The 243,177-nt window shown below is 40.0% G+C and overlaps 6 protein-coding genes and 1 non-coding gene across 9 annotated transcripts; 2 read left to right on the top strand and 5 right to left on the bottom strand.

Annotated features, from left to right (window-relative positions):
- Positions 1 to 43,116: 43,116 nt before the first annotated feature.
- On the bottom strand, positions 43,117 to 62,426 carry TERB2 (telomere repeat binding bouquet formation protein 2). The gene is made up of 7 exons (XM_036734279.1): positions 62,363 to 62,426; positions 62,134 to 62,215; positions 58,491 to 58,630; positions 56,596 to 56,657; positions 50,794 to 50,882; positions 48,215 to 48,303; positions 43,117 to 43,262 (listed from the first exon to the last, which is right to left on the bottom strand). The coding sequence occupies exons 1-7, from the start codon at positions 62,424 to 62,426 to the stop codon at positions 43,117 to 43,119; spliced, it is 672 nt and encodes a 223-aa protein (XP_036590174.1).
- Positions 62,427 to 66,705: 4,279 nt separating this feature from the next.
- On the bottom strand, positions 66,706 to 104,191 carry TRIM69 (tripartite motif containing 69). Its single transcript, XM_036736888.1, has 7 exons — positions 104,039 to 104,191; positions 91,103 to 91,591; positions 90,490 to 90,585; positions 88,064 to 88,297; positions 85,212 to 85,234; positions 84,998 to 85,122; positions 66,706 to 67,320 (listed from the first exon to the last, which is right to left on the bottom strand). The coding sequence occupies exons 1-7, from the start codon at positions 104,042 to 104,044 to the stop codon at positions 66,758 to 66,760; spliced, it is 1,536 nt and encodes a 511-aa protein (XP_036592783.1). The 5' UTR covers positions 104,045 to 104,191; the 3' UTR covers positions 66,706 to 66,757.
- On the bottom strand, positions 73,059 to 73,166 carry LOC118830443. The gene has a single exon (XR_005009078.1). It is a non-coding gene; the product is annotated as a U6 spliceosomal RNA (small nuclear RNA).
- Positions 104,192 to 106,686: 2,495 nt separating the features above from the next.
- Positions 106,687 to 120,141, bottom strand: B2M (beta-2-microglobulin). The gene is made up of 4 exons (XM_036735499.1): positions 120,025 to 120,141; positions 110,368 to 110,646; positions 109,335 to 109,394; positions 106,687 to 107,431 (listed from the first exon to the last, which is right to left on the bottom strand). Exons 1-3 carry the CDS (start codon positions 120,095 to 120,097, stop codon positions 109,378 to 109,380), a joined length of 369 nt encoding a protein of 122 aa, XP_036591394.1. The 5' UTR covers positions 120,098 to 120,141; the 3' UTR covers positions 106,687 to 107,431; positions 109,335 to 109,377.
- An 8,194-nt stretch (positions 120,142 to 128,335) lies between these two features.
- PATL2 (PAT1 homolog 2) lies at positions 128,336 to 138,285 on the top strand. Its single transcript, XM_036735498.1, has 16 exons — positions 128,336 to 128,374; positions 129,103 to 129,199; positions 129,528 to 129,691; positions 130,275 to 130,355; positions 131,508 to 131,650; positions 132,442 to 132,534; positions 132,772 to 132,913; positions 134,228 to 134,348; positions 134,449 to 134,546; positions 134,752 to 134,802; positions 135,102 to 135,235; positions 135,672 to 135,831; positions 136,511 to 136,651; positions 137,179 to 137,279; positions 137,634 to 137,783; positions 138,243 to 138,285. The coding sequence occupies exons 1-16, from the start codon at positions 128,336 to 128,338 to the stop codon at positions 138,283 to 138,285; spliced, it is 1,758 nt and encodes a 585-aa protein (XP_036591393.1).
- Positions 138,286 to 141,673: 3,388 nt separating this feature from the next.
- Positions 141,674 to 219,823, top strand: SPG11 (SPG11 vesicle trafficking associated, spatacsin). Of its 3 annotated transcripts, none has more exons than XM_036736449.1 (40): positions 141,674 to 141,945; positions 143,798 to 143,982; positions 145,320 to 145,547; positions 146,079 to 146,280; positions 151,623 to 151,760; positions 153,280 to 153,728; positions 160,994 to 161,139; positions 162,462 to 162,594; positions 163,444 to 163,599; positions 163,992 to 164,164; positions 165,022 to 165,198; positions 167,721 to 167,792; positions 168,075 to 168,199; positions 168,558 to 168,736; positions 169,380 to 169,593; positions 171,518 to 171,721; positions 172,974 to 173,080; positions 175,252 to 175,397; positions 176,461 to 176,622; positions 177,952 to 178,018; positions 183,505 to 183,670; positions 188,823 to 189,028; positions 190,745 to 190,853; positions 192,105 to 192,264; positions 193,463 to 193,738; positions 194,423 to 194,623; positions 195,137 to 195,244; positions 200,638 to 200,797; positions 205,488 to 205,702; positions 206,294 to 207,062; positions 207,771 to 207,910; positions 209,060 to 209,258; positions 209,960 to 210,097; positions 211,166 to 211,299; positions 214,238 to 214,345; positions 215,931 to 216,099; positions 216,680 to 216,768; positions 216,983 to 217,138; positions 218,620 to 218,771; positions 219,249 to 219,823. In XM_036736449.1, exons 1-40 carry the CDS (start codon positions 141,692 to 141,694, stop codon positions 219,427 to 219,429), a joined length of 7,353 nt encoding a protein of 2,450 aa, XP_036592344.1. In that variant the 5' UTR covers positions 141,674 to 141,691; the 3' UTR covers positions 219,430 to 219,823. The 3 variants fall into 3 exon arrangements, with proteins under 3 accessions (XP_036592344.1, XP_036592345.1, XP_036592346.1); XM_036736450.1 differs by having other exon boundaries at positions 141,692 to 141,945; positions 168,564 to 168,736; XM_036736451.1 differs by lacking the exons at positions 141,674 to 141,945; positions 143,798 to 143,982 and adding an exon at positions 144,579 to 144,663.
- Positions 219,824 to 220,741: 918 nt separating this feature from the next.
- Positions 220,742 to 238,463, bottom strand: EIF3J (eukaryotic translation initiation factor 3 subunit J). The gene is made up of 8 exons (XM_036736452.1): positions 238,321 to 238,463; positions 238,112 to 238,209; positions 227,622 to 227,676; positions 227,109 to 227,200; positions 226,025 to 226,139; positions 223,277 to 223,438; positions 222,577 to 222,650; positions 220,742 to 221,822 (listed from the first exon to the last, which is right to left on the bottom strand). Exons 1-8 carry the CDS (start codon positions 238,352 to 238,354, stop codon positions 221,691 to 221,693), a joined length of 762 nt encoding a protein of 253 aa, XP_036592347.1. The 5' UTR covers positions 238,355 to 238,463; the 3' UTR covers positions 220,742 to 221,690.
- Positions 238,464 to 243,177: the final 4,714 nt, after the last annotated feature.

Genomic DNA, 243,177 nt, shown 5'->3' with positions numbered 1-243,177 from the left:
TCTACTTACCTCAGCTTGCTAGAGCTTGATCTATTGATTCACAGGACATGGTACTAAAACTCTCCTTTTAATCGGGTCAGCCCCTAAGGGGTGGCAAGATAAGGACGCTAGGTTTGACTTTGATGTGTAGTCAATGTTGCTGTTTCTGTTTTCTTATTCCCTGTACCCTGTGCTTTTAGGTGAAGTCAGCTGATCACTCAGTCAATATTGATTTAGCTTCCATTGTGTGCTCAGCATCATATTCCAAGGTACAAATGGAAAGTAGAAGACATAGTTCCTGACCCTAAAGAAAGTCCATAAGCACAAATACCAATAAAATGTATTAAACCACATAAACAGTGGATGGAAATCAGTATGGCATTTATGTTGATATAATCCCCATCTCTAAAATAAATTGGGATGAAACAGAGTTTGAACTGATCCTACAATTTATTATCTAGTCCTGGAAGACTATAGAGGTCCCCAGCCCAAGACATATGGGGTACTCTCATGCTTCTGGAGTCCTTGGGTTCTTTCTCTTTTAATGGGTCTTCTTCAGGCCAGGATGACAGATCAGTGTCTGAACTAACCTGTGTTCCTGTGGGGTCTTTCAAAGCTTCCAATTCACCTCAAGGAGACAGCTGACCCTATATAGTGGTTTCAGGTGAGAATGGGTCTCTTGGGTCCAGAGCCCTCAACTAGAGTAGGGTGACTGAGACTTTGCCTAACAACTATATAGCACCGGTTGTTATGTGTTAGGCTCTGTGCTAAGTGCTTTACAAATATGACCTCATTCGATCCTCACAAAAATTCTGGGAAGTAGGTATTATTACCCCCATTTTACAGATGAAAAATTGAGGCAAGCAGAGATTAAGTGTTTTACAGCTGGTAGTTGTCTGAGGCTGGATTTTGAACTCAGTGCTTCCTGCCTCCAGGGCATCTAGCTATGCACGTGTGCTGAAATTCAGAAGATCCAGACAGAAGTTTTACTTCATCGAATAGGCATGCAGAGAGAGGGCCCGAGTAGTTACACTCCATGTTTGCCTGTGCACCGGCAAGTAGAAACAACTGACCTTAGTTAGCCAGAAAAATTAGTTAAATGGCCCACTTCCCATAAATGGCTCCACCACCTCCCATAGTGGGCCAAGTGAGGTCCTCCTCACCAGGAAGAGACACGGGCCTGGGAGAGGAAGTAGCCATCTGATACTTTTTACGCTAGTACTCACTTGCCTGCATCTTGTTCCCTCCCCAGGGGCAGCCTTCAAGACTGCCTTTGTGAGGCCCAGAGCCTCCTTCCAGCTACAGCTGTCAGGGTCCCACCGTCTCTGTCTTCTCTCAAACAGAAAATATGCCCCAGAGTCTCTGTCTTCCCTCAATAAGGAAAAGTCCTGTGGCTGATGAGCTCACCATCAGGTCCCCTCCAATCTTTCTCCCTTTGTTCTGGCTCTAGGATATGTTTCCTCATCCCTTTGTCCTGGGTGGTACGAACTGTTAATTTGTGTTCTTCCTACTTCTATCTCTTCCGCCTCACCAATCTGACATCACCTTTGAGATTAGATAGGTTGTCCAGGAATGTCCAGTGACCTATTTGCAAAGGTATCCTAAGTCCACCGGGAAAAAGAATATTTGCCTCATAACCTGGGAGTTTTTGATTTGTGCTCTGTGTTTTAAAAATCTTGATAGCTCTATTTCAATATAATTGGTTCCCTTTGTTTTATGTACTTAAAAATATTGTGAGACAGGGTCTGTATGTTTTAACCAGTTGTCTAAGGCGTCCATGACGCAACGCAGGTTAAGAACTCCTATCCTATAGCTCCAAAGGACTCATGATGGAAAAAGCTATCCACATCCAGAGAAAGAACTATGGAGTCTGAATGCAGAATGAGGCAAACTATTTGCTGTCTTTTTTTTCTTTTTTGGTTTTGTTTCTTCTTTCTCATGGTTCATTCCATTGGTTATAATTCTTCTTTACAACTTGACTATTGTGAAAACATGTTTAATGTGAAGGTATATGTAGAACCTATATGAGATTGCATGCCATCTTGGGGGGGAGGGGGGAAGAGAGGGAGGAGGAGAAAATTTGGAACTCAAAAACTTGTGGAATTGAGTGCTGTAAACTAAAAATAAAAAATAAATAAAAAAAGTTTTAAAAAAAGAATTCCTGTCATAACCTGTACTCATCCATTCCAGTGCTCTTATCTTCCCTTCTAGCATCAAGGATCTGCTTCCCCAGTTTCTTACAAGGCTGATAACTGACAACTGTGAGATGTCAAGCTGGGGGACCTTCAGCTTGACCTCTTTGATGTCTCCATACAACCATCCAGTGTATCTGGCATATATATGAGCAACTTCAAGAAAAAAGAAGTCAGGTACAGAACTGAACCTCCGAGGGAGACAAAGAGCATAGACCAAAAGAGGCATGATTTAATGAAAGGAGTAATTAGCCAGGAGGAGGTTAGGGAGGGGATGCTTTCCTGACAGAGTAGTTGAGGTGAGAATGAACCCGTCCTTAGTGGGGGCTATCTACAGGCTGTGTTTTTGCCTGTCTGCCCATCATAGTGAAAAAGATTCAACTAAACCTGAAATTCCACAAGATGAGGCCACATGTATGACGTACTCATCACGGCAGAGGGAAGGACCAGAGGAATGAGAAACCCCTCTGATGAAGAGAGAGGGAATCTGGTAAAGAATGTCACTCAGCAAGATTTAAGCAAAAATCCAGAGCAAAAGAGAAGGGATAGGAAGTGATCAGATAAGGGGAGAAAGAAGGTGCAGAATTATACAGGTAGGCAGGTGAGGTGAGGCTGCAAGTCTCTAACATGCCAGTGAGATTCTTTCCAGCTAGATTCTTTCTGCAGGTGCCTGAGACTGCAGAAGCAGTTAGAACAGGAAATGAAATACCGGACTGGGAAAACACCTTAAAGGGGTGGGAAGGGGAAAAGAGTGATGACTCTGACAGTGATTGCCTGGATCAGAATGTAAACTGCAAACATTGCTGTTAAGATCCAGGCCAGTATCTGGGCCTAGAGGTGCACATATGGAACAACAAGTGTGTAGGTGACCATCAAATACAGCTGCCCCACAATGATGACAAAAAATTCATAAAAGAAATATTTTTTCAAAATTTAATTTTATATTTTCAATGAACAAATAATATGATTAATAGATATTTATGAACTTAGCATAGTGACTGGCATATAGTTGCCACTTAATAAATGCTTGTTCTTTTCCTTCTCCCCAGGAAGAAAAAGAAAACCCTTATAACAAATATTCAGTCAAGCAAAACAAATTTGTTCAATGGCCATGTCAAAAAAGTATGTCTCAGTCTGTACCCTAAATCCATCACCTTTGGGAGTTAGTCTTGGAGTTAATCAGAATTCTTGACGCTTTAAAAGGTGTTTGTCTTGTCTTTGTTACTACATAGATTACTCTCCTACTTCTGCTCATTTCACTCTGTATCATTTCTTGCAGCCAAGTATATTATGTTTGTTCATAATTTGTTCAGCCATTTCCCAACTGATGGACAGTGAGTCAGTAAACATTTATTTGTGTTAAGACCTGGGGACACAAAGAAAGGCAAAGGACAGTCCCTGATCTCAAGGAGCTCACAATCTAATGGGAGAGACAACATACAAACAACTGTGCAAGCAACATATATATATGTATATATATATATATATATGCATACATACATACATATGTGCATATATACAATTGTATTATATATCATTACATTACTTTATATATATTTCAACTCTAGCAATGGCACAGGTGTGCAATGAAGAAATCAGAAGGGGAAGACTGATTTCCTTTTGAGATTTTCCTTTATTTTTGTCTTTTGATGAAGCTATTACCACTGGGAACTTTAATTGCTGAGACAATATTAGTTCAAGCCATTCTAATAGAATGAATGAAATGAAAAAGCATTTATTAAGTACTTACAAGTAATAAGATAAAACTTTGGGATACAAATATAAAACAAAGACAACCATAGCTCTCAAGGAGTTTACATCCTGAGGGGGGAGAAAACACCTAAAGGAAATGGTGGCCAGGAAGGAGCACTTTGGTCTGGAAAATTATCCAGCTGGTGAGTGATAGGAGAGCAGATTGATGCAGCCTATCCTGGAACAATGGCAGAGTTGACTGGATTATAGTTCTTGGTTCCAGAAACTGGAGCAGGGGAGAGGAAGGAGAATAAAGGATAACTTGTTAAGATTGTAGAGGAGACGGCCAGAGTATAGGAAGCAAAGTGTCTCTGGGGCTTTTTTGAAATAGTGGACCAGATGAAGGAGGCAGGGTTATAGAAATTATAGAGCCTAAAGTGTAGCCTTTTTTTTTCTAATTTAATTTTTTTAAATTATGAAATTAACAAACATCAACAAACCTAAGTACTTTAATATGGAAAAAAACAGCAAGAAAAATGATATATGAAACTGTGAAGCATTACATCGGGGTTTTTAAAAGTGTATATTAAATTTCGCATGGTAATAACAAAACGAGGGCGCATATTTCCGCACACAGTTTCATAGCTGAGAAGCTGCTAAGGAAACAGCAGCTGCTACAGCTTGAAAGGAAACACTTCCCAGAGAGCTCTGTCTGGCCTAAGGGAATCATTTGCCAGGGAAAGAGCACAAGTCAAAGGGACATCCCCATTTGTGTTGAGGCCACCACAATCCTTCCAGTTACCTAGGTTCACAACCTTCGGGTCATCCTTGACTGTCCTTCACCCCTCATCCAATCAGTTGCCAAGGCTTATCATTTCTGCCTACGTAATATCTCTCCCATCCGTCAACCTTCTCTCCATGTACATAGTGGCCCAGCAGTGGATCTCATGACCTCTCTCCCCACTGTTCGGTTGCAGAAACTTCCTAATTGATCTCTATGTCTTTTTCATCTCATCCTCCACCTAACTGTCAAAGCGATGATCCTAAAGCCCAAGTCTGACTACATTTCCCAGCCCTGCTTAGTAAACTCCCAAGGGCTACCTACCACTTGGAATGCATTCCCTCCAAATTCACTTGTATTTTCTGGATAACGCATCTGATCAGTTAGGCCTTTATTGGAGGGACACGTGTCATTATTGTTGTTGTAAAGCAATGTTTCATTGCTGATCGTTATTTAAAAAAAAAACACCACCACCAATACTGTCAACTCCCAATGACAAGGATATATAATTTGCAAAGGCCAATCACACTTCTGTCTCTTACGATCCCTAGTTTTCCTTCAGAGCTCAGCCCAATTGCCACCTGGCTACGAGAATCTTTTCCTGATTCCCTCCTCTATCTCACAGTTGCTAGTATCTCCTCCTCGCTTACTTTGAATCTATTTCATTCACATTTTTATATAATCTGTGAAGGCAGCTAGGTGGCAAAGCGGATAGACTGCTGGGCCCGGAGTCAGGAAGGCCTGAGTTCAAATCTAGCCTCAGATGCTAACTGTGTGACCCTTGGGAAATCACTTAACCTATGTCTGCCTCAGTTTCCTCAACTGTAAAATGAGAATAACTACAGCACCCACCTCTCAGGGTTGTTGTGAGGATGAAATGAATGGCACATAGTAGGTACTGCCTGGCACATAGTAAGTACTTTAGAATGTTTATTCCTTTTCACCTCCCTACATACATGTTATCTATCGGGATAGAATATAAACTCCCTGAGAGCAGGACGATTTTACTTTTTTCAGTTTTGTCTCTGAATTTCCCCCACCCCACAACCAGAACTTAGCATAGTGCCTGGCACACATGTTACTGATAGATTGGTATGATTGATCATATGACAAAGGGAAACTTAAGCTTATTAATATGTGATTTACAAGTAATTCACTTATATTTGCTGCATAAGGCATCTGATCAGTTAGGACTTTAATGGAAGGATATTTGAATTTTTTAAAAAATGTTTTATTGAGTATCTTTAAATATATATTTATATTATGTTTAATGTAGATTGTTTATATGATATATACTGTGTTTATTATAGATCACATATTTATATAGTATATTATATTAAATGTATATTTTGTATTATATATCTATATAGTCCCAATGACAAAGACATATGATTTGTGAATACTAATCAGATAGCCATCTATGGAATGAAGGTGGTGAACCAAGACAGAAGCAGTACTAGGATGGAGTGAGTCAGGCTCTGTATCTGGGTTAAAAATATAAGACCCCCCAAAATGGAAAAGACACAATCTAAGGAGTAAGACAGTACATGACAGAAACATGAACAGGAGCATCTGTCATCCAGCATCACAGAGGGAAGAATGTGAAGGGTATGACCAAACTTGGTTATGTTTTCCCTATGCTTCTGTTGAGGTCCACATTCCTAACTCTGGTTTTCTTGCAAAAAGAGGAAAATCGCTTCATAGGAACATAGAATCTGAAAATTAGAGATAAATCACAGCATTTTACCACAACCGGGAGAAAGGTCAAAGATCAAAGGTAAAGATCTATCTATCTACCTCTCTATCTATCTCTCTGTCTATTTATATCTATATAGTGCCATGTCATGTGACACACTACACCACTTGTAAAATCTAAAAATGAGCTAAAAAGGTGGGGAAAAGCATTAAAAACACCTAAAGCACAGCCTCCTAGTTTTATCTTAAAGATGAAATACATCAGAATTTATACACAGCCTGCAATCAACCAGCTGAAAATAAGTCAGAAGGCAGACATAGGAAGACTACCACATTTTTCTCCAATTTCAGAATGCATTCTGAACAATGATTGCGCTACTACTCATTCAAATTTCTACAATAAACTTCAGTCCACCTCAGAAAAAATATATACATGGATGCTATGTGTATTGGTGGGAGAGCATCATCTAGGTTTTTGGGTGGAGAGTTATATTTTTACTATTCGTCTCTTACCTTATACTGAAGTGGCATAATTATTTTTGCTTTTGTCTTATCATTCAATAAAGGCTTCATGTTTAAGAGCGATGTCACTGCAACTGATTTTTTTTTAAATGACAAGCACACCAGTTGATGCTGAGGACCTAGAGTTCTAAGTAGTAGGAGTATAGTCCCCTCCCCCATCTATTCACCTCCCCAAGTGGCAGAGGCAGCTAGATGGTGTAATCGATAAAGCCCTGGGTCTAGAGTCAGTACCAGACACTTAGTAGCTGTGTGACCCTGGTCAAGTCACTTAACCTCTGTTTGCCTTAGTTTTCTCATCTGAGGATAGTAAAGGCACCTACCCTGCAGAATTGTTGTGGGATCGAATGTGATAATAGTTGTAAAGCACATAGTACAGTCCCTGGCACATAATAGATGCTGGATGCTCCATAAATGTTTGTTCCCTTCTTCCTCTTCCCCTTCTACCCCCACACTCCGGGGTTATTTCTAAAATCCCAAAAGAGAGTGTGACTAGTAACTACATGGTATTTGCTATGGCAGGCCCCTCTCCTCCACCCCCACCCCGACCCCCTATCTGGAAAAACTCTCCAGACCTGCCACAATGAGCATGGACTGGAGGTCAATGAGCTAGCCTAGAGAAAGAGCATGGGGTATCATGCCATGGATTCCACCCCTAGCTAGGGGCATGGCCACATCTGTGCTACAGATCTCACTGATCTTGAATTCAGCTGCCTTTCAGTACTGTTTTTAATTACACTGTTGGTTACACTAATTACACTAATGGTTCTGTTTCATTGCATCATTCGTGTCCTTTCCTGTTTCTCTAAATTCCTCATATTCATTTGTTTCTTAGAGACAGTTGTAATTGTTAAGTGTTCTTATAGTAAACTGAAATCCATCTCTCTGCAACTTCCAGTTGCAAATAGTTTTGCTCTCTGGGTCTTAGCAAAACAAGACTAATCCTTTCCCCCTTCAAATACTTGAAAGCAGCTATCATCTTCCCTGCTCTCCCTCCTCCACTTCAATTAATCTTTTCTCCAGGACAAGCATCTCTAGTCCTTTCAAATAATCCCTGCATGGCATGGTTTCTAATTCCCTTATCATCCTAGTCACACTCCTCTAGATGTACTGTGGCTCATCGATGTCCTTCCTAAAATCTGTCCCCCAAATGGAAGACAGTACCTTAGATGTATTCCAATAAGAAGAGAAGACAATGGAACTATTAATCAAGGAGTATTTATTGGGTTTACAACATGTACCAGGATTTCACTAAGCACAGGGGATTTACATTAAGGAGCACATATTTTAATTGGAGACACAACATGACATAAACAGGGGAGAAACTGGAGGCACTGAATGTAGATGGCATTTTCCAAGTTTAGCCAGGAAAGAAAGATGTAGGGTAACCAGCAGGGATGTGAAGATCTCTTGGAGTTTTTTAATGTGGGGGGAGGGGGAAGTGTGCATCTTTGCAGGCAGTGGGGAAAGAACAAGTAGAAAAGTATAAACTGAAGGATTATGTGCATGCATGCATGTATGCTAGGCATATGTTTGTATACATATATGTATGGGATAATAGTATGGGCAATATGATGGAGAAGACTGGAGAGGATGGGTTAAGGATCAAGGGTACATGCAGAGGGGTGGGCCTTAGTAAGGTGAAGGGCTGTCTCTTTATCAGATTGAGGAGGAGATACTGGGGAGAAGGGGCAGATGATGTCAAAAGGATATGAAATGAAGAAAAGGACAGAAAAGAAAACTTATGGCAGGGTATGAGTCAAGGCCTTCAGCTGAGAAGGCTGGGGTATTATGGGAGGTTTGAAGAGATAAAAGAAAGTTTGGAATAGCCACTGCGGAGAGTGGGACGAAGAACCGATTAGGGAGGAATAGAAGGATTTCCTTGTTGCAAGAAGGGGGCAGTTGAGATCAGATAACACAAATTGATAGTGGAAGCATTAAGCATAGTTTCATGACTTTTTTTGTCTTTTTAAAATTTATTTATTTATTCTTAGTTTTCAATATTCACTTCTATAAGATTTTGAGTTCTAAATTTTCTCCCCCTCCCCCCGCTATCCCCTCTTCAAGACAGCATCCAATCTGATATATGTTATACATGTACAATCATATTAAACATATTTTCACATTAATAAGGTTGTAAAGAAGAATTAGAACCAAAGGGAAAAACCACGAGAAAGAAGAAACAAAAAAAGGAGAAAATAGTATGCTTCAATCTGCATTCAGACTCCATAGTTCTTTCTCTAGTCGTGGGTATCATTTTCCATCATGAGTCCTTTGGAATTGTCTTGGATCATTGCATCGCTGAGAAGAGCTAAGTCTATCAAAGCTGGTCATCACACAATGTTTCTGTTACTGTGTACAATGTACTCCTGGTTCTGCTCACTTCACTCAGCATCAGCTCATGTAAGTCTTTCCAGGTATTTTTTTCTGAAGCCCACCTACTCATCATTTCTTATGGAACAATAGTATTCCATTACATTCATATACCACAACTTGTTCAGCCATCTCCCAGTTGATGGGCAAACTCTCAATTTCCAATGCTTGGTCACCACAAAAAGAACTGCTATAAGTTTTTTTGTATGTGTGGGTCCTTTTCCCATTTTTATGATCTCTTTGGGATACAGACCTAGAAGTGGTATTGCTAGGTCAAAGGGTATGCATAGTTTATAGCCCTTTGGGCATAGTTCCAAATTGCTCTCCAGAAGGGTTGGATCAGTTCACAACTCCACCAACAATGCATTAGTGTTCCAATTTTCCCACATCTTCTTCAACATTTATCATTTTCCTGTTTCATCTTTCTTAACCTGTTCAGGAGCCAATGAGCAAAGGAGGTAGATGCGGGAATAACCCCAAGTTGGAGTTTGGCAAGGTATGACCAGCAGAAGGACAAGGGAACAAAGGATTCAAATGGGGAGGATTGTGTAGAATTGAACTTGTTCACCAAGGGGTTGAGATTAGGAAGGGAAGAAAATGCAATTATGGCAAGGGTGAGGGCTTAGGAAAATACTGAAAGAAAAGAAGGAAGGAATAACTATTAAGAACCAACTACTTGCCAAGGCATTGTGCTAAGTGCTTTATAAGCATTATTTCATTTAAGCCTCACAACAACCCTGGGAGCTAGGTGCTATTATTAAACCCTTCTTACCACTGAGGAAACTGAGGCAGAGGTTAAATGGCTTGCCCAAGGTTACACAGCCAGTAAGTATCTGAGGCTGGGTTTAAACTCAAGTTGTCCTAACCCATGCCTAGCACTCTATCCATTGTGTCATCTAGCTGTCCTTACTAATGAATGCAGGTCCCAGTGAAGACAAAGTAGAGGATGAGAGTTAGTAAAGCACTGGGAGAGATAAAATAATAAAAGACTGTGGCTAGATGAAGGAAGAAAGATGGTCAAATGTTTAGGATTTCTTGTTTGTTGTTCAGTCATATCTGACTCTTCTTGACCCCAAGTGGCAAGGATACTGGGGTGCTTGTCTATTTCCTACTCCAGCTCATTTTACAGATGAGGCAACTGAGGCAAACAAAGGTTACGTGACATGCCCAGGGTCACACAGCTAGTATGTGTCTGAGGCCAAATTTGAACTCAGGAAGATAAGTCTTCCTGATTCCAGGCTTGACATTCTATCCACTGAACCTGCTAGGATGGTTATGGTTAAATGAAGAAGTTCAGAATTCTTGAACATGGAAACAGAACTCTTATGAGTGATGGCAAGATCAAGCCTATGACAGTCTCTGTGTGTAGCTGAGGTGGAGTGGAAGAGCAAGTCATGGGAGTTGAGTAAATTGAAGATCTGGGAAGTTAGAATATTTGAGGGAACACCAGACCAGTATGTACTAAATCCCTTAGTATGAGGTCAGGAATTGTGGTGGGGAAGGAGATTATGAACCAGACATTGATCTCTGGATGGAGGATGTCCTGGGGGAGTAGACTGAAGAACTGAGAAGTCTGGGTATTTGAGGGAGAATCAATATGCACAAGACCCCTAACTTGGAGGTAGGAGTTGAGGTAGAGATAGAGATGCTGAGCCAGGCACTCAACTCCTTAAGGAAAGGAGAATGTCCTGGGGGGGTCAATAGATAACAGCCCCAAGGATCAGAACTGGATGACAAGTTTAAACGGAGTGACCCTCAAAGGAGAAGAGGTCGCTGAATGATAGCAGTAGAGAGAGTCTGGAAGTAGTAACTGGGGAACTAGTTTTATTCCCACTCACTAATTGGAACCAGCGAGTCAGGGGTATGAGAGAAAACGCAATCAGTACCAGAAATGATGGCCAGGGATTCAATGTAAAAGGTAAATCCGGGTCTCAACGAGTGCCAGAAGATGGAAGAAGCAAGACAGAGAGGGAGGGGCCTAAAATGAAAGGAAGTTTGTTCATTATGAGGGGGGAATTCTAACGAGCTCAGTGGTAAGGGAGGGCTTATGTAGGGTGAGGCACTTGGGGGAACGATGGCGTGGACAGCTGGGATTGTGGGAGGAGAGGTTGGTTTTTTGGCGGTTTGGTGATCAGTAACATTGGGACAGGGAAGTAAAGGGAGGGAGAATATAGTAGGGAATGAGTCCAAGCAGAACAGCAGTGGTTGGGAAGAGGTCTGCTGATAAAGAAAGGCAAATGAACAAAAGGTCTGCTCTGGGCCCAGTCCCTTGTCAACTCTCAACTGCTTAGCACTGAGGCAGATGGGATGTCTTGGGGTGGGGGGTTGGGCATCCAGAAGCCTATCCAGGAAGCAGGAGATGCTGTGTCCTGGGATCTGGCCTTTTCTTCTAATCTAGATACTGTGTTTCTATTGGTACATCCTAAAATTATCTTAACTTTTTTTCCCTGCCAGGTCACACTACTGATGCAAAGAATTTTATTGTTCACTAAAATCTCCAGACTTTTTCATACAAACTCTCGTCTAGCCAAAATCCTTTATCCTATACTTGGGTAGTTGATTTTTTTTTAATTTTTTTTTAATTTAAATTTATTTATTTAACATATTTGGTTTTCAGCATTGATTTTCACAAAAGTTTGAATTACAAATTTTCTCCCCATTTCTACCCTCCCCCCCACTCCAAGATGGCATATATTCTGGTTGCCCTGTTCCCCAGTCAGCCCTCCCCTCTATCACCCCCCTCCCCTCTCATCCCCTTTTCCCTTCCTTTCTTGTAGGGCAAGATAAATTTCTATGCCCCATTGCCTGTGTATCTTATTTTTTAGTTGCATGCAAAAACTTTTTTTTTTGTTTTTGAACATCTGTTTTTAAAACTTTGAGTTCCAAATTCTCTCCTCTCTTTCCTTCCCACCCACCCTCCCTAAGAAGTCGAGCAATTCAACCTAGGCCACACATGTATCATTATGTATAACCCTTCCACAATACTCGTGTTGTGAAAGGCTAACTACATTTTGCTCCTTCCCATCCCATCCCTCTTTATTGAATTTTCTCCCTTGACCCTGTCCCATTTCCAAAGTGTTTGTTTTGATTACCTCCACCCCCATCTGCCCTCCCCTCCATCATCCCCCCCCTTTTATTTTTTTTTATCTTCCTCCCTCTTCTTTCCTGTGGAGTAAGATACCCAACTGAGTATGTATGGTATTCCCTCCTCAGGCCAAATCTGATGAGAGCAAGGTTCACTCATTCCCCCCTCATCTGCCCTCTCCCCTCCTCCCACAGAACTGCTTTCTCTTGCCACCTTTATGCGAGATAATCCACCCCATTCTATCTCTCCCTATCTCCCTCTCTCAGTATGTTGCTCTCTCATTCCTTAATTTCATTTTATTTCTTTTAGATATCTTCCCTTCATCTTCAACTCACCCTGTGTCTGCTCTCTCTCTTTTACATATATATATAAACACATATATATATACATACATACACATACATACATATACACATAGATATATACATACATACACATTCACATATATATGCATAAACATATATATATGCATATTCCCTTCAACTACCCTGATACTGAGGTCTCATGAATCATACACATCATCTTTCCATGTAGGAATGTAAACAAAACAGTTCAACTTTAGTAAGTCCCTTGCAATTTCTGTTTCTTGATTACCTTTTCATGCTTCTCTTGATTCTTGTGTTTGAAAGTCAAATTTTCTATTCAGTTCCGGTCTTTTCACTGAGAAAGCTTGAAAGTCCTCTATTTTATTGAAAATCCATATTTTGCCTTGGAACATGATACTCAGTTTTGCTGGGTAGATGATTCTAGGTTTTAATCCTAGCTCCATTGACCTCCGGAATATCGCATTCCAAGCCCTTCGATCTCTTAATGTAGAAGCTGCCAGATCTTGGGTTATTCTGATTGGGTTTCCACAATACTCAAATTGTTTCTTTCTGGCTGCTTGCAGTATTTTCTCCTTGATCTGGGAGCTCTGGAATTTGGCAACAATAATCCTAGGAGATTTCTTTTTGGGGTCTATTTGAGGAGGTGATCGATGGATTCTTTCAATTTCTATTTTGCCCTGTGGCTCTAGAATATCAGGGCAGTTCTCCTTGATAATTTCTTGAAAGATGGTATCTAGGCTCTTTTTTTCATCATGGCTTTCAGGTAGTCCAATAATTTTTAAATTATCTCTCCTGTATCTATTTTCCAGGTCAGTGGTTTTTCCAAGGAGATATTTCACATTGTCTTCCATTTTTTCATTCCTTTGGTTTTGTTTTATAATATCCTGATTTCTCATAAAGTCACTAGCTTCCACTTGCTCCAATCTAATTTTTAAAGTAGTATGTTCTTCAGTGGTCTTTTGGACCTCCTTTTCCATTTGGCTAATTCTGCCTTTCAAGGCATTCTCCTCATTGGCTTTTTGGAGCTCTTTTGCCATTTGAGTTAGTCTGTTTTTTAAGTTGTTGTTTTCTTCAGTGTATTTTTCAGTATTTTTTTGGGTCTCCTTTAGCAAGTCATTGACTTGTTTTTCATGGTTTTCTTGCATCCTTCTCATTTCTCTTCCCAATTTTTCCTCTACTTCTCTAACTTGCTTTTCCAAATCCTTTTTGAGTTCTTCTATGGCCTGGGGCCAGTTCATGTTTTTCTTGGAGGCTTTTGTTGTAGGCTCTATGACTTTGTTGTCTTCTTTAGGCTGTATGTTTTGGTCTTCTTTGTCACCAAAGAAAGAATCCAAAGTCTGAGAGTGAATCTGGGTGTGCTTTCGCTGCCTGGCCATATTCCCAACCAACTAACTTGACCCTTGAGTTTTTCAGTAGGGTATGACTGCTTGTAGACTAACGAGTTCTATGTTCTACGTTTGGGGGGGAGGTGCCAGCTCTGTCAGACCCGCACTACTCCTTCCCCAAGAACCCCCAGCCCAGGCTGGGCTTAGATCTTTAGCAGGCTGTACACTCCTGCTCTGATCCACCACTTAATTCCTCCCACCAGGTGGGCCTGGGGCCAGAAGCAGCAGCAACTGTAGCTGCCCCACCTCCGCTGCCCCCGGGGCTGGAAGCTGAACCGCAAACTCCTTCCACTCCCGCAGCTTTTCCCACTAACCTTCTCCGCAGTCTTTGGTGTTTGTGGGTCGAGGGGTCTGGTAACTGCCGCAGCTCACATATTCAGGGCACTAGGGGCCCCATCCACCCGACTCCAAGTTTGGTTGTTCCACGCCGCTCAGGCTGGGCTGTGCTCTGCTCCACTCCATTCCCAGCTCCCAGCTCCCAGCTCCGTGTGGAATAGACCTCACCCAGAGACCATCCAGGCTGTCCTGGGCTGGAGCCCTGCTTCCTTCTGCTGTTCTGTGGGTTCTGCCGTTCTAGAATTGGTTCAGAGCCATTTTTTATAGGTTTTTGGAGGGACTCGGTACGGAGCTCACCCTAGTCCCTGCTTACCCGCCGCCATCTTGGCTCCGCCCCCAGGTAGTTGATTTTTTGACTCAAATATAGGACATTGCATTTGTCCCTATTATATTTCATGTTATGAGGCTCATTCTATCATTCTATCCTGTCAAGATCTTTTTGGGTCCTAACATTAAAAATCTCTTCCAGTTTTGTGTCCTCTACAAATGTGATAAGCATGACATCTGTGCTATCATCCAAGACATGGTCAAAAATACTGGACAAAACAAAACTAAAAACAGATCCCTGGAGCACTCCACTAAAGACCTTCCTCCAAAATGACACCAACATACTATTTGCTGTTCTTTGGGTCTGATTATTCAACTGGTTCCAAATCTAGCCAGATTGGCTCTTGGGAGAGCAAGATGTTAAATTTCCAAATGTGAGCATTTATATCTTAGAAATCAGAAAATGCTATAAATTAATTGTAGACTTAAAAAAGTGATGGAAAAAAATGTTAAGTTAGCAGATTAAACTTAAAAGTGTGATTTTAAAATATTTTTTTTCCTGGAGAGTCAGTTGTTAAATACTTACCATCATACTCCTGATACATCTCTTCATGGAGTACACAAGAACAGCACACAAGATACTGTCAAGTGCTTTGCTAAAATCCACATAACTCTATGTTTGTGGCGCTCTGTTGAATGCTACAAACATAGTGCTGAAGACATCCCTTTACTTACTTAAAGCTGATATATTGATCAGGAACACTGAGTGTGAGGTGACGGACAGAGTGGTTGGAGGTGACAAAAGTCATTCTAGCATGGTCTTAGGATATGTGGGTCACTAAGAGAGGTCAACTCTGATCAACCAGATCTCAGTGAAGAAGCTAGGGCTAAGCCTGCTGGCAGATGGAAAAGCATGCCATCTCACTCCTCTCAGAAGAACAAAGGTTGGTATGTCCTCTCTGCAGGAGTGGCTTGTGTGATTTGCCTATGCAGCAAAGCATGCAATAATCCACCCCAATAATGCCAGACCTTCCAGTTAACCAGTCAATCCATCAATCAACAAGCATCTACTAGGTACAGTCTACGTGCCAGGCAATGATGAAACAAAGGCAGAAAATAAAACAATCTCTACCCTTAAGGATCTTTTATGATATGCCTGTGTGTTGTCTCCCTGCTTAGACTTCAAGCTCCTACAAGATAAGAACTGTCTTTTGCCTTTCTTTGCATCACCAGTGCTTAGCACAGTGCCTGGCACACAGTAGATGCTTAATAATGTTTACTGATTGACCAACAAAAAGCACATATATAAACACATACAAAATAGGTCCAGAAACTGGACCTGTGATTTCATGAGTTAGGAAACTCCCTTGACTAACGCAGATCAGCTCTTACTTTGAATCTGAGTCTTAGGGAGTTGTCAGGGGCATTGAGAGGTTAAGTGAGCTGCCTAGCCTCATACAGCTAGGATGTGTCATAGGTGGAACTCGAACCCAGGTCTTCCTGGCTCTAAGGCTAACTCTCTATCCACATGCCATAAGGCCTCTGTTGTTGCTCAATTGTGTCCAACTCTTTGTGACCTTGTGGACCATACTGACTGTGAGGTTTCCTTGGCAAAGCTACTAGAGTGGTTTACCATTTCCTTCTCCAGTGGATTGAGACAAACGGAGGCTAAGTGACTTGCCCAGGAGCACACAGTTAGTGTTGGAGGCCAGATTTGAACTCAGGTCCTCCTGACTGATAGTTCCACTGAACTATCTAGCTGCCCCAGGACAGGAGTATCAAATCCAAATAGAAACTGATCCCTGTGGGCTACATACTGACATAGAAAACCACAAGTTAACATTATTTATTGCCCCCATGCGGCAAGTTTGATGCCTCTGGTGTAGTGAATATAGTGCTCCGGATTAGGAGTCGGGAAGACCTGGGTTCAGATCTTGCCTCAGATATGTACTAGTTGTGTAACCCTGGGCATATTCCTTAACTCCTCTTAGCCTCAGTTCCTCATCTGTAAAAATGAGAGGGTTGGACTAGAGAGCATGCAAGGTCTGAATCCATAAGAGACCACTGAAGGCAGACGGACTAGCGCCGTAGATTCTCTGTCAAGCGTGTACTTCACCTAGAATCTCAGCAGCGAGTGAGTACTGTGATGCTGAAAAGACAGAAACCTGACCACATCCCAAAATTCAGGGCAAGGTGAAGAAAAGAAAGCGTGATGACTCCTCCTAGTTATTTCTGAAGAATTGTCTCATCATCGCGAAGCATCTCCACGATCACCTGTTAAAGACTGTGAATGTGCTGGTAAATGTTCAACAACCATCTTTCTGGGAGAAAAATAGTATGAAAGATACACTTTTAAGCTAAGTCTGCATTATTAACACTTTAAGTCTAGAATCAACAAAGCAATAAATCAAAGCTTGATTGGTAGTGTTTACTGATTTTTGAGGCTGTAAAAAATCATTCTGAAAATTTAACAATCAGCTCTTGCAAGCCTTGGCTTCAAAACATCCCTGCCTGTAGGTACTCAAGAAGAACTGTAAGCAGAAGGATGAAATGGGACGGTTTGATTAAACACTCTGACGACCTTAAGAGGAATGCAAAGAGTCCTTTACTAATTTGTCTAGCTGCTTCACAAATGCACCTGTGTTGGCTTTTTGAAGGTTTAAGCAAGACCTTCCTGTGGAACACTGACACCATCTTAGAGAGCTTGGAAACATTTTTATACAAAGAGAGCAGACCTATATATTACAATGACCAGCTAGCTGCCCACAGAGAAGTTAGTTGAACTTCCTAGGATATAAGAGGACAGAAGCGATAGAGAGTGGAGGAAGCGGGCTCTAAGATGACCTTGTGAACTCAAGCATCATTAAAGCTGCCTGGGCCTGCTTCCTCATCTGTAAAATGGAGGGGTTCAACTAGATGACTTCTAAGGTCTCTTCCAGCTCTAGACCTATGATCCTATAATCCCTACGTTTACTAAATAGTAGTTACAAATGCCTGCTACCCACGTCCCATCTACCAGTAGCATATGGGCAGTGGGTACCAGATTTGGCCAAAAACTTCCTAGTTCCTCATTCTGCTCTATTCTCATGGCCTACTCTTCCTCTTAGCCTTATACCCTTGATCTTGCCAATACACACACGTTCTACTTTCATGCTCATGAACTCCCAAATTCCTTTATTTGATCATAATCTTTTAACTTTCTGTCTTTCCCTATGCCTCATGAACCCTAATCATGGTCTTCATCCTCACTATGACCGACACCTCCTTCACCCCTCAGTTCCTTCATAACCTGTGCACTGGCTATACTCACCCTCCTTCTGTCTCTTGACTCATTGGTGATCAGTTCATCTCTATCTACAGGTTGAATCCCTTGCCCTCTTATCCTAATGCGAATCACACTTTGCCACCCCCGGACTTGGATTATACCCACCGGTCACTTCCTTAGTTCTTATACATGTTAATGGAGCTAGAGGAAATCACAAAACTGCTGACTAGTTCCACTATAAATTTTTGCTTCACAATCTCAATGGGCCTGCCCTGAAGTAGGACAATCCTTTTACACCTCCCCAATCAGATCTTTATCCCATTCACCAAACTGGCTATTCTAAAAGTTGTTATCTCTCCTTACGCCCTCCTCAGGACCCCTCCTCCTGCTCTCTCAACCAAGAATGTTGCTTTAAATTTCACTTAAATAGTTGAGTACCTTCACCAAGACTCCTTCCTCTTCTCCTATCACTCACACAGCTTCCCCACTACTTCCTCCTTGGTCAAGTCTCTCCTCCACGCCGAGGCCAACCCTTCCACAGTCATACCTCAGATCCCCCTTTCCCTATCATCTTCCCCACATTACCTCCCTTATCTTCTCTAATCTCTTTCTAATCTTTAATTTCTACATATTTCCTGGATCCTTCCGGGTTACCTACAATAATACCTCCCCCTTATCTTTAAAAAGTCCTTGAATCAACTATTGCCCTATGTGCTTTTCCTGCTAGGCTAATCTCCTAGAGAAGGAAAAGAAGACATCTCCAGGCCCTTCCCCTTCCCCCAACTCTTGTGTTTCTTATCTTGTCCCCTTCTATCTTCATGCTTATGTCATTAGATTGTAAGCTCCTGGATTGCAGGGACTGTCTTTTTTTCTCTTTTTTTATGTCCCTAGTGCTTAGAACAGTGCCTGTCACAGAGCAGATTCTTAATAAATACTGATTGATTTCCAGTACCTGTAATAGCACCCCACCCATCTCTGCCCACTGAAGGTCTTCCTTTCCTTAAACTCAATTGCCACATCCTCCATGAAGCCAACCTTGACACCCTCACCTGGAGGTTATTATTCCCTCCTCTCATTTCTCTGAGGACTTTCCCTGATCTCATTGCCCTCATCACCTTCCCCTTTGTATCACAGTTATCTGTGTATGTGAATTTTTTTTACTTATTGGATTATAAACTCTGTGTTCAGCAAAGGCTTTGTACCTGCCCCATTCCATGCTTAGCAATAATGCTTTGAATGGGAAAAAATGATAAAATTGACTAAATATCACAATGCTTTAAAGTTGGCATTGTGCTTTATACATATTATTTTAGCTTCCCAACAACCTTCTTATGCAGATATTATGTTTATTTGTTTTCTTATTTTATAGATGAAAAAACTAAGGCCCAAAGTCAAATGTCTTATCCATGTTCACATAACCGTTGTCAGAAGTGGGATCTAAACCTATGTCTTCCTGACTCCCAAGCACTATGCCATAGACTTGATATCCAATCCAATCCAATATGCATTTACTAAGCATCTACTGTATGTAAGGCAATGTAGTAGATACTCCACAGCCAGTACCTTTTTAATGCTTCTTGAACTGAATTATTCTTGAATTGCACTTGGATGGAGGCCTCCAAGGGAGCGCCAGGGGAGTCTATCTTTGTCCTCATTTTGGTAAACATTTTTCATCAGTGACTGCAAGGAAAGTAGAGATGATATGTTCATCAGCTATGTGGATTACTTAAAGTTGGAAGGGATACTAACGCATTAGATGATGGAGTTTGAATCCATAAAGTTCTCACCAGGCTAAAATGGTGAACAAGACTCCACAAATGAAATTTAATAGGGATAAATGAAGGGGTGTGCTGGAGCCAGCTCCCACTTACTCTGGAAAGACTGTTAAGTATTCAGCGTTAGCATTTACCCTTCCACAATCTGCTAATACTACAAATCAGGCCTTGATTGATTGTTGTGTTGATTGTCTAGACTTAATAAGGTAATGGAGAAAATGTTAAATAAGCAAATTAAAATTACATTCTTATAGGACTGTTTCATTCTTCTGTAATCATTGTCCAATATTTTCCCTTGTTTACATCTCATATCTTTTAAAAATTTAATTTATTTTCCAAGAATCACTCGACAATCACAAATACCAGTTGTAACCAAGGTCCAGCAGTAGGGAAAACAGGAAGAGAGCACCTAGTTGTCCTCGATGAATTCAAGTGGTAAGACCTAGGCACAGTCCATTCTCAAGTCAGTACACTGTTTTTGGTCTCAGGACCCCTTTATACTCTAAATATTTACACTTTAAACTCTAAATATGATGGAGGCTGTCCTCCCCCAAAAGAGCTTTTGTTTATGGGGATTATATCTATCAATATTTTTATGTGGGTTATATCAATATTTACCATATTAAAAATTAAAACGTTTTGGTATTATTATGAAACTAGTTTTGACCTCATGGACCCCTTAAAAGGGTCCCCAGACTACACTTTGAGACCTGGGGTTTTAGAACAGTAAAAAAAAAATCTGGCACTGACTTGATTGCTGAGCCTTTGACAGTGACCTTTGAGCAATCATAGAGAAAGGGAGTGGTGACACTTGACTAGAGAGGAGTGGATGTCATAATGTTCAAAGATGGGAAGGAAGTGGAGCCTGAAAACCCTGGCTTAGTAAACTTAACTTTAATTCTTGGGAAAGTCCTAAGATATTATTAAAAGGATAGTCAGAACACCTAAAAAAGGAAGAAGAAGAAAAAAAACCCCTTAAGTTGATGGATTATTTCCTTGTTTATATGTAACAGTGTCTTTAGAGAAATCTCCCTTTTCACCTTCAGCAGAATCCTTTAGAGAATTCAAATCTGATTTTTGAGAGCTTTACATCCCTCTTGTACCAATTTATCATAGAGAGCTTTAAGCTGTGATTTAATTTATCCTTTTTTTTCTGGACTCTTTGAAAGCTGCTCCTCACAAACTTAAGATTCCTATTAGACTATGACCAGCTCTTCTTGCTATGTTTATCAAAAATTCTAAGATGTGCAGGGCACTTCTCAATATTCTAATCACAAAATTACCAATTTAGAGCCAGAAGGGATCTCATAAGCCATTCTACTCTAACCCTTTATTGTATAGATGAGGAACTGAGATTCAGGGAGGTTAATTTACTTGCCCAAGGTGGGATTTGAACCCTATTCTTCCTCTCCTCAAGTTTAGCACCAGGCAGCCAGTTCCTCCTTGTGGGTCAGAATCCTGTACAAAATGGTGGACTCTTTTGTAAAACTATGGAAAGCCAATAATTTATTAGTTTTTTCTGCTTTTGTTCAGAACAAGAGCTGCAGCGAATACTTGTCATTATTGTAGCCCCTTTCCATTGGTATGTGGGTTGTTGCTGTTCAGTCATTTCAGTTGTGTCCAACTCTTCATGACCCCATTTGGGGTTTTCTTAGCAAAGATACTGGAGTGGTTTGCCATTTCTTTTCTAGCCCATTTTACAATTGAGGAAACTGAGGCAAACAGGGCTAAGTAACTTGCCCAGAGTCACCTAGCTAGAAAGTGTCTGAAGCCAGATTTGAACTCCAGAAGATAAGTCTTCTTGATTCCAGGCCCAGAACTCTATCCACTGAACCACCTAGCTGCCCCATTGGTATGGGACTATCTCCTTATTCATAGAGATGAATACCCTTACCTGCATGAGGGGCCAGGCAGACAGTATGTCACATGGGCAAGTTGGCGATGCTCCCTGACCTTGTTTATTTCTTCCTTTCCAGAGGGTAACCTGGTGATTTCAGAATCCCTCTAGGGGTCAAGGCCACCTATTATAGTCAGCCAGTCAGTCAAACAAGCATTTATTAAAGGCTTACTATGTGCCAGGACAATATTGTGCCAGGATCTCACAGTCTAATGGAAGAGACAACATGCAAACAACTGTGTACAAATAAGCTATAAACAGCATACATGGGAGACAATCAACAGAGAAGATACTAGCAATGAGGGGAATGAGAAGAGAGAAAAAGCTCTGGACAAGCAACCAGGAGATACAGTTTCTGGCTTTGGTACTAACCAGTTATAGAACCACAGACAAGTCACTAAGTCACCCTTCTCATCTTCCTCATCCATAAAAAGCTGCAGCAGAACAGGATGATTGTGAAAGTCCATTCCAACTGTAACGTTCTATGGTTTTAAGGCTGACAGTGCACATTCCTTCATGGCTAGGTTCACTTGGCAATCTTTCTATTAAATATTGCATCCCATTCCAAGGCTATGGACTGTTTCTTTTGGCAGATGGGAATCATCTGATTTTCTTTTTCTTTTCTTTTCAATCATCCAATCAACAAATCTTAAGGAAATGCCTATGCTGTACCCAGTTCTTAGTCCGGCCTCATTGTGTGAGCTAAATGATAATGGCTTAGGCCGGTGGTTTCCAAAAGGATCTGTATTCCTTGCTTTCTTTGGCAATCAGCTCACCCTATTAGCAACCACTGATGGGATGAAATGTCAGACTTAGAGTTCAAGGAAAGTCCACTTACTAGACAATTTAGCATCGAAATGTGGTTTTGATGATTTGTGAGTTGAGCTGGTGACATTCATGCAAATAATATCTCTGAATCCTAGCGACTCCACATCAACAGTGAGCTATGGTTCTGCTATCACAGGATTAGGATTGAGAACTAGAAGGGACCTTAGAGATCCCTACTGGGGGATACTTATAAATGTTTAACAACTGGCTCTTGGGGTTTGGGGTGAGGAATGTATGTAGGACATACTTTTAATTTTAATATGCGTTAACATTTTCTCTATAATCTTCTTAAATTTAAACAATCGACAAAACAACAAATTGAGCCCTGATTTGTAGTGTTTTCTGATTTCCAAGTTCATGTCGAGAATTTAACAATCGGCTCTCATAAGCTTGTATGAGCTGAATCCAACATACTACTGAAATCCAACCCCTTCCTTTTAGGCATGAGGGAGCTTATACTCAGAGAGGAGAAGTGGACTTGCCCACAGTCACGCAAGTCATAAATAGCAATACTAGGATTCAAACTCAGGCTATATCAAACACTATATATGGCACTGGGCCCAGAGGTAGGAAATTCTGAATTCAAATCCAGTTTCAAATATTTACTGGCTATTTGACTCTTGGATAAGTCACTCCACATCTATCTGTTTCAGTTTCTTCAATGGTAAAATGGGGATAATAATTGCACCTACCTCTTAGGGTTGTTGTAAGAATCAAATGAGACAAGATTAAAGTGCTTTGCAAACCTAAAAGCATCATATAATGCTAATTATTATTACTATTCAAATTCAGTGCTTTTCCTATCACACCATACATACTGCTAGTTTATCATAAGTGGCCAGTGGCCAACGCAGGAAACACCACCGGGTTAGGCACTGATTCTCACTTTCCACTCCTGGATGCTCAGAACTGTGCTCTTGCCCCTATGATTCAAACATATAAGGATACTTCAAAGAAGTATCCTCAGTTGTGGATAACCCAATAAGTGAGCTTCAATTGCAACTACAGCTCTGGGTTAGGGTTTAACTTCAACTAGAAAAAAATTAAGGGGAGGAGCTGGCACTTGGCAGCAAATTTTATTTGATTTCAAAGTTCTTTTTAAATGTCTAAGATAGGGTTTGAGCTCTGGTCGTTGTGTGTGTGTGTGTGTGTGTGTGTGTGTGAGAGAGAGAGAGAGAGAGAGAGAGGTATTTATTAAGCACCTACTATGCGCCAGGTGTTGTATTAAGCTCTTTACAAATACCTCTTTTGATCTAAGACCAGCAATCTATCCACTTCTCTACCAAAACTCATACATAAAATCTTTAACATTTTATACTATTCTTTTAACAAAGTAGAGCCAAAGAAATAAACAACAAAGGACCAAACAATTTATTGCCTTCATGTCCCTTTTTTAAGTTCTACCACCTTTGATTTTATTCTTTCTCTCATTCTGTCCAACCAGCATTCATTTGTTCAGCACATAGTAAATACAAGATAAGATGCTATGTGCTTAGGAATTCACAATGGCATCGAATGGAGTTTTGAAGGAAGCTAAAGATTCTAAGAGGCAGAAGGGAGAAGAGACCATATTCTAGCTACGTGTGGAGAACACTTAAGTTGTAGACAGTATGTATGTGGCTCTGGTGCCCTAGATCTCACATTACATAACTACAAATTTCCTTGTATTTATGTTATTTTTTATGGAACCATAATAGGGATGGGAGGAAGGGAAAGGACCTGTGATTTCTTTAGTATAGGGAACTCCTAGGCAGGAAACTGTTTTTCATCAATGCAGATTGTTACCATCTCTTTTCCTTATACAGTTGCCTAGAGCATCAAGAAGATGTGACTTGCCCAGGGTTATATAGCCAGTATGTGTCAGAGGCCAAACCTGAACCCAGATCTTCCTGGCTCCAAAGTCAGTTCTCTATCTACTATACCACAGTGCCCTTGAGAACTAAAATATGCTTTTATATTAATATGCCATAATTTATTCAGGGAGGTGAGTTGTAAGGGAAATAGACACAAGAAAAAGAAGACTATTCTATGCATGAAGAATAAATGGTCTGGGGTGTGGAGGGAGGAAACCAGTGGCCTTAGGGCCACATGTGGTCTTCTAGGTCCTCAAGTGTGACCCCTTGCCTGAATCCAAACTTCACAGAAAAAGTCCCCTTAATAAAAGAATTTGTTCTGTGAAGTTTGGATTCGGTCAAAGAGCTACACTTGAGGACCTAGAGGGCCACATGTGGCCTCAAAGCTGCAGGTTCCCCACCCCGGACTCTGGGCAAAGGTACAAAGTCTAGAAAAGGAGTTTTGTCTTGAATCAAACAGAGGATAAAAACTGGGGTGTATCTTGTGAAATGTTTTGTGCCTAGGTTAAATGTTAACACATAAAATAGTCAAGGGACAGAGAAAGCAGGGGGCCAAAAAAACAGAGGGCTGAGCTTGGAGTCAAATGGGTCCAAACACTGTGTTACCCGGGGCAAGTTTTCATCCCTCTTTTAGCCTCATTTTCCTTATCTAAAAAAGGAGAATGGATTAGATAATATCCAAGATCCTCTCTAGCTCTAGCTCTACCATCCAAAGAAAATCCCATTACAAAGAATACATTATAAAGAATGAGTTTTTAATAAAGTTATTTTGATGTTATAGTAGATGACCTAGATCTAGCTCTTTGTGTTACAATCAATCCTTTATAACATAGTGATTAATTCTGTATAACCAAGGTCTTTGTCCCTATAAACATGATTTCCCTCAAAGAAAGAACCTGATTATTAACGGTAGGTGGCTTGAGCTCTTCAATCGGTTTTGATCTTTTTTAATCATTAAGCAGTCATAATCCTCAGTTCTTCTGTATGTTTCTATATGTCAAATAATTCAATTCAATACGTACTTACTATGTACACGGTACTCTGCTAGGGACTGAGGACACAAAGACTAAAACCACCACGGTCTCTACCCTCAAGGACTTACATTCTACTGAGGGAACACAATATACATACACAGAAGGAAAACTGAAGCAGGGCTTGGGAAATCATAGGGATTGACACCTAAGATGAACCTTGAAGGAAGGCAAGGATTCTCAGAGGGAAGGTGAGAAGGGCATGCTTTCCAGGCAAGGCAAAAGGAGGCAAGGAAGCAGGAGATGGATGATAGTCCCATCCTTCAAAGGATGGAGGAACCAGTGAAGGGAACTTCTGGATTTAATTTACATTGACCAGGAGAAATTGGCCACAGAATTTAAAATGACAGGAGCTTTAGGAGAGAGTGACCCCTCCATTTTAGAACTGGTTATAGAGGAGAAGAGAAAAAAACAAAACAAAACATATTTTATCTTTTATCCTAGGTTTAGGGAGAGCAAATTTCAAAGTGTTCAGTGAAAAGATAAGTAGGATCTCATGACCATGGAAAATACTACAGGGGAAGTAATCCCAGTAGGGGTGGGGAACTCTCAAGAAAAGAAATTCTGAAGACATGAAGAGAAACAATTCTGACCAGGAAGAAAACCTACCTAAAGTCTAAAACCCCTTTCCCTTGTCTCAATGATCCCCTACTTGCACACTCCTATCCCAACACAGGAAAAAATATGTAGAAACTTACAACAGGAAAGGTGAGATGAAGGAAAGTGCATGGCCTCTCTTTTTTCCCTACATGTTTTGTTTGCCATTTCACTACATGTGTACTGGGCATCAGCATCTGATGACTGGGACTGTAATACCTAACAATGTCCTCATTATATAACAAGAACTTTTGATGAGTTCTTTTTACAGTGCTAAGGTTTAAGTTGCATTAAAATACAATTAAGGAGGAAAATACACTGAAAATAATATTATATGTTACGCAACATTTAATGAGCATATGATACTACCATTGATACTCTTATCTCCTGTGGATGAGTTCAAGGTATAAGAAGCCTCCAAACACAGGAAGTTTTAACAAACAGGAGAAGCCTGCCTGGATTAGACTCAGGGTTGGAAAAGTACAAAGGCTATCAGAGAAGAGACAGGAAGAACTTGGCAGCTGTGTCCTGAACTCTGGATCCTTTATGCTGCTAGTTACAGCCTTTTCCCGCTGTGTGGAGAAACTGGGAACTTAACTTCCTGGAAGTTAAGGAAGGTATGAGTATAAGCCATTTGTGAATGGGTATCAAGAGCATTTGACATCTGATTAAGTTCCCCATTACTGCCTTCAAACACACGGTCATCTGGTTGGATACTGTAAAAGAAGTATATCTCATATATCTCATAACACAACATCCTTAAGCAAAGTAATCAAGCAATGTCCAATGAAAGCAAAGCATAACATTCATATATCTCATAACATAACATCCTTAAGCAAAGTAATCAAGCATTAATTATCTCCTATATCTCATAACATAACATCCTTAAACAAAGCATATCATTTATCTCATATATCTCATAACATAACATCTTTAAGCAAAGTAATCAAGCAATGTCCAATTAAAGCAAAGCTTAACATTCATATACCTCATAACATAACATCCTTAAGCAAAGTATATCATTTCTCTCATACCCACCCCTAGGTTACAGTAAGAACATCACACTCCACTGTACATATCATCACATTACCAAATGTGGGGAGGGTCCCAGGCTAGGGTTTTAACCAGCACAACACATATATACCATCACACCACATAGTATAATATATCATTGCATCCCCATATCACTCATTTACACAGCAGGGGGTCTCAAGCTAGGCTCTTACCTACCACAACACATCTTTAATCATTACCAAACACCCAAGCAAAGTCCTCCTTTCATCTTGACCCTAGGGCGACTTTCAAGTCCCAAATCTCTTCTTCTGTGGGCTGACCACTCCAGACTCTCGCCTGGATTGGAATAGATAGTACCCCAATAGTACCATGGACATAGATGTAGCTGAGGAGGGTGCTACTATATACACAGTAGAAGAAGGAGGAGCAGGAAGAGGAGGAGGAGAAGGAGAAGAAAGAAAAGAAAGAGAAAGAAGAAAGAAGAAAAAAGGAGGAAGATAGAAGAAACACTTACGTGGTGCTACGTATGACACACTGTGCTGTGTTTTACAGTTGCTATCTCATTTGATCCTTCTACAGGATAAAGCTATGGTAGGCATGTGACAGCCATTTTCTCAAGCAGTCCCTAAAGTTGGAAGGGGAGCAGGGAATAAGCATTTATTAAGCACCATGATGTACTAAGTACTTTACAGATCTCATCCCATTTGATCCTTGCAATAACGCTGGAAGGTAGGGCTATTATCATCTCCATCTTATAGCTGAGGAAACTGAAGCAGAGTTTAGGTGACTTTCCCAGCGTCACGCAGCTAGTAAGTGTCTGGAAGCTGGACTTGAACTCAGGGCTTCCTGACTCCAGGCCAGGGCACTATCCACTGTGCCACCTAGCTGCTCTAATGCTAGTTCCTACTCACTGGAAACTCCAGGAAAGCCCCAAACTGACCATATTAGAAAAAGAGAGAAGAGCCAGTCTGACATGGTAAAGGTAATAAACAACATACAAAAAAAGTTATCCCACAAACAATACACACACACAAAAATCAATTTACTTTACAAACATACCTTGTCTGTTTATATTCAAGGCTGTGTGTACAAGAGTACAACCTATCCCTGGGATCTCTCCACAGTCTGCCATCAAACTGATCCAGGGCTTTATCAACCTTCATTAGGATGTGAGCTTCTTGAGAACAAGGACTGGCTATAGCCTTTCTATTTATATCCTCAGCATCCAGCATAATCTTTGCACGTAGTAAGCACTCACTAAATTTTTTAATTCATTCATTCATTCATTCATTTATTTGCACTTCTTTACTAAACCATTGCAATCGCCTCCCAGACTGCATCTTGAATTTCAGTCTCCAGCCCTTATCCCTCACCCCATTTCAGAGAATTACAAAAGCTCCTAGTTGGAGGCAGCTACATGGTTCAATGGATAGAATGCTAGGCCTGGAGTCACTTGGAGTCAGGAAGACCTGAGTTCACATCCAGCCTCAGCCACTTATTAGCTGTGTGACCCTGGGCAAGTCACTTGACCTGCGTTTGCCTTAATCCACTGGAGAAGAAAATGGCAAGCCACTCCAGTCTCTTTGCCAAGAAAACTGTATGGACAATGGTAATGGTGTGCTATGGTCCACAAGGTCATGGAGAGAAGGACATGACTAAGCAACACGAGTTCAAAGAGGTTATAGTCTGATTCACGCTAGAGTACTAATCCTCTCTACAATTTTTCCAACAAATAGCGTTCCAGCCTCTACTTGAAAATGTCGAGTTATGTATCCAAAATAAATAAATAAAAGAAACTAGAGCAGTGTTTGGTAATCTTCCATCTTTAACTAACTGCTATTCCTGAAGCTGCTTTTAAATTGTTCAACTATTCTATGTAAAACAAAGAATTTGGCATCAGATTAGAAAGACCCAATCCTGAAAAGCTCATTTCACAAACTCTATATATTACATTGGCTTTCTTCAGTGCAGGAAAGATTGTTTACTTACTGCGTACACAGGCAGCACTGTAATCTCTCTACTCTGTTGCACAGTTATATTTCACAAGGTAATATTGTTGGAATTTCTCATTTTTAGAATTTCATGCCTGAAATTTTGAAAAAGGCAGCTTGCTGTTATACCTATGCATCTTTGGGGGTTTTGAAGGAGGGATTTTATTCTTTTGACGGTATAAAGTGGAACCGTTTCTAAACCGTTTCAGTTGGAAACTCTGCAACTATGTATAAAACTTTGGGGTTTGTTTTTGGTTTTTAGCAATAAAGCAGCATGGGCTGAGAATGCACTGAAAAAAAAAGTTCAGTTAGGAGGTTAAGAGATTTGTCCATGGTTATATACAGTATGTGTCAGATTGTACCCCAATCTTCCTGACTCCAAGGCTGACCCTCTATCCACCTGCCATGCTGCCTTTCTTTAAGGTATCTATTAATGCCTAGAATGTGAGTTTCTTGAGGGCAGAGACTATTTAGTTTTTGTCTTTGGATCCTTGGCACCTCATCACACTGTTTGACCCATAGCAGTCATTTAATAAACTCTCATTGTCAAGGAGGGAGAAAAACAAGGAGGTGGAGGAGGAGGAGGAGGAAGAGGGCACCTTAGAAAAAGTTTAAAATACACAGAAGAAAGCAGAAGAGAATTCAGAAGGAGATACAGAGCTCTTGTGCAGTGTTGATATTATTATGCCCTCTTCCTCTTTCCAAGGTGACCATCAGCCACATTTTGAATTTAGTAAACGCCAGATGACCAGCAAATGGGAATATTCAAAGTATCATTTTATAAGTATGTTTGCATTGCATGCTGTGGGGAAAACACAGGATTGAGCAAAAGCTGTCAGTGACCCAGATTTATGAATTTATGGCCCTTTATAGTAAAATATATCTATCTACACACACACACACACAGACACACACAGACACACACACACACACACACAAAGACACACATACACACACACACACAGACACACACACAAAAACACACACACACACGAGATCAAGTGGATTCTCCTGACATCTAGTGGTGAACAGGCTGAGTTAGGTACCTCATTTAACTACTAGGTTACTGACGATTTCAGGGAAGCAGTCAATCATCCTTGCCAGGTGTTATACAAAACACACAAGAAACTTTTCTTTAGCTGACTCACAAGACACACAGAAATAGAACACATTTATTCCCCCCGCTGACCCGAAAGGAAATCTAGCTAATAGTGAGGAGATGCCTATTATATCAGTATTAATAATAAGAGGCAGCATGATATGTCTTCTAGAATTAGGGGGTCAGTGAACTTGGTTTTCAAATAGTTTGATAACTGTATTTCAATATCATTAATTTACTTTGTAACCTTATGAATTTTTTATGCATTTAAAAACATTAATCTGAGAAGAGGTCCGCAGGTCTCACCAGATTGCCAAAGGTATCTAGGACTTACATAGAAAGAGGTTAAGAACCCCTGGCATGGTGTGTGTATGGGGTGGGAGAAGAGAGAGAGAGAAAGAGGGGAGACAGAGAGACAGAGAGAGAAAGACAGAGAGACAGAGACAGAGACTAAAAGCTAAGAAGAGCTGGCTTCAAGGCTCTCCCCTGATACATATTGGCTGTCATCCTGAGCAAGTCTGTTCACTTCTTAGCATCCCAGGCAACACCCTAGGGACTGTAAGTTACAGATAATGTGCATTATTGGTAAAGGGAGTTTATTTACCGAGGAGCTCCCTGTACCAGTGAAATCACAAGACCAGTTCCTATCCTTATTTTTAATAAAACCAACAGCCCTCATCTTAAGAGTAGCAAAAGTTCTTAGAGAAAAACACTTCTTTCCCCTCCTGTATAAAAACAATGTTCCACAAATATATCTGAAGCATAGTAGTGGTTTAATATAGTACTATTACAGCTTAGATAACACGTTTATCGGATTTACAGATGGCAAAAGCTAAATGACACACCGGATGACAGTCAGGGCCCTCCAAAATATTGACAGACTAGAATAATAAAGGCTAACATTTATATAAAGCCTATTACGTGCCAGCTACCATGCTAATACAATTACTATCTCATTTGATCCTTGCAAAAATCCTCTGAGGTAGGTAGGTACCATTGTTATCCCCATTTTATAGACGAAGAAACTACGCTTCAAAGAGGTTAAGTGACATGTCCAGGGTCACACAGCTAGGAAGTGTCTGAGGATGGATTTGAATTCAAGTCTTTCTGACTCCAGGCCCACTTGTCTGTCCACTGAACCACATAGCTGCCTAGAACATTGGGCCCAATGGAGGGACCCCAAAAAATTTTGTTAAAAAATTTTATTAACATTTTTTGTTTTTATATCATCCAGATATCCTCCTGTAAGTGACATTCCTTATAACAAAGACTTTTTTGAAAACAGGAAAAAGAAGGGGGGAAATCAATCAAACTATTATCAATGCATTGAAGGAAAAAAATCTGACATTATATGCAATGCTCTACCTGTGTGGACCCTTACCTCTACAGAGGATCTGGGGGAGGTGTCTTCTCCTCTGTCTTCTTTGGGAATAAGCTTCTTCTGTAAAATTTCCCAACATTCTATTTCTATTATTTTGTGGTACTTGTTCTTTCCATTTACGTTGTAGTCACTGTGTATATTCTTTTCCTAGTTCTGCTTATTTCCCTTTGTATCAGTTCGTGTAGGTCTTCCCATGATTCTCTGTATTCATCGTGCTCATTGTTCTTTACAGCACAACATCCCATAATATTTACGTGCCACAATTTGGTTTGCTGTTGGCTGTTTCCTAACTGATAGGCATCTACTTTGTTTCCAGTTCTTTGCTACTACAAAAAGTGCTGCTATACACACATTGGTGTATGTGGAAACTTTTTTTTTTTTTGGCAATGACCTCTTTGAAGTATATGCCTAGCAGCCCCTGGAACTGCTTGTGTAGAGGTATGGTACAGCAGAGTCAAGTGTCATACTTAGAAAAAAAAATCAAATGCATCGTCAGGCTAGATTGAGAGGCTTAGTATTCAGGAATAAAGTAACAGTTCTATTGTATAGTGCCTTGATTAGATATGTCTGGCACAAATGCAAGGTGACTGACTGACTTACTCATTGACTGACAACTACAGTAATGCATTCAGTTCTGCGTCCTGCATTTTAAAAAGGACATTGATAAACTGGAGATAATGCTGATGAGTATAACCAGGATAGTGAAGGGCTTCAAGATCATGACAAATGGTGCTAGACTGAGGAACTGGACTGGGAGGATATGACAGCTGTCTTTAAGCATTTGAAGTGCTGTCACAGGGATGGAAGGGAATAAGCATTTATTAAGCACCTATTATGTACTAAGTACTTTACAAAAAATATTGTCTCATTTGAAGGCTTCAGATTCATGTTGCTTGGTTCCAGAAAACAGAGCTAAGAGCACTGGGTAGAATGTGCAAATAAAAAAATTTAGGTTTGATATGGGCTACCCTGGGAGATAGTGGGCTCCTCTTCACTGAGGGTCTTTATTCAAAAGTTCAACGGACACTTGTTTGGGATTTTCTCAAGAAGACTCATGTTCAGGCATGGATTGGACTAAATGGTCTTTGAAGCCCCTTTCTGTAGTAGGCCATATACACATTACTAGGTCCTGTGATAGGCCTAGTGTCACCTGAGAGGTGACCCAGTTTCAAGGGTGAAGTCGATGATGGGATTACCAGTCACATGGGAATTAGCTCTTGACATAGAGGCAGCTAGAGCATAAAGGTTACTTTGTTTCATCTATAATGGTGGACTTTGTGGAGGTGACATGGTCTGTAGCATCTCCATCACCCTATGAAATGAACCGAGAGAGGAATACTCCTTGCATCCTCAGATCTGGTGGCTTCTCCAGTGCCATGTGGACTATACTCATCATGGCTCAAGCTCCATGAAGAAAAAGTGAGGCAAAGGGGTGGACATGGAGCCCAAGAGAAACAACCAGAACTGGGACTATCAATATATATACTTTGCCCTGACAAGCGTATCTTTACAAACTAAATAACTCTCCTTGCTTGTGTCAAGACAGTCACATGGTTCTCTCCAATATCTGGGTTTGGGACGGTCACCAACCACCTGGCAGGGTACTTTCCAACTTTGTGTTCCCCTAATTCTGTGGCTCTGCTTTTCTATACTAATGCAGCAATATACTATACTGATAGTGGTCTAAGCATTTAGAGTTCTAATTTGAAATGCTAGGATCATGTGAGTCTCTTACCTTCTTTCCCTCTTTATATACTTAAATTATCTCTCCTTGACCTGTTTTCAGGGTCAGTTGTTTTTAATGTCAGATAGCTACAGTTTTCTTTAATGTTTCCAGTCTTTTGATTTTGTGTTAATATTTCCTGTCTCATGGAGTCTTGGATTTGTTTGCTCCCTTCTGATTCTAAGATCTTCCTTTATATCTATTCTAATTTTGAGGGGACTCGTGTAGGCACCTGAACCAAGCCTGAAAGGTAGCCAAGGATTCCAAGAGGCAGTAGCAAGGAAGGAGAGAATTCCAGGCATGGGGGGAGATCCTGTACAAGGGCAAGAGATGTAACCCTGTATACAGGGACCAGCATGAAAGCCAGTTTGGCTGGAATGTACAGCACGGGAGAAGGAATAACGTGAAATCAGTCTGGGCAGATAGGTTGGCACCCAATTGTGAAGGCCTTTAAATGTTAAATAGAACAGTTCATATTTTCATCCTACAGGCAAATTTAAATAACTCTGTGATACCATCTTGAAGCTATAAAGTTGTCAACGGTAACCAAAAAGGACAAAATTCAAAATTGGCAGGGATATGGAGAAATAAGCACACTATGAGACTGCTGGTAAAGTTATTTAGGTAATCATTTTATGAAGCAATGTGGCAACCTATAATTGAGTTACTAAACTGATAATACTCTCAGATCCATTACTTTGATTATAACTTAAAGATTGTTATCTGTAGGTTTAAAAAGAAAAAAAAAGATTTATCTTTACAAAAAAAAATCCAGGGGAGCATTATTCATGATAAACAAAAAAAAAACTATTGGGGAATGGCTGAACAAACTGTGGAACATGAAATGCGATAAAATTATTATTACATCATAAGATGGCACAACAGATAGAGTATAGGGCCTGGAGAAAGGAAGACCTAAGTTGAAACCTGGCCTGACACTTACTAGCTGGGTGATTTGGGGCAAGTCATTTAATTTCTGTTTGCCTCAGTTTCCATAACTGTAAAATGGGGATAATAATGTCACCTACGTGTCAGAATTGTCCTGAGGATCAAATGATATCATATTTGTATAGAGCTCAGTACAATGGCACATAGTAAACGCTTCGTTGTTGTCCAGCTGTTTTTCAGTCGTGACTCTTCATGACACCCATTAGGGGTTTTCTCGGCAAAGACGCTGGAGTGTTTGCCACTTCCTTCTCCAGCTCATTTTACAAATGAGGAACTGAGGAAAACAGGGTTAAATGACTTGCCCAGGGTCACACAGCTAGTAAGTGTCTGAGACTGGAGTCAAATTCATGAAGATGAGTATTCTTGATTCCAAGTCCAGTGCTCTACCCACTGCACCACCTAGTTACCATAAGCACTAGAGAAATTTTAATAATCATTACTGTTAAATATGGAGAGACACAGGAAACGATGCAGAGTAAAGAAATCATAACCAAAGCAATAAGTGCATGCGATGATTACAATTACGTAAATAATAACAATGGGAAGAAAATCTGGAGAACGTACAAGAAGCAAAGATGCACAGATGAGGACACAGAAACAAAAAAAGATGATTTTGTTCCTCTTGGATTAAAGCTAATAGGGATAGTGACTGGGATGAAGGTGGGACCTGTGACTTTATCAGTACAGGAAACTCCCAAGTGAGCAAACTCTTTCTATCAATACAAGGTAGCATTTTCTCTGCAACTTAGAGTCTAAAGAGCGTTGCTCTGAGCGCTATGAGATTAAGTGACTTGCCCAGAATCCCAGAGCCAGCATGTGTCAGAGACGGGTCTTGAACCCAGGTCTTCCTGGCATCAGGGCCGGCTTTACTACACTATGCTATTTCTTGTTAAAGTAAATATGCATTTAAAACAATTTCTAAAATTTTTTTAAACATTTTAAAACAATAGGCATTTGTTTTCTTTCACATAATGTTTTGTACTTTTCAAGGTGTTTTTCACATCTTTAATTTGTTTGATCCTCACAATAACATTAAACAGATATTATTTCCATTTCAAAGATGAGAAAACTTAGATTTAATTGTTCATGGTCACATAAGTCAAGTCTAGACTAGAAAGACCCTTAGCCTAGTACTTTTTTTTTAACTACTCTTTGGAAATGCAAATTAAAACAACTCTGAGGTACCACTTCACACCTATCAGAGTGGCTAATATGACAAAAAAAATGTTGGATATTGGAGGGGATGTGGGAAAACTGGGACACTAATGCACTTTTGGTGGAGTTGTGAACTAATCCAACCATTCTTGAGAGCAATTTGGAACTCTATAGCCCCAAAGGGCTACAAAACTGTGCATACCTTTTCATCCAGCAATACCACTGCTAGGTCTATATTCCAAACACATTCAACAAAAGGAAAAAAGACCTATTTGTACAAAAATATTTATAGCGGCTCTTTTTGTGGTGGCAAAGAATTAGAAATCAAAGGGATGCCCATCAATTGGGAAATGACTAAACAAGCTGTGGTATATGATTGTAATGGAATATTATTGTGCTATAAGAAATAACAAGAAAGATGATTTCAGAAAAAACCTGGAAAGACTAACATGAACTGACTCATAGCGAAGTGAACAGAACCAGAAGAATGTTGTACATAGTAACAGCAATATAGTTCGATGAAGAATTGTGAATGATTTAGCTATCCTCAGCAACACAGTGATTCAAGACAATCCCAAAGCACTAATGATGAAGCATACTATGAAGCATACTAAACATATATTTTTTAATGAACAAGGAAAAAACCCTACTCTTTGCTTTATATACCAGGTATTTTAAAAATCACTTTCTAGCTTGTCCACTAAAACTTGACCTTAGAAGAAGTAGCAAGGTATTGAATCTCATTCACTTGAAGCTGAGAATATAAAAATGCTACAACATCTCATAATTAGGGCAGGTCACGCAGTAGATAGAGTGCCAGGCCTGGAATAAGGAAGACTCATCTTCCTGAGTTCAAATCCGACCTCAGACACTTGGAAGCTATGTGACCCCGGGCAAGTCATTTCACCCTGTTTGCCTCAGTTTCCTCATCTGTAAAAAAATGAACTGGAGAAGGAAATGGCAAGCCGTTCTAGCATCCTTGCCAAGAAAACCCCAAACGAGGTCACAAAGAGTCAGACACATGTGAAACAACTGAACAACAATCTCATACTACGTTATAACAAGTTCCCTACCCTGAACTCCCCCTCTTAGGCCAGGCTTATTTGTTGGCCAGTCAGTTAACAAGCATTTATTAAGGGCTTACTGTGTGCCAGGCACTGGAGAAATACAGAAATGCAAACACACGGTGCCTATCCTCAAGGAGCTCACATTCTAATCAGGGAAACAACATGCAAATAATTACACACATGCCAGATATAGGCGGTGTTAAGATAAATGTTCAAATCGTTATAGTTGCTGGTTCACCATTAGCCAAAGAACGGGATGACTCCTCTGCTCTGTGCTTTCCTTTGCAAGCTCTCCTATTTGGGAAGACTATCTTTTACCACAAGTGGTCAGTGCATGTAGGAGTTAGGATATCGTCGAGGTGGCTTTGCACATGGGAAGTGGTACCAAACTGAAGAGATAGAATGAAAAGATCTGGGCTCATATTATTATTTTTTAACTCTGTGACCCCGCTGGGCAAGTCACTTAATCTCTCCGATTTTCCATTTCCTCATCGCAAGAAAGGCATAATGATTCTTGTACTGTCTGTTTATAGGCAGCTAAGTGGCATGGCGGATAAGAGCACGAGAGTTGGAGTCAGGAAGATCTGAGTTCAAATGTAGACTCAGACATTTGCTAGATGTATGACCCTGGGCAAGTCATTTACCCAATGAGCCGTTTCCTCACCTGTAAAATGAGGATAATCGCAGCACCTGCCTGCCTAGGTTACTGTGAGGATAGAAGGAGATATTGGTATAGTGTTCTATAAACTTTAACATGGTATGCAATGCTAGATTATTGTTTCAAAGGGCTGTTGTGAAATGAACTAGTACAGTCAAGCTAGAACCCTACCCTAGAGGGAAGGGGGGAATAGATAGTCAGAAATGACTAGTGACTGGCAAATCCAGAAGTGTAACCAATGAGCACCAAACCCGAGATACATCCTTAGAACCTACTCATGATTATCAGATCCAAAGGTGACTGGGGCCTGCTTAGCCAGACTGGAACATTTATAAAGGTCATCGGGTCCCTTTGTTCCAAACAGAAAAGCTTGTGGACCCCAATAATTAGAAGCCACCCTGGACCTCGTGTGTCTTGCAGCATAGTCTACATACATCAGAACAAAAGAGAAGCAGGGGCCTATGGCACAAACTATCACTTTTCCTTAAGCCCAGGCCTGGACCATTGCATGAGGGAAACATTTTGTAAATCTCAAAGTGTCATAAAACAATGAGTTCTCCATATAAAAGACATTATCTGTTTGTGGCAGAAAAAAGAAGTAGGCTAGTCATGTATCAAATATGATAGACTATACAAGAGGTACAGAAGTGTTCCATTGATATTTTTCTAGATTTTTTTTTAACGTGGAAGGTCTCCAGTACATTGGATGGTCTCTCTTGAGAATATACAGAATGACACATTTTTAAAAATGGAATAAGACGAGATGAGGAAGGGTTTCAATCTGCACCCATGAAGAGTACTTATGCTGGGGAGATCACAGACCTATTGGAGAAATAATGGAAATCGTTTTCCAAATGATTTTCTGCTATAAACTCCTTAGATTATTTTGATTACAAATCTAACAAATGTGATATCATCAGAGTAACCCAACTAGTAAACATGTAGGTGAACCCCTTCTCGGTTACAGGAGACAGCTTCCAGATATATGAGGGTAATGGGAGTTCAAAGAAACCAGGGAAAATATATATAAAGGAAGGAGATTCAGCAGTATCAGATCTTAAACTACATTATAAGGTGAAAGTATTGTTGAAATATAAAATGGATGATTTCTATTATTTTAAATTAAAATTTTCTTGTACAAATAAAACTGATGTAGCCAAAAGGAATGCATAAAATTGGATAGAAACTTTCATAGACAATCTCTCAGATAGGATGTGATTGTTTTAGAATGCTGCTATGGTGTAGGAAATGATGAGCTGGTTGAGTTAGAAAAACTTGGAAAGACTTGGACCAACGAAGGAAGATGCTATCCACCTCCAGGGAAAGAGATGACAAGTGGAAACATGAACAGCACAGTTTTACATGTATTTATATGAGTGTATATGTATATGTTTAAAGATATCTATGTATATACATATATGTATATAACCACATTTAGTTGTAGTGTTCTTTGGGAGGAGGAAGAGGAAAAAAAAGTAAAAAGTGCACAGTAGTGAACAAAAGAAAACCTAGAAGGAAGCAAAGAAAAGCTGAGTAGCTTTAATAATAATGTGTAGTATTTATTATATACGTTTTCTTGAAATGGAAATTTATTGTTTCATATTGAATCCTCTCCTATGTTCTGCTATGTACATGGAAATGTTCTTTTTTTTCTTTTCTTGTTTTGTATTTAAGTTTCAAATGAATAAAAAATTTACCAAAAAAAGGGTAATGGGAAGAGATGCCAAACTGAACACAGGACCTAGAAAGGGAACTGCATAGCCACGTGGCCCTTACAGGGAACCATGTGCACCAATGAGCCAGCACCACATGGAGGCTAAAACATCAACAGAAATATAGATGGAGAGCAAGGATCAGAGAAAGGTCAAACAGGGATGGAGACCTACAGGCCGCTAAATATACACAGTCTTCCAGAAAGAGAGGGCCTTTAAAGAGAGAAAGAAATAAAGAAGACAAGAGTCTTGACAAGAAGCATTACAACAGGGAGCCATGATGGAATGAGAGACTAGTACATCAGGAAACTGTGTTCTGAGCAACAGAGAGCCCTGCTCGCACAGTGAGCTATGCGCAATGTATGTCTGCTGGGGAGACAACATGGAAGCCAGCATCCCTGAGCCCAGGGAAGGTGGAAGAGCTTTACGGGTTGTCTATGGGCTTGGATATGAGGGCTTTCTGTATTTTTGTTTAAGCAAGACATTTTGTATATTCAGTGTTTTCTTAGCCTGAATGCTTGCAAGGAAGAACAAAGCTCTTTTTCTAAGAAAGACATGCCAACTATTAATATTTCCAGTTTTCTTGGATGGAAGCATGAGTCAGGTATTTTCTGGTAGACACAAGCCTGGTTCTGATTTTTCCAGTGAGAATATAAGCCAGAGGTACTTTGTGAAGCCACTCTCCCCTCTCCAAAAAAAAAAAACAACCCTTTTATAGCAGAGGCGGGGGTCCAGTTGATGTATGAACTAAAACTTACATAATTCCAATGTTACATATCTGCCTGTGTTTTACATGTAGGAAGACAGATCATTTGGTTCTCTGCCTAAAAAGTGGGAACCTACAAAATGATAAGTTTTGAAGTCTTTTTATTATTCACAAATCAGCCTTGTCTCAACAAAAAACCCAAAACAGAAATACAGAAAGAAACATAAATTATTTCTTACGAAATTAGAACTAGAGAGTGATGCTGAACAATGTGGAGTGACTGTGCTTGATACCAAGAACAGAAGAGGAGATACATAAAGGGCAGTAAGAGTTTATGAAAGCAATAGATGCCCACAATTTTACAGGTGTACAGCGTATTAAGAAAGGAGGAGACACAAAATCCATTAGACTCACTAAAGTAAATAAGAGAGAATGGAACAATAGCTGAGAGTCCAATGTTTTCTATATCTCATTAAACCAACAAACAGTAATCATCGTGAATCATTAGAACTGCCCATTACATATCTCTGCTGGCAGTATTCCAAGGGTATGTTGTCTCCGACCTTTTTCTATTTACACATATTGATGTTTGACAAACAGTTGAGCTTCTTAATCTAAAACACTCAGAAATCTTTCCTGAATGCTGAATACTTCCAAGAAACTTGAATACATACTGGTTTCAGTTTTGCCTATAATTTCCAAGAATAGTTTTAACACCTGAAGGAAGGGTTGATTTTTCTGTATGGGAAGAGTAATTAGCTATACATCCTCTACTTTATTGTGACTAAGATAGAAATGTTTTTCAGGAACCTCCACATAATGAAAAGATCCAACAAAGTTATTTATTTGCAGTATGCTAAGAAGTTGCTTACTATAGATATTCATAAAGACTAGTCAAACCACCAGAGAAAAGTTCTCGATGCTTATGCCGAGGGTAGTTTTTTCAATTTTCTACTGTTTTAAACTAGTCAAAATTACATAAATTCATCAAAGACATATGTCTACATGTATTTTTCTTAGATAATTCTATAGGTAGTATGACTCTAGTAGGCTGTGCTTCTATCAATAAGAAGGTTAATACAGGAGGCTTGTCCTAAGCTACAGATTCTTAACCTGGGGTCCATGAACCTTGATGCAAAAAACATTATCTCTTCATTTTCACTAACCTTTGTTATCCTTTGTAATCCTTTGCATTTTATTTTATGTATTTAAAAGGATTATTCTGAGAAGAGGTCCATAGACTTTACACCAAAGAAGTACATGTCTCACACACACACACACACACACACACACACACACACACACAAAAGGTTAAGAAACTCTGGCAGAGTAAAGAATAAATCTGGGGGTTTTAGGGGTTTCTGGACAGATGATGATAATATTAAAAAATTGACCCTAAAGAGACATTTTTGGGAGAATGGTGGTGCCCTTGACAGTAACAGGGAAGTTTGGAAGAAGTGAGGGTTTGAGTGGAAAGATGATTTCAGTTCAGGTAAGCAAGGGGACTAGAAGACAACTCATTACCGTCAAAGCTAAGTAAGCATGTAGAGATTATCTATCCCAGAACCATTGAGATTTTTAATCTTTCCCTACACATTTCACCAAATGAAATGTGGCATAAACATATACTGATGAAGCCTGTTTTCTCCCTGTCACTATTTCTCAATTCTATTTCAGTGAACTTTTAGGAGAGAATGATACCAGGTTACCTTGTATTTCTGCAGAGATTCTTAACAGGTCACAAAGGAACTAATTCTTGGTAAATGACTACTTCTAATGACTTAAGACTTCATGATTCACACTCAAGAATTTGTTTGCCATGGGATCGGACCAATAACTATCATAATGGCCTGGCTGAATATATTCCATAGTGAAAACATGGGGGAAAGGGGACTGTGAGAGGAAGAAATTCAGTGAACTGTAAACCCCTGTATCAGACAAATGAAGAGGACAGGACAGAGAGAAGGATATGCTTCTTCTCCACACTTTCACTGCTGCCGATATTATCAGGGCTCCCATCGTAAAAGTTTCCATCCAAAACAGAATTTGGTGCATTAGAAATGGTCACACGTTAATAGCAATTTCCTTGTGACATGTTAAGAGATACTATAAAAACCATTAAAAAGTAATGTGGTATTGTCATCTTCTCAAAGTACCAAAACATTATTGAGAAGCACTTGTCAGTTAGTCTTCCATTTATTTACTCTAACATTCATGATACCATAATGAAACTTAGAATAAAAATTCCACTTTCGATCCTTGACTAAATCTACACAGGATTCTTTTGAAATATGTAGAATTTCCAGATGGTAAAATGCTTCAATATTCAATTTTGCTCTATGCATCTTGTGGTCTAAATAGAAATTACTTGTATATGGTTAGCTGAGGGGTAGAAAAAGGCAATGGCTTGGTTCTTGGCTAATAGAGATCACAAGAAGGTTGCCAAACAGACCTAAATTGATATAGAGGGTAATTATTCTCCATGAGCATTAAGTATTAATAACTTTATCTGCTATGACTTATAATTATGACTATATTATTATAATTATGACTGTAACCTCTTAGCAAAGGTCCAAAATGTTTACACAGTAATATTCTAAAGATAGGAAAGCTTATCAACTCTTTCAAGATATGCAGGCATCTTCCTGGCTCCCCTCAGCAATACATCCAGGTAACTGTGATATATATGCCATAGAATATCTAGTATGATGAATGAAAAGGCCTGGAAGTCAGGAGACTTGAGTACTAGTCCTAGCTTTTATACTAATTAGCTCTATAACCCTCGACAAACCTTTAACCACAGTTCCTCATCTGTAAAATGAGAGAAATGGACTAAATGATCTCACAGGTCTCTTCCAGTTCAATGACTCAGAGACATGGGACCAGTTAGTTTCAGTTAATACACCGACAGTTTGCATTAAAGCTTTTAATAACTTTGGTTAGTGAAAATTTAAAAGCATATCTACAGAGTTCTCTTATAAAGATTTTTTTTATTGCTATCATTTGTTTTAACATCACCTTTAATTCTGAATATATCCTTCTTTTTCCCTACTGGGCAAACCATCTCTTGCCATAAGAAAAAAAAAAAGCTCAGCAAAAACAGTAACACACAAACCAAGCCTGACAAAATCTATATGTATATATGTGTGCACATACATACACACATATATACATATAAACAGATATAGATAGATAGATAGATAGAAATAAAATGTTCCACTCAGCACTTGTGCACAGAAAGGAAGGAGGCATATTTTCTCAAACTCTTCTCCAGGCCAAGCTTGGTCATAATTACACAGCATTAAGTTTATTTATTTTTTTTACACATCAATTTTTAGCAAAGAAAAGTGACTCATCATTCTTTGTTAGTTGAAAATTTACTACAGTATTCCATAATACCTTATGTCAAATTAAATTCTCATCAGAAGTATGTTCATGTTTATAAAGCTTTAGCAGCATTGAACTTACTATACAGCAATTTTAAGGCAAAAGAAACATTTTGACTGGTAAGGGTAAATATAAGACTTATAATGGAATGGACATTTCAATAACAACTATAACAAAGAAAACCTGTAATTTTATCATTTGTTTGCTTAACGCTACAAATAGGGCAAAATAATCTGCTACAGATCTATCATCTGACCAAAATGGTTCTAAGTTTTCTAATGAGAAGTTCTAAATTAATGTCGAGGGAAAGAAAATGCAATTTTAAAAAGACTAACATTAAAGAATGCTTAATTTAGTAACATATTTTATAGAAAACAGATGAGCAGAGGATAATCCAATTTAACATTTTTTCTTCAATTTGCTTTTTACAGCAGAAAAGACGTTGATTTCTTTTTGAACATGATATGCCAAGTATCCTGAGCTTCCAGGAATGAAGTCATGTAGCTCACCAAGGAATTTCTTCATTGTATCAATAGAAACATAACCTACAGAGGGAAAATTGTATTTGAAGAGTCTGACTTTCTTTTTTTCAATCTTATTGATCCTTTGAGTTAGGATTAACGAAAAGTTGCACAGAAAAGAAAGGAAGATTTCAGTTTTTTAAAATTAATTTTTTTAAAGATTCCAGTTACAGCAGTGAAACTACTCAGATGGCTAATAGTCTGATGGAGGAGAAAGCAGGCAAATGACTATGTACACACCAGACATATACAGGATAAACTGGAGATAATCAACAAAGGGAAGGCCCTAGGATTAAGGGGAACCAGGAAAGGCTTCTTGTAGAAGATGAGACTTGAAGGAAGCCAAAGGACAGAGATTAAGCATGGGGGATAGCCAGGGATAGACAGGCCAGTGTGACAAGATGGATGAGTATATGGTAGTGTATGAGGTGTAAGAAAATTGGGGAGGTAGGAAAGGAGGAAAGAAACAAGCATTTATTAAGAGCCTACTATGTATGTGCCAGGCTCTGTGCTAAGTACTGTTCTACAGCTCATCTCATTGGAGCCTCACAACAACCCTGAGAGGTAGGTACTACTGTTTTATCCCCATTTTACAGTTGAGGAAACAGAGGCTGGCAAAGGCTAAGTGACCTGTCCAATGTCAAACAACTAGTCAGGACCGAGGCCACATCTGAACTCAGGCCTTCCTGACTCCAGGCCCAGCACTCTATCCATTTCAATACCTAGCTGCCAGGTAGGAAGGGGCTAGATTATAAATGGCTTTAAAAGCCAAAAGGGGAACTTTGTAATTGATCTGGAGATAATAGGAAGGAATTCTTTGAACAGATGGGAGCAGGGGGTCAGACAATTTATATAACAAGAACACTGTAGAGAAAAAGAAGTTTGAAAGACTTAAGAATGCTGATCAGTGCTCCAGGCCCTGATGATGAAGCAAGATACTCACCTCCCAACAGAGGGAAAATGGACTCAAGGTGCAGAATGAGATATACATTTTGGGACATGGCAAATGTATGGACTTGCTTGCTTGACCAGGCTTATTTGTCATAGGGATTGTGTTTTTACTCTGCTAACTATCATGCTATTTCTCTTCTGCCCTTTGTAGTTAAACTCCTCAGAAAGGCCAGTCTACAACAGATGCCTCTGCTCTCTCCTCTCACTCTCTTAACTCCTTACAATCCAGTTTCTGACATTATCATTCAACTGCTCTTCCCAAAGTCACTAATGATCTCTTAATTGCCAAATCCAATGGCCTCTTCTAACCGTCATTCTCCTTGACCTATATGCAGCCTTTGACACTGCTGATGACTCCTCTGATGCTCTCTCTAGGTTTTTGGGACACCGTTCTCTCCTGGTTTTCCTCCTACTTATTTGACCCCTCCTTCTCAGTCTCCTTCTCCCTGATCATGCCCTCTAACCATAGGTGTCCCTCAGGGTTCTGTCTTGGGCCCTCTTCTCTTCTCCCTCTAAACACTTCACTTGGTGATCTCACTAGCTCCCACGGATTTAATTACCATCTTTACGCTAATAATCCTCAAATCTACCTATCCCTCCCCCATCTCTCTCCTGACTTCCAGTCTCGCATCTCCAATTTCCTTTCAGACATCTCAAACTCCAATAGACATCTTAAACTCATTATGCAAAACAGAACTCTCCTTAACTCTCCCTTCCCTGTCTTTCCTATTACTGTAGAGAGCAACACCATCTTCCCAGTATCTCAGGCTCACAAGCTAGAAGTTATCCTGGATTCCCGTCTCTCATCCCCATATCCAAGCTGTTGCCAAGGCCTGACAATTTCACCTTTACCACATCTCTCTAATACAGCCCCTTCTCTCCTCTGACACTGCCACCCCTCTAGTGCAGGCCCTCATCACCTCATGCCTGGATTACGGCAATAGCCTTGGCAGGGGGCATCTGCCTACCTCAAATCTCTCCCCACACCAATCCATCCCCCATTCAACTACTAAAGTGATTTTCCTAAAATGCAGGTCTGATTACATCACACCTCTACTTAATAAACTCTGGTGGTTCCTGATCGCCTCCAAGATCAAATACAAAATTCTTTGTATGGCATTCAGAGCCCTTCATAACCGAGCCCCCTCCTACTTTTCCATTTTTTTTTATACCTTACTCCCCAGCACATACCCTTTAATCCAGTGACGCTGGCCTCCTGGTTGTTCCACAGACAAGACACATACCTCTGGGCATTTTCTCTGGAATGCCCTCCCTCCTCTGCTTTGACTGCTGAGCTCCCTGGCCTCCTTTAAGTCTCAACTAAATTACCACTTTGTACAGGAAACCTTCCCTAACCCCTCTTAATTTCAGTGTCTTCTCCTATTTATCCTTTCTATGGCTTGCTTTGTGTATATTTGTTTCATGTTTTCTCCTCCATTTGAATGTAAGCTCCTTGAGGGCAGGGACTTTTTTCTGTCCTTTTTTGAATCTCCAGAGCTTAGCACAGTGTCTCGGCACACAGTAGGTGCTAAATGTTTCCTGAATTGAAAATTGAATTATTTGAGGATGGGAGGCAGGAAGCAGTAGAGTTAGTGACAGTGTCAAAAAAAAAAAGTAAGAAAAGAAGGTTATTGAAGTATTCTTAAAATCACACAGAAGAGAAGAGAACAAAGTCCAGAAGGAAACAAAGACAACCACGACAGCTTTAAAAGTCAAATATTCAATCATTACATATGTTGTTATTTTAAACAGGCTTAATGTTATTGAAATTCATATATAAGTGTATTCCCATATATATACGATGTTTTTCTATTTTCTGGTTCCCTATACTGAACAAGAATCTTTGCTCAGGGGTCTGTCCCCCCATACCTATCTATAGCGAACTCACCTTTACCTCTCAGAATCCTGGTTCCATTCCTGGCTCGACTCAAGTGTCCCCTTCTACAGGAGGCCCTTCCTGGCCCCCCCAGGTACTAGAGTGCCCTTTCCCCCCTCATTCCTTTGTCTTTACCTCATATGGATTTTGTATTTCCTTGATGTGTAGGTGTCATTTCCCCCAAAAGAATGGAAGTGCCTTCAGGACAGGGCTTCTTTTTATGGTCATTGTATCCCTAATACATTGTAGACATCAGTAAACACTTGTTCTTTCACTGATTAATCAAAGAACCATAAGTTGCCATTGAGAATATTAAAAGTTACTAACAAATTGCTCTTTCCGGCCTCCTCCCCCACTCCCAAAAGTGAATTTTTGAAAAAACTGAATACAGAAATACAAATGTGGGGGGTGGAGTGAAGAATTATTTGTTAATGTAGAAATGCATAAAAACCAGAAACTTATTTTTCTGTCAAGACTCATCAGTAACAGTAATAATAACTAGCACGAAGTGAGTGCTTTAAGGTTTGTAAAGAGCCTTACAAATGTTACAAATCCCTACAAAGACCCTGGTACGTTGGTGCTATCATCCCCATTTTACAGATGAAGAAACTGAGGCACCAAGAGGTTGTGACTTGCTGAGGGTCACACTGTTAGTAAGTGTCTGAGGCTGGATTTGAACTCAGGTCTTTCTGACTCCAAATTCAACATTCTATTCACTCTACCACATAGATACCCCAACTATTTTCTAGAACTATATTTGACTTTTTTGTGTGTGTCAGAGGCAGTTATGGTGGTGTGTGGGGTAGGGTTGGGGAGCGGGTAATAGAGCAGCTCTTCTCTTTATCCAGCAATGAAGAATACAGTAGAGTGGCACTATTACATGTCCAAATCTTACTTCATGTCTTAATTGAATCATCAATATTAATGTCTTTCACTGATCTTTCTTTAGATGTAATTCATCACCTTTAAACATTCAGGAAGCCAAGATTCTTCTAAGCCAACTAATTTCTGAAAGCATTTAAAAAAAAATAAATACAGTAGCATGGAGGGGCATAAGGAGCATGCTAACTGCCATGACTAGAAAGAAGAGAACACTTTACATGACAATCACAACAATGAAATGTAAAACAATTCTGAAAGACTACAGAACTCTGATCAGTAAAGTGACCAATCATAATTTCGGAAGACTGAAGATGAAGCACGGCACCCGCTTTTTGGTACAAAGGTTCTAGAGTAGAGATGCAGAATGAGACATACATTCACAGATATGGACAATGTGTTGAATTGTTTTGCATGACTATACTTACTGTAATAAGAAATGGCTTCTATTTGGTGAGAGCGGGCGATTTGGTAGGTAGTGATAGAGATGCAAAAAAGGGAAAGAAAATAGCATCAACAAAATATTTTAAAAGTTCATAGAAGAAAAAAGTTCAGAAGGGAACACAAAACAATTTTGTCACTGTTAAATTCGGTGTTTTTTAGACTGTATAGAACAAACTCAGTGTCATAAACACTCCTCTTTTTTGTTCTTTGCATACTGTAATGTTCATGTTTGTAATAAAAAATTTAAAGCTGAAAAAAATTATTAATGCCCACACTTAACCCTATCTGCTCACTGTTTTTCCCTTTCCCAATGGTATGATCCCATTAGTTACTATTTGAAGTTGGCTTTGGGAGCTGCTGGCTTCCATTTCCCCCACAATTTGGGGGTCTTGAGAGGTTATGTGGATTAGTGGATAGAGAGCTAGAATAAGGAAGACCTGGGTTCAAGTTCTGTCTCTGACATATGGTGTCTCAGGCAATTCTCCAAGACTATAAGTTGCAAAACAATTGCAGACCTGCATAGATAGATAAAGAGAAGGAATTGTATTTCCTCACTGGAAGTTTCCTACACCAAAGAAATCACAGGTCTGGACCAACCCCCCCACCCCCAACTATTACTTCCTGTTATTAGTCAACTAATACTACTAAATGTCAACTAAGTATAACATCTGAGTGTGAATTATGCTCCCTTGACATTTATTCCATGAATGACAGATAATGGGCTAGATTTGTCAAGCTACTGAAATATTATATTTTCATCCTACAACTTAATCACTTATATCTTCTCTACAAAAATCTATTTAAACTTTCTTTTTTTTTTCTTTACCTGTTACCATGTTATTCACTGGATAATTCTGAAGAGGATAATATAGTTGTTTTCCTGTAACTGGAGTCCTTGAGAAACGCTTTTTGGTGCTGGAAAATGAAATATACAGGGCAAAGTCCCATATGTTACAATCTATATTTCTTTTTCTGGTTTCTATTTCAGATTTAAAAAAACAACCTAGAACACTTTATTTAAATTTAGCACATGGTAGCTTCAATGGCTCATTGTTCTGAACTCAGGTCTTACTGGGTAAAACTATATTAAGTGGTGTCTTACTTTTATATGTATTATCTTTTGTGATCCTTCGCAATCATGCTTACAAAGTTAAGAATTAAAGGGAGTACATTTTTGGTTCACTTGAGCCACTAGCTCCATACTTTTAAAAGTATACTTGAGGGGCAGCTAGGTGGTGGCAGTGAGTAGAGCACCGGCCCTGGAGTCAGGAGGACCTGAGCTCAAATCCGGCCTCAGACACTTGACATATGTACTAGCTGTGTGACCTTGGGCAAGTCACTTAACCCCAACTGCCCTGCTGAAACAAAACCAAAAAAAGTATATTTGAAACAAGTTAGTTCATTTTTTCATGCAATTTTGTACAACGGATTAATGGCAAATATTCCAAAAAGGAGGCAGAGACAGTAGATATAGTTTTAAAATTGTTGCATATTTTATAATAAAAATACAAAACGGCAAACTCTTATTATTCAGCATTTTATTAATGAGAACTTTATTAAGTAGCATCTCCATGCATCATTTACTTTAGTGATATAATATCCTTAATAACCTCAAGATTCTGAAGAAGATTTTGAAATGTCTTCTGAAATATTAAACAAACTAAAATTATGGTGAGTGTGGTTTTGGTCTTATATCTGAATTCTAATACTTTCAAAAGTTAAGTAAGATACAAGTGCTTATTCTTTATTAACAAAAACACACTCTCTACTTATTCCAGATAAAAGAATTTACTCTACTTAGAACAAGAAAGTCCTTCCTTTGGTGAGTTTCTCTTTACTGGAGGTTTTGAAAACCAACTCAAGATTCCATGAATCTGACCACAGTAACACAAATATAAAAATTTAATTAAAGAGGTAGTCTTTCCATGATGAAAAATGCTATCCATCTCCAGAGAGAGAACTGATGAACTCTGAGTACAGACTGAAGCATACTTTTAAAATTTTCTTCATTTTTCTTGTTCGTGTGTGTACGTGTACATGTGTGTGTGTGTGTGTGTGTGTGTGTGTGTGTGTTTCTTTTGCAACGTGGCCAATATGGAAATATTCTTCATGACTTCACACGTTTGATTCACTATCACACTGCTTGTTTTCTCAAGGGGTGGGGGAGGAACAGGAGGAAGGAAGAGAATTTGGAACTCGAATTTTAAAAAATAAATGTTAAATTTTTTTCATGCAATTGGAAAATAATGAAACAAAAACATTAAAATTTTAAAAAGAAAAAAGACTAACTTTCTTGAAATGAATTATTAAAAAACGTTAAATGTCTAAAAATAAAATTCATTTAAACTCCTCCAGGAATGAAAAACATTGCTCATAGAAAATGAGAAACCACAGATATTTATATGCTTCCCAAGAACTAAAACAAAAGCTCTGCAAAATTAAGTTCAGAATTTGGGAAGGGTGTGTCCTAAAAACACAATTCAGCTAATTCAGGCAAAATAAATTCCCCTTCTGCCACAACAATAAAAGTTAGAATTGCTAATTCACAAATCATTTTCTCTTCTTCAGCTCTTGTGACCTTAGGCTTTTTGAAGGCTCACTACAACCTAGATTTTATTTGTGCTACCAGTGCTCCCTCTGGTGGTTCTACATGGAAAGCTCTATGTAGAGACCTAAAGGAATTTTAGGAAAAGACAAGAACTAAGGCAGGGTCTCTGTTCCCTTTCTTATCTGAGCTACTGCTCTTTTACCTAAACATTCCTCTTAAGGTCCTAAGAGTCCTTAAAGTCCTATTTTCTCTTCTGAGAATATTTTAATATTAATATTTTTTCTCTACTCTCTACTTTTCTGCCTACCAGAATCATTCCAGTCTCTCTCCTACTGACTTTTCCCAAACAGGCTTCAACACCGAGAGACCTCTTTAAAGTTAGTCAAAAGGGAAATCAGCCTTAATGATCCCCATAAGCAAGAGAATAGTGGTTCAGGGCTGGGCTATGAGTAAGATGGTATTTTGGTAGTGCCTAGGCTTCAAAATACAGCAGCTCCATTTAAAAGCAAACAAAAATCTAGTTTATTTCCAAATTCTCATTCTATTTTTAACTGACAATTCTATGCTATAAACTTGTATTCTAATGAAACTTTACAGTTCCCTAATACAGAATGCTTGCTGAATAAATGAATCAATGAAGGAATACAGAAAATTGTGGGACTGGTAACAGAAATTAAATTTTACAGTAGTATTACTGATCTTTCAGTAATTCGCCTAGACATTAGAAAAACAAAATATTATAGTTTTTCTTCCTTTATTTGCCACTCTAATCCCTATAAATTCAAGGATTAAAAGTGGGATCACTGATTTGTATTTTTTTTTATTTTCCCAATAACAAGTAGTGATAAACATAATACCTTACGGATAGCTCTTTTTCAGGCCGTGTCAATAATTCGGTATTTTCCCTGAGCTTCTTCTGTATTTCACTTGGCTTTACCTCATCAGGCTGTGGAGAGGCAAATAAATTGTGTAAAAAGAAAGTTCACAGATGACTTAACTACTACAATTTCTTAAACAAAAGTAAAATGATTTAAACAAAAAAAAATTTTAACACTCCTGACCCATTTGGCAGGCTGATAAATTCCACAAAGGTTATAAGCCAGGGAAGTGAATCAAACTGAAATATGAGAAATGAAAATCTTAAACTTTTTTAAAGTTCCAAATGGAGCATTTAGCTTTAAAGTAACTGAATATGGACTAAGTATCATTCAAAGGATGGATACTACAACTATTTTTATTACTGGTATCCTCACATAATATATTGAATTGGATTCCAAAACCTACAGAATTTTTCCCTGTTACAGGCAACAACTTTAATGCCCCAATGCTTATTTTATTAAAATATTTTGATCTGACAGCCCCTTGAGGAGAGGACTACTATCAGTTGAATAAGCTATTAACTTTGAAACAGTCTGTATAATCATAGGGACTCAGCATTGAAAGGTATCTCAGAAGTCATCCAGTTCAAACCTTACTTGATTAAGAATCCCCTCAATAATATCCCCCCAATGGTCACCTAGCTTCTGCCTGAAGATTTCTAGTGATGGAGTACCTTCTACATCCTGAAGCAATACATCACACTTTAGAATTCTTTAAATCATTCTTCCCATGCATCATGCCTAAATCTGCTTCTCTATAGCCCACTGTGCCTAATTCTGCCTTTTGGGGCAAAACAAAGCAGGTCTAGGGGCAGCTAGGTGGTGCAGTGAATAGAGCACCGGCCCTGGAGTCAGGCGTACCTGAGTTCAAATCTGGCCTCAGACATTTGACACACTTACTAGCTGTGTGACCTTGGGCAAGTCACTTAACCCCAATTGCCCTGCCTATCCCCCTGCAAAAACAAAACAAAACAGCAAGTCTGATTAGAAAACCTTCAAGTACATTAAGGCAGCTATCAAGGTTCCTCACCCACCTATTATCAAGTAAGTATTTCAAGGGAGCCTCAGAAGACATGGTTTTGATCCCTTCACCATCTGGAGAAACTTAAACTTTTCTCTCCTAAAATGTGCCTTCCTCTCCCATCTCTTTGAAGAGGTGAGGACACTAGGGGTGTGGAACATTGCATGTATGCTAAGACTTTTTCAATATGTCAGTTTCACTATTTTCCCAACTTTTTAATTTTTTTGTTATAAATAATTTTTCTCTGGAAAAGGGAGAGGGATGGGTACACTGGGAAATGCAGATAACGTAAAACTGAAAGATATCAACAAAAACTTATTTAAAAAAAGAGAAAACAAATAGAAGCATATAAGTATCTGTGGTTCCTATTTTCTGTGAGCAACGTTTTTCATTCCTGGATGAGTTTAAATGAATCTTATTTTTAGAGATTTAAGATTTCTTAATAATACATTTCAAGAAGGCTTATCTTTTTTTCTTTTTAAAACAGAACTAAACATAACACTCCAGACGTGGTCTGACCAGGGCAGAGTACAACAGGACCATCACCTCCCTTGTTCTGGATACTATTCTTCTCTTAATGAAGTCTAAAACAGAATTAATTTTTTTTGGTTACCATGTTGGTTAGTTACCGCTGTTGACTCATGTGGGGCTTGGTGTCCACTAAGACTGTCAGGTCTTTCACACAAAGACTGTTTTTAGCAATATCTCAACCCCTCCACTCCCCAAACCCTGAACTTGGGCAATTGATTTTTTTTTAACCCACTTATAGGATATTGCATTTAACTCTTAAATTCCGCCATAGTAGACTCAGCTTACTCTTTTCAAACTGTTTTTATTATTTTATTTTTGGATCTTCATTTTGTTCTTTAATGTGTTAACTATCCCTCTCAGCTTTGTGTCATCCACAAATGTGAACAGCTTATCTATCTATGCCTTCATTCAGGTCACTGATTATGGTCATTCACTATAGTCCAAAACAGGTACAACCTACTAATTTCCTAATTATTGTCCTAATTATTTCCTAATTCTGTTTTTGGTTTTGTTATTTATCATGTCACCTTGGACAAATAACTACCTTTTTGGACTTCTGTTTCCTTTCATATAAAACTAGTGAGTTAGACAACATGATGGCTAAGATGCCTTTTTGCTCAATAATTCTATACACATAAGTCGGTTGTCAAACAACTACAGATCCCAGCAAATACAGACTCAAACTTCCATTACTAATCAAAGTTTGAACACTTCAGGGCATAGTTTGATGGACTCTCTCCTTCTATCATATAAAAAAATAAGAGGGCAATTTGAAATTATTCAAGAAAAATTACTACACTCTTCATCATCTTTGATGTGTCGAAAGAAACATCCTATAGTACCAAAATATTCACGGTAGCACTTTCTGTAGCAGCAAATAACTAGAAACAAAACAATTGCCCATCAATTGAAGAAAGGCTGAAAAAGGGTGGTATATGAATGTAATGGAATATTGTTGTGGCCCAAGAAACTATAACTAAGAGAGAATTCAGAGGAACATGAGAAGTTTTGTGTGAACTGATGCAGAGCAAAGAAAACAAAAACAGGAAAACAGTATACATGATGGTTACAATAATGTAAATGAAAACAAGATTAGGAGACAAGAATTAAGTTAAATATAATGACTAATCCTGGCTCCACAGGACAAATAACGTAACATACTTTCCTCTTTAGATAGAGAAGTGGTGGGCTATGGTCATGCAATGCTACATACACAGTTGCTTCATAGAATCACAAACTTTCAATATTGGAAAGGGTTCTAATTCACTTCTGTATGAGAATGCCTGCTTAACATCCCAGAAAAATGATCACCCAGCCTTTAATGGAAAACTTCAAATGAGGGGGAACCCACCACTACCTCTGCAGGCAATCCATTCCACTCTATTTATTAGAAAGTGTTTCCTTCAAGCCTAAATACCTCTTTGAACCTCCTACCCATCACTCCTAGTTTCTCCCTCTGGGGCCAAGCAGAACAAATCTAGCCTATTTTCCACACGACAACACTTCAAATATTTGACAGCTGTCATGTCTCCTCTATGACTTTTCTATTTCAGCTCAAACAAACCCCACCCTTTCCTCCTATGGCAGGATCTTGAGGCATCATCACTATCCTTACTACTCTCCTCTAGATGTGCTGCAGTTTACCAATGTCCTTCCTAAAAAGCAAATTGAACATGTAATCTAAACATAATCTGACCAGAGCTAAGCACACACAGCAGGGCTGTCACCTCCCTAGTCCTGAACATTCTTATTTCAATTAACAAAGCCCCAAATTACATCAGCTTTTTGGCTATTATCTCATAGTGCTGACTCACGTTGAGCCTGCAATCTATAAGAATTTCCAAATCTTTTTCAGATGAATTATTGTCAAGCCATGTCATCTACATCTTATGAAGCTGATTTTTTTGAACACAAGTATAAAACTTAATATTTATCTTCATTAAAATTCAACAGTTTATTTGGGGGTGTCTGGTTTTTTTAATTACACAATTAAGGAGGGGCATAATGGGAGAACCAAATTATCTTTTAAAAACAAAAAAAGGATATTTCTGATATGATGTTCCATATTAATTTCAATATAGTTTATTGTTGTGCATTGACTGGTGTTGCTCTGGCACTGCCAGAAAGGAATGCTGAAAATATACTACATTATCTTATTACCAAAAAATACCATTTTAATGCACTGACTTTAATGGGGTAGGACTGCAATGTTATTGAGAATGGATGGGGAGTACTTATTGAAAAAAATGTTAAGAGCACAGAATTTAAATTGGACCTCATTTGTATTTTCAAATCACCGCAATGCTAAGATACATATGCTGTGTAATAATTTAAAAAAAGACTTAAGCCTGCCAAAATCTTTTTGTGTCCTCTCTTATTCAGAACATTAGCTCTCCCACTCAGTTTTGTAAACCTGCAAATCTGATAAGCACATCATCTTATATCTTATTCAAGTCCCTGGTAAGAATTTACAGCATTAAGAATCAGGCACAGGGGCAGCTAGGTGGCGCAGGGCAGCTAGGTGGCGCAGGGCAGCTAGGTGGCACAGTGAACAGAGCACCGGCCCTGGAGTCTGGAGGACCTGAGTTCAAATTCGGCCTCAGACACTTGACACACTTACTAGCTGTGTGACCTTGGGCAAGTCACTTAACTCCAACTGCCCTGCTTTCTCCCCTCAAAAAAAAAAAAGTAAAAAAAAAAACCAAGAACCAGGCACAGATCCATGGGGCACTCAACTTGAGGCTTCTTTTCAATCTGACATTGAACAATTAATGTTTACTCTTTGGGTCCAGTCATTCAACCCAATTTGAACCCATCTATCATCTAAAACATATCTCTCCAATTTTTCCAAAAGAATAGCATTAAAGACTTTTTCAAATATATTGCTAAAATCTAGGCAAATTACATCTATAGAATCCTCTGGATCTGCCAGCCTAACTGAAAAAGGAAGTAAAATTAGTTTTTTTATATCTGGTTCATAATGAATCCATGTTGGCTCTCTGTGATCATAACTTCCTTGTCTAGATATTCACTAATCATCCCTTTGTTAATAATTCCTAGAAATTTGCTTGGAATCAAGGGCAAGCTGTGCCAATTGGTTTTGCTTAAAGGAGGGTTCAATTGGAACAGGGTTGAATTAGCAAGTGACTAACATTAGAAAGAATGTAAGTATCAGTAAAACATTTTTAAAAATTCTAATTTAATTTTTCTAAATGCAAAGGCAACAATTTCTTCAGAGTCTTTATTTTTTTTTAAATAACACAAATAAATAAAACTACGTAAGCATTACCAAATGAAAAACAATGGGGTGGGGGGGCAGGAAATGCCAAAAAAAATAAAAAGAGAAGTGCAAAAAATGTAAAATTATCCCAATATAATCAGAAGTGTTAAGTCAGTTTGAAGCTGGTAGAAAATTTAGCTAATTTTCACTTTTTGCACAGAAAAAAAACCATCCATCCACTAGGTACAATTTACAAGGAAGAGTTACAAAGATTATATTAGCAGAGTTACTGGGATGATATAGGCATTCTTTACTTAATGGAATAAATGTGATCATATTCTAGATTCTCTTATGTAAATTTTACATTTATACAAATCTACATAATTACCATAACAGAGCAGCTGATTAATTATGCAATAATAATTATGCAATAATAAGCACTTTTAATTTCATTTAGCCCACTGATGGCAACAGCTTGCATATTTAATCGTCATCTTGTTTTGTTTTGCTGAAATACTTCTTTCTTTCTTTCTTTTTTAATCTTTATTATAAGGAATGTATCTCTGGACAGGGGAACGTGGATGAATATGCTTTGAAAATGAAAGTTATATAAAAACAATCTAGGCAGCTAAGTGACCCAGTAGATGTAGCTCTGGGCCTGGAGTCAGGAAGGCCTGAGTTAGTTACCAGCCATGTGACTGAGCAAGTTATTTAACCTCTGTTTTCCTCAGTTTCCTACCTCCCAGGGCTGTGAGGCTCAAATAAGGTATTTATAAAGAACTTAGCACAATGCTTGGGGCAGAGTAGGTACTGTAGAAACACTAGCTGCTTATTACTATTATTACTGCCATCATCACCACCATCATCAAGATATTAATAATAATAATAATAAGTGAAATATGCCAATAATATTGGTTTTTCAAATAAATAAATATATCACTACATTACTCTCTTCCCAAAATGTAGAAAGGTGCACATTTAAATCAAAGTAACATTCATTTACTCTTACCTTCTCCGTCACTACATGACTGTTCTGCTCCCAAATAAAACTACCAATTTTTTTTCTTATTTCTGTAATACAGAAAAATAAAAGCTCTTCAGAAAAAAACACATTTTAAATTTGACATTACAGCATTTTCTAGAACTGTGCCTTAAACTTCCAATTTATACAATTTGCAGGGTAATTCTATTAAATGCATATTTGCATATGTAGGATCATCAGAATTATAAACATTTAAATTTTATATTTGCTTCTAATGATTGCTCATACTCCCAGACTGTATGAAGATTTGGGGGATAAGTCCTGGGATTACTTTAATTCTCATTAAATGTTTGAGTAAAAAACATGGTTGTTATTATGCTATTTTAATGCAATTGTGACTAAGAACCATGAATGACACAACAGAGTTTTCTTTTACAGTTTTGAGATAGTCTGATCAGATCAGGTAGAGAAGTAGAGGGGAAACAAGTAGACAGAAATTGCAAGAGTGAATTATTACTCCTCAGATATAACACTAAAAGAACTCTTTAAATCTACATATGTGTCTTTATCTACTCTACTCTTGACAAGTGCTTGGAGTTTGCTTGCTCTAAATTTGTTAAGAGTACCAGCTCCTTTTTTTTTTATCACTGCTAAGTATAAAATAATACAGTCTCTTGTGTTCAAGTGTTCTAGAAGAGCTGGCCAGCAGCTCCTGGTTGGATTTCATATATGCCGTGGAACATCCAAGTCAGGACAAAAGGGACCTGGGCATCGCTATGTCATTGACAGGCACAGATCCGCAACATATACTTTGTCTTTTTATAATAAATTATAACTAGTTAAGTTTCCTCTGATCATTGGCTTCCTCAAATCCATTATTCAATTGGTATAAGTTTTTAAAAGCAGTAGTAACTGATTACACACACATACACACATAATGTATATATGTACATATATATATATTAGAAAAGAAAGTGTTAAACTTTACTCAAGAAATGGACTCTCTGAACACAAGAATAGAGCAAATAAAAATCAATCATTCTGTGAGAAAGCAAGAAATAGCAGAATAAAACAATTGAAAAAATAGAAGAAAATGTGAGATATCAGATATCAACAACAAATGACCTGGAAAACAGGTCAAGAAGATTTAATTTAAGAATCACGAGATTCCTTGTAAATATGATTTTTTTTAAAGCTTGGACATTCTATTTCAAGACTTGCATGAACTGATGCAAAGTGAAATGAGCAGAACCAGGAGAATACCTTACATAGTAACAGCAATGATGTATGATGATTAACTGTGAATGACTTAGCTATTCTTAGTAATACAATGATCAAAGACAATTCCAAAGGACTTACGATGAAAAAAAAATGCTGTCCACCTCTAGAGAAGAACTGATAGAGTCTGAATGCAGGTTGAAGCATACTTTGTTTTTTACTTTGTTATTCTTGGGGCTTTTTGGTTTGCATTTTTTTGCAACATGGCTAATATGGAAATGCAGAACATTTCCATGCATGACCATGCATGACTGTATATATATATATAAAATCTATATCAAATTGCTTGCCTTCTCAAGTTGGGGTGCAGGGAGGAAAAGAAAAGAATAAGGAACTCAAAAGGTTTTAAAAATTAATGTGAAAATGTTTGTTTACATGTAATAGAGAAAAAATAAAATTAGAATTAAATATAAAGTTAAAAAAATAAACAGTATCATGAATGCCTTGCATATAAGGAAGAACTTTCTTGCAATAAGATAGGAAAATAAAATTTAGTGAAGAAAGATCTCAAACTAGGAGAAAACAGTGAGATTTAGAAAAGCTGTGATTTAGAACACATTAGTAGTTAAGAAATTGGTTTGGGGTGAGTAATGGAACTTGTTGGAATGTTTCAATACCTTTATATACTTTTTACTTTTCCTAACCTTTTTGTAGGCAGGCAGGTGGAAGGACATAGTGACCCAAAGGCACTGTGATTTTCATTTCAGCATTGGCTATTGCTGAGAGATAATAAGCATGAAATACTGTAGCATTATCTTCCATGTAATCAAAGCTTTGATATATTCTAGGAGAAAAAAGGAAATATTTTCATTTGCAAAATGAACATTAAAACACTCAATACCTTAGTCAAATTGAGAACAGATTTGGTCAATAGAAGAGAAAGGTGAAATGATCTATTTAAACTCAAACTTCAAATCTTGAATAGGTAGAGGGTAAATTTTAGGGGAAGGGGAAAGAAGCTACTGAGTCCACATAGAGAATTTAATCAGCTCCAATAAACATGAGCCTATTCAACATTTAGTATGGTTTTTTTCCCCCACAGATGAAAAAAGGCCTAGATGGCTTGCTATACTCACAAGCTTTGTAACTTAGGCAGCTTGCAATTTTAAAGCCTGAGGTGACAGCAAATTTTCATATCTGCCCAGGATCTGACCCTTCCTAAATTTATTCTCTGTCTGTATTACTGTTTTCTCAGGCCATCAGGCCTGCTCTGGCCTCACTCTCTGCCCCCACCCCCCTTCTAAATATCAACCCTTTACATAACCAATTCAATCTTACACTGCCTTTGACCCTCGAATCCTACACAGGGTCACAGAGCTAAAGCTAGAAGGGACCTCAGAACCCATTTAGCCTGGATTCCTAATTTTACAGAAGAGGCAACTGAAGCCCAGAAGGTTAAGCGACTTACCCAAAATTATCAGAGGCTATAAGCTGTTACTTCTCATCCCTTTACAAATCTTGGATTATTTTTATCACCTGCCTTCTTTAGTTTGGCTCACTGCTTCTGGTTCAGAGTCCCTCATAACCTAGCCCCTTCCTACATTTACAATCTTCTTATACTTTACTCCCATACACGTACTCTTGAATCCAGTAACACTGGCCTCCTGGCTGTTCCATGAACGAGACACTCTAACATGACACACTCCTGGGGCATTTTCTCTGGTTTTCTCTATGTCTGGAATGCTCTCCCTCCTCCACTCTGACTACTGACCTCCCTGGATTCCTTTAAGTCTCAACTAAAATCCCACCTTCTACATGAAGACTTTTCCAGCCCTTCTTAATTCTAGTGCCTTCTCTGTCTTAATTATTTTCTATTTATCCTGTATATAGCTTATTTGTACATATTTGTTTGTTGTCTCACCCATTAGATTGTGAGCTACTTGAGGGCAGGGACTGTCTCTTGCCTCTTTTTTTATTCCCAGCTCTTAGCATAATATTCGGCACACAGTAGGTGTTCAATAAATATCTGTTAGTTGATTGCTCATATGCTGCTGAGGACCACTGAAGGAACTCACAACTGTGCCAACTGGGTCCACTACAAATTTATGTTCTCCAGTCAGGAGGAGGCCTCCACCCTTCGTGCCTTTTCCTTAATCGATTCAACCATATTCCCCTCAGTGGCTGTTCCAAACCTTCTGTTTTCAAGCCATGTCCACCACCTCAATATTCCTCCCACTTACTGAGAACCTTGCCTTACTCTAAAAAACTGAGGCTCCCTCTCCTCCCCAATTACACATTTAAATCATCTCATCATCATTCCACATCCTCTCTTCCTTTGCTGTTTTGGAGGATAAGATGGCTCTTCTCCTTGACAAGGCTGACCCCTCTAAATGTGTACTTTACCTCTCCTTGTCTCCCTCAGTAGATGGCCACACCCTACCTGGGTAATTTTCTTCCTGGATTTTTATGGTTCTCCTCCCACTTGTCTAACAGAAGCTTTTCAGTCCCCTTTTCAAGATCATCATCCATGTTTCTCCCCCAGCTCTCTGTCCTGGGCCCTTTCATCTTTTTTCCTTAGAATCCCTCTCAATGATGGCATCCGTTTTCATGAATTCAACTCTTATCTCTAAACAAAGGACTGCCAGATCAATTTTAATTTCTGAATGTCCACTAGATGTCCTCTCTGCAACAGCAAGTCTTACCTGAAACAGACCATATCTTCTTTTCCCTTATTATCCTTAAACTCAGCCTTCCCTCTTTCTGTTAAAAACCCCAGTATTCTTTCAGCGATCCAAGTTCATAACCATATCCAATACAATGCCAGGTCCTGTCAATTCAACTTTCTCAATAACTCTCACAACCAGTCCCTCATCTTTATTCACACTACAGCCACCCCAATCTAGACCCTAATCACTTCTCACCTGGCCTAATGGGTCTCCTCCCATACAGATGCACCCCTCTCCACTCTAGCTTTGATTTAGTGCAGGTCCCACCAGGTCCTTCCTAGATTCAGAGACTTCCAACTGCCTCCAGCATAAAGTGAAAACTCCCTTGTTCTCTGGCTCCAGGCTAGCCTTCCGGGTGGACGAAGCTCTACTCTCTAAACTCCAGCTAATTAGCTTAAGTGATGTTCTCCATCCTTCCCAACCTTTCTCAACTACATACTTGGGTGTCCCTAGCTTTCTTCAGGACTGAGAGCAGACCACTTCCTTCAACAGTCACTTCTTGATTTCCTCCAGTTGTTACGACTCTTCCTTCTCCCCATAACTGTGTATTTATTTTTGTTTATACCCCATGTTCATTTATGGGTGAACATGTCGCATCCTCCCGTAGAGTGTAAATGATGGGGTGGTGGGAGCCAGACCCCCAAACGCCCTAAGATCATGTCTCTGGAAGCTTCCCAATCTCTCAACAGGTCCCTGTCCTATGAGAAAATTTTCCCTTGTTGCAGAAACACATTCTCTTGTCAGGGTAGACACAGGGGTGCCTTGCCCAAGGATTTTTGTCCCCGGCTGGCCCAAGGACTCTATTGGCACTAGACCCCCGAGGGCCATGCTTCTGGCAACTAAATAAAAAACGACAGTTTTTTGACACCTGGACCCCTTGCATGACCTAATTACTCCTCTCTCTGCCCCTTTTCCATATAAGTTTTAGATTCACCCCCCCCCATTAAGTTCCAAGTTCCCCAAAGAAACTTCTCCCGCTATTTATTGGCATTACAGTGAACTGCCACTTGACTGAAGGATGGGCTTGAGTGGGTGAACGCGTTCCAGGCAGCTCTGCTTTGGCATTCTCGGGGTACCAGCACCCCTAACCTCTTCATAAGTTCCCTGACAGCAGGAGCTCTCACTTTTGCATCTGGGTCCTCAGACCCTAAGATGATTCATACGAGTGGCATGTGAATGACATGGGAATGACACACGAGCAACATGTGAACGATACATGCGCAACATGGGATGACATATTAGCGAAATGTGAACAGGCAAATGACACGTTAGTGACATGTGAATGGTGTGGAGCGATACACAAGTGTCACGTGAACTGCATGTGCATGATGTGAAGTGCCGTACGAGTGACATACAAGTGACACGTGAACGCCATGCGGGAGACACAGGAATGACACATGAACGACGTGTAAGCGCCATGGGGATGACATACAAGTGACATGCGAATGGCATATGAATGGCACTCATTGATGAAATGCCAGCCATGGTCTGCCACATGGTCTGTACACTGCACGGCCTTGGGCCTCGGCTGCCTCATCCCTAAGGCCAGGAGCACGAGGCTGCATGAGCGGAAGTGAGAGCGCAAGGAGCCACGTGGCGAGCAGCCAATGCGCAAGGATACCTCAGAGTGTCCGGGTGCGAGGCGTCACAGCTGAACAGAAAGTCCGCCTCTCGAACGCTGCAGATCACTCCGCCTTGGGCCACTGTGGAGGAAGGGGTCCCAATGTGAGCGGGGGACGCCCAAGGCTGCAGTGCCCTTACCGTCCCTCCCTGACACCCAGCACCGCCCCACCCCCGAGGGGGTGGGACGGTAGGCCTGGAGAGAGCCCCATGGCCGCGCACCCCCCTACCCCAGAACTCCTGCAGGTCCTGGCCCACGCTTCGGCAGAACCACGCCCGCTGACCCCTGAACATGTCGCCCGTCGCAGCCATCGCCTTTCCCCAGGCCCTGCGCGCACGCGCCTGAACAGCACACCCCGCCCCCCGCCCCCCCAAGCTCGCTGATTGGTCCCTGCCAGGCGGTGGGCGGGAGGGACGCGGACCTCCACCACGAGGTCCCGGCCCCCGGCTTTGGTTAACTTCCACGTGACTAGTAAGACGTCTCATCAGATTTCTTTAAAGGAACCTATCGCCCGAACCTTGGCATTGCCTAGACCCCCGTCCTAGGGGGACCGATGAAGAAACTGAGGCCTCGAACCCTGGTCTTCTTAACCCAAACCTGAGACTGGGTAGAGGTGCTAGGCCCCCTCAGGTCCTCAAGTTTTCAGTCAATTTGGGAGGCCACAAACACGAAGGGAGCCAGTGGAGATCGATGACCTTAAACTCAGTGGACAGGTCGTAGAAGTCCACTAGGATTCACAATACTGCAGCAAGCCAGTAGGTTGCTCTGTCCGGCCCTTTCGGTTATTCCAGCATGCGTTAAGGTTGTTTACCCGCTCTTCATCTACTTTAAATCTTACTGTGTATCAATCCCATTTGTGTATTCAATCAGCCAACAAGCATCCACTGTCTGTGTGCCAGCCACTTAAGGTGTGCTGAATTCGTGGAGGGTTTGGGACTTGAGATGCTGCTTGGAAAGAAAAGCAGAAGGTGTGTGTGTTTTAATTAGCCTGGTGATCAGGATTGAGGTTCCTGGCTTGATTGGAGCCAAGGATTGTCGTTGGGTAATAACGGTTCGCATTCCTATAGCCAGCCTTGACCGTATGGTGCTGATTTGATCCTTACAACCCTGTGAGCTAAGTCCGTGTTATTTCCATTTTACAGATAAGAGGCAGAACCTTGGGAGCACGGAGTGCTGTAGCCAGGAAGTGTCTGAATTGTTTGAACACTAGGCAGTATTCACACAGGGGTCTTCCTGATTCCCAAGTTAACTTCCTAGCTGTTATACCATGATGTAATGGATGTAACGATATAAGGTTCTGCCCGAGTGTGGGCCAGGATCTGCAGGAGCAGGAGCTCCGGAGTAGGGGGGCGCTCGGCCTTGGTGGGGGGCGGGGCTCTTACTAGGCCTACTGTCCCACCCCACATCATCCTCACCCCCCCACCCTGGGGGTCTCAGGAAGGGATGGGTAAGGGCACTGCAGCCTTGGGCCTCCCACACACACACACAACACATTGGGACCCCTCACTCCACAATATAATAGCAACCTGGAAGAGGAATTTTTTGATGGAATAGGTAATAGCAAGCTGTTTTAGATTCCTGGTAATGATATAATCAAATCTCTGCTTTAGGATGTTCAATCTAGTGACATTATATTTTGGAGGGGAGAAAGACCAGCACCCGACACACTATGTTGGAGGCTCTTAAGTAGCCCGAGGTAGGAGAGCCTGGACTAGGATGGTGGCAGTGGAATGAAGAGAAAGATTTTATCTTAGAAATACTTTAAAGGAAGCTTGGAAAAAGACTGTGAAATAGAGGAGTCAGAGATGATCCTATGACTCCAAAATTCTAGTCTAGGGACTAGGATAAAAGTAATACCACTGATGAAAGATGACTTTGGTTCTGAATATGTTGTTTCATTGAAGTGATGAAAGGACATATTGGGAAAGACTTCTAGACCAGTGGTGTCAAGCTCAAATAGAAAGAGATCCGTGCAAGCCACTTATTGACTTAAAAAAAAACCACAAATTAACATCTATATTTTTATTTGTTTTGGTAAGCATTTCCCAGTTAACTTTTTAATCTGGTTCCAGCCACACTTTTTTGTACATATTGGTCCTTTCCCTCTTATAAGAGTATGGCTCTTATAGTGGTGTTGGTGGTTCAAAGGGTATGCACAGTTTAGTCTGCTTCCCAGAATAGTTGAACCATTGATAAGTTCATCCAGTGCATTAGTAGGCCTGTGTTCCTATTCATCTCCAACAATTATCATTTTCCTTTTTTCTCATCTTTGCCGATCTAAGATAGAACATCATAATTGCTTTAATTTCCATTTCCCAGTAGAATTTTTTTCTTTTTTACTATGGCTGTTGATCTCTTGTATTTCTTCAAGAACTGCTTGTTCCATTTATCTACACCCTTGTGTAGACCCTCATCACCTCATCCCTGGACTTTTGATTGAAATAGCCTCTGGTTGGCCTCCCTGCCTCAAGTTTCTCTCCACTTCAGTCCATCCTCCACACATCTGTCAAAATGATTTTCTTAACATGCAGCTCTGATAACGTCACCTCCCTATTCAAGAAACAACATTGCTCTACGATCAAATATAAAATTCTATTTGACTTTTAAAGCCCTTCATAACCTGGCCACTTCCTACCTTTCATATTTTACTCTCCTCCACCTACTCTGCTATCAAGAGACACTCACCTCATAGTCTGACTTCCTTGCTGTCCCTGGAACAAAGCACTTCATCTTTTGAAGACTCCATGCCTGAAATTCTCTCTCTCCGCATTTATCTCCTAGCTTCCTTGATAAATCCTACCTTTTACAAGAATCCTTTCCTAAACCCCCTTTAATGCTAGTGCCTTCCTTCTATTGAATGTCTCCAGTTTATCCTAATACATATCTTATTTGCACATAATGGTTTGCATATCATCTCCCCTATTAGATTGTAGACTCTTTTAGGACAGAGACTGTTTTTAACTATTCTTTGTATCCCCAGTAGCTTAGCACAGTGCTAGGCTAGGCACTTGATAAATGCTTGTTGACTTGGAGAATAGCTGTTATTCTTAGATATTCCAATCTGCTTCTTATATACCTTAGAAATGAGACCCCCCGTTAACTTGGAATAGTGAGTTCTTTCCACAGTAGTTGCCATCTTTGGGTTTATTGAACAACATGCTATGAACCTAATCTGTTTCGTGAATGTAATTTTCTATTTTTTTTAGCCAGTGTCAAATAGTTTTGATGATTATTCCTTTACAGTATAGTTTGAGATCTGGTACTGCCAGGCCCTGTCCCTTCATTTTCTTTCTAACTTTAACTACATTTAGGATTTTGTTTGGTTAAATCTTTTCAATTTTACATAATCAAAATTATCCATTTTGTCTTCTGTGGTCTTCTCTTTTCCTTTGTCTGGTTTTGAACTCTTCCTTTCTCCATACTTGTGAAAAGTATTTTCTTCCTCCTTTAATTTGTCTGTAATGTGACCTTGTATGTCTAGATACATTTAAAACTTATTTTTGCTATATATTGTGTGAAATTTTGGTTTATAAATCTAATTTCTGCCAGGCTACTTTCCAGTTTTCCCATCAGTTTTCAACAAATAGTGAGTTCTTGCCACAGTGATTGCTGTCTTTGGGTTTATTGAACATTACGTTACTATGTTTGCATCTTCTGTACACTGTGTGTATATAATCTGCTTCACTAGTGGAATTTTCTGTTTTTTAAGCCAATACCAAACAGTTGTGATATTATTCCTTTACGGTAAAATTTGAGATGGTACAGGCCCCTTCTCTTCCCATTTTTTTTATTGTTTCCGTTAAGAATCTTGGCTTACCGTTCCTCCAAACAAAGTATTGCATAGAATGTTGATCTCTCCCTTCTTCTGAATTGTTAAGACTTATTGCACAGTCTTCTAGGTCTTAGGTAGAATTGATCTATGTTGTATGATTTAGACTGGGAAGACCCCTTCCCTCAAGAATACTACACTAAAAGAAATTCCTGCATTGGAAATTTTATCTTAAAAAAACAAACAAACAAGTTAGTTCCGTTAGTGAAATTTAGACTCATCAGAGCACCTGTCTAGATAGAACTAAAGAGTTTGAAGAGTTTCAGTGGAGGATTTTGTTATTGTTGTTTCAGAGAAGGTTAAGGTTAGGGAGGGTCCAGTGGAGAATGGAAAGATAATTTGGACAATGGAGGCATTTCCCAGGGAGAACCAGGCCCAGATAGTGTGTTATAGTGTGTGGGGGTAGGGGGGGGGTGTCTTATCAGAAGGCACTGAGTGCTTGGGGATATGTGAAAAGTGGAGGTGGGAAAGTGCCCCAAAATTAAATATATCATAGAGATCTTCAAATCAGAGCTGAATGACTATTTTTCTGGGTTTTTTTTTATGCAGTAGGAATATATGTTAATGAATGGATTGGACTATTTAACTTGCTAGCTCCGTATTTTATGATTGCAATACAATTGTGATGTAAACTTTAAAGAGTGAAACTAGATTTGTCAGGTTTCTACTACAGTTGTTGACTGTGGTTCCAATCAAGTGGGGAGACAGAGAGAGAAGGATGAAGTAAGAAATGAGTCACAAATCCAAGAAACCGCACCGGTAACTTTAATAAAGCTCCGAACCAACAAAGCAGCATTACTGCTTGGCTGAGCTTGTGCCAAAGGGGTGAATGATGCTCAGAGGCTCTAGGTTATCTCCAGAATCATTCAGACAGGGGCAGAAGTAGGGGAGTAGTTTTTCAGTAAAGGTGCTGCTGAAGGTATAAATGTGAGACATGTCTTCAGCATTATAAAAGGACACCTGTCCCCCCTCATAATCTACATATATGCCCACCTGGTTAAGGCTGCATTTCAGCACCATACTGAAGGAGGGCACATCTAGAGCCTTTAGTTCAACATGGTTCCTTAGCCGGAGGAGCCAGAACCCATCCATAGGAGTCAGAGGACAACAGCCCTTCCGATTGATTGACTCTCTGACCACTCCCACTGTCCATTTGGTTTTCCGGGCTACTTCTACCTCCCAGTACCATTTTCCTTTGGTGAAGCCTTCTAAACCAAGCACAGCCACACTTGAGTCAAACCGCTCTGGATTGTCAGGAATCATCTGCTTAACGTCACCATGGCACACACTGGTTCTATCTTCAGATATCACCAAATTTGGGTGAGCTGTTCTGGGATCCAGAGTTATCAGAGAAAGGCCTAGGGGAAAAAATAAAGACAATTTAGGGCAAGAAGAAGGCTGGCTAGAGGTGAATGTAACTAGCCTAGCTAATAAAATGGCACAAATACATCATCTCCCCTCCTAATGTGGCATACACTTCTAGACACAGTGTCAGGCAAGTTAGTCTGACCTATTAGATTTATGAACAGGAGAAGAATTTATGAATAAGCAAGTGATAGAGAACGTTATGATATATAAAATGGATAGTTTTGATTACCTTAAAAAGGATTTGTACAAATAAAACCAACATAGCCAAGATTAAGGAAAGCAGAAAATCGAAGGGAAAAGTTTTATAGACAGTTTCTTAGATAAAGGTCTCATATCTCAAATATATAGAGAACTTTGTCAAATTTATAAGAATATGAGACATTCTCCAATTGAAAAATGGCCAAAGAATACAGGCATTTTTTTGATGAAAAAATCAAAGCTATACCTAGTCGTATGAAAAATGCTTTAAATCATTATTGATTAGAGAAAGGCACATTTAAACAACTTTGAGATATCTTCTCAAACCTATCAGATTGGCTAAAATGATAGAAGGGGAAAATGATAAATGTTGCAAGGAATGTGGAAAAATCGGAACACTAATACACTATTGGCTGGATTGTGAACTGATACAACCATTTTGGAGAACAATCTTGAATTCCAGATGCTCAAAGAGTTATAAAATTGTGGATATCCTTTGACCCAGCATTACCACTGTTGGGAATGTTTCCCAAGGTATCTGGGGAGAAAGGAAAAGAACATAAAAAATTTACAGCAGCTCTTTTTGTGGTAGCGAAGAATTGGACATTGAGAGGATACCATCAATTGGAGGATGGTGAGACAAATTGTGGTATAGGATTGTGTTGGAATGCTACTGTGCTGTTGTAAGAAATGATGAGCAGGTTGACTTTAGAAAACCATGGAACTGGCATGGAATAGTGAAGAGTGAAATGAGCAGAACCAATAGAATGTGGTATATAGTAACAGCAATATTGTTTGAAGAATAACTGAATGACTAATTAATTCTGAGTGTTATTCATACACAAATAAATTACAGAGGAAGGAAGATGCTATTCACCTCTGGAGAAAAAATTGATAAATAGAAGTTGTGTGTGTGTGTGTGTGTGTGTGCGTGTGTGTGTGTGTGTGTGTGTATTTTTGTCAAATGGTGGCTTTCTCTAGTGTAGGTAGGATGGTGAAGGAGGAAGACAGTTCAGAAATTAAAATGTAACCAAAAAAATTTAGTCTGTGTGTGAGGGGTTTTTTTGGTTTTTTTTTGTTTGTTTTTTAGTATCCGTAGTACCACAATAGGAATTTGGGAATTCTTAGTAAAGATTAGGTGCACTCTTGACCCTCAAGGAATTTATGATTTAATAAATAAAACTCTTGTCAGCAAAAATAAATGCTAATCTAGAAAGCAATCTGTCAGAAATTAGGTGTAGTCCAACTTATCATACTATAGGCCAAGAAAAGCTTTAAACTGATGCATGACTTAGACATAAAGGATAACATCATAAATTAGAGGAGCAAGGAAAGGACCTCTGGAAAGAGGGAGGAGTTCTTGACTAAAGAAAGGATTAAAAAATGTAAATGGACAATTTTGATTATATAAACTTAAAAAAGTTTTTGCATGAAGTCAATGCAGCTAAAATTAGAAGAAACATAACTGGAGATGGGGGGGAATCTTTGAAGCAAATTTTTCCATAAAGATTTTATTTCCAAAACATATTAGGAACTGATTCAAATTAATAAGAATAGGAACCATTATTTCCTAAGAAAAATGGTCAAATAATACCAAGAGGCAGTTTTCTAAGGAAGAAATCAAAATAATAACTAAATGGAAAAAAATGCTCTAAATCACTAATAATTATAGAAATGCCAATTAAAGCAACTCTGAGACTCTTACCTCATACCTATCAGATTGACAAAGTTGACAAAAAAGCAAAGTGACAAATGTTGAAGGGACTGAAGGAAAACAAATACTTCAGTGCCCTGTTAGTGGAGCTGTGAATTGATTGAGCCCCTTTGGAAAGCAAATTGAAACTTTGCCCGTGAAGTTCCTTGCTAAACTATGCATACTCTGACCCAGCAACAGCACAGCAAGGTATATACCCCAAAGAAATCAAAGAAAGAAGAAAAGGACCCATATGTGCAAAAATAGGTAACATTGACTACCCTGGCTCTCAGCACCTGAAATGTCAGATTGCTTTTCATTCCTCTCCCAGAGTTTTCTGGTATCCTTAAGGGAGTTTAGGGTGTCAAGGCTTTCTGCCATTGGTTCCAGCCTCCACCAAGGGTTCTCCCCTCAAGCGTGGGGCAGGCCTCTGTGCCCCAATTCCATTTAGCCATTAACAGATTACCTTTTAAAAGGAATAATTTCTTCAAAGGTGTATTAGTAAATATAAGATCCCCTCCCCCCTTTTACCACCTTGGTCTCTGAGGAGGAGTAGGGGATTAGATTCACTGCTTAGCTTGGTTCCTTAGAGCACAGTTCCAAATCCAAAACCTCCTTCAGGCTCAGGTTCTAGGCACCCTTCCTTGCTGGGCTGCCCTAGTTGCAACATTCCGGCTGCAGTATTGGATCTGAAGTCACTATGGCTCAAACTCCTAGATCCGGTGGGTCCAATGGTGATCACCACTGGCCCCTAAAACTGAGGACAAACGAAACATAACAGAAACATTACACCCACCCCTCCCCAAGCCTTTCTCTAGGAGTTGGGGTAAGGGGAGAAGGAGAGCAGGGGAATTCCTTCACCTCTCACCTGTTCAGTTCATTGCACCACATTGTGGGGAAACTGATCTTTTCCCTCTAGGTACTGCTGGGAGGAACACGTAGGAAAAGGGTCTATCTCAGTCTGGCTGGTTTAAAGACATAGTCTGTTCTAGCTACACAGCCTGTCAAAGGAGGCTACCCCAGCTCATCATGTTAATCTAGGCATGCCCAGAGAAGCCTCCTCACAAATATGTATAGCAGCTTTATTTGTTGTGACAAAGAATTGGAGAGTCCATCAGTTGGGGAATGACTGAACAGAATATAGTATATAAATGGAATGCAATACTATTGTTCTAAGAAAAGGAGAATTTCAGAGAAACCTGGAAAGATTTGTATGAACTGTTGCACGGCAAAATGAGCAGAACCAGGAAAACAGTTTATACAATAAAAACAATATTGTAAAGATATACAACTTTGGAAGACTTAACTCTGATCAACACAATGAGCAACCATAATTCTAGAAGATTCGTGATGAAGCATGCTAATCTCCTCCTGATAGAGAGGTGATGGACTCAAGAGTACAAATTGAGACACATTTTTTTTGTTGACATGGACAAACTGGGAATTTATTTTGCTTTACTACAATATTTATCGGAGGCAGTTAGGTGTCAGTGGATAGAGCACTGGGTCTGTCTGGAGTCAGGAAGACCTGAGTTCAAATCCAGCCTCAGACACTCACTAGCTGTGTGACCCAGGGCAAGTTACTTAACTTTTGTTTGCCTTAATCCACTGGAGAAGGAAATGGCCAACCACTTCAGTATCTTTGCCAAGAAAACTCCATGGACAATATTTTTTAAATAATATTTTATTTTTTCCAATTACATGTACAGATAATTTTCAAAATTCATTTTTTACAAAATTTTGAGTAATAAATTTTTTCTCCCTCCTCCTCCCTCCCCAAAATGGCAAGTAATCTAATATAGGTAATACATGTGCAATCCTGTAAATATATTCCCACATTAGTCATGTTGTGAAAGAAAAAACAGAAAAAGGGAAAAGCCATGAAAAACAAAAAAAAAGTGAAAATAGTATGCTTCAATCTGCATTTAGACTCCATGGTTCTTACTTGGGATGTGGATAGCATTTTCCTTCATGAGTCTTTTGGAATTGCCTTGGATCGTTGTATTGTTGAGAAGAACTAAGTCAATCATAGTTGATCATCATACAATGTTGCTGTTACTGTGTACAATATTCTCCTGGTTCTGCTTACTTTACTCAGCATCAGTTCATGTAAGTCTTTCCAGGTGTTTCTGAAATCTGCCTATTCATCATTTCTTATAGCACAATAGTATTTCATTACATTCATATATCACAACTTGTTTGTCCATTCCCCAATTGATGGGCATCTCCTCCATTTTTAATTATTTGGTACCTCAGAGTTGTTTTAAATAAGAGTGATTTAGAGCATTTTTTCATATGTCTCTAAATAGCTTTAACTTCCTCATCTGAAAACTGCCTGTTCATATCCTTTGACTATTTATTAATTAGGGAATGACTTGTATTCTTATAAATTTGACTCAGTTCTCTCTATATTTGAGAAATGAGGCCTTTATCAGAAACATTTGCTATAAAAATGGTTCCCCATCTTTCTGCTTTCCTTCTAATCTTGGCTGCCTTGGTTTTGTTTGTGGAAAAACTTTATAATTTAATACAGTCAAAATTATTTTTGCATTTCATAATGTTCTCTATCTCATGTTTGGTCCTGAATTCTTCCCTTCTCTATAAATCTGACAGGTAGACTATTCTACGCTCTCCTTATTTGCTTATGGTGTCTAAACAAAATTTTGTTTAAATCATGTACCCATTTTAACCTTATTGTGATATATGGTGTGAGATGTTGGCCTGTGCCTAGTTTTTGCCATACTATTTTCCAGTTTTCCCAGTAGTTTTTACCAGATAGTGAGCTCTCATCCTAGAGGCTGGAGTCTTTGGGTTTATCAAACAGTAGATTACTACTATTACTATTACTAGATTATTTGCGACTGTGTCTTGTGTATCAAATCTATTCCACTGATCCACTACTGTATTTCTTAGCCAGTACCAAATAGTTTTGATGATTGCTGCTTTATAATATAGTTTTAGATCTGGTACAGCCAGGTTACCCACTTTTGCATTTTTTTCATTAATTCCCTTTTATTCTTCCAGATGGATTTTGTTATTATTTTTTCTAGCTCTACAATGTAATGATTGGTATGGCACTAAATAAGTAAATTAATTTAGGTAGAATTGTCATTTTTATTATATTAGCTCAGCCTACCTATGAGCAATTGATATTTTGCCAGTTATTTAGATCTGACTTTGTGTGAAAAGTATTTTGTAGCTGTGTTCCTGGGTTTGTCTTGGCAAGTAGACTCCCAAATATTTTATATTGTCTACAGTTATTTTAAATGAAATTTTTCTTTCTATTTCTTGCTGTTGGGTTTTGTTGGTAATATATATAAATTTTGATGATTTATGTGAGTTTATTTTATATCCTGCAACTTTGCTAAAGTTGCTAATTATTTCAAGTAGTTTTTTTAGTTGATTCTCTAGGATTCTTTAAGTATACCATCATATCATCTGCAAAGAGTGATAGTTTTGTTTCCTCATTGCCTATTCTAATTCCTTCAATTTCTTTTTCTTCTCGTATTGCTAAAGCTAACGTTTTTAGTATAATATTAATAATAGTGGTCATAACAGGCATCCTTGTTTCACCCCTGATCTTCTTGGGAGAGCTGCTATAAATTCCTTTTTGTTTTTTATCTCTTTTGGGTTACAGACCTACAAGTAGTATTGCTAGGTCAAAGGCTATGCATGATTTTATAGCCCATGGGACATAATTCCAAATTGCTCTACAGAATGGTTGAATCAATTCACAACTCTACTGACAGTGCATTGGAGTCTCATTTTTCCAACATTCCCTCCAACATTTGTCATTTACCTTTTCTGTCCTGTTTGCCAATCTAATAGGTACAAGGTAAAAATATGGAACACTTCATGAATTCGTGTGTCATCGTTTGTACAGGGGCCATACTAATCTTCCCTATAATATTCCAGTTTTAGTATATGTGTTGCCAAAGTGAGCACAGAATTAATTATTTAAATGTTTGGTAGAATTCACTTGTAAATCCATCTGGTCCTGGAGAGTTTTTCTTAGAGAGTTCATTGATGGCTTGCTCAATTTCTTTTTCTAAAGTGGGGTTATTTAAGTATTTTATTTCCTCTTCTGTTAATCTGGGTAATTTATAATTTTGTAAAGGTTCATTCAGTTCACCTAGATTGTCAGTTTTATTGGCATACAGTTGGGCAAACTAGATCCTAACAGTTGTCTTAATTTCCTCTTCATTGGTGGTAAATTCACCCATTTCATTTTTGATACTGGTAATTTCATTTTCTTCTTTCTTTTTTAAAATCAAATTAACCAAAAAGGTTTATCTATTTTCTTGGTTTTATTAGTTCAATAGTTTTCTTACTTTCAAATTTATTAATCCTTTGCTTTTCAGAATTTCTAATTGGTGTTTAATTGGGGATTTTTTAATTTGTCTTTTTCTAGCTTTTTAAACTGTATGCATGGTTCATTGATCTGCTTTTTCTCTATTTTATTCATGTAAGCATTTAGATATTATTAAATTTCTCCTAAGAACTGCTTTGATATGTTATCTCACTGTTGGTATTCTCTTTGATGAAATTATTGTTTCTGTGATTTATTGTTTGATCCACTCATTCTTTAGGATTAGATTATTTAGTTTCCAACTAATTTTTAATCTATCTTTTCATTGCCCTTTATTACATGTAATTTTTTATTGCATCATGATCTAAAAAGGATGCGTTTAATATTTCTGCCTTTCTGCATTTGATTGTGATTTTTTTATGCTCTAATACATGGTCAGTTTTTGTATAGATGCCATGTGCCACTGAGAGAAAGGTATATTCCTTTCTATCCCCACTCAGTTTTGTCCAGAGGTCAATCATATCTTAACTTTTCTAAAATTCTGTCCATCTCCTCAACTTCTTTCTTGTTTATTTTGTGGCTAGATTTATATAGTTCTGAGAGGGGTGAAGTTGAGTAGTAGTTTTGCTGTCTATTTCTTCCTGTAACTCTCTTAACTTCTTTAAGAATTTGGATGCTATACCACTTAATGTGTATATGTTTAGTATACTACTTCATTGTCTATGCTACTTTTTTAGCAAGATGTAGTTTCCTTCCTTGTCCCTTTTAATTAAATCTGTTTTTTGCTTTTGCTTCATCTGAGATCAAGATTGCTACTCCTGCTTTTTTTTGTTAACTGAAGGGATAACAGATTCTGCTCCACCCTTTTACCTTTATTCTGTGTGTCTCTCTGTACTTCAAAAGTGTTTCTTGTAAACAACATATTGTAGGATTCTGGTTTTTAATCCATCCTGCTATCTCTTTCCATTTTATGGGTGAGTTCATCCCATTCACATTCACAGTTATGATTATTAAAAATGTATTTCCATCCATCCTATTTTTTCCATTTATACATTTCTCTCTCTCTCCTTTCCCCCTGTCTCTCCTCACCAGTGTTTTGATTCTGACCACCACCTCCCTCAATCTGCCCTCTCTTCTATCACACCCTCCCCTTTTTCTTTTCCCCTCCTACTTCCTTATAGAGTAAGATAGATTTCTTTACCCAATTGAGTGTGTATGTTATGTTCTCTTTGAGCCAAATCCAGTGAGTGTAAGTTTCAAACAATGCGCAGCCCCTCCCTTCTTGCCCTCTACTGTAATAGGTCTTTCATGCCTCTTCATGTGATATAATTTACCCCACTCTGCCTCCCCCTTTTCTCTTCTCCCAGTACAATCTTATTTTTCACCCATTAATATTTTATCATCATATCGAAGTCAACTTGTACCCATACTCTCTAAGTATACTCCTTCTAATTGCCCTGATAGAGATACAATTCTTAAGAGTTATAAGTATCATCTTCCCATGTAGGGATGTAAACAGTTTAACCTTATCAAATACCATGGTTTTTTCTTTCCTGTTTACCTTTTTATGCCTCTCTTGAGTCTTGTATTTGAATATCAGATTTTCTGTTCACCTCTGGTCTTTTCATCAGGAAAGTTTGAACGTCCTCTATTTCATTGAATATCCATCTTTTACCCCGGAAGATTATGCTCAGTTTTGCTGGGTAGTTGATTCTTGGTTGTAATCCAATTCCTTTGCCTTCTGGAATATCATATTCCAAGCCATCTAATCATTTAATGTAGAAGCTGCTAAGTCCTTTGTAATACTGACTGTGGCTCCTTGATAATTTAAATTGTTCCTTTCTGGCTGCTTGCAGTATTTTCTCCTTGACCTGCTGGTTCTAGAATTTGGCTACAATATTCCTTGGAGTTTTCATTTTGGGATCTCTTTCAGGAGGTGATTGGTAGATTCTTTCAATGACTATTTTATCCTCTGAATCTAGGATATCAGGGCAGTTTTACTTCATAACTTCTTGAAGAATGCTGTCCAGGCTCTTTTTATGATCATGATTTTCAGTAATTCTTAAATGATCTCTCCTCAATCTATTTTCCAGTCAGCTGTTTTTCCAGTGAGGTATTTTACATTTTCTTCTATTTTTTCCATTCTTTTGATTTTATTGGACTGATTCTTGATGTCTCATAGAGTCATTAGTTTCTATTTGCTCAATTCTAATTTTTAAGGAATTATTTTCTTCAGTTAGCTTTTGTGCCTCCTTTTCCACTTAGTCAATTCTACTTTTAAAGGAGTTGTTTTCTTCAGTGAATTTTCTTTCCATTTGGCCAATTCTATTTTTTAAGGTGTTGTTTTCTCCAGTCACTTTTTATGCTTTCTTTTCCAAGCTGTTGACTCTTTTTTCGCAATTCTCTTGATTTCTTTTCCTAATTTTTCTTCTATCTCTCTTACTTGATTTTTAAAATCCTTTTTGAGCTCTTCCAAGGGACTTTTTGGGCTCAAGACCAATTCATATTTCCTTTTGAGGCTTTGCATGTAGACATTTTGACATTGTCATCTTCTTCTGAGTTTGTGTTTAGATCTTCCCTGTTGCCATAATAGCTTTCTACAGTCAGGGCTCTTCTTTTTTTCTCATTTTAAAAAGTTGAGCTCTACTGCTGGGGTATGAGGACATTGTCCCAAGCTTCCTGCACTGGGGGCCAAGCTCCTGGTCACTAGCTTTCTGCTTCAGGGCCTCAGGGACTGGCAGCTTGCCCACTGCGCTAGGGTGGCCTGGCCTAGTCATGCCTGTTGTGCTCTGGGTTCCAAGGCTGGTAGTTTGCCTCCTACACTGGGGCTGGAAGCCTCACGGCTGGCCTGCTATACCACTGGCCTGCTAAGCCAGGACTTCGGGGCTCTGGGTGCTGATCTGTGCTGTGGCTAAGAGCCTCCCGCTGGCTTACCCAGACACCACCTGCACTGAGTCCTGTTCCCTATTTACCCAAGTGAGACACACCTTTCCTGAAGTCCTTCTTAGTTATCTTGGGCTAGAAAATTGTTTCACTCTTATCTTTTAGTGAATTCTGTTGCTCCAAAATTCTCTTAGACGCTTGATTTAATGTTATTTCCAAAGGAAAATGGGGAGAGTTCAGGCAACTCCCTGGCTTCTCTCTGCCATCTTGGCTCCCCATGGACTGTATTGGTGTGCTATTGGTCACAAAGAGTAGGACACAATTGAATGACTGAACAGCAACAGTGCTATTTATTAGATAGGTTTTTAATTTTTTAATGAAGTGGGAGAGAAAATTTCTTAAAATTAACATTAAAAATTTTAAAGTTGGTACTGATAAATGCAGTAATTAAACATTTTTTTGAGGGAGATGTTTGGACTAGATGTAAAACTAGAGGTTTGGAGTTAAGAAGATATTAAGGAAGTCTTTCTGGAGAAAGTGTTACTTCACTTTTTAGTACTAATTTTCCTAATACTCCAGAACTGATCAATGGTCCAACAACTGGAGAATGGATGAACGAATTATTGTATTGTTGTGAATGGAATATTATAATTCCATTAAAAATTATATGGTACATGTAAGTAAGCTTCTTGAGGGACAGGGACTATTTTGCTTTTCTCTTTGTGCCCCCAATGCCTGGTACTTTTTTCTTTTTTTTTCTTCTTTTTGGTCTAGACTTGTGATTTTCATCTTTGTAGGAATCTCTAGATAAGGAAATTCTTTTATCAATTCTGATTGGTAGTTTCTCTGCAATTTGTAGTCTTAGAGTTGCCTGGGGCACTGGAATGTTGAGGGATGCCTTGGGTGACACAGTCAATATGTATGAGAGGCAAGAGTTAAGCCTAAATCTTCCAGATTTTGACACCAGCTCTCTATTCACTACACTGAACTATTTTGCAACTATAGTCTTTAAAAATGCTTGTTGATTGCTTGATACAGGGAAACATGAAAAGACCCTTGTGACGTGATATAAAGTGAGAGCAGTAGAAATAGAACTATTAGATATGCATTGACTGTAACTACATGTGACTTTGGAGGAGGGGCTTGCCTAGGCACACCTAGACCATCTCAGATTGAGGCACTCTGCATGGTAGCCTTCTTTAATTGGCTGTATAGCCAAAGACACTGTATTTTAAAAAGTGGCCAGACTGAAACTGTGTGCTCTCTTCTAGCTTGAATTCTTGCCTGCTATATCCAGAGGCTGAAGATTCATCTCACCCACAGAGCAAAGAGAGAGGGAAAGGACTTCCTCTGCTCCCTCATTTACCCCAGCTTCAAGAAATGGGCCTGCGAGTTTTTGTTTCTGTTAAATTTCATTTTTCAGTTTCTCGTCAGTGCCTGTTGATTATCCCAACTGGACCCACCAGATCTGAGAGTTCCAGCCATGGTGATATTGGAGCCAGTATTTCAGTCAGGATATTTCGACCAGCCGCATAGAAGGAAGTCCAGAAAAGCCAGGGTGCCTTGGATTTAAGTCCTGGGGGACCTATACCTATAAGGCTGGTGAATATGCCAGAAAAGGAAAATGTTGGATGTTGGAAGGGATGTGGGAATATTGGGACACTAATGCACTGCTAGTGGAGTTGTGAACTGATTCAACCATTCTGGAAAGCAATTTGGAACTATGCCCAAAGGGCTATAAAACTGTGCATGCCTTTTGACCCAGCAATATCACTACTAGATCTATATCCCAAAGAGATTTTTTTTTAAAAGGGACCTATATGTATAAAAATATTTAGAGCAGCTCTTTTGGTGATGACAAAGAATTGGAAATTGAGGATCCATCTAGCACTTTTTTGTGATACCAAAGAAATGAAAGCTAGAAGGATGCCCATCACCTGGGAAACAGCTGAACAAATTATGATGCATGAATATATCAGAATGATGGAATATTTTTGCAGTACAAAAAATAACAAATTCAGAGAAACCTGGCAGAAATTATGTGAACTGATGCAAAATGAAGCGGGCAGAGTCAGGGAAATTATACAATGACTATAATATTCTAAAGAAAAACAACTTAGACTTAAGAACTCTGATCATTGCTATTATCAACCATTCCTCTAAAAGACCAGTAGTGAAGCACACATCTGGAGTCTTGGATTGGTGATGAATATGGCCTTGGCATGGACTTGTCTTGCTTGATTATGCTTACTTGTTACAAAAGAGAGTAGTTTGGGGGAGTAGAGGGGAATACTGGTAGTAATTATATGAACAGAAAAAAAAGCACAGAACATGCAACAGATTTCTTTAAATGCACAGAAGAAAACTGAAGTTATTACAGAAGGAGACAGATAAGCAGGACAGCTTTGGAACTAACATTTAATTTGTTACATAGGGTTTTTTTAAAGATGTATATAACAGAGATCCACAGTTTTATATAAAAATTCTCTGTTATTTACATATAGAAAATTGGAAAGGACTTCAATGGACATCTTGTCCGATCCATGCATGAAAAGAGTCTTCACTATAACACACCCAACAAGTGGTTGTCTAGCCACTGCATAAAGACCCCCAACCCACTGCCTTTAGTGGCAGCTTTTTTCATTTTGGACACCACTAATTGTTAGGAAGTTTTCTTTTGATATAAAACCTAAATATAATCTGACCTCAACATGACAGACAGTGACCTTTCAAATACTTGAAAACAGATGTGATCCCCCTCTCACCAACAACTTTCTACCTCATTTTCCCTTTTCTAGGCTAAACATCCTTAGTTCTTTCAACCCATTCTCATATGACATTAACTCAAGGCTCTTAACCATCCATCCTGGTTGCTCCGTTCCTGGATACACTTCAGTTAATTATTGTCCTTAAATTGTGGTACCTAGAACTGAGCATAATATCATAGATAAGATCTAACAAAAACAGGTTGTAAGGGGCCTGTCATTTCCCAATTCTTGGAAGCTATGCTCCTCTTAATGCTGCCCCAAATCACATTAAACTTTTTTGGCTACCATATCATACTGCTAATTCATATTGAGTTTTCAATCTACTAAAACCTCATGACTTTTTTCAGAATTGCCATCTACACATATACCTACCCCAATTTATACTTGTGAAGTTGATTTTTTTTATACCCAGGTACAAGACTTTACATTTATCCCTGTTGAGTTTAACCTTATTAGATTCATCCCAATGCTCTAACTTGTTAAGATCTTTTTAGATTCTGACTCTCTTCTGTTGTGGTTAGCTCTCCCTTCTAGCTTTGTTATCCACAAATTTGGTAAGCATACCATCTATGCCTTTTCCAGAGTCACTGATAAAGAGGCAAAGCCAAGATAGCAGAGTGAAGTCAGCACTTTGTTGAGCTCTCCCAATATACCCATTCTACATCAACTTTTTTTTAAATGCAAATGATTAATCAAACCAAATGAGCAGGAAAACTAACAAACAGTTACAGTGAGTCATTTTTCTAGCCCAGGGCAGCTTAGTGATATAGGAGAAGTTTGCAAACACTTGGTTGGGGGCTGGCTGGGAGTATAGCACAGCAGGCCTGCTTTGAGCTGTAGGGTGGCAGCAGCAGGAGCAGAAAAACTCCTGGGAATGGTAAGGGGACAGTTGATCAGAAAGAGATCCCAAAGGATCCCTATACTATTACTGAGTGCAGAATCAGATGCCATTTAGCTGCTCTGTCACCCATTGCACAGTTCCAGGGCAGAGAGGAATGACCATAGTCACAAAGTAGTAGGGGTAAGGACCAGAGCACAGACCAGGAGGCAAAATGACCAGACCTTTCCCTGGTTCACACCACTTTGGAAGCACTGAAATCTTAGAGATACCTACAGAGTTGTAAAGGCAACAGAAACTCATAAAGGACAGAGGCTTTAGCCAGATATTCCTCCCTGCCTCTCTCACCCAAACTCACAGAAGTGAGCAAAGATCAATTTTACCAGAAAGTCCAAAGTCAAGAAATAGACTGGGAAAATGAGCAAACAGAAAACGAAACAAAAAAAAACCTGACCATTAAAAATGCTAGAAGACAATGACTTGAAAACATCTACAAAGCCTCAAAAAAGCTGCAGATTAGACACAAGACCAACAGGAATTCCTAGAGGAACTAAAGAAGATTTTTAAAAGAGGAAAAAAAGATTTCATAAAACATCAAGAACCAATAAAACAAAGCAAAAAGAATAAAAAATAGAAAATGTGAAATATAGGAAAAAAGATTTTTAAAAAGCCTAAACATCATATTTCAAGAAATCATAAAGGAAAACTACCCAGATATCTTAGAACAAGAAGGCAAAATAGAAACTGAAATAATCTATTGATTACCTCCTGAAAGAAATCCCAAAATGAAAACTCCCAGAAATATTATAGCCAAATTCCAGAGTTCATAGGTCAAGAAGAAAATACTTAAATCAGAAAGAAATAATTCTAGTACCATGGTACCACAGTTAGATCATACAAGATTTAACAGCTACCACAGTAAAGAAGCAAAGGGCTTGGAATATGCTGTTCCAGAAGGCAAAGCATAAAGAGGGTAGGGCAGGGGAATGAAGAAGGCAGTAATTAGACTTTGCCCTTGAGAGAAATTATTATTTCTCTCCCATATTAATAGCCAGTTATTGAGTTAGGACTAAGGCTTTTCCCTTTTCTTTCCTCATTTAGAAACCAGCCCCTTTAGATTATTTGGGCAGCTTTTGAAGTGCAGGGCTCATAAAAAGATGAAATCTTGGGCAAAACTATTCCAACTGGAAAACCCAAATCTGATCAAAAGGTAAAGAAATTTTAGTTTAGGTGAATTGATGGATTCCAGCCCATTATGTTTTCCTTAGAGAAGTTTGGGTAAAAGTGCATTCCCCCTTTTGTCTAGAGCGGGGCTTCTTAAAACTTTTTCCATTTACAACCCCTTCAGCACTTCTTAAACTGTGGGTCGCGACCCTATAATGTGCTGGTCTGGATTACCCTAGGTGATATAAGTATAGATATGTTTATAGGCAAGTCTCTTTGACCAAGATTGAGTGGTCAGAGTCAAGTTCCCTAGACCCTCATTAGTATAATATTCATTATAATATTCACCTCTCATTATAAATATACCTTTAATTATAATATTCATTTTCTCATTACTTATTAACCAATCAGAGTTGATTGCTACCCTCAGGAACACCCAACATTGAGTGAGTTCCATGGTCTTTGGCATTTGAGAGTGCCACTGACCTTTTTATTAACTATTCTTGCATGATTAATAAAATGATTAATTTCCCAGAAACTATATCTTTTGAACTTTTTACATGTCACATCCTGGATGAGACCAATTTGGGAGCACTAAAAGCTTGCAGATCTGAGATCCTGTTCCTGAGATCCTGGACACCTGGACACCCAACACGCTATTCTATATCCTTAAGAAGGCAACAAAAGGACCAGCCCAGACCTTCCCTCCAAATGTGCACATAGCTCAGTCCCTAGATTCAAATCTGAGTCAGAAAGTTTTCTGGAAGAATGAGCAAACAAAAAAAAGAACCACAAAAAGCTATTACGGTACTACTATACCTCCCTTATCATCTCACTGTCCCATTCTCCACAGTGACTCTTCAAAACCTTTCCATCCCTTGTCGAATATCCTAAACCTCTTCATACCTCCTACCTATCAGACTGCTCCTTCTTAGTCTCCTTTACTGGAGCTTCATCCAGATCTCACCCTCTTAATTGTAGGTGTCCCATAGGGTTCTGTTCTGGGTCCTCTTCTCTTCTCCCTCTGTACTGCTTCATTTGGTCTTATTGCCTCCCATGGATTTAATTACCATCTCTGTGCTGATGATTCTCAAAATCTGTCTATCCTTTCCTAACCTCTTTGCTGACCTACCTCGCATCTCCATGTTTTTCAGACATTTCAAACTGGATGTCCAGTAGACATCTTAAACTCAATATGACCAACCCTTCCGGTGTATAGGTCATCATTGGAAATATACTACAGCGTATTTGAACTCATTGTGCAGATTTCTGTTGCCCCTTGGGTTGCTCACAATTTAAATTCCTCAGAAATTGTGAGCTCCCACCATTCACAACCATAGAACATTGCTAAAATATCTGTATTAAAGAGATGAGTTTTTGTATGAGGAAACAGTTCGCATCATAATGCATTTCATCCCTGTCTCTTCCTCCTATTTGGCTCTATACCCAACTCATCATCTAGCAGATTGTAAGTGAGGCATAAAACAGGGAGACTTTGCAAAGATGTTCACTAGTGCCTTGGAGGATGCCTTATATAAGGTCCAAGTGGAAGGATTATTTATAGATAGTGAGATTCTCAACATGTACCTGTATGTGAATGATGTTGTGCTGGTTATGTCAAATCCCAAAACAGCATAGGGACTCACAACTGAGATCCATGATTACTCAAAAAATATACAAACTGGAAAAATTAAATGGGTATAAAATTCCTGTTGTCTCCATTATGACATACTGTTGGATAATTAATCCAATGAATAAGTATAAATGTATATAGGTTTGGGACAAGAATTATATACTCTTGTCTTAAGTCTTTATGTATTATAGCTTTGTGTATATCAATATTAGAAGGTAAAGTCTGGAAGAGTAGAGACTTTCTTATTTGAATTTTGCTTTCTACCCCCACCTCTACCCCAGGCCTATTACCCTGCTGCTCTCAAAGTAAGTTCTAATCAAACAGAATTGAATTTGATACCAGCAAATAGAAATGAGAGTTTTGTGCAGCTCCTGCAGAAAAAATTATAGCCTACAACGTTCTTTAGAAATTCAAGCAATCATAGCGATACATATATAACCTGTATTGAATTGCTTGCCTTCTCAACAAGGGTGGGTGGGGAGGGAAGAAGGGAGAGAATTTGGAACTCAAAGTTCTAAAGACAAATGTTGAAAAATAATTTTAAAATTGTTTTTACATGCAACTGGGAAATAAGATATGCAGGCAGTGGGGTAAAGAAATCTGTCTTGCCCTACAAGAAAGTAAGGGGAAATGGGACAAGAGGGTGGGGAGTGGGGTGATAGGAGGGAGGGCAGACTGGGTAAAGGGACAATCAGAATACATGCCATCTTGGAGTGGGGTGAGGGTAGAGATGGGGAGAAATTTTGTAACTCATGAATGTTGAAAACTAAAAATAATTTTAAAAAATAGAAAAATAAAAAAAAAGAAATTCAAGCAATCTCTTTCATAGGTATGTTCCTAACAAATGAATAGTCAGATCAAATCATTAAAAAAAAATACTAGAGGTACTGTGCATAGCTGTGGCTGGGGAGAGACTTTTTAACCAAGGGATAGAGGTGATCGTAGAAGAAATATGGACAATTTCAATTTGTGATAGGAAAGCAGTTTCCTTATGTAGCTTCCTAGTCTGGGAGTCACTGCTTCTCAAGACATGTTTCCAGATGGAGACAAGGGAGCAGCCACACCCAGAGAAGCTGAGTGCCACCTTGTCGCATATCCTTGCTGTATTAGGGCAAAATAAAATTATTCTTTTGTTAAATGTTCAGTGCCTTGTGAGTACCTCATTTTGTCCCATCATCAAACCTAAACGAAAAGGGCACTGGTTTTGGAGCTCAGCCTATAGCATTCATGGTCAGCAGAATCAGATCGGTGAGATACTGCCTGACTCCTTGTTGTCAGAGCCCTATTGAGCGTGTATGGGGAGTCCTTTCTCTTTCTGGGACTGGCAGTAGGTTCCCGCTGTTAACTCAATGGGTTCTAGAGAAAGCTCACCAAGAGGGTAAAGAAAGCACTACTGCTGCATAGGGTGAACTGCTAGTGCATTCAGACTGAAAGTAAACTAGGCTGGTACATAACAGAGACAAGGCAATAAAAAGCACAGAGGCCAGGCAAGTGAGGACCTCTCTCCTGACAAGGATGAGGAATGAAGGCTCCCAGCTAGGTATCCACCCTAGAGTCTCTGACCCAAAGGCTCTTGTTCCTGCTGAGATAGGCCATGAGCCTAGAGACGGGGAGCAGATTTAGGGCAGCAACCACACAAACATATGTGAACAAGAGCCATTTCCCACTACATAAGTCATCCATGGATATGAACAGGCAGCTTTGAAAGGAAGAATTGCAGTTCTCAACAACTTTATGAAAGAGCACTTCAAATTAATAACAGAGAAATACAAATTAAATCACCCCAAAGGACTAGCCTCAAACCAGTCAGTTATAAAAGATAAAATGGTAAGTGTTGGAGGGTTTATGAGAAGACAAATACACTCAGGTATCAGTGAAGGAGTTGCAAATTGGTCCAGCCATTCTGGAACACAAAAAAAAGTCACTAAACTGTACATACCATTTGATCCAGCAATACTACCACTAGGCATCTACCCTAAGAAGGCCAAAGACAAGAAAAGTTCCAAATATACATACATAATACATGTTTCTAGCAACATTTTTTGTAGTAACAAGGAACTGAAAACAGCAGGTGCCTATCCATTGGACAATGGCTGAACAAATTGTAGGAACATGCAGAATACCCCAGGTAGATAAGGGATTAACAGCCCCAGGAAAAAAATTGCCACTCTCCCCTGGTACCTGGACAGATGATGGATGCCATTTCTTTCCACATCATGTACTGGATAGGGCCCTTGAACTTCCCCAGGCTCAGTTCCCTGCAAATGAAGTCTCTGGGGGTTAATACTTCAATTCCTTTTTCCAAGCTGCAAGGGAACACAAACCACTTCTTGACTTAGACAGTCATCAAAGGCCCTGGTAAGGACAATAAGAACACTAAAAAAGTAATACTTACCTACTTAAGAAGGCTGTAATATCCTAAGAAAGGAAAACAGAGACAGACATCAGCTGCAGTTCTGTGGGTAATGTTGGCCACCACCAGGGTTTGGTCATGTAGGCCTCTTATCTATGCTTCTTATACTTCATAAACTTTTCCTGTTCCAGAAACATCTATTATTTTCCAGTCTGGCCTAGAAGTTTAACATGTTTGATGAGAATCCCTAACTTCACAGAGCAAATGAGGCAACAACTAGTTTCCCTTTGAAGGTTCCCCCAGTTAGCAGTGTACTGAAGGAAATAATTCAAACTGAACACTGAACTTAGACACCCTCTATCACCAGCAGCCAGTCTCATGTTTCTTGACTTCTCTGCTACATTTGATGCTGATTAACCACTCTCCCCTCCTGGATTGTCTCTCCTCTGGGTATATATGATGCTTCTCTCTCCTGGTTCCCCTATCTGTTTGACTTATTCCTTCTCAGTCTTCTTTGCTATCTCGTCATTGATATTCAATCCCCCAATTACAGGTATTTCCCAAGGCACTGTCTTGGTCCCCTTTGTCTATCTATACTCTCTCTCTCCTGGTGATCTCATCAGCTTTCATGGGTTTATCATTACTTTGCCAATGACTTAGAGATCTATGTATCCAGCCCCCAAGTCTCCTCGCTTTACCACTTCACCAACAACCTATTGGATGTTCCAAACAGTATATCCTGGAGACATCTCAAAGTCAACTTGTCCAAAACAGAACCCCTCCCAAACCTCTTCCATACTTGTTTATTTTTTCTCTCAAAGGCACCATCATTCTTCTAGTTACCCGAATTTGTAGACTTAATTATCCTTGACTCTTTATTCTCCCTCACCCCACTATCCACTGCTGCCAAATATTGACGTTTCTATCTCCTTGGCTCTCACATTCAAACCCTTCTCTCTGCTCACACAGGCACTACCTTAGTTCAGGCCCTTGTCACCTCTCAGCTTCCTACCCATTCTCCTTTTCCTCAAGTGTCTCTGCACTTCTCTATACTGCTTCAAAAATGATTTTCCTGAAGCATAGATCTGACCATGTCACTCCTCTATTCAATCAAGTTCGGCGGCTCCCTATTGCCTCTAGGATAAAATAGAAACTCTTTAGCTTTCAGAACCATTGACGACCTGATACCGACCTATCTTTCCAGCCTTTTCTTAGATCTCTCCCTCTCTTCCACAATCCAGCCAAAATGGCCTTCACTGTGCATGACATGTATTCCATTCTCATTTCCATGTCATACATCCCCTTTCTACATGAAACCTTTCCTGATCCCCCAGCCATTATTTCTCTCTAACTACTTTGTATTTAACTATTTGTGTTTATTTGTATTTTCCTCTTCCTATCTATTCTATATATAAATATTATTGGTATTTGTTGTCTTCTGATTAAAATACAAACTACTTGACAGTAGGGATTTTTTCATTCATTGTATTTGTATCACCAGCATCCTGGGATTGTGCCTGGCACCTAAAGGTACTTAATAAAAGCTTGTTGATTGGTTGGTTGGTTGGTTGGTTGGTTGATGAGTAAGAACCATTACAAGGACACCAGCCACAGGATAGTTACTCCTGGTGGTAGAAATATGACTAGTATTGACTGACTAAAAAGTTCAAAGGGCATTTTAGTCATTCTCCATTATTCTGCTTTGAGCAATGGAGAATGAGTAGGAGCTGTGAAGTTCAATTTGGTGCATCCTGATTTGTGATGAGATTAGGAACAAGCGTATTAAACTCCTTTAAACAAAAATAACAATAAAAATTATGATTAAATACATTTAAAATTACTGTTAATGAATTTGGGTTTCCTATCTCCATAACTAGGAAGGTGTTAGCAGAGCATTGGCTTGGGTACAAAGGAGAAAGCAGTGGCCTGCTTTTCTCCTAGAAAATTACACAGCTAAAGCTGTGGTTATTTTAGTGAATTGGGGGAGGCATGATCTTTTTTGGGGTATCTATGATTCTGTGACTTTTTACCTATAAAGTCTGCCCTAGATCATTTGATATTTTCCCTTGGAAAAAAAAGAGCAAGGACTTTCATTAGACCTCACCTGTGACTATGTTGAGACCTGATTGGCCTAGAATTTGCCACTGAAGTAAAACTTGATAAATAAATAAATAATGATGGTTAGTTTTACTAAGCTACTTTTTTTTCCCCAGTTAGGTGGTATAGTGGATAGAACTCTGGGCCTGGAGTCAGAGAGACCCGAATTCAAATCCAGCCTCAGACACTAGCAAGTCACTTAACCTTTGTTTGCCTCAGTTTCCTCATCGGTAACATGGGAGTATTAACAGCACCTACTTCCCAGGGTTGTTGTGAGGATTATGTGAGGTAATGATTGTAAAGTACTTAGCAAAGTGTCTAGCACATAGTGTTATGTAAATGGTGCTGTTGATGACAATGATGATGGTGCCAGAATCACCATAATAATATCTGTTCTACCCCTACTAGGTTGCAACGCGCCTGAGATCACAAATGCTCCTAATGTGTCCTGGAATAACACTCTCTTATAGAAGCCCTCTATCATTGCTCGGGTGAGGACTAACTCTGTCCCCTACATGTAATTACACTGGTTATCCCTGCCCATGTATTCAAACTAGCTGAGTCTTCCTTATGTAAAGGAAGAATCAGGCTGTTGGATTTATTTACGATATTACCGTAGTATGTGACATCAAAAAAACACCATTTTGGAGCTCTCATTCCAAGAGGAACAGTATAGACAGAAACACTCACAGACCCATAAACGCTCACAAATATATGAGCCCCAGCCACCCTAGTCAGGCTTGTTTTGGCAACCCCCTAAGTCTCTCCCTTTTTGCTACTTAACTAGTGAGTCTTACTCCAAGGAAGTCGAAAGGATTGTGCCGTTCCATTTGGACTTGGATGTCCACCAACATTTCCTTAGCTAGGACACATTGCTCCTGTAGCTGGTTCAGATTCCTTTCCATCTCCTCATCCAGTTTTCTCCCCTTCTCCTGAAGCTCATTCAAAAGTTGCTTCTCTTTGTTGTGCAGGAACTGGTGCAGCTTTAGAAACTCCAGGGAGATGTTTTGCTGCAGATGTATCTTGTTTTCCTGGAAACCTCCATCACAGACATGGTAATTACTGAGACTAGTGTCTGGGGATAGGACCCCCTGTCCCCAACACTCAGACCACTCAGGGAACACAGAACAAAGAGATGTGTACATGACTGAGTTTTAGTACATAGGTATTCTGATAGAAAAATTCCTTCCTGCCCCTGATAAAGTATATCATTCTATGACCTGATGTACCACAGTTTTATTTGGACGTTCAGAAGCTTCAAAACTGTCTCCCTAAAAAGGTAGCAGTGCCATATGGAATAATTCTATACCAAAAGGGTCAAGAGTTCAGCAGTCACAGCAGGGGATAACTACCACTACTGCTGTGGCTGTATAACCTTGGGAAATTCTGGACCTGAGTTTCCTCATCTGCAAAGGGAGAATATTGAACTAAACAACTTCTGAGGTTCCTTCCAGCTCCCACGGTCCATCTTTCAGTGTGACTGAAAGACATAGGCCTCTACCTGGAACATTATGGATTAACCCAGAAGGAAACTGAGCCTCAGGGAAGTGACTTGTCCGAGGTCACACAGGTGGTGTCAAAGTCATGAATAGAGCCCAGGTCCTCTTGACTCGCTTTCTGCTACATGTTGCCTCCAGGCTCCTGCCTGGTCATATGATCACCAGTTTGGGATCATGAGGAAGCTTCAGGAAGTCCTGCTCTTCCCAATTCAGTAATCCTAAAATGACTATCTGATTTGCAAGTCAGGAATTGAGGGGTACCACTTCTCTTCCAATTGCAGAAGAGGGTGGAGATCAGAAGTCACAGGGGTGGCCTTCAAAGGTGACTACAACAGCTGAACTGGAAGATGGTATAAAAAATTCTCTAAGTATGATTGTTGCTATCTATTGTTTCTCTTTTCTACCTATTACCATATTCCTTCTTTTAGATGCCAAGAACTAAAGATGACTCTGTGTCCTAAAAATGTTCATTGAAGAAACAGTTTCTCTTGTGTATTTCCCCAAGCTGTATGTTGTTCTGGGGCAAACATACTCTGGCACATTTAGATGTTAGTGGTAACATCTAATGCATTGTCTAGGAACCCCAACTGAGAGTGAGAGGTCATGGAAGCAGGGCTTGAGTGTGTAGCATAGGCAACAGCATTTTCTCCCTTTGGAGAAGCTCAGAGATACAAAGAGAAAAGGGAAAAGCCAGGAAGTCCAGCACTTTGTGCCTCTCCTAAAGCTCTTATCACATTCTGCTTTCTAGTCTAGTGATTTGGGCATTTGTATGAGCAGTATAATGTAATATAGAACGGGTAGCTAGGTGGCGCAGTGGATAGAGTGCCTAGCCTGGCATTAGGAAGACTCATCTTCCCGAGTTCAAATCTGGCCTCAGACATTTTACTAGCTGTGTGGCCCTGGGCAAACCACTTAGCCAGGTTTGCCTCAGTTTCCTCATCTGTAAAATGAACTAGAGAAGAAAATGGCAAACCATTCGATATCTTTACCAAGAAAACCCCAAATGGGCTCACAAAGTTTGGACATGACTGAAACAGCTGAACAACAACAACAAAAATAAAGTGGAATGGGATAATGATACATATAGCATGTTGAAGATTGTTGTAAGAAAAGTGCATGGTAAACCGTGAAGTGTCTGTTACTAGATTGTAAGCTCCTTAAAGATATCATTTCTTATTCATCTCCGTTCTCGTTGCAGCACATGGCATCTGTCTGTTCAGAGTAAGTCCTAAATAAAATTTTGTTGAATTGATGGGTGAAAGAAGAGACCACAGAGGCCTCAAATGATCCACAGCTTGGTAATTGCCCCAGAGGGAAGGTAGGAATTTTTCACTGAAAATAAAAGAATCTTTAGAGAATTTCCTTCTGGGTCCCTTATAGTTGACATCTTATATCATAAGTAAGGGGAAAGAAACCAGATGGAGAATATTTCTAATATATCAACATATCCAAATACTCATAGCATTAAGCATATCAAGAGAAGGGTCCAACTATTCCATGTTGTTCAAAAGCTGTCAGGGACTTTAATCTCAGTCCAAGAGGCTCCTGTACCCACTCCCTAGCATCCATTCCATCTCAATTTCCCAATCCTCTAGTCTAGCTCTTGGGGTGATCTAAGTGGAAGAAAGGTCTACAGTACCCCAACTTTCCCACTAACATTAACACTATCCCATGGATTCTAGGAGGTCCAGATCTTGTCCCATAACCCATCACACAGGGCTTACCTTATGAGCACAGATTGCCTCCTCTTGCATGCATTTTATCCTCTGCAATTCCTTTAGGCTTGCTTCTACCTGAGCTTGGTTGACGGTCATCTTTCCCTGGGAGTATCAGATGGGGTTATCCTCCAACAAGTTTGAGAGGAAAGGGGGCTACAGGAGAATATCACCTCAATGCCCAATACAGTGTGTAAGAAGATTACTAACCATAGTCTTTTCATGAAATTAGGAACAAATGAAAAAAGGAGCAAAAGAGAGGAGTTTTTTTGGTGTGATAGCTTCTCACTGCATCCCTACTCTCATCCTCACAATAGGTCTTACTCCTCCCTTAAATTCTGAGCAGAATGTAAAGCATGTTGTAATGAATGAATACCTGCTCACAGATAGGGGCAATATCCCAGAGCTGGTTCATTGACATGAGTAGAGCCCAGAAGGGGAACTTTTAGGATGATTTGTATTTTTTGAGCATTTTGTCTGCAAAAAGAGCTTAGTACTTGTTTATATTATTCCTATAAAACTCAAGGTTTGGGGAAGAGGGAAAGGAAATGGGTCAGGGCCCTACATAAAGCTTGTTTCACAGTTTTCCCTAGGGATGGTTCATGGTTCGGGGCTCACCTACCGTGTAGACATGAACAGCTTCAGTTATCTGCATAAATTCCTGTGAATGTCGAACGTCCTTACACTGGAAGCAAGCCAACTTCCCTTCCTGCTTACTGAATAGCTTCAAGTTCTCACCATGCTCTTGGCACTGAGGTGCACTTTGGGTCAGAGGCAGTTCCTTGATTCTCAACACCAATCTCTCTAGCACCATATTGGGAATAAAGCTCTTGTTCTGGCATGGTATGAGGCACTCGGGGCATACTGTTTTCTGGTGATGCTTCCATGACTTCTCAATGCACACTTTACAAAAGTTGTGGCTACAGCTCAGCATCACAGGCTTATGAAACCAGTCATGACACAGTTGGCAGTGCAGCTCCTTAGTAATGTCCTCTATATTTGCCCTAGTGGTTGGAGGGGAGAAAGTGATATTCTTACCCAGTTCTTTGACACTGACATTCATTGAAGCCTTGGAAGAACAACTGTTGAGAGATCGGTCAGATTTCTTGGTCTGTTAGGAAGGGAATAGCTGTAATAAGTTCCTCTTTCTTAACTTTCTATAAGGAATGCTGAAGACATAACAGAAAATCTAGATTACAGGGGGCAGCTATGTATCTCCAGCCAACTGACTGTGAGACCTAGGAATAAGGACTTAGATGCAAAGAATAAGTCTGGAAGAGCTAAACTGCCTAGCCATTGTAACCCCAAAACACCGTTGAAAAGGAAATATACATCACCACTAAGATGAACTCAATTTGGTTCTTCATTTACCGTCCTTGATAGCACTTGTGTGGGAAACCCTGGTCCCCACTACTGTCTGCTTCCAAAGGAAGCAGTGAGCAATGGTGATGGGAGATGGGCAGTGGAGGATAGATAGTGGCAGTTTTTGCATTTTAAAGGATAATTTGTGGAGGAGGAAACTGAAAGGAACAAATTTTAAATGGTAGAATTTCAGGTACCAGTAGGGAAAATTCAATTTAATAAACATTTATTAAGTGCCTAATATACAAAAGGAACTTTGCTAGATGTTGGGGATACAGTGCTAAAAATAACAGCCATTTGGAGGAGTGATGAGTTTCTAGAACCAATAAAATCATATCACTTAAGTACTTGTATACAGTGAATACTATCAATGTGACTGGGGTTCAAAAATCAGAAGAGGAAGAAGGATAGAAAGAGATCTTCCTCACATCCAGGCTGGGAAACAGATTCTCTATGTCCATACTCTCACACTCTACTTTCCATCTGCAGTTCTGCTTGGTTTCTGCTCCTTGGAATAAGATGCCCATCATTCTCTCAACTGAGAACCTGACCTTATACCACACTGAAAAAATTGAAGCCATTCAACAAAAGCTTTTTCCCTCTTCTTCATTTTCCCTCCATATTTTCCCTCATTGTCTGTCTCCCATTCACACATCTTCCTCCACTATCTTTTCCTTTACAACACCACCCTGCTCCACCCCCACCCCAAGGCAAATTCCTCAACATACATCCTTAATTCTATTCCATCTTCAGCATATTACCCAATCTATCATCTCTGGCTCTACCACTCAATCCCTCCCAACTATTGGCTCTTTCCCAGTTGCCTACAAATATACCTATGTCTTCTTAAAAAAAAAATCCTCATTTGTTCCTACCATCCCTACTAGCTTCCATCTTCTGTTTCTAATCCCATTCTCAGCTAAACTCCGTTTCTTCTTCTCTTATTCAATTCTAAACTCCATAATCTGGTTTCCTGTCTTATTGTTCTGCTGAAAATCTCTCTCAAGTTTCCAGTGATTTCTTACTTGAAAAATAGGGCTTCTTCTGGTTGGCGTGGGCCAGAACAACTGACCTTTGGTAAGTAAACTCTTTTAAGCAACCCAATTAACCTATTAATAATCAGACTGGTATGAGCTCCCCTTTCTTTGGTATCTCAGTATTCTCTGAGGGTATGCCACTCTACAACTGACATAATTAGGGCAGAACAGATCTGCCCCCTTCCATTTGGCATAGTGGGCAGGATGGTCTGCCCCCTTATGCCCACTCATCTAAAAAGGAGAATCTCTAAGTTTAGAGTTGAAAAAGTGGGTAACCCCAAATTGCAGAGTTATTTGAAAATGTGATAGCCAGTACAGGGAGTTATCTAGTTACACCAGGGCTTCTATGTAATTCATGTCTCCAGTTGCTTTCTCCACCAGGTGTTGAAAAGTGGCAGGTTCTCCTGAGATGCCTTGGAGCATGTACTCAAGCTGGCAGATTAAAGCTCTTTCCTCTGCTATAGGAAATCAGACAATATTTACTGCATACATCCAACACTGAAAATCACAGGCTAATTAACAGACAATCCAGGGCATCTTTAATTCTTGTTATGGGGTACCAGTTCAAGTTAATTCCTTTAGTGGAAGTCTGGTTGTCTAGATATATTTGTGTTTTCTTTTTTTGTACCACCATCATTGACTCTGTGATGATACCATTGACCAACAGTTCTTTCATTTAGTCTTTGAGGTTTTCCATCACAAGTCACATGACCTAGAACCATCTCTTTCAATAAAAGTGTTAAGTGATCCTTAGATACTTTAAATTTGGGTTGAGTTTTTCTTTTTTGGAATATAAGTTCTTTAAGGTATCTTTTTCTAGAATAAGTCTGTTTCAAACACATTAAAATTTGTTTTTCAGTATCTTTGTCTTCTTTGATTATTTTCTTCAAATGTCAGGATATTTAGGGGAAAGAGCCAAGATGACAGAGAAAAGGCAGAGACTCACCTGAGCTCTTCCAAATTCCCCTCCATACAACTCTAAATAATGCCTAAAAATGTTCTGGAGAGGCAGAACCCATGGTAGCCTGGATTCCAGAGTTTTCAGACCACAAATGGTAAGGTCAGATAACAGGTCAGAAGATGATTACAGGGGTCCCTTTACTGGCCTGAGTACAGAACTCTGCTGCATAATACAGATCTGGGTCATGGTTCTAGGTCTCAGTCCAAGGTGGAGAGAAGCACTAGCACACCAGAGGTTGTGACTGAAGGGGAGTAGAGATACAGGTCCAGGGTGAAAAAGAATGCTTATGGTTGCTCACAGACCTGAGTACAATCCAGGAGAATACTAAGCATACCTCTCTTTAGATCATATCACCATGGAAGAACCAAAAACTTACAGACCCTCAGAACTAGGTCTGAAAATAGTTGCAAAAAAAGCCTAAGGCTTGGGACAGTGTGCCCTTTATCCTAGGAGTAGAGCACAAATTTAACATCAAGTTAAAAGTCAAGAAATAGTCTAAAAATGAGCAAACAACAAAAAAAAAGAACCTGACCTAGAAAGTTATCATGGTAACAGGGAAGATTAAAACATAAACTCAGAAGAAGACAACAAAGTCAAAACTTCTTTATCCAGCGCTTCAAAGAAAAAAATGTGAATTGGTCTCAGGCCCAAAAAGAATTCCTAGAAGAGGTCAGAAAGGATTTTAAAAACCAGATAAGAGAGAATAAAAATTAGGGAAAGAAATGAGAGTGATGCAAGAAAATTATGAAAAAAAAACCATCAACAGCTTGGTAAAGAAAGCACGCACACACACACACACACACACACACACACACATACACACACTGAAGAAAATAACACTTAAAAAACAGAATAGGCCAAATGGTAAAAGAGGCACAAAAATCTATAAGAGAAGAACTCTTTAAAAAGCAGAATTGGCTAAAGAGAAAAAGATATACAAAAATTCACTGAAGAGAAGAACTCCTGAAAAAGTAGAACTGGCCAAATGGAAAAGGAGGTACAAAAGCTCACAGAAGAAAATAATTCCTTAAAAATTAAAATTGGGCAAATGGAAGCTAATGACTTCATGAGACATCAAGAAACAATAAAACTAAATCAAAAGAATGGAAAAATAAAATGTGAACTATCTCACTGGAAAAACAACTGACCTGGAAAATAGATCAAGGAGAGATAATTTTAAAATTATTGGATTACCTGAAAGCCCAGATCAAAGAAAGAGCCTAGACATGATAGTTCAAGAGGTTATCAAAGAAAACTGCCTTAACACCTTAGATCCAGAGGGTAAAATAGAAATTGAAAGAATCCACCAATCACTCCCTAAAAGAGGCCTCAAACAGGAAACCTCCAGGAATATTATAGCCAAATTCCAAAGTTCCCAGGTTGAAGGGGGAAAAAATGAATTTTCCACAAGGTCTGTATAAATACCTTGAAGAAATGAAGCAACAATTTTTTAAATGAAATAAAAGCTTTGGAAGAAAAATTGAAAAGTGAATGATCAGCTTGAAAGAGAAACTGATAAGCCTTACCAAGAAATGGATTCCCTACAATAGACCAGATACTAGAATAAACCAAAACTAGAACAGACCAAATAGAAATCAGTGACTCCATAAGATAGCAAGAAATATTATAACAAAACCAAAACTTTGGAAAAATAGAAGAAAATGTAAGATACATAAAAACCAACTAGCCCGGGGAAAAAAAATCAGAGATAATTTAAGAACCTTAATAATTTAAGGATGCGTTCCCTTCCCCCCCCCCAAAAAAAAAGCTCGGGCTGTCTCTGGGGAATGGGGGAGGGGAGGAAGTGGAGAGAGCGAATGCCTCACTCCCAGCACTTGGAGGGGCTCTCCTCCTTTGCCCATTCTTCGGGCTCCCAGAGATCTTTGTGTGGACTTCAGTGGCACCATGCTTCCTGGGTCTTTCAGTCCCTCTTTCCCAGAGCTCCCCCACCCCACTTCCAGTCAAGCAGTGAGAAGCCACCCCTCCACCCCAGTGAGCACATACTGGGGTGTCCCAACTGTCTTCACAGAGACAACTTCATAACCATGTAATGTGATAGCAAGGTGAGGAGAGAACATCAAGTAAGCAGATGACTGAGACTGGAGAAAGCAAGATGAGTATTACTGCAAGTAGTTGCAGTAGTCCCAATTTTGCTGAAACAACGGTTTCAAAGATCTCTGAGTAAAACTGAAGGAGTGTCATGACAAAGAAGTACAAGCCTTAGAGATCAAAGTGATCAAACTGAAAATGGAACGTATTTTAGATGCACAGAGATTGGAAGAATTTTTTTTTTTTTAGCAAAAATCAACAACTGAGAGCAATGGAAACTATTCATGACACCATTAAAGTTTTGGAAGATAGGTTAAGAACAGGGTTGTGTGACCGTTTGCAAGGGTAATTGAAATTTGAAGATCTTTCCCACCCATTCATAGGCCTATGTGACCCGCTTAGGTCACAGGAAACCTAAGCAACATGTGGTGGGAGGAGCTTGCTCAATGAGAGGAAGAGGAAAGGGTGGAGCAAGAAATGCTCAGAGCCATTAGAGCTGAGGGAGAGAGCAGATGTGTGCTAGCTGTGCTGTGAGTGTGTTTGTGGGAAGGCCCCGGCAAGGGGCAGGATGAGATGGAGTCGTTCTCTGCTGTCATAATTTATGTGAATTTCTTTGCTGCTACGATGGATTGGACTTATTGGTTTTGGGATCTGGTTCTCTGAATAAATGGTTTACTTCTACCTTCTATAATGGAGAGCCTCTTATATTCTGTGATACAGAACTACATAGGCATATTTACAATTGTCATCTATATTGTGATTATTGCCTTGCTAAAACACTGTTGTACAGTGACTGAAGAACCTATGAAGAAAAACAACAACAGGAGTTTGAAAATATCTGGCAAGAAAATCTTAAACTTATCGCCAAACTCATGAATGATAAGAATGCCTTACAAGAAGAAAAAAAACTTTCGGAGCGATTACATCAGAAAATTAAGAAATAGCGTAAAAGCAGCAGAGCCTGAAGAGGAAATATCCAGTGGAGTACAGATCCAGCAACAGATCTTTCTCAATATAAAATGGACATTACTATAATAGATACAAAGGATAGCAGTTAATCAAGATAGGAGGAGAGACCATGGACATGGATTGTATGTTGATTAGTGAAACTGTGCTTTTAAAAATCAAGAAGCAGGAGCAGATGGGAGAGAAAAGTCCAAAGTGAGAAATAAAAATGAGTGATAGCTTATCAGAATTGTTTCATCAGACAACACATGAAGAATATGAATCCTATTTGACAGATAGTTCTCCACTGTGCGAGCCACTGGAAAATCTCCAAGTAGAAGATGAAGAAGAACTATCAGTTGCTGAAAAGAAACTAAACAGTCATGAAGATATATCTGATAAAGTAAAACAAAAAGCATTTGGGGAGCCTTGTTTTAAAGATGACAAAAGAAAGACCATATTGCAAAATTTCTCTCACATTGAAGTGGTACAGAAAAAAGAAGAGAGGAGAAAATTGCTCAAACACACATGTAAAGCCTGCAAAATTTATTATGCAGATATTCCAGAGGAAGAAAGAGAAAAGAAACTACCTTCCTGTTCAAGACATCATTTCTGCTATATTCCTCCTGACACACCTGAAAATGTCTGGGAAGTTGGGTTTCCTTCAACTCAGACTCGTGGGGACGGAGAGTATATTAAGGAAGATCTTGATCCTTTGTCCACATCCCAAAAGGGAGCAGCCTTTCAATGCAATGTTTTCTCCAAAAGGCAAAGAACAGAAGACACGGATATTGAGGAAATTGCAAAAGGTGCCAGAACAAAATTCCTTATTAACTTATAGTTAAAGCTGGAATAAAAAACTGATTTCTTCCCCTCTCAAATCTGCTATAACCTGATTTATATATCATTTAAATACAATATATTAGGAAATAGTTTTAAAAGAATCATTGGATGCCATAAAACTATGATTTTTGTAAAGTCTAAACAATCTTATTTCAAGAAATCATACCAACCTAGATCTGTTAGAAGCAGAGGGCAACAATAGAAAGAATCCACTCATCATCTCCCAAAAGGAACCTCAAAATGAAAAGTCCCAACCAAATCCAGAGCTCCCAAATCGATGGAAAAATATCGCAAGCATCCAGAAGGAAGGAGGTCAAGTACCAAAGTACCACAGTTGGGATCATACAAGACCTGACAGCTTCTAAAAACAAGAGATCTTCAAATATAATTTTCCAAAAGGCAAAAGAGAATATGCTGACAATCAAGAATAAATTACTCTTGGGGCAGCTAGGTGGCACAGTGAGTAGAGCACCAGCCCTGGAGTCAGGAGGACCTGAGTTCAAATTCAGCTTCAGACACTTGACACACTTACTACCTGTGTGACCTTGGGCAAGTCACTTAACCCCAATTGCCCTGCCTTCCCCCCTCCAAAAACAAACAAACAAAGAATGAAATCTTCTCTTAAAACCATCTGTCTTCCAAAAAAAAATTACTCTGAAAAACTAATTTTAATCCCACAGGACAAAAAAAAATGAACCTTTAGTAGAAGACTTTCGAGCATTTCTGATGAAAATAAAGATGAGTAGGAACTTTGAAATATAAATGATTCAAGAGAAACTTAAAAGGGAAATTACATGGAAGATAATTTCAGAGAATCCTGAGGAGTATGAACTGATATAGAGTGAAGTGAGCTGAAGTAGCAGAACAATTTTTAAGAGGACGGCTACATTGTTTAAAAAAAAATCTAAAGGCTTAACATCTTGAATCAATGAAGTCCCCAACCATGTCTCCAGAGGATCTATGAGGAATATTACCACCTCCTGACAGAGAGGCAATGGACTCAAGATGGAAAAGAGATATACATTTTTGAAGCTGGTCACTGTGTGGATTCATTTTGCTTGATTATGCTTATTTTAAGGTTTTTATTTCTTTCTTTCTCATTGTTTTTAATTTAGTGGTGGAGAATCTTGGGGGTGGTAACTTGTCAATGATGATGTTAAAAAAAAAGGTCCGTTGGAACTTTTTTTAATGCATAGAAGAAAAAAGATGTTCAGAAGGAAGCACAGACAAGTAGGATAGTTTTGAAATCAGTATGTAGAATTGCTATGTACTTTTAAAAAGTCATCAAATGAAGATTCACAGTTTGATATAGAATCTTTTTGTGTTCTACTGTATATATGGGATGTATAGGAGAGATTTTGGTGTTTAAGTTCAAAATTTTAATACACAAAAGAGAGGAGAAGGAAATTCTTTAGAGGACACAGGAAAGTTTTTGTTACTGCCATGTTAAATTTAATATGCACTTTAAAAAGTCAAGCTATGTAATAGTTTATCATTATATAAGTACAATTTTCTTAGTTTTCTTTGCATATTGAAATGTTCATATTTGTCAAGTTCATAATGAAAAAAGAAAATTTAGAAATAAAAGCATAGGTTGTCAACATGCACCACACATTTAGAAGGTGATCACCCTTTATGCTGAATGGCATTACTAAACTTAGCAAATGCCATCATTGCATTTGGCGAGGCCCATAGTACAATTCTACCTTTTTCAAACTCTTCTATGTGATTACAGGGTTTTCTGTTCTCAGAGACCAGACACATTCAAAATCGGGTCTTCTGACACAGCCCACTGAAATACTATCACATGCCTTGTCGGTGCTACTGATTCTGTTAGAATCCATGGGCCTGTTCTGAAAAGATTCCTAGTTTGGTCCCTGATGTTGTTGTAATGTAGGAAAACATCACTCTGTACTCCCTATGAATGAAATATCTTTTCTTAATTTAAATATTCCTTTCATTTTTCCACTGGAAAGCATCAACCCATAAAGGGGCTTCCAGTTTTAAATTTACTTATCACAGCCACCACTCTAATTCAAGCTCTCACCACTTCTTGTCTGGATTGTGGTAATAGCCTCCTAATTGGTCTACCCTGACTCTTCTCTCTCCACTCCAACCTAACTTTCACATGGCTCACCTCCCTAGTAAATAAATCCCATTGGTTTCCTGTTACCTTCAGGATTAAATATAAGAGCTTTTGCCATAAAGCTCTGCACTTTCCTATCCAGCTTTCTTACATTTTACTCTCCCTCCACACAGTCTACTATTGAAATTTGCACCCTAAGTGACCCAACTGTTTCCATTTTGGCTTGTCTTCTGGGATGTTTCTGCTAGTCAACATGTAGTAATTAGTAGCAACCCAAGCCCCTTACCTCTAATCTCATTTCCCTATGATAGAGCAAGGGGGGGCAGGAGCTGAGATGAAATGGGCCATCCCCTTTTGTGTACCAATCAGGATTGTCTTGCTCATTATGAAAAGTTGTCTTTAAAAGCAATCTCTATCTTGAATTCCAGACTCATCCCTTGTGGTCAGTCCACCAACACATTTCTGCCTTGGGGTTTTGTTTTGTTTTGAAATAAATTCCTATTGATTTTCTCTACCTGAGTTTGCTTCATCATCGAGAGGCCCGAACAAAGATTTTCTTTTAACACTACAGTGCAGCCTTACAATCTTACTTTCTGTTCTGTAAGCATCATGTCCTATCTCAGTACCTTTACCTCCCATACCCGGAATTCTCCAAAAGCACAGAAACCTAAACGAATAATAAAACAAAAGATCTTCAAATAACCAGCTCCAGGATCTTTGTCCCTTGGGTCAGCTCTCTTTCCCTCCCACCCCTTCTCCCAGACGGTCTGAGGGGAGCATGAAAATGAAAGGGTTAGGTAAGTGTTCAGACTTTAAGAGATTCCCTCAGCAAGCACCTTGATCTCACCTTGATCTCCCTAGCTGTTCCTATTCCCTGTTCCTATTTAAGGTTTGCAGAATGCTTTAGATATTATCTTAGATATTATTAGATATTATCTCTAATATCTTAGATATTATCTCATTTGATCCTCACAACAACCGTGGGAATTAGGTGCTGTTTTATCCCCATTATATATGTGAAGGAACTGAGGCTAAGGGAGTTTAAGTGACTTGCCAAGAATCAGATAGCTAGTAAGTGTCTGAGGCAATCAGGTCTTCCTGACTCCAGGTCCAACAAATTTGACCACTGCACCACCTAGTGGTCTCAGCAGGTTCCAGTCTGAGAAATGTATGCCCACGCACATCACCTAGCTTACTATGAGCATTTATGATTCTTTACCCTGGCTCCCAGGAGGTCTTGGACAGCGAAGTTACAGTGGTTACTTAATAATGACCAGTGCTAGTCAAGGCTTCAGAGATGAAAATCAGGATGCATAGGAAATGATTGCCAAAAATTAGGGTTAGGTGTCTGACAGAGAGGCCCAAGCCCTTAGACCAGAAAAGTGAGTTCAAAGAAAAGACAGATGAGCCTGAAGGTCCTAGCCACTTAGCTAAAAATGTCTCTGCTGCTCTTTGTTCCAAGGGGTTTGGTGCCCAGAATCTAATCGACTAGAGAGAAAAGTTAAGATCCTGTAGTGAACAAGACAGGAAAAAAACCGGATTTGGTTTTTTTTCCGTTAGGGCTATTGCTGGTCCTATGGCTATTGGAGGTTGTTTTTCTAAAGGTATTTTCTAAAGCTACTGACTTTTGAAATAACAAAAAAGTTTATGTTATCTCAGATTATGAGCCTATTGGGGTTTTTGGTCACAAAGGTTGTATCTAATGAGTTTTCTCTGCTTTTTTCTTTAGATTTATGAAAAACTAGTCCTTTTTTGGGTTGGCACTGAAGGAACTTAAGTCCAAAAAACATAATAGCTTTGTTTTCTTACGATGTTAGTTTCTTTTATTCATGAGTCTTACCTTCCTCTTTAAGCTATTTCCTTAAAAATAAAGCATATAGCTTATTTGTAACAAAAATTAAAGATTTGAAAATAAATTCACTTAAATTTGTTATTGTCATTATGAGATGCAATCATTTAATGTCAACTGAATTACATGTATTCATTATGTAGACTAATAGAGATTTTATAGATATATAGACATAGATATAGATATAGATATATGCATATCAAATGAATCTGTGATCTCATCTATTTAGATGCTCTGTCCAATGATGTAGATCACAATCCATACACGTTTGCCGTTTTGTAAGCCTACTGTCTATATCCTTCCATAACTTTGCCCCAGATGGTCCACAAGCTGAAAGCCTTCTTTCATTTCTTCTAATATTGCGAGGATAGCAATGGACCCCTGGGTCTGTCCACCTATTATTCATTAGCCTTGCCAAGTGACCAGCTCATCTTTTCCTATCAAAAGTTTCCCTGGTGACACCTCTTCTTCCTCTTCTCCTTTGAAGTTGTCCATTGGTTGTACATTGCAGCTTTCTTCCACCTTCCTTGCACTTCTCCGTTGTCCTCTGCGTGATACTCATTTTCACTTCTTTGGAGACTATTTATGATGTTCCCTATCTCAAAGCTATTTTGTTGTTCAGTTGTTTTTCTATTATGCCCAACTCTTTGTGATCCCTTTTGGGATTTTCTTAGCAAAAATAATAATGATTTGCCATTTCCTTCGCCAGCTCATTTTACAGATGAGGAAACTGAGGCAAGCGGGGTTAAGTAACCCATCCAGAGTCACATAGTCACTGAGTGTCTGAGGCCACATTTGAATTCAGGTCCTCCTGACCCCAGATCCAGTCCTCTATCTACTGTGCCACCTGGCTATCCTCAAAGCTATACAATAGAACAGGATGTTGGTATTAAAACAATGGACCTTTTTTTTCAGGGAGAATCTTGGGCTTATTGAAGTAGCTTTGTCATCTCCTGAAGGCAGGAGCCTCCAGTCAGGTCTCCTGTTGGTCCATTTGTGCTGTCTGGCCCAGATAGACATACTGATGATAAGCATTATAGATTGTCATTACAACTGAATTTCATAATCTGGACAATAGAAAATTTTCATCTACTTGGTCTTTCTTCTTTAGATAGTCAGACTAAACTCTTTTGAGATATAGAGATGTAGTGATATGTGACATAAAAATACATACATTCCCATTCCCCCCAAAAAAGATTTGTTGTGGGGTTCTTTCTCATTATAGCTTAAAAGTGTTGAGAAATTTTACATCTTTAGGATGGAACCAAGTTAACCGTCTAACCAATCCTGGCCTAAAGTCAGAAGCCAATGTCAACTATTTCCCATCTATGAATACCAGTCTCCTCTCTGTGGAACCTACCATCTGTTAAAAGAAGGGAATGTAAACTTGAGGATAGGGTCTGTTTTTCACATAATTAACACTTAACAAATACTTGTTGAATTGAATTAATGTCTCCAGAAAAGAAGTACCATCTATGTATGCATAATGTGACCAAGACTACTTTTACCTTTCTCATTCTTACCTCTGTTTCTCCCTCTACGATAGTCTCCTTACCTGACATTTACTCCTGTACCACATTTACTTTTCTCATGTTTCTGCCTCACCTAACATTCTTTCCCACATCCTTTTTGCCAATCAAATCTTACACTTTCTTTAAGGCTGTACACTTTCTTGAGGCTCACTTCTTCCAAGAGATCTCAAATCAACCCCCACCTTGAAGTGACTGTATTTTGAATCCCTACAATATTTATCTACAGTTTCTACCACAGTATGGGGACTTGTGTAATTTGGAATTATTTTCAAAATTACTAACTAGATTGCATATTCCTTAGTCACATTGATTTTTTATTTCCTCTGAATTATACAATAGCACTTATATAGGGCTGTATTCTAGGAAATATTTAATGAATAACTGCCACATTTAATTAAAGCTGGTTTTTCTACTCTCCTCACTTTGACACTAAATTGAAAGATCCCTATGGGTATCTTGTGGGTACTTATTACCTCCACCTACACAGATCGCACCCCTTCCCTGTTGAATTTCTTGCCTGATAAATTCATCCCCTGGTGGCTAACCTTGTAGTGATGATTTTCTCTTCATTCTTAGATAGGTTGGTTGTTGGAGAAGACCCACTACATAGCTCCTCAAAGCCTTTCCAGCTTGCCAAGCCTCAGGGTTACGTTCCATGAATGTAAACTTTGAAAAGTCAGGGTCACCTTTATACTATGATGAAGTATCAAAGCTGGACTTTCGTATACTTCTTCAAGCCTTCCTAAATGTCCAGATCAGTAAATACTTCAAAATATTACAGATTAAATCTTCCCAAATTCCTTATAACATCACATACCAAAATATTTACCCACCATATTCGGAAAGACAACTGAATTATGAAAATTTAATCACCTATCCCAAAGGGGCCCTCACCTCCATGAAGGTTTTTTCATTGAGTTGCCCTCCACTTGAAGAAGCATGAGTTTACATCTTTGACCCAGACAGGGATGCAAAACAAGAGGCTGGACACTTGGTGGTTCACTAGAGAATGACAATTGATTGGAAAGATTCAGTAGCTATTGGGCCAAAGAGGAATAAGGATGGCGGGGGGAAGGGGGGGATCTTGCAAGTTCCGTGGCAGTTGGTCAGTTGATGTGACCATGGCTTGCATCAGAGAAGGAGGTACTAGTTGAAGTGCGTTTTTCTCCATACCACCCATTTTTACCTAAGGTGGGACATGGTATTATTGTTAATAGATCCCATGCCCCTGAATCTCTATTGCTCTATGGTAGAAGAAATTGTTTGAGAGACCTGGTTGACTCCCATTTTCCCCAAAACCGGAACATAAAAGGCATTAGAGAGACCAGCTAAACAGTGTTAACAGAATTGCTGTATTTCAACATAGCACCCCATTTTTCTCCTTCACAGATTCTTCAGTCCAGAGAAGACACCAGAGACAGAAATAGTACATCTCAGGGCTCAAGGAAATTAGGATAATGTCCCAATTCACCTAACATTGTGACTTCATTCAGCAAATTAGGGAATGGAAGGCTGTGCTACCTAGGAATTTAAGTTTGGATTATACCACCTACCAAGGAAACTCAATTTCATAGTATACTTAAGTAACCTATCAAGCATATCTGCTAAATATTTATCAAAACTTAAATTCTTGGTAGTTTTGGTAAATGTTAAGTGTCTACACATTACTCTTTTTGGCAGAGGAGAAAAGGGAAGTCTATACTTGTGATTTCATTAGTGTAGGGAATTCCCTGCATTGAAACTCACTCCACCAATGTAGAACAGCAGTTACTCTGAAACTGAAGCCTTGGAGCGTTGCCTGGAGTCTGAGAGGAGCAGTGAATTATCCAGTCCCAAACTTGTATCAGACAGATCTTGATCAAGTCTTCTGACTCCCAGGCCATCACATTTATCTACTATTCTACACTGCCTGTCTTGAACCTTGATTTTACAAACATATGTTTGTTCTATGTCTCCCACAAGGTAGGTTTTATGTTTTTCATCCAAGAATATTTCCTAATGTAAATAATCTTTAAACAGTGTGCCTTGGGGTTGGTTTATTGTTTGAGTAAGTATGCTTCTTGCATGTTTCTGTTGACTTCTTATCTGTTGCTTTCAATGGTACCTAACCATTCCTTTGTCAGCTTTTAAAGTGTGAATAAAGGCCACATAAAAATCTTTTTTTCTTGAAATATGTGATTTCATTGTTTCACATGACTGCACATGTATAACCTATATCAGATTGCTTGCCATCTTAGGGAGGAGGGAGGGAGAAAAATTTGGAATTCAAAATCTTACAAAAAATGAATGCTGAAAACTATCTTTTTACATGTAATTGGAAAAAATAAAATACTATTTAAAAAACAGAAAGAAATATGTGACTTCATCAGTACAAGGAACTCTCAGTGAGGAACTGCTCCCAGGCAATTCAAATCAGTAGTTGTTTTAAAACATAATCTTAGAGTTGCCTGAGGCAGTTACAGGGAGAAGTGATTTGTTACAGGTTCAACTACAGCCCCAGAGCACCCTCACTACAGCTCTAGTTGACAATACCTACAGCTTCTATCCCACAGGGTTGTGGGGAGAATCAAATGGGATAAAGTTCTTTGTAAAGCACTTTATAAACCTGACAGCACTATACAATGTCAAAATACCGATCAAATGATTGGATACTAAAAAAAAAAAAAATCTCATAGGCTAAAGCCAAAAGCTTCTAACCATTTCCTAAAGACATCTTCCTGTTCCTGTGTATTCTCTTAACCACGTGGATTTGGCTCTTCCATTTTGGACAGTGAGTCCAAAGAACAGAGCTGTCATCAAATTCACATTCTAGGAAATACCCAACTTCTGACCAGTAAATGTCTTAAGTCCATAAATGCACTATGTACTGAGAGACTCAGTGATGTGAGAGCTACCAAGAACGGAAGTCTGGACCTGCAGCTCAGGAGAAAGCATTGTAAGTCCATTCTCCTGTGAGGAGCAGTTAGGGACATCAGTAGCTTACCTTGCCATTGAGTGTCAGGTTTGCATGTAGGATTTGGCCACTAAGACCTCTCATCTCAAACTAGAGTTGTTGTTCAGTTTTTTCAGTCCTCCCTGACCCTTCGTGACCCCATTTGGGGTTTTCTTGGCAAAGATACTGGAGTGGAGGCAGCTAGGTGTCACAGTGAGTAGAGCACCAGCCCTGGAGTCAGGAGGACCTGAGTTCAAATCCAGCCTCAGACACTTGACACATTTGCTAGCTGTGTAAGCAAGTCGCTTACCCCCAATTGCCTTGCCTTTCCCCCTCCAAAAAAAAAAGATACTGGAGTGGTTGGTTTCCATTTCCTTCTCCAACTCATTTTACAGAGGAGGAAACTGAGGCAAAGGTTACGTGACTTGCCCAGGGTCACATAGCTAGTAAGTGTCTGAAGTCAGATTTGAACTTAGAAAGATGAGTCTTCCTCCCTCCAGGTCTGGTGTTCTACCCACTGCCCCACCTAGTTGCCCCAAACTACAGTACTGTATTATAACTCCATTGTAAAGCTGCCCATCATTTTGACTTAAGTGAGAAACTTACACACTCAGTTTCACAATTGTTTTATTCAGTAAAACATGCTTTTCAACAGCAAAATTTAGATAAGCACATTTTGGGGCTTTCCTTTTTAGATTCAGATTTCAGTTTAACAATTAATACAAAAATTGCTACCAGTATGCTTTTTTTTTGAAACTGACTTTTTGACAGAGGAAAGGTTCAGGACTCCCAGAGAGATGTTCACATACTGAATGTTCTGGACATTTCGGACCTCAGGTCCTTACTAAATGCTTGTTAGGTTACTGATTGAGCTGGAATCTGGCAGTTACACTAGGAGCAAAGGTTGTGCTCAATTATTGGTTAAAAAGCCCCCAATGATACTGATAACATTATATTCAAATTATCCTCTAAAATTCTAAATATAGAAGGAGTTAAGAGTTTGAAATTCTGAGCATCAATGAGTTTATAGAATAAAATGTAGCGAATTAAATTCTGCATGAAGAAATAACTGAGTAACTCAGGACTTATAAAGGGAACAAATACTGAGTTCTCCCAGGATTTGTTTCTCCTCTCTCTCAAAGCTGCACATTTCTTACAATGTCTAAATATCATATCAAATGATACATGCATAGAAGGTAAATAATCAAAGTGAAACTTAAAAGAAGACTGTTAGCAGTTCTATACCTACTCAAATTAAATTTAGCTAAATTAAAGCCAAACTCCACTTCAATGTAATTTCATGAAAATATAGGGATATTTAACATCCTTCTATTTCAGGCCAGATGTCTTGAAGCCTAAGGAAGAAGAAAAAAATCAATTATTCCATCAAACAAGCACTTATTAAGCACCTACTATGTGCTGGGCACTTTACTAAGTACTAGGGATACAACTACAAAGCACAACTGCCTACATGTAAGGAGCTTATACCCTAATGGAAGAGGACAAGCATATCTACATGCAAATATATATGCATACACAAATATATTTCTATTCTCTATATTTGTGCTGCTTATCCATATATGTACATATGTGTACATAATAATAGTATTTCCTTTTTTTTCTTTACCCATTAAGATTTATTCTCAATAATATTTCATTAAAGGATGGAGTTCGATGATTTGTACTTTGAAGCTAGGACACAACCAAGTATAACCAAAGAATTGGTCTGACATCTCTGCACTCAAGGTCATATGAAGTCTTTTGCTTTAGAGAAATAAACAAAAGAAAATTAACCAAAAAGTTCTAGAAAACCAACAGAAAGACAACCATTCATGAAAATTATCGATGTTAATGTGTCATGAAAAATAACTGATCCTGTGCAAAAGTTAAATGAGCAGGTTTTTTTTTTACAGACAATTTTTCTTGTAAACAATAAAATATTCATAACGTTTTTCAAAATGAAAGGGCCTCTACCGACAATGCACATATATATATATACATATATGTGTATGTAGCACAAATACAGAGTGAATAAATACAAATAAATAAAAAGTAATTAAATACAAGGTAAGTTGGAATGGACAATACTAACAGATGAGGGATCAGGAAAGGCTTCATGGAGAACAAGAGTTTTTTAACCTTTTTTGCATCATGGACCCCTTTGGCAGTTTAATGAAGTCTACTGACCCCTTCCCAGAATAAGGTTTTTAAATGCATAAAATAAAATACATAAGATTTCAAAGGAAACAAACAAAGATGTATCCCAAGTTCAAAGACCCTCATGAAATCTATTCCCCTTTTGGAGAAGACGGTGGTTGAGTGCATCTTGAAGAGGGTCCTCCTTGATGAGGTGGAAATAAGGGAGAGTTTCCAGGCACAAAGGCCAAGAGATGGGAGACAGAGGAAGGGACAGAAAAGAAGGCCAATTTGGCTAGGTCGAAGAGCATGGGACAGGGAGTCAGGTCCAGTGAGGCTGAGGTTTTAAGAGTTTCCAAAGGGTTCTAAAAGCTGAATAAAGGTGTTTCTCTTGTATCTTAGAATCAACAGGAAGCTAGTAGAGTTGAGCAGGCAAGTCCCACGGACTACAAAACACAGCTGGCTTCCCGGTCCTAACTCTAGAGTTGTCCAGCCTCAGCTTCTACTTCAAGTCAGTTACCATCTGCAAAAGAGCCAGCTCGTTAGGGCCATAGTTAGCATTTAATGATGATGATGATGATAGCTCGCAATTAGCATCTGTAAAGTCTTACAAATATTTTCTCATTTGGTCTTCAACCCAGAGAGGTTGGTACAGTTATTATCTCAACCTACAGATGAGGAAACTGAGGCAAAGGTGAAGTGACTTGCCCAGGGTCACATAGCTAGTAAGTCAGGATTTGAACCCAGGTCTTCTGACTCCAGGCCCAGCATAACCTCCACTGTGCCACCTGGCTGCCTCACATAAATTCACTATCTGGACATTGTGTTTGATGACAGGGTTATCATTTGACTCTAGCCTGGGATCCTAATGAGAACTGTAAGTTTAACTGGCAAATGGTATCTTCCTTCTCTGTGACTTTGCACTGGCTGTCTCACATGCTTGGTATGCCTTCCCACCTTTCACTTCACAAAGGGCCTCTCTTCCTTTAAGATTCAGCTCAACCACCATCTGTTCCATAATGGGTATTTAACCTGAGGTCTGTGGATAGATTCTAGGGGAATCTGTGAACTTGTACAGAAAAAAGGACACTGAAATGAGAGGAAGAAAAAGAAACAACAAACCTCCAAACGTCCAAGGTCAACAGCTGACCCTCCATACTGCACGTTAGTTGTTTTCTGGGTCTGTAAAAGAGATGAGAGAAAAAATCCATCAAGCTTTAATTTGGAGGAATCGAAGATGAACATCACGGGCAGTACTGAGGGGACAATGTTACTCCAGTCTGGAGACAGCTCGGAGGATGCTATCATGGCTATCCACGTAGGGGTGGGGTGGAGGATGTGAGAAACAATGCAGAGGCAGGCTTTTTGTAAGAGTCCCACTAAATCAGAACAAAAAATTCATATTACACACTTGAATATCAAAGATCTAGGAGAGACGCAGACCTCTCTGACAGTCTGTGCTGTCAGTGAAATTGTCAAAACTGTGTAGCACTCCCCTTTTCATTCATGGAAGTCTATATATAATGTATATTTATGTACATGTTTTATACCATATACTATGTCACACTAAAAAATATGGCAAAACCCCTTCATAATTATCCCCCTAAAAGAGAACAATGAATAGCTATAGAAATTGTACTTCAAAGGAACATGGGCCTATAGCCAAAATAAAAGGCTAACAGCAAGTAACAATTTTAATTTAAACTAAAAATATAATGTGCAATATAGATCAGGCATTTCTTTTGTTTGGTTGGTTTTTTGGATGATTAGGTGACTTGCCCAGGGTCACACAGCTAGTAAGTGTCTGAAGCTGTATTTGAATTCAAGTCTTCCCAGCACCAGGGTTAGTGCTGTATCTACCACAACAACTCGCTGCCTCGAAATTGCATTTCTTAAAGTTTACTATTTGTAAGTGCCGATGCCCTTTGTTCTCCTGGTTCTCCTCTCCTCAGCTGACCAACTCACAAGGCCAATAAACTGTGGGGCATTAGAGCAGCTCAGCCAAGATCGCTGATACATACTGAACCCATGTGATGTCACCTTGCAGGGTTTTAATGTTCAGATTCTTTGTGCTTATTAGAGTTTTCTGATATGAATCTATTCAGAGACAGTGGAACCCACCTAAAAATTGGTGAAGGAAGAACTTAGAACTTACCCCATTTAACCACTTTGGGCTCCTGGAGGGTTGAATGGGTAACTTTGCAAGTGTATTCACTTCTAGAGTTTGGATCGAAAGGAGCGGAGACGAGGCGATTGAAAGTCCAATCGTTGCTGAAGGACAGGTCAGATTCCTCTACTTTGGGAATCTTTTCCCCATCCTTTGATAATTCAATGGTAATCTGGGGTGGGTGGAATCCAGACACAAAGCAGTTGACGAAGTTTTCTTTGTTACTGTCCACTGGGTGGCGGGAATAAACCTGAACCTTGGGAGAGCCTGAGGAATAAAAGAAAGAGGAAAATGAAAAGTATTCACATTATTTGACCTGTTATGGTTGAACTTCGGCCCCAAACAGATAGAAGCTTTAGTCATTCTTCTTTCATTCTCACCTCCAATTTGGGGAGGCATACATTTTCAGATCTGTTGCATAGGGACAGGTATGTCCTGAAGTCAGCTCTAGCTATTCTTAGAGCTGATAGTTAAATTTTCAGTGTGAGCACTGACACCTTGGAAATCAGCAAACTATATATATCAGGGCTTGATTTATTGTTTTACTGATTTCTAGACTTAAGAAAGTAATGGGGAAAGTACAGTAATGCACTTTTTAGTAATGCAGATTAAACTTAAAAGCATATTGTGGGGCAGCTAGGTGGCACAGTGGATGGAGCACAGGTCTTAGATTCAGGGAAAATTAACTTCATGAGTTCAAATCTGGCCTCAGACACTTACTAGCTGGGTGACCTGGACAAGTCACTTAATCCTGTTTGCCTCAGTTTCCTCATCTGTAAAGTGAGTGGAAGGAAATGGCAAACCACTCCAGTATCTTTGCCAAGGAAAACCCCAACTAGTGTCACAAAGAGTCAGACACAACTGAAACAACTGAACAACAACAAAATTGCACTATGTAATCTAACCACCACACATAATAATGTTTCCATAGGAAAATGTGTTCAGAGTTTCAGGTTGGAACAGTAGGAATACGTCACCACTTCCCTTCTGCTACAAAGAATCATGAGTCCCCCAAGCATAAGCCACTGCTGAAGGGTACAGTTTGGGTAGGGGCTGAAAGGGAGTAGCAAAGAGGGAAAATTGTGGTGGGATAAGGAAATGTAAATGTTATGGAATTAGTTAAGGAGTTGGTGGGGAGCGGGGCGGGGGGCGGGGTGTGGGAAGAGTAGGGGCAATTATGAGCCCTTGGGATATAACTTTTTAAAATTAAATAGTGAGGCAATACTGAAGCAATGTGGTATATTGGAAAGAGCCCAGGGATGACTTGGTCTCCATCACTAAATGACCACGGACAAATTATTTAACTTCTCTGAGGTTCAATTTCCTTATCTCTAAAGAGGAAATTGTAACTGGGGAAATGACAAATAAATAGGCATTTGGTACTGTTGTTCCCTTTCTTATTGGATCCAAGAAGCTATACAATTAAATAATATATGAAAATTCTATTTTGTCCAACATGGCAGATTGAATCATTTATATTTGAGAAATGAGCCAAGTGACATGGTCAAAGGGTATTAAACCTATTTAATTATTGTAGAAGAGAGTTTAAAATTTATAAATTTTGAACTAAATAACAATAGCTGGTACTTTATGATTTGCAAAGCATTTTACAAATACTATCCCATGTTAACCTCACAACAGCCCTGGGAAGTAGGTGCTATTCTGATCCCCATTTTACAGATAAGAGAATTGAGACAGACAGAAGTGAAATGGCTTGTCCAGGATCACATATGGCTAACAAGTATCTGAGACTGGATTTGAACTTAAGCCCAGGACTCTTCCCATTGCACCATGGATATATCAATAAGATCCATTCTTCAATGGACACATGGTCAAAGAATGTGAACAAGTAGTTCCTAAAAGAAACGTGAATTATCAATAATCACCTGAAAATGATTCAAATTCCTTAACAAAAATGCAAATTAAAACTGCCTTTTGCTCATTAAATTAACAAAAATAATTTTAAATGCTCAAATTCATTATTGGCAATACCATGGAGAAACACACTGGTACAATCTTTATTTTTTGTAAAGCAGCAACTGCATAAAAATAAAGGCTACAAAGCTGTTCATGATCCTGACTCACTGGTACCACTGCTAGGACCTAAAGGTATTATTGCAAGAAGATTGAGTTCCAAATTTTCTCCCTATCTCTCCCCTGCCCCCAACACAAAGCAGCATGCAATCTGATACAGGCTCTACATATATATTCATATTAAACATATTTTCACATTTGTCATGTTGTAAGAACTAATGGGAGAAACAACGAGAAAGAAGAAACAAAAAAGAGAGAGCAAATAGTATGCTTCGATCTGCATTTAGACTCCATAATTCTTTTTCTGGACGTGGATAGCATTTTCCATCACGAGTGTTTTGGAGTTGTCTTAGATCATTGCATTGCTGAGAAGAGTTAAGTCTTATCAGAGTTAGTCATTGCATAATATTGCTATTACTGTGTAAAATGTTCTTCTGGTTTTGCTCACTTCACTCAGCATCGGTTCATGTAAGTCTTTCCGGGTTTTTCTGAAGTCCACTTGCTCATCATTTCTTATGGAACAACAGTATTCCATTACCTTCACATACCATAACTTCTTCCACCATTCCGCAATTGATGGGCATCCCCTCAATTTCCAATTCTTGGCCACCACAAAAAGAGCTATTATAAATAATTTTTGTTCATGTGGGTCCTTTTCCTGTTTTTATTATATCTTGGAATACAGACCTAGAAGTGGTATTGCTGGGTCAAAGGATAAGCACAGTTTTAGAGCCCTTTGTACATAGTTCCAAATTGCTCTCCAGAATGTTTGGATCTGTTCACAACTCCACCAACAATGCCTTAGTGTTCCAATTTTCCCACATCTTCTCCAACATTTATCATTTTCCTGTTTTATCATGTTAACCAATCTGATAAATGTGATGCAGTACCTCAGTGTTGTTTTGATTTGCACTTCTCTAATCAATAGTGATTTAGAGCATGTTTTCATATGACTATAGATAGCTTTAATTTCTTCATCTGAAAACTGCCATTTGACCATTTATCAATTGGGGAATGACTTGTATTCTTATAAATTTGACTCAGTTCTCTATATACTTTAAAAATAAGGCCTTTATCAGAGACACCAGCTATAAAATTTGTTTCCCTTCTAATCTTGGTTGCATTAGCTTTGTGCAAAAACTTTTCAATTTAATGTAATCAAAATTATCCATTTTGCATTTCATTATGTTCTCTATCTCTTGTTTGATCATAAATTCTTCCATTCTCCATAAATCTGACAGGTAAACTATCCCTTGCTTTCCAGTTTGTTTGTAGTATCAGCCTTTATATTTAAATCATGTACTCATTTTGACTTTATCTTGGCATAGAGTGTAAGATGTTGGTCTATGCCTAGTTTCTGCCATACTATTTTCCAGTTTTCCAAGCAGTTTTTGTCAAATAGTGAGTTCTTATCCCAGAAGCTGGAGTCTTTGGGTTTATCAAAGAGTAGATTACTGTCACTGACTATTGTGTCCTGTGTGCCTAACCTATTCCAATGACCCACCACTATTTCTTAGCCAGTACCAAGTAGTTTTGATGATTGCAGAAGCATTATTTATAATAGCCAAAAAAAGGTAACAGAATAGTACTATGACATAATTCTGGTTATATCTGAAAGATAATCCTGGAGCACAATAAAACTCAAAATTAGTCATAGAGCTTCCAAAATAATCTTCCTAAAGCATAGGTCTGACAATATCAGTCTTTCCCCATTCCAATTTTAAAAAATCTGCAGTGATTCCCTATTACCTCGACTATAAAATAAAAAACTCATTTATTTTACATTTAAACCCCTTGTATAATCTGGCTCCAGCCTAGCCTTCCAGATTTACTTTACATTATTCCCCTTCACATACTCTAGAGTCCAAACAAACTGACCTACCATCCGTACTCCAAACTCAGTATTTCTTCTCTTGCCTCCATGTCTTTGCACTGATTGTCCCCATGCTTGGAATACACTCCCTCCTCATTTTTGCCTCCCAGAATTGTTAACTTCCTTCAAGGCTCAACTTGGGTTCCACCCCCTGCAGGAGACCTTTTCCTGTCTTACTAATTACTGCTTTCTCCTCAAATTACCTTATACTTATTATATATAAATGCTGTATCCCCTCAGCAGAATGTTACTTTAAGGCAGAGTCTTTGTATCCCCTTTGTAGCCCTTACACATAGTTGGTGCCTAATAAAGGCTTGTTGAATTAAATAGAGTTGAATCATTTCCCCCAGTGATGATAGCAGCACAAGAAGACTCTCTCTCATAAGAGTGGGATACACCCCAAAGAGATCACACAAGTGGGAAAAGGATCCATATGTACAAAAATATTTATAGCGGCTCTTTTTGTAGTAGCAAAGAATTGGAAATCAAGGGGATGCCCATCAATTAGGGAATGGCTGAACAAGTTGTGGTATATGAATGTAATGGAATGCTATTGTGCTATAAAAATGGGGAAGATACGGACTTCATGATAACCTGGAAAAACCTGCAGGATATAATGCTGAGTGAATGGAGCAGAACTAGGAGAACACTATACACAACCACAGATGTATGGATTCTGTGATGACTAACCTTGATAGACTTTGCTCTTCTCAGCAATACAAGGTTCAAAGACAACTCTAAAGGACTCATGATGGAGAGAGCTATCTACATCCAGAGAAAGAACTATGGAGTCTGAATGCAGATTGAGGCACACTATTTGCTCTCCTTTTTTTTTCTTTTGGTTTTTTTTTGTTTGTTTCTTCTTTCTCATGATTCATTCCATTGGTCATGATTCTTCTTTACAACTTGACTATTATGTAAATAAGTTCAATGCGAAGTTATATGTAGAAGATATATCAGATTCCATGCCATCTTGGGGCAGAGGGAGGGGGGAAAGAAAATCTGGAACTCAAAGTTATGTGGAACTGAGTGTCGTAAACTAAAAATAAAAAATCTTAATTAAAAAAAACTTCAAAAAAAAGAGTGAGATATACATCCTAAAAAGACCTAAGAGAATCAAACTGACATTTTGAAGTTTGGCTTGATAGAAGGGAAAATTTCATAACAATTAGAGCTGATCAAAAGTAGAAAAGGCTCCCCGGGCAGATAGTGAGGTTTCTATCACAGGAGGTCTTCAAGCAGAGACTGGAAACCATTTGTCTGATAGATCGTAGGATGAAGAAAGTATATTTTTGAGCTAGAAGGAACCTTAGACAGACCACCGAGTACAACCTTCTCATTTTAAAGCTGAGAAAACTGATTTTTTTTTTTTGGTCTGTGTTTTCTTTCACAACATGACTTATATGGAAATATGTTTTGTTTGATTGCACATGTATAACATACTTCAAATTGCTTACCAGTAAGGAAGGAGAGAATTTGGAACTCGAAATTTTTTAAAATGAATGTTCAAAATTGTTTTTACATGTAATTGAGGAAAAAATAAAAGACTACTCAAAAGAAAAAAAAAAGATGATGAAACAGAGAAGTTATGTGACTAACCAGGTCGCACAGCTAATAATGGGCAGGATTTGAATTCAGCTTTTTCCTAACTCCAAGTGCAGAATGCTATCTATTGATCAGGTTGTAGAGGAGAATCCTATTCAGATATAATTTGTACTACATCAACTCTGAGATCTCTTCCAACTCTGCGATTTTCAACATGAAGCTTTGATAACTTGAGTTGCACGAGTTCTGTGATTCTCAATGACATATGTAAAGATTTCAGTGAAATATATAATGACATAATGATAAAGCAAAAGCAGACCACGAACACATTGTAAATATAAAAAAAGGCCACAAAATCTAAAAAAAATATACTCAGATGAAAAAATTTTAGAAGGAACACAAAAGCAAACTGGGCATTTTTTTTTCCTTTTAAAGTTAGTACCCTAATTTTGAAGTAAAACATAAGTAACAGTTTACAATTTCATATATAATTTTGTGTGTTTATGCATCTGAACGTTTTTATTGAGTTGCTAAGTTTGAATTTTAAAAAGAGAAGCAAGAATGAGAAAGAAAAAAGACTGACTGACCTAGTTCAGGCTAAAGCTAAGAAAGTATAATGCTAAAACAATCTAAAGTTTGGATCCTAAAGTACAAAGTTTTTTCTAAAAGCTGACGATACAGGTTGGAGAGAGAAGGGAATTGGCTGTTTTTTTCTAACAGTGACCCTCAAACCAAAATAAGTAAATAATTACATTCCAACCAAAATAAAACATTAAAAAAATCATTATTTTTACTGCTTAATTTAAGAATAGCATGAGTTCCTTTTTATTTTTAATTGAATCGAAAATAATTTTCACAGCATGCCTTTTATATGTATTTCGCATTTATCTTGATGTAGTGCTTTGAGTGTATAGCTACGCATATTTTTTCTTTCAAAGAAATCTTATTTTCAGGAAGTCGGCTATATTTAGACTAGTCTAGATAAAGTTTTAAATGTTTACTTCAAAAGCTTTCTTTGTTTAAATGAAGAGAAAAAAAATAGCTTACCAAGGGACAAATTTACTTCCCAACTTTAAAAAGTTCTACATTATTTCTGTTTTGGTCTAACTCCTTTTCTTCCTTTTTGGTGAGAGTAGTGAGTGGGAGAGGTCTGGACCTGTGATTTAATAGATTCAGGGAACTCTCCAGTATGGAAAACTCCTCCACAGATGCAGCAAAGGCAGCTCTTAAACCAAGGTACCTCTCTATCCAATAACTTTGGCCTCTTACTGACTTCTACTAAGATACTGATATTTGTTGGGAGCCTTTTTCCCATTGGCTCATTTCTTCCATAACAGACAGCAGTGTAGTTTTTAATTTTCCCCAAACTAAGAGGGGTTCAGAAAGCTTGAAAAACAACTGGAGTCATGGTAGACACTCATCGAATGGGGGATGGCTAAGTGAATTGTGGTAATTGAATGTAATAGAATATTACTGTGTTGAAAGAAATGACGAATATGATAAATATATACAGAAAACCTTGGAAAAACACAAACTGATGCAAAGTGAAGTAAATAGAGCCAAGAAAACAATAAACACAACTATAGCATGTAAAAGAAAATAACAAGGACAAAACAATTGAAAATTAAACACCAAAGTTCAGCAGGAGGCAGTAAAGCTCAACCAAGCCCCATTTCTAAGTTCAAAAGTAAAATATGACCCATCAGCTTAATTCTTGCTAAGCTATAAATATCTATTATTATTTATTCCAAAACATATCTGTACAGACACTTTCTGTGTATCAATTCCAAGTCCATGGTTGTAAAACTTCCCCCAGGTTTCTATATGCTTTACCATTGAGCCAGCTCAGTATGGTAGATGAGCTGGAGAAATTTGGAAGGAGGAAAAGAGGATGAGCTTTTCAAAAGTAGTCAACCAACATACTCTCTCCTTCTAGACCTATAGGTGAACTTGATAAAGGGTGAACCTCCCCTGAAAAGCTTAGGAAATAAAAGACAGCTAAACTAGTTAAGTTTAAGGGTTAGAGGATGCTACTATCTGGTTTCTGGAGGCCAAGAGGTGGATCAATACTAACCACAAGCAAAATCTTGTGGTTAGCCAAAAGGAGAAGAGAGATGTAAGCTCCTTTTTATGCTAAACTTCCACAAGGATAATCTAAATTCTTGCCTCCACTTCTTCACCACCTTAACCCATTTCCAAGACCCAGCTCAGATGGCATGTCCTCCAGGAAGTTTTTCATCCTTATTTTATTTTTATTCTTTAAAATCTCAGAGGCGATTTGGAGCCTTTGGAGTTTGTTGAGCAGGAAGAGAGAGGGAGAGGTGTCACATGATCAGACTTTAGGAAAACCCCTTTAGGGGCTATGGTGAGGATGGATTTCAATGGGGACTGGCTAAAGGCTGGGAAAAAAATTAGGTTTCTGCAACATTCAAATGAGGAGTGAGAATTGCCTGAATTAGGGTGGTGGCTATGTGGGTGGAGAGGAGGGGAACATATTCCAGAGATTTTGTGGAGATAGAAGCGACAAAATTTGACAACTGATTTAATATATAGGTTGAATGAGAATGCGGTATTGAGGATGGCAGCAGGGTTGCAAACATGGGTGACTGGAAGGATAGCAGTAAGACAGTAATTTGGAAGAGGACTGCATTATAGAGAAATGATAATGCACAGTTTTTGACATGCTGAGTTTGAAATGTCTAAGGGACATCCAGATGGAAATACGCAGTAGGCAGTTGGTGATGAGGGACTGGAGCTCTCCACAGAGACTAGGGCTGGATAATCTAGGAATCATGTGTAGTGAGATGGTAACTGAAACCCATGATTTTGAAGGTCACACCAAATGTGAAAGTGTAAAGAGAAAAAAGGAGACAGCCCAGGACCAAGCCTTGGGGTACACCCACAGTTAGTGATCCTGACATGACTAAGCAGGAATGCCCCCACAAGTAGCAAGAGGAGGAGAATAAATAAGAAAAACCCCGAAAAGAGAAAGTATCCAGGAGGTCAACAGTGTTAAATGCTGCCAAGGGGCCAGTGAGAATGAGGATTGAGAAAGAGGCTGTAAGATTTGGTGATTAGTAATTTTGGAGAGAGCAGGTTGGCAACCAGATTTCAGGAGGTTTAAAAAGAGAGAGAGAGGAGAGGAAGCGGAGTTTTCTAAGTGAAGCTTTTCCTATGAATTTGGTTGAGAAACAGAAGAGAGGGATAGGACAATAGTGAGGATGGGAGGATCTGGGTAGGTTTCTTGTTTTTTTTTTTTTTAAGAGTGAGAAAACACTTGAGTGTGTTTGTAGGCAACGGGTAAGGAATCAGGAGATAAACATTGAATATAGGCTGATAATGTGGACTATCTGCTGGGGAAGGGGGTGGCATCAAGGAGCGGGCTTGGGTGAAGATGGCATATATACATACATTCATATATGGGATTTATATACACACACCACACATACATGTGGGAAAGTTTAGATCTGAAGGTGGAGAGCTGCCCTGGACTCCAGGAGGATGCAGAGAGCGAGCGATAGAGAACCTATCTTGAAACAGAAGGCAAGTTCTGGCGAGTTCCGCTTACAAAGTGGCGTTTCCATCAAACCTCAGGACCATCCATCTCTCCTTTGTTCTCACTCCCCAACTCTCTCACCCCCTCGACTGTGCAACTGCCACCCTCCTCCACAAGTGCATTTATATGCCTGCCAGTGCTCAGAGACTCAAAATTGGAGACATCGATCTGTCTTGATGTAATTACAGGCAACCAAAGTCTCCCCTAGCTCCGTCACAAAGCCACTTGATCTGGAGAAGTTAAAGGAAACCCCCCAGTGACCTACCCTTTCCTGGGCTGACTTGGATCCCGAAACCCCCCACTTTCTTATTGCTCCCCCAGCCTTTCCCCACCCACCCCCACCCCACTAAGCCTTTCCCCACACCCCACACCCTACACCCTAAGTGGCGCCCTGCTAGTTCTGAGCATGTACTGCCACGAAGGAAAGCCAATAGTTCTGGATCCCAGGAAGTGCACACCCTGAAGGGTCCACCTCTCCTGGACCCCAATCTGCCAGACCTCTTCCATCCTGCTGAGGAGAAATGGGACGGACTGGGGTGGGGAGGTAAGCTAAGTCCAGGCGAGTCCCAGGCTCAAGGACCTATTCTAGGGCTAGGTTCAGGCGCAGGAAAAAAAAGAAAATGAGATTGGCACTCACTTGTGATAGCATCCAAGTAGGGAAGGAAGCATAATTGCCCCAGGAGGGCAAGGATGAAGATGCGAGCCATCATCGTCGGAACAGTAGCTGCGCGCAAAGTGAACGAGAGTTTGTCTTAAGCTTTTTATATAATCCGTGGCTTTGCCAATAAACACAGAGAATGTCAGCATCACGTCACTGGTCTCCAGGCAAAAAGCTCTGCTCGAGGTTAGAAAAGGGGTTTTCCAATACTTTCATTTTCGTTTGCTTGGAAACTACCAAGCTTCATGTGACAATTCTAGGAAGCAGGAATGGGCTGGACTTTTTTTTTAAATTATTACATCCTTAAAAATATCGTCCTTTCGATAGGTTCCAAACCCCAGCTAAGGTCTCTGAAGTTTGTCAATCTGATTACTAGGGCAGAATTTGGGGTGTGAATTCTCTGTAGGCTTTAACACGGATTCTTAACCTTTTTGGTGTCCTTGGCTCCGTTGGCAGTCTGGAGAAGCTTATAGACCTAAAATACATAGGATTACAAAGGAAGCCAATTACATTGAAACGCAATTGTCAAAACACTGGTTGTTTTTTAACCTAGTTCAGGGACCCCAGGTCAAGAACCCCAGCTCTACACGTTATTCCCACTGCAAAAAAAAACAAAATGACAAAACCTTAAAAGCCTCCCTCCCCCAATCTTAGCTGAAGATTACCATCCAGACTTAGCTTCAGATGGCACGATGGGCCCGTGTTATGATAGGCACTATATTTGGAGACAAAGGACTTGGATTTGAATCCCCTGTCCCACTACTACTACCACCACCGCTGCCACCACCACCACCACCGCTGCCACCACCACCACCACTTTTCATAACTAGCATATATATTGTGCTCTAACATTTGCAAAGTGCTTTACATATTACATTATCTGATCCTCACATCAACTCTGTGAGGTAGGTGCTATCACCATCTCCATTTTTCAGATGACTAAACTGAGGCCAAGAGAAGTTAAGGGACTTGGCCAGGTTTCTACAGCTACTAAGTTTGAGGGAGGATTCGAACTCAGGTCTTCTGTACTACCTACATGATCTTGGACAAATTCCTTCACCTGTCTGGGTTCCTGTTTCCTCATCTGTAGAATAAGGGGATTGGACCAGACGCTTTCCTAAACTTTCTTTCATCTCTAACAAACATCCCATGATTCTCTACAATAAAGATTTCTGTTTCTTCAAGGAAGGTGCCAACCCAAGTTCAACAGCCACTTGGACAAAAGGAGAAATTAAAAAATAATCAACCTAAAAAGAGGATCGTACTATAGCAACACCAGAGAAATTTGTGAGTTGCCTTAATGATGATTTCATTCTTCAAAATGTGGAAGCAACAACAAGGAGAACTGCTATTCTTGGCCTAACTGCAAACAAGAAGTTGACTGTTGAAGTAGAAATTTCAGAGTTCAGAAAAAAGATGGGCAGGATCCAGCAGCCTAGTACTTTGTGGGGGAAGTAGGCCCAAGAGGGAGAGTCAACTTTCAAAAACCAAATTCTGAGCACATAAGTAGAAATTGTTCTGATAAGAGGAAAAATGGAGAACTGCCTAAAGAAGTCATCAACAATTTCAGATGATAGATATTTAAATAAGACATAATAAGCGAGGGAAAGTAACTGAGGATAGCACGGTGTTTTTAAAAAATTTACTTTTTTATTCTCCCCCCAATTACACATGAAAACTATTTTAACATTCTTTTTTTTTTCTTTCAAATTTTGAGTTCTAAATTCTCACCCACCCTCTGCTTCCCTCCCCGCCCCACATTGAGAAGGCAAGCAACTGAACCTAGGTTATATATGTGTGTAGTGATGCAAAACACATTTCCATGTAAGTCAGGTAGCATGGTCTTCTAAGAATATAACACTAAGTTCAGAATAGGTTGAGGCTGGCAATGAATGCTATGAATAACAAAAATATTTTTAAAAAAGCCATATTGGGGGCAAGAAAAGAATAGGACTGAAGCTCAGCATGAATGAGGATGATAACAGTGGAAAAGGCTGAACTACTAGACTCTTTTGTTTGTTTTATTTTCTAAGTAGCATGGCCTTTGACCTGAGAAATACAGAACAAAAATGGTTAGCAAAGGAGATGGAAATCCAAGTTACCCAAGATAACTGATGGGCAAAATGTAAGTCACTAGACTCCCAAGAACTACCTGTTCAGACACTGAAACAACTGGCAGATGTTACTATTGAGTTCTTATCCATGAACTCTTAAAGAGTACAAAGGCAAATGTCCCAATTTTCGAAAGAGAGAGAGCCTACAAATTAGCAAGCTTTACTTCTATTCCACACAAAATTCTAAAATATATTAATAAAAGAGGATAGTTTGTGAGGACTTAGGGAAGGGAGATGACTAAAAGCCAGCAAGATTTCCTCATGGAAGGTCTTCAAGCAGAGGCTGGCCATCCATTGGTTGGGAATGTTATAGAAAGGATTCTTAGTCAGCTGTACGTTGGACTAGACAGCCTTTGAGCTCCTGTACAAAACTGAAATTCTGATTTCGATTATCATTGTTGTGAAGGCCAAAGTTGAACTATACAGGGAAGAGAAACAAAATCATTTTGCTGTTGAATTATGTCCAACTTTTCATGATTGCATTCAAGGTTTTCTCAACAAAGATACTGGAAGGGTTTGCCATTTCCTTTTCCAGCTCATTTTACAGATGAGGATCTGAGGCAAACAAGGTTAAGTGATTTGCCCAGGATCACAGTGCTGGTGTCTAAGGCTGGATTTGAACTCAGGAAGATGAGTCTTCCTGATTCCAAGCCCAGTATTCTATCTACTGAACGACCAACTGCCCAAACAAAACCACTATGAGATCATATTTTCTACCAGCCCGCTTCAGAATTTGTGAATATCAGGAGAGTTGTTGATTGTTGTTAAAATGCGTAAGGTTATAATTTAAGACAGCTCTAAATACTGTATTAACTCTTTCAAAACCTCAAGAATTCTAAACTCATAGATTAAATTGTTTCCTAGTTTTCCTAGAAATACTGGGAGATACAGCATTATTTTTGGCAAGTATGGCCCTGGCTATTGTGTCATGGGAAAAAAAATATGTGTGTACATATATGTGCATATATTTGTATACACATATACACATGTGTGTATATGTGTTTTTAAATGTAGTTGAAATAGTTCTGTACAGTGGTTTAGGAGATCTGAGTTTTAGTCCATAGAGTAGCTTGAGACAGAATAAGAGCCCCAGCTTTATAATTAACTAGCTATGAGACTTTGGATAAGTCATGTAACCTGTAATATTCTTATCTATAAGGAAGGACTTTAAGTATTTGACCTCTAAGATCCCTTCTAGTCCTAACTTTTTATGGTTTTATAATTCAGACTTTGCTCTTTTATCTTAGAAGTTTATGCATCATAGAAGACACATAAGAAGCAATTATGCAAACCTAATGAAATGTTTAGACCAACTCCAGAAAATTTATAATTTGTTTTAATTTTTAACTCATAGTTTGATTTCCAGTCATATAGTGGGTAAGTGGCTATATGGTAAATAGATTACATGAAAACAGTTTAAGAAATTACATATGGCTATTATTTTAACAGGTTAAAAATAGAAGGAGGGCAAAAAGAGTATGAAGAGAGGGAAAAGAAACTAAAGTGAGAAAAGAGCATGAGAAAGCCTAATTTGCAATTGAGGTTGGCTGTAGTTAGGTGGGGCCCAACCAACTTGTTTTCCAGAGAAGGCCAGTCTAACTCACCGAGAAACCAGGAAGTTTGGGAGAAAAGTACAGTGACTTCAGAGGGCTTTTGTGGGAACCTAAGGTGTACGTACTTGGACATTTTTTGGTAATAGCCATGTAACAGTAGCAAGTTTTGAGGGTAGTGATTTGGTCTGGTAAATTCTCATGGCTAGAAAGGTCAAATGCCAGGGGGTGGAGAGTATGGGGATAACTAGGTACCTAATCTGATAGTTGTGAAAAAATGGACCCAGATCACTCATTTAATAAAAAGTTCCTTGGCAATCTACCACTTGGTAACCTTTTGCAGTAACTGCTTAAGAGAATAGGAAAGAGTTCCCTTCCAAATACCCTGGGACTATGGTAGTTCCTCCTTTAGCCAACAAATCCTCATAAGTGCCTACTATGCATTGTTCTATAGTCCAGAGATATAAAAACAAAACTATAACAGTCTTTGTCCTCAAAAAGCTTATAATATATGGGGGGATGGGGAGAGGGGAAAGACACAAGGGAATTGTAGTGGAATGGACATTAATTAGGATTAGAATAGACCTCAAGGCACAGACAGGTTGCTGCTTCCTACTTTGGAGCATCTGGATTTCTAGTGCCTGGACTACTCAACCTGGTTATGGAACATTTAGGAGAGCAGAGATCACGACTCTTCCTCCACCCTACCTCCCACCCCATTCCTTCCCACTTCCTTCCAATGCTCTTCAACTTTTCATCAGTCTTATGAACATCAGTATATCATGACACTGTCATAAGGAGACAATCTATGATAACTTCTAAGCCCTCTCCATCACATCCGTAGTCAATAGGACCCAGACAGGTACAGTCTTGTCATCCTCTTAGTAATATCAAGTTCCAGTTTGACTCTTACCATTTCTCTTACCAAATCTTGGGCATGAGCCTGTTATTAAATAGTAAATGTCAATACCACAAAGAAATAACGAGTCACCCTTCCATAACTTAGATAACTTAAACTACCACACACTAGCTCACCACCCCTAGTCTTAGGCAACACAGAATAATGGAAAATGCCAGTGGTCCTAGAGGCAGGAGAGACCTGAATTTGAATCTTGCTTCTGAAACACAAGTTGTATGATGATAAGCCATTCTGAGTTTTCATTTTCTCATCTATAAAATGGAAGTAATAGTAACTGAAGTGCATACCTGACAGGGGTTGCTAGGTGACAAAGTGAATCGAGTGCCTAGTCTGAAGTCAAGAAGAATTCAAATCTGACCTCAGACACTTCCTAGCTGTGTGACCTTGGGCAAGTCACTTAACCCTGTTTGCCTCCTCATCTGTAAAATAAGCAGACGGAAATGGCAAACTACTCTAGCATCTTTGCAAGAAATCCCCAAATAGGGTCACGAAGAGTTGGATACTACTGAAACAACTGAACAACTTACCTGACTGGGGTGTTGTGAGGATCAATGAGATAATGTACATAAAGTGCTCTGTGAACATTAAAACTATATGTATGTGAGTTAGTATTACTAGCTTCAGGCCTTATTTTCTTTATAAAATAGAGCTACCCTAATGTAGGGATGTTTCAGAAAGGAGTAACAGGGAGACAGATCTTCAATGTCTTATGTGGTATAATTAAATAACTTTCATAAGTATATCAAGTTCATCATGTTACTCCACTATGAGTTAACAATACTCCTTTAATGCATTCTAGTGACTTTCATAATGACTAATGAATAACTAACTTAATCCAGGACAGTGAGCGCACATGCATTTTCACTTTCTGTATCCCTAGCACAGTAGGCATTCAATAAATACTTAGGATCAGAGATTTAGACCCAGAAGGGACCTTAGAAGTCAAGAGTCCAACCCCCTCATTTTACAGATGACGTATCTGAGAGAGAAGCGATTTGCTTAGGGTTACACAGTAAACACATGTTAGAGACAGCAGTCAAACCCATGTCTTCCTGCCCCATGCTACTTTGTTGACATACACTGACACGGAAATCTTAAAAAGAGATCTTCTGGGACCCAAGAGAGATTAAACTGATGAATATAATAAATGTGTATTTTTGGCTAATGGTATCTATCCAGGCTTCAACTCAAGGCACATTGAAATAACCGCAATGTTATTTGCCTAACATAAATATTACTGTAGGTATTAGACTGCTTCCTCCTTAGTAACAACTTCTGATCTATAGAATACTTTAAGGTTTGGGTAGCACTAATACTTTATGGACAGAAAACTAGGTGAAGCAGTAAATATAGCATTGCACTTGGAATCCAAAAGACAGAAATCCCGTCTACTGGCTCTGTGAATCTGGCCAATTCACTTAAGCTTTCTTAGCCTTTGTTTCCCTATAGGCAAAATAGGGATAGCAATAGCACCTGCCTCCCAAGGTTGATGTGAGGTTCAAATGAAGTAACAGGTACAGTGCTTTGCAAACATTGAAGCACTAGCTGTTATCTTAAATAATCTTCACAATTCTGTGAGCCAGGCAATAATAAAAATATGTACTTATAGATTGCTTTAAAGTTTGTAAAGTCCTTTACATACTTTATCTCATTTTTAGATGAGGAAACTGAGGTTCAGAGGGGTTGATTTGTTCATGTTCACCCAGTTAGTAAATATCATAGGCAAGATTGGAACCCAGGCCTTCCTGTCTCCAGGTAAAGAGGTCTATCTATTATTTCATGATACTGGTCATCTTGAGATGCCTCCTCTTCTTTTCCTTCTGAGAATCTGAATGGAATAGACTTGGGATTTATTTTCCACCCACAGGGAAATCAATCCAAAAGTTGAATACATAGATATTATTTTCAAGGTTACTATATCCAAATTGCTCTCTTACCCACAAAAGTGTATACTTGCCACAGAAGGCAAGTCCCGTCTTCCACAGGTCTCTTTCGGTTTGTTATTTTCTTTCCCAGATGGGACTGTATCCATAGCTGTGATGAAACCTCTTGGTTAAACTATAACAGAGAAGGAAATCTGGGGGCAACTCACTAGCCAAGACTTGAGGCAAAATGATAAGCTGCTGGGAGGGCCCATCTGGGCCTAAAACTGTTACCACACACCTGGTGCTGGGGAATTGTTTTCGAAGATACCACAGGGTAGCAGTTGCTTAACTGCTCTGCGGTTTCTTGAAGCTTCTGCCTGCACAGGAAGCTCCATCAGTGTATAGCTTCCTCATAGTGACTACAGAAAAGCCTTGTTTACAGCAGCCCATCAAATTCACTTCCAGAACTCTGAAATTCATTGTTTGGCCCTTTTCTCAGTAATGATAAAGTAAGTTTTTTATTGGCACCTGAGAAAAACAGCTGAAAAGCAATTAGCTGAAGGTATTTAATCAATCATGATTTCTAAGAGAGTGCACTTGTCATCTACTTGAATTTTTTTTCTAGTTCAGATTTCTGGCTCCCAGTGAATATAATGGTGACACCATCTAGTGTACATGAAAAGCTCTAGCCTGCATCCTAATGTGGAAAAAAAAATTATCATTGTACTTTATTTCCTGCCGCAGAACAAATAATGATGTGTGCAGTTTCAGCTGAATGCAAAGGTTGTGGTCACAAGACAAGGCAGTGTAAAAAAAAAAAAGTAGATTGTTTTCAGGTGGTCCTTTGGGACATTTTGTATATTTATCTCTATTGTACTTCTAGACATCTTCCTAAATCCAAATATGGCCTTGGACACTTACTAGCTATGTGACCCTGGGCAAGTCACTTAACCCTGTTTGCCTCAGTTTCCTCATCTGTAAAATGAGCTAGAGAAGGAAATGGCAAACCACTCCAGTATCTTTGCCAAGAAAACCCCAAAGACAATTGGACATGAATGAAACAACTGAACAACAACTTCTAGACCAGGACTCCACTGCTATTTTTAAAAAGAACGTTACATGGCTAATCCGTGCAAAAGTCTTTTTTTTTAAATTAAGATAAAGCTTCTAGGCCCAAACTAGTAATAGAGGGTACTAGTTAGAGATAGTCAGTGGATTGGAAAGCACATTTCCCAGTGCCAGTCATCAAAATTAATCAGTTCTCCATAGATGCCTATTCTGTGGTGATGGTTCCACCATTGCTAGTGTCTATTTGCTGATTTTGTCTCAGTGCATTCATAACCATTTTTCCTGGGAAAATGGCTATCATCAAGGATGATAGAGGGAACTACAGTTTCCTCCTTCCTATCACTATTTCCAAAATAAGCACAGACATGAAGTCAGCTGTGGTGTACAGCTTCTGATGTAATGGAAAGAATGTGGGATTTGAAGTCAAAAAACCTGGGTTCAAATGTCAGCTTTGCTACTTACCACCCCAAGTCACTGAACCTCTTTGAGGAAATTAGACTAGATAATCTCCAAGATTCCTTCTAACTCTAAATCCTAGGATCCCTTTGGTTCTGGAGACCTTTTATTCTCAGTATATCCCATTTTCAATCGTGCAGGCTCTTCCCCTCTTTGCAGTTGTGAGGTTTTCATTATCCCCTAATTATGCTCCCACACTCCTACCAAAATCCCATGACCAGGGAGTGCTGTCCCTTTAAGGAGAGAACAGAGTGTGGGACTGGGAACCTTTAAATAGCTGGGAGCCAAGGAGGCTCTGGCCCCAGAACAGGTGTTGCCATGGCTCGATGTAGCTCAAACCTCATTGACAGTCAGGCTGTAAGTGCTAAGGGAAGAATAAAGTCACTCTAGATTTCTAATGTAAAATCTCTCTTAATTTCTTCTTGCTGATAATGATTTCACCACCTCATTTTATACTAGTAGAGAAATGCCAGTGGCTTCAGCACTACCTTCTTTCTCCTTCCTCTAACAACTTGTTAGTATACCTTGGGCTGGTGAAAGGTGTAGTGGATAGAGAGCAGCCTTTAGAGCCAAGAAGACCTGGCTTCTTCAAGTCCTGCTTCTGAAAAATACTGGTTGAATGACCCTGTGCAAATCATCTAACTTTTTAGTGTTCTAGGGCACTCTCATTTTCTAAGACTAATGTAGGATGCAGAAAAGGTGCTGACCTATATTGGCAGAGGGAGTTTTCTTGTCCAAGAGTTCCCTATATAAATTCAGTCAGAGGTCTATTTCCTATGGCAACCTTGAGTTGGAGGTCTCTTGGAGTCCAGTCTCCCTCTCCACCTTCCCCTCCGGAATTTGAACTCGGGTCCTCCTGACTCCGGGGCTAGGGTAGCTCTTTCTTTTCCTTTTGCCCTGGGGATATGCTTAGTGGTCAACAGAGGTTAAGTTATTGCTGTCCTTTTGGAAGAATTAGTCAACTGCTTCCTCTCAGTCTGGCCTCTCTTGGGGAAAGGACCTGAGTCTTTTCTGAACTGGGTAGGGGTTTGGTTTAACCCTCTCTGGTGGAAGAAGGATGTCCCTAAGGGTCTGCTCTGTCGCAGGTCTTAGAGGATTACTTTTTGGATAATGAGAGTCCGCCCATGGAAGAGATCGAAGTTGGGGCAGTCAACCCACTTGGCAAAATGGATTGTAGCACAGGTATGCTGGGGAGAGACGTAATGTCAAGATGAAAAGCTGGGGGTCAAGGAAGTGCAAGAACTCACTAGGAGGAAAAGGATTGTTGGGGCAGCTGATACTGATACCCAATTAAAATGGCAACAGGAAGGGTTTTAAGGTGTGGGGAAGAGATGAGCGAGGGTCCTTATTTAGGAAGAAGACAAAGGAGATATTTGGAACCAGTCAGTTTTAGCATATTTTAGATAGCATAACATGAGCAAGCTAGGGAGGAGATAGGCAGGAAGCAGTTTGTTTAGCCTGGGACACAATGAGTTTCCTAAATCAGAGCTCTGGGCTGCCCTTTCTCCAGACTCAAACTTGATGGAGCAAGGACCAGGCAAACCCTTTGGCCCCCAGAAGCTTGAAAAGGCTGTCAGAACCCATGAGGAAGAGGACACCAAGAAAGAAGAGGAAGAAAAGGGAGACAATGAGTTGGGAGATCCAGCGGTGCTCAGTGCCATCCATGGTGCCCAGGTGCTATAGGGGAAAGGATCTTGTGCTCTCCCCACACTCCCATTACCCCTTATTTCTCACTCCCTCTTATTTCCCTGTTAATTGTCCCCCACCAGTCTCAAATATTGTCTGATGTCAAGTAATAATATTTTGCTTCTGGCTTAAGAAGCTATTTCCACCTAGTTCTGACCTTCACACTGCCCTTTCCCCCCAATCCATTTTTGTTGCTTGTTCTGTTTCCTGTAGTTAATAAAAACGAAAGGCATAGGAGGAGGAAAGATGGCACAGATTCCTCAAAAATGAAATAAGACTCTTCTGACCCTATGGAAATTCCCTAAATCTCTTTCAGCTTGTTTCTGCATTGCCCATCTTGCTCCCAGCTTAGAAGGATAAAATCTAGGTCAATCTGAGGACTTTTTATTCAAGGGAACTACCCAAATAGTCATCTTAAAGGAGGAAGGATAGTTCCTTGGAAATGGACTCAACATGAGTAAGACTAGTGGGAGTAATGAGTGGCCCCTTTACACCCTGAGTAGATGGGATAGGCCTTTGCAGAGGATAACATAAAAGACCCAAATAAGTCTAGGTTTTATCCTTACTGTAGAGAGGACACAAGGGCTCTCCAAGACTCAAGGCCTCCAATGTGCTTGGGATGTCTCCAGTATCCTTGCACTTTCTGTGTCAGGTAAGTCAGCTACATTCTCAACCTCACAGAAGAGTTGGCTGAGTCTTGGAAAAGAATGGAAATCTAAAACATGTTCGACTCCTCCCTGTTTCTGTAGAGCTGAGTCTCTTCTGATCCCTGCTCTAGAGAATCATAGTTAAATTGGGTGACACACCAATGAGTGTACAGGGATGGCTGTCGCTCTGTCCTATTCCCGGTTGTTTATGACTACAATGAGTTGAGTTAGTTTGCAGTGAGGTGTGTCTACTGAAATTAATGGAAGAGATCCCTGGTTCTAATCTCATTTCTCTGTCTTATCCATTCCTACGTTGGATTTAATGTCCAAAAGGGGAACCCTTGGATTTAACAGCATTGGGTTTAAGGGTAGGAAGAGGGACCCCTTCAATTAGAGTGATGGGATAATATCCTAGGGATATTGTCATCTAGGAGGATGAGGACCTGGTAGAAATACTTGGAGAACAATAGAGGAAAGAAGCCAGGGAAGGAGTAGCATATTAGGCTATGCTGAATAAATGATAAAGCAGACAGTATAAGACAGAGGTAGGGAAAGAAAGAAAGGAAGTGAAAGAAGCCAGCCCCCTCTTGCTGGATAAAGAGGGGGGAAAAAAGGATCCTGAAACAGGGAAGTCACATAGAAGTGACATAGACAATGGTTGACTTGCTGAGGTTAGCAACAAGAAGAAAAGGGAATAATCATATGAATGGAATGTCTTATGACGGTGGATTTGCTACATTAGTGTCAGGAATGTTTATCTAGAAATGACCATCAAAACCCTATTTTATCCACAAAAAAAAAAAGTAGAATGGCATGTGGAATACCTTCCTGCTATTGATTTTTTTTCCAAATTACCTTGCACCTTAAAAAATGGTGTTTAAATTCCCAGGAGGGAATTTACATATAAATATAAATTAAATATATAAATATATTTTAAATGGTGTATAAATTCCCAAGAGGGAATGCTGTAAGAGATGTAAAGTGTTGGGTAACATCTCCCAGGGAAAAAAGTCCACGAGGTAGGTTTGCAAGTTAAAAAGAAAAAAAAAAAGCTACTTAAGGGATGAAGTGAATAGGAGAAAGATTGGGAGACTGGGGATGGAGGTACTTGGTCAAATGAGACCCTTCTTTCCTAAGTCTTTTGATTCCTTCCTCAGACGATGGACTATTTGTCTCCGATCTCTTTCCGGTCTACATTTCCAAATGCCAGTTCCCCAGCACGACACTTTGGACCTCAGCTGCCTTCACCAGACCCATCTCTCTTCTACAGTCCACCAGCGTCCTGGCCCCCAAGGTCTAGGTACTTTAGATTTTAGAGACTGTCAGAACTTTGGGTATCTCCTTTCCATGACTAATTCTTAGGAATATTAGCTGTGGAGGGCTAAAATCCTTGTATCTTTTGAAAAAAAGAATCAGACTTAAACTAGAAAGGGGCCTTGGAGATCTTTTCCAAACCCCTTACTTCATGAGGCTTAGAGAAACTGTGGCTTATTTAAGTTTACATGGCTAATAAATTGTTGGCAGAGGTGGGGTTCAAACTTGGGTTTCCTGAATCCCAATCTAGTGTTTTGTTTTTCTCTTTTAAAATTATTGTACTGCCTCCCTAGGAAGAATTGTAAGGGCTATATCTTGAAAAGGGACTGTGAGTCCCACCAAATCTTAACATTGGAATGGGTCCATGTAGGAAGGCAGGAAGAGGGGAACAGGAAGTTGTATCGGAGCTCTTGACCTTTTGTGGGAGTTCTTAAAATTCCGTTTTAAAAACTGTCTCTTTACGGAGATCCTCTTAAAGCAGGGGTGCTTACCCTTATTTGTGTCATAGACCCCTGTAGCAGCCTGGTAAAGCCTATGGACCCCTTCTCAGAATAATGTATTTAAGTGCAAACATACAGAGGATTGCAAAGAAAACCAATTACGTTGAGATACAGTTTTGTCAAAATATTAATTTTTTTTAAAAAGCCCAAGTTCACAGACCCCTTGTTGAGATCCCTTTAAGATACGGTAAATACCACCACAGTCAAACTGGCTGGGTAAATATCAAGAGAGGAGAGCTAAGAACTTGCTTGCTACCTTGTCTGGGTTTCTTTGTAGCCTCCCCAGTCACTGGACCCAGCTGCATCCCCAGCACCAACGGATCTTGAAGAAGCAGCAGCAGGAACAACGGGGTGGTCATAAATGCCAGAGGTAACATTAGGCAGAATGCAGGCGTAAAAGATTTGTTCGAATGTGGGCTATTCCTCCTGTGAGGTGGAATATGGATCCATGATGTCTGCATGAATTGGGGTCTCCCACCTTTGTCATTCCTGTCCCTGCCCCCCGTCCTTCCCAGTGAGCTCTACTCCATCCCCAGCCTCTCTTTTGAGAGAGTGAAGGGGATAAGAGAGGCCAAGACATCAAAAAAATGCTCTTCCTCACTTAAAGTCCCTGTGTTGGGAAACTGTGGTCCCAGAAGCCAGATCCCTATGCTGGTCTCATGAATCAAAGGGAGAAAGACTGGGTGATCAAGGTACAGATGGTTCAGCTGCAAAGTGAGAATCCCGAGCTGGATGACTACTACTACCAGGTAAGCTCCCTAACTGTATGGCAGTACAGTGGCAAGAATGTTAGATTTGTAGGTAGAGGAGACCCAGGGTCATGTCCTGGCTTTTCCACTTATTATCTATGTGACTTTGGGCAAATCACAAAGTCCCTCTCTGGGCTTCAGTTTTCTCATATATAAAATTATGCAATTGGACTAGATCACCTTCTAAAGTTCCTTCTAGCTGTAAATTTATCATCCTCTGATCTTCTGAGGTAAGGATTAAACAAGTATAGCCCAAGCCTCATGGTATCATCTTGGGTATGGCTTCTTTGTTCCCTCATAGCAGAAGTTCTTAACCTGAGATCCACAGATGCCAAAGATTTCAGGGAGTCTATAAACTTGGATGGGGAAAAAATTACATTTTTATTTTTACTAACCTCTACTTGAAGTTTAGCACTTTCTTTGATCGTGAGGATAAGCAATGAGCCATAGTCATATCGGTAGTACCTACGACTTTGTCAGTAAAAGAAATCAGAAGTCTTTTCATATTACAATTGTTATAAATGCCTTGAAATATTATTTCTGCTCATTACTATTTCAGAATTACCATAGTTGTTAGAACTGCCATTAGATCGCATGTTATCACAGTTTTCATTTCTATAGACTACATTTCAATATAATTGGTTTCCTTTGTAACCTAATAAGTATTTTATTAATTTAAAAACATTATTCTGGGAAGGCATCCATAGGTTTCATCAGACTATCAAAGGAGTTCATGATATCAAAAATAGGTTGAGAACTCCTGCCTTACAACATCTAATTGATACCTTTTTGATTGATAATCCTTCAATCCACTGCACATCAACCCAACAGGACCCTCCTCCCCAAGTTGACTTAGTTTTTAAGTAAATGAAAGTCAGGAGGTGTCAACTCAAAATTCCCAAAGCTAAATCTTGGAATTTACAAAATTAAATCACTTTCTGGTACTTTATGAACTGCTTAGGTGGTGGCAAACAATGGTACCCCTACCCTTTTCTCCCAGGAAAGTATCATTCCAGCCATCTTTTGCCCAAATTATTACACTTGTCTCCTCTAATTTTCCTAACCTCAAAACCAAGGCCTCTGTCTTTTTCCCCACTCCTATTCACTCTGAGTTCTTCCTTTCTTTGTCTTGATTTACTTCTCTCTTCTCTTACTGATTTGCATTTTTGCTCCTAAAAGGAACCCTACCTCTTTGAATGGGGTGTAAGGAAATGTTTTGACCCACATGCCTCCCAGTCAGACACAGAAGGTCCTGTGCCTCTGTGTTCCTTCCCATTCCTTCTGCATGTCCTTCTTGCATTCCCTTGTTCTCAGGAATATTACCAAAAGCTAGAAAGAAAACAGGCAGAAGAGGAATTGCTCGGGAGAAGGGGCAGGCTGGAATCTCCTAAGTTGGTGACACCTTACATTCAGAAGGCAGAGGACTATGAATCAGGTAGGAGTGGAACTTGCCACATTGGATAGGGTGTACTTGTGAATAAACTGAGTGAGGGCAGAGCAGTGGTTAGACCTCACCCTGCTTGTTTTGTTCCCAGTGGTTCGAATCAAAGGTTCCCTAGGCCAGGTGGCAGTTTCTACCTGTTTTGGTCCCCGAAGAGCCATTGACGCAGTTTCACATGGTTCACAGGAGCAGGTAGGCTTGTTATGCAACTACAGCTTCTTCTTTTATCTATTTTATTTTAATGTTAGGCAAGTCCTAGTGTTACTTAGTTCATTAAACTGAGTTCAAAAGTCAGGTCAAACACTAAAATTGAGTTTTCTGCTAAGACTTTACTTAAAGTCCTAGGCTTTTTGATTTCTGGAAATCTGATCAGTAGCCAGTATCCTTTTCTCCCCAGGATACAGCTATATATAATCAGAAGCTTCAAGTACTATATCGGATCGAGAAGGTAAGACCCCTTATTTATCCCTTTACCAGCTCCTAAGGGATGAATCCATGGGCTTCAAACAAATTCTCTATCAGATATTTCTAAACCAAAGAACAGAATCTGCCTTTTCACTGATTTCATGTTCTGGCCTACCTCAACCTAAAATTTTCCCTTCCTAATGAAGTCTAGAGGTTCATCTATGACTTTCTCTAGTAGGTATAGCTCCACTCATGCTGGTGCTTATGGAAAATTTGGGGGAGAGAAGGTTGCCTGCAGGATGGCAGATGTTCAGCAGATTTATACTTCTTCCTTCCTTCCAGATGTTCCTTCAGCTGTTGAAATTGGAGGAAAATCAGAAGCGTATGCTAACAAAGTCCTATTTCTATGAGCTGCAGAGAAAACCGCTAGAGAAGATCTACCAGGTGTTGAGGACTGGTGATCAGGACAATTCAGAGTGAGTACATTTGACTCCCCTCACTCACCCTAGGACTTATGGGAGTAGAGTAGATATTAGTTCCGTTCTGGGGGAAACTATACTTGGCTCATTTCTCTAGAACCAGAGGTGGGGAACCTGACTGGAGGCTGCAGTTCTAACAGTTCTAACAACTCTAATAATTTAGAAATAGAAGTTTGGATTCAGTTAACGGGCCACACTTGAGGACCTTGAAGCCACAGGTTCCCCACCCCTGCTCTAGAACATCCTTCTTGACCTACAAATCTGAGATGCTTGGCTCTGATTCCTCACTCTGCTACTTACAAACTGTGTGATCTTGGGCAAGACACTTGATTTATGAGTTCCATCTTCCTCATCAGCCAAATTAAGAAGTTGGACGAGATGACTATTAAGGTCCCATGTAGCTCTCAATTCTGTGATCTAATTTCACTTGCAGGGAGGCAGCAAATGGATTCCTACAAGTACTATCAGTGAGGAAAGGAAAGGTCCTTGTAGCCCGGCTACTACTACTTCTTCCACGGGACCAGGCAGTCCACCTCGTCCTATCAATCACCAGTCACTTGCCCTTCCTAATTCGAAGGGACACAGCTGATCAGGTACAGTGGGGTTGAGCACAGTGCCTAACCTATCAGAGATCAGTGATGATATTAATCTTTTGGGGGGCTCTTCCGCAGGGAGACTTTCATAGATCTGTATTTTTCCATGGTATATAACATAGCCCAATTATACCTTTTTATACTACACAATTCTTGTCCATGTCTTCCCATTGGTTCTCCACAGGAGGCCCACCTCGTGTGCTAAGGGCTTTCATCCAGATCTTGTGGAAAGAAAAGACAGTAGTAATTTATTCACCTGTGTTCCTTTCATGAATCAAAGAATTTGGAAATATGTAGCTTATGCTATATCATCTAGACAAAAACACAAATTATGATATGATGGATGTAGCCAAGACATGCAGTGATAGTGCAGTGATGTTTATATGTTTGTAATTGTAGGATGTGGGTAGGGGAGTCATGCTTGTGGGTATTAAGCCCCAAGGCTTATTTCCTTTAAGGCATTATGGAAGAAATGCACTTGGGGGTGGGGGGGGGGGCTGGAGGAGAATGAATGATAACAGGATTGAGTTGAATGACATCAAGAATGGTAGCCAGCATAACCTGACTATAAAGAGCCAATAGGAAGGCTATAAAGGAGTAAAATGGAGGACAAGTTAATGAGCTTATTAGTGCAACAATTCCTTTTGAAATGGTATCTGGCCTTTTCCCTTACGTATAGGCTCTACATATGCTGTTCAAACCCCTGGGAAGGTGCATCAATCTCTTGGCCTTTAGTGAGCTTCTCCAAGGGCTTCAGGGACTGATGGTGCTACAGCCTGGATCCCAAGAGCGGCCAATCACTATAGTCCTTCAGAACCAGGTATTGTGGCCTATAAGGCCAGACAGACTTGCCTGAACATAGGTCACTTCTAACTTTGGTGACTAGATCCCATTTAAGTGAATATACCTCAGTCCCCCAGGCAGTGTGGTCACAAATGGGATACTGATGGATAACAGAAAGGGATGTCCTCTAGGTCCTTTCCACAAACCTCAGTATTCCAGCCACATTTACCATCCCTGTGACCCTGGGCAAGCCACTTTGAGTCTCATGTGCAAATGGGAACAGTAATAGCACCTACCTCCCTAAGGTGGTTGTACGGATAAAATGAGATATTCGTAAAGCACTTTGCAAACCTTGAGGCCCTATGTAAATGCTAGCTATCATTATCTAGCCCTCTCGGAGGAAAGGATCAGAACTTCTTCAGTCCGTGTAAAATCCTGACTATTCCCGTAGAGGTTAAATTTCATTAGAGAGAAAACTTCCCTTGAGTTCGGTGAAGGAAGCAAGGCCTTGGGAGCCACCGAATACCCCAAGTTATGTCTTGCCCTTTGCTCCATTTCTTACAGTTTGGCATCTCGTTGCTCTATTCACTTCTGAGCCACGGGGAACAGCTGGTGTCCTTGAATTGTTCCCTGAAGCAACACAGCAGCAGCGATCTTGAGACTTGGTGAGACAGCACCCAGACAGACCTGCTTCTTTAGCATAATGTTATCTTTGAGCCACCCGTTGGACAAGATTTTTCCTGCCCTCGATTTCTCTAGTCTGAGTAAAGAAGGAAGAGGTTTGAGTGAGCTCAAAGGATACCTCAAGGATATTGATAGCTGGTGGCCCCTTCTGTTTAGTAAGGTCTGTTTTGTTGCAGCTAACTAAGATACTAAGCGTAGACCAGGGGTCTTAAAGGCATTCGTTGGCACCTGAGAACTTGGAATTTTCTTTGAGCGAATGGGTGGCACAGGCTTGTCCCCCAAGCATGTCAGGCTCTGGTTATCCCTACCTTACTCTGAGCTTTCTTCTTCTGTAGGACAGACATGGTGGTTCTGGTCGCCTGGGAGATATCCCACATGTCCACCACTTCTCTGGCAGAGCCGCTTGTTGTCCCCAGCAACCTCCTCTCCCTGTTCTGCCGTTACGTGGACAAACAAATAGTACAGCAATTAGAAGCCAGAATGGAGTAAGTGGGAATGAAGGGACATCATAACTCTTGTTTCAACCTCATCCCAGTTTATATTCCATCTCCCGCCATATTCTCATTTCTCCAGAGTTTAATAGGAGCCAGGGACACTTGGCTTTGGGGTAGAGTTCCTGAGCATGTCACCTCAGCTCTTCTACCTCTGTCCTATTCCTTGTCTTCCAAACTAGAACTTGACAGTAGGAAAAGACACTTAAAGCACAGGCATCACTCTTCTGGAGTGGTTTCTTGAGTTGGCAGGCATTTTATTTGGTTCTGGCAGGGATCCCAGACACTTCGTATAAGTGTTAACGACTTAACTTTTGCCTCTCAGGAATTTAACCTTATGAGAAGTTTATGTAAATTGTATTTAGGGTTGTTATGGTTGCTCCAGAATTTGAGTTTGTGGACCAAAGACTGTTCGCAGCTGGTTTTGTTTTTTTGTTTTGTTTTTTTTTGCAGCTGTGCCCCCGTGGCTGCCGACCTGACTTGTTTGGGAAAATGATCCTGCCCACCTACATACCAGTCTGTTAGGGCTGAAGTAGAAGAAGGGAAAATTCACTGAAGGAGCTGTGCCCTTGGCAATCATATGAAGCCTTTTTTTGATTTTCCTCAGTAGATGCAATGGGGAACCCAGGTTTCTTTACCTTTCTCCTACTGAGTATAGAAACCTAGAACCTTAAGCAAGGGAGGGCAGGGCAGTGCATGATTTAAAGTGCTCATATAAAACTAGAACGAGTAGGTGCTGAAATATTGCTTTGATAAAGGTCACATTTTGCCTTCCCATTTCCAAAAATAGCTTCTTCCCTTTCCCTTCTGCTAAACTTCTTTACTAGGAAACAAATGAAGTAGGTCCTTTTGCTAAATGAATGGGAATACAATAATAGTGAAGGGGTCTCTCTCAATAAAGCAATAATGCTGTGTCCTGCCAGATAACAAAATGAGGTATTTTTCTCCGTGATCATCTTTTTTTCCAGGTCTAACTATGAGCCTTCTTTCATTCATAGAGAGGTCATTTCCCTTCCAACCACAAAATGGGTAAAATGACTGGTAAATACCAAGGTTTTCTTATAAACAATGGGATGGAAGAATTTCTCCCTGCCTTCTACCAGATATCTTTTATTAATAACAAGAGCTAACATTTACATGGTGCTTTAAGGTTTGCACAATACTTTGTCACAAAAACTGCCAATTTGTTATCCCTAGGAGATAGGTGCTATTATCATTTCCTTTTCACAGATAAGGAAACTGAGGTTTAAAGATAAGGAAACTGATGGTTAAATCCGTTCAGTGTCTAAGGCCAAATCTGAACTTGAGTCTTTCTGACTGGAATACACCACCTAAACTCACTCTATTTAAAAGGCCTTCCTTCCCTCTTTACTCTGACTCTGATTTCCTTCAGTATGAGTATTTCAACTCATTTATACTTTATCTTGTATAATTCTGTCCATAAAGTCTTCCAAAGAGGCCTTCCTTTTATGTTTTGTAACAGTCTTCAGGAACCAGTGAAGCCCTTAGCTGTCCATCTATTTTATCCTTTGTTACAGAACTGATACCCCACCCTTTCTCAACAATATATTTCTCAGATACCTTTTATATGACATCTGCTCAAGGTATATTTTGTACTATTCTAAAGCCTGATATCTGCCATGCATCTCTTCATTGTCTTTTGGGTCACCAATAACTTTAACACTTCAGGAGTTGTGGTGGTGAATGAAGTTGCAATCTCTACATCATACTGCCCTTCAACCACCTGGGAGAAAAACTTAATTCATATTGAGTGTAATGGAAGTATCTCTCATCTAGACCTCCACAGCTTACCGGGCTGATGTAACTTTCATGTGGAAGATGCTTTGGAGAGGGTTAAGGCGGGGGGGGGGGGGGGGGGGATCTGCAAATGCACTAGACATGTTCAATACATTGCTAATACTCTCTCAAGAGGGACTGGACGTTAAGACACAGGCTGGTGTATACCAATACGTAGATAAATATATTAAAAAAAAATCACCTGGAAACTAAAATGGATATTATGGGAAAACCGTTCTATTTCCCTCCTCTTCTCATCCTTGCTAATTTGAACATCCACATTACCCAACTAATACCTTTTGACCTGATTGTAACCTGTCTTTATTCTGTTTGTTGCTTTGCTTGCTTTTCTTTCTCCTAACGTTTGCTGACAAACCTCTTCAAAGAGTTTATAAATGTCAAATTTAAAGTAGAAATAGGATAAAGTCATGTTTAACATACTCTTGGGGGGTTATCTATCCTTGAACTATTTACAGTCTTATACCTACCCATGATATTTAACGGTAAACATTCATCTGTCATCGATGATTTTGGCAGAAAATGGCCTGCACTGGAGACCAGAAACTGAGCTGGGTGGTTGGGGAGACAGAAAAGCCGGTGCGATGTGGTCCTTACCCTCATGGAGCTTATCATTAGGTAAAAGTACTATAACATATGTACACATGGAGCGAGATCAGGAGTCTAGCAAAGCTTCAAAGTAATTCATCTGAGCCAATTTTTTACCATTTTCTGCATGATCACTTCCTCCATCACAGAGTTTGGACCTGAAGGTACTCTTATTAAATCCCTTATTTTACAATCAAAGTACCTGGGCTCAGCCCATCCCGGTGACTTTTCCAAAGTCATACAAGTAGTAGATGCCAGGTCCTCTGACTCCATATTCTAATAGAAAAAACACAGGATTTGGAATTGAGGACCTGAGCTCTTATTTCTGCTCTGTCACTGCCCAGCTCCAAGGGCTCGGGCATCTCCCCTGCCCTTTCTAACGCTTCTGTGTTGATCTTGGATTATGGTTATTCGTGTGACCTATTTTCTCACCTTCTAGACCAGAATGTCACCTGGAGAACCCAGAGAGAAATTTCAGCGGTGGGTAGGCAGTGTCTGAATTTGCATTTTATTTTACTTTTTTAAAAACATTCTGAAATGGGGTCTTTGGGCGTCCCCAGACTGCCAAGGGGCCCACCATACTAAAAAGGTTAAGAGCCCCGGCTCTCTCTAGATGGTGGGGTTGGCTCTCCTTCCCCCCATCTATCCTAGCTGTCTTTTCTATCCCTTCTGCTGGGCATTGTGTTCTCCTGCACACACAGAGCAGTTCCCTTTTTAAGTAGTGAGGTCTTCAGCTGGCAACGATAATGAAGGTTTACAAAGTGCTTCGCTCGTTATCTGGGGGCAGCTAGGTGGTGCAGTGGATAGAGCACCAGGCCTCCACCGAGAAGGACTTGAGTTCAAATCCAGCCTAGTTGTGTGACCCTGGGCAAGTCACTTAACCCCGTCTGCCTCCATTTCCTCATCTGTAAAAAATGAGCTGCGGAAGGGAATGGCAAACTGCTCCAGGACCTTTGCCAAGAAAACCCAAAAATGACGTCACGGAGAGTCGGACACTACTGAAAATCTGAAAAAAGCAATCGTGTGTTGTCGGATTCGATCTAACCACCAGGAGGCGGGAGGGGAGCGGGGAGCTCTTATGATCCCCATTTTTCTAATTAAGAAACTGCGGCCTGGAGACCGACGTGAGTTGCGCAGTTGCCCAGGGTCGCACAGCTAGTCCGGGGCAGGATATGAATTCGGGTCCGGCCGCTTGTGTCATCTGGCTCCCCGTCACCACGGCCTGTGACCAGCTGGCAGGTCATCCGACACCTTCGGTTTACAAACGACGCTCGATCCCAAAGAGAGTGGCCTGGAGCTAAGGGCGGTCTCTCTCGGGAAGCTCGGCCCGCATTCCAGGAAACCCACCGTTAAAAAAAAAAAAAAGTGGGTGGGCCTAAAAATGGCGCCGGTCGTGTTACCACGCATGCTCGCCTTGCAGAGGCTGGAGAGCCAGTTTCCGGGCAGGCACGCGGGACTCAGCTGACTGACTGGAAGAGAAAGGAGTTCCCTTTAGCAAGATGGCGGCGCAAGAGGGAGCCGGAAGTGGATGCGACGGTGGCGCACCCCCGACCGGGGCTATGGAGAGGGTGCTGCCTATGTTGTTGGTGCCGGTTCCCGCCGAGGCGAGAGAGAAGCTCGGGCCCCGGGCCCTGCTACACCGGGAGCAAGAGGCGCTGGGCAGCCTCACAGCCTCGGGCAGCCTGCAGCTTCTGTCGCTAGCGCCTGGCGGCCGCGGCGGAACCGGCTGCAACCTCGCGGGCCCCTTCCGGTAGTAAGTTGCGGACCCCAGGCCCCTCTCCCGACCTCACTCTAGACCCCTGCTCCGGCCCCGAGGTCCCTTCCGAAACCTTCAGGGTGTCTTGGTTCGAGACTTCTACTTGGCTAGACAGAATGGAAGCTCCCTGAGGGTAGGGATTGGTACACTACTCTGTACTGTGTACTGGCGCTAAATAAATGCTTCTTGATTCAATGCCAGGAAGACGTGCTGAAGGAGAAGTAGGAATCCTGGGACACCTCCCCACCCCCAACACACGCTTTGCCCTCCACTGACCCCCATCTTCAACATTTCTTCATTTGGGGGAGTGGAACCTTTTTTTTCCTTTCTTCTGGTGGTTTCGGGGATTCTTGCTTTTCCTACGCTTTGTGAATCCTATTGCAAGAAGCCCTGAAGAGGCTCCCCCCGGAAGCACAATTAATTCTCTTCCGAAGCGTTGATTAAACACCTGTTCCACTTAGGTAGCGCTCCAGTGCTGGAAGTAGAAGTAGGAAAATAGCCTGCCCTCAAGGAGCTTATGTTCTAATGGGGGATACTGGTCCTCTCGCTCCAGAACCAGGGCTCGTTCCACTGTGCCACGAGGAAATACGCCCAGAGAGTAACGTTTTAAATATCTACAAAGTAAATTTCCAGACGCGTTAAAAGACCCAAGTCCGCTTTGTGTTTCTTCCGCCTCTCCCATATTAGCCTTTCCATTTTTAAATGCCAAAATGTGTTTTCTCTAACGATTGTGTCGTCCCTTTTACCATGTACCTGCTAGTCGGTTCATTCACAAAGAGGCATGGAGCTGTGCAAAGAGCCACGAAGACACGGGCTCCAGCCTCACTTCGAAATTGCTTTGTGATTGGGCAGCGCACTTAATTACTTACCCCAAATTCTGCCGAGGGGAATCAGGTCCATGGTCCACATTTCTTTCCTTCATTCCTCCAGCAAGAATTTATTTTTCGTACTCAAGGGGCATTGTGCTTTGAAGGATACCAAAGAAACTAAGACGCAGCGCCTAACCATTTCAGCGCCTACGATCTTACTGAAAGGGAAATGACTGTCGAACAAGGCACCTCCTGTAAACATAGCTGGAGCAGAAAATACTCCCTCTGAGTAGAAGGGCTAGGGAAGACTTAGAAGAAGAGTAGAATCATGAGCAAGACTTTATGATAGTGAACCATTCGTCCAAGTGTATGTAGCAACAGATATTTCAGGAGTCTGTCATTATTCCTTTCATCCACACAGATTTAGCCAATACTGCTTCCACCTACCCAGATTGTGACTCATCTGTATTTTAAATAAACAATCCATACGGGTTCTTGTAGGAAAAAAAAATCATTGCCAGGTGGCTAATGCAAGATCAGTAAGCTTCAGAGATTTTCCCACAGGATCATTCTTTAAGTCTTTCTAGGACCTGCTAGAGCTTGTGAGCTTGGAGAGGCAGACTTTAGTGGAGATAACAGTCATGTAAAAATGTCTATATCTTATACCTAAAAAAAAAAAATTCTTAATGGAGAAGCAGCAAATGAAAATTTTAAGTCTGAATCCAGCCTTAACATTAATTGCTGTGTTTGGGGGAATGTGCTATCTGACAAATGAAGATGAGATCTTTCGGTGGCTAGCCTCATCATTTCGTTGTTTTCACACGTTAGGACTTTTATCGTATTGGACTTTTTTTTAATAGTGGCATCATTGCTGGGTACCATATATTTCATTATGTTGATCTCTGAAAGAATTAAAGAGTAGGAAGCTCTTCTCTGTGATCCATACCCCTTCTTCCTCTTTCCCCCAATCCTCCCCTTAACACTGTTGTTAACAGCTTCACTCCATAAGCTCAGCATTCTATGGGTTTTTTTTTTTTTAGCTTTGTTTGGGAGAATTCTGAAACCAGTGACTCACCAACAGACAAGCCTAAACTTCTGACTCTTGGTGAAAGTAATGAACTCTGTGTCCATGAGTTCAAGATGAAGGATGGAAATTGTGACGTCACCGCATTACATAGCTGCAGTGGGGAAATGTTAAAAAAGCTAATGGAAGACAGAAACATTAGTAAGTGTGTCCTGGCTCTGTATAAGTGCATGTGTAAATTTATGAAAACGACCGTGACGTTTTATCCTTTACAATTATGGGTGCGCTCTGTGCTACCAGCAAGTGGGAGTGGAACCAGTGGGAGAGGCTCTTCTGAGACCAGCAGTGGAGTTGTTAGCCTCGGTCCAGATAGACTGCTGCCCAGAGCAGAAAGTAGTGCACTCGGGCCAGGCGTTTTTGATGTAATAGCAAGAGTGCTAAGTTTCATTGAATGAAACCTGGGTTCCAATCAGAGCGCTGACGTTAAGTATGTAACTACAGGAAGTTATTTTATGTCCCCGATGTTCCTTTTCCTCACCTGTAAAATGGAGTTAATGATATTTGTACTACCCATCACATAGGGTTTTTGCAAACTTTAAAGCACTCTTGTTACAACTTACTGAGAGCAAGGAGGATTTGAACCTACTTCCTCTTACTCCAAATACTGTTTACATGCTCCATGTTGCTCTTAGGTTCGCATCTTAACTGTTCTACTTACTGTCAGTGTGACCTTAGGCAAGTCACTTATTTTTTTCTGGGTCTCTGTTTTCTCATATGTGAGACTTCATCTAATGTTTAAATTAATGATCTGTGGAGAAGTTGAGGCCTCTTATAAGCAGAAAGACTAGTAAATGAAGACAACTAGCAGATAAATGTTTGAAGGTAATAATACCTTTATGTTCCTGATCTCTAAAGTTCTTTCCAACTCTAAAACAAATTGTATGATGCTGTGCCTGCTTCTGTGTTGCCATAGCAGTGAATAGCCCCTGCTGCCGCGCTGCTAGATAATAGGCGTAAGTAAGGGGGAAGAGTACTTTATCTGTCACTCCCTGTTGCCTTCTGCTAATGCATGACCACTGAGTGACAGTAATAGTAATGATAGTGGCCAAATGCTCGAACACTGACGTCATGATATGAGCATTTAACATGGCACTTTGATTTTACAGAGCGCTTTACAGATCTCATTTGGTCCTCACAACAAGCCAGGGAGGTGGTAAGTGCTCTTACCCTCATGTTGCACATGAGGACACTGAGCCTGAGGGAGATCAGATGACCTTCCCAGGGTCATGTAGCTAGCAGATGTCTGAGGAGGGTTCGAACTCAAGAGTTCCTGACTTCGAGTCCAGCACTCAGTCCTCCCTGCCAAACTGACATGACGAATGTAGATATTTAATTCGTCTCAAATGGGTGGAATCAGAATCAAACTTCTGGCCAAAGTAGAATCGTCATGAAATTTGTTTTTGTTTTTGTTTTTCACAAAACCAAAATGTTACTAAACTTAAAAATTAAGTTTGAATTGATAACTTTCTGTTTTTTAGGAATATCTTCTTTATCATGCCTGAGAATTCTGTCATTTCAAAATAACTCGTCGTTGCTACTCATCAACAGCTGTATTATCCTACATGTTGCATTTCCTGGAAGAGATGCTGAGGTCAAAACCCTCAGCTGCTTCACTCTGGCCTTACCTCCACAGGCTTTGGAAAGGATAACTGATTCACAGCTTTGCAGAGGATTTCTTTTTGTTTTGGACGGTTCTGGCTGGATCTGTATCCTTGTTAATGGAAATAGTCTTTGAATAGTAAGGAAAATAATATTCTGAAAGCTGGTTCATTTTCTTAAGCTTTTGAGGTAGTAGCATGGTAGTGCTCTCTACAGCAGATCTGTAGGCTATTAGCCAAACTATATTGACATTTCAGAAAAATGGTTTTCTTTCTGCCTGCATAAACTTGTGATTGATTTTTCTGAATTCTGGAAATTATTTTTATGCTTTAGTTATACCTGTTTGTATCCAAACTGATTTTTAAAAGATGCCACAAGATGCTGGGTTAACTTCATTTTTATTATTAGGTAGTTGAATATTAGTGGAGAATGTCACCAATATGTCATATTTCTTAGTAACTCCTATCTCCATGTCACTCTCCTGATGGCTGTCTCGGTTTACACTTTTTTTTTTCTGCTATCATCAATGAATATCATTTTGGAGAACAGAATCCCAGCTGTTATAGCTTCATCATGTCTTATGTTTTGGATGGTTAATTAGATTTAAAGCAGATGTTTTCTTTAACGTGGGCCCAAAGACATTTTTGATGCTGTAGATGGCACATATCTTGCTCATGTGGATCTAAACCTTTACCAGGCTGATATGTGTGACGAGGAGCAACAGCAGCCAGCCGATATGTCTTCACTTACTACCTTGAAGGTGTCTCAGGAGCTAGATGTGGTTGTGGTTATCAGCTGCTCCAATTCTGCGGTTGCTGTTGACTTAAATGTCTATTTCAGGTAGGTGGATTAAGATTCCCTAGTCTGTTTGGAGGCACCTTGCGGTTATGTATGCTTTAGGGTCAGCACAGATTGATTTGATTTAATTTAACTTCTGCATCTCAGCGCATCTGTGCTCTTCTGTGTAGGTACCTCTGCTAGTGCATGTTGCAAACCCTCGGTGACTTTTTATCCTTTGTGATTTGTATAACCCATGCCTTTCTGTAAATCTTTAATAAAAGATCCTCTCACAATGATAGATGCCTTCTTCAGAGCCTTTTAATATTTTGTGGACACCAGAGCTTCTCTTGGGTTCTCCTTTACTCCTGATAGTTGACTGGACCATCTTCTTTTCTGGTCTTAAATGCAAATAGTACAGTCCTATACATTGCTCAGATTTCCTTGTGTTTATTGAAGTCAGGTAATTGCAGTCATGGACTAATTCAGTTGAGGTACCAAGATTGATTTAAGTGCATCCTTTTCTCTTAACAATTTACCTATTTCATTGAGTCAGTTCATGTACCAGTTACTAAAGTGCAGTATTGAGTTGTGATATGTGAAACGGGAACTCTGATTACCACCTATTTGTTTTTTGAATGTAGAACAAGGTTTTGACTCTCATCTCTGTTTTTGTTGATGTAGAGGGTTTTTTTTTTTAAAAACTCTGCTGCCTCCTCCACCCCCCACCTCCACCTTGTCTGTCTGGCCTTTCACAAAGGTAAAAGAGAGGAAAAAAGTGAGGGAGTGTCGGGTTTTGCCAGTTATTACCGTTTGCAGTTATTACTGCCCCCAGTGCAGTGATAGAAGCCTGCTTAGCTGACTCAGTTCTTCAGTGATCTGGCAAGTATGTAAATGCTTATTTGCATGTCTGACTATATGGTTTTAGGGCATCAACATGGAGATGACTTTTCTCTCATGACACATTTAGTTCCCAAAATACATACACACACACACACACACACACACACATGCGCACGTGCACATATACATATATGTGTGCATATGTATACTTATACATACATACACACACTGTATATGTGTGTGTATACATACACACACACACACACACACACACACACACACACATTTCTTAAAAGGCCCAAATTTATGGCAAGAAAAGAATGAGCAAATTCTTAGGCCATTAGCTGTGAGCTTCCTTTTCTCCCATTCTTTTCATCTCACACCCCACTTCCTTAAACCCTGACAGCATCTCCCATACTACCTCCTTCTACATGTGCCATTGAACCCTTCCCCTCCAGTCAAAGATTGCTCGTTTATCATTCCTTCTCTACTGGTTCCTGCTGCCCACAGACATACCTCCATCTATCCCATTCTTGAAAAAACCTTATTAGTTCCTACCATCCCCACTATTTATCAATCAGATGAAATGACATACGTGCAGAGGTTTGCAAACCTTAAAGTGCCTTATAAATGCTGGTTCTTATTATTATCTGTTTTCATCTTATATCTTCACCTTCTCAAGTAAACTCCTTGAAAAAAGCTGTTTACACCTGGTGCTTCTACTTCCTCTCCTTTAGCTTTCTTTTTTTTCGTATTCTTTTTTTAAATCTATACTTTATTATTTAATAATTTTTAGTTTTCAGCATTGATTTCCACAAGATTTTGAGTTACAAATTTTCTCCCCATTTCTACCCTCCTCCCCACTCCAAGATGGCATATATTCTGGTTGCCCCCGTTCCCCAGTCAGCCCTCCTTTCTGTCTCTCCACTCCCCCTCCCCCCCATCCCTTTACCCCTTACTTTCTTGTAGGGCAAGATAGATTTCTATGCCCCATTGCCTGTATATCTTATTTCCCAGTTGCATGCAAAAACAACTTTTTTTTTTGAGCATCTGCTTTTAAAACTTTTGAGTTCCAAATTCTCTCCCCTCTTCCCTCCCTACCCACTCTCACTAAGAAGGCAAGCAATGCAACTTAGGCTACACATGTATCATTATGCAAAACATTCCCATAAATAGTCATGTTGACTATAGACTAACTATATTTCCCTGTTCTGTCCCCCTTTATTCAGTTTTCTCCCTTGACCCTGTCCCTTTTCAAAAATGTTTGCTTTTGATTAATTCTTCCCCCTCTCTGCCCTCCCTTTTGTCGTCCCCCCTTTTTTTAATCCCGTTCCCCCTACTTTCATGTAGGGTAAGATACCCAATTGAGTGTGTGTGTTATTCCCTCCTCAAGTCAAATCCGATGAGAGCAAGATTCAGTCATGCCCCCTCACCTACCCCCTCTTCCCTTCCAATGTACTTCTTTTTCTTGCCACTTTTATGTGAGATAATTTACCTCATTCTATCTTTCCCTTTCTCCCCTCTCAATATATTCCTCTCTCATCCCTTAATTTTATTTAATTTTTTTAGATATCATCCCTTCATATTCAACTCACCCTGTGCCCTCTGTCTATGTATATGTATATTCCCTTCAACTACCCTAATACTGAGAAAGATCTCATGAATTACACACATCCTCTTTCCATGTAGGAATGTAAGCAAAACAGTTCCACTTTAGTAAGTCACTTATGGTTTCTCTTTCTTGTTTACCTTTTCATGCTTCTCTTGATTCTTGTGTTTGAAAGTCAGATTTTCTATTCAGCTCTGGTCTTTTCACTGAGAAAACTTGAAGGACCTCTATTTTATTGAAAGTCCATATTTTGCCTTGGAGCATGATACTCAGTTTTGCTGGGTAGGTGATTCTTGGTTTTAATCCTAACTCCTTTGACCTCCGGAGTATCATATAACAAGCCCTTCGATCCGTTAATGTGGAAGCTGCTAGATCTTGTGTTATCCTGATTGTGTTTCCATAATACTCAAATTGTTTCTTTCTGGCTGCTTGCAATATGTCCTTGACCTGGGAATTCTGGAATTTGGCGAAAATATTCCTAGGACTTTTCTTTTTGGGATCTTTTTCAAGAGGCGATCTGTGGATTCTTTCAATTTCTATTTTGCCCTGTGGCTCTAGACTATCAGGGCAGATTTCCTTGATAATTTCTTGAAAGATGATGTCTAGGCTCTTTATTTGATCATGGCTTTCAGGTAGTCCAGTAATTTTTAAATTATCTCTCCTGGATCTATTTTCCAGGTCAGTGGTTTTTCCAATGAGATATTTCACTTTGTCTTCCATTTTTTCATTCCTTTGGTTCTGTTTTATAATTTCTTGATTTCTCATAAAGTCACTAGCTTCCACTTGCTCCAGTCTAATTTTTAAGGTAGTATTTTTTTCAGTGGTTTTGGACCTCCTTTTCCATTTGGCTACTTCTGCCTTTCAAGGCATTCTTCTCCTCATTGGCTCTTTGGAGCTCTTTTGCCATTTGAGTTAGTCTATTTTTTAACGTGTTATTTTCTTCAGTATTTTTTTGGGTGCCCTTTAGCAATTCATTGACTTGTTTTTCATGATTTTCTTGCATCACTCTCATTTCTCTTCCCAGTTTTCCCTCTACTTCTTTAACTTGCTTTTCCAAATCCTTTTTGAGCTCTTCCATGGCCTGAGATAAATTCATATTTTTCTTGAAGGCTTTTTATGTAGGCTCTTTAACTTTGTTGACTTCTTCTGGCTGTATGCTTTGATCTTCTTTGTCACCAAAGAAAGATTCCAAAGTCTGAGTCTGAATCTGAGTCCGTTTTTGCTGCCTGTTCATGTTCCCAGCCAACTACTTGACCCTTGAGCTTTTTGTCAGGATATGACTGCTTGTAGTATAGGGAGTACTTTGTCCCAGGCTTTAGGGGCTGTGCTGCTGTTTTCAGAGCTACTTCTACACAGCAAGCTCTGCCACACCAGCACTCTTCCTCCCCCAAGAACCGCCAACCCAGACCACCACACAGATCCAAGCAGGCTCTGCACTCCCACTCTGATCCACTGCTTAATTCCTGCCACTGGGTGGGCCTGGGGCCAGAAGCAACTGCAGCTGGAGCTCTGGAAGCAGCCCCAGAGCTGCACCACTTCCTTGCCCCCGGGTCTGGGGCCAAGGCGCCGCACTCGTTTCACTCTGATCCAGCAGTTTTTCCCACTAACTTGCTTGTTGTCTTTGGCCTTTATGGATTGAGAAGTCTGGTAACTGCCACAGCTCAATAATTCAGGGCCCTACCGCCTGTTCCACCTGGCTCCCGGGTCTGGTTGGTCCTGGCACAGCCCATGCCATGGGATAGGCCCTTCCTAGCGACCATCCAGGCTCTCCTGGGCTGGAGCCCTGCTTCCCTCTGTTATTTCGTGGGTTTTGCAGTTCTAGAATTTGTTCCGAGCCATTTTTTATAGGTGTTTGGAGGGACCTGGCGTACAGCTTAAGAAAGTCCCTGCTTTCCAGCCGCCATCTTGGCTCCGCCCCCTCCTTTCACTTTCTTATTGCTATTTGCCTGTCCCCCATCGTACTTCTCCTTCAAAGCCAGCTCAGTTTCCATTTCCTAAGCCTTCCCTAAATCTCTGAGGTGTCTTTCAGCTCAAAAATTCCAAAATCATTCCATGAGATCTTATGGCATAGTGAGAACCATAAAACTCAAAATTTAATCATCCAGGATCTCATATTGTTCTCTCATTTTTTTTTTTATGTGCTTTGGACTGATATCATCTAGATTATAGTAAGTCCCTTAAGATCATGTTTTACTGAGCCAGAACTGAGGATAGGCAAAGTGAACAGCTACCAAGGACATAACATGTAGGCATCTGCTGAGAGACACTTTTAAATATGGCTTTTTATATGTGCATACATTTTTGATGCCAGAAGACTCTGTCTATAGCATGTTGCTTTATGGTTTTTGTTGTTGCATGTACTTAGCATAGGCACAAAGCTTCTGGTGGAAACATAAGAGGTATAATTTTAAAACCTTGCTTAGCAGGGCCAAACTCATCTTTTGCTACTTTCACTACTATATTACCAACAGTACCTCTAGTAATGTTGAATCAGTTGTAATGCTTAGTAGGTACTTCCTCATTCATTGATCTCAACTGACCTGGCTCATGATTTCTAAGGACTTTGGCTTTGAATTACTATACCTGTAGTTATGGGCCTTTATGCATTTGGACTGAATTGTCCATAGTCGTAGTCTTATCGCCACTAGTACACATTTGTGAAATTAAACTAATGGTTGGTGGTATTAGGGTTCAGTTTGTTGACATGAAACAGTGTTTTTCTAAGACATCAAACTTATAACTTTGACTTTCTTAGTATTATACTGTAGCTGTAGGACTCGGTAGGCTCAGCTTAGGAAAATTAGTCATGGCATTCTCTATGATTTAGTGCTTTTAGGGAAGTAACAGTGACATGGCTTTGTGAATGGGAAACAAATGGAAGAATATTTATCATTACTTCGATGTCAGCGTTATCACTTTTACACAATGACTGTTGCTATGTTCTAAAATGTAGGCAATATCCTGAGCATATACTGTGTGAGAGAAAGCTAGAAAATCTTCCCATCAAAGGACTTGAAGGCGTGGATGAAGATGACCTTGCCAACTCAGTCTACAACATGAAACTGACCAGGTTTTCATTCCAGGTCGATAGGTATGTAGAGAAACTTTTCTTAAAAATTCATATTTTATTTTGACATAGCCTGAATTTCCTGTTGTATCCTTCCCTCTTCCCCTCCTAGAGAACCACTTCAGATAACAAAGGATTTATAAAAGAAAAAATAAAAAGGAAGAAGAAAAATAAAATCACCAAAACGAATCAGTGCATTGAAAAAAATGATACTATATGCAGTTTGGTATGAAAACTTCAAAAAAAATTTACCTGCTTTAGCCTGGAGAAGAAAAGACTTAGGGAGTATGTGATATGTCTTCAGATTTTCAAAGGGCTATCATGTGAAAAAGGAATTGTTTTTCTTGGCCCTAGAGGTCAGTAGCCTAGGACTAATGAGTAGAAGTTACAGATCAATCAGCAAGTATTTATTAAGCACTTACTATGTGCCAGACACTATTCTAGGCCCTGTGGGATACAAGCACAAGTATGAGAAGCATGTTTTGACTCAGTAACGATAAACTGCCTATTAACTAGAGCTATGCACAAGTGAAATAGTAACTTTCCTATCTCTGATGAGGGTCTTGGAATAAATACTTTGATGACAGCTTGTCAGCATCTCATAGAGGCAGTTACTGCCTGAGGCTAGAGTTGAAATAGGTGACTTTGGAGGTCTCTTCCAGTTGTGAGATCCCATGATTTGTTAGATTGATAGAGTGCCTTTTCTCTGAAGGACTATCTCAGAACAAGTGTTTTTAACTCCAAAAGATCCATGATTTATTAGGTATGGTCACCTACCTACCCCCACCAATTTCAGGGGGCACCTTCTTCGTGCCTTAATAGTTAGTTTTTAAGCTGCTATAACCCAAAAAGTTCATCCTTTGCTGACCAACTTTCTAGCAATGAACCTTTCTCAAGTTAACTAGCCTCATCTCTCACATTTTATCTTTATATCCATTCCCAGGCCTGTGTTCAGATGAGGCCTTTCCAGCTTGGGATAAGACTCGCCAGAGCTCATGCTTCATTGGCATCACCTGCAGAAACACAGGGTCTCCTTCGTGCCACAGGGATGCCACTGAAAGGCATCCCTATTCCTATGATGTTCATTTCTACATTAGAGAATGGCTACATTGAAGAAGGGATTTAGTGGATGAAGAAAAGGGATTTTTCTTATGGAAGTGGATGTGGAAAACTAAAAATAAATTAGTTTTTAAAAGATTTCAGCAATCTAATTTTAAAAATGTGCAAAATAAACATTTTACAGGGATTTCACTAGTATAGGAAGTCCTGTGTGAGGAAACTCCTTTTTACCAATGCAGATGAGCACCTTCTCTGCAACTCAGAGGCTTAGTAAGTTACCTTGGACATTGAGAGGTTAAACAACTCGTCCACAGTCACGTAGCTAGCACGTAAGCATCAAGATTGGAACACAGGCCTTCCTGACTCCAAGGCTGGCATTCTGGCCTCTGTACCATGCTACCTCTTTCCAAAGAAAGGAAAGTTGATTGTTTTGTTCAGTGATTCTTACTGTAATGGAAAAGAATTTCTTCTTTTCTTTTTCCAGATCCTGGAAAACTCAGCTGTCAGAATTATACAACTCAACAAAGAAGCCCAGTTTAGAAGTTGTGAATTGTGTGCCTTGGTTCCAGGGTCTTCTTCGTTTTGACCCCTCTGAATCTAGTAGCCATCCTTCACAGGAACAGACTTGGACCTTTATTCCACAAGACCTGATTCGTGTGCAGTACAGCCGCCCATGGAAGGATCATGTTAGGTCAGATGATTTAAAGAAGTTGTGGAAGGTAATGCCCATTGGCAAGCAAGAGGGGACAGCAAATCTCAAATGTGTATCTGTGACAGGATTCACTGTGCTTTTTACACAGTTAGTAGAAAGTACAGGCTGGACAGTTGTTCTGTGGGACTTGGAGACACAGAATATGCATTGTGTTTTCCTTGGCAAAAAATGCATTCCTGTGGACTGCAGTGGAAACCAACAATTGTGCCTTGTTCTGACAGGTAAGATCAAATTGTCAAGTTGCCGAAGTCTTTGCATTCCCTATACTACTATGGACGGGTTTAGGCCTCAGTCATTCAGTCAGTAAATATTTATTAAATGCCTACTGTGTTCCAGGCACCGTGTTCAGTGCTGGGGATACAAAGAAAGGCAAAAGACAGTCCCCTATCTTTAGGAGCCTGTAGTCTAATAAGGAAGACAATGTGTAAACAACTATGTGCAAAGTATATAAGGATAAAGAGAAGTTGGAAATAATCAACAAAGGGAAGGAACTAGAATTAAAGGTAATTGGGAAATCCATCCTGTAGAAAGTGGGATTTTAGCTGGGACTTGGAAGAAGTTAGATGGCAGAAATAAGGAGGGAGAGCGTTCCAGGATCCACGGGGGGACAGCCAGAGAAAATTGCCGCAGTTGTGATAGGAAATCACTGGAGTCTATTATTGAAAGGGGGTGTGGGTGGTGGTGCTGGTGACATAGTCAGGCTTTTAGAAAGATCACTTTGACAGCTGTGTCAAAGATAAACTGGAATAGGGGTCTGACTTGCGTCCAGTACAGTCGCCATCTTTCCATGCCTTCCCTCTCCAAACTATCCTCCATATAGGAGTCAAATTAATATTTCTAAAAATAATAAAGGTCTGCCTGTATCATAACTTTGCTGTTCTAAAATTTTCATTGGCTCTAGGATAAGAAGCAGCATCCACAGCCTAGCATTTGACCCCTTTCATAATCAGATTTCAATCTATCTTTCCAGTCTTAAATCATATTACTTTTATACATTCTACTTAGCAGCCAAATTGGCCTACATTTTTAGCTTCACCTTGGCATTCTGTCACCTATATTTGTACCTTTGCACAGTTTTGGTATGCTGTCCTACTTCACTTCAGTCTTTTAGAATCCTCACCTTCCTTCAAGATTCAGTTCAGGTGCCACCTTCCTGATTCTCCCAGCTTTTTGTTTTGTCTCTCAGATTGTCAACTTTTTAATACTCTCTCTTTTTCCCCCTGCCTCCTGTAGAAGGTAAGCTTTTTGAGGGTGAGGAATGTTCCCCTGCCTTGCTCATAGTAGGCACTTAAATGATGAGTTGAATTGGAAAGATTCCAAGATGATGCCGCATCATGGAGAACCTTGAATTCCAGGCAAAAGAATTTAAGCTTTATTTGATAGGCAGTAGGAAGTCATTGAAGGATTTTGTCAGACAAGTACATTACCAGATAAGAAAGAGACATCTAGCTGTAGTGTGACAGAGAATATCAGGAAAACCTATCTGGCAGCTGTTGTGCTAATTCAGGTGGGTGGTCCTGAGGGCATGTACTAGGGTGGTGACTGTGGGAATAGAGAGGTAGGAATTACTGTAGGATGAATAATGGGACTTGGTCACTGGATTATGAGAAACTATGCCCTAGTCCATGAGGGCATTAATCAGCTCAACTTTGGAATTTCTGCCCTGGGGCTGAATTGGCTTGTATGGTGAGTAAGTGCAAAGTCACCTAGCCCTCTACATCTAATTGGCCAGGCTGGATCATGCTTCAGTTCTCACCCAGCAGTTCACCTGAGCCATCTTCTCAGCCATGTGCCTTGCCATCTTGTCTGGCATTGGCATGGTATCTTCTGCAAAGATGAACATTTGGAAAATCTTTCTTTTATTTGGACCTGATGCAGAACATTTTCCAGGACATTTGGGAATACGTTTGGCTCACGTAACATCTTCTTTTTAACATCTTGCGTAATGTTAATACTCAGTGGATTGTCGAAAAATGATCTCAGTACCTGCTATCAGTGGAATCTTGTGTGTCTTTGATATGAAATATGCCATTTTAGAGCAAGGTGTTTTAAGGCTGCATATTATTCTATCAAGTTAAATCTTTTTAAAAATTGATGAGCAGTAAATGTAATGGAACCTCATTATGTGTACAATTTAAAAATGTGAAACACTATAGAAAATTACCTCTAATAACCTACCTGCCCTCTTCTCATATTTAATTGAGAATGTCTTAAACCATTCTCATAAAGATTTTATATACTTACATGCCCTCATAGTGGCGTGGAGGTAACCCAAGGTTCTCAAAGGTTCTGTCAGTGGATTAACTCTGACAGGTTCTACTGTGTTGGAAAGACCTCAGGTATGGCTCTGGTAAGATATTGAGTCTGTTTTTTGAGCCCCAGCCTCGCTAATTACAAAGAGGCACATCGTTACTGTTTGCCACCTGGTGATGAAACAGTTTGGCTATGGCAACTCATGAAACAAACAGAAAAGGTGACATCATTCTGCTTCTGTAGTGACAGGGGCAAGGAATTAAATGCAAGGAATCAAACAGTTTTTAGGCCCTCAGGAAACTTTGGTTTGAATGTTGGTACTATAAAAGTAAGATCTTTGTCCGGCGGCCAGTGAGTGGCCATGTTGCTGGAGGAGCTGAGTCTTAAGAATCTTGACCTTGTTACAAGAGAAACCAGAAGAAAGAAGTTACCTCTAAGTAGAAGGATGATTCACCAGGTACTCCTTGGAGAAGCAAAGAAAGGACTTGGTGGAATGGTTTTATTGTGTACCCAGAAACAACAGGAAACATTTCATGAGACATTTGGTCATCACATCTTGTAGTACTAATGACAAGTATTTGCAAAAACATAATACAGCTAATGCACCAACATCTGCTGCTGAAGATGAAGTGGTAAAGAAGTTAAATCAAGAATTTGATAAGAATCACAAAGGTGGGAAAAGTTGAAGATGGAGAAAACTATGGGATATTTCAGGAAAAAGAAATGAGAGAAGGCAAAAACTTATATATTAAATAGAAGCCTCACAGCTCTATATCATGAACACTTTGTCTAAAAAAATAATGTGTAGGTACATTGAACATGGTGAGCACTAAATATCACCATAAAGAATGAAATAGATTTTATTTTAATAGGCAGGAAAGGACTTAATATTGATATGGAATTTATCCCTAAGTTAGCTGTTTGTGTACAGTCAGTCCATTAACTAGTTAGAGCTAAGGTCAGAATTTGTTTTAAAAAAAAGAACAAAATGAGAAAGAGAAGAATAAATTAAACTGATTGAACCCTGAAATATTTAAACAGTATTTTAAAGTAATGAGAACTAGACAAAAGAAATTTTATTGATACTTTTAATAACAGTTTTATCCAGAAGTTTAACCACTGTTTAATAATTGCCACAGCAAGGAGACCAATAGAGCCCACAAAGCTCCTTCGCAAACATTTGACTTACTTGCCAGAGATAGATAACTTCCAGTGGCATCCCCAGGTTTGCCTATAAATTTGCCTTTAAAGTCTTAAGGAGGAGCAGCAGTGTCATAAAGCAGAGAGAAACAGTCAAGGGAAAAGCCAGTTTAAAGAAAGCGTGGCAAGATATCCAATTAAGCCGAATGATCCTAAGGGCATTCAAGAGTAAAAACAGAGAGAGGACTATAAACAAAAGGAAAAAGAAGGGAAAATTGCAAATGTTGTTTGAACAAACTAGTTTCCCCATTAAAGATGGTGGAACCACCACACTTGGACTTTGATGTCACAGTTCCTGAGATGCTTATAGAGAAAGTCAAAATGGCACTAAGAGAACAGAGTTTATGGAAAAAGGAGTTGAATTGGACCAGGATAAAGAAGATCCATGCTGGAGGTAACACAATTGTGACAGTGTTGAGGGACCAAATACAAGTTATCTAAAGGAAGTGAAGATATCAAAGATGTAGGAAAAAAAAAAACAAACTAAAAAACCTTAGACCTTGTTAATACTAAAAAAAAGCAAATGAAAGACTTCAGTAACTAACAGCCTATATGTCCACTTTTCTATCTATACAAAAAAGTCTTTTTGAGAATCAAAAGTATCATGTCTTTATCATCTTATAATTAACTGAGATGAAGAGAATATAAGATTGCATTATACTCATTGTTTGTTGTTGGGTAGGGAGATTAGATCCAGTAGAACAAAACACCACCTTAACAAAATCATTTAAAGTAGAACATCTTCTCTCCATACATCAGGATCACTCAGAATTCCTTGGAAGATGTAACAACAGAAGTAATCCTGTTCAGCAGCCCTCTGATAATAAAAACAAGCAAGAAATAAAGCAGGGAATATGCTTTATTATTTAGTAAAGGCATTCACTTCTGTTGACAGAGGAGATTTAGTGCAGAGTCCAGGTTGAAGAACTTGATATCCTCCAAATGGTCCTGTTTGTGGATGAAATTGTACTCATTGCATCAAGCTCTAGGACATTGCAGAGCCTCTTGAAAGAAACCTGTAATCAGGAATTTGGCTTGTCTGTCCACACAAGAAAGGACAAATGGACAAAGGAATGTCTTTTTTGCTAAGATTTCAACATGTCTTATGGATACACCCTATAAAATTTACCTAATAATATGTATATCTGGAACAAACAGTATTTATATGGACAGTGAGCTGGGTCCAGAGTTGAAAAGGAGGAGAGCAGGCTGGATTGCTTTCAGGAAACTGTAAAGCTCTTTTATAAATCCTAAGCTTATCATGAAAGCAAAAGCAGCCCCTATTTTCAGTAGTATCATTTTACAGATGTTGCTACAGAGCAGCTAGGTGTGGCTCTCCACTGCCTCTGAAGAAATTAGCTAGGACCTTGGGAGAACAGCAGTAAAAGACATGAGCAAGTTGTGGGGCAGAAGGAAAAGATAAGACATAAGACAAGAGTAAGGGATGATAGGTGACAGCCAGAATGCCCCACAGGCACACTCTTGATGTTGGGAGAAAGAGAGGAAGTCCTCCAGAACACTGGATGGATACCTTGTGGCAAACTTGGGAGAACATGGGCAGGAATGCCCCAGAATTGACAGGCATGGGTGGATCATAATATGTCTTTGAAGGGAACAGATCCATCTGAGTATAAAAATGATAGTAGCTGCATTTATGTAGTGCTTTACGTTTGCAAAGGACTTGACAAATATGATCTCACAGTGAGCAGGTATAACAAACATATTTTCTGTTGGGCCTAAGGGCTGGGGCACATAAGGAGCCAGAAGAGATCCAGAAGTCACAGTTAAGTGGATTTGCAGGCTCTCCCTAGAGAGATATATAAAGGAATTAGCAGCGTTGGCTTCATCAATGTACTCTCAGAAGTAACAAACAACATCCTTTTATGGGACACTTATCAGCTTGCTTTGTAATGCTCACAGTGAGCATAAACAAACAGCAGACCACTATGGTGACGATTGGAGTGTTGTGTTAATACATTACATAGGAGAAAGAAGTAGAGAAACTCTATAAAAATTTGATATTCTCCAAAGCGAATCATTGTATACCTTGATATTTGATTACCTGCACTTCAAAGATGAGCGTAGAATAAGATGATGAAAAATGTGGTTTGGGTTCAACTAATGAAAAAGGCCAAAAGCTAGTCAGCTTCCTGAAGCCTTGTGATTTTGTATTGTAAATGCCCTGAGAAAAGTGTTAGAAGGCACCAGACCTTTGTGAGCACTGAAGGACATAAAACACAAAACTGACTCTGCTCTAACAGACAGAAATTACTAAAAAAAAGTGCTTACAACCTTTGTTGTCGTTTTGCAACCATCAGCTGGTTTAAGTAAAAGTCAGACTCACTATTTAGTGCCAAGTGTCCTGTCACTAATATCAGGTTGTTTGCATGTGCTGGTCATATGCATGATAATTCTTCTGATTTTTAAAACGATGTTGGTAAGATAATTTCTCAGATAAGTGTATGAGCTTCATTTTGGTGTGTCGACTAGAATCTGAGATCAGAAACCTTATAAATACACTGTCAGCACTTACTGTCAAATCAGGTCATATCCAGTCAACAAGCATTTAAGTGCCTACTATGTACCAGGCACTGTCTAAATGCCAGGGAAACAGAGACAGGCAAAAGTCATCCTCTGCTCTTAAGGACCTCAGTCTAATAGGGGAGACAACATGAAAACAACTATGTACAAGCAAGTATACACAGGATAAATTGGAGATAATCAAAGCCCAAATCAATCCTTGAATGAATGTTATGTTCCAAGTAATGTTTTGCCTACAGTTGCATCCCACTCGAGTTTACTTATGAACTGGGGTGAATAGAGTATAATTAGAGTATATTAGAATATTATTATTGCTGTGTACTACTAATAGTAGAATTATGACAACCTGATGGTAAACTAGCTTTGGAAATAAGTTAACATTTTTATGAACTCATTGATATTTTTCCCATTTAACTTTCCCTAGTTGGTACAGGGAGTGAAATCATGATTCTTATTTGTCATGGACAAATGGCTGTTAATAAAAATGTTTTAAAATGCTGCTTATCTAAGACATTTGTAATTCTCTTATCTGAATTTGGAAATAATAAAATGATTGTATTTTTTGTGTTTTCAGAAAGAAGTCCTGATAACCAAATGACAAATGTTTGATTCTCTTATTAAGATGATTTCTGCTCAGTTAAAAGCTAAGACACAAAAGCTGAGAAAATTAATTATAATAAAGAAGTCGGGAGTGGGTGGATCCCTGGTTGGGCTTTGGGATTTTTTTATTTTGATTTCAGTCTGTATATGTCTTTATGCAGTAACCACTAAAGCTGGGACTAGGGTTATGAAATGTAGTCAGTCTCTGGAATCATAGCAAGAGGCCATTAATAGTACTTTTTAATTCTGCTGTCCTTGGCATGTGGTATTTTGTGATAAGACAAGTTGGATATGTTCCATTGAATGGATACAAAAGCAGCCAGTTTTCAGATGATGTCTAGAGTACAAATATGCCACCAAAGGTTTTGGTCGTACTGTCGTATTCCCAGGCTCATGTACCTATATTTGGAAGCTACAACTTCTATGGATTAGAATTATACAGTAGAACAAACATTTACTAAATGCCTGCTCTGTATAGAGCACTGTAGTACGTGATGGGGATATATGATCATGCTAATAAGTGTTTAAATGGTTTTCTTCCAGTAAACTTAGAAATACAATATTTATATAAATGTCTTAAAATCTTAAATCATTCTGGAAGATAATATAAAGTAGAAATATGAAAAGTATTGCAGTTTAATAAGATACGTTTGGGATGACAAGAACTCATCTCTTGGTCAAGTTCTTTTTAAAGTATGATTTAAGAATAATTTTTTTTTCAGAAATGTTGGAAATCAAATTGTTGGGTGACTTAAGTTCATTAATGTTCAACACTATGTCTTATACGTAGCATTTTCAGTGTTGATTATTATTGAAATATCTAGTGACTAGAAACCTTGCTTAAGTCTTAAGCAACCTATTAATGCTAATGTATCTGTTTTATTTTTAATAGAAAATGGACTCTCTCTGATTTTGTTTGGTTTGACTCAAGAAGAGTTCTTGAATAGACTAATGATCCATGGAAGTGCCAGCACTGTTGATACCCTTTGTCATCTCAATGCTTGGGGGAGGTGCTCGATCCCTATACATGCATTAGAGGTAACCTTGGATGAGTCATAGCAGAGCCTTTATGTCAGACCTTTGTAGGACTTGCTTGATTGGGCTCTATTGGATATTCAGTTCATGTCAATATATGGGGAATTCATCAAACATAAGCAGCGAAAAAGACTATGATTTCTACCTATATCTACTTAACTCCTTTCTACCACCACTGCTTTTACAGAGCTAAAAATTCTTGCTTTAAAAGTTATACGAAATGAGCGGATGAAAAGCAAAGAAAGTGGAAATATTCATTGCTCCCTTCTCCTTACCTTTTTATCCCAGTCAACTAGGGAATACATATGTGTTCACCTACTTTTAGTTGATAGTTTTTTACATGTTGATAAATGTGGCTATTGTAAGTTTTTTGAAAGGATAGAGACTAGATAGAAACTGGACCTCTGGCTTTATGGGTATGGGGAACTCCCAGGTGAGGAAACTCCCTCCATCAATTCAGATGGCTGCAAATTATAGTCTTAGAGAGTTTAGTAAATCAGGAAAAGGTTAAATGACTTGCCCAGGGTCATATAGGCAGTTTGTTTCCAGTGCAGGGCTTAAAGCTTCCTGGCTTCTTGGCTCTTTATCTTCCATGCCATGTTGCCTCTCAAATAGTTTACCATTTCAATTTTTTTTTTTGTTCCAGACTTGTGATTTCATTGGTGTGGAAATTTCCTCCACTAGTGCATAGGGGCAACTCTTCTATAACTTAAAGTCTTGGAGAATTGTTTTGGGCGCTGAAAGATTCAGTGCCTTGGCCATGGTCACATAGCTTGTTATAAGCTTGAACCCAGGTCTTCCTGTGCCCTCTCTTCAGTATTTGTATACTGTATAGAACTTTTCCTTCCTAATAAAGAGTATATTTGGCCATTCAGCAATCTGGTTTCAGCTTTATAAGAATACCTTAAAGCTAATGGTTTTGATGTTTCGTTGCTGGTTTATTTAAAACTAGTATTATAGTTATTTGTTTATGTGTTACAATATTCGTACAAAATTATAAGCTACTCATGTTTGCAGACCCTTAAGAGTGGGCTTTAGCAGTTCTACCATCATTAATTTTTCAGAATCTCTAAGTTGCTTTATGTGTACTTAGGTGCATTGAATTTTAGTGCAAAAAGAGAGTCTAGAAATAATCTAGTCCAGCTCCACATTTTTTCAGATGTAGAAATGGGGCCATGGAGGTTTACTGACTCATAGAGGGCTTTTCAGTACATGAGGTATCAAAATTTTTAGAGTGAAAACTATCCCTTGTCTTGATTCAGCGATCCCTTCCTTTGATCATTATTCTGTAAAAATTATTGGGTTTTTTTTTTTTGGTTGTTCAGGCTGGGTTAGAGAACCGTCAACTGGATACAGTAGACTTCTTTTTGAAGAGCAAGGAGAATCTTTTCAATCCCTCTTCCACCTCTTCTGTACCTGACCAGCCTGCCAGGCTTCCATCTCACTTGTATTTGAAAAGTGAGTAGAACCATCCTGATTTTCACCTTTGCCATTTACCATTCATTCTTTTTCATAATGTGCTTTGTCCCAACATCCTGGGATGTTCAGCACTTTGGGTTATTGTGTGAAGGACCTGAGAGAAAATGCACAGGTGTCAGTATTTTAAGTAAGATTTTTATTTTCTTTGTTGGCTATGTATTCCAACCGTGTGGTTAGGATATATAATCTTTCAAAGTGGCCAAGTGAGCAAAGTCAAGTAAAAGAATTCCTTGAGAGTTCCTTAGGTATAGATTGACCCTATGAAAGGAATATGCCTACTAAGCTATGATTTGGGCCTTAACATATGAATTTTGGGCCTTACTGTTCTAGTTGCTTGCTATGTGGCTTAGACTCCCTTCCCGAAGGCTTTGGCTTCCTTTTCTGACAAGGGGAAAGAATCATACATACCTGTTTTGTAAGAATTTCTAGTAGGAAGAACTACAGTGACCAATGGAGAAGGGGTTTAGCTCTTTGAATAAAAATGCACAGAAATCCAAGATGGCGATAGTGGTATTCTAGTTTAATCTTGCCAGATGGCGGTAATAAATAAGCGTAACTCCTCCTTTGGGTTAAATAGCGTCAGGTCCCTAACTCTCTGGGGTGTTTGGCGGGGCACGTATCCTGTTTGGGAACATTTGGGCCCTAGCTAGAAGTTGTTTGTCTCCTATCTTCCCTTTTCTTCTCTTCCCTGATTATTTATTATAGCATGTTTTTTGTGCCTAGTAAAAAATTTCTAGAGTACATAAGCATAAAAATGAGTTTTGAATTACTTAATATGCCTGTGATCTACATCCTGCATCTTAAACTGTTTATCTGGGTTCTTCTTAGGTGTGAAGGAACTGATACCAGCTTTAGATTTGCTTTGTTCAGCTATACGAGAGAATGATTCTGAAACTCAGAGCAAACATTTTTCAGAGCAACTGCTGAAGCTCACATTATCTTTCCTCAACAAACAAATCAGGGAGATCTTTGCCCACACTGAAGGTAAATGTTACAAGTGTTGTCCCACTTGCATCAATTCTGTGTTAGGCTGAGGGATTCAGACCTCAGAAATCTTGTGGGCATGACAGTGAGAAAGTGCATGAGCCAAAAGAAGACCTCGGGGTCATAGTTGGGCAAAAGTTCATGTATCATAGGCAGATTGTTATTTAAGTGACTAAGAAAGATCTGGTATTGAGATTAACAACAGGTGGACATAGAACTAACTTTTACATAAAGGGAAAATAAAGTTATCAAAGTGCAGAACTGGTAAGAGATGGCAGAAAGAGAAGTTTTAGTATTTCTGTCTCTAACATTTTGCATAACTAGTATATCAGATCGTATCCACTGGTCTGCCTTTGCTTTTTATTAAATTAGTTTATCGATGATTTCCATAGAGTTAGATGAACACCTGCAGAATGGGGTGGATATTTTGACCAACTACATTATTGAACTTCGAACCTTCATGATAAAATTTCCTCGGAAACCACCTGATGCTGTAAATGCATATGTTGGTGAAGATGTCCCCAGAATAAATGAGAGTGAAATGTGGAGAAAGCTCAGCCCTGAGGTAAATATATACTTTTAGCCTTCACTTTTTCCCCATAGTTCACAAGTGTTTGGAGAAATGATAGACAAGTAGGAGTTAAAAATCTGTATACTCATTGTACTGATGCTTGGCCAGTAAACTCCCTGTATCATTGTACAGGCTATCCCTGAACCAAGGCTAGGACTTCAAGACTTACGGTTGCAAGCTTTCTTCTAGAAACTGCAAAATTAATACCACACACTAGCTACGGTTTAGCAGCTGGTCAGCACTCCCTTTTGAATTAAAACATAACATACTTCCATGCCAGCAAGGCTTCACTTAACCTGCCCTCCCCAGTGACCCATAATTCCCTTTGGCTATTTGGAATTGTTGCCATAGACTGGACTTTAAGGCAGCTATTTGACCTCTACCTCCGGTGCTAATCCCTTCACTTCTTTCCTTCCCTTACATCCCCTGCTACTTTGTTTTCTAAATGTAGACAGCCAGACACATTGTTGTCGACTTAACTTGGAGGTGAGGGTGACCTGAAAAGGGAGTAGAGGTCATGGTGATAGAAAACAGTTCCTTTGACACTCTCTACCTGGGAGCACTAGGAAGGTTGATGTCAGAGTAGCTCAGTTAAGCTGCTGAGTATCCAAAAGAAATATAGAGTGGTTGTGTTTAAGGGCAGCTCCGACAGCAGGAGTGATGGTCTAAAGAATAGATTGAATGGAGAAATGACATGGGGTACGTGATCAGTCTGTGCTTTATACCGGTATGTACCTTTTTGATCTCCTGGATCCATACCAAATCATTTAGATTTATGAGTGGCACAATTAACCATTCTGCCAAAAGTAGTGACTCAAAAAAAAAACCCAAACATTTTCTTTTTCTTTCAGCAAGTTATCTCCAATGCCATTTTAAACAACAAAATACCAGAGGCTCAGACCTTTTTCAGGATCACCAACCATGCTGCTCAAAACCTTGGAGAACTGATTCGAATAGGATTAGATCTAGTGTTTGACAGGCTGCTAAAGAACAATATCAAAGAAGCTTCTGAACTCTTAAAGAACATGGTGAGTGTTATGCCAGTCTGTCTGATTTTGAATTCAGTGAATCTAGGAGGAGCACTGGATTGACTTCCAGCCATTTCTTAGATATACAGGTTGATATTAATCTTAGTCCCATTGGGCTCTTCCCTGGTCAGACCACATCTTGAGTATTGTGCTGGTACTCTTTGTGCCATGCCATAAGAAGGGCATTGACAAATAAGAACAGTTCCAGAAGAGGATGACTAAGATCATAAGAGGTCTGAAGAAAAGGTTCAGGTGAAGGAACTGGGTATGTTTAACCTGGAGAAGAGAGAACTTAGAGGGAATGACTTTAAGTCAAGTCATGGCTGGCGTGTGGAAGAGGGATTACACTTCTTGTGCCTGGCCCAAGAGGCCAGAAGTGGAAGCAAGGAGTAGAAGTTGTGGAGGGGCATATTTCTAGTTGATGTAAATGAAAACTTTTTTAAAAATTTATTTTTTATTTTTGGTTTATAACACTCAGTTCCACAAGTTTTGGGGTTCCAAATTTTCTCACCCTTCCTGTCCTCTCCCCTTGCCCGCAGATGGCATGTAGCCCAATATAGGTTCTACATCTACCTCTGCCCACCTCCTTTCTTCCCTGACCCATATTTTCAAAAACTTCTCACCCTTTTCCTGTTTGCATTAGTTTACATTGAACCTAACAATTATCAGAGTATATAGTAATAAAGTTTGAAGGATCTAATTAATTCTTTATAGAATTTCTCTACCTTCTCATCTGTGATAGGTGTTGGAGCATAAACTGTAGTTTTTAAAAAAAAATTATTAGGGGCAGCTAGGTGGCACAGTGAGTAGAGCATTGGCCCTGGAGTCAGGAGAACCTGAGTTCAAATCCAGCCTCAGACACTTGATACACTTACTAGCTGTGTGACCTTGGGCAAGTCACTTAACCCCACTTGTCCTGCCTTCCCCCTTGCAAAAAAAAAAAAATTCTTAGTCAGCATTTATTTTCTCTCTCTTCCCTTTCCCAATTAAAAAAGAAAAACAAAACCTGTGTAACAAGTATAGTCAAGCAAAACACATTCCCTGTTGTCTATGTTTAAAAATTTAATGCCTCATTCTGCATCCTGAATCTGTCATTTGTCAGGAAGCAGTTGTTTTAACTTTTGCAAATACTTTGAGCACAAAATCATTGTTTTATAGGCCATTTGGTCAGCTTGTTGCCTTCAACTGTGTGATAAAAAGCAGCTCTGCCAACTCCTTTATTTGTCTCTTCAAGAAGAATCTAAGCCCTCCTTCCATTTAGCTGCAACATCTTTTGTCTTTGGGCTCATTCATAGTGAGAATGTCCAGATTACTATAATTTAGGTTCTTCAACAGACCTCATATTTAAAATATCAACAGTTAATATTTTCTAGGTGATCTAAAATCTGTGGGGAAACAACTGAGGAAGCAGGGAAGTTTGCAGAGGAGGTAGCACTTGAGCTGAAGCTTGTAGGAAGCCAGTGATTTTAAAAGGTGAAGCTAAGGAGGGAGTAGATCTTAGGTAGGCTTGGAGATGAGAGATGGAGTGTTTGGAGAACATAAAGAGTGTGAAGGGGGATGATACGAAACACTCCTAGAAGAGTAGAAGTTACATTGTGGAGGGCTGAGATTGTATTTTTTTCTAGAGGTAATTTTTGAAAAGGAGAGAGACATAACTTACACCTTAGGTATAGTATTTTGGCAACTGTAGTGTAGATTGGGGATGGGGAGAGAATGGAAGAAGAGACATCAGTTAGGAGACTGTTAAAATAGTTCAGGCAAGACATGATAAGACCTTGGATTAAGGTATTTGTGGTATGAGTAGAGAAAAAGGATGGATGCAAGAGATATTGTTGAGATGAACTGATAAGACTTGGCAAGTGATTGGATATGTGGCACTTGAGGATGAATCCTAGGTTAGGAACCTAGGTATCTCAGTGCCCTTGACACCAAGTTAGGAAAAGCGGGGTGGGTTTTATGGGAAATACAATGTGTTCTTTACTTTTATTTATTTACAATTTTTTTTTTGGTATATTGAGTTTGAGCTGCTGAGCATGCTGGCAAAGGTGTTCAGCACAGGGTCAGAAGAGAAAGCTCTGGAGGCTATGGAGTAATGAACTTGTGGCTGAATAGGACTAGAGCTGGGATCCACACCCACCAAATCCTTTGTGTTGCAGTCTTTAGTACAGTGACTTTTTGGAGCTGCAACAGGGCCAGGCCTAGAATGTGCCTTTTGATCCTGAGTGAATCATATAATAGAATATTAGCCCTGTTTTACTTTCCTTTGAATTGTTGCAGGCCTTTGATAAAGTGCTTAGGAATCATAGTGATAGATGAGTGTTTATATGTGTAATATATAAGAAGATGAATTCTTAGAAGGCACTGAGTTTTGTAATGATATCTTTTTTATTTCTGTCAAGATATCTCTATATGCCGTGATACTTGGCTATAGTAGAATGTTCCTGTATCCAATCTACAGAAGTTCAAGGAACTCCCATTATAGATTGTAAGAACTTTGTGTTGTGTGTGTGTGTGTATTGCAGGGTTTCAACGTAAAGGACCAGTTGTACAAAATATGTTTCTATACAGCTGAGAAGAATGTACGGGACCTCTTGGTAAGTGAAGATTTTGAGAATATATTAGTAGGTTTTACACTGAGTGGTACTGTAAAAAAAATCGTCGTCGCATAATATTGTTAATGTAAAATAATGTGTTCCCTTTACTTTCATCCACCTGTATGCTTATAGTGCGCACACACACACACACAATTTGAATTTTAGCTTACATATTTGATGTGCATTTCTTATTTGGCATTTACGAACCTCATGACAAGATATCTTGGGAATGTTCTTGATTTTTTAGCATCAGTTATTTAATTTGGATATATTTGATTCAAGGTTGGCATTTTGAAAGAAGAAAATTATTTTTCTGAAGAACAGAAGAGAATTATAGAATTTGTATATCAGGTTGAAAAATTGTATTCAAGAACTTTCACAAAAAACACAGAGACCCAGCCCCTCAGGTAATTTTTTCACTATTCTCACATTGTTAAAACAGAAGATCAATATTAATGTGTTTTAAGAAATTGGTTTTTGTCAGCATGTGTGATACCTCGTTGTCAAAGCCTGGGATTTTTGTAGTCAGTGATTCCCCATGAACATAAAATATGTTGCAGAAGGGGTGTTCCTCACTAGAGGAATTCTAGTGTTTTCCTTCATCTTGATGTTTTTATAGTCATTCGTTTAGTCAACAAGTATTTATTGAAGCAAATAGATATTGTTAAAATATTGCCACATTGAATATGCTGAATTGAATGTTTTTTATAAATGTTCTTAAGCTAAAGAGCAGATTTCCTTTTCAAAATATTAAATCACTGTTAGTTTCAGGAGCTGGAGAAAGGAAGAAGATTTTTCCAAGCACCGATCTGTTTTAGACTTCTTGAAATTCAGTGAAAAAGATGAAATTTTTAAGCAGGATCATAGAATTATACTAAGCTGGGCTCAGTGGTGGGATTGTCCAACCCGAGAAAGCATCCTTCTTCCCAGGAGATCTACAGAAGGTAAATGTCACATGGCTTGAAATATGGGGGGGAAAATGTGCTAAATGAGTTACTGTTTATAGAAAGAATAGTGAGTATGTGTGTTTGTGTGTGTGTATGTATTTATGAGATCATGGTATATTTTCATACTTATAATAGGATATCTCAATTTTGCTTTTTAAAAAAGCAATTTTCAAATTGTTTTGAGCACCAATCATCTTGTTATCAAATAACTCAGTTAACCCATTGGCAAACATTTATTAAGCACCTATCATGTGCCAGGCTTTATGCAAAATACCTATGATACAAAGACAGAAATCGAATAATCCTTGCCCTCAAGGAATTAATGTTCTGCTGGAAGAGATAGTATAAACATATGTATTGAAAATAAATATAAGGTAGTTTTTTTGTGAGGAAGGCCCTAGCAGTTGGGTAATTAGTTATAAGGATAATGAGAATAGGTTAAAGAGCCATCCCATGTCAGGACTCTTCTTAGGGCAGTCCTGGCAAAAGATAAGCAAAGGAAAAGGAAGAAAAGGAAATGGCCTGGTGAAGAATATTGGAACCAGATAAGCAGTCACTGAAAGATTTGAGTTTAGCAGCAGCAGTAGTAGTTCATTGCTATTCTGAGAATCATAATGATTTTGATTTTTTTTGTATGTAGAACTCAAGTCCTGTTCTCCTCAAGTGCTCTGGATGCATATCACAGCTCGCCATGATGGGTTAAGCATTTTCTCATGGATTGAAGAATTGCTGGCGCAGGATGGTTGTGTTTCACTTCAGCAGGCTAAATGGCCCCATCTGACAGTAGATATTATTGATCAGAATACATGCTGCAGTAGCTACCTGAGGAATGAAATACTGGATAAACTGGCCAGGTATTGTTGAAGGAATCTCCAGTTAAGAGACAGGACTAAAGTTGGGGGAGGTCAGAGATTAACGAATGATTGTTTTCTTTTGAATAGTGTTAATTCAGTACTGCTGTATGTCCTGTTATCTGCTATCGTAGAAAAAAATGAACTAAAAATTACAAGGCATTATACCCTGTCGTAAAACTGAGGTTGAGGTTTTACTGGTAGTTTTAAAAAATCATTTTATGAGTCTGGTTCATGATGTGTTATAATTGATACCTTCTCAAAGTTTGGATGTCGTTTTTTTTCTGAGAGGATTCTACAGGATTTCATAGAGAGATGTTCCTGGACTATGATTGAGTTGAGGTCGAGATTCCTGATTTTCCTCCTCTGCATTGTGAACTCAAACTTCTTTCATTCTCTTCTATGTTATTGCCATAGTGGGTGACTAAAATGGAATAAAAAGAGAGTTGGTGTATGGAATAATAGAAGTGAGGAATTTTGGTAAAGTTAAACACTTTAGTTACCATGTGCCTCCTAGGTCCTTTTGAATACCCTGTGCCATCACTGGGAGAATGTTTTGTCAAAAAAAAAAAATAGACCTTTGTTTGAGGAAGAGGCTCAGGGTTCTTAAAAGCACTATAGTTTCCCCAAAGTGATCTAGTCGGCCTATTTTTGTGTTGTCAGCTCTAAGCTCAGCTCATCTAATTTACAGGATCAGGGAACACTCTGAGAGTTGACTATTTGAAATCCAGAAGAGGTACTGAAAAAGACAATTAAGCCAATCAAATTTTGAATCATTAAGATTTATTTTTTATTGTAAATCAGATAAATTACATGATACAGTAGAAAGAATACAAGATCTGGAGTTCGAGCACCTGGGTTTGAATCCAAGATGCCTGTGATTATCAGTTTGACTGTGGCTCAGTCACTTCACAAACTCTCTGGGCCTCAGCTTCATCATCTGTAAATTGAAGGGATTGGACTAGATGACTTCTAAGGTGCTTCCAGCTCTTGATCTTCAGGCCTTTGATCCTAAGGGAATTAGTTTAACTTTTTCAAAGCACTTTCAGAAGTATATGTTGTAGAATGGCATTGCCGTCCTCATCCTCCTCATCCTTCACTCTGCATCAGTTAAGGTCTAGAGAAGCTATAGCTGCCCTGAGGTCCCCCAGCAGGTTAGTGCCTGAGTTCACAGGAGAACCCAGGGGTGTTCTTGTCATCTGCTTCTCTTTTCATTGTCCTACCTGCCTTTCATTCCTCTTTACTAAATGTTGAAGGATCATCTGAATTGGATGTGGATGCATTTCTTCATAAAATTCTTCTAAAAACATCTACCCAGTGTTCTGAGAGCCTTCCTCTGGATCTCTTAACATTGGTAAAAATACTAGTGGAACACATGGGCTCTCTCTATCAGTGATTCCTTTCTCTCACCATGTGACCACTTCATCCTTTTTGCTAATCTCTCTGATGGCATCCACTTGGCTGCTTCTTCAAAATTTTTCATCAGTGCCTATCATGTGCTTGCCTTTAATTTTTGGGCATCTGTGATATCTCATGACCCAAAACTATATGGCATCCCTGAGATAATATTTTTGTTAAAAAGATAAGCCTTTGTGGGAAAAGCTTAGGGTTGTTCGAAGTATTGCAGTTTCACTGAGGTGATCTGGTCCACCTTCTTCCTGTTCTTCAACTCTGAGCCCAATTCACTATCCATTTTCATTGACTACCCAAGATCTGTGTACTGATAGGCCAGACTTGTGGGCTCTCCATTGAGCTCCATATCAGAATCTGGCCAATTAGAAATTGCTTAGACTATATACATGGAGTAGTACTGAGTGTTGGCAGCTTTTGTTTCTTAACACCTGTTTTTAAATGCTTTAAACTTGTTCAGTGTCTACTTCAAATGCTTTTTAGCTTGTCATCAAATTGATCTTCTTTCACTTTGTAGAAATGGAATTTTCCTAACATCTGAACTGGAAGACTTTGAACTCTTACTCCTAAGACTAAGCCGTATTGGGGGCGTAATGCAGGACCCACTTCCTGTTAAAAATTATACATCCCGAGATGGTTTGGATTTCCATGCTCGCTTTCTTTTATACTGTTTAGAGCACGGTCTGCAGCATCTGCTCTATGTCTACCTTGATTATTACAAGTGAGTATTAGTAATTGATCTGTCCCACAGCATTTCTTAATGCTTCTTTCAACATAAATGTAACTTTTTTGGAAATGTTGACTATTCATTAAAGAGATGGTGATATTCTGAAAGTGGTTTTCCATTTATTTATACCACATTTAGCATAGTGCCATGCACAAATAAGCTTAACAGATAGTTTTTGCTAGCACTGATTTTGTAAGAAATATTTCTATTAACCCCTTAAAGAAAAGTTAGAATTAAAAATCAAAGTATATAAAAAAAATTAGATTTCTTTTTTTGGAGGGGTGAAGGCAGGGCAGTTGGAGTTAAGTGACTTGCCCAAGGTCACACAGCTAGTAAGTGTGTCAAATGTCTGAGGCCGGATTTGAACTCGGGTCCTCCTGACTGCAGGGCCGCCTATCTGCCCCTAGATTTTATTTTTTAAGGAGAGAGGAAGACTTCTAAAGGCTCAGCTGAATTCCAGTACTTTCTGCTCTTTTAAGTAAATAAATATTAAGCAGGTCCCAGGAGATATATTGTGTTAGCTTTGCTAGGAATTTTATTTTATACTTCCATCAATTCTTATCCGTATGAAGGTTTCATTTGTAGAGAGCCATGTATGCATGGTGAGTAAAGATTGATACTGAACCAACAGAGCATACCCACTGATTATATTGTTTTAACTCTTTGTGTAGTGTGGTCCTAGGGTTAGGGCAGTCTGGTATATTTTGTGGTACATAGCAGTAAGGGTTACTTAGATATAAAAGAATTTTTCTCAACTGCTGGTAAGAAAACTGAAACGTGATTTTTTTTTAAAGGAGTCAGTCCTGGGCTTGGACTCTTCAGTCTTCCTTAAAAGTTGAGAAGGGATACTGAAAGGGTTTCTTACTAATTGTGTCAGTCAAATTTTGAATTTCTGCGTTTTGCTTTTTTACTATAATACTAGTGAAGCCTAAGGTGTTTTTGAAGCCTAAGGTCATTTTTTCAGTGGTAAAATTCCCTATTGATTTGGGGTGACTATACAGCATGGTGTAATATTTTGCGTTCCCTGAAACCTCTGATCCTTCCCCATTCCTCTCATTCGTATGTCTTAGGGATACTCTAGGCTATTGATTTTGAATATTTATGGAGCATGAGGTATGTGTAAAACACAGTTGAATACAGTGGTGGTAGTATGTAGCGTTCCTTTTCCCACATATTGTCTGAGCATATGTATCTGTAATATATCACGTATGTACATCATGCTAATCATTGTCATTTTTATTTTTAGCCTTAATCCTTTGAATTGTCCCTTTTTGGAGAAAAAAGAATTGCATGAAACTTATCCTTGGTTCGAATTTTTGGTTCGGTGTCGACAAGTTTCCAGTAATCTGGCAGGTAGGAATCTATTAAACAGGAAGACTTTGGAGATCCTTTACTCTAAAAATATTTATCTTATTTTTGTTGATACCTTTTGTTTTTTCATCACCTTCATTTCTATGTATATCTGTCTTCCTTCCCTCCCCTGAGAACCATCCCATGTAACAAAAAATTTTAAAGAGATTATTTTCCTTTTCTCTTCTCTTTTTTCTCCCATTTCTTCTTTTCTCCCTGAGTGTGGAAGAGGAGAAAGACATAGGTATTTGAAAACAAAAGATATCAATAGATTTTTTTTAAGGGAAAAAAAGCAGTTCTACAGAATTAACATATTGACCTTGTCTGACAGTATATGCATTATTCCATACTTGTAATCCTCTACTACAAACCTCTGCAGTGATTTCCTTTACTATTTAGCTCGTTTGACTAGAGGCAAATTCATCAACTGTCAGAGCTTATCCTTGTGTAGGATGCAGGTTGTTTCTGTTCAGAAGGCCAAAAAATGCTCATCTACTCCCTGGCAGAAAGAAACCAGGCTAGTTGTAGAACAGCATGGATATGTCTTCTGTCTCTAAAGTAGCCTGTTCTCTCTGAACTTCTCTTCTTCCACTTCCTCTTTTTTTTTTAACCATAAAACCAGTGAGGCGTAAGTTATTTTTGAGTGTAGAGTGTCCATACTCAAAAAAGAGGAGCCACCTCTTCCTTTTTCTGCTTCAACATATAGTGCCTCTAATCCATACAAAGGATGATCTAGTCAGCATTTAGAGGGATTCAACTATTTTGTGATCATTTGGGGGATTCAAATTGTGGCTAGAAAAAAATTCATAGGTTATCTTAGGTTTTGTAATTGTACTGATGATGAGGAACACATTTATCTGGTATTCTAATGATTTAGCAGAGGGGATGGTCTGGGAGTCCATAAACTCAGGAGAAGTCTGCAGTAAATTTTGTCAATAGGGAGTTTCCTGCACTGAAATAGGTTTTTTTTTTTATCATTTTGCTTTTTAAAAATTACGTTCAATTAATTCCTAGTTTAGGATAGTTCCTTTTTAAGAAAATAGTTTTTAGTGACACGTTTTGTTTTTAAATTCAAGCAACTTAAAAACAGAAGATAGCAAGACATTTTTTTTTTCAAAGAAGAAACTATTTCAGATTAGGATTTAGGTAAAAATATAAAGCAAAATGTAGCCCTTCTCTTCCCACCTCCTGGAGAGCCATATAACAAAGAATATTTTTTAAAAGAAATAGAGAAAGAGGGGCAGCTAGGTGGCACAGTGAGTAGAACACTGGCTCTGGAGTAAGGAGGACCTGAGTTCAAATGTGACCTCAGATACTTGACACATTTACTAGCTGTGTGACCTTGGAAAAGTCACTTAACCCCAATTGCCCTGCCTTCCCCCCTCCAAAAAAAAATAAAGAAGAAAAAACATTTTGTATTGCTTTAATACAGGGGTGGTGGTACTTGGCATTTTCTTTATTTTTTTAACCCCAAGGTTGTAAAACATTCCGATTGTAAAACATTGAATCACTGCATTAAAAAAACCTGAAAGCTTAGGCAGTATTCCACATCTCTCAACCTCTCACCTTTGCAAAGAGGTGACTTCTCATATCTCTTCTTTGGGGGCCATGTTGACTTATTCTTTGTAAGTTTGCAGCCATCACTTTTGCTTATTTTGCAGTTGTTGTTCTGTTTATATTGTTTGTGTGTATGCAGATATGCACATTTGTGTGTGTTGTTTTCTTGGCTCGGCTTACTTCACTCAGCATCAATTCATTTAAATCTTTCATAGTCTTTATATTCATTTTTTTCTTATAGCACAGTAATATTCCGTTGTATTTATATACCACAATTTGTTTAGCTACCCCCTAAGCGACGGGCATGTACTTGGTTTCTAGTTCTTTGCTACAGAAAAAGTGCTGCTAAAAGTGTGTATCAGTGATTTCCTGGAAACACATATCTCATAGTAGCATCTCTGGGTCAAAGGGTATGGGATGGACATTTTAGTCACTTTATTTGCATAATTCTAAATTGCTTTCCAGAATGGTTGTACTGATTCATAGCTCTGCCGACAATACACAACACTAGCGTGCTTATCTTTCCACGACCCTTTCAGCATTGGCTGTTAACATCTTTTGTCATTGTTGCCAAGATAGTTGCTTCTTAAAGAGAAAAACATGTTCTTTCTTTTCAGATCCCAAACTGATTTTTCAGGCCAGTCTCGCTAATGCTCAGATTCTGATTCCCAGTAACCAAGCCAGTGTGAGCAGTATGCTCTTGGAAGGACATACTCTCTTGGCCCTTGCTACAATAGTATATGCTCCTGGAGGCCTCAGCCAGGTAATTGGATATCATTGTCACCAGTGCATACTGAGAACAAGCTTAAGTCTAATAAAAATATCTTGGCTTCTCTGGTCCCCAGTAGAATGAAAAAACTCTAATACACAGATTTTTAAGTATCTTTACAGGTTACATATAACAAAATTTGGTAAATTTGTTTTCTAATTTCATTTTTCTCTAGATTGAAAGAGATAATGTATGTTATTTGGTAATTTTTCTTTTCCTTTATTTTGTTTTCTAATAATCTGTTTTTAAGCCTTGTGGCTTGAGAGTTAACTGGTACTTTTTGTGTGGTTAGTTTATGTGTGGGGAATGGGGAACCACATTAACTGTTACTTTTGGAAACTGGTTAATGACCTAAAGGGAATTTACCCAGTCTACTTTGTGGAAATGGTGAGTAGCTGGAGAAAACTTTTACATTGTTAAAACATCAAAAATTCTGAATTTTGCCTAAATTTTACATGAGTTATTTATTTGGTTATTTAGCTACAGGGTCTTTTTCGTTTGTTTGCTTCTACACGGATATAAATTGATAACATCTGTACTTTAAAATCTGAGAGATGTCTGAAGTTAAGTGACTTGCTCAGGGTCTCACGGTTAGTTTGTGTCAGAGGTAGCACTTGAACCCAGGCCTTTCTGATTCCAAGGCTGGCTCTCTGTTCCCAGGGCCAGACTGCCTTTCTGTAGCATCAATCACTTATTTTTTCATTTTTGACTTTTCTACCTGTCAGAAATCAAAGTCATAGTAAAGAATTGTTGAACTTAAAATGATGGACATCTCTTCATTTTATAGGTGAGGTAACCATCACTCAGAAAGAGGTTACATGACTGGCCCAAGGCTGCACAACTAGTTAATGGCAGATCTTGGTTTGGAACCAGGTCTCCTGATTGCAGCCTTTTGCTATTTTCACCATGTTGTATTGCCTCCCTAGTGTACTCTAATGTTGGTTTCTAAACTAAGATTGTTTCACAGGAATTCTGAGAAAAAGCTATTTGAAGGTTTTAATAAAGGAAGGAAGGGGTGGTAATGCAGATACCATTATTTGTTTTCATTTATACTTAGGTTGTTCAAAAAGAAGAAGGGGAAACCTCTTTGGGGAAGGTGGATCCCCAGCTACTAAAGATGGCCTTAACTCCTTACCCCAAGCTCAGAGCTGCACTGTTTCCACAGTACACTGTCCCTAGTATCCTGCCCCATGATATTACTCTCTATCACCTTCTTCAGGTATGTAATTATAATAGCCTGTCCCTTCATGGCCAATGGCAAACCCAGCTTAATTAAGATATTCCCCATCATTCTGTTGCAGGTGGTTTTCTATAGTTGTTATTTAAGGAAGTAGGCCTTTCCGCTCTTTTGATCAGATTCTTAGGACCATGACCTTTTTCCTCTATTTTTCTCTGGTACCCCTTGTTTCACTGTGTCTGTAGCTGGCCACATGCCCTTTGAACTAGTTAGGGAACAAAAATTGTTTTTTGCTACAGTGTGAGAAATCTAGGAAACTGTATACATCTTGGGTAAGTTATTGGTATAGAGGCTCTCTGCTTAAAATAGGTTGATTTGGTTTAATATATAGGCTTTCACAGGCGATGTCCCTGTTTCGTTCTCCCATTTGCTGGCTTACTCCCTTCACCCAGGTCCACACTTTGGTTTCAGATCAAAGCTATTTGTTCTGTAGCCTCAGAGTGTCATTCTTTGCTCCCCTGGTTTCTTTTTCAAATTCCCCTTCTGTAGGTCAGTCTTTTCAATCTTCCTGTATAAATTTCCCTCAGAAGCTACTTCTCACTCTCATACATTTTCTAGATTAGCTGTTACTTCACTTTTTTATTGCACCATCTGGCCTTGGTGACATTTCTCTATGTTTTTACCCTGTTTCTCAGACAGCTTTCTTTTCTCTTTTTCTCTTGTCCTCCATCCAGCACCTCTTTATCACACATCTTGGCAACTTAGCTTGCATACCTGTTGTGGTCATATTTCTCAGTCTTATTAATTCCCTTGCATGATCCACCCAGCAACATCTCTAAAGCCCAGTTTTATATTATGATTATGCCTGCCTCTCACAGACAGAGCTGCAGTATGATAAATCTGTATTTTGGGAAGGGGAATTTTCATCACTTGGTTATAAAAATAAAATAAAAATGTGTTTAAGGCTGTTTTTTGAACTACCTTCCATTAAGAAATCATAATAATTCGATTGCTTTCTTTGAGAATTAGATGTCTCTTGCCTTAGTGTTTCAGTTCCTAAATTCATTCCCTTGAAATCAGTTCCACAGACATTAAGTGCCTAGTTTGTATGAGGCACTGAGCACTCACATTTGACAAAAAAAAGAAACCAACTAATTCCTGCCTCTTGAGGAGCTTATGTGCTATTGGATGAAATAGTATTGAAAAGTAAAATACTGGTAATGGCTAAAAAACTGTTAAAGCTCCCCTAGGGAAGAGTTTTAAATTACTCTAGTATTAGAGAAGCAGCTCTGTAATAAAATGTTGTGTTTGTTGTTTTGGAACTTGTTTATTTTTACCTTTTTCTCATTTGTCCATTTGTCTCCATTTTAGTCTTTGTCTCCCTTTGATCCCACCAGGCTGTTTGGCTGGCAGGCCACCAATACTCTTGCCATTGCAGGTAAGTTAATACAGGCAGCCCTTGCTTTAGAAGCATTCAGACATATTCTGGTGTGATTAATTCTAAGGTGATTTTCTGTAAAGCCCATCCTAATTTTCCGGGAGTTTTTTTCCCAAGAAGCAGTTCAGTCCTATAGAAATATCCTACAGTTGACTGAGTTGTGAAAACATTCAGTACCTACTGTCTGCAAGCCCTTATGGTCTAGGTCCGCTGGATAAAAGATGAAAAGCAGCGTAGCCCTACTCTCAGGAGACTGAAATAGAGGAAATAAAGCTTGCAAATAGCTACATATGATATGAGGTGGAAGAACGTGATGGGGCAAATGAACAGTTTAGTCAAGGGGCAGTAGAAACATTTGAGAAGAAAAAGGTCTCTTTCATCTGTGAAGATCAGGGGATGTAGAGAGTGGAATTTCCCTTAGGCCATAAAAACTTTTCCTTTTCCTGGGGATTCCCTGAATTCTACTCTTCTATTTCTCCTTTTCTTCTGTTATTTTTTCCTTTTCTCCTATTGTTAGTGTGTTCCATTTTTTAAAATACAGAGTCATAGTCTGTTAGTGCTAGAATAGATTGTTGGTGCTAGTTAGCCCCCCTCATACTATAGATAAGGACACTGGGGCCCAGTTCAACAAATTCAACAAACGTTTATTAAGCAGCTATCTCATGCAAAGCACTGGAGATCTAAAGGCAAAAATAAAATTGTCCCTGCTCCCAAAGCTTAACAGAAGTTAAGTGACTTCCCCAGAGTACACTGAGCTATTGGCAGAGATAAGCCGGGAGTACAGGATTCCTGCCTTCCAGGCTAAAGTCAAAAGGCTGTTTACAAATTGAGAGTGGACTGTCTTCCCACCCTCAGACACATCCCCAACCCCAATGTAAATACTTAATGATCCAACTGACAAATCCCAAAATCAGGTTTTTCCAGAAGATGATGGCAGTGTGTCTTCTAGGCCCACAAGTATTAGGGAAATGGGATTAGGAATGAGGTGATAGACTCTACTCCAATCATCCATCTCCTACTCCCTTCAGCTACCTTAATTCATCAGATACTTATTGAGTATCTGCTCTATTTAAAACCCTTATTAGATTCTGAGAGGTACAAAAATAAATAAGATGTGGCTTTTGCACTCAAGAAACTTACAGTCTCATGTTAGAGTCAGTCTTAGTTTGAGATAATGGAGCTCATCTGACTTTGTAACAGCAAAAAGATAACCCCACCTCTGCCTGCTGTGGCAAGTGTAGGGCACGCACAAAATCCTATGCACCAAATGAGGTTCGTCGTTGTTGCTTAAGATCCCGTTTGTGCCTGTCCTAGTTTTGGCTCACACAGGTTTTTCTTGCTTTCCTTCTTGTTACAAAAGAAGACATTGAGGCCTTGAGGATTTAAGTGACTTGCCCAGGATATCCACCTCATGAGTAGTAGAACCTTGGATTCTTGATTCCCCTGTCCAGTGCTCTTTCCACGGTATCACCCATGTATTACCAAATACTGGAGGCTTCAAGTTAACCCTTAGTTAGGCTGCCCTCAGTGCATCTGTACAAACTGAATACAGTAACCAATCAATTATCAGACAGCATGGAGGACGAGAACGAGGCCTGGACCTGTGACTTCAGTGGTGGAGAGAACTCCCTCTCCCAGTGCAAGTCAGCACCTTCTCCATACTTTGCATTTGTAGGCAGTTGACCGGTACACTTGGAAATTAAATGACTGGCCCAGAGTTTACACAGTCAGTCTGTGTTTGAGGGGAACCTTGTCTTCAAGTACTCCTAGCTCCAAGGCCGGTTCCTCTTCCACTAGCCTATACTGCCTATAAAATCTCCAAAAAACTGGGATTTCTACATAACTGAAATGCTGTTTATTGAATCATATGTTGATGCAAATCTATAACATTATTATGAGATTTATTACCTTACTAAACAAAACATATCAATATTTCAAAATATAAGTGGTTTCATTAAGTTATGTACTCCTTTCTCTGATGCAGATTAAGTACCTCAGTGCCTGAGTAGATGATCTTCGTGAGTTGCTGTGACCAGGAAAATCATTCATTCCCTGGGACCAACCTTCTGATTCACCTTCTTAGAGTTAGCTAGCCTAGATTTTAGATGATCAATATGTAGTCTGTCACCAGACTCACCTTTTGAAGGCTTTCCATCCTAGTAGGACCACCCAAGGCATGTGTGTCACTAGCATAGCCTTCTAGAGCCTAGAGTCACTTCCATACCCTGTGGAGGAATAACAGAGTACACTGACCATCATTTAGCTCGGTCTGTTCCTTATTACTTATGGTTCTCAGTATAAACATTAGTTATCATACTGAGCTGTGTGTATGTCACTATAGTTACAGATGCATATGATGTTGGATCAGAGGGTTAAAAGGCTAGAGATCCTAGGAGCTACCTTGGACCTCTTTTAAAGTTCCTAGTGTGTTCCTTGGTCATGGGAGCCAGATTTAGAGCTGGAGGGGGTTTTCGAGTTCATCTGGGTGGCATCCTGGGTAGAGCAGTGGCCTTGGAGTCAGGAAGATCTGAGTTTGAATCCTAGCTCAAGACTCTTACTACCTGTGTATGACCCATGGACAAGTCATTTAACTTCTCTCAGCCTTTGTAAACTGCAAAATGGAGAGAACTGATAAAAATGGCATCTACCTGCCAGTGCTGTTGTGAGGATCAAAGGGGATAACTTACGTCAGGTGCTTTGTAAACCTCAAGGCACCATCTAAATGCTAGCTAGCTCCTCTATCTTCGTTATGAAGAGGATTCCTCTCATTTAACAGGAGAGGAAATCATTTGTATGTTTCTAATAAAAGCAAAGTATGTGTATAGCTGCACAAATGTCTTTCTTCAGAATTATTGCAGAAGCTCCTCTACTTACTGGCTTTGTGATTATGGGCAAGTCACTTCTTCCTTTAGAGCTTCAGGTTCTTTATCTGTAAAATTAAGCTAGATTATCTCTTAAGTTCCATTTCTAAAATTCTTTGCTCCTACAATATGTGTGTTGTGCTGGATATGCCTGTCAGAAAGTACATAGGGCTCAGTCTGATACCTTTGATTATAATCTTTTGCCTTTCAGGGAACATTGAGTTAGAGATATGCAAACCTTCTGTCCTCTTTCTTAGAGAAAGTTCGGATTCCTATTTCATTGTGTTCCCTATCATATAGCTAGTTTTTGAGACTTATAAGCTGACACGTGGACTGGGTCACAGTGATGTTAGGACTTAGGTTGGCAGTGAACTTGTGTGCGTTTTCCTCTGTCTTCTCCCTTTTACTTCCCAAACGAGAATGATAAACTCTTTATTGACGTGCCTGTTCTATGTGATGTGGCATGACCTAGGAAGCCATGACCTCCAGACGCCAAAGCCATGGTTCTCTGGTTGGCCTGGCATCAGTCTCTGGGGCTTCTGACATTCCTACCATTGAACAGATATGCTGCTGTGAGAGGGGTCTTTGCTTCTAAGGCCACAGCTTTCTTCTTGTTTCCACTCCCATCAGACAGCGGCTTCTATTCTCTGCCTTCAGTGATGGCTGTACTCTTTTTACTCCACTTTCTACTTTTTCTTTCGTCTCCCTTTGTTCCCTTTCTCTTTCATAGTTCTCATACTTCCTTTCCATGCTGGGCCATCTCCAGTCATCCTGATGATTATCTGGCCACGACCCAGATGGCTCTGGAGGAGAAAGTGAGGCTGGTGACCTTGCACAGCCCTCCCTCACTCAAATCAAAGTCAACTGCAAGTCATGTCATCATCTCCTTGATGTCATGGTCCTCTTTGAGAGCAAAGGACAAACAAAACAAAACTTCCTCTCCATACTCCTTCAGCCTTCTCACACAAAGTTCTCTTTCTTATTGGTAAGCTGATCGTTTATGTGGCACCAAGCATAGTTTTTATCTTGTTGCTGCTTCCAGGCTGTGTTCGTTGTTATTTGTTCCCTGAAAAGTCTTTCTTCTCTGCCTAGATGTGTGTGCGTGTGTGCTCAAGTGCACATACATACATATATACCTATATTTCTGGCTTTACTATTTTAGGTTACTCAGTTATGATAACTGAGACTTCACATTAGCATATGGCCTGGATATGATTAATGATGTCATAGTATGAGTACAGAGATTGGAACTCCCTCTGTTAGCTCTTTCTTTGTAATCTTCTTGTTCAGCTTTGTACCCCTGGATAAGTCATTTAACCCTTCTCATCCCCAGTATCTTCATCTATAAAATAGGGATAATTATATTTGGACCACTAAACTCAGTATTGTTGTGAGGAAAGCATTTTGTAAAATTTAAATTGTTATAAAATGTAAACTACTATTTACTTATGCAAATATTTATTTGAACCTACCCTTTTTTTTTCCAAAACAAACTCAGTTAATCGCATATAGTAAAATGAGTGACAAGAAATATTATCCCCTCCTATATAAACAAGGGATACACTGCTGCAAGTTATCACATCCCTACTGAGGTCAAAGACACATGCAGGGAGACTTGTGATCAGAGAACATGCCTGGGGGTCCATGTGTAGGGAACATATGTGACTAGGGAGCATGTGTAGGTGATGCAAACATAAGGAACACATGAGAATTCATATCCAGCTAATTGGAGCAACTTGTGCTTCTGCTGTTGTAGAGCCATTGAGGACCTCTTGAGCATGTCATTGGGATCATGCTTTCTTTGCTAAACTGGGATCCTCTGCTGCTCTCTTCTCTCTGATCCACTTTTCTTTGCTGTTTGTCCACAGTGAGCTACTCTCTGCTGCTCTCTTCTACCCCCTCCTAGAATTTGAAGCCATTCTTGATGTCTGTCTGGCAGCATCCTTATTATGGGATAGAGCACAAAGACAGATAATCTCTCGTTCTTCTTGACATTTGTTGTGATTACCTATACATTTCTGAGTACGTATCAAGATGTTGGATTTGACCAGGAGTTCAGGACATGGTTACTATGGAGTTAAATGGCCTCTTTATAAGATACCATTCTATACCTAACTTCAGCTGGTACATGCCTAGTTACAGGAAATAGGCTTAGGCTTTGGGAAGTTCATTGGGGATTGGCTTCTTTGGAGCATTTTATTTTGCTGAACCACCATCGTCTCATTTTATCGACAACTTGAAGGCATGAATCGGAGCCAGTCTTCCTAAGCCATGAGTCTTCATAAGAAAATAGAATATTATAGTAAAGTTGATATTTTAAAAATGAATTTAAAATTTTAGTTGTAGTCTGAAGATGACTGTATTTTGAGGTCCTGTAACAAAGCCTATTGTATTGTGAAAAAATATCATCCCAAGATCCTAGGATAGAAACTTAGCTAAGAAAAGTTAAAGTCACTGTTTGTAAGATGCTTATCCCTAGTAGACAGAGATCTGGGTCAGTAGTTTAAATATTTGACAAAACATGGAAAAAAAAAAAGTGAGATATTAACATTCTGTTCTTCCAAGATAATTGCTCCTTTCAAGTGAGGATTTATTAGCTTTAATGATTTTTCTCATTTTTTTCAGATACCTCAAGTGATCTTCCTCATTTCTCTAGCCCTGACCTGGTAAACAAATATGCTATAAAGGAACGTCTGAATTTTGCTTATTATTTACGTCATGGACGACCATCATTTGCATTTGGTACTTTCCTCGTTCAGGAATTAGTCAAGAGCAAGTCTCCAAAGCAATTGTGAGTATTTAAAAAGTAATAGGAAGTGAGGCTGTTAAATGTCAAGAGTTATTAAGGGGGATTACAGTGGAACATGAAGCTTCCAGATTTTGAGGTTCATATCTATGTAGCATAAAATTCGGAGTATTGTCTGGAGATAATTACAGGACGCTATAGAAAATTACTTTTGGGGGCGGAGCCAAGATGGCGACTGGAAAGCAGGGACTAGCGTGAGCTCCCCGCCAAGTCCCTCCAAAAACCTATAAAAAATGGCTCTGAACCAATTCTAGAACTGAAGAACCCACAAAATAGCAGAGGGAAGCAGGGCTCCAGCCCAGGACAGCCTGGATGGTTGCTGGGCGAGGTCTTTCACACACGGAGCTGAGAGCGGAGCAGAGCCCAGCATGGGCCGCGTGGACCAACCAGACCAGGAGCCAGGCGGAGCGTGCCCTAGCACCCTGAATCAGTGACCTGTGGCAGTTGCGACTTCTCAACCCACAAACACCAAAGACAACAGAGAAGAACTTCAGAACCCACAAAATAGCAGAGGGAAGCAGGGCTCTAGCCCAGGACAGCCTGGATGGTCTCTGGGTGAGGTCTATCCTGCACGGAGCTGGGAGTGGAGCTGAGCGGAGCAGAGCCCAGCATGGGCGGTGCAGACCAACCAGACCAGGAGCCGGGCGGAGCGGGCCCTAGCACCCTGAATCACTGAGCTGCAGCAGTTACCAGACTTCTCAACCCACAAACACCAAAGACAACAGAGAAGGTTAGTGGGAAAAGCTGCTGGGGAGTGGAAGGAATTCGTGGTTCAGCCACTGCCCCAGGGGCAGCGGAGGTGGGGCAGCTACAGAACTACAGTTGCAGTTGCTTCCAGCCCCAGGCCCACCTGGTGGGAGGAATTAAGTGGCAGATCAGAGCAGGAGTGCAGAACCTGCTGAAGATCTAAGTCCAGTCTGGGTTGGGGGTTCTTGGGGAAGGAGGAGTGCTGGTGTGGCAGAGCTGGCGCATCCCCCCAAGCTTGGAACATAGTACTCTGAACTCTACAAGCAGTCATACCCTGCTAAAAAACTCAAGGGTCAAGTAAGTTGGCTGGGAACATGGCCAGGCAGCGAAAACGCACCCAGATTCAGTCTCAGACTGTGGAATCTTTCTTTGGTGACAAAGAAAACCAAAACATACAGCCAGAAGAAGTCAGCAAAGTCAAAGAGCCTACAACAAAAGCCTCCAAGAAAAACATGAACGGGTCTCAGGCCATGAAAGAGCTCAAAAAGGATTTAGAAGAGCAAGTTAGAGAAGTAGAGGAAAAATTGGGAAGAGAAATGAGAAGGATGCAAGAAACCCATGAAAAACAAGTCAATATTAGAATGGAGGGGTGGAGCCAAGATGGCGGCTGGAAAGCAGAGACTTGTGTGAGCTCCCCACCATGTCCCTCCAAAAACCTATAAAAAAATGGCTCTGAACAAATTCTAGAACTACAGAACCCACAAAATAGCAGAGGGAAGCAGGGATCTAGCCCAGGACAGCCTGAATGGTTGCTGGATGAGGTCTATTGCGTATGGAGTGGAGGGAAGCAGAGCTCAGCGTGGGAGGCAGCAGGACCAACCAGACCAGGAGCCGGGCAGGACAGGCCCTAGCACGCTGAATCAGTGAGCTGTGGCAGTTACCAGACTTCTCAACCCACAAACACCAAAGACAACAGAGAAGGTTAGTGAGAAAAGCTTCGGGGGACAGAGTTCGAGGTTTGGCCACCGCCCCAGTGGAGGTGCAGCTACAGAACTACAGCTGCAGTTACTTCCGGCCCCAGGCCCACATGGTGGGAGGAATTAAGTGGCGGATCAGAGCAAGAGGGCAGAGCCTGCCCAAGATTTGCGTGAGGTCCGGGTTGGTGGTTCTTGAGGAAGGAGGAGTGCTGGTGTGGCAGAGCTGGCTATATAGAAATAGCTCTGAAATCAACGGTGCATCCCCTCAAGATTGGAACAAAGTACTCTTTGCTCTATAAGCAGTCATACCCTGACGAAAAACTCAAGGGTCAAGTAAGTTGGCTGGGAACATGGCCAGGCAACGAAAACGCACCCAGATTCAGTCTCAGACTTGGGAATCTTTCTTTGGTGACAAAGAAGACCAAAACAGACAGCCAGAAGAAGTCAACAAAGTCAAAGAGCCTACAACAAAAGCCTCCAAGAAAAACATGAACTGGTCTCAAGCCATGGAAGAGCTCAAAAAGGAGTTGGAAAAGCAAGTTAGAGAAGTAGAGGAAAAATTGGGAAGAGAAGTGAGAGTGATGTGAGAAAACCATGAAAAACAAGTCAATGACTTGCTAAAGGAGACCCAAAAAAATACTGAAAAAAAAATACTGAAGAAAACAACACTTTAAAAAATAGACTAACTCAAATGGCAAAAGAGCTCCAAAAAGCCAATGAGGAAAAGAATGCCTTGAAAGGCAGAATTAGCCAAATGGAAAAGAAGGTCCAAAAGACCACTGAAGAAAATACTACCTTAAAAATGAGATTGGAGCAAGTGGAAGCTAGTGACTTTATGAGAAATCAAGATATTATAAAACAGAACCAAAGGAATGAAAAAGTGGAAGACAATGTGAAATATCTCATTGGAAAAAACCACTGACCTGGAAAATAGATCCAGGAGAGATAATTTAAAAATTATTGGACTACCTGAAAGCTGTGATTAAAAAAAGAGCCTAGATATCATCTTTCAAGAAATTATCAAGGAGAACTGCCCTGATATTCTAGAGCCAGAGGGCAAAATAGAAATTGAAAGAATCCACCGATTGCCTCCTCAAATAGATCCCAAAAAGAAATCTCCTAGGAATATTGTTGCCAAATTCCAGAGCTCCCAGATCAAGGAGAAAATACTGCAAGCAGCCAGAAAGAAACAATTTGAATATTGTGGAAAAATAATCAGGATAATACAGGATCTGGCAGCTTCCACATTAAGGGACCGAAGGGCTTGGAATACGATATTCTGGAGGTCAATGGAACTAGAATTAAAACCAAGAATTACCTACCCAGCAAAACTGAGTATCATGCTCCAAGGCAAAATACAGACTTTCAATAAAATAGAGGACTTTCAAGCTTTCTCAGTGAAAAGACCAGAGCTGAATAGAAAATTTGGTTTTCAAACACAAGAATCAAGAGAAGCATGAAAAGGTAATCAAGAAAAAGAACAAGAAAAGGAAATTGCAAGGGACTTACTAAAGTTGAACTGTTTTGTTGACATTCCTACATGGAAAGATGACAAGTATGATTCATGAGACCTCAGTATCATAGTAACTGAAAGGAATATGTATGTATATGTATATGTGTATATATATATACACATACATATATATATATGTATATATAGACAGAGGGCACAGGGTGAGTTGAATATGAAGGGAAGATATCTAAAAGAAATAAAATCAGATTAAGTCAGATTAAGGGATGAGAGAGGAATATATTGAGAGAGGGAGATAGGGAAAGATAGAATGGGGTAGATTATCTCGCACAAAAGTGGCAGGAAAAAGCAGTTCTGTAGGAAGAGAAGAGAAGGCAGGTAAGGGGGAATGAGTGAATCTTGCTCTCATCAGATTTGACCTGAGGAGGGAATACCATACATACGCAATTGGGGATCTTACCCCACAGGAAAGAAGGAGGAAGAAGCTAAAAAAAAGGGGGGGATGATAGAAGGGAGGGCAGATGGGGGTGGAGGTAATCAAAAACAAACACTTCGAAAAGGGACAGGGTCAAGGGAGAAAATTGGATAAAGGGGAATAGGTTAGGAAGGAGCAAAATATAGTTAGTCTTTCACAACATGAGTATTGTGGAAGGGTTATACATAATGATACGCATGTTGCCTATGTTGAATTGCTTGACTTCTTAGGGAGGGTGGGTGGGGAGGGAAGAGGGGAGAGAATTTGGAACTCGGAGTTTTAAAAACAGATGTTCAAAAACAACAAAAAAAAGTTTTTGCATGCAACTAGAAAATAAGATACCCAGGCAATGGGGCGTAGAAATTTATCTTACCCTACAAGAAAGGAAGGGAAAAGGGGATGGGAGGGGAGTGGGGTGACAGAAGGGAGGGCGGACTGGGGAACAGGGCAACCAGAATGTATACCATCTTGGAGTGGGGAGGAGGGCAGAAATGGGGAGAAAAGTTGTAATTCAAACTCTTGTGAAAATCAATGCTGAAAACTAAGTATATTAAATTAAAAATAAAAGAAAAAAGAAAATTACTTTTGAAATAAACTTCCTAGTAGACTTTAGTGTCTTTCTTCTTTGTGGCTGTAGCATACATACATGATCAGCAACCTTTCAGTCTCTGCATATGAGGGTGTTGACTCTTGTTTCTGCTTTTGGGGAAGGAAGGGATGACAGACTGTTGGGTGTAGAGGAGCTCTTTAAGACATTCAGAAGACATTGGCAAGGAAATGAAGTGGGCAAAATGCTAAAGACCAAATATTCTTACTTTGTCCTTATGGCTGGCAGCTGGTTGGTAAAGTTGCTAGAGTGCTAGGCCTGGAGTCAGAAAGACACATCTTCATGAGTTCAAGTCAAGTCTCAGACATTCACTAGCTGTGTGACCCTGGGCAAGTCATTTAACCCTGTTTGTCTCAGTGTCCTCATCTGTGAAAAGGCTAACCACTCCACTATCTTTGCCAAGAAAACCCCAAAAGGGGTCACGAAGAGTTGGACATGACTGAAAGACAACTGAAGAATATCAGCTATTGCTTAGGGTTGGCAGCCACAGGATCATAGATTTAGGGCTGGAAAGGACCTCATTTAGTCTAATCCTCCCACACATCTAATTTTACAGATAAAGAAACTGAGGCCCAGGGAGGTCAAATGACTTTCCTAGGGTCATGAAGGTATCCAGTGGCAGACCTGAATTTGAACACAAGTCATCTGATTCCAAAGCGAGCATTCTTTCCACTGCCTTCCATCTTAGGTGCCACTGAGAACCCTCTGTGTGCTTACATTAGATCATTGGTTTTCAAAGGGTGTATTGTGAATTGTATGGAACTTACCCTTGCATTCACATGCGCATGTATGAGTCTTCTGACTCATAGTATGCAAAGCATCATAATGTGCCATGAGCAAAAATATTTGAGAACCGGTGTCCTCAGTGGTTATGATCTCTGGTGTGCTGACCTGATTTTGACCCATGTTCCCTGTTTCAGGATCCAGCAAGTAGGAAATGAAGCCTACATGTTGGCACTTTCCTTCTTTCATATGCCTTCAGTAGGAGCTGCTTGTGTGTGTTTCTTGGAATTACTTGGTATTGACAGCCTCAAGCTTAGAGTTGATATGAAAGTGGCCAACATCATTTTGAGCTACAAGTGTAGAGATGAAGAGGCTCAGTACAACTGCATCAGAGACTCCTTAGGTAATGTATCCTTTCTGTATTTGGACTGCTTTGTACAGTAGGAAAGGGATTTATTTAAGTTACTGAATCAGGAACTTATCATGGGGGAATGCAGATAGGTTGCTGCTTTACCTCATTTTCTAGGACTCTTCATTTACTTGTTCATGAATGGTATTGAAACATATTACAAATAGAAATTTATTTTCTGAGGAAATATCTTTTTTTGAACCTTTAAAAATAAATTTTTGTTACCATCTTTTGTTTTCTCATCACCTAGATTTCTCCCAGTGTCTCTCTCCCTTTTCCCTCTCAGAGAGCCATCCTATATAACAAGATTTTTTTTTTTTAAAGAAAACAAGAAAGAGAAAAAAAAATCAGCAAAACCAGTCAATACATTGAAAAAAATCTGAAAATATGCAATGTTGCACATCTGTGGACCTCTCACTTTTACAAAGGATGTGGGGCAGGTGCCTTCTCATTTCTTTTTGGTGGCTATATGTGTTTTTGGTAATTTTGCAATATTAATTCTTATTTTGTGGTGGTGGTTCTTTCTACTTACATTTTTGTAGTTATTGTATATGTTTTCTTGACTCTGCTTCCTTGAATCACAGTGATAGTCCATTACATTCACTTTAGGCATTCCCTGATCGATGTGCGGCCACTTTGTTTCAATTTCAAGTGCTATTATAAGTTTTTTGGTGTATCTAAGTTCTTTCTTCTTATCAGTGACCTCCTTCGAGTATATAACCAGTAGTTGCTTCTCTGGGTCATATGGACATTTCAGTCACTTTATTTCCATAATTCCAAATTGTGCGCAAAATGGTTGCACTAATTCTTAGCTCTATCAACAATGCAGTAGTGTGCCTGTCTTCCCATGACACTTCCAACATGGATTATTCCCATCTTTTGTCTTATTTTCCAATTTGCAGCCTGTGAGGTGAAACCTCAGCTGTTTTGACTTGAATTTCTCTTATTATTAGTGATTTGGGGTATTTTTTCATATTATTGTTAATAGTTTGCACTTCTTTGGAGAACTGTTTGTTCATATTCTCTGGCCTATTCAGGAGTGTTTGATCTGTTAAGGAATCTGTGTGTATATGTATACATACACATACACAAATATACATGTATATATACTCACATATGTAAATTCACATGTAATATAAATATATTAGTGTAAATATGTGTTAGATACCAAACTCAGAGAAATTTGATACAAAGAATTTTTTCCCATCGAAACATATCACTTCTTATCCTGGATCTATTAATTTTCTTTCTGCAGAAGCTTTTGAATTTCATGTAATCAAAATTATCTTTGTTTTGTTAAGAATACATCTCCTACCCACAGTTGTGAAAGGTATATGATCTGCATCTCTTTTAATTTTTTCATGGAATTATCCTTAACATTAAGTCATATATCCATTTTGAATTTATCACAGGTGAAATATGATGTAAGATTTTGGTCTAAGCGTAATTTCTGCCAGACAGCTTTCAAGTTTTCCCAGCAGTTCTTCTCTTTTAGGAAATTATTTCCTAACTAATTTATGTTTTTGGATTTATTGAACACTGGGTTATTGAGTTCCATTGTTTCTGATTCTCCCTTGTCTATTCTGATGCACTGATCTACTTCTCTGTTTTTTAACCAATTCCAAATTTATGACTGCTGCTTTGAGATTTGAAGGTACTATTTCCTGGGAGGATCTCTTTATCATATTATGTTTTAATTTTTTTTAACAGCTGAAAAACTACTTAAACTGGCTAATGGCAAAAAAGCAGTTACTGAAGAATTGCTTAGTCTTTTAGAAGAAGGCATATGGGATAGTATTCAACAGCAAGGAATATCGAGGTTTGTCTGTTGTGTTTCAGTGCCTTTTTTTTTTTAGCAATGATTGTGCCAATTTATGTTTATCTAGCCTTTTTTTTTTTAAAGAATTCAGACCACCTCAGGTATTCTCATTAATTCTCATACTACCCTTGTGATAGAGAGCAAGGTTAGCTCTTGCCTCTCCCTAGATGGAATAACAAGGATGGAATAATCCAAACTGAATGAAGGATTTTTTAAGTGTGTCACACTTTTTAAGTGGACTGAAAAGGGGAATCATTTGGCTAGTAAGTTGATTTCTTGAAGCCCTGTTCTGATTCTGCCTGTTAGATTTCAGTTAAACAATTCTGAGAGCCTGAGCTAGTGAGCCCTTCCCTTTCCCCAACCTCTTAAATTCAGATTCATGCACTGTGACCCCACTGAGTCTGATTCTTCCATAGTTAGACCTGCCCACTTTCTCTCTTCCTAACCCTTACCCTAGGTCTAACACCCTAATCCAAACACAGGAAAATGTGTCCCTGAGGATGAGCAGCATCTTGGAGCATAGACAAGGAAACCTGCCTGCCAACTGTAACCCGTTGACCTCTTTTAGGCACTAGTAATTTATCCTGCTTATACTGTTTCCATTCTTTCTCATGCATATACATGGAGAAAGTCTGGTTTTTTCTTTGTGTCTAGGAGTGTGTTTTATGATGTAGCAAGAGTACCATCTAGCTCTTGATCTCGGGAGAGGATCAGTCTCCCTGTGAAGCACTAGACACCAGCAACCTTCATTTGGAATGATAGTCTCTGGTCTCTCCTGACCCCAGGTGTCCCATATCATAGACCTGTGGCTGTCCCTACTTAGTATCCAAGAAGCTTTGACTTCCAACTTTTGACTGTTAAAGCTAACTTTCTTGCTTGGCATTAGTATTCCAGTTCTGTGCTTCTGTGGCACATATGTATACCTAGTACGATGCATACTGTACCAGCATATCATAGGCGCTTCATGAGTGCTTGGTGATTATTTGAATGATTGTGCGATAGTAAAGAGATGCACTATGTAGTGGGGGAGGCCAGTGGCAACAAAAAATTATAGACTTGTACTTGCTATTTAACCACAAGGTATTAGTGGTTGAGCAGCAGCCTAGATTCACTTTTATTGAGTAGTTTTTCAGTCCTTTGGGCTGTACATGTCATTACAGGCTCATGGAGTTTGTAAGTTTTTGCTAATTTGTCAGTTTCAAAGTATAGTGATGTCTTCTAAGATTTTATTTTTTCTGTTTTTAATGTCAGGACCTCCAGCGAATCAGGCCGCCAGTGGTCATTGGTGGTGCAGTTCTGCAAGCTTCATAATGTGAGGCTGAGCACAGCTTACCTCAGGGAATGTTCTAGAGCCAATGACTGGCTGCAGTTTATTGTGTACAGCCAGCTCCACAGCTACCCCCTGGAGGAAGTGAGTAAACTACTAACTGTCTTCAGATGTTTTACATTGGAAAGTGGGCATTTTTCTTAGGGGTTTGGAAAGGTCGTTTGTTTTGTGTAGATTATTAAACTTTGTTTGAGGTAGTGTCATTATTACCTAGATCTGTCGGATTGACTAGGCCAGTTGGGGAGGTGATAGACCTGTTCAGACAACATCTACAGGACTATGTTCCTTTTTTCTAAGCCCCACAGTTTAGGAAGGACATTGATGATCTGGAGCATCAGAGGAGCGTAGCTTGGTTGGAAGGGCCTCAGAATCCTGCTGTGTGCATGGTGATTAGTTGAAGGAAGGTAGCATGGTTAGCTGAGAAGACCAGGGGATGAGTGGGATAATAGCTGTCTTTTAAGTATTTTAAGAGCTCTCAAATGGAAGAAGAATTATACTTATTCTTCTTGGTCCTACAAGTAAGAACTAGGAGCAGAGGGTGGAAGTTGTGAGGTGATATGTATCAGCAGAGCTATTTAAAAGTAGCTTCTCTATTATTGAAGCTCCTCAAACAAAGAGCAAGTGATTCCTCTTGGGGTATACTGTAGAAGGGATTCTTCAGACGGGAATTGGTTTAGATGGTCCCCCATCTGCTCTGAGTTTCTGTGATACATAGTGACTTATGCAATGTAAATGAAAAGATGCATTAAAGAGGACTGATCCATGCATTTGAAAACCAGTGATGGTCCTGGAGAACGAAGGTGGAATCCTATCCCCTTCCTCTTGGCAGAGAGACAGGGAGCTTTGAAAGTTGAACTTTGCATACATTATCATAGATGGGCACTGATTTTTTTCCTCATAATGAGTTTTCTTTGGTTACCAGGTTTAGTTTTCAAAGTGGTGGTGGTAGAGGTTGGTCCAAAAATATCTATGATGTGAAAACAAAAGGCATCAATAAAACTTATTTGTAAAAAATTCAGTGGGTAGGATCAAGAGAAGGGCTAATTTTTAGACCTAAAGAGTATTTATGGCTGAAAATAAGTCATTGAAATATTGGGGTGCATGCAACTGAAAGCCAAAAACTATGGCAAATTGCAGAATCATATGAGCTCTTCTGACACAGGTTACTGTGAGAGAGAACCATTTAGTGAATGTTTTGGGGTTTTTTTCCCTTTCTATAGCTTTTCTCTGTTTTGGAGCTGAAAATTATATTTGTCTAAATCATTTAATTTATGTTTTCCAGGTCAAGTCTCTCCTCCACTACTTCAGCCCAGTCCTGCAGGACCACTTGCATCTGGCCTTTGAGAACTTGCATTCATTTCCAAACTCCAAAGCACATGATAGACAGGCTTGTGACAGACCTCTCTGGGAGGCTCAGAGGAGAGAAGAGGCGGCCTCCACTGATTTGTTTCAGATTCTGCTTCAGTGTCCTAAGAAGCCAGATTCCTGGCGTTACCTTCTGGCTGAAGCCATAAGACAGCGAGCTCCTATCCTGAGTGTCCTGGCCTCTTGTTTCAAGGTCAGTAGGATGTGCAGTCTGAGCAAAATGGAAGGAAGGTGATGATACAAAGAGCAATTTTCTTTAAAAAAAAAAAAGAAGAAGAAATTAATTTCCCTTTCCTGTCTCAGGACACCCTCAGCCTGGTTTTAGCAGCAAAAGTGTCACTTGCTTCAGTGGCTTTGCTGTCTATCCCCTGTATTCACTGGGCCACAGTACTCTGAAGGGACAACAGCCACTCCCGCTCAGCTTTTGATTCTGGTCCAGGGATGTCTGCTGTCATCCTGGTGTGTTGACTTATCAGCTCCATTCCTTTAGGACTCCCACCCTTTATAAGTGTGAGCTAGGTACTTCATCAGTGATAGACATGCTGAATGGGCCCTGAAAAGGAGAGAGTAATACACTGGCTCCAACCTTACTGCTTCTCTTCTTCTCATCTGTCCCCCATTTTCTGTCTCATTGTACCCTGCTCCCATCCAGCTCCTGACACCCTGTGCATGCCCAGGGCATGGTTGGGAGCTTATTTTGTCTTTAAAGACTTTTCACATCAGTTTAGTGAGTTTGGGCCCATTCTGCACATTATGAGCCAAAAACTTCAGTTGTCATCGTGTCAAATGTCAGATTTTTCTTTGACCCTGCATCCAGGTCTGTTAGGTAATTTAGGCGCAAACTGGCTTCATTTTAAAACTTTTTGTCTAATGACAGGATGCCAATATTATTGCTTGTCTGAGTGTTTGGATCATCACTTCTGTGGAGGATCGTGTCGCTGCTGAAGCAACAAGTCACATTCAGGGCTCTGTAGAAGACCACGAATGGGATCTGGAGGACCTTTCACTTATCTGGAGAATGTTGATAACAAGAAAAAAGAGCAGAACTCTTACCAGAAGCTTCCAACTTTTTCTGAAGGTACTGTCAGCTTGGTGTATTCAGGTTTCAGAAAAACACCTGCATGGCATTACCCTAGACAGGCTTTGGGGATCCTATTTTCCCACTACCCCCATTCCAGGCTCATGACCTGATTTTCCTTGAACTAACAAATCAGGCAACTCTACAAGAAGCGAGAGGAAAATACAGATTCATGCAGCTAACAGTATGTAGATCTTTCAGTAGAAACAGGTTATCAGGGAATGAATAAGATTGTTTCCCAGAAGTGATCATGGGACATATGACTGCCTTCTGGAATATTCCAAACCCTACTTAAACAGAAAATTGAGAGAGTTGAATGTGTGGGAATTCTAGTTCCAAATTTCTGTTTTCCCAAAGGAAAATGAAACATGTCGTTAAACATGACATTTGTTGTTTTTAGCATTATTCTAGGGCAAGAGGTTGGGTGGGGAAGGGAGGTGAGAAGGTGGGGGAGGTGGAGGATAGGTCTTCTTTTTAGCCTCAATAATATTATCTCTCTACTCTCCTTCAAAGGATTCCACTTTGCTGTTGATGATGGAGATGTATGAACTGTGTATGCTCTGCAAGAACTACAAGAATGCCAAAGTCAAACTGATAGAGCTCCAGAAGAATCTTGAAACCGTAAGCAAGACCCTAGACTCTCCTAGATCTCGTTGGGATGGCCTGCCAGCTCCTGACTGGGGGTGGGGAGTGACAGCAGTGATGTCAGGCACTGTGGGACCCAGATCCAGGCTCTTCTGGAATCAGGGAAGCAGAGCAAGGGGCATTGGGGAGCATCAGCTGGTCAGGAGCCAGGGTAGTGAACCATGAATAAAGCTGCAGTGGCACTGAGCACAGACTGGGGCTTTAGGGTTTGCTTTGTTTTTAGTGATGATTTATAATATCAGACAAATGTGGCCTTTTTCATCAGTGTCCCTGGTGATAATTTCTCCAGATGATTCTAAGCCATTGGGCACCAGTGTTGCCCATTTAATGTGTTCAGGTTCTTGGTTTACAGCCCAGAGCCTCGTGACCACAGGGCACAAGTAGGGAGAACTAAGGGATAAGAACAATATCCTGGGTGATAAACGTGGGAATAAGGTATATAGGGATAGGGACTGTGGACCTGTGATTTCACTGGGGATGAGGAAACTGTCTCCACAGGGCAGGTTGGCATCTTCTTTGCATCATTTTGTCTAGAGCACTGAGAGGGGCTTGTCCTGGGTCATACAAACAGTGTGTGTCAGAGACAGGACCCATTTCCTGGCCTCAAGGCTGACTCTCCATCCATTACTCCACATTGCTTCTCAGTTTGTCATCTACCCACGCCCCTGCCGCCCCCCACTCTCCCCCTCCCCCACGCCTTAGGACAAATTACAGATCACTGCCATGCTGCCGTCTCGCTATTGCAGCTGGCTGTTGTTATATCATTTACCTGTTTAAAAATTTTATGAAACAGTTTCCTGTTTTCAAATGCCTAGTCATATCAGTCTGCCCAAGGTACCTAAGTCAAAGATGGCAAGTGGGTTTCCTCTCTCTGTTTTCCACATTTGAGCGACCTTAAGCTATTACTGTTGTGGGACTGTAGTAGGCCCCTGCCTGAGCACAACTTCTCCGGCCTCTAGTGGAGAGAGCAAAATCTCAGCCCATGGCCATAACTTCTGCCGTTGCTGCTTCTCCAGCTTTTAGCTTCTCACTTGTGCATATCCCAGTATAGTTTCATTGAGGAATAAATCTAAGTAAGCAAATTCAGTATTTTGCATTTTTCATCATAGAATTGCCTTAAAGCTGAGAATTCACATTCTTCTCTGGATCCACATTTTAACTTCTTTTTTTTTTTTGCATTACGTAGGCCATCAACAAAAACAGTCAAATAAACATACAAAACAGAGCAGAATATGACCCCAGACTCTTAAATTTTAACACTGCAAGCCCAAATGAATTAATAATAGTCATGCTAATAAAATGCTTAGACTGATTTAGATGAGGACATCCTAGGAAGGAAAAATAATTTACATAGTGTTTTAAGATTTCACAACGTGCATTACACATTATTTTGTTTGATCCTCTTGGTTGATTTCACCCACTCTTCCCTGTCCCTAGAGAAACTGTACCAGGAGCTTAATAATCTGGATTCCTAAAACCCTCCATGTGGTACAGACTGCAGGTAAAAACATCCAGAGCTCAACACTTTAGTCTTTGAAGATTTATCACTTGTGAATTTTAAATCTACTTTGGAAAAAGAAGAGGGTATAAGAAGACCAGTGGTGTCATATAGAGACTACCACATATTAACTTAGAAAACTACAAATTAACATTATATTTGTGTTGTATTTTTATTTTGTTAAACATTTCCCAATTACATTTTAATTTTGTTCAGTTTTGCAACCAAGGATTTGACACTTCAGCGTTAGAGCACTGTTTAGAGTTGGATTGGACATTAACTGATGGCAAGAGAAGGCAAAGCTACTGGTTTAGTTTTTAGCCTCTGTTTCATTTGCCAAAGAGAATTATCTTTGGCTTGAAAAGAACAGAACAAAGATAGCCAAGAGGGAGTTGATACCCAGGATAAGTAAGGAGATAAAAAGAGTGCTTAGCTGCCTGTAATTAGCTCAAGTCATCCAGCCCTAATGAGCTGCATCCTAGAGTACTGAAAGGGCTGACAGCCATGGTCAGTGGTCTTTGAAAGCTTGAGGAAAACTAGAAATGCCTCACAGCATTGGAGAAAGGCAAATGCCCCCTCATCAAAAAAGAGAAGAGAACAGTGTTTGTACAGCAGGCCAGTGAGCTAAATTTGATTCCATTCAAAATTCTGGAACTTTATTCAAGGAATGGGTAGTGAAATCTAGAATGTGGAGCAGTGATCTTAAAGAGCCACCATGGTCCCATCAGGCTAATCTCATTTTCTTTGATGGGAAGGAAGGGGGGAGAGGTTGTGCAGCATTGTGATCAGAGATCAGTAGATCTCTGAGCCAAGCCCTGTTGCTGACACAAACACATGGACCCTGAACAAGTCACTTTCTCTCCCAGGGCCTCAGGCAACTCCCTGAGCTGCAGAGGAAATGTTGACCTGCTGTAGTCAAAGAAATTCTTCACTAGAAGCTCCCTAAACCAGTGCAATTCTAGGTCTAGTCTGCCCCTGTTAGATTAATAGATTGGAGGAATACTGTAGGCTTACTTTACTTGCAAGGCATTTGATGCAATTCTTGTGGACAGTATGAAGTGATGGGCTGCATGAGAGTACAGTTACAAAACCACATTATTTGGCCAACTAGTCAACCCATACATGAATCTCTACTGTAATATACCCAGCAAGTATCCATCCATCTTTTGCTTGAAGAGCACCCAGAAGGAGGGACCTTCCATCTCTCAAGGCTGCCCGTTCCACTTTTGGACAGCTTTAATTGTTAGCAAGTTTTTTCTGGTGTCAAGTCTCAATTTTCATCTTTGCAGCTTCCACCCATTGCCTCTGGTTCTGCCCCCTTGGTCCAAACACAACAAGTCTAATTTTTCCTTGACCTGATAGCTCTTCAGATATTTGAAGGTTGCTCTCATGTCCCCAGTCTTCTCTTCAGGCTAAACATATCCAGTTCCTTAGATGGATTTTTAAGCTCTTAGTGTAGATTGTCACTTGAGAACAGGGGCTACTTTTACTTCTTTTTTATCCCCAGTGTTTAGCACAGTATCTGGCACATAGTGGATGCTTAATAAATGCTTGTTAATTGGAGGATTGCTGGATTTGTAACTGGTTGAATCACCCAGTTGAATCATGGCTTACAGTCAACTTGGAAGGAACTCTGCAGTGGAGTGCTCCAAAAATCTGTGCTTTGACCTGTGTGTGTTAACTTGTTAAGAGCATCACCATCCTTCTAGTCACCTAGGGTCACAACCTCAGATTTATCCTTTCTTCACTCTCCCTCACTCCCATATGTAGTCAGTTGCTAAGTGTTGCTGATTCTACTTTCACAACGTCCCTGTGTCTCCATTCATACCACAACTCCCTTAGTTCAGGTTCTTATCACTTCTCACCTGTATTATTACAATAGCTTCTTAATTGGCCTCTCTACCTCAGGTTATTCTCTTTTCCAATCAATTCTCCATACAGCAATCCAAGAGATAATCCTAACTTAGAATCAGAACCATGTCTTCCCCTGCTCAAAAACCTCTACTGGCTCCCTGTTGCCTCTCAGATAAAGTTTGGTGTTTAAAGAGCTTCTAAGTTAGTTCCAGCCTACCTTTTGAAAGGATTATTTCATTTTGCTTCCCTTCCAGAACTCCGTGATCTGCCCAAACTGGCCTACTTGCTGTTCGTCGTGCATGACATCCATTTCCTATCTTCTTGCCTTTGCACAGGCTTTCCCCATTGCCTGGCATGTACTTCCTCCACATCTCCACCTCCTAAGAATCCCCAACTTCCTTTAAAGTTTAGCTCAAGGGCCACCTCCTACAAGAAGCTTTTCTTGATCTTCCCACTCTCCATGAAATTTCCTCTAGTAGAATGTGAGTTCCTTGAGGGCAGGGACTGTTTTGCTTTTGTCTTTGTATCTCCAACACCTAGTACCATTCCTGACATGTAATCAGTGGCTAACCAATGCTTGTTGATTGGAGACTTTGGCCAACTTAACACATTTGCAGATGACATAAAACTGGAAGGGTAGCTTGGCACACTGACTGCCAAAGTCAGTGTCTAAAAAGACTTTGGTGGGCTATAGACTTGGGCCAAATCTCATAAGGTAAAACTTAATTGGGATAAGTATAGTCTCATGCTTGGGGTCAAGAAATCAACTTCCTAGGAACATGATAAGAGAAAATGTAGCTGGGTAGTAGGTTCTTCTGAAAAGACTGGGGGAGTTTAGGGGTGTGCAAACTGATTTATGAACCCAGTGGCATAATGCGGCAATCAGAAAAGGCCAGGGATGTGACAGCTCTATCCTGGTCAAAACACATTGGGAGGCTTGTGTTCAGTTCTGAGTATCACATGATAGGAAGAACACTGGTGAGCAGGGGAGTGACCAGAGGAACACGGTCAGCATAGGGTGTACCTCAAGAGCACACCAAAAGGGGTCATAGGAAGAACACTGGGGATGAAGAGAGAGGACACAGGAAGAATAAGATCATTGTCTTCAAGTATTGGAAGGGCCGTCATGTGAAAGAGCCTGATCTGCTTGGGCCAACGGGGCACAATTAGTGAGCCGTTGCAAAGAAACAGACAGGAAGTATTTATTATGTGTCTAGTGTGTGCCAGGCACAGCTCTTAGAGACCCAGTCAGGCTTGATGACAGGAGAAACTTAGAATTAGGGCTATCCAAAAATGTAATGGGGTGCCTAGTTGTGAAGGTTGTGAATGGCCTGTCATTGGAAATGTTCCAACAAAGGCTCGATGACCACTTGTCAGACTTTTTATAAGGGGGATTTTTATTCCAATGTGGTTTGGACTCCGTGACCTCCAAAGTCCCTTTCAACTCCAAGACTGTTTAATACAGTACTTGTATAATACAGCCCTGGAATCGACTGGGAAAAAAAACAGATGCTAAGCACATTAGTCTTGGATTTATAATCAACACTGATGGTATTTATTTAGTACTGCTGAATTCTGTGTATATGCTTGTGTCAGTACACTCCTCTTCACAAAAGTCCAGTAGTCATTAGCCATTTCTCGTGTGTGTGTGTGTGTGTGTGTGACTTTTCAGAAAAGGACAGACAGGGCATCAAGAGCAGCAGCTAAATTGTCACTTTTCTTTCCCCTGATGGTTTTTTGCAGTTCTGCTCTTCTTTTTCTGCCTTCATCTGAGGAGTAACACAGGCATCCAAACAAGGATTACTAAATGTTATTCCATTCAACAAATAATTATTTGGCATAAGAGAGCATTGGGCTATGGAAAGATAATTCCTAACAGATACAAAGTTTAGATAAGATGCAGTCATGGGATGAAATTTGGGGGTTCCTCAGTTCCCTTAACCCCAAGCTGGTGTTTTTTTTGGTTGGCTGTTTGAGGAAAACCATTCTCCATAAACCCTCTTCTCTTTTTGTTCAGATTGAAGCAGCAGATAATATGGCCCCTTTTGCCATTCCTGTGCTGTGGCTGAAATGTCAAGTCAGCTTTCTTTGGAAGCTTATGTTGCAGCAATGCAAGACCCAGTATGAGCTACGAAAACTCTTACAGCTCTTTGCCGAAATAGACCATCTTTCTGACGGTAATACCATTTCTGAGAGCTGAGTTCTTTTGCTTTTTCATCTTTGTATCACTAACGCCTAACGGTGCCTTGCCCATGGTAGCTGCTTAATAAATGTTAATTGAGTTGAATTAAATTGTATTATAAGAGAATTGAGTGGCTTTCTTAAGCTCTTTAAAAATCAAGTCTTTTTGACCCCTTCTCAAAAAATAAGATACCAGAAAATGTAGACATTAAGTAATTTTGTTTTACTGTCCTTAATTTTAAGTTTTCTTTATATTGTGATACTACATTTTTTTCAATTTTCTTGTACAATCTTTTTGTGCACATTATGTTTGTATCTGTAGATAGCACATGTATGTGAAAACTTCAAACAGAAAAATGGAGAAAGACAAAACTGCCTGTGTGACAGTATCAAACTAGATACTTACTGTAGGGCCAATAGTAGAAACACTCCGTAATACACAGGGGACAAAATACAGATGTCTCTCCAGGTGCTCAAAGTGGGAGTGATAAGCAAGGTGATAAGTTAGGTGCCTAACGCAGGGAGGCAAATTTGACTTCCTAAGTAGCACTGGAACTTGCTAGGATGCAGTCATGACTAGAATACGACTGGAAAGGCAGACTTCATTTTAAAGTAGCAGTAAATAAAAGCAAGGGAGGGGTTGAGCAGAATAGTATTATCCTATGTGGAAATCCAGGGGATTTCCTGGGGAAAGTCTGGTGGGTGACATTTGGGTGAGAATAGTGAAGGGGCAAGTAGAAGTAAGATTATAATTAGAATATATTGCAGATTACTTGAACAGAAAGAGAAAATGGATGAGGAGTTTAAGAACTAGAGATCACAAGACTGGATTGCAAACATGATGATAACGACAGGGTCTTCAACTGTCCAAATTTTTGCTCAAGCTCACTTTCTCTGCCGGAAGCAGAGCAGTTAATAATTTCTTGACTTGCCTTTACTGATTCCTTCAAAAGGTGCAGGAAGCAATGAAGAAAGCTGCTATTCTGGGTATGAATCTGACCAAATATGTGGAGCTCATTGCTGAAGTACAAACTTTGGAAACCTTGAAAGAAGTGACCCCATCTGTCTTTGAATTTTTGATAAAGGAAAAGAAAAGCATAGCACTGTAGCTCTTGGAAGAGCAGATCTTGAAAAGTTCAGAGAAAGGTAGAATCTCATGTCCTAAAATTCGACCACAGTATGTCAGCCTAAGATGGAGGGGAAGTTCACAAGAAGACAAAAAGAAAGAATTTCAATGAGAGAGAAGGGAAAGGTGTTAGAAGAGCCTCGTGTAGTTATCAAGGGGACTTACTAACCAGCTTAGGTTTTTATAAGACATGTAACAGGAGCAGCTAGGTGGTACAGTTAGAATAGAGCACCGGCCCTGGAGTCAGGAGGATCTGAGTTCAAATGTGACCTCAGACACTTGACACTTACTAGCTGTGTGACCTTGGGCAAGTCAGTTAGCCCCAATTGCCTTGCCTTCCCCCCCTCCAAAAAAAAGAGACATGTAATAGAAGATTGATACAAGGGCACATAACTAAGGTTGAATGCAGAAATGTGGTATTGCCCTATAAGAATAATGCTGAGAGAGCCACGTGTCCAAGTGAGCCGAAGTGGGCAAGGAATTCTAAAAACAAGAAAAAAGGGTTGGTTGAGCTATGTGAAAAAAACAAAAGAGGATCAGAGAAGAGACTGGATCCCCACCCAGTGAGATGCCAGCATGGTAACAAGATGGAAAGTGAGAAGTGCTCCATTCTTATTTTGCATCCATTTTCTCTGCCTAAGAGAATGGCCTTTGGATCAGAAAGAACAGAATAAAAGTGGCTAATTAGAGGGTGGAAACCAAAGATAAGAAACTAGGGTCTCCTTTCCTTTGCTGAATTCAAGTTAATGAAGTGAAATAGACTGGAATTTGATTTCTGACAAAATTCTAGAATGTGTTACTAATTAAAGACCTAGTTTGTGAACATTTAGAAGAGGAAATGGTGATCTCTAAAAGCTAGAGCAATTCATGCCAGACTAACCTCATTTCCTTTTTTGACAGGGTTACTAGGCTGGAGATCAAGGGAATACTGTAAATATATTTTACCTGAAATTCACCCAAGCATTTGAAAATTTTTCTCATGTTATTCTTGTGGACAAAATGGAAAGATGTGATCTAGACGATAGAGTATTTAGGAGGATTCAGAGATGGTTGAATGACCAGACTCAAAGGGAAGTCATTAGTGTCTGATTGTGTGTTGGTTTAGAAAGAGGTTTCCAGTGGCGTGTCCCAAGGACCTGTGCTTTGGAGCAGCATAGAGAGTCCTGAGCCTGAATTCAAATATGGCCATTGTCACTAACTAGCTGTGTAACCCTAGGCAAACCACATAACTTTTATCTGCCACAGCTTTCTCAGTTGTTAAATGGAGATATGAATGGGACCCCCTTCACAGGGTTGTTCTGAGGATCAAATGAGATAATATTTTTAAAGCACTTGGCATAGTGCTTGGCATGTTGTAGTAACAGACTTCCCAATCCCTTGCCATGTCCAGTTACAGTTTTTATCAGTGACTGGGATAAAGACACACATTGTATGGTTTCCCAGTTTACAAATGATGCAATGTTGGGAGATGGAGATAAAGCTGTTATGTCAAATGACAAAATCAATAAAGATCTGAAGAGCCTAGAACAATAGACTAAACAATACCTCCTAAAATGAAGTTTAACAAAGAAATGTGTAAAGCCCGGTACTTGGATTCAAAACGTAAGCTTCACAGTTTCAGGGTAATGAAGATAGGCAGCAAAAGATTCAGGTATTTTATGAAGTGCAAGCTGACTGAGTCAGTAGTGTAATACGGCAGCCAAAATTGTAATTCAGTCTTGGACTTCATTAATTCCAGAATGTTGGAGATAATTATCCACCTAATTCCTCCCTGCTTAGACCTGGGCACCATGACGAGAGGGACAATAATAAGCTACACAGCAGCTGTAAAAGGGATAGCATTATAGCTGAGACAGCGCTGACGAGGAGGGTCCATAGTTACTTATTTTGGAAAGGAGAAGTCTTAGGAGGTAGATGACAGCCAACTTCAAGTTGTTCTTAGGTGGTTGTGTCAGGAGCAGCTGTTTGGAGCTGGAGAGGCAGATCTGGGAAAGAGTCCACAACAATTAGAACTGCCCAGAGATAGGATGGGTTACCTCAGGGAGGAGCTGTTCTTCCCTGGGAGTCTTCAGGCAAGGGCTGGTTGCGTGCTGGGTGGAGTTGTCATAGAAGAATTCTTATTCTCGTAGGAGTCATACCAGGTGACTTCTGTTCCTTCCATCTTGATGCTTCAGTGATTTTATGTGACAACAGCACAGAAAGCCAGTGTCCCCTTTTGGGCACATTTCACATGCATTTTGCTAGTATACTGTCTCTCTTTTCACACACACGGAGCCCAACTGTATCGTCCTTCCTATAGCCGTCGCTGGAAGAAGTTCTATGGGCACATCTTCATCCCTGTCTCCTGTTTCAGACGTAGTTCTCTGCAATGGCACACTTCCAAAGACTTGTGGATTTCATGTCCAACACTTACATAGCCCTTATTATGTACCAAGCTGTTTACAATTATCATCTTGTTTGATCCTTATAGCAACCCTGTTATTATCCCCATCTTACAGATGACAAAACTGAGGCAGAGAGAAGTTAAGTGACCTGTCCAGAGTCACACAGCTATTAAGTGTCTGAAGTTGGATTTGAACTCAGGTCTTCCTGACTGTAGGTCTAGTGCTCTGTACACCATGCCACCTAGATAAATGTGAGCTATTATTTCTAATACATTTCCTGTCTCCATAAGTAAGACGTGCAGGCCTTTGAGGAAGATGATAAAATATGTCTAGTTGTGACATTATTACCTTTTCCAGTTTGTTCGTGGAACTTCCTAAGTTGTGAGAGTTGAGGGCACTTCAGATTGATTTACATGGCTTCATCAAAAAGTGTGGGTCAAGAATTTCTACAGGAAGGACAAGATTCCACCGAGGATTAAAGATGGAAAACTTAGCTAGGTTGTTGTTGTTCAGTTGTTTCAGTCATGTCTGACTCTTCGTGACTCCACTTGGGGTTTTCTTGGCAGAAATGCTGGAGTGGTTTGCCATTTCCTTCTGTAGCTCATTTTACAGATGAGGAAACTGAGGCAGTTAAGTGACTTGCCCAAGGTCACACAGCCAGTAAGTGTCTGAGGCCAGATTTGAACTCATGAAGAATATTCCTGATTCCAAGCCCAGCGCTCTATCCACTGCTCCACCTAGCCGCACCTTAGCTGGGTTACTCAGGACAAGACAGCAACTCCAGTGGGTTGAAGTAACATGACATTTTGATGACAGCAGGCCAGTAGTTGGAGATCTGGATGTCGGTTGCAGCCTTAGCTGTCCTGTGATAAGCAGGTTCTTCCATACCTGGTCGCTTGTCATGACTTCAAGTAATTTTGTAATGGAATTAACTACACAGTCAATGGTGGCTGCTTGGATATATCAGGTCAGAGTGGAAGCCATGCTGGAAAATGATAAAGCCCCAGAGCCTGATTGGTTCTCTTTTGTAAGCTAGGGTTTACAATGTAGGCAGGTTCTACCTCCAAACCCCGATTACTGCGTTCAATATAATATTCTCACCCCTTGACCCCAAATACTCTTCAAATGCCATAGTGGTATCCTTAATTCTCTTCTCTTTGTTTGTGTTTGTTGCAGGTCCAGATGTGAAGAAGCTGTGTATGCTCAGCCAGATTTTGAAGGACACATCCATAGCTATTAATCATTCTATCATAACCAGTTACAGCACTGAGAACTTTCAGCAGGAGTGCAGATTCATTGTGGAAAGGCTGCAGACAGAAGGACAGTTTGCCCTGGCTAGGAAGGTAGCAGAATTAGCTGAATTACCCGTGGACAGCTTGGTTATTGAAGAGGTACAGTTAAGTCAGTTAATTGTGTAAAATCTTGTATTTTCAGACCAATATTTAACTTTTCTTTAAAGTAGAATTAAGTTTGTAAAACAGGATCATTCTGAACCCCATCCAAGAGGAAATGGAAACATGGCTAAGAACTTTCCAAAGCACCGTTAGAGGAATTAGCCCGTGGGATGAATCTTAAGGGCATTGCCCACAGAAGGGTCCTGTGATTCTTGATACAAATTCATCAAGAATTGTTTTTTGTGCTTATGAGTTTGTTATAATGGACTTAAACTGCAAAGTGAAAATTTAGACGTGAAGAAAAACTTTTTAAATGAGAGAGTTTTGAAATTAAAATGAATAATTGAAAAGTAATGTGGAACTTCTAATTATTCTTTTAAAATAGGTCATGCCCATTTTTCTGGGATATCAGGGGATGAATGAATTAGACAGCCTTTTCTGACAAGGTCCTTCTAATCTCTGTGGTTCTGTTTTCCTTTTATTTTGAATGTTACACTGCTCATACTATTCTTAAGGATCAGTATAACCAAAGATCCTTTTTTAAAAAATATAGTAAAACCTAAAATAGCATTTGTATGTATTTTACAGATAACTCAGGAGATGCAGACCCTAAAACATATTGGTCAGTGGTACCTGAAACAAGCAAGAATTGAATTCTGGAAAAAATGTCATGAGAATTTTAAGAAGAACTCCATTTTAAAAAGAATAGCATCTGACTTTTTTTTAGCCCAGTCCACTGTGACATCTGAATCCTCAGCTGACGAGAAATGGTGCAACACCATGGAAAGACATTTGCTACTTACCCTGGCAGGCCATTGGCTTGCCCAGGAGGACCCTGCACCCTTAGGAAAGCTAGAGGAGCTGGAGAAGCAGATCTGGCTTTGTCGTATCACCAAGCACATGCACTGTAGGGACCAAGAGGTGGTTGAATCAAGGCTTTCTCGACAGATTTCAACCAGTGGTGACCTTTCTTTTGATAGCTTAGCCACTGAATTTTCCTTCTCCAAACTAGCTGCTCTGAATGCCTCAAAATACTTGGAGGTTAATGGCTTTCCCTCTAGAGAAGCCTCTGAGAGTAGACTGGATAAGAATGAGGCAGAGTCACTAAACTTTCTGATTGGGCATCTGTTAGATGATGGCTCTGTGCATGAAGCAAGCAGAGTTTGCCACTATTTTCATTTCCATAACCAAGATGTTTTCTTGGTGTTACACTGTAGAGCATTGGCCTCAGGAGAAGCCAGTATAGATGATTTGCACCCAGAAATCCAAGCTATCCTTCGAAATGCTGAGCTGCTGGAAGAAGAGGAGGAGGAGAAAGAGGAACAAACTGGAGCACCAATCAGGAGGTTTCAGAGCAGTATGTAACTCGAACCCAGTGACTCCTAAGCCCTAGTATCAGGCACTGGTGGCTCCCAGCCCCAAACTTCAACCCCCTACCCACTGCCAGGGAGGTGTAAGGGAGAAAGACAGAGAGAGAGGGAATTTCTGATCTCCCCATTGAATGGGGTAAATGTGCTCTGGGAATCCCAAGCTAGAGCCCTGAATGCATTTTCCCCATGTAGCATATCATCATTGTTATGGAGGCATACTATTTTTATGGGAAAAATGCTTTTTGAATTCTAAACCGACTTTAAAATGAGCTTATAGAATCATGACTATTTCATGTTTTGAGTTTCCTCTCGATTTCTGTGATCAGAGTCTTTTATTTTAATTGGTTAGCCATTCTCTTGTCATGTAGTATGAGGAGGGTATTGGTGTTGCCTTGTGACTATCTCATATCAAAATGAGAGTCGTGTCTGTTTCTAGTGGATTTATATAGTCTAAGTGCAAACCATGATGATCTTAAGTAGAGTATCTCAGGCTAGAATTCTTGGAGAAAGGATTTGAAAGATGTGTGGAAGGAAACTTGTTTGAGGTGATAATAATTTTTAACTGGGTGTCTTTTGGAAGCATATGAAGGACAAATGGATGATGGTAACAGAAAGGCCAGAATTCTAGGGTTACCAGCTGAGATGGCTTCAGTGTCTACCTTTTTGCTTCTCTCATGTCTATAAATTGCTTCTAGCCTCAAGTCTGGATAGTCAGTCCTTTGTTATGGTGACACATGGTGATGAGATTGCCGCCCATCTGGAGACTTTGACAAGCAGATGTCTTCATGGGAAGAACTACTGCCGGCAAGTCCTTTGTCTGTACGAACTTGCCAAGGTATGTTCATATAGTGCTCATTAGGCCTGGGTAACGGGGCATGGAGTGAAGAGAAAGAAGTAGAATGTGGGTTAGCTCCCTATCCTTCAGTAACTCTGTAGATTACAGACAGCAAAGTTCACTTGAAATCTTTAGGCATTTGTCAAAGTAGAGATGTTGTTTTCACATGGAAACTCCCCGTATGTTTAACAGTACTTAAGAGAAGTCACCTAGAAGTTGAACTGTTAAAACTCACGTAAGACGCCTTATGGCCTTGTGGATAGAGAGCTGGCATCAGGGTCAAGATCCCTTGGGGTCAAGTTCTACCTCCAACACATGACACTGACGGCCTGGGCACTTGCTTAACTTCCCAGGGCTCCTGGAAACCTATCAAGACTCTAAATTAAAGGTGATTGTTGATGTACTTTAATAAAGAGAGTTTCCTTACACTGAGAATCACAGATCCTCCCTCTTTGCGCACCTTTCCTCCCTACCCCAAAAACAAAACTAAAACGTAAATAAAGCAGAAATTAATGAGGCCAGACTGGATAGCTGAGGGGACATTGGGCTGAAAGTAGAGAAAGTAAGATGGGGCGTGTGTTTGTGTGTAAGAAACACCCAGAACCCTAGAGTACAGTACTTTGGGATGTCTCAGCTACTAGTTTGGAAGTTCAGATCTTCCCATATTCCAGGTGTCTGAATTTGGGAAGGGATATAAGTAAATAAGGGAAGGGAAAATGGGACAAAGAAAGTAAGATAGAAAAAGAGTAAGGATTGACGGAGAGAAAGAGAAACGAGTAGAGCAGAGTGCTTGGGAAAAGCATGAGCTGGCTTGGGAAGAGAGGGCACATCCTGAGTTTCCAATTTTTTATGAAATTTTAAAAACTCAGTTATCCAAAAGAAATTATAAACGGCCTGTGGCACCTGGCCCTTTCCAAATGCAAGCCTTTTCTTGTCTGTGTTCATTTGGGTTGGGTTTGGGTCCCTTAGTGAAATAGTAGAGAGGAGAAATGGTACTCGATCCTTTTGACTCAGGAAGGTTCCCGCTTAGTCCCAGTGGCCTGGGTTTGGCAATCCTAGGCTGGCTTTAATGGAGCACTTTTTTGGCTGGTGTTTCCCTGGTATAGATGTCTCAGCCTCAGGTTTCACTGTGCTGTGCTCTCCCCTCAGGAGCTGGGCTGCACTTACCGCGAGATCTCCGCTCAGGACAATACTGCTGTGCTCCGAGCCATCCTGTCCTCACAGCAGCCTGACCGCTGTAAGCGAGCCCAGGCTTTCATTACTACCCAGGGTCTGAAAGCAGACAAGGTGGCTGATCTTGTGGCTGAAGAGGTGATGCAGGAGCTGCTGGCTGCCTCAGCAGGAAAAGGTGATGGATGTGTCCTGTTGCCTGGTAGTGAGGGGATGACATCAGGGGTGCACGCTTAGGTGCAGGATGTAAGCATGCTTTTGAAAGTCATGTCTTGTGATTATTCCTCAGAAGTTATTCTATAGAATCTCATTGAAGGATGGTAGTGACTCTGGGCCAGCAGGACATCAGCTTTAGCAGGTCCTAACAAGCAGGGGATTTTTGAGTGTACATCCCACGATTGCCTGTCATGAAGACCAGCCTAGCCAAGTTTAGAGAGGCTCATCACCAGGCCAGCCACCAGATGGTAAATTTAGGGATCACAGCCTCTTATGAAATGGTCTAGTAAGGTGTGAAGGAGTTGTGATCCGCATTGGTGGAGGGAGTTGCCACACTGAGGAAGTCACAAATGTTTTAAAATATTTAAACTTCCAGTTGAAAAATCCTTGCTGCCTTTGCAGAAAGATGACTACACTAGCTGAATTTTCATATTTGATGTTGAGAGTGATGTAGAATCTGAATATTCTTGGCAGCACCTAGTACCAATTCTTGGTATCGGATGTTTTTTCCCCATGCAAAAAGGCCCTGTTGAAGGTCATGTCTTCCTCCCCACCCACCCACCCATAGAGAGTTGTCATCCTATTAGCCATACTTAGCTGGGGCCTTCTACATTTTCTTCTCATATTTGCAAGCAATAACTGTCTTTTCCTCTATCTGAACAGGACACAAGCAGGCATCCAGTCCAGCAGAGGAAGGCCTAATGTTCCTCCAGCTTACTGCTCTGTGCCAGGATCGCACACTGGTTGGCATGAAGCTGCTAGACAAGATTTCCTCAGTTCCCCCTGGGGAGCTGTCCTGTAGTAAGTCAGTGCTGTGTAGTTCTTAGGGCTTGGAATGTGTGGCCTCACGTTTATCAGCCTCTAAGGGGTCTCTCTAGAGGTTCCACCCTCCAGACATTCCACCAGCAGGACCAGAGCCTTTCTGGTCTTTCATGACTTACTATGTTGTTGAATGTGTGGAGCAGCTGCAGCTTAGGAAGTTCTGGACACGCAGGCCCATTTCTGTTGCGTGGCTCCTGTGTCTCTGCCCTCCTGTTTCCAGTTGTGGCCCATGGGGCCTGGGTGGAAAGATAACACTAACAGATAGTAACATTTGGCTAGGCCCTAGTATGAGGATGGAGCTTGCTGGGATTAATCTTTTCCCTTTGCACTCTGCTTTCAGAGATTGGGTTTAGAGCTGTAAGCGACAGCATGAACACTGACTGGCTTTTTCATGTTGGCTGTCCTCTACCTGGGTGACCTTGAGCAGTGATTTTACCTTTTGGATCTCAGTTTCCTCCTTAGTAAAATGAGAGGGTGGATCAGAGCACTGAGATCCCTTCCAGCTCTAAATTTTGTGACTGTAGAAAGAGATGGATTTTCCAAGTTCCCATCTGGTGAAGAGGTTCCACCCACAATCCAAGACCCTTTAAAGTGGAACCATTCTAGTCAACAGGGTACTCAAGTGGTCTTTTAAAAGAATTAATTCCTCTTCTTAAGTCACCTAGATGTGAACTTCAGGCATTTAATGGTAGACCTAACCCCATCTGACTGTCCCATTTGTAGAGCCAGTGACATCAGGGTGTTCATTGAGGTACCTAAGAGTTTGCTAAGGCAGAATCCCTGTGTCCAGCCATATTAGTCATGTTGTGAAAGAAAACACAGAAAAATGGGGGGGAAAAGTTAAAAAATAGTATGCTTCGATCTGTGTTCAGACTCCGTCAGGTCTTTCTCTGGAGGTGAATAGCATTTTTCATCATAAACCCCTCAAATTATCGTATTGCTGAGAATACCTAAACATCCTTTACCCTTTTCACTGATATATAGTCAAGGAAACATTAGCATCAACTCCCAACTGTCTCAGCAGCCTCTCCTCCCTTCTGTCCACAGCCACGGAGTTACTGATCCTGGCCCATCAGTGTTTCACTGTGACATGTCACATGGAAGGCATTATCAGAGTCTTGCAGGCGGCTCGACTGCTCACTGATAACCATTTAGCCCCCAACGATGAGTATGGACTGGTGGTAAGTGACTCCCTCACAGCCACACTCGATATAGCCCCAGGAGAACAGAAGTGCCCTAGAGTAAGGACTCTATCCTAAATAGCTTTGTGTCCCTAAGTACCCAGCACAGTATCTTCCATACAGCAGGTGCTTATTAGGAAATTGTTTTTGCACAGATTTTTGGAACTTCAGGAGAGTAAGACATGACACAGGAAAAGGAAATGGGGCTCTAGTTAGGGCCTAACATGATTTAGGGAAGCTTTGGGGTCATCTTACTTCAGCTGATGGGACTCTAGGGACCATTTAGTAGAATACAAGAAGGCAGAACGTATGTATCATGAGCTTTGCTCTCTTTAAGGCATGTTTCTGTAGGGGTTCAGGGTAGGTTGCTCTGAAGGATAAAATTAACAAAGAATCTCTCCGAACCCTCAGCACTCCAGTTGTCCATTTGGGGGCTACACCTCTGTCAGCAGGATTGCTACCCCCGCTTTTGAAATGTATTATCATGCCATCTGAAAACAGTGATAGTTTTTTCTCGTCTGCTGAGTTTATACTTTTCATTTTGTTGTTTTTTGTTGCTATAGCTAGTATTTCCACGCGTGTGTCAAATGGGGAGGATGGGGGTGGGAGGTAAGAAAGGACAACTTTATTTTACCCCAGTTTATTAAGATTCTGTTTCCCCACAAGAAGCAATGCAAGTTCGTGATTTTGATCATATTAAAGACTTTTCCATGCCCATGGCTTTTAATATAAATGAGTGCTATATTTTGTCAAATTCTTTTTTTTTGGCATCTATTGAAAGAATTGTGGGGTTTTTTAAAACTCTTATTTTGTGATTAAGTATGCTAATTGTTTTATTAATATTGACCCATCCTTGCATCCCTGCTGTCCAAAAGGTGGTCATAATGAATTATTTTGAGAGTATATTTCTGTAGTCTCTTTCTATTGATTTTATTTGTAATTTTTGCATTAATATTTATGAGTGAGATTGCTTTGTAATTCTCTTTCCCTACTTTGTCACTTCTTCTAGGGAGTATTAGGACTGTGTGTCTTGTAAAAGAACTTTGGTAGAGTTCTGCCTATTTTTAGAATAGTTCTTGTAGCTAAGATACTAATTTTTATAAGTAAACATTAGTTTCCTTTGAATTCTCTGTTTGAATTCTTTCTGTGCTTATGTATAGTAAGTAGTTTCTGATAATTCTTTTTATTTATTTTGAACTCACCTTGTTCACTCTTTATTTTGGTAATTTGATTTTCCTCTCTTGACCAGTTTGGATAATAATGATGAATCTATTTTATTAGTCTCTTCAAAAAGCAGCTCTTAGTTTTGCGTGTCACTTTTATAAGTTCCTCTCTTCCTCTGATTTTCAAGTTTTCTTCTCTTGTATTTATTTTAGGGTCACTAGCTGATTTACTTTCCAGTTTCTTTTCAGTTGAATGCTCAGCTCATTCTTCCTCTGATGAATCACATCATCTACCTCCTCTCCACTAAGAGTGGGTGCTCTCCTAGAGGCTCTGTCTATCCTGGCCCTGTTAACTTTCTTCATTCTCTTATGGTGATTTCACCTGTACTTGGGGGTTCAGCTATTATCCCTATGCAGATAATTCCAGATTCATATGTTTAGACCTGACCTGTCCCCTGAATTCCAGTCATTCTGATATTTTAAACTTAACATGCCCAAAACAGAATAGATTATCTTCTTTCCCAAACTTTCCCCTTCTCCAAACTTCCGTGTTTCTGTAGTGGGCATCGCCATCATCAGGTTTGTAGCCTTGGTATCATCCTTCATTCTCCTTTGTTCCCCCATCCAGTCAGTTGCCACATCTTGTTGAGTCTCCCTTCACAAGTATGTGGCATCTGTCCCTTCCACTTCATTCACATAGCTAGTTCAGACCCTTATCACCTCTCGTCTGCACTATTCTAATGGCTTCCTAATTAGTCTCTGCAGTTTTTCTTCCCTCCAATCCATCCTCCTCACAACTACCAAAAAATGTTTCCTGAGGCACAGTTCTGGTCATGCCACTCTCTTTCACAAAAACTTTTGTTAGCTCCCTACTTATTATTCCTTTTAGGATAAAATGCCAACTCCTCAGCCAGACATCTCAGGCCCTGCACAGTCCAGTTTCCAGCCTTTTTTCATATTCCTCTGTTCTTGTGAAACAAGACTACAGTAGTGATGGTCTTTGTTGCCTCTCAGCCATCCCACAGAACTCACTCTCTCTTCCTCATCTTCCAGGCTCAGCTCAGGTGCCACTGTCTCCAGGAAGCGCTTCTCTGATAACACTCAGTTGCTGATTCAGTCCCCATCCTCACAGGACCTTGTTTTCCTTACCACAATGTACTGTGCATGCTTATCTCCTCCCCCTGCCCCCCATAGAATGTAAGCTCTTTTTTTTTAACCTTTGCATTAAACTTATTCACATAATAGTCAAGTTGTATAAAAGAATTATAACCAATGGAATAAATCATGAGAAGAAACAAAACCAAAAAAGAAGGGAAAAGAAAGAGAGCAAATAGTTTGCCTCAGTCTGCATTCAGACTCTGTTATTCTTTCTCTGGATGTTCATAGCTTTTTCCATGAGTCTTTTGGAGCTGTCTTTGAACCTTGCATTGATGAGAAGAGCCATGTCTATCAAAGTTACAGATACTATGTGTCTGCAATCATGTATAATGTTCTCCTGGTTCCGCTCCCCTTACTCAGCATCAGTTTATATAAGTCTTTCTAGGTTATAATGAAGTCCGTCTGCTCCTCATTTCTTATAGCACAATAGTATTCCATTACCAAATGTAAGCCCCTTGAAGAAAGAACTGTTTGGGGTGGTTGTCTCTGTCTCTCCAGCACCTTAACCAGAGTGGGTGTTTTATATTTGGTGAACCAAATTGGTATGTCGGCAAGTCTCTAAGACTTTCATGGCCTAGAGAGCAAGCAGTTCTCATGCAGTTTGCCCCCTTTCTCAGGTACGCCTTCTGACAGGCATTGGAAGATACAATGAGATGACCTACATATTTGATTTGCTGCACAGAAAACACTACTTTGAAGTGTTGATGAGGAAAAAATTGGACCCGGTAGGTGCAGGGTGACTATGTTTAACACATTCAATTGATATCAGAACTCTGGGGATGAGGGTGGTTTCTAAGTTCTCAAGTACAAACAGACCCTTCATTGAGTAAAAGGAGGCAGAGGATAATCTGGGTTATGGCCTGTGTGTGTCAGGCATGGGAGCTGGTAAGCATGCCTGAATATATTCTGGGGAGTGGAACTGGACCTCACATTTCTTTAGTAGAGGGAATTCTTTGGATGAGAAAACTCCCTCCATTGCAGGTTGGCCCTTTCGCTGCAGTTGACAGTCTTGGCGAGTTACTAGGCAGACCCCTGGGAGGTTAAATAACCTGTAGCCCAGGGCCACATAGCCATATGTGTCAGAGGCAGGGGATCCAGGTCTTCATGGTTCTGAGGCTGGCTCTGTCCATTATACTGCGCTGAAAATAAGCACATTATACTGCGCTGAAAATAATGCTGAGCTCTGTTTCTTTCGGTGGGATTCCTGACTTGGCTGAATGGTGTGAGCAGTTCTGTTATCTCCCCAAGTGGCTGAGGGTACCACACACTATTACATGAGAATCCACCTGTGTTTACTGTTTCTTGGGATTCCCATGGTTCATCTGTGACCCTGAGAGCACTGCTAGAATGAGTCTGCCTGAGCTTCTCCTTAGGAAAGTTTTCCTGGTGAGGGCATCCTGCTCCTTCTGGTGCCAGCTGCTGGTGGTCCAGAGGAGTGTCAGGTGAGACTGGAGTTCCTGCTAGAGAGGAGCACTCCTCCTCCGTGCTGGGCCTCGCACTAACCAAGCACTGGGACAGGAGGGCAGGATTCTGTGATCAGGTGCAGGCTTCCTTTCCCTGGGCTGAAGATGCTAGCATCTGCCTCATGAGATAAGAGCGGCTTTCCTTTGCTGGGGGTGGGGGCTTTGTTCACATGGTAGACAAAGCAATGGAGATTACTTGTAACTAAGAAACTTGTACAGATGGTCTGGGGCTGTAAAAGCAACCATGTGGCCAAGAGCTGAATATGTCAGCTGAGCTGCATAGCCATTTAGTAGGTAAAAGGGCTCCGAAACAAGCATGAGGATTGACATTGGTGACCTGTGTCACTCTTCTTTGATCGTCAGCTCAGAAGGGTGAGTTTAGTAAGAGAAATATAATTCCGTTTCTGTGAAATAAGGGCAGGAGTTTGAGTACAAGAAGAAAGTACTGCCTTTCATTACTCCCTCACACCCCTTCCTACCACCTCCAACCCAACTTGGCTCAAAAGCATACTGGTCCAGTCCTTGCCCCACGGGGTCTGCCTGAGGGCTAAGCACATAGGCTCCTGTATAGAGGACTCCGGTAGTGCTTTTTCATCATATTTTGGAGGAGGCCTATTAGCACTGATTTAGAGGAATGAGGTGGGGCAGTGGCCTTGTGGGAGAGGAGTTGCTGACGCCAATGGGAAAGTCCTCAATAGTGTCTCACCACAGTGGGTTTGAGATTCCCCCTAAAGCTTTTTGATTGAGGAACTCTAAACTAAACTCTAAACTCTAAAAGTAAAACCACTCTACATAGTTTTCCTTATGCTGCTCGGTCCCTAAATTTCCCCTTTCTTTCCCCTGGCAGAGTGGGACACTAAAGATGGCCCTGCTGGATTATATCAAGCGCTGCCGTCCGGGAGACAGTGAGAAGCACAACATGATTGCTCTCTGCTTCAGCATGTGCCGGGAGATTGGGGAGAACCATGAAGCAGCTGCTCGCATCCAGCTTAAGCTGATTGAATCTCAGCCCTGGGGTGAGCAGAGCCTGAGGGCAACATAGTAGGGTGGTCTGGAGGGCTCCTAAAAAGCTTCAGAGATTAGCTGTTGACCAAGGCACAGGCTGTATTACACATCCTCAAATAAACAAAGGCGACCCTAAACTGGACTGTATCTGAAATGGGAGTGGGGTTTAGAAATCCTCTTAAACTTCTCCAGAGAAGCTACAGCCTGTCTTCATAGGACAGATACTTTGACTGAACCAACTAAGTTATTAGTTGGGAAGCTGAGTCACAAACACAGAATAAAGTTTGGGATTCCCAGCCTGTGTTTATGGCCAAAGAGTCTTTCTTGAAGCATCTAAGATATCCTCCTTCAGTCAGCCCAGTGAATGAGGGCTAGGGCATGACTATACTCAGAGACATGTGGGTACCCTTCAAGTCTTTTCTAATGCTGCCCAGAGGAAGTGAGTTAGTTCAGCATTAAGTAAGAGAGGAATGAGCCCATAGAGGAATACTTTGTGGACAAGATCAGATGAGTTCAAGTGCAGAGGTTTCAGGAAAACACTGGGAGCAATGGCAAATGGTAATTCACAAGTCCCCTTTTTCTTTGAAACAGAGGAATGTATTAAGGATGGGCCCCAGCTGAAACAGCTGCTGCTAAAAGCCCTGACTCTGATGTTGGATGCAGCGGAGAGTTATGCTAAGGTAACTATGCATGGCCTGTCCCAGGCAAGTCCGGTGGAACAACTGAGTGAAGGCCAAAAGTATGGCCAGGAGCCAATGCCAGGGAACAAGGAAAGGGCATGGGAAGATGTCATCTCTTTAGAATACTGTCTTTTCAAGCTAAATGTCCTCCCTAAAAAAATATTCATTATCTTAACGTCTTTCTCTCCCCACTCCTGCCCCACCTGACCTCCAGGATTCCTGTGTTCGTCAGGCTCTGCACTGTCACCGGCTTACAAAGCTGATAACGCTACAGATTCATTTTCTAAATACTGGCCAGAACACAATGCTCATCAATCTTAACAGGCAGAACCTGACAGACTGCATCATGGCCCTGCCTCGGTTCTATCAGGTGAAAGGGGGAGAAGGCTGGGTGAGGGATGGGGAGGATTTGAGAGGGAGAAGCCCCTGGGACCTTCAGGGCCTTCACTGCCATAATTGTTACTGCTTAGTATCAGAGGCCATGGCCAAGAAGGGCTTTTTGGCAGGGCTGAAGCCTATATTGAGGACAGAGACCTTGTTTGTTGGCTCTGAGCAAAACAGAAGTTCAAATGAGGTTGCTAGATATTGGTTAGGCAAGAATACCTTTTTTAAGTGTGTCAAGTGTCTGAGGCCGGCTTTGAGCTCAGGTCCTCCTGACTCCAGAGCAGGTGCTCTACTCACTGCGCCACCTAGCTGCCCCAGGCAAGAATACTCTTAAGGCTAGACCTAGCTTCTATCTAGCACCACAGGCAGTATTGGTGGAACTTCGTTACTCCAACAAGACTTAAACACCTTGGTTTCCCTCCTACTTGCTCAATACTTCCTTTCCTTCTGTGCCTCTCTACCCAACATGTACCACCCCACCCCACCCCCCCACATATCACTTAGCCTTTGGGGACATGAAAGTTTGCTGGCATCTGTGCTAAAATAAGGTAGACAATTCCAGTCATCATTGGGCCTTCTTCTGCAGTTATGAACCTGAAAGATGGCACATATTCATAGCTGGTTCTGGTCTGGAAGGGAATAGAGAAAATCCAAGACTGACATTGGGACCTTAGAATGTCTTAAGAGATGTTCCACCTGAATACCCAGCATTGTACCCATCCCCAGAACTTCACCACACTCTCATGGGGAGAAATTTGAGGGGCCCCACAGGAGAGTATTTCTGTTGTGAGGATAGGTTGAGGGTATTTGTGAAAGTTAAGCTTGGAGAATTTCATTTCATATAGGGTGAGCTGTGTGCTCTCAAGACTCTAGGCCTAATCCAGTTTCCCTTATAATCTATCCTATCTCTAAGTCTATGATTTTGCACTTAGTCGTTTAAACATTTCATTCTGAATTTATTCTGGGTGGTAATCCTAACTGGTATGCAGGAACCAGAAAGCATGGACTACACAGATCTTTGCTTCTTTCTTTCCTGATATTGATGTGTCACTACTTGTCAGTACTTCTCTGCAAAGGAGGTGATAGGAACTTTGCTTCTTGGCAGTTGGAGCAATAACTGAATAGGGAAGACAGAAAAGCCAATTAGATCAAGTGAAGCTGTGGATTCTATTGATTAAAACCTTCCCTTTGGGGATCAACCTTCTTGTTATACATATGAAGAAAATAAATTGACCTATAATTGAGACTTTTACCTTAAAAGCATTTCTGCTAAATGGAAGTTATAGCTTATAAAAGCTTTAAAAATAATCTTTTACTATTTTAATAGTAAAAGTAAATAAAAAGTAATAGTAAAAATAGTGAAAAGATTAAAAATATTTGGCATTCATTTATATTGTAAAAATCTCAAATTAATTAAATATCTTTAGTTCTATACTTTCTGATCATTTCCTTATCTTTTTTTTTAAGGCCTCTATTGTGGCTGAGGCCTATGACTTTGTCCCAGATTGGGCTGAAATTCTTTATCAACAAGTGATTCTAAAAGGTGACTTCAATTACCTGGAAGAATTTAAGCAGCAAAGGTTATTAAAAACCAACATATTTGAAGAGATTTCCAAGAAGTAAGTATTATAGAGCAGGCTGCCTTGTCAGACTCAAAGCAAGTAATGTAACAAATTGCTTAAAAAACACTCCTTTTGGTGACCCCCCCCCCCCCCCCCCCCGCTTCAGGTAAAAGACAAAAAGAAATTTGCTAAGACCTCTCACCTAGACTGCCTCATAGCACACATAGCATCTTGTGACTCCTTGCAAATGACTAAATAATTTTGTACTTAAAACAAGCAGCTTGCTGGAAAAGATTTAACTGCTGCTGAATTACATTAATAACGTAGATTTTGCCAAATAAATTTTAATGAAAATAAGCCCATTTTCTAATTGAGATGAACAAATGTTCATAAAACATTGATGGCATTGTCACTAATTTTTAAATGAAGTCATCTTTCTCTTGATTGTGCATTTGTAAAAGCACTATATATAGTTTCTGTGTATATATGTGTGTATACACACACACACACGCTCATGTTAATCCTTCTCTTCAGATTTAAACAGCACCAACCAACCGAGACAGTCACAAAGAACATGAAAAAGTTACTCTCACACTGTGAAGACGTCTACCTGCATTATAAGCTGGCATACGAGCACAAGTTTTATGATGTTGTAAATAAGCTTCTCAAGGAGCCTCAGACCGGATGTTGTCTGAATGACATGTTGGCAAATTAGACTGAGGCCAAGGAGAAATGACTTATCTGCTAGCATGTCTTGCAGTGGGCCAAGTCCTGTAGTGGAAACAGGCACTTCACACACCTACTTGGAACCACCCTGGTATGTTAACACAGAACATAGTTTCTGTCATTCATTACACATCACCCACAAGACAGACACTTCTAATAATGAAGTTTTTATTTAAAGGTAAACTGTTCAAGTTGGGTAGGTACGCATCTTTCTGTCAACATCTAGAATAAACTACTTCCAAGAGCCAGAAGTGGAAATGGATCTAATGCCCTTCTAAGACCCACAGACCATGTCAAAGAGAAGGTGCAATACCGATTAAGAATCTGTCTGCTGTTCAAAAGGTTTTCATACCTGTGAATAAATTTTATATAGCTAAAAACCATTTGTACCTTGTGTTGGAAATTTATGGTTTCCCCACAAGACTGGAATGCCTTCCCGTTTATTGCATGCTCTCACCCAATGTCTTAGAGAAGCATGGACAGTGGTTTTCTTCATATTGCATGCAATTAAGAGAAACCAATTCCATTTTACCATAGTTAAATCCCTGCCTCAGCTAGTTTTAAGGAGTTCATAACCAAAATTATTTAATAACTATTTATTTCAAGTTTCCTTTGCAGATATTTAAAAACGTTGAGAAAACCATAGGTTTCACCAGACTGCCAAAGGGTTCCTTGACAAAAACAGTTATGAACCCTTGCCTTAGAGGCTGGGCTGTTGTGGTCTCTTCCTAGTGCATTTTGAAATAGGCCAAATATGAAATATGTTCTATCCCTGTGACATAAAAAACCTAGAAAAGACAGAACTTTTGTGTTCTACCTCTTGTTTACAAAGACTTTTTGAGAACCTATTATAGTAGAACTCAATTCAACCACTTTGCTTCAATGGCTATAGAAAAAAAATGTGAAAGTTAAGCTTCTATCATATGTGTTCATAGGCATTTATACACTTAAATCATCCCTGTAAAGCTGCTGAGAGCTTCAAATTTAAGGGCTCTGTGAAAGAATGCTTCTTAAAAATAGTAGAGTATTTAAGCATTTAAAACCTCCAACATGTCAGAGTAATAAGTACCCCACAACTTTAGAGTTTCATTATCACAATAATGGCTTGACTCCTTAACAATGTGAGTCCCTCTCATAAAGCAGCAACAAACAAATCTTTGTTGGGCTTCTGTAACTACAGAAGAGAAATCTGTTCCATCCTCTCCACTTGATAGATTTTCTTCAATCAAAGGTAAACTTAGGTTGAAAAATCAAGTAAGCATCAGGACAGTTAAGTCTTTCCTGGGAGCTCACACAGAAAATGAAGTCCTCACAATAGTGATTTTATTAAATTAGTTGCTTTATAAAACATTGCAGATGTCATAATTGTTAACATAACAATTTACCAAACTGTAGTAACTGTTGCAGTTTGCTAAGCATGTTTGGAAAGGAAAGGAAATGCCAAAAACCCTGTCAGAGTTGTTGTTTCAGCCTAGGAGAACAAAAGAAGTTTTTGTTTCTCAGACATTTTAAAATCAGGCAGATAAAACAGGTCAAGAATTTCCCCCCTCTTTAAGAGCTGCATCAGTAGAAATATTCCGGTAAATATAAACTAGACTGTTTATACACTCGAAATACCACAAGTTGGATTTTGTCGAATGCAATAATGGAGACATTACCTCTGCGGCTTCAAGGTTGGTGGTTTTTGGTCATTTAATTTTTTAAAATGTCAAACTAGTAGCCATTTGAGGCACAGTATCCTTACTCTGAAATAAGCAGTCTTCTCTGCAATGTATTTAAAATCCTCACGCTCTACCTTAAGACAAAGCAATTTTAATACTAGGTGCACACCCATATGCCCTTGTTGCAAACTGCTTTTGTTGACAAGATATGAAGTAGTTCAAGGAGGTATGGTTAAGGCTGTATTATTGAATGGTGCTGGTAAATACTACATTTTTTTGTCACGTTGCAACTATTGTTTCCAATTTAGTGACTCTGCTGCCCTGGAACCAGATAGCAACAATGACAACATTATTAGGATTTCTTTTACTGTGATTTAGTAGCAACCAAGTTTCCCGATTTTAACCCCTTGGCAACAAGAACCAAGTTCCCCATTGCATTAGCACCTAAGTGTCAAGGGGTTAAGTAACCAGCACAAAGATACTGCACTTTTGATTGTAGCATTTGGCAGAACTGAAAGGAAAGGAAGTTGTGCTACATGTTGAAGGGACTGTGGGCAACAGAAGAAGACAATGGGGAGAAGATGAAATGTCACATGAAGTCTTCAAAGTCTTGCACGTATCCTCCGTCATAGCCACCGTAGTCTGCAAGATCATCTTTCATTGTAGCCTTTAACCCTCCTCCAGGAACCACACCTTTCTTCTTCTTCTTGGCTTTGCTTTGCTGAAGATGAGAGAGAATTCAATTAACTCAGTATTTGTTTTATAAGAATCCACTCTGAGGCAGTTTCTACACACCTATGCCTCAGGTGTCAGGGGAATCTGACTTTGAGCCACTGCCCACATAATTACCTACCTAACAAAATGCACTTAGGTACCTCAAACCCTATAACTATTCCAGCTCACAGAAGAATGCCAGCTGCCAAACTTCAAATTAGGGCAGTCTCTATTAAGACCCCTGAAATACGCACAATCTGTACTGGAATGGAGGCATTTAGTCAGATGCCAGGTAAGTACATGTGTTTTTGCTTGGAACTAGAGTTCTGTTAAAGTAGGACACCATCAGGGTATTTGAACATACGGAGAAGCAATTTCTGGCCAGGTACAGTATTAAGCTACAACTGTAAACTATTTTCTCCCCACTTCTTATGTAGGTGAGATTTCATACCACTGTAATAAACAGAGAGAGCACATCTTTTCAATTTAGGGTTTCTTTTTTGAAAGTGAATCAGGAGCAGTTAGGTGGCGCAGTGAGTAGAACACCAGCCCTGAGTCAGGAGGACCCGAGTTCAAATCACTTGACATACTTACTAGCTGTGTGACCTTGGGCAAGTCACTTAACCCCAATTGCCCTGCCTTCCCCCCTCCTCCAAAAAAAAGGGAATCAGCTACCCATCTTTTACTTTTTTTTTCTGAAATCTTTAAGCATATAAGAATTCAACTGCTATACAAGAAAATACAGCTATCTTTTGACTTACCTTTTCTTGTTTCTGTTTTTCACTGCATAGCACTGTCAATGAATTGGTAATCTTTTTCAAGTCATCAATTTCCACTTAAAAAAGAAAGAAGGAAACTTTAGTTTGCAAAGATGAAAGATTTGAACAAGAAACATCAAGATACACAGAATGAGACATAAATTTTTGGATATGGCCAATTTGAGAATTTGTTTTCCTTGATTTACAAGGATTTTCTTTTACTATTGTTTAAGGGAGAAAAAAAATAATTAGCAAGATCAAACAGGACACAATAGCAAATAAGTGATCCAGAAACCAGTGTCTGAGTCTAATAATGTCTTCTAGGCTTCTTCCAGAAGCATTAGAGAAAGATCTGTATCTAAAAGTTTGTTTTTAAAACATTGACTCTTATTCATCATCTTTTCTTCTCTCAGAAGTCAACATAAGAAGCACAATTATATAAAAAACAACAAACATAATGTTTTATTAGCTACTATGACACCAAGATTTCTTTTCAGGAAGCCACTGTAAAACATATTAACAAGCTGACCTCAGCAACATGCCACAAGCATAACCACCTGTTGCTCCTGGCTGTGTTTGTAAAAGATTCCTAAAATAAACCCTAACCGAGTTAGTTTTAAGTCATCAAAATCACTTCTGTATTCTCGCACCACTACGGTTTTGAATTAAAACCATTTTTTAAAGAGCCAAAACTGTTACTTACATGAAATACACACATCTCGAACTAATGCTTCCAAGAAACTGGCATAATACAGAGATTTTTCATACTGTGTAATTTTATCTTTTAGTAACTTGCCAAACTCTGTGAAGTCATCTCTTGAAGAGGGGTTCATGGCATCTATACCACAGATTGTGTTATTAACACCTGTAAGAGAAAATAAGTGAAAATGCTAGTTGAGGAGCTGTCAGAAAAAGCTTCCTAGTTGCCCAAATTCCAAATTAGAGGGAAAGGTTTATTCACATTGACCGAGTACATGCAGCCCAAGGTAAAAAGGGGAGTTAAAAAAAACAGTAAAGCAAAGAATAGTTTTCTGAAAACAGAAACCTAACTCTAAAAGCTAAACAGGTTAAAAATGGAAAACTGAGTATGCAGGGTATGCCATAGCTTTTTAATTTAAAATTAAGACTGTATGAAATGACACAAATTATAATTTGTAATTATGACCATAAGCTACAATTTACAAAGCTTTCACAAAAAGTGAAATTTCAAGTGAAGTAACATAATGGTAAATAGTAAAATCACTTCTGACTGCTACACTAAGTGCTTCTTTCCCACTATCTCTACCTTTCCTCCCTAAAACACTGTATTTAGTGTGGGATTTTTTTTGCCTTTTAACTGCACTTTCCTCCCCCCAAAAAATCAGCAATTAATTTAAACCATGAAACTTCTCAAACTTCTATAAAACAATCTTCTCTAAGATAATGCTATACCCCTATAATTAGATCGTGACTTAAAGCTACCAGCCTACACCACGGTTACAGCAGAGGTGTCAAATGGGGCCTTATATTTCTGAAATGTCCTAAACTAGAATAAAAAGTAATTGGAAAATCTCTAACAAAATAAAAAATGAAATCAAACATAGATAATGTTAATGTGTAGTTTTCTAACTCAATATGCAGCCCACAGGGATGGTTTAATGGCCATTTCTATTTGAGGTTGACACCACTGGTTTACAAGAATATCCATAATAATTCAGTTGGGATTGTTAAGAGTTCACAATTATCCAAAGCATTTTCCATGGAAAAAAGAATAGTGACTGACTCATCAGTCCCCTTTGCATCATTCATGGTGTTACAGCATTCAGGAGTTGGAAGGGAACATTTACAGAACATTTTATTCCATCCCCCTCATTTTACAAATGAAAAAAACTGAGGCCATGAGAGAGAGGTAAAGTCACTTGAATGCCACAGTCTTAGAACTTATCAAACCTGGATTTGACCTCAACTTTTCTGACTCAAAATTCAGCACTAGCCTTGAGCTAACACATCTGAAGAACAGGGGAAAAATAATAAGGGAAACAAGAAGGGTAACAATGTACCTAAAAGACACCTCATCCCACCCACAAGGTGTGGAGTTTCAAATTAACTCAGCAACCATTTATAAGTACTGCCTAGAGAGACAAAGATGAACAAGAATTTTGTCTTCAAGACTCTTACAGTTCAGTAAGAGGACGTAGTAAGACATAAATACAAATTACTGTAAAACAAATCAAATGTGATAAGAAGAGGTTCAGAAAGGAATACTCAATTTCTGGTGTTATCAAGAAAGGTTTCATGAAATAAATGGTCCCTCAAGTTTCAACAAGGAGAGATTAGGAAGGGATGTGTTCCAGGCATGAAAGATCAGGATATTAGGTTAGAAATCTAATTTGGATGAAAATGTTTGAAGAAGAATATAAAATAAGAATGGAAATGTAAATTCAGAATTAAATTGTAAAAAAAAAAAAGGTGACATCATAAAAGAGACAAGTTGGGTTTTACATTGTCCAAGAAACAGATGAAAGTTTGAACTAAGATTGGTGGCAAAATAAATGGAAAGTACTATGCAAATGAGACACAGTAGTAGAAGAACATGGCAACTGATTAGATATGGAAGGTGGAAGAGGAAGGTCTAAAGAATGGTTCCTTTATTTTGTATAGTGGAATCATCAGCAGAAACCAGAAAGTTTGGAGGAAGGGCAGCTTTCAAGAGGTAAATGACTTCAGTTCTGGAATGTTTTACAGAACCAATTGAGACTCTTAAATCAAGTGTACAGGTGGTGAAACCTTGCCCACTGATCTTTGTGAGAAATGAGGTCCATAGCTCACTCTGTAGCTGCTAGTCTTGTTCTACCTGTACATCAATTTCCCTTATAGTTAGTTTCTGGTATAGCAAAGGAACATGAGGAGCAGTCTTTCAACAGACTCCTGGATTATGGCTACAGTCACATCTGTGCCAAATAGATTTGAACATTTCTTCCCCTACCAAAAGCACGGTGGTAAAAGGAGGAAACAGAGTTGGTAGCAGGGAAGGACAGAGAGAAATCCCTTGAACTAATAGACATTCATGTATCTTCTTTCCTAGCAAAGACAACAGAACAGACAGGCTTATTGCCAGCTTATTATTTAAGACTTTAAAGCAACATACCTTCCATTTCGTACACCTACAACTTTTAAACAACTGCACACAAATGTGATCAAAGCATACAAATTACTGCATTTCAATCCAATGATCCTTTTTATTTAATATTCTTTCATTTGGTGCCCAAAGCATAGTTAATTTGAAACTAGATTATTCATCTAAAGCACTAAATCTAAGAGATCTCAAAGTAGGCCAATACTTTGGCTAATATTTAAATAAACTAGACTCAGATCTCCAGAGAAAGGAATGCTTCCCAATATCATTGTGTAAATGCTAGTGTTTTCATACAGATCTGGTCTGATAACATGCAGGTGTGTGCAATCAGCTTACCAAACGTTTCTTTTGCTAATTCAAGGTCCGCCTCTTCCTGTAATTTCTTTAGCCGTAGTTTATCTGCTAATTGTTCTTCTGGTGTAAGCTCTTTAGATTCTTCAGGCTCTTCCAACTATAACGCAGACAGGTATGAAAATATTGTTTAAGAGAAAGGAGTTCATTCATATCTTTCATGGATATCTATGCATCTGTGATTTACAGCACTAAAGAAAAATGCCCTAGAAGTACAACTGCAACATTTTGTTACTAATGGAGAAAACAAGCAAATTAGAAAACCTGATTATTTAATGATGTCCATAGTTTTGACACCAAGTGGTCCTTTATACTGTCTGGCTGAGTGGAATGTAAAAGGTATCCATGTTGACATAGATCTCTAATAGATAGGCTACGCATATGTAGTATCCAGAAAGAGGGACAATCCTGCCTCCACAACACCCTTTAGGGATTTTCAGCTATTTTTTGTAATCACTCATCATCAGAAGTGAGAGTATCTTATCCTAATTTAACAAACTTAATATAATCTGGTTAAAGTTCCTTTGGCATGTACTGTGATGGAGACAACAAATAAAATGCCAAAATATCACAAATTTATTCTGACCAAATAAAGGGGCCAATGTAACAGGAATGCTTTACATTATACCCTGAATTACTTGATTCTATTCCCTGGGATGTTATAATTTTATGTATAATTACATTTACATAGAGATAAATTGTCCAAAAGCATTTCTGAAATATTTCTAACACCATCTCCAATGACCAAAGAATAAAATACATCAATGTCTATATGTCACAGAAATGGGTGCCTTTTACATTTCACTCAGCAAGCACAATGCAGATAATGAACAATAAATGCTAGAACTGCAGACAATGGCAGAGACCACTGAATAGTTAGTCATGACTGTTCCAGCAGGTCCGTGAAAATGTTTAATTCTGTGTTTTTCCAGAACTGAAAACTAAATTCAAGCAAACCTACCTCCTAAAGGATCAATTTTAAATGAAGGGTTCTGTGTTTTCCTGACATTTCCACTAGACGTTATTTGAACTGATATGAAACTTTTTGCTCTAGAAAATCAGTACTTACCCTTTTCTTAATTTCTTCTTGTCTTTTCTTCTGTTGCCGTTCTTTCTCTTTGATTTTTTCTGCTATTTTCTTCTTTTCTGAAACTTTTGTTTCTAAAAACACAGAACTTTCACAATCAGACAACTCTTTTGTTTTAAATGCATACCATGGCATCATAATGCTACAGCTTTTCATCTTATAAAAGCGGAACCCACATTGGGCACCACACAAGATAAAGAGCCTAAAACCAAAACCCTCTCAAAGTCCATAAGGATGACTTTGTGCTATATGGGAACATGGAAAAACTTATTTTCCTGAAAGGGTCAAATATCAAGCATTTGGAGAAAATGAGATTATAAGCAAGAAAGTATACTGAGGAAATGGACCGGGGGGGGGGGGGGTGCAGCACACAAGAGGTGGCTGGTTTCTGAATTTTAAGGTTTTCGATTGGATGCTTTTACTATAAGCCAGTAAATACTCTGGAAGGTCACCAAGACACCTCACCAAGAATGGAAGGGAGCCCCAATGGCTCACCTGGTTTTACCTCTGTCTCCTCTTTTTTTTCTTCATCATCATCATCCCAGTTTTCCTAAAGAGAAAAACCTGCATTAGCTGAATTATTAAGCTGACGAGACAATCAAGCCAAAGTTAATAGTCTGTCTCTTGAATTGATTCACAATAGGTCTTAAATCTTAAGAATTTGGACAACCTGCCTATCTCTCAATATTCTGAAGATCAATTATGAACCTTTCCACTTAAAGAAAATAATATTTGACATTTATATAGCAGAACAGACCAAATTCCATTATACAAACTACACACCAATACACACCCCGTCCCTAAAGTTATTTCCAAATCTTAGACAACTACCATATTTTATATTTGTAGTCCAGCTTACCTAAACTCAAAGAAACATCACCAAGTTGGTCAGCCGGTGGTAACATTTTTGGCTACAGCAATTCTCAAGGTGAGACATTTTATATAATACAATTTGATTAAAAAATAGACCGTGCTTTACAAGCCACTGGAATTATTTAACCTATTTAAAAATGAATACTTAAAGCTGAACAAGTAGTGATAGTAATACTTAAGGTCACAATTATAATGCCAAAAGCTATTCATTATTAAAAAAAAAAACACTCCTAAACCTGTATAGAACATTGGAAAGGCTCCTTGAATGTGTCACCTCCAGTCCCAGGATAGTCACTAAGCAATCCCAAAACTAAAAATAGCATTGTTATCTGGCAGAATTAAAAAAACAAAGAAACTTGCTACAGAGAACTTGGAGAGCAAAGCTGTAGAATTATCTCTCTTCCCACCACCCAGCTGGACGTCTCTGATTCCTCCAACTTGCCCACAGCAATCTCATCATGGAGAAATATCATCATCCAAGAAGAATCTAATCAGCCTCAGCAGTCACACCTCATCAGTGCCCTCTGATTGAAGAGTATACTTATACTCTTATGTACTTAGAGGAAGCAGATAGAACACCTAGAGCACTAGGTCTGGAAGCTGATGGTCAGTCATTTTTCACTTATATCTGACCCTTTGTGATCTCATTTGGTGCTTTCTTGGCAGAGATACTGGAGGGATTTGCCATTTCCTTCTCCAGCTCATCTTACAGATGAGGAACTGAAGCAAACAAGGTTAAGTGACTTACTCAGGGTCAACTAATAAGTGTCTAAGGCCAGATTTGAATTCAGGAAGGTGAGTCTCCTTGACTCCAGGACATGACTAAAACAACTGAACAACAACATAGACCTCTATCTCCCACCTGGCTACTCTTCCTTTTGAACTTCTCTCACCCATACTCCCAGAAATCTTATCACTGGAAACGTCATTATCCTGGAAGAATGAAATCAAGTCTTGGTATTCACACATCATCAGTACTCTGGCCCTGAACCAAGAACTCCAAAACCCTATTTCTCATCCTGTGTCTTAGCTGGCTACACTCCCTTTGGAAATCTTTCATTTATCATGCTATTCTCTATCATCACTTTTCTGCTTTCTTTTCTCTTCCCCCATTAGACTGTATGCTCCTTGAGGACAGAGATTTTCTTTTTTGCATTTGTATCCCCAGCTGCTTTAATAAATATTTACTGACTATGAAGTAGGGAGGCAAGTCTGTAAATCGTCAACCTTCAAGGTGGGCAAACAGTGATTAATAAAGTTAAGGTGAAGGACAAGGAATGAAAGGTGTAATTAGTTAATTACTGGTAAAGGCTTAAACAAGTAATATGCTGCAACAATGACGTCAAGCCTCTCATTTTATAATACAACTAAAAATCTAAATGCATTCTAGGAAAACAAGCCAAACAAGACAGACTGCTTTTTCAATTCTCAGTAAAACCTATAGTTAGATGATCAAATAGTCTGATTATGAGGTGATGCCATTCAGTTGTGGTAGACTCAGTTTAGAACTCTTTCACACCTTGTGACAAAAAAAAGTCATCGTTCTAACAGACTCCAGGCAAACTAACTGGCCATTATCTGAACTATTCACAACAATCAACTTTTACATCACCTCACCTCTTTGGTAAAGTCAAGTTCTGATGGGGTCCAAATCAGTCTCATGAGTACCAAAACAACTTAGCTAAGCAAATTACACAATGGATTTAGGCAATATCATTATGAAGAAGTTGCATTTACTCAAAAGGTGATAACTTTCTATACATTACATCCATCCAAAATGGAAGTTCTCCAACACTTTAAACAACCTGAATTCTGAATAGCCACAAAGTTCCTCTTGAAGAATCACTGCAAACAGACCTATGATGTCTGTTTTGAGGCTTAACTGGGGGCCCCTGGCTTTGCTATGAGCTCTCTAGCAACTAGACAAAGGGAAAAGTAAAAGGCTCTGTTCCAGGTGAAGGGAGAAAATTCAATAAAGGGGGATAAGTTAGGAAGGAGCAATATATAGTTAGTCTTTCACAACATGAGTATCGTGGCAGGGTTTTACATGATACACACGTGGCCTATGCTGAATTGCTTGCCTTCTTAGGGAGGGTGAGTGGGGACGAAAGGAGGGAGAGAATTTGGAACTCAAGGTTTTAAAAACAGATGTTCAAAAACAAAAAAAAAGTTTTTGCATGAAACTAGGAAATAAGATACGCAGGCAATGGGGTGTAGAAATTTATCTTGCCCTAGAAGGAAGGGAAAAGGGGATTTGAGGGGAGTGGGGTGACAGAAGGGAGGGATACGCCATCTTGGAGTGGGCGGGAGGGTAGAAATGGGAAGAAAATTTGTAATTCAAACTCTTGTGAAAATCAATGCTGAAAACTAAATATATTAAATAAATGAAAAAAAATTTTAAAAAAAGGCTCTGTTCCAACTCCTCTGGCCCCCACGGTGTTTTTAGGCTTACAGTCAGGCAGGATGGGGCTCACCTGAGAGTTCATAGCATAGAGTTCTGAATAGGAAATCCTATATCACAGCCGTGCCTAACTCTCAGCCACATCTCTGCTCCCTTTACCTAAATGTTAATTCAGCAATCTCTATTTTCCACTAATTTTTAAGATTAGTTCAATTTCCCTTGGTATCATGGCACCAATTTGAAGCACTCAGTAAACAGCACAGACAGTACAGATAGTATCATCCTCTCCTTCAGGTACCTCATAAATCAGTCCTTCAATGTCCTCACAATTGTTACTGCCTCTAACATGGATCTCTATATTTATTGGTCGAATGAGGCTACTTTCCCTATCTTTGTTCTCCATTTCTATCTCTTCTGTCATTTTGGTCCTCTTCAACACAACCAACCAATCTCTAAGCACCTGAAGTACTATAATTATTAGGGGCCTAGTGAGGTGTTACACTATCTTTGATGGGAGAAAAGTTTAGAAAAATGGTTTTTGCCCATCTTTTTCATTTTCTTCTGTTTGAAGTCATTCTTCCATGCTTATCCCTGAAAGTTCATGGGATGTCTTGGCTTAGTTAGATATCCTACCATACACCTGTTTTGAGAAATGATAATGCTATAACTGATCATCCTTCATAAGATCTTGCAGATAAGTTTATATTCTACTCCAATTTGCTTTTGATACACGGTTTGCTGACCAAAGCACTTTCTTGACTTTTGTTCTCTTGTTGTAGTAATTAACTTAATATTGGTTTATCTTTTGGGGCTGCTTTTATAAATGCTGATCTCAGTTCTGGCAAGTCAACAGTTCTGTTGTACACACCACATCAAAAATAAGTCTTTTCCTGTTAAAAAGTACAGTGTCTTCTATCCATAACATTATCATTCAAGACTCCTTTGAAAGACCTTTTATCAACAGAAATAACCCTGTTTAATGACCCTCTGATACTAAACATTACACAAGACATAGAACAGAGAAATGCACGCTCACTAAATGTGTTTCCCACTGGGATGGAGGAGATCCAGAGGAGAAGAATTCCCTGTCGATAAGGTCATCCTCCAGATACTTCTATTTGAGGATGGGGTTATGATGATCATGTCAACCCCTAGAATACTGCAAAACCTCCGGCCTGTCCAACCACACAAGACTAAGTGGACAACATATATCTATTTCCCAGATTTCAACATGCACCTGAAGAGATGCTTTAAAGACCTTGGGCTGGAGTCTTTCAGGAAATTGTGAAGTTCCTTTACTGACATTAAGATTCCCATGAAAGCAAAGGCCCAAACTAACATTTTTGGCACTGCCATATAAGGGATACACGGAACATCATGCCTCTGAAGAAGTGAAGAATGTCATACATTGAAGAGGCCCATAGTGGGTGTAAGCAGGCCAGAAATATAACTAATAAGGAACTCCAAAGAAAAGCAGTAAACGACATCATCAAGCAAATGTATGAAAGGAAGAGAAAATGAGGGTGGTCATGTGACAAGAGCAAAGGCTGATAGATGGACAGTGAGTGGTTCAACTTGTGTGATACTGCAAGTGAGGAAGGCTTCCAACGCACTGAGTGGATCCTTTATGGCAAACTTTGGTAGAAAAAAGACAATAGTTACAAGGGATGGGCAGGCGTGGATGGGCTGCTATCTGTATTGCTGGAGCGAACTCCCAAATGGATGAGATCACAGATTATTTGGGTATCTGAATTTTATGAGTGTGAGTAACTAGAAGGCCAATTTGCCTGTCTAGTCTAGAAAGGTGGACTGAGGTCAGGCTGTCTATGCTTTAAATACCAGGAATTTATATTCTATCACAGAGGTAAGAGGGAGCCCATGGAGTTCCAGGGTAGGGAGGAAGAAGAATGTGTGACAAGTCAGACCTGTACTTTGGCAGGCATGCAGAGGATTGGTATGGATAGACACTTCTGAGTCAGGGAGACCAATGAGAATGACATTGAAATAGTGCAGATGCGGTAGGGTAGTGGCTGTTTAATTGGAAAAAAAAGAGGACAGATGTCAGATATTGTGCAGAAAGAAACGACAAAATTTGGAAAATATTTGGATATATGGAATGAATGGAAGTGAGGAGTGGGAGATAATACTGAGGTTGCAAACTTGGATAACTAGAAGGATGGCAGTATCTTGGACAGAAATGAGAGTTCAAACAGGGGAAGAGTTTTGGAGAAAGATAACATAATGAGATCCATGACACAGACTGAAACCCATCCATGACTGCTCATCCTGTGCAACTCACTGTTCCACTCAAAATTTTTAAAAGGGAGGGGAGGTAGGGGGAAAAGAACTAGATTCTTTACTCACCAGTCCCACTGCCAGAGGGCACAAAGCTCAGAGGATGCATATGGTAGTTTCAACATGATAAAAGGAAAGAGATAAAAGGGGGGAAGAGAGGGAATTTTCCTAATCACAATCTAGGCAACTATAGCTATGTGTGCCTAGGTTGGGGGTTGGAAAACCATGGTTCCTTTCTCAGCAGATCATTCATCTCAAACCCTGGGCCTTACCTCCATTTACTATTCTATATTTCTGTATTTCCACAGTGCATAATCATCGAAAGGACCCACTTCTGTATTTTCTGTTCTAACATCAATTCTTTTTAAATACTTAGATTGGTGGTATGTCCAAAATTCGCTGCTTAGGTCATAATATCATCCACCATCAGTAAGCATGGCTACCACTGCCATTCTACAAGAGTGTGGCCTGAAGTCTGTTTAAAGGATTAGAGGAACAGAGTGATGATGGTCAGAGACCAAGTTGGCCCTCCAATTCTGAACACAACAAAAGGTTTAATCACTCTTGCCATCTTACTAAATCAGCAGGTACCTGAAAGGATTTTTAAAAATTCAAACACATGTAAGCAGATAAATGTTCTTTCTTGCTCCTACTGGAATAAGTCATTTCTTTATTGGTTGCCCTCTTTTCCCTTGGGCCTTAAGGGGAACCCAAACCTTTGAGAAGCACCAAAAAACTTTTCCAGGATACCGCAGGTCTTCCAAAAGGGACTGTTCAGGACAATCCTGGACCTCACCAGCAGCTTCATTCCCCATCCCACCCCGCCCTTTAAAAAGTTTTATTTCAACGAACAAGTATTTATTTTCTCTCCCTCCCATCTCAGCCCTCCAACGAAAAAATACAAAACTCCTGTAACAAATATGCATAGTAAAGCAATACAAATTCCCACACTGTCCATATCCAAAAATCTATGTCTCATTCTGCCTCTCCCAGAGGGTGTAGCATGCTTCCCCATTTGTTCTCTGAAATCATGGTTGGTCACTGAATTCATCAGAGATCTTAAGTCCATTAGAGTTGTTTGTTTTTGCAATATCGTACTGTATAAATTGTTCTCCTAGTTCTGCTCAGTTCACTCTGCATCAGAATTCAAGTCTCCCCAGGTTTCTCTGAAATCATCCCCTTTTTAATTCTTACTGCACAACAGTATTCCATTATGTTTCTATCATGATCTGTTCAGCCATTCCCAAACTGATGGACACCCTTTTAGTTTCCAGTTCTGTCACATCAAACATATTTTGTACACATGGGCCCCTTTCCTCCTTCTGTGATTTCTTTAAGGGTACAAGCCCAGTAGACATATCGCTGGGTCAAAGGATGTGCAGTTTAGTTACTTTTCCAGCCCAGTCCAAATCAGCATCTTCATTTCACAACAAATTTCTGATTCTTTCCCTATTATAAACTTACATTCTCAGGATTAATTATACCTATGCTGAACCCAAGGGGTAAAGGGGCATTTGCCTTATTAAACTCTACTCTTGTTTATTTCAACAAATACATATGGAACTTTTCTCACATGTAAAATGCTCACTAAACTCTAAGATTCCATAGTGTTCCACAATGGCCAATGCTTATATTTCTTACATTGGCTAAGTAGTATCAAAAATCAAGTCTATGAACATTAAACAAGTGAACTCTTTGTATAAGCCACAACTGAAAAAGAGATAGGTAAATACTAGTCCACAAAAATTTACTTTGGAAATGGCTAGAAGTATACACTGAAATGATCTGCCTCTTGGCAGAATGCCCACCTCCCTAGTATTTCCAGGTAATCTCACATTTCTCTGAAACACATCCCACTTTCTTTAGATTACTGCTTTAGAACCTTGAAGAAGTTTCTAATTCTGGTAACTTTAAAATTACAGACTAACTGGAGCAAGGTTCTTGATTCGCAAAAGCAAGGAAAAGAGTTCAAGATGGAGAAGCAGAAAGAATCTCTCATCAATTCTTCAGCATCACTTTAAATCTTGTTAAGGAAAAAAAAGCACAGTGCTTGAAACAGTTCTATGCACTGTGGATAAGTTTCCCTAAATTAATGGTGGGAAACCAAATTTCTTGGTGGGAAAATCCTACTACTCAACAGGCAATGAATTTGCTGATTAAGAAGATGGAATCCTGCCTCAGACACTTGACACACTTACTAGCTGTGTGACCTTGGGCTAGTCACTTAACCCCAATTGCTCTGCCTTCCCCCCTCCAAAAAAAAAAAAAGAATAAAGCAACTGTCATCATACTCACCCTATCAGCCAGCCCACCCATCCAGGTAGCCCCAAGAAATGTTGATATCTCTATGACATATGGTAACCTAAGAATTCCACCTCCATTTTTCTCCCTTGCCATCAGAAGATGGAATATGGTGCTTTCTACCTGGCCAGTAAAGCCCAGAGCAGGCATCAATGCACCAAAAATTTAGCATAAACGTTTGTTTTTACTTATGAAGGACCACAAGCTTTCTCTTTGTGAGGCAGAATTCCACATAAGTATACAAAGCAGTCAGCTGCAGAACAGGTTTTAGAAAAGACAAGAATAACTAATATAATTCAGCGTCTGCTGTGAAAGCTGAGAGTATAGTACTACCTACAAATCCCCCAGCTGCCTTTCTCAGGATGTTACAAAGTGACATTTAAAACCCCACATAAATCTATACGGTTAAACCCTAGTTCATGAAGAAATGGTTCCAGTTCTACTACAGATTTTGGCTTGGAGGCCCATTTCACCAGAAATTCAGGCTTTGCATCTTCTAAGTTTTACATCTATCCCACTCAGTTAGCTAGCATGACACTGACACTGGTCAAAGACTAACATTGTACCTCAGCAACTTGGTGTCAGCAGGACCAATTAACTGACAATCTTCAACTCTACTTTGGTGTTATCAATAACCTTTAATTTTTCAACATTTTCTGAATAAGCAAGAGTTCAATACAAATGACAACCTGTAATACTTTCAGTTAGAACATAAAATCTGCACTTAATAGAAACTACGATCAGACCAATACTGCATCCTCCAAAAGTCCTAGATACTCTAAAGGAGAACTTGACAAATTTTGTGAGCTAGGCTGTCAAAAGTATTTAACATTTTGGGTCAACCACAATCAACCAAACTATAAAACCCCCAAACTCTCCTCATGAATATTTATATTTTACTATAATAGTAACTTGAAAAGTGGTCCCCACTACTGGATAATTCAGCTCAGAGAGCAATAGGAGCAGCATGGAGGCTCTTTGAGATTCTCAATCACTACCATACCACAAACTTCTTAGTTTGGGGTCCAACTGCTAGTACACATTTGGGGGAGTGCTATGTGGGGAAGACTGCATATCTGACAGTCATTAGGGTCCCAAGAATTAACATGTGGTAAGTTCCTCCCTTAATTGTTTTCAGAGGCTCCATTAAGACCCTTCTATATGACCCCAATAACCCTGATTTGAGACTAAGCTCTAAAGCCCAATGGCAATATGTTGCCCCTACACCCCTCTCCCCTTTTTGTTCTTTGAAAGATGACAAATTCATCTGGCTCCTACATTTTTGGAAAGGCTCCAAAATCAAAGCAAATGTGCTAAGTCCTGCTTAGAGCACTAAAGTACATTACATTAACTAGAAACAAATAATTGCTAACTAAATGAAAGCGGGTTCTATATTGGTTTACAACTTCGCTCAATCTAGGCTTTTTGTTTTGATGCTGAAAGTGAATTAAGATGAAGAGACAACTAACCCTAAGTACTCCATGGAAGACATTCAAGGAATCTTTATAATGCAGTAGAATCAATAGTATACTTGTTTTAAGACTACACACCAGAATATAAAAACATTTCTATAAAGGTTAACAAAACCCAAATGTCATTTCAACATTGCATCAAGGGGCTACAATTTCTTCAACATGTGTGGGAACGTCCTCCACCAACGCAATTCATGTATAATTTATAGTCTTAAGAGGATGACTTGCCCATGACAGGAGGGCTTTGAACCCTGGTCTAACTAGAAAGTCCAACACTATTCTATCACTGCCTTTCAATGACAGTCATATGGTTAAAAAATAAGTCCTACATCAATTCTCTGGTCAGTTTAAAAAACTTTTATTTTTACCTAAGTGGGTTTAGCAAGTGGGGAAAAAACCAAAAGCTAGTTAAAGTACACAGCACCATTTTGTTTACTTCTAGTTCTTTTCTTCCCATCATTCTTAAAATTCTTTTAACTTTTCCTCTAATTCTTCCTTTTGTTAACCTTGCCTCACTTCCACTGCTAAATTTTTTTTCTAAATTGCAACAGACATTGCCCAGAGTTAAAGAATAGTAAAAGATACACGTTTTACAGTATGTTAAAGTGTGTTTGGCCACTTGGCCACAGTAAGGATGAATCAATTCTGGTGGGAAAAGATGAAATAAACTCAAATTTAGCTTCATCACCTAGAAAGGAGTCCTCACTGCCCTTTCACCGCTCCAATATCCAAATATTACATGTTTTCATTCCATCTGGGTTTTTGTGTTTTTCATGGGTATCATAAATAAGCCCTCCTGCCAACTCTCCATTTCTCACGTTGCCTGCGTGAACTGCTCAGGGCCCTTATTACTTCTTCCAGCTGCTTGTATATTTCATTGCTTAATTCCTTCGCTGGAGAAGAGAGAAGCCGAGGTCTTCATTTTTGTTTCTAAATAGCTCTGGTAAATGGTTTGATAAGAGACTGAAGCTGATCTCTCAAAATAACTTCACATATGTAAATTCATCGATCCTATCAGCTGCTCCTTAGAATCTGCTGCCAATCACATACGCCTACCTACAAGACTGGAAACTTCGGGGCCCTTGAAGTGAGTTACTACTAATGACCGCGACTGTGTAGAAAGAGGTCAGGTGAAGACTCTTCCCCAGGATTCCCAGATGGAACATGCCCTGGGCCTCAACCTTCCAACCAACCCCCCTTTCCGGAAAGTCATCTGGGAGCAGACCTGCGGGCCGGGCTGACCGGGTAGTCAGTCACCTCGACTAGCTACTTGGCGGGCGACGGACTCCCCCGGCCTGGTATGAAGGGCACTCGGTGAAATGGGGTCGGGCCGCAGCCGTCCCGGAGCAGAGGGCTAAACAGAGCAGGCCGCGGCCGCGTGTCTCTGGCCCGGGTATCCGGGGGTGGGAGGGGGAAGGACGGACGGGATGGCGCGCCCCGGCCCGGAGTGGGGGCCTGGGGAGGCAAAGGCACCACTACCCGGAAACGACGGCCCGCCCTGGTCGCAGGCCGGGATCGGAACTCCGGGCCCAAAGGGACGGGGCTCCCCCCCGCGCCCCCGCCCCGGCCGCCATCGCACACCTTTCCTCTCCCTCTTCCCTCCACCGCTCCCTCCGCCAGTCCCGGTCCGGCCTCGTGCCCACCTTGACGTCGTCATCCTCATCCTCGCCCTCCCAGCGGTCCCCGCCGGCCGCGCCCCCCGCCTTCCGCACCGGCTCCTCCACCGAGAACGTGTCCGCGTCTACGGAAGGGAGGGAGAGAGAGAGCCACGTTAGGCACTAGTCGCGTACGGGCAAAAGACACAGAGCCACCCCTCCCCCCACTCCACTCCATCCCCGGCACGTCCCCTTACCCCAGGAGTCCGAGTCCCCCGCCGCCGCCGCCATCTCGGGCCGGGTGTGTGTGAGTGCGAGAGCGAGAGAAGGGAGAAGGAGAGCGCGAGAGGGCGGGTGGTGAGTCACCGAATAGCTTCTCGCTGGCCAACGCGGGGCACGCCGGGACGGCGGCGGAGCGTCAGGCCCAGGCCCAAGACCCCGCCCGAGGCCCCGCCTCTCACAAGCCGCGGGAATTAGGCGCGCCGAGCGGACTGAGCTCCGCCTCCCTCCGGGCGGGGAGAGGGCGGGACCAGGCCGTACGAAAGAAGAGGGCGGAGGAGGCGGGGCTTCAGGTGGGCCAGGTGGAGCAACTGACTGGCTACTGGGAGAGGGGCCAAGACACTACCCTTACACACACACATACACACGTACACGTACACACACACAATCACTGGGAAAGCCCCTTTCTCAATTGCACACGCACAAATCCTACTTCGAGGAACGCCTCTTGCTCACATGGCCCTTACATCACAAGCACCCCTCTACACAAGAAGCACCGCTTTCCCACACCCGCTCTGGTCACACACACACACACACACACACATCCTTGTCAAGGAGGAAATACACCCTCCCCCCTACACACTGTCACGTCCCTTGCACACGTGCCCTCTTCATAAACACCTCTTTTCTACACACGCGCTGCCTTGCCTGGAGGAAAGCCACCTCAGTCCCCACCCCCACCCCTTCTACATGCACACACACACACACACACACAGAGCCACGTCAAGGAGGACCGACAGCCATCCCTTTCACACACAGCCTCATCACGGGAGAAGCCTGTCGCACCATGTACACACACTAGCAATAAATGTTCATACCCCACAAGCCCTTACGTAGCAAGCACTCTTTCAAACTCCCTCTTTCCTACACGTGCACGATTCGTGTGTGACACGCGCGCACGCGTATGTGTGTGTGTATGAAAAGGGTGTGTTGTGTTTGTGTGCTGGGGCAAGGAGTTCACCAGTGATACTTCTACAAGTTTGAAAAAAGGGTGCATAGGGGTGTGTGTGAGCACAAGGAGTTTCTCGGTAACGTGTACGACTATTCTCCCTCTCCCTTGTCCTTCTACACCTCGCTTCTTACACACACTGTCTCAGGAAACGCGCCCCTTCCTCATTCGCAGGTTTCCTCTTCCTGGGACACTCCTTTTTCACACAAGTCAAGGAGAGGTCCCTAGCACACAGAGTCACGGTGACCCCACCTCACCCCCCCCCCCAAACCTTTCTCACACTCTTCCTCTTCACGAGAAATGTCCTTCTCTGTCCCTCATACACATTCTCTCTTTTGATACACCTTTTCTCAAACCGGGTCATAAGGGAACTCCCCGCCCCTTCACGCACCGTTATACACACACACACACACACACACACACGCTCACATGCATCACCAAGGAACTCCTTGTCCACACACACACACACACACACACACACACACACACCCATACACCTCTTTTTCAAACTTGTAGAACAAATGGCACCAGCGAACTCCTTGCTCATATACACACAAACACAACATATCCTCTTTTCACACACACGCTTGTCGCACACGAATCACCAGGGACCTCTTTGCCCTTACACACACACACAGACACACTTGTCGCACACGCGTCACCAGGACACTGCCCGCCCCTTCAGGTATTCGCACACGCGCGCGGTGTCCGAGGCAGCCCGAGGGGCGGAGGTGTAAACGTCCGGAGCCCCAGGACTGCACTCCCACCTGCCAGTCATCCCCGCGCTTCTGTCCCTCACCTTCCTCCTTGCTCCTAGACTCGCTTCCTTCCCACGGATCCCAGGCGGGAATAGAGAGAGAGCCCTCCTTTTCCCCAGAGGTAAATGGAGGCAAAGAAGGGGTGGCAGGAGCACCGGCACCTCTCGGGCCGGGCCCCTGTGCTACTCTCGGGCAAACCGGTCGCGAGTCGGACCGAGTCTCCCCCAGCTCCCCAGCGGGGGCCCCTGCGCGCGGTCACAATGGGGACCCGCGCAGGGTCATAAATTGGAATCTTCGGAGTGTGCTGCCCTGCCCCTTCTCGTTTTACAGAGGAGGAAACTGAGGCCCAGAGAGAGGAGGAGATGTGCTTATCCTAAGTCTTACATCCGGGGTTGGGGAAAGGTGGGGCGGAACGTGGCTGGCGAGAAGAGCAGGGAGAGAAAACCTAGGTCTTCTGACTCGCGGTCGTAGGATCATAGGTCTAGAATTAATGGAGCCTCAGAGGCTATCCAGTCCAACCCCTTCATTTTACAAGGAAGGAAACCGAGGCCAACAGAGGTTGATGGGATAAGGGCAGGATTCGAATCAAGGTCCTCGGATTCCAAATGCAGAGCTCTTTCCCTACAGCCTCCCAGATGATTCCAGAACAGTGCCTCTAGTTCAGCAAATGTACAGAACTTTGGAGATCAAAACTTTGGAGAAATATTATGGAAACTGCCAGTCTAGAGATTGACTATACTGTCACATTCATTTACTATAACTCAATTTACTAATTTGGCATTTACTAGGATTTCCTGCTACCTCCTGTTTATCACAGTGGTAGAGAGCCTGTTTCCACCTTCAAGATGTTTCAGTTTCCAGAGATGAAATGGGGAACCTACCTACATTGTTCATTTTCATTTATTTATACCATGATTTTAAAAGTGCCTATTCTTCCTGAAGTCAGTGTGTGAATACTATGTATCCTTGGCTAGATCAAAAGTTTCTTGAAGGCAATGTTTGTCTTCCACTGTTATCCCCTGTTGGGTATTTGTAATGGTTGGATACATAATCATCCCTATCCAACACACCTTTGACACAATTTTTCTTTAATTAGTATGTATCCTATTAGGTAGATCAAATATTAAATGACCAGATATCCAAAAATTAATGTCATTGATTTTTTTCCTCATAGACAAAGCAATGTTTGTGGCAATTTGCTATTGGCGGAGGGCTGACTGTTATTTGTAGATTTTGTTTGTTGATTTCTAATAATGAGGTATGAAGACGTTTATTAAACTAAAAGCAAGGACTTGGGATTTTTCCTAAAACACTGAAAATTATTTGCAGCTGTTTAATCCAGAAAATTTAGCTTTTTCCCCTTACAGTTTAGGATAACTTATTACTAGTGGTTTATGTTACAGAAATCAGTGCAAGCAATCTGGCATAATGGATATTGGCAGCATAGTCTAGAGCAGGGATGGGGAACCTTGGCCTGGAGGCCACATGTGGCCCTCTAGGTCCTCAAGTGTGGCCCTTTGATTGAATCCAAACTTCACAGAAAAAAAATCTCCTTAATAAAAGGATTTGTTCTGTAAAATTTGAACTCAGTCAAAAAACTGAACCCAAGGACCTAGAAGGCCACATGTGGCCTCAAGACTGAAGTTTCCCCACCCAGCAGAGGCTAGAGTGAGCTGCATTTGGCGAACTATGTTGGATTTATGCCTCAAGGTTAACATTGTAGGCAAATCATTTAGCCTCAGTTTTCTTAACTGTAAAATGGAGATGATACTTACAACTACATACCAAAAATGAAACAATCCCTGTCCTGAAAGAGGAAAGAAACTACAGGTATATATATAACTAAATCCTAGATATATACAAAAGAAATACAAGGTGATTTCTTTGGGGGAGGGGAAGGGAATTAAGAAAGGCCTCTTCTGGGAGGTGGCACTTAAAAGTTTTGAAGGAAGCTAGAGATTTTAAGAGGTGGAGGTGAAGGTGAAGGGGGAGTGCATTTCAGGCATGGGAAGACAGCCTATGCAAAGCAAGAGAAACAAAGAAAAGGAAAGGAATAAGTAATCATATAGCAGCTATGTGCTAGGTGCTATGCTGAATGTTTTTTACAAATATTAAACGAGATGGACTGTCCTGGAAGGGAATAATGTGTAATAAGTCTAGAAAGGTGGGCTAGAGCCAGTTGGTGAAGGACTTTAAATGCTAAACATATGAGTACGTATTTTATCCTAGAGGTAATAAATGGGGAGCGCACTAGAGCTTCTTGGCTCTAATGTCATAGTTACGCCTGTGCTTTAGGAATGTTACTTTGTGGGGCAGCTAGGTGGCGCAGTGAGTAGAGCACGGGCCCTGGAGGCAGGAGGACCTGAGCTCAAAATAGGCCTCAGACACTTGACATGCTTACTAGCCGTGTGACCTTGGGCAAGTCATTTAACCCCAATTGACTTACCTTTCCCCCTCAAAAAAAAAAACAAAAACCTAGGAATATTGCTTTGGCAACTGTGTGCAGGACAGATTGGAGAGGAGACCTGAAGCAGAAGAATTAGGACCTGGCTGTTGCAATAGTTCAGGCGAGAGCTGATGCTGACCTGAGCTAGGGTGGTGTCTGACATCAGAGAGAAAGGGATGGATGAGAGAGATGTTGTGAAAGTAGAATGAAGACTTGGCAATTATTTAGTTATGGGGTAAAGAAAAGTTAAGAGTTTAGAATGATACTGTAGTTGTGAAACTCAGTGACTGGAAGAATGGTTGGTGATGCCCTCAGCAGAAATGGAGAATTTCAGCAGAGGGATAGGATTTTGGGGAAAGATAATGAATTCCATTGGTTATGTTGATTTTGAGATGCCTATGGAAATCCAGCTGGAAGTGTCTAGTAGGTAGTTGGAGATGCAGAACTAAGAAGAGAGAACACGAAGAGACTAGAGACTCCCCCCCAAAATTTAGGAGTCATCTGCATAGAGATGGTAATTGAATTAACATGTCAAGAAATTATGAAGCTTGGATTAAAAACAAAATAAAAAATTTTTGGACTTAGAAGGTAACTCAGTGGCCATCTAGTCCAATGCCACACTTGAATGGAATACCAATATAACCTGCCTGGTAAATGGTCATCTAGCCCCTTCTAATAAGGG

This window comes from Trichosurus vulpecula, chromosome 8, assembly GCF_011100635.1.
Source record: "Trichosurus vulpecula isolate mTriVul1 chromosome 8, mTriVul1.pri, whole genome shotgun sequence".
Taxonomy (NCBI): Eukaryota; Metazoa; Chordata; class Mammalia; order Diprotodontia; family Phalangeridae; genus Trichosurus; species Trichosurus vulpecula.
Note: the sequence above shows the minus strand (reverse complement) of the source record. Positions and strands in the feature narration are given on the sequence as shown.

What these genes read in the sequence shown, in the direction of transcription:
- SPG11 (XM_036736449.1), top strand. Translation starts at nt 141,692, where the DNA reads ATGGCGGCGCAAGAGGGAGCCGGAAGTGGATGCGACGGTGGCGCACCC. An exon ending in AGAATGTACGGGACCTCTTG is followed by an intron (nt 167,793 to 168,074) that starts GTAAGTGAAGAT and finishes ATTTGATTCAAG; the next exon opens with GTTGGCATTTTGAAAGAAGA. An exon ending in ACGATGAGTATGGACTGGTG is followed by an intron (nt 211,300 to 214,237) that starts GTAAGTGACTCC and finishes CCCCTTTCTCAG; the next exon opens with GTACGCCTTCTGACAGGCAT.
- TRIM69 (XM_036736888.1), bottom strand. An exon ending in AAGCTGTTCATGTCTACACG is followed by an intron (nt 90,586 to 91,102) that starts GTAGGTGAGCCC and finishes TGATACTCCCAG; the next exon opens with GGAAAGATGACCGTCAACCA. An exon ending in ATTACAGCCTTCTTAAGTAG is followed by an intron (nt 85,123 to 85,211) that starts GTAAGTATTACT and finishes GTTCCCTTGCAG; the next exon opens with CTTGGAAAAAGGAATTGAAG.
- EIF3J (XM_036736452.1), bottom strand. Translation starts at nt 238,354, where the DNA reads ATGGCGGCGGCGGCGGGGGACTCGGACTCCTGGG. An exon ending in GGGGGACTCGGACTCCTGGG is followed by an intron (nt 238,210 to 238,320) that starts GTAAGGGGACGT and finishes TCCCTTCCGTAG; the next exon opens with ACGCGGACACGTTCTCGGTG. An exon ending in ATGAGGATGACGACGTCAAG is followed by an intron (nt 227,677 to 238,111) that starts GTGGGCACGAGG and finishes TTTTCTCTTTAG; the next exon opens with GAAAACTGGGATGATGATGA.
- B2M (XM_036735499.1), bottom strand. Translation starts at nt 120,097, where the DNA reads ATGATGGCTCGCATCTTCATCCTTGCCCTCCTGGGGCAATTATGCTTC. An exon ending in CTACTTGGATGCTATCACAA is followed by an intron (nt 110,647 to 120,024) that starts GTGAGTGCCAAT and finishes TTTATTCCTCAG; the next exon opens with GCTCTCCCAAGGTTCAGGTT.
- PATL2 (XM_036735498.1), top strand. Translation starts at nt 128,336, where the DNA reads ATGGCTCGATGTAGCTCAAACCTCATTGACAGTCAGGCT. An exon ending in GAAGGGACACAGCTGATCAG is followed by an intron (nt 135,832 to 136,510) that starts GTACAGTGGGGT and finishes CCTTACGTATAG; the next exon opens with GCTCTACATATGCTGTTCAA. An exon ending in AGCAGCGATCTTGAGACTTG is followed by an intron (nt 137,280 to 137,633) that starts GTGAGACAGCAC and finishes CTTCTTCTGTAG; the next exon opens with GACAGACATGGTGGTTCTGG.
- TERB2 (XM_036734279.1), bottom strand. Translation starts at nt 62,426, where the DNA reads ATGTTCAGGGGTCAGCGGGCGTGGTTCTGCCGAAGCGTGGGCCAGGAC. An exon ending in GGACCTGCAGGAGTTCTGGG is followed by an intron (nt 62,216 to 62,362) that starts GTAGGGGGGTGC and finishes CTTCCTCCACAG; the next exon opens with TGGCCCAAGGCGGAGTGATC. An exon ending in GAAAAAGAGCTATCCGTAAG is followed by an intron (nt 48,304 to 50,793) that starts GTATTATGTTTA and finishes TTCATTTTCCAG; the next exon opens with CACCAAAAAGCGTTTCTCAA.